We start from the raw sequence: 252,270 nt of genomic DNA, 5'->3' as shown, positions 1-252,270 counted from the left end.
AAAATGTTTCTTGAAAGCTGCATTCATTGTGACTTAGCGCTCCCAGGACCATTTTCTGTAGGACTGAAAATAGAAACAAAAGATAAAATATTTTAGAAACTCTAAATTATAATTTTCTGGCCATGCTAAGCTTAGCAATCTATTCTAATAGTTTGTTGGCTTTGGTAATTTGAATATTGATATATGAAATCATAGTATGGAGTGAAACAAAGCATCATGTCACAAAGGAGCAGGAGTAAATTAACCTTAAAATGAAAATAAGACTTGGTCTGCTAATTCAGGAACTGCACTCTCACTTTGCCCATTTGAAGTTTATCAGTGTAACTTATCTGTTGCTTAAATAAAGTGTTTGAAGCATTTATTTTAAGGATTATTAGACAATAGAAAAATCCTGCTACTTTCTTTTTTTTAGAAAGCAGTTACACAGTTGGGATAACTGCCCAAAGTGTATGGCTGTGCTGTAATAATGGGGAGTCACTAAGTTTAAAATTAAGCAAATCCTATGTGGTGTTCCTTTGCCTTGCACAGGAGCTGCCCCGCCCCTGCCCCTTGTCTCTGTCTTTGCAGAGCTCATCCCTTACCCCCTCCTTATACCTGCTGTTGGAAGCAGCTCTGTCCCTTCCCATGATGGAAAGGCAGCTACTGCCTCCAGGCTGCTGCTGCCCACTGATTATAAACCAGCCACTTCTTGTCCCCCCAGCTGCAGTACAGGCAGGAAGAGGTTAAGGGGGCATTGTGCACTAGCCCAGGGAACCTGCAGCCGTGGTTGGGATCTGGCAGAGAGGAGGAGAAGACATCAAACCCTAGCCCACGCAGAGTAAGAGTTGAGGGATCCTGGCTCCTTCTCTTCCCTGCAAGTGGCACCACCTGCCCTTTTTCACAGGCAGCAGCAGCAGCCAGGTACGGCGGCCTCCTGCATATGCCCTTGGCTGAGGGGCACAGACAGGGCATAGGGGCTTAGCCTACTCCAGACAGCATAAGCTACCTGCTGAACGTGGGGCATAGATGGAGGGCTACTGCCCAGGGACCAAAGGTTGTTCAAAGCTACCCCCAGGCTGGCAGAAATCTGAAGGTCTCAGTGCAGCATGGATAGAGTCTGAGGCTGGCTCACAGGGCATGTCTAGAGCAGCAATCAGCTTGCTGTGCTCCAGCAATGTCTCAAAGGGCTTTACAAGCCACACTGCGCTGCTGGGAGTGAGGTGGGGATACCTCATTATACAGAGGGAAAGGACTTGCATTTAACCTCATGCAGCTGTGCAGGCATGTGTGTGTGCAGGGACCAGGGCCGGCTCTAGGCATTTTGTTGCCCCAAGCACAGCGGCACACCGCGGGGGGCACTCTGCTGCTCGCCGGTCCCGCGGCTCCGGTGGACCTCCCGCAGGCGTCCCTGTGGAGGGTCCGCCGGTCCCACGGCTCCGGTGGACCTCCCGCAGGTGTGCCTGCGGATGATCCACCCGGAGCTGCGGGACCGGCAGACCCTCCGCAGGGACGCCTGCGGGAGGTCTACCAGAGAGGCCTGCCGCCCTCCCGGCAACCGTGCTCCCTGCGGCATGCTGCCTCAAGCACGTGCTTGGCGCGCTGGGGCCTGGAGCCGGCCCTGGCAGGGACTGCACCTGCAGCCCTGAGAACTGGGCCCAGCTGCCTTGTTCCAGCTCCTTGTCCATCACCAAGGCAGGAATAGAGTCCAGGGAGCTGGGATCGTGTGGCAAAAGGCCTGGCTGAACTGGAAGTGTATGGCCAAAGGTGAGGCTGGCCAGAGGGCAGGGCGCTGGTTGTGAGATGGGAGGTGCTGTGAAGCTGCTTTGCATTGCACTGAAGAAGGCTCAGCGACTGACTGTGAGGCCATGCTGCAGTCACCAGGCCATATGGCATGCCTCCCACCTGCACATGTCATCTCTGCTGCCAGCGTTCACTACCGAACCATTAAATTGTGCCTCAGCAATATCAACAGTTATGAGTTGCCTCTGCAGCAGCCCTTATATTTCTGATGTTCTGGTGTGAACCCTGGTAGAAATCTGGGGGGCACATGACTCTGTGTGCTCCACCCCCACCCACCTCTGGCTGTTAGCAACAACTTCTATATTTGTTTCAGCATACCTAGGTTAATTGTTGGATATTTGATTGGAACTTCAAGGCAATTTACACGTGGTACTTTAATCTACCTCTAATATTGTGTTTCCTTGTTGTAAATTGCCTACTAAAGTAAATTAGATGGATATTAATCCACAGATTGTAATTTCATACAATTGTTTTGTATTTTGAAGTTATATAAATATTTTCTATGAGAATAATTATTAAATGGCTTGTGTTTAGAGGAAGGATCAAATTAACTGTTTTTGTTCTCTTTACATTAATCTAATGGTTAACTTAGCTACACTATCATCCCCTTTGAAAATCCTTTTAAAAGTAAAAAAGGTATGGTAGGGAATCAAGCTGTTTCCATGGAATAGGATTGGATAATAGTGAGTTTAAAATATCATAAATTGTAAAATCTCTCACTCATTTAGCTGTGGTACCTTGGCATTTATAAAGTCACTTTTAACTTTCTGTTTAAGGCAAATATTTCATGCTTCCAATTTTGCTTTAATTGAAAGTACAGTTTTAAAGTTCACATGGGCAAAAAGGCATTTACTATTTTAAATGCTGTCTAGGAGCATAAAGCCTGCACATTTTTAAAAACTGTTCTGCTCTGATCCCTATCCAGAAAACATTGGACTAACAGCAGTTTTCAGTAAAGGTTTACTTGCAGGTAGACTGGACTTTCTAAAAGGAATGAGATTTTTGTTTTTTTTAATAAAAATAAATTACACTAATCTCAAGTAAAGCCCACTGAAAGCTTAGATGCTGCCATTATGGGAAATAAAAATAAATAAACTCTTGCTGCCTTTAGAAGGCAACTAATGGTCTCCTGTGGCTTTTTTCCCCCCTGTACAATCTACTCTAATCCTTTATACATAAATTAAAAAGCCTTTTTCATTTTTAAATTTGTTGAAATAAGGCACATTTAGGGTAAATGTTGATCATACAAGTCCCTTTAAACCTATATTATTGCCCAATCACTCTTGACCATTTAATTCAGTATGCACACTGTGTGGTACTGATTTTATTGAGATAATCCTTACTGGAATTGTCAGCTTGCTCCATCCCAAACCTAAATCATAATCAGTCCCGGTGGTGGAAAGCAGTTATGCCAAAGCGACAGCAAAGTTTGTAATAGGATAAAGCTGCAAAAAGGTATGCAGATTTGAGCTTCATCCCCAGAGGTACTGTGTTCCAAGCAGGGATATACTAAATCCCTCTTCATGTGACTGGTATGCCCACAGGGGGATCCGGGTGGTGAATTGAAGGTGCCACCCTGGGCCAAGATAAAGTATAGCTGAAGTATAGCTCCTCTGTCCTGGGCAGGATTAAATCAAATCAGCACTTCTCAGCTCTAGTTTATAACATGGGTCCTAAACAGCTGGACCCTGGTAAATTACAGGTGCTTAGTGGGGTTGGGTAGCTTCGGGCCCCCGCTCCTGCCGGGTAGCTACAAAACAGGAGGGCGTTCCGAAGCCAGCAGCTAAACCTGAGAAAGGCGCAGGACGAGGTGACAGAGAAATGAGCAGCCGGGCGAGAGGTTCACGCGGCAATAGCCAAAACACGTGGTAGTGTCTAGTCTCGCCCCTGCATTGGCGTGGAGTTGTCGGCCATGACGGCGCCAGGCCCAGCACTGCGCACCAGCGACCTGGCTGCATGCGCACTCCCCCTAGCGGGCACTGCGAGCCGCGGAAGGGGAGGGAAGGATAGAAGTCCCGTAAGCCGCATGCGCGCCTAGCCACGCCCCGCCGGCTGGGAGAGAAGCGCTTGCGCCAGCGGGAGTCACAGAGGTAGCGCGGTTCCAGTGCTAGAGCCGTTCGCGCTCAGCCCCCGATGGCCAAGCGACACGCGGAGCCGCTAGTGTGTCACGTGCCCTGGAAGCGTTTCCTACCCGAGCCGCCTGCGCTGCTCCGCGCGCCCGGGAAGCGGCCGCGGGACGGCCCCGAGCCGTGGAGTCCCGCCCGCGCGGTACCTGGGGGCCCTGGCAAGAAGCGGAAACTGGAGGAGGCCGAGGCGCCTCCGGGGAAGCGGCCTGGACTCAAGGGCAACGAGCCCGAGGAGGAGTCCGGAGACCCCGCCAGCCTGGGAGGGACAATGCGGCAACAGCGCGGGGGGGACGTAGGGCCGCGGGCGGAACAGGCGATGCGGGCAGGCGGCATCGGCTTTGGGGCGCGAAGCCCGGATCCTCGGGGGGAAGAGCGGGGAAGCGATGAGGTAAAGGGGGGCGGGGGCGTCGTGCTGATTGGGGGGGCGGCTGTTACGGCTTCGGGAGAGTCCCAGCCTGCAGCCCGGGCTTGGTTCCGGCGGCTCAGAGCCCCTGTGCCAGGCGCTGCCCGCACTGAGGGGAAAGCCGGGATGGGAGAGACTCGGACACACCCCGCTCCTCTTTGGGGTGTCTCCCGCATGAGTACAAGCCCGGTAAAGTCAGGGCAGAAAACACGGCGTGTCCTTCACACCAAACTCTCTTCTGTGGCCACACAAAGCACGTGCCATTAATGGGTGTGGCCAACAGGTGTTGGGTTTATTTGAAACAGCTGGTGGTTCACTGTCCAGATACAACGGGCCTCCCAGCTGCCTCTGTGTAAATAGTGTTCGAAGGTTGAGCCTTACCATCTCTGCTTTTTAACATAGCATCTTTTGTAGCTGGACCAAGTTAGTGTTTTCCTACACAAGCGATTCTTCAGCTGAGCAATACATAAAGGTTATTTGAATCCGTCTCTAACCACAAAGCCATAGGTGCTGGAACTAGGGTATGCTCCAGCACCCCCTGACTTGCAGTAGTTTCCATGCATGTGTATACAGTGTTTTACAGTTTGGTTCAAGGGCTCTCAGCACCCCTCACTATACAGATTGTTCCACCACCCCTGCACAAAATGTACTGGTTTAACACAGTGCACAGACTTCACTCTAATTTTAACTAGATGAGGTACCTTACTTTGTATTTCTAAGATTTCTGTATAGCTTGTGCCTCCTGTAAATGGAGTCTTCCATGGATTACGCATGCCTCCTTCAGGGGGTGTTTCATCCCACTGGGACACTGCAAGGATCTGTAACACCACTCTCCCTCTCTGTACTCATTCTCCAGGCAGAAGGTAAAACCCAACTTTTCCTGAATGCATGACAGTTTAGTTTGACTCTTCTCTTCAACATTGGAATACGCAGAGGAGCCCTAAAGATATACAATGTTAATGGCTGACAACATTCTGGATTCCTAAATCCAAAGAGTTGAGGTTTCTCAGAGACTAATTTTTCACTGAAATTTTTCCCTGGCACAGCTGTTCTGTGCAGTGCTGCCAGACTGACCCACTTGAAGCAACAGGTCCAGTGGGAAGATGTCACAAATAAGTATCAGTTCAATTATTATTATGATAAAAGTGCAATTTGCAGATCTGTGATACTGTCCATTATATGCAATATTATAATGTAGGGGGAAAGTACATACTTCTAACTTGTTGCGTATCTTTAAACCTATGGTAAGGCAGAAAAATAAATGTAGATTTAAAAAATAAAACTAAATGGCAACAGTAGGCAAGAGTTCTAAAACAGTTAACTTTTGCTGAAAGAAATTCCTAAATAAAACAACCGTAAAACCTCCTCCCCAATTATAAATCAGAAGCTGAGGGTGGAAAGGATCTGTTAGTTCATCTCCTTGCCAATTTAGATGTTTTAACTGAAAATAGAAGCCTTGACCAAATTAACGGGGAGTTCTTGGAGACTTAATATTTTTGAAAATCGGGCTAATTATAGACTTAAGACCCGTTTTAAGTACCCATTTTTAAAAATCTGGGTCCTTGAAGACATAACTATGTTCAACTGAGAGCTGTGTTGGGCTTTCTGATTTCCACATACAGTGTCATGTTATCTTCTCCTGCTCTTTCTTTCCCTCGTGGTCAGAAATGTACATATGAAATGTGTAGAATTATCCCACAAATGAAGTGAGGAAAGATTTTTCAATTCAATGGAAAACCCATACTAGGCCAGGCTTCATACAAGAACATATCTCTGGAAGGAGAAAAGACAGACTCCTTCCTCCACTGAGTATTTTGGTAGCACAAGTTGGTTTAAGGATTTGTATTGGAAATCTTGAGTTCATTATTTATCTTTGTTTTTACCTTAAGTCAGAGTAATTGTAATTTCTGATTGTAATTATGTAAACCTTTTTTCTTGTATAGAAGACTGTAAACATACCTTGTTCAGTCTTACTAAAGAGACAGATATGACTTACTGAAAATTCTGCAGAAAGATTTTATAAAGATTTGTAAATTTCTGTTTTTAAACCATCTTTTGGGCTATATGTTGACAAATAAGTCTTGACAAATTTACTAGTTTCTATAAACTCTGTTAGGGTGCTTCTTTTTTATGTCATCTGGCTTCAAATTGATCAGACGTACACACTCCTGAAGAGGTGGAGTTTTCTGATAACAGAGCTACTTGGTTACTTTACCCCTCTAATGTGTTTATTTGGGGTCCGGCACACAGATAACTCCAGCATTGAGGTTTCTACTGCTCGTAGCTCTCCCAAACAGCAGCATAATGAAATTTGACATTATTCATAATTGTATTGCTTCCTATAGATGTCATTAATAGTAGCAAAACAAAGCTGTGAATAACTGCATTTGTCCTAGACCTGACTTTTTGCACACTCAAGAAGACAGCATAGTTTGTCACATATGGGAGTTTATCTTTGTACCAGTAGAGTTAGAAAAATCAGTCTTCTAAAACCAAAGATTAAATTCTACAGAAATTGATGGTTTATGGCCTTTAGGCTTTCCACTTACCCTCGACAAGTAGATTTTCGAAGCCCTGTTTTGAAAATATTCCACAGTTATACAAAAGATCTGACCTTTTTCTACACATTCATTTTGCTAGTATTTGGCACATGCAGCGATCTTTTGTGGTCTGAAGTTATCCTTTCTTTGGCAGTGTAGGTTGTGCATGATACAAAGAGTCTTTCTCTTTGTTATGTTTATTTTTTCCTTTAGATAAATAAGCTGAGGTCCTGATCCTACAACAACTTACACACATGCTTAAAGTTAAGCACATGAGTGCTCCCATATCAAATTAAGCATGTGACTTCTTTTCATTGGGGCCCTATAATGTAACCACTTGGGAGCAGGGATTGTCTGCTATATGGTTGTACAATTCCTAGCACAATCATACCCTAACTTGTTTGAAGCCTGTGTAAGCTTTGACAATGTAAATCGTTACTTTTTATTTGCATCATTGATACTATGCAATATAAAAATTTAAATTTGAAGGATTTTTATGCCTGCAGTCCTCTATATTATAAATTAAATTTTTTGTTTTTATTTCAATTAAAATGTAAATAGCTCTTCTGTCTGTATGGCACTACGTTCTCCTACTGCTTGTGGCGCGGACATCTAGCTTATGGGCATACTATGCTGTTTTAGTCTGTTTCCAAAGAACTTGTATAAATGAAAAACACAGTTTGTGATAGTAAGCAGTAAAGTGCCTAGCATAATGGTGTTCTGGTCCTTGACTAGAGTTCCTGGGCACTATGATAATACAAATAATAAATGATGATGATGATGATGATAAAGTGCTCTTGTATGAGAACGTAGGCTTTGCAGAATGGCTAGAGATCGTCATAAAAACTGCATGTTGAGTTCAAACACTTAATATTATGACACCAAATGACTGCCTGATAATTCCATGTTATTATTTGATCACATTTTGTTCTCTTCTACTGCGGAGCCAGCAGAGGGTGCAAAATATTGTTATTTTAAAAGCCACGTCTACACTGAATGTTGCCATTTCAGTAGTTAGAAATACCATATTTATTTCAGACTCCATTAGAAATGGAAAGAATTGTTTCAAGATTCTGAGTATTAGAAACAATACAGTAAAACAAAATTATACAGAAATACATGTCATTTTAAGTTGTGACAGGAGTAATTGTTTTTGCTTAGTCCCTTAGTTTAGGAAGGAATCATGAGTCTGGAGGAACAACTTTTATACATAACAGATATTTTATATATTCCACAATGGATGACTTGGAGGTTTACTTATGTTCCCTTTTTATGGTCTGTGTTTCTTCAACAGAAACAGTCTTTGCTTGGAGTGTCTCACTCCATTAACTTTAATGCTGCTGATTTGAGTAATAATCTCTGGCTAAAAACAGATAGCAGATTTGCTAGCAGAAAGGGAAGAAACAGTTTTGTAACAAATCTGTCTGTAGAGTAAATCAGTAATGAATTTGTTCCAGTCTTATCAGTGTCATCTGCACTGCTTATCATAGACCCTGGTGAAAATGCTTTATTAACATTGCTTTGTTTGTATTTGCATATATGTAGATATAGAAAGAAAAAATGAACAGAAATCTTTTCTAATATATTGCTTTCACTGTAGCCACCATTCTTTAAATATATCTACCATAGATGCATTCAGTTCTCTACTGGGGAAATACTTATGATTCTCATAACTGATAACACTTACGGCAGGAGTGAGCAAACTTTTTGGCCCAAGAGCCATATCTGGGTGAGGAAATTGCATGCAGAGCTATGAATGTAGGGAGTACAGGGTGTGAGAGGGGGTGAGATGTGCAGGAAGGGGCTCAGGGAAGAGGGTTGGGGTGCAGGGAGAGGTGTGGTGTCTGGAAGGGGGCTGGGGGTTGGAGGCTCAGGGCAGGGGATTGGGGTGCAGGAGAGGTGTGGGGCCCGGCCCTACTTACCTGGAGCAGCTCCAGGCTGGCAGTAGCCGGCACCACCTCCCTGTGGCCCCTCGGGGAGGGCAGAGGGCTCTGCACGCTGCCCTCACCTGTGGGTTCCACACCCAAAGCTTCCATGGGCCGGGAACAGGGAACCGTGGCCAATGGGAGCTTTGGGTGTGGAACCCACAGATGAGGGCAGTGCGCAGAGCCCCTAATCCCTTCCCCAGGGGCCACAGGGATGTGGTGCCGGCCAGTTCCAGGAGCGGCGCGGGGTGCCAATCCTGAGGGGCTAGATCCAAAGCCCTGAGAGGCCAGATACAGCTCGCAGGCCATAGTTTGCCCACCCCTGACTTATGGAAATGTTCTTGAATGTTCCTTAAGCTAAGAAACTCTCATGAGTCTCAGACTTTGATATTGTCTGTAGCGTTCGTGTATTTCGAACTGAGCTGCAGTAGACGTGATTGTACACAAGGTACTCAAAGACAATACAGTAGTCCTCTGCAAAAATATTTAAATTATGCCAAAAACAGAAGCAAATTATTTGATTAGGATTGTCTGTTATTTTTTAATGTATTACATTTAAAACATTTAAGAAAGTAAAATATATAACCCTAAAACCATCTGGGAAATCTCTCTTGATTCAGTTTCTTTTGCAAAGGGGGTTATTCTCTTCTTTCTACTGCAGTGCCATACATTAACACATTGTGTTTTATTTCTAAAGCATAAGGAAGAATTTTGGCAATACAACTCATTCCAGTACTGGAGAGCACCATTACCTGTTATTGATCTGTCTGTCATTCTGGACTTAGATGGGAAGAACATGACAGATGCAAGAACTACTTCCAGGACTGAAATCATAGAGACTGAAATGGAGACCTGAGTAATTAATTCCTTGTAGCAAATCTATTTTGAGGAGGCTTGTTTCTGTCTGTGTTCAGGTTTTTACTACTTTGGAACAATAAGTATGTTTCTGACATTTTGAAAAAAGAATTTTATACTTTTGTCAATCTGCACAAGTAAGGATGGGTTTGTTTACATTGAAGGGTCATTGTTGGACACTTGCCAATAAACTGGAAAGGTGAATTTATCTATACAATGAAGAGAAGGCTACTGATGCAGGACTGGCAGAAATATTTGAAAACATGGATTTGTAACAATTTGTAGAAAATCAGAATTTATTTCTGGACTTTCAGAGCCAGCAAAATGAATAGCTTGGAGCATTACCTGTTGAAGACAAATGCCAAAACATTCCTCCTGCCGTGAACAGAAAGGATGTAGTTAACATACATAAAAGTGAGACTTTTATACCATGCACTTATTTAAAAAACTACACCAAAACAGCCACCTTTACAATCTTTTCTGATGTTTTTGCTTTAGATATTGAACAAAAACAATCAATCAGATTTCTGTGCAAACCAGAAATGACTATGGTGGGATATTCTTTTCTGCTCAGAGCTGCCCTAAGTTACTTCACCTTCTCTCTAGTGATAACTCGAAGCAGTGGGTGGCTGATGGGTATTTTGTTTTCTTTTTCACATGCTCAAGTTAGTGCTATTCCCGTTATTTGTGTCATTGGGTTTAGAACATTTTGTGGAGTTGAACTGCCTGAGATGTACAAAGCTGACAAGAAGAGCAGTGTGAAATGATTAGGCATGTTTTCAGGGTTGAGTGATTTAGGTCCTGGGCCTGCAAAGACTTGAGCACATACATAACTTTTCACACCTATATAGTTCCATTGAGTTAATGTGCTGCTGCAGGATTGGGACATTAGAGCTCTTGTCGGTAATAATTGGCTGAAATTAGATGTCTTATCAGTGAACTTTGATTTCCATGTGATTTGTCTCCAAGTATGGTGGAAACGAGATATTTTTGTTGGTATCATATCTGCTTTGAGAAAGTTTTTGATAAATTTTTAAAAAACTTATTTTGTTAAAAATAATAAAGTTTTCAATGTAGATTTCAGCATTTTTGTACTATATTTAAACTACCCAACTTTTCTTCTGTCTTCAGAATGTTATTTACATAATTGTAATTTGTTATTGCTTGGATATGTTTGTTTACAGTACTAAGTTGGATTGCCTACTTAGTAAACATTTGGAAAATCCTTTTGAGTGTTTGTACTTTGTCTTCAGTCTTTACACTGTGTGCAGCTTGAATTCATTTTTTGTGGTGCGCACAGAGGTGAAGAAAGGGGCTAGACCTGGGCATAGTATGAAGCTTTTGCTTTAAATCTTCCTTACCATGCTGCTTCAGTGTATCCTCGTTCTCTCCTCAATGTTCCCCTTTGCTGTGTTCCTCTAAATAGACTTATTGAACTCAAGTGGCCAGTATTGCTGGATATTTGTCAGGTTGTATTGGTGTTTTTATTTGACTAGACCTCAGTTGCACTACAGCAAAACAAAATGAATTTCATTTTAATTTGTATGTGATCCTACATTTCCAGAGGTGTAGTTAATGCTCTAATCATTGCTACTATATCACGGTCCATTTTTAAAGCTTTCATTTTTTGTTTTGACTGTTCAATTTTTATTTGTTTTACAGCATCTTGGATTTAAAGGGACACAGTCAACTTTTTTTAAAAATCACTTGTGCATAATTTTTTTAAAAAATTATGTACTTTTCAATAACACCTATGTTTACTATAACTGAAAGAAGTTAGTAGAAAATAAGATTTTTCTTTCTTTTTTCTTTTTGTGATTTGATGACATCTTTGTGTGTGGTGAGTCCCCCTATTTCCATAAGTTCTTGTGGGTTATTTATACAACAACAAAGTAGAAAAATCATTTTTTAAAATAGGAAAATAATATAAAATCACAAACTATTAAGGGAGTCAGGTGCAAGCATAGTACCTAAAATTATTTTTAATTTGATATTTTAAGCTGACCATATTTCTGGCAGTGTTTTTGTAAAACATAAATAACATGCACATTAACAAAGGTTACAGTCATACTCCACTACCCAGTTATTTAGCAACCTATTGAACCAAACACTGACTAGACCCAATTACTGTTTCAAAAGGTGCCTCAGTTACCTTCAAAATTCCAGGTAAGAAAATGTGAGGCAGAAGAATAGAGAATTTAAAAAAAAGTGTGTGTGAAATTAAACATCTTACACTGCATATGCTGAAAAGGCAAATTTGGTTACTAGTACATCATTGTTTTCTATATATCATCTGTGCAGGATTCTCACTCCTAGGTCATGTATTCTTTAGTACAAGACTCAGAACTGTTCTCATTCTCAAGATTAGAACACAAATCACACCCCTTAATGGCTTTTGGGCACAACACTAATTTAAGTGTCTAGTTGGTGAAGGAGGTTTTTTACACAAAGGGCATGCGCAACAGTATCAAAAGCCTTACTAAAGTAAAGATACACCACTTCCACCCTACCCCCAAGGCTTGTTACCCTATCAAAGAAAGCTATTAGATTGGTTTGGCACAATTTGTTCTTGATAAACCCATGCTGACTTGTTACTTATCTTCTAGGTGTTTATAAATTGATTGCGTGATTATTTTCTCCATTATCTTTCCAGATTCTGAATTTAAGCTGGCTAGTCTGTAATTCTCTGGGTTGTCCATCTTTCTTTCTTTCTAAATACGTGGGCACTATATTTGCCCTTTTCCAGTTCTCTGGAATCTCTCCCGTGTTCCATGACATTTCAAAGATAATCACTAATGGCTCAGATATTTCTTCAGCCAGCTCAAAAGGCTGTGCACAGAACTTTTAATTTTGGTGCAGAATTCCCCCAGGAGTAAAGCACATAGAAGATTCCTGGGGTGAGTTCGTAGGGGAAGAGGTTGCAGGAAGACGCTTATGGGCTATCATGCCCCTAGCATAATTCTTGCATGTTTTCTTGAAGCATCTGGTATGACATAGTTAGAGACAATATTAGATTGGATGGACTGCTGGTGTGACAAAGCAATTCTTGTGTTCCTTAGATGATGCTGGTGTCCCCCAGGGGTCTCTACTGGGCTCAGTCCTATTTAACATTCATAAATGATCTGGAAAAAAGGGTAAACCGTGAGGGAGCAAAATTTGCAGATGATACAAAACTACTTAAGATAAAAGCAGCAAAGAGACTAATGGACATATTGGAGCATGAGCTTTCGTGGGTGAATACCCACTTTGTCCCACGAAAGTTCATGCTCCAATACGTCTATTAGTTTATAAGGTGCAACAGGACTCTTTGCTGCTTTTACAGATTCAGACTAACACGGCTACCCCTCTGATACTTAAAGATAGTGAACTCCCAGGCAGTCTCGAAGAGCTACAAAAGGCTCTCTCAAAACTGGGTCAGTGGCCAACAAAATGGCAGATAAAATTCAATGTTGATAAATGCAAAGTAATGCACATTGAAAAACATAATCCCAACTATACATATAAAATGATGGGGTCTAAATTAGCTGTTGCCACTCAAGAAAGAGATCTTGGAGTCATTGTGGATAGTTCTCTGCAAACATCACTCAGTGAGTAGTGGCAGTCAAAAAAGCAGACAGAAACTTGAGAATCCTGTAAAGAAAGGGATTGATAATAAGACAATATCATATTGCCTTTATATAAATCCACGGTACGCCCACATCTTGAGTGGCAGATATGATCACCCCATCTCAAAAAAGATATATTGGAATTGGAAAAGATTCAGAAGAGGGCAACAAAAATGATTAGGGTTATGGAATGGCTGTCGCATGAGGAGAGATTAATAAGACGGGGACTTTTCAGCTTGAAAAAGAGGACTAAGTAGGGGATATAATAGAGGTCTAAAAAATCATTACAGATGTGGAGAAAGTAAATAAGGAAGTGTTATTTACTCCTTAACACACAATGTAGGAGGTCATCACATGAAATTAATAGGCAGCAGGATTAAAACAAAAGGAAGTAATTTTTTTTTCACACAACGCATAGTCAACCTATGGAACTCTTTGCCAGAGGATGTTGTGAAGGCCAAGACTATAACAGTTCAAAAAAGAACTAAATATGTTCATGAAGGATAGGTCCATCAATGGCTATTAGCCAGGATGGGCAGGGATGGTGTCTCTAGCCTCTGGAATTGGTGATGGGATGGATCACTTGATGATTACCTGTTCTGTTCATCTCCTCTGGGGCACCTGGCATTGGCCACTGTCTGAAGACAGGATACTGGGCTAGATGTACCTTTGGTCTGACCCAGTATGGCTGTTCTTATGATGTTAAATAACTTTTAGACCAACCTGGACATTTGACTGGGTTAATTATTTCAGAGCATTCAGTTATAACCTTGACACTGTAGGTGGCAGTGTGCATACACAATATTGTAAAACAGAATATTTTGTTTTCATTGGAATGTTATCCTGAACTATTGCTGAAAATTCAAGCAAGTGACATTGTGAATGTTAATCATTTCTTTACTGTAATTCACAACTGAAGGCAGATCAAGGCACAAGTTCCTGATTACAAGGTAACACAAGCTCTTCAATTTTATTACAGTAAAAACATTTCACCAGAGTTTTCAGAGTCCATCACCCTGTTTCTCTCTCTCAAAGCTTTTCAATTTAAGCACATGGAAATTTGTAGTAATTGTTTCTTAGCACTGTTTCCATTAGCTGCAGTTGCAAAGCAAGCTTTATCTGATTGTGTGGTGGATGGAAACTTCAGTCTAAATTCAATGACTGAAGGCTACATGAAGTTTATTCATTAGTCATAGGGATGAAGAAGGTAAGTATGTTAACTCGTAAGAACGAGAGTTATTGTTAGGTGCAATATTTAAGAATTTGTATATAACAGGCATTTGAAATGTATGATGAAATTTCTAATGTATTCTTAAAGTTTTAATTTATGATTCTTTTCAGTAACTAGTGAAAACAAGAATATGTTTGCTTCATTAAAATGTTCTTGAATTTAAACTGCATATTTTATTATGGGATTTGATTTCAATACAGTAAGCAATGCAGTTTTTAATCATCAGTGTTTCTCTTTAAGTGAACTCTTCTGTTTAATATGAAGGTAATTTGAGCACTTTTGTGCCATGAAATGGTATCCAATATCATTGAACAAATGTACTTAAAACCATTCTTCCTATATTAAAACCATGCAAATCGCTCCAGAGTGTTATGGACTGGTTTTGTCTGAAGTAAAAAGAGTTCCTTAATGCTATTTATTGCTAGCATCTGAAAAACTGGAAAGTTGTTTTCTGATAATATCATTTCATAGTTGACTGTATGGGCAATCGGACAGATTGTCTTTGGATTTTCTTGGAATGAACTGATGAAAGTGGGAACGGACTTGTGAAGTACTGCACCTCTTTTTCTTTGTTCTATGATGACAGAATTTTTTAGGGATCTGATTTGAATATCGTGGAAACAAAACTGCATGAGAAATACGAGGCTGTGAAGAAGAAATTAAAAGAAAAAGTTGTAGTGGCCTCAATGAAAACTTGAAGGAAAATGTTAGTTATCTCTGTTTTCTGTATATAGGACCACAGACATGAACTTTTACACAATGTATGACGCCACACACAGCTAAGTTTTATAATGCCCTTGTTTGGAATAATGCATAATATGCTTCTAATTACATTGAAACATATATAATGTAGTCTCTCAGGATCAAACCTTAAGTGTCAAACCTCCTGTTTCTTTATAAAGGGAAAGTGCAGAGTTGATTTCCTTTGTGATCTTTTATATTCCAGATTCTGTAATTTTTTTGTTTGTTTCCTCTCCTTTTTCTTCTTCGGATCTCAAACAGATAATTTTTGCTTCTAATTTTATAAATGCTGTACACATTAATTTGATAAATAAGAGATATAGACTAAATGCTGCACAGTTTTACAATTGTCGGTTGTCAATCACAGTATATTTTGACCAGAGAGTATCATAAAATCTTGCTACTATGCTCATATTAGAGAGTTATTAATGTGCTTTTTAAGTATTCATTTTTATGAATGATGGAAAACCTTCTATGGTTAAATGGTGGAGCACTATGCTTCAGATAAAACTTTGTACTTCCTTGTAGTAAACAAGCAATTTAAGAAGGAATACATGGCATGAAGGAGGAAAATATATAGCTTTTTTCTTATAATCAGGTGCATCAAAGTCATTCAGTGTTGACAGCCAAATTGTGCTCTCAGTTGCACTCTATAGTGACACCCTGAAGGCGAGGGGCAGGGGGCAGTGCAAACTCCCCCACCCCCCAAATAAAACCTCTTAAAATGAATAATATCCAAACTGAAGTGACTTTAAAAAATCAGCTTGAACTGGAACCCAAATACTAAAATGCCTTAATCACAAGCAATATGATTGCATGGTGTAACTACAAGGTAAGGTTAAGATTTCTTTGATGCCTTAACTGTGCATTATCATTCTTTAGTATGAGGAGGTGGTGGTTTGGGTGGGTTGGTTGTTTTTTTTTTTTTTTTCCCCTTCAGTTACTGATATCTACTGTCAATCTTATTTTATGTAGTAGGGTTTTTTGGGTTTCCCCTTTTATGTGTGAATATATGCATTCAGATTCCCCACGAATAAAAATAAGAAACATTTTGCCTTTCAAGACCTGATTTTCAAGGTCTTTGTTTCTTCTGTATTGTTCTATTATAAGAGATAGAAAGAGCATTTGTTTTTGCAGGGGAAATACAGTATTCTAATTTAGAGCTAAATCCTGCAGACATTAAAAGAGTAGTACTTTATTGCCATGAGACTTAGACACTAAAATGGTGACGTCAATAGGGCCATCCACAGTATTAAACACTAAGTTTAGTAGTAAGCATTTGCAGGATTAAGCCCTTAGGACTCAGCAGATAAGTAATCAAGGAGACAATCATTTCCAATTATTTAAAAAGTATGTTTATTTGTACTCTCCACATCTATACATATTTTGTATTTATTTGGGGACTTAAGTAATTTATTTATAAAAATAGCTTTTCAGCTCACCTTAGAGAATCAAAACACACATACTACTAGAAGTCAATACCTGTATTCACATACACAATTAATATGCAAGTATGTGACTCCCTTTGACCTGTTCATGGGAGCACCATTTGCACAGCAGAGAGCAGAATTTCGCCTGCAGTGTGTTACAAATTCTATAAAACTGGAAAAAAGAAACGCATCACTCAGCAAAACAGCAATGTTTCAACAGATAATGAATTAAAAAGAGTATACAATGGGTTAAATCCTGGCCTCATATAAATCAGTGTCAAAGCTCCAGTTTATTTTTGTGGGGCTAGGATTTCATTCAATGATTTAATATGTTCCTAAGATCAGAAAAACTTAAATAGCATTCTCAAAAATGAAGTGATTGATCCATCTGTCTGCTAATTTATCTAAGTTTTTATGAGACACCCACGATTGTAGTAACTGAGCACCTTAATAATAAAGAGTAAATACATAAGAATATAATAGCTTGTTCGCTCATTATCTCAGGATCAGGCTCTAAATTGCTTGTAAAATATTGATGAGAATATTGAATTTTGGGGGGTTGTAGTGTTTTTCCTGGTTTTTGATGTATCTTTTTCTGTTCTAGACAGTTTTAACCAAAATTAAATGATTTCCCATTACATTGATTCTTTGTATTTTGTATCTATCCTTGATACACCTTAAAGTTCATTTTTGTGTTACGGATGTGCCACAGTTACTAAAACCAAATATTTCTGTGCCACTCAGAACTAGCAATTAATTGTTACAATATAACCATAGACAACAGGTACAACACAATTAATATGACATCTCATTACTTTAAAAGAGACCATTTTGCTCTCCACTCAGCAGGGACTTGAACTTGCAGACTCTGGAGGGCATGATAAGATTTTCCAATAATAACATATTTATGTCCACACTTCAGCTCTCTTTGTATATAGTTGCACTTCAACTATTCAAGGAATATGGACTTGATCCTACAAGAAACCTAGGTACTAGGAGGAACCCTTGAAGCTGTACACTGTCCCATCTCATGAAGTTTGATCTTGCAAACTCTTCCTCCTGTGAGTAAGGACTATTCTTTCCCATGAGCATAGGTTTGCAGGATCAGAACCATGGAGAGGTACTAGTACTGTTTGTTTATTACAGAAAGGATAGTTGCAGAAAGCAAAGTTCTAAATGTTAAACTTCAGTTTTTACAGTTTTAAAACATGGATGGATTGCTCATAACAAATGGTCTATCCACTGTAGAAATATGTAGTATGTATAGCTACCATCCTCCCATTCTCAACCTGTAATATTCCTACACCAATATCTGTGACCAGAAAAATGTTTCACTTTACTAAGGCCCAGATCCTTCAAATGTGTGTGTACTTAACACATAAATCATCCTATTTAAATCAGTGGGATTACTCAGATGAGAAAATTTACACACAGGTGCTTGAAGGACTGAATTATTTGTTTTTTGGGTCTAACTGAATTAGGCTCAATGCAGAACCCAGCTGGTGGGACCAAGGTGGTTGTGCCTGTGTGTTCAAGAGTTAAAGGTGCCTCCAAGTTTGTCCTCTTACGTTAGGATTTGCCTGGGCAGCTGTGATCATTTTTAGATAACTTTTATTATTTTTGTAAAGAAACAAAGCAGTTATGTTTTTTAAATGTTTAAATGAACTCCAAAAGATTTTGTAAACTCAAAAACTCTTTTTGAGTCTAATAAAACATTAAGTTTTACCTCTAATGACAAATATTGGAAGTGCTGCTGATCAGTATCAGGGTTTGGATGGTCCTTGATCCATGTAGAGATGTCTGGCAGCAACAGCATGTGTTAACCACTGCTGTGTGAAGTGAATTTTCAGCTAATACACTTGGTTATATTTACCCCTTCAACAGCTAGGTGAACATTAGAACTAATTTAAATTAACTTTAAAAAAAGTTCTAGGTATCACAAGGAAAGACAAAGCAAATTCAGATTTGTTTTTTGTTTTTTTTTTAATATATTCCAAATAAGATCTGGGCAAACACTGAAGAAAAATTTACAAATAAAATATTTGCAGAATTCATATACACAAAGATTTTTGAATTATTCACCTGGCTCTATAGCCCTGATTCATCAGAACTCTTAAGCATGTGTTAAATCTCATTGAAAACAAAACTCAGGCATGAGCTTTAATGCTTTACTAAATGAGGGTCTAAACAGTATTGATCAAATAATGTAGGGGAAAAATACATTTTGGTTAACTTTATTTGACCAGTTCTATCCCTGTTCCCAATATAACAACTTTTTGCATTATATTAAGATTGTGTAATGTATTTTAATTATGATAAAATGGTGTGTGTGAGAGAGAGATTGCATAATGAAAAGTTTATGAATACAATTACCATTACATATATAAAGTTAATAGACAACTTTTATAGGAGTAATGGTATAATCCTATTTCCTGGACAAATTTCAATGTGAACATTACACTCTACCTTAGAATTCTGCCTGTGGTCTAACCTGACTCAGGGCCTAGAGCAGGATCTTTACTAGAATTAAAGATTTTCAAATGAGGGTTCATAGAGGCAGAGATGGAGAAAGGAACCATATAGACAATTGTTACCAGTAATTATTTTCAGAGTAGCAGCTGTGCTTGTCTATATCCGCAAAAAGAACAGGAGTACTCGTGGCACCTTAGAGACTAACAAATTTATCTGAGCATAAGCTTTCATGGGCTACAGCCCACTTCATCAGATGCATAAAATGGAACATATAGTGAGGAGATATATATACATACAGAGAACATGAAAAGGGGAGAGTTGCCCAACCTACTCTAAGAAGCTAATTAATTAAGATGAACTGTTGTCAGCAGGAGAAAAAAAACTTTTGTAGTGATAATCAAGATAGCCTATTTAAGACAGTTTGACAAGAAGCTGTGAGGATACTTAACATGGGGGAAATAGATTCAATGTGTGTAATGGCTCAATTATTTTGTTCCTCATTCTTTTCTTCATCTCAACCCTAATTCTCTGCCCAAGTATGTAGGAAAAGGTGAAAGATAAACCCTATTTCCAAAGCTTGTGTTCGGGGAGGAAGAAACATGTTGGGAGTTCCCTATGTAGCAGCTTTGTATGTATGTCAGAGTTGGGTGTTGGCTCTTTCAGCACAAAATTAAATATGGACATGCCTATAGTAGATCTTGCCTGGCTAAAGCCAGGCTGGTAAAGTATCCTGGGTTTCGTATATTTCCTGAACAGTAGGCTTGATCCATCAGACCATAGTGGACATATATTATATATGTTCTGGATATGGCATGGAAACAAGTTGATATTAGTCTCCCTAAAATCATCTTTGTTTTGAAGAGGAGTTCTTACACCCTTAACAAAGCTGGAAAAGAACATCTGCTGTTCTCAAACTTATCTTTTTGGTTCAGTTCTGATTATACGATATCTGGATTGTGGTCAAAAGAAGATACTGCACTTAGGTGGAATATCAGAAGCAGGAAATGTGGCACTCTGAAGACTTGATTCTAATGGGTACAAAAGAGCCCCTGGCTAAGCTCACCTATTCTTGTAGATGTTGTTGCTGTTAGTAATACCTTACAGATAAGAAATGATACACTGAAGACAAAGAATGGGTAAATGAGCTCTCTGATCTAAAGGTGAGTCCCACTGAAATAGGATTGATTGATTTTCTAGGAAAATTGTAATAGGAACATCTCGGTAATTCAGACACAAGGAGATAATGTGGTAAAAAGGTAGAATATGCATAGATTCCTGATGGTTAAAATGATAGTTAAGTGGTCTGTGAGGGTATGTCTACACTGCAACAAACACCTGCAACTGGCCCATGTCAGCTGACTTATGCTCACAGAGCTCAGGCTGCAGGGCTGTAAAATTGTAATATAGATATTCAGGCATGGGCTGACCCAAAGCCTGGGCTCCAGCCCAGGCCCAAACATTTATACTGCATTTTTATAGCCTTGTAGCTCAAGTCCCACAAGTCAGAGTTAGCTGATATGAGGTTAGATATATCCTGAGGTATCAAATATTGGGTCTTTAGAAAATCCTTGTTTCAGATATTGGTGAATATGGTGGTAAAGTTTACAACAGAGTTAAGGTGATTATACTGGTGGAGTATACTATAAAATATTTTTTATTTTTATGCAATTAGTATTAGAGATGACCCACACTGAGCCCTTCCAATGCCAGGGAAAACATAAAATCTGTCATGACTGAAAGAATTCATATAGTTTGTAATGAGGTGTGAGAAACATGGAATTGTGAAAATGCCAAATGCCCTCCGTCCTTCACTGAAATGAACACAGGCAGATGTGTGCTCCTGCTTGGACCCACAATGAAACCTATGGGGTGTACCTGTGCACAACTCATTGCAGAACCAGAACCTACATTGTAGGCAGTGTTAGTAGCAATGTCTGTTACTAAAGTTGTCCAACACTCAGGGCCGGTGCAACCATTTAGGCGACCTAGGGTGCTGGGATTTGGGAGGCAGCATTTTCTTCGGCAGCAACCACGGCAGCCGGTTCTTCGGCTGCCCCGGTCACCGCCGGCATTTAGGTGGAGGAAGCTGGGGTAGAGGGAATGCGGGGAGGGCCTCCTGCAGCAAGTAAGGGGGGGGCGGCACAAAGGGGAACTCCCTGCCCCAGCTCACCCCTGCTCCATCTCCACCCCAGGCACGTCGTGTCTGCTTCACTTCTCCCACCTCCCAGGCTTGCGGCGCCAATCAGCTTAGTCGCCGCAAGCCTGGGAGGTGGGAGAAGTGAAGCAGCGACGGCGTGCTCAAGGTGCTCGGAGCAGGGGTGAGCTGGGGCGGGGGGGTGCCTCAGGGTGGAGAGGGTAGCTGCCATGAGGGGGCACCTCAGGGCGGAGGGGGAGAGCTGCCACGGGGGGGCCACCTCAGGGCAGGGGCTCGAGGTGGAAGTTTTGCCTAGGGCACAAAACATCCTTGCACTGGCCCTGCCCACACTTCCCATTGTAAGACCCAGTTTATAGGTTTACCAAAATGTAACTGTTTGGGCTGAAAATTTCCATGATGTGTGTGTGACTCAGGGTGAATTTATGTATTTCTTGGAAAATGTCACCCAGAGTGACTTGGCTGGTTTTGAGAATGAGGTTAGAGAAAAATACATTGTTTTGCCCATGGTAAAAAGTCATGGTGACCTTTTTCTTTGAGATGCTTTAGCACCCCCCGTGTATAGGAGTAAAAACTTGAAATTTGGCAGGGGGTTGCCTATGGGTACCTGATATAGAGGGCTGCACAATTAAAAAAAAAATCTTATCAGTGCTCTTTTGTACAGTTCTCTGTTACTTAACCACCATCTCTGGTAGAGCTGGGAAAGTGAGAGCAACAAGTAGCAAAAATTTTTTTCCTGTTTATTTTTCAAAAATTTGAAACTTTGCAGGATTTTTTTGGAACCTCCCTGCACCCAAACCTAGTTTTACACCATACCTGGTTCCTCGTGAAGTTTTGATTTTATCCCTAAACTGTAACTGCTCTTTCAAACACTCAAACCCCCCATCCCTCCCCCAAAAAACCCACCTCCCCTGCTTATACTTCATAATAGCAACGCGATGCTTCAGGGTGTGTCATGCTGGGATGGCTGTGGCAGGAGCCGCAGCAAAGATACTTCCGCGTGGATGATGCACACCGTGACCTTGTTGTGACTCGTTGCTAAACTGCTGTGCAAATGAGCCACGGCTTGTTCCGTGAGCGCCCTGCAGAGCCTTCTGATTGAAGAAGAGCCATAAAGAGAGATTAAGTCACCGATAAGGGGAGAGGAACATTAACCACCCCCTCTCCAGCAGTGGTCCAAGGATCAAGTCTTTATGGAGCCCGGCAGGAGGAGATGGAGATGCCCACTTGGAGGGATCTCCTCTTCTCGCAGCTAGGCTCGGTGTGCAGGAGCAGCAGGCGGGGAGGGGGATGGCGACACCCTGGTCACGAAGGGCTGTCTGGGGGGGATGAGCACAGAGACCTGCAAACCAGTCCCGATTCCCAGCCCCAAGCTAGCAGGAAGAAGCAGGACGAGATGACAGTCCCGCTGAAGGTAAGGCGAGTTCCGCTGTCTGCGGGGGGCAGCGGGAGGGGGCGTGTTAGGCTGCGATCCTTAATTGTCCTCCTCTGCAGCTTCTCCTTGGTCCTAGGGCTCGCCTGCTTCCTCCCGGTTCTGCTGCTGCCACCTCTGCCCTTAACCCTTTACAAGCTGACCTCCGTTCCAAGCACCCAGCCCAGCTGCTTTAAGCAGCACCAGGGAGAGAACGTGGGTGCGGCAAGTCTGGTTCTGCGGCTTAATTTACTTTGATGTGATTTAGTGTATCTTGAAAGCTTCTCTCTCTCTCCACCCCCCAAGTTCATTTTAATATCGTGTTGTGGAGGAAGGTTCTGTTACTGCTCTATGTTTTGCTACAACGAGCCATGCACTGTGGATGTAAAGTGTATGTTTGTCGTTATCAAAATGCACTTACACAGACTGAACCCTGGGGGTCGCAGAGAAACGATCCCCCAACCATTTCGTGGCCGGGATGGAGATGAGGACAGAGCTGAAGGGATTCTGAAGAAACACAGTCTTTAATCAGGCAAAACTCCCGTTGACTATGGGACTATCCTCTGAGTAAGGAATGCATATCCGGCTCCCTAGAGCAGTAATGCCTTTAGATAAGACAATTATATATTTTTTTTGCACTGGCTGGGGATATTACCTGCTGTTTAACGAGTAGCTGTGTTTAATGAGTAACGTTTACATTCATTTGTAACCAACAACACATTTAGCTTGAAAGGGAAAAATGACATGGAGGAGAGAATGGGTTCCTTGGGTCTCCATGCTGATTTTCAGGTGGTTTTTAAAAAAAATAGTTTTGTTGTTTAGCGCTAATGATTGTAGATATTTGTGTAGATATGGACTTGTACCATCAGATTCCCCATTTTTTAATTTAATTTTATTTAATATTTGTATTGTGGTAGTAGTCAAAGGCCTCAAACAAAATTGATGTTTCATTACACCAGCACTGTACAACAGTGTTCCCAACCCCAGGTATTCAAATGTCCTGAGTCAGGCACCAACAAATCTTGTGGTTTTACACTATATAAAAATTGCCTTCTGGTTTTTGAGCCATTAGGATTTCAATTTTCTGTGCAACTGTGATCTCTAGAAATGACTTTACAAAATAAGAGATGAGAGTCACATGCTTCCAGGATCTGTAGCTTTAAGAAAAACACCTAGCATTCAGGTTTCAGAGTGGTAGCCATGTTAGTCTGTATCAGGACCTTGTGGTGCCTTAGAGACTAACAAATTTATTTGAGTATAAGGTTTTGTGGGCTAAACCCCACTTCATTAGATGCATGGAGTGGAAGATACAGGAGACAACACATGAAAAGATGGGAGTTGCCTTACCAAGTGGTAGGTCAGTGAAAAATCACTTTTGTAGTGGGAATGAGGCCAATGTAATCAAGGTGGACCATTTCAAACAGTTGATAAGAAGGTATGAGTATCAGCAGGGGAAAATTAGTTTTTGTAGCGACCATCCACTCCCAGTCTTTATTCAGTCATTATCATGCACTTTGAGTTGGTGACATGCTATACAGACCCATCTGTTTCGCATCCTTCAGCAATAGATCACAAGCATAATCCCTTCAGAGTCAGCTAATAAAATTCAGTATTGTTTGTAGCCACTAAGATGAGAGATATATCTGCAGTCAAATATGATGCCTTTGTGCAAACAAATCGTGCGTGAATATCATTTTAAAAGTATAAAATGAATCTTCCTGAACACCAGTAAAAATGAGACCAACACTTTACATCTTGTGTCTCTATTCCACTAAATTCCTATCTGGGCACCTAAATAAGAGCTGATTTTCAGAGGTGCTGTGCAGTACAGCTTTCATGGAAATCAGTGGGAGTTGTAGTTCTCAGCACCTCTACAATCAGCTTACTTTTATTTAGGAGCTTAAATATGGCTTTAGGAGTCTAACTTTTAAGTATCTAAGATTGGAATTATTGGCTATGGTTTAATTATTTTTAATGGAAAGACATTTTGTGTTTTCAAACCAGTTTACTGGATTCCTTTTGAATTGCTTGTGGCATATTATAACAATCTGACAACCTACTGTGTTTATCTGAAGTGATAAGGGTCCACATAGTGGCAATTTAGATCATTTGCTGCTTATCACATTGTTAAACTTCTTCATAGATTTCCACCACAACTTCAACCCATCCATTAAACTACCTCTAGAACACTCCCAGGTTAGCTCAACTTCCCGGACCACACCACAATCAGCTTCAACAATGGAACCCTACAGGCAACTATATACCAGAAACCCACAGATCAGCACATCTACTTTCATAGATCCAGTAACCAGCCCAAACACACATAGCAATTTGTTATCGACAGCCAGGCACTTGGATACCACAGAAAATTTTCCAAAGAGGAAAATTACACACCTTAATGCGCTTAAAATTGCCTTTACCAAACAAGGACACTCCACCACAGAAGTAGATCACATGGGCCACCTAATACACAGAGAAAACCTGCCTCAATAAGAAAAGTAACTCTCTCCAACTGCCCATCTGTGGTTATCATCTACCACCCCACCTATATGGGATATCATTAAACAATTACAACCTATATTTGATGGGGACCTGTCATAAACAGATAGTTAAGGGTTAATGTCTCTTATACCCGTAAAAGGTTAAGAAGCTCAGTAAACCTGGCTGACACCTGACCAGAGGACCAATGGGGGGACAAGATACTTTCAAATCTTGGTGGAGGGAAGTCTTTGTTTGTGCTGTTTGTTTTGTTCATTGTTCCCTCTTGGGGTTAAGAGGGGCCAGACGTGCAACCAGGTCTTTCTCCAATCTTCTGAAACAGTCTCTCATGTTCAAAATAGTAAGTACTAGCTAGAAAAGGCAGATTAGTCTTATGTTTGTTTTCTTAACTTGTGAATGTGTATTTTGCTGGAAGGATTTTACCTCTGTTTGCTGTAACTTGAATTTCAGGCTAGGAGGGAGGCAGTCCCTCTAGGCTATATGAATTTGAATACCCTGTAAACATTTTCCATCCTCATTTTACAGAGATTATTTTTACTTTTTCTTTCTTTAATTAAAAGCTTTCTTTTTTAAGAACCCGATTGATTTTTTTCCCTCTTGTTTAAGACCTAAGGGGATTGGGTCTGAACTCACCAGGGATTGGTGGGGGGAAAGGAGTTGGGGGGGAAGGTTAATTCCTCTCTGTTTTAAGACCCAAGGAGTTTGGATCAGTGTAGCCTCTCAGGGTACCCAGGGAGGGGAAAGTCTGGGAGGGGGAAAGGAAGGGGGATGGTTTATTTCTCCTCGTTTTAAGACCCAAGGGGTTTGGGTCTTGGTTCCCCAGGAAAGATTTTGGGGGAATAGGAAGTGTGCCAAAACACTATATTTTTGGCTGGTGGCGGCACAATCAGATCTAAGCTAGGAATTAAGCTTAGAAGGGTGCATGCAGGTCCCCACTTTTAGGATGCTAAAGTTCAAAGTGGGAAAAATACCTTAACAGGACCACATCCTGAAAGAAATCTTTCCTGAGGTTCCCTTTCTGGCCTTCAAACAACTAAAGAAACATTTCTAACACAGGGATTATCAAACTGAGGGGCCTGACCCCTTAGGGGGTTGCAAGATGTCAGTCTCCACCCTCAAGCTCTGCTTCACCTCCAGCATTTATAATAGTGTTAAATATAAAAAAGTGTTTTTAATTTATTGGGGAGGGGTGTCACACTCAAAGGCTTGCTGTGTGAAAGGGGTCACCAATACAAAAGTTTGAGAACCACTGCTCTAACATCATCATAGAAGCAAGCTTCCCACAAACCAGGACATGCCAACTTAAAGTGGCACCAGATCATACCAGAACAACAGATTAAAAAAACCCGCAGACACATCTCCTTTACTACAAAGATCAACACTCTCCACAACACACCTTACGAGATCCATGGGTCCTACACATGCCTATCCCAACATGTGGTGTACTTCATCCAGTGCACTAAATGCTAACGGACCACTTCACCTTGAATGGTTGGTCCCTTGAAATATGTACTATTCAAATCTGTTCCACCTCCTATTTAGCTGTAACATTCTGAGTATAATTCCCAGACCTGAAGAAGAGCTCTGTGTAAACTTGAAAACTTGTCTCTCTTATCTGCAGGTTTGGTCCAGTAAAAGGTATTACCTCACCAACTTGTCTCTGTTATATCCTGGGACCAACACAGATACAACAGCACTGCAAGCAGCTATTACACTAGCTGAGGTTTGCCTAATACGCTTGCTCATTGATATGGGACTATTGTTGAAGTCCTTGTAACTGTTATATTCAGGAAAATAGGAACTGCCCATGTTAGTCTAGTGAGTATGTGGAGACACAAGGTGGGTGAGGTAACGTCTTTTATTGGACAAACTTCTGTTGGTGGAAGAGACAAGCTTTTCAGCTTACATAAAGTAGTCCGTGCCAGATGTTAGAGGAAGTGTAGGATATCTTGTAGTGAGCAGCTCTAGGAAAAGGAATTTTTTCCCCCTTAATACTCTCTCTCCTCAGTCAATTTTATAAAATCATAGAAATGTAGGGCTGGAAGGGGCCTTAAGAAGTCATGAAGTCCAGCCCCCTGTGCTGAAACAGGACCAATTATACCTAGGCTAGCCTTGACAGGTGCTTGCCCGATGTGTTCTTAAAAATCTGGGATTCCACAATCTCCTTTAGAAGCCAATTCCAGAATTTAACTATGCTTAGAGTTAGAAAGTTTTTTCTCCCTAGTATCGGTGCTGACTCCATGGGTGCTCTGGGGCTGGAGCATGCACAGGAAAGAAATAGTTGGTGCTCAGCTCCTCTCCCTCCCCCCGAGCACCTCCCACCAGCCAGGATTAGCTGTTCAGTGACATGCAGGAGGCGCTGAGGGGGAGGAGGCAGAACGAGGCAGGAGTGGGAAGAGGCGGGGCAAAGATGGGGTGGAGGGGAGGCCTGGGACAGAGCACGGGTCAAGCACCCCCCAGGTAAATTAGAAAGTTTGCACCTATGTGTAGGATTTCTTTTTGATTTTGAGGTCATTAAAGAGCTCCTGATGGTCTCTTATATTCTTCCTATCTTTCCTTTGCATCAAGATAGTTTACAGTTGTGCCTCAATATTTTATCCTTGAGAAACTGTCAGCTCTTTGAACTCCTTTTTTCCTTAGATTTTCTTCCCTTGGGACCTTACCTAACAGTTCTCAGAGTCTGTTTAAAGCCTCCTTTTTTGAAGTCCATTGTCTTTACCAGAGGCACTGACTTCCCCTCTTTCCTGTGGGTGCTTGACCCACCTCTGCCTCTGGCCCCGTCCCCACTCCAGCCCTTCCATGAGGCCCTGCCCCTTCTCTGCCTCTTCCCACCACTTCCCCAAAGTCCACCCCCAAATCCGCCACCTCCCTGCCAATATTCCAACTCCTTCCCCAAATCTCCACCCTGGCCCCGTCTCTTTTCTGCCTCCTCCCCTGAGCATACCACATTCCTGATCCTCCCCCTCCCTCCCAGAGCTTGCTAATGCTGCCAAACAGCAGTTTGGCAGCGGCCAGGTGGGAAACATTGGGAGGTAGGCAGATGAGCAGGAATGCAACACGCTCGGGGGGAAGGACAGCATGGGGTGGGAGGGGGAGCTTGCTGCTGGTGGATGCAGAGCACCCACTAATTTTTCCCCATGGGTGCTGCAGCTCCGGAGCACCCACAGAGTCGGCGCCAATGGTCCTTACATTACTGGTCTCATTCTTTTCTTTCCTTAGAATCTCAAAATCTGTCACTTCATGATCATTTTCACCCAAATTAACTTCCACTTTCAGATTTGCTACCAATTTCTCCCTGTTGGTCAGAATCGAGTCTAAAATGGCTGCCCCCGGTTTCTTCTTCCGCTTTCTGAAACAAAAAGTTATCCCCAATACATTCTAAGAACTTACCAGAAATTTTGTGTGTTGCCGTATTACTTTTCCAACTAATGTCTTGTAGATAAAGTTCCCCATTGCTACCAGTTTATGTGGCTTGGATATTTCTGTTATTTGTTCTAGAAATGCCTCATCCGCCTCCTTCCTGATTTGATAGTCTATGATAGACCCCTACCATGATGTCATCCCTATTTTTTATCCATTCTATATTTACTCAGAGTCTTTCAACTGGTCTGCCTTTAACTTCATTGTGGACCGTAAAGCAAGTAAATATATTCTCGATGTATAGTGTAACACCTCCTCCCTTTTTATCCTGCCTGTCCTTCCTGAAAAAGCTACACCCCTCTATACCAATATTTCAGTCATGTGACTTATCCCATTAAGCCTCTGTGATGCCAATTAAGTCATAATTTAGACTGTGTGCTAATACTTCCAGTTTTTCCTGTTTATTCTCCATACTCCTTGAATTTGTGTATAGACATCTGAGCTGTTGAGCAGATTCCCCCACTGATTTCCCTCTTGTTGCTCCTATGATCCTATTGTAATTTTTCATGTCTCTCCTCTCCCCAACATTTAGTCCTCTGTTAATGTCACCTAGGGTGACCAGACAGCAAGTGTGAAAAATCGGGACTGGGGTGGGGGGTAATAGGAACCTATATAAGAAAAAGACCCAGAAATCAGGACATCTGGTCACCCTAATGTCACCTGTTTTATACTTATGCTTATGTCACCTGTCCCCTTTGAACCTAGTGTAAAGCTGTCCTCACTAGTTTGGCAAGTCATTGTGCGAAGATGCTCTTCCTCTTCTTGGTGAGGTAGACCCCATCTCTTTAAATGTACCTATGTATCTGTCAGGGTTAGGGAGAACAGAGGAAGACAATAGCAGTTTAAAATACTTTCTGATTTCTCTTCTATGTCTGTGACAATCCAGGTGGAAGTATAGAGGTCTAATAATAGTTTTAGAGACTAGCAGATAACCAAAGTATATGGGTCAATATTCTTTCTGTCCATAAAACAAAATCTGATCTCACTAAATCTGTGTCTGGGTGCATGTGCATGCTATTACAAAATACTTACAGGATTCCACATTTAGCCTTGGGTAAAACTTCTAAAAGCCCCATTTTCAAAAGCCTCTAGGAGCCTCAGTCCCATTGAAAATCAATGAAACCTAAGGTCCTAAGTCTCCTTTGAAATTGAGACTAGTCACCTAAGTCACTTAAGCATTTTTGAAATTTTTACCTGTTGTTTCTGTTCAGATGCACCATTTTAATTAACAATGTGTTTTGAAATGACTTGGCTAAACCAGTGCAAAACACGGTGTGGACACTCTTAATTCAATTTAAATTTTATATTGATGTATACCGATTTAGCTTAATTTAATCACTTGTATATGCTTTATTATTTATATAATATATATCAATCAAATTCAGAGTGCCACATTGTACTTTGCATGGGTATAATTAAATCATTGAAAAAACTGTTTTAAAGTTAGACTGCCCTTTCTGGCAATGATTCTCTGTTGCCCTGTATCCTGTTTAGTTATTTTACAGCAGTGCAACATGAGTTCAAGGTAGTGTAAAGCACGACCCCATAATGTTAGTAACTGCATAAGATGCAAGGCAAAAGAGGGTCTAATGTATTTGTAAAGAACTTTGGGATATCTTAAGTACTAAATGGACTAGGCAACAACAAATTCTATTCTGCTCTCATTCTGTTTTTCTCAGTTGCTTCTGTGTACCACAGTGGCTGGTGTCTTAACAAAACATAATAGATTTTAATAGTCCTAGGGCCAGATTCATCCCTGGATAGTGTTGGCTCTTATTCTGTTAGTGCTCCAACAGGGGAAAGTCTGCCTATGGAAAGTTGCAATGATGACTTCAGTAAGGAAATTGAATCCACTTTTCAAATACAGAAGAACCTGAAATATACGAACACCAAAGTTATGGACTGACTGGTCAACCAGACAGCGTGTGAAACTGGAAGTAACCAATAAGGCAGCAGCAGAGACACACACACACAAAAAGCAAGTACCCTGCCTGTATTGCGTCTTAAAGGCAGGCACATCTGGGCTGTCTGTCCTCACTTCCACACCAGGTAGCCACTTACAGAAATACACTGTCCAGAGCCAGCAGACCAGGAGCAGTGCTGGGGCCTGTGCTGCTTTCATCCCTCGCCCCAAAGGGGGATGCAATGGACTGTTTTTACCCCCTCTTTCCTGGCATAGGGACATACTGTTCTCTCTCTCTCTCACACACACACACGACGGACAAGCTTGCAAAGTCATGCTGGCACTGAGTAGGGAGCTCTGCTGCTCCTGAAGCCTGGTGGAGGGAGCATAAGAAAACAGAGTCAGTTATGATTACTGATATCATAATATTGATTTTTAAGTAAACATAACTATACTTTTGTTCCAAAATATTGGAATGTAGTAGTGAGGCTGAAATATAACCAGACCTTCTCCATTTTCTACTATTAGTTGGGGGATAATCAGCTGGTTATAAAATAGTGCAAATCAGCGTGACATTTGTATAACTGTCTTTGGCTTTATGTGTAAGGGTTTGGTGTGAATTACCTTGTAACCCCCGCCTCAGTGAAGGAGGACTTGTTGGAATTAAACTGTATGTCATCTCCATTTCAACTTGTGGAACTCCTTACCTGAGGAGATTGTGAAGGCTAGGACTATAACAGCGTTTAAAAGGGAACTGGATAAATTCATGGTGGTTAAGTCCATAAATGGCTATTAGCCAGGATGGGTAAGGAATGGTGTCCCTAGCCTCTGTTTGTCAGAGGGTGGAGATGGATGGCAGGAGAGATATCACTTGATCATTGCCTGTTAGGTTCATTCCCTCTGGGGCACCTGGCATTGGCCACTGTCAGTAGACAGATACTGGGCTAGATGAACCTTTGGTCTGACCCGGTATGGCTGTTCTTATGTACATGCCAGTCTGATAGCTGCCCTTCCCCCGCATCTCCTCAAAAGCTCTGCCAGCCTCTGTTTTGCCTTGCAGGTTAACCTTAGGTGCACTCTGGCCCCAAACCTCATTAAAAAGCATTCCTCTGAAGTACCCAGCCCCTGTCACTGGACACTCCCAGAAATTACCAAATCTGCTGTCTCCAAAGTGACAGTATACACACCACCCTGTTAGATCATCTGAGGATCAGCAATTTAATATATTGCACTGTGATGAACTTATAGTAAAACCAAGAATAAGTTTACTAAAAAGACCAGAGCTTAAGTGATACTAAGCAAAGGTAATAGAAACCGAAAAGTTTCAAATAAAACAAAAGTATAACACACTTTCTAGAGACTAAAATTTAACAGGCTACAATCCTTGTCTAAGGCAATTTTTCCTATAAAGCCACCTCTCAGCATCACCAACTCATATGACTGGGGATCTACCATTCAGGGATACAGAAGATGCTGACCTCTTTCTTCCCTCAGTGATGGATAACCATGTCTCTCTCCCTCCCTCTGCCTTTATAGTTCAGTAAACCTTTGAAAAGCATTCTTGCTCTTGGTTCCCACAGTGCTGGTGCCAGGGACTCTTTTCTCATCCTCTTGTTATTTTGCTGTTCCTGGTGAGTTTAGATGCAAATGTTAGATCCCATTGGCTTTGGCCTACCCTGCTCCATTTACATTCCAGATTTAGGCAGACAGGCAAACCAAAATTCCTTTGTCTGGACAAACTTGTTTACCAAGCTTGCCTTGTTTCATGGTTTGAGCATATTTTTAGTACATACCCACAACTTTTTAATTGTTACCTGTACCTACACCATGCAATGATTAGGATGACCAGTATACGTTTTCATTTAATTCTTTACACAACATTCTTTATAGATAAATACCATGACAACAATGTGTTAGGTATAGTGAGTTTGTGAGGCCTGATAGGCAGTGCTGCTATATGACAGTGAACTCTTTGCCAGTGGGCATTGAGAGGTTCTTAGGGTCAGAGCTGGAACTTAAGGAATTTTGTTCACTCCACAGAAAAGGTAGAATCCAGTTTGCTTCCTCTCAGCTGTGCTGATTCTGCAGGACCAACAGAAGTAAAGACTACTAAAAATATGTGTCCTTGATTATTTCATTTAATGAAATGTTATCCTGATGGGGGGCTGTAATAATAGGGACTCCATTGTTGTAGGTGGAGTACAAACACACAGGAAGACTTTGCTGCTGCTCTAAAGAGCTCGTAAACTAAGGCCTGGTATACGCACAATTTCTATACCAGCATAATTATTAAAATTAATGGTATGACTGTTTTTTAACCAACAGTTATATCAGGATGACACCTTAATTCCTGTATTACTGCAGGCACACAAGGGATCTTATACTGGTATAGTTTATTCCTCTTTCCTATAGTGATACAACTACATCATCCAAAAGAGGGGATTGTACCACTTTACTGATGGACAAAGCCTATGGGCAGCTTAGATTCCTAAGTTACTTTGGAAAATGGGACTTAGGCACTTAAATTGCTTCAGTGTCACAGGATGATTGGCCCCTTGAAGAAGGAATGGGTCCTGTTCACCTGTGAGTAGCTAGCCACCTCCCAATGGGGCCTGATAGAAAGCACCTGGCATCTCTAAAAACCTAGGAGGCAGTTCAGACAGAGAAGATGATGATGTAGGAAGGAGCAGCAGCTGCTGGGAACTGCTGAGGGTTCCTTGGAGCAAGTTGCTAGTTCTGCACTTGCTTTTTCCTGTTGCCGCCCTGCCATCCTCAAAAAAAAAAAAAAAAGAGTAGGAGTGGGGAGCTGGGGGAGGTGGGCGTGCTAGTGCACAGAAAGAACAGGAGAGAGTTGACTGGTTGGAGCTGGGGAACCTTACCAAGCAGAGGCTTGTGCAGTGGCCCCCAGGTAAAGGGGAAGATCTCACTTGGCCAGGGCAAGGCTGAATTCAAGTGAAGAGGGTGATTCTGGAGGAATTCAGCAGCGATGAGACTTGCAGGCAAAGGAGGTCTAGAGAATGGAATGCTGTGGGGAACCTGCTTGCAGAAGAGTTGTAAGAAGCTTGGAAAATGGCCAGCAGGGTGGAGGCCCTGGAATAGGGGCACAGATATCATGGATTGTGACCTCTCAGGTAGATGACCTGCAGAGGTGAGGTCCTGGGAGAGGGATGACAGAACTGATGAACTGTTCTTTCTTAGCTTGTTTTCTTTTGGGATTTGTGAACAGTTTCACTTTGAGAGACCTGCAAATGGATGCATGTATATTAATAAATGCCTGGAAGAGGGCTTTTATTAAACTCCTAGAGGGACATCATTCCTTTCCTGGGCTGATGAGATGGCCAGTGGTCTGGTTTGTGGAGAAGAGGATGGGCAACTTGTCTGGCTTTGGGGAAATGAAGCAAAGAAAACCATTGCAGGTTGTGCTGTGATCAGCTACTTGAGGGTACCCTGTCTGCCGGCAGCTGTATGACAAGAATTTTCAAAATTCTACTCTAAGCCCCTATCTTGTAATATGTAGTGTGCAAGTGGACTGCTGTGCCCATGTGGAGCACAAGACAACAAATGAATGTAACAAACAACTGGAGGGAAGGGGCGGGGAGAATGAAAGACAGAAATAAGATCATGTGATTACATAGGCTAACAATGTGAACAACATGATGGCTCCAAATAATTTGAACTCTAATTATAATTAATCTACATTGAATCAGTACCTACTGTGCCATTTGACATTGCCCCCAACCAAAGTGACCCTCAGATCAGTAACTATTTATGCCATTTAATTAGGGTGTATTGTGTTTTCTTTTTTGTCCCTGCCCCTGTCCCCAGCCACCTATCACTTATGAACATTATGAACTCTTGTTTTCATTTAAAAACAAAAAAAACCCCAGAACTTAAGCAATTCCCATGACTCCTTATCAAGTCTTCGACTCTCCCTCTCTACAAACCCCACACCCCAAGGTTGCTTTACCCATCTGCAGATAAGAGGGATTTCCTACCCTCTGCTCCTGTCCAAGAGGACAGAGATGAGACAATATAGGTATCAGGTGAAAGAAGGGTCTTCATTGATAAGTTTTTGTCACTAAGAAATTAAGATTCAGTATGACTCTGAATACATGCAATCTTTTGAGGAAAAAGATGATGTCAATTTCTTCAATGTCAATATTTAGAGCATTTTGAACAGCATGGGGGTGTATTATGGACTTGACTGGATACTAAAGCAGTGATTTTTTTAAATTTTTTTTTTCATTTGCTGACCCCTAAAAAATTTCAAATGGAGGTGTGGACACCTTTGAAAATATTAGACATAGTCTGCAGACTCCTAGGTGTCCATGGACCATAGTTTGAAAACCAGTGGACTAAAGAAAGTGAAACAAACAGAATTTGTCATGAAGATTGTTGAGCATGATAATAGAAACCTGTGACTAGTGAGAAAAGAAAAAAAAACACATCATGTCTATTGGTAAACTTTATTTGAAAAGCATAAACATACAAAACATGTCTTATAACACAGATAATAAAGTGATAGCCATATTTAACATAGTCTAATAAAAATAAACCATGTAAGGCTCACCCAGAAACTATATGTAAATTGCTGAATAAAGATAACTTTGAACTATCTGGTGAAGCCCAGTTCTTCTAGGAACAGTAGAGCGATAGCTCATGTTTAGTCAAGACATCTAGGTAAAAATCCAGGTTGTCCAGTCAGCTGTCCAGAAGTAGCTTCAAAAATAGTGTGTGTTGATTGGAACCTTTTTGCTTGGTGAAGTCAATAAGATGAAGAGCATTTGGGGCTTTGTGAATAGCCACCCTGAGCAAGATTTGGAATTTAGAAGAAGCAAGCATATTACTGGCTAGCTGAATAGCTGAACTCTATGCCCAATGCATTAATACCCCAAGCACTGACTGCATTTTGGCTACATAGAAAAGCCACAGAAAACTACACGATCAGTCCAAAGCAGAGTGACCTTTAACAATTGTATTTATATCTATTTATCCAAATTTGCAGAAAACTCAATCTGGAAATACCGATATAAATTATAGACTGAGGGCCAAATCCTGCTTCCTTGTTTTTATAGGAGTAGCCCTATGATTTCAAATGGAATATGCAGGCACGATTTGATGAGGACATGCAAAATCAAAACTGCACTTGCTTTCAAACTACCAGTCTGAAAATTAATAAAGTAAGCACCACTTTTCATCATAGATTGACATATTTGAAAATATAGTGAATTAGTCAGCATTTCTTGACCTAAATGCAGTTCCTTTGCACTTTGCTAGTAGTATGGGAGCCAGCTGTAAGTGTGTTACATAATTAATTACAATAACTCTGAGAAATAATCTGTTTTTAAATTCTAGCTGCCAAATCCTGCAGTCCTTACTCAGTTGTAAAATACATGCAGTATTCTCTAGCTAATTTTTTTTTGCTGATCACTCAGTGCAAGTCTAGATGCCTCAAAGCATTAACTTAAGAAACAGAGCTCGGTAAATGTTATGGGCCAGATCCTTAGCTGATGTAAATTGGAATAGACTGTTAATGCCAGCTGAGCATCTGGCTGTAAATGTAAATGAAAATTAATCAATATTTTCCATCTCCTTTAGCACAGGAACTAGGGAGCTCAACTTCATTGAGAAGGATAGTTGCAAACCTATGTTTTATTTTTCCCAGTTTTGGTTTGGTTATATTTACTTTTTTGGTTGATTGCGATTTTTGTTTATATTACTGTCTAAGGAACTAGGCAGTGTCTCACGAGCATCAGAACATCACAAAATCTGTACTGCATGTAGTTTAATGTATCTTATTCCGATATGAAGGCAATAACCTCACAAGTTCAGATTTATTGCATTTTGTTTTAACCGCACGTCTTAACCTGAATTCTGATGATCCTGCAACCCAAAACTTTTAATTGTTGCCTATTATTGCTGTCTCTAACATGGAAATAATACAACCACTATATATATTTAAATTCTGTAGAAAGGCCTGACCATTTCATCCCATAAATAAATAATTTAGAAATATTTGTAGGGGCAAATTTTCAATTCTTTCCTGCTCCTTTCTGGCGCAGGGGGAAACTTACTTATTCTCTCAGTCCAGCTTTGAAATTGTGTAGAATTTGAAATGTATTATGTAAAGGTACTAGCGAATGGTTTTGGGGGGAAGCTATTAAGAGTTATGAAGTGGAATTACATAAGAGCTGTGAATGCTGCTGTAGGGGTTGGTGGAGACTCTGGGAATCATATACCCTCTGACAGTTTCCCAGCTTTAGAAGGAAATTCATTGATCCTGTACAGGGCCGGCCTTAGGATTTATGGTGCCCTACGCGAGATTATTAAACTTGTGCCCCTGTGCCTGATCTGCTTTTAGCAACACAAACATAAGCTTACAGTATTGGAAAACTTGCCACATTCAAGTTATTAAAACCAGTTTAACTTAATTAAGCACACTGTAATGCTGATGGACTAGCACTAAAGAAGCAGCACTATAGAAAAAATTCTGATATGACAGAATGATGCAAATAATATATTTTTTAATTTATCAAAATTTTATTGGAAATTTATATGAAGAGGTATTGAAACAAAGATTTGTTTTTAATTAAAAGCAATCTTTCTGGCTTTTTTGGCTGCAAAATCAGTAATAATGTCATCGTAAGACAAAGACAAAGTCGTGTCTTGTTCGATTGCAAGAATAGCAAGACCAGTTAAGCGTTCCTGACTCATTGCAGAGCGGAGATAGTTTTTAAATGAGCTTTAGTTTTGAGAAACTCCGTTCTCCTGATGCTACTGTTACAGGAATTGTCAGTAGAATACGAGTGGCAATGTACACATTAGGATATATGTCAACAAGTTTGCGGGTATGAATAAACTGTACAATGTCCATCACCAATTTTGCATGTGGCAACATTGATGACAGTGTACTCAATTCTTCATACAGTTCAAGTCCATTTAAATCAAAACTATCACTGTGCTTCAGGAGGCTCTCTAGGTTCTTGCACTTTGTCATTAGTTGCTCTTGTTTTCCTATTTCGTTGAATTTAGTTATGTCATACAAAAATCCAAACTGTTCATGGTGTACTTGCAAGGTATTAAACCTTTCATCAACAGCCGATACTGCTTTATCCATCACAACATTAAAAAATTCAACCTCAAATTTCTTTTCTGGATCGTCTATGGGCTCATCTGCTCCTTCATATTCCATTTGTCGTTTTTTCCTTGAAACTCGTGTCACATTCGCACATGGAAATTTTGGTTCTACATCGATGGCCTGTGCAAGCTCTCTTGCTGTAACCTGTGCTTCTTTGAATCCATGTTCTCTGTATTTCACTAAAAAGTCTTGTGTGTTGTTTAGTAAGGTAAGTGTTGAATCAAGCTGCATCATTAGACTCTGCATTATTTTGCTTACACTTGAGATTTTAACAAGAATGTCCTACCAGATTACGACAGATGTTAGAAACTTGAAGCTGGATATTTCAGAGGCCAATGACTGTGCTTCACTTTTAGCTTTTGGATCTCTGGCTTCTTCCGAAATAGCAACCAATGCTTCATAAACTTCCTCAGATTGATATCTCAATGTTTTTACACTTTCTACTCTGCTTTCCCAGCATGTCTCAGATAGAGGCTTAACGGTAATACCATTGACATGTGCTTTGAATATTTGCCATCGTTGAGTGGAAGCTGAAAAGAGCACGTAAATGCGTTGCAGCAAACCAAAAAAAGATATAGCTTCTACAGAAGACTTGGCCATATCACACAATATCAAATTAAGGCTGTGGCATGCACATGGAACAAAAAAGGCTCGTGGATTTTCTCTCAGCAATCTAGCTTGCACGCCAGAAATGCATCCTTTCATATTGGTGCCATTATCATAGCCTTGTCCTCGAATGTTCATTATGGACAATCCCATTTGTTTTAGTTCATCAAGGAGAGTTTGAAGAAGTCCAAAACCTGTAGTGTCTTGTACTTCTAAAAATGTGATAAACAATTCCTTAACTGTAATCTGTGCTGAATCACTAATGTCGACAAATCTCACTATTAATGACATCTGTTCTTGATGACTTATGTCCGGAGTGCAATCTAGAATTACGGCAAAATATTTTGCCAAAGTAACCAATGAAACAATTTTGTCTCTCACTTTATTACTCATTAGCATGATCAGTTCATTTTGAATTCTTGGTCCCAAATAGTGGTCATGTATTTCATTTTCAGTCACTCTTCTGAGATGTTCACTCATCACTGTGTCAAATTTTCCTAGCAGTTGTACAAGGCCCAAAAAATTTCCATTTTGGGGCTGGAATAATTTCTCAACGCTTCCTCTAAAAGCAAGATTGTTTGTTGATAGATATTCAACAATAGATAATAGACCTTCAAGAATACGACGCCAATGCTGCTTTTCTGACTCCAGCAATCTTTGCTTTTGGGCATCAAGAGTTGTCTGATTTTTTAACCTTACACTCAGCTCACACCATTTGTGCATACTTTCAATGTGGTATTGTGCCTTTTCATGTTGTAGTAATATGTGACTAAGATTTTTCCAATCATTAATACCCATGATTGCTATCTTAAAATTGCAACTATTGAAAATCTTGCATGGGAAACAAAATACAGCACCCTTGCATTTAGAGTACACAAGCCACCGTCTGTTGACAATTTCACCGTTAGAAAGTCTTTTGTAGTAATTGTTTTTTTGTGAATTTCCTACCTCTAATGTCTTTAGGATATTCAAGACCTTTTATTCTCACAGGGCCTTTCTCAAGTATAATGGCACGGTATTCGTTGTTTAAAGATTGTGGCCATGTGCCAATGTCATCTATATCCCATGCTAGTACAGTTTCAACTGTTTTAATTTCTTGTTTTGTGTCTGCATCTGTTTCAAATGATTGTTCTGTGTGTTCTTGTGTTTCTTGAGCTTCATCTGCATAAAAATTTTCTTGGGAAGTTACATGATGATCTTGATCAACATCGTTGTTTTCATGATGTACAAACTTAAGTATAGAACCCTTCTGTGCTTCTACAGCTAATCCTATGTCATTTTTCCATTTTCTTTTTTGTGACCCAGAAGGTTGTTTTCGATAGGACATAACTTATAAGGGTGTTTTTTAAAGAAATAACTGTTTAAATTATTATCAGAAATATTATTTAAAATAGCTAATATAGGATAGCCGTGAGCCTGTGAACTTGAGCTAGTGTGAAGACTGAGACACAGTAGAGTTGGAAACCCATGTCATTTTTACAAAGCCAATTTTTAGTTTTAAATGTATAATGGGCATCCGTCTTAACATTAGTTACAACTCTATATCAACTTTATACTGTAAATAGATCAATGGCATTATCCAGTTTAATAAGCTGGGTTTCCAAACAGTGGGAAAATATAACCCTAGTTTTACTCCTAGGTAAAGCACAAAGTGACCAAAATGAAGTCAGCACAGAATCATCTCATCTAGATTAAGGTAGCACAGAAATGTTACAGAAGTTCTGTTGTGCCTTATTTTTGTTTGGAAAGACATTAGCAATAGCAGCACATTCACATGATAAAATACATGATAAATCACTGCCTCTAAAGTTCCGTCAAAAACTGACATTTTCACAGCTCTAGCATGATCTGCTGTACAGATTCTTCACAAAGAAGTGTCCCTGGCCTTTTTAACTCATTAACTATGTATTTACTTTATGAAAGTTGGAGAAAACATTGTGAAAAACATTGGCTGCCCAACTTCTGGGCTGGCAAAAGTTATACTGACTCACAGGGAAAAAAAAAAAAAGCAGGAGAATCTTAGTACAACATATGGTCACTTCTATACCAGGGGTCAGCAACCTTTCAGACGTGGTGTGCCAAGTTCACTGTAATTTAAGGTTTCTCGTGCTAGTAATACATTTTAATGTTTGTAGAAGGTTTCTCTCTATGTCTATATTATATAAATAAACTATTATTATCTGATGTCTTGGCCACCGGTCCTGCTCAGGCCACTGCCAGCTGAGTAAATGAAATCCCAAACCGGCAGCAGGCTAAGCGGGGCTGGTGGCTGGAACCCTAGGCAAGGATCCCAGGCCCTGCTCAGCCCACTGCTGGTCTGGGGTTCTGACCACCAACTCCTGCCAGCCAGGATCCCGGTCGCCAACCCCCCCTCAGCCCGCTCACCCAGGCTGGCAGGAGGCAGAGTGGGGCTGGGGGCTGAGCTCCTGACTGGCAAGGGGCCGGCAGCCGGAACCCCGGAATAGCAGTAGGCTGAGTGCTGCTGGCACCCCAGACTGGCAGCAGACTGAGCCACTCAACCCCCCACCGGCCCTGCTCAGCCCGCCATCAGCCCACTCAGCCCGCTGCCGGCTGAGTGAATGGAACCCCAGGCTGACAGAAGGCTGAGTGGTTCAGCTGGCCTGCTCAGCCCACTGCCAGCCTGGGGTTCCTTGGGGGTCCCCAGCCAGCAGCAGGTGGTGAGTGGGGCTGATGGCTGGTATCCCAGCTGGCAATAGGGCAGCAGCCGGAACCCCAGAGCATGATGGGCTGAGCCACTCAGCCTGCTGCTGAATACCATCAAAAATCAGCTCCCCTGCCACCTTTGACACGTGTGCCGTAGGTTGCCGACCCCTGCTTTATACACTAGTAAGGAGATGAGCATATTACAGTTGTTGGAGGGCTCTTATCAGGAGTAACAGGCTATAGGAAAGTCAGTCAACATTTTTTGTTTCTCTGATGAAAACTGGCCCACTCCCTGCCTCAAACCAAACCTGTCACTAATAATTGTCAACAACTTAATTTTCTGTTTTTGGCTAAGATATTGATTTTAAAAAAATATTGAAATTGGATTCAGGATTGTTAGCAAGAATTTTTGGCAAACAAAGTTGTTAAATGACAATCTAAATGGCAACACAGTACTGCTTTCATGCTTGGCTCACCCCCCAGCCTGCTGGTCCAACAGCTGCAGTAGAGGAGGAGATAGGTGGAAAACTGCAGGACCCCAAAATCCACCTCTTGGGGTGCAGAGTGGCAACAGCAGCAGCAAACCCTCAGGTCCAATCACACGCCAATGGGCACCACCACCAGCCTTACGGACCATGGTGAAGTTAGCACAGCACCTGATCTCAGGGACAGGGCACCCATGGAGCCACAGCAGCTCATCCTGCCCTGTGCAGCTCCCCCCAGATGAGATGGATCGCTGGCAGCTGCCAGCCCGGGGGACAGGCACTCCCCAGCTAGGGTGGCCAGATCCAGATGTCCTGATTTTATAGGGCCAGTCCCGATATTTGGGGCTTTGTCTTATATAGGCACCAATTACCCCCACCTAGAGTGACCAGACAGAGTGTGAAAAATCAGGACAGGGATGGGCGTGGGGGGTAAAAGGAGCCTATATAAGAAAAAGACCCCAAAATTGGGACTATCCCTATTTTATAGGGACATCTGATCACTGTACCCCAATCCCCTATCCTGATTTTTCACACATCTGGCTAACCCCAGCCAAGCCCTGTGTGACATTCCAATCCTGGCTGCCTGCCGAGGAAGTGAATTACTTTCACTTTCATTCCTCAGCAGGCAGCCAGCCAGCCCTCCCCCCACCTATCCCCCAGCACCTCACCCAACCCAGCCCTGATGGAGAGGAGGGAGGAGAGAGAGAGGGGTGCTCCTGGGGAGGAGGGAGAAAGGAGGGGGTGCTCCGTGGGGCTGGGGGGAGAAGAATGGATGTTATGGGGGACAACAAAGGATACTGGTTCCAGAGCCACAGAGCCCGCCTCACCTCACCTCAGCCGGGGGGGAAGAGTCACACTCACAGGTGAGCTCCTTCCCCAACCCCTACTCCCTCCCCTTCCCAGAGACCCCAGCAGCCAATCCCATTCCTCAGACTGTGCTGCATTCGGCTCTCTCTAGGACCCAGCAGCCCTGCTTCTACACTGTCTGGGCTGCCTGCAGAGTGGTGCCCCCAGGCAGAGTGAGGCCCTACGGGGCTGTCTATTCTGCCTATGCCTAAGGATGGCCCTGATCCTGTACCATTGAGGGAAATGGGAATTGTGCCATTGACCTTAATTGAAGCAGGACTGTGTCTTTGGGGCCTGATCCAAAGTACATTGAAGTCAATAGGATTTTTCCAATTGATCTCTTCAGGCTTGGCTCCTTGTGATTAGAACTAATGTGGTCAGCTACCCGAGGATTAAGTTTTATGGGATGATTATTGCCATTATGGTTTTAAACACTGAAAAAAGTGGCTGTGTATTAAAGGAATGCAAATATGTTGTGGGAAGTACCCGGAACATCTGGTGTCTATCTTTTAGCTTCTTTTTGTTTAAGAGATGTACAAATCTAATGCTAGTTCAGAATGGGTTGGTGGTGTGAAGTTGCACTCCATATGTTTTATGGAAATGTGCTAATGAATGTGAATATAATGTAACTGGAATATGCTTCATGCAAAAGGTCTCTTGTAAGGTATCGTTACAAAGCTTATATTCTACTGAGTGTATTCATTGTATTTGTATGTATGTATCATTCTTGTATCTAAAACTAGAAATATGAAGTATAACTCTGAAGTCCTATTGTAATTATGCAAAATGTGGGCCACTGATGGTAGTTTAGAATCTTGATGGCTCTCATTGACTAGGACAATTGGTTGTAAATGGCTATGTTTACTTGCGAACTTTCCTGCAAATTCCTGTGAGTCAGGCTGGGAAGAATGAAGGCTTGGGGTTTCACAGGACATGTGACCATGTCACCTGGTACTGGAATCCATCTTAGATCTGGTGCTTTTCCATTTAGAATGAGGGATGGGGACTTAAGAAACAAAAGATTCCCGCTTTGTGCCAAAGCTATGAAAGGGGGTAGAACAGAACAAAAGGGGCTGCCAGTCATGAGAAATCCACGAGTTATAACCAGAGTTGGAACTAACAAGGTCTGTACCAGGGGAAAGGATTGGGCCCAGACTAGGAAGGAGTCTAGTCTGTGAAAGAAGCTGATTGAAACATCTGAGGGTGAGATTTACCTGTATTCAGTTTCTTAAATGTATTAGGCTTAGACTTGCGTGTTTTGTTTTATTTTGCTTGGTAACTTACTTTGTTCTGTCTGTTATTACTTGGAACCACTTAAATCCTACTTTTTATACTTAGTAAAATCACTTTTGTTTATTAATGAACCCAGAGTAAGTGATTAATAGCTGGGGGAGTAACCAGCTGTGCATACCTCTATCAGTGTTATAGAGGGTGGACAATTTATGAATTTACCCTGTATAAGCTTTATACATAGTAAAACGGATATATTTGGGGTTTGGATCCCAATGGGAGCTAGGTGTCTGGGTGCTGGAGACAGGAGTACTTGCTGAACTGTTTTCAGTTTTGGGGGCGTGGTTCAGACCTTGGGTCTGTGTTGCAGCAGGCTAGCATGTCTGGCTCAAAATGACAGGGTTCTGGAGTCCCAAGCTGTAAGGGTCCGGTGCTGGGGCTCGTCCCTCTCAGGCACGGCGGGGAGCCAGGGCACCTCCCTACAGGCAGCAGTCCGTGTAGGCCGAACCCCTCAGCAGAGGCTGAGGGAATAGAGGGTCTGTAAACAAGGCAGAAACCCAGCCCTTCAGCAGGGGTGGGTACACACAACGTTTATAAGCCCAGGCCCTTGGGCAGGGCGGGCAGGAGGCAGTCAGGCTCAGGCCTTTCAGCAGGCTGAGCAAACACAGTGTCTATAAGCCCTCCTGGGGCAGGGTGGGGCAGTAAGCAGTTCAGGCTCAGGCCTGTCAGAAGGCTGAGCAAACACAAAGTCTATAAGCCCGGCCCTGGGGCAGGGCGGGGCAGTAAGCAGTTCAGGCTCAGACTCTTAGGCAGGGGCTGAGCAGCAGTTTAAACTGTAAGTCTATACAGAGGCCTCCTCAGGCCAGGGAGAGGGGGAAGTCTGCCACCCTTGAAAGGGTGGCAGGGGGGACGCAGGCCCTCCCGTTCCACTGCGTCCCAGCCCGGGGCCCTAGCAGCTGCAAGGGTTCGCTGCAGTCAGTGGGGAATCCTGGCCGCAACACACTGACATTGGTTCAGGGTCCCCTGGAGCCAGACCGGGGTCAGCTACCCCCGGGCCACTTCCAGTCTCCCCCTCTCTAGGTACCTGTCCTCCACAGGCATTGTCCTGTGGGTCCCAGACCATGGGTTCCTCTGGATACTGGGCGGCGGGAAGCTCCGGCAGCTCCTCCGGGTAGTGAGCGCGGGGCAGGTCAGGCCAGCGCTCCTCCGGATACCGGGCCCGAGGCAAGTCAGGCCAGCGCTCCTCCGGGTAGTGAGCATGGGGCAGGCTGGGCCCGGCGGGAGCTTGGGCACCAATGTCTGTCCTCTCCAGCAGCCTGCGGTCAACTGAGCGCTGAGGCCGGGCCTTTATACTTCCTGTCCCGCCCCTTGACTTCTGGGGGGCGGGGACAGGCAGCGGTGACTCCGCCCACTGAGGCATGTGGTCTGGCTCGTCCCTCTCAGGCGCGGCGGGGAGCCAGGGTGCCTCCCTACACTCCCCCCCTCAAGGTTGGCTCCTGGGCAACGGGGCCAGGCTCGTCCATACCTCCCAAGCGGGAAAGGAAGTCCGCGTTGGCGTGGTCCTTTCCAGCCCTGTGGCAGACGGTGAAGGCATACGGCTGCATAGCCAAGTACCACTGTTGGAGTCACATGTTGTGGTCCTTCATGCGGCACAACCATTGAAGGGTGGAGTGGTCAGTGACCAAGGTGAACGGGGCCCCAAGGAGGTAGTAACGCAGGGCATCACAGGCCCATTTCGTCGCAAGGGCTTCCTTTTCGACCACTGCATAGTTTTGCTCTCTGGGGAACAGCTTCCGGCTGATGTAGAGGACCGGATGCTCCTCCTGTGAGAGGACAGCCCCGAGCCCTACTTCTGATGCGTCCGTCTGCAGGACAAATGGTCGATGGAAGTCAGGGCTAAACAAGACCGGCTTACTACAGAGTCTTGCCTTAAGCGACTGGAAAACCTCGTCACATTCGGAGGTCCAGCGTACTTGTCGCTGGCTGTCCTTGGTGAGGAGCCCCGTCAAGGAGGTGGTCATTGCTGCAAACTGGGGAATGAACTGTCGATAATATCCCGCCAGTCCCAAGAACTGGGGGACCTGGCGTTTCGTGGTCGGTGGAGGACAGGCTGCAATGGCCTGAACCTTGTTCACAAGAGGTTTCTCTTGCCTATTTCCGACGGTATACCCCAAGTAGGTGGTCTCACGCCAGCCAATGCGGCCCTTCTTAGGGTTGGCCGTTAACCCGGCCGCCCGCAAGGACCTTAGGATGGTGGTGACCTTTTCTAGGTGGGTTTCCCAGTGCCGACTGTAGACGACTACATCATCTAGATAGGCTGTGGCGTAGTCCTGGTGCGGTTGGAGGAGGCGGTCCATCAATCGCTGGAACGTGGCGGGTGCCACATGAAGACTGAAGGGCATCCGCGTGAATTGATACAGGCTGGTCGGAGTGGCGAACGCGGTCTTCTCCCTGGAGGCCGGTTCCAGGGGGATCTGCCAATATCCCTTGCTTAAGTCCAGGGTAGTGATATAGCGGGCCTCTCCTAATTGGGCCAGCAGCTCATCTATTCGGGGGCATGGGGTAGGCATCAAACTTAGAGACAGCATTAACGCACCTAAAGTCGATACAAAATCGCTGGGAGCCATCGGGCTTTGGCACCAGGACGACTGGACTATGCCACTCACTTTGCGAAGGTTTGATTACTCCTAGGTCTAGCATAGCCCGCACCTCGTCGTCAATGATCCGCTTTCGGTGATACGGCAGGGGTCTGGTCGCGGCCCGGATCACCACCCCCGGCTCCGTCTGAATTCGATGGTATACCAGGGAAGTGTATCCCAGCTGGGCCATAAAAGTACGGGGGAACGCTTGAAGGAGGCAGCGGGTTTGCTCGAGCTGTTCCTCCGTCAGCATCTCCCCAAGCTGGGGTCCCTCGGAGTTTTCACTGGGGTGTACCTGTGGCCCTAGCTTGGGTTCCGGTGGATAGGGATTAATCAACAAACCTTCTCGTTCCCGCCAGGGCTTGAGGAGGTTGACGTGGTACCGCTGGAGCTCTTTCCGCCGGTCAGGCTGACGAATCTCATAAGTAACGGGGCCCACCTTTCGAACCACCTCATAAGGGCCCTGCCATCGAGCCAGGATCTTGGACTTACTGGAGGGGAGGAGGAGTAGGACCTGGTCTCCAGGTTGGAAGTCACGGGTGCGTGCGTCCCGGTTGTACGTCTGGGCCTGCATTTCTTGGGCAGCTTTCAAATTTGCTCGCGCCAGGGTCCCAGCCTGTTGGAGACGCTCCTGGAGCTGGATCACATATTTTAGGAGACCCTGGACGGGTGATGGGGTTTGCTCCCAGGTTTCCCTCATTAGGTCCAAGAGGCCCCGGGGTCAGCGGCCATACAATAGTTCTGTAACCCTTCTGCCCCTCTAAGCTGGCAGCAACAAGGGCCGGGTTCAGTATCCAGAGGTTCCGTTTCAATAACCCAATGCCAAACCAGCTCGAGCCCCCACCCAGTGACCTGGGAAAATCTTACACACACCCCTAGGCGCCTCAAAGAGGCAATGCTTCCCCTCTCGCAAGCACAGAGTCTCGGTGTAGCAGAAAAGATTTAATACATGAGATAAACAACAAACACTAAATTGGGAAAAACACCTCTACTAGAGTTCATAGACCAAACCGTGAGCAAAGACCCACCCCAGGAAATTGGGCTGTGTCCTCTTTCCTGGGCTCTTGAGTCCAGCAACCCCCAAATCACCCACAGTCCCAAAAGTCTCTGTCCTGGGTCAGTGCAGCCCAAAGTTCGAGAGTCTATCTGCAGGTCTCCCCCCCCAGCCTGGTAGAAAGGGGCACCTTACGTGATCCGGGGCCAACTGCCCTGCCTCTCCGTGGATTCTGCTCCCGCCTTCTCCACGAACTGCTCCGCTTTACCAGCCGCTCCACTCTGCTGCTCCAGCCGTTCTCAGAAACTGCTCTGCTCCGCCAGCTGCTCTGCTCCACCAGCTGTCCTGTGAGCTGCTCCAGTTGTCCCTGCAAACTGCTCAGCTCTGCGGGCCACTCACAGCTACTCCGCTCTGCCAGTCGCTCCGCTGCCACCAGCTGTCCCGTGATCCGCTCCAGCCGTCCCCACAAACTGCTCCACTCCGCCAGCAGCTCTGTTCCACAGTATAGCTTTGGGCTCCCCACTAGTTAGCACCATACTTAGTGCTCTCAGCTCAGTGATTTTAGCTTTTTAGTGATTTTCAGCTCTTAGTGATTCCAGCTCATAGTAGGGGAGCCCCAGTGCTAGTGCACCATTAGCCCAAAGTGATTTCAGCTCAGTAACCTGTAATTAAATTCTTAAGGGAATAAAAAAACAACTCTGACATTCCACAGTGGAGAGAGGAGGGGGTGCAACTGGTGCTTCTGGCTCCACAAGGAGACTGCACTACCAGGCACAAATACCTGTCCCCAGCCTCTCTCAGTTCTCTGGGTTTTGGAACCCATGTCCCATGTCTAGCCAGTACCACCCAACTGAGGGTGAGCAATTTGTCACCAAGCAGTCCCACAGCTTGGCAGTCTGGGATAGGGTGGGCGTGCCTATGCAAATACACTCTCTCACATTCTTTCCACCAGATGTCAGGGTAGAGCTTATCCTGACTCTGCTTACATCCTCCCCCCAGCCAAGAATTTGTCGTCCCGACAAATCACATTCCCTACTATACCAACTTATTGGTCCCCTCCAAAAGGCATTAGATAGCCCACTTTAGCTTTCACAAACCTGTGTGCTAAATGTATAGGCTCCTCACTAATCACCCCAGGTGCATCGTAAGTTAACCGTTTCACTGGTCTTATTACCCTGTCTCGCCTATTGAGAATCTCTGTTGCTATGGTAGAGGGGACTTCCTCTTGAGTGATGGATGGGGAGGTTTCCTGTGAGTTCCCCTCGGGTACTGGCATAGGCCCCTGCATTTCTAGTTCTAACAGTGGAGGGTCGCAGGTGCTCTGGACATCCTCCATCTGTATGTCACCACTGTCCAATAGTCTGTGTAAGTCATTACACGGGGGTCCCACCAGTGGCTCAGGGATGTCAGGAATGGGCCTAAATACTTCTGCCATAGGGTTTAGGGCGGAAGGGGATGTGCTCTCTTCTGATTCAGCGGATCGAGACTGAAATCTTGTCTTCATCCCAGGATACACCATGGTTGTGTCTTCCTCCTCAGACTCACTCTCAGATGTGCTGAGTAGGGGTAGGTTAGCTGCAGGGAGCCGGCTGTCCACGTTGGAAGGCGGCTTTGGCACAGCACCTTTGTTCTGCCCAGTTGCCCGGTTGTGGCCAATCTCATAAGGGCTGCCTACCAATTCCCCCACAGGGAGCAAAAGGTTTCTGTGCACGGTCTTGGTCTGCCCTGTACCCTCTTCAGGTTTGATCTTATAAACCGGCAGGTCTCCTAGCTTTTCCATCACTAGGTAAGGTATTGCCTTCCACCTGTCAGCTATCTTGTGTTTGCCAGCAATACCCAAATTTCGCAGTAGGACTCTGTCCCCTGGCTGGAGCTCTTGCACACGTACCCTAGCATCATATCGATGTTTGTTGCGGCCTGCATTCTTCTGAGCTGCAGATGTAGCTAAGTGATAAGCGTCCCGCAGCTTTTCTCGTAGTCGGGATAGATATTGCTGGTGAGTGTCATAGCTATCTCCATCCTCGGATACACCAAAGCACAGGTCTATGGGTAATCTTGGTTCTCGCCCAAACATTAAGAGATATGGGGTGACTCCCGTAGCGTCGTTCTTTGTGGCGTTGTAGGCGTGCACTAGAAATGCGACATGTTGACTCCAGGTTGCCTTCTGCTCTGGCCGCAAAGTCCCTAACATATCTAACAGGGTTCGGTTGAACCTCTCTGGCTGCGGATCACCCTGTGGGTGATAAGGCGTTGTCCTTGACTTTTTAATTCCTGCTATCCTCAGCACCTCCTTCAGAAGGTGACTCTCAAAGTCTCGTCCCTGATCCGAGTGTATCCGGGCTGGGAATCCATAAACTGAGAAATATTTTTCCCACAGTACTCGAGCGACAGTAGTGGCCTTCTGATCACGTGTGGGGTATGCCTGCGCATATCGCGTATAATGGTCGGTCACTACTAGAATGTTCCCAATATTCCTCTTGTCTACTTCTAAGGACAAGAAATCAATGCAAACCAGCTCCAGAGGTTTGTTGCTGGTGATGTTCTTCAGATATGCGGCTCTTGTGGGCAGAGTTTTCCTTTGAACACATCGAGCACAGGTATCACATTTTCTGCGAACATCTTCGGCCATCCGAGGCCAATAGAACCTACTACGGATAAGTTCCAGGGTCCTCTCCATCCCTAAATGTCCAAAATCATCATGCAGGGCCCTCATGGCCAGGGCTCTGTACTCTTTTGGCAGCACTAGTTGATTCCGTTGCTTTTGTAGAGGGTCTGTGGTCACGCGGTGTAGCACTCCCTGAATCAGTTTCAGTTTGGTCCATTCTCTCATTAGTAGTTTACCCTCTGGGGTAGGTGGGACAACCTCAGCTGGGCCTCGCCCCTCTCTTTTGGCAAGTAGTGTATCACAAATGTCAATATCTTGCAGCTGGGCTTCCTGCCAGTCAGCCGCATTGAGCATGGGCAAGGGAGATTGGTCCAAAGCAATATAGTTCACTGAAGCAGAAGGCACGCATTCAGGGGGCAGGCCCAAAGCTTCAGCAACACATCCATGAAGGCTCTCAGGGGCCTCTGGCTCTCGGTGACTCACACTGCAGATAGCTCTCACGCCATCCGTGGGTATCACAGCAACGTCAGGTGCCTGCGGACGTCTGGACAAGGCATCTGCATCTACATTGCTCCTCCCTGATCGGTATTGAATGCTGAACTCATAGCTAGCCAAGGCAGCCACCCATCTCTGGCCTGTAGCATCCAATTTAGCACTTGTTAACACATAGGTCAGTGGGTTGTTGTCTGTCCACACCTGGAACTGAGCACCGTACAAGTAGTCTCGAAATTTCTCAGTGATGGCCCATTTCAAGGCCAAGAACTCCAGCTTGTGGATGGGGTAGCGAGTTTCACTGTCAGACAGTCCTCGGCTGGCAAAGGCTACCGGTTTGCGTTTGCCTTCCACTTCCTGATACAGTACTGCTCCCAGACCCTCCAAACTGGCATCAGTATGCAGGATAAACGGTTTGCTTGGGTCAGCAAAGACTAGGATGGGAGCATGAGTTAAGCGAGTAATGATTTCCCGAAAAGCTCTCTCACATCTTTCATCCCACCGCTGCCCAAATGGTTCGAAGGGGCCATAGTGTCTCTGCAAAGGAGTCTTTGGAGGCCTTCGCTTATTCTGGGTCTTAGATTTGTTCTTGTTGGACTGGTATCCCCTGGTAAGATCATTCAGAGGTTTTACAATCGTAGCATAGTTCTTCACAAATCTGCGGTAGTAGCCACTAAATCCAAGAAACGTCTTGAGTTCTCTGTAGTTACTGGGACGTGGCCAGGTAGTGAGTGCTTCTATTTTATCGGGGTCAGTACTCACACCCTCTTGGGACACGATGTGACCTACATACTTCACTGAGGTTTGGCAGAACTGGCATTTATCAATTGAAAGCTTCAAACCGTATGCCTCCAACCTATCGAGCACTTTAAGAAGTCTTTCTTCATGTTCCTCCAGGGTTCTTCCAAACACAATCAGGTCATCCAAGTAAACTAACACCTGCAGTAAATTCATGTCTCCCACGACTTTTTCCATGAGTCGTTGAAATGTGGCAGGGGCCCCCGAAATCCCTTGTGGCATGCGTTCGAACTGGTAGAACCCTAACGGGCAGATGAAGGCTGTCTTCTCCTTATCCTCTTCTCCCAGAGGGATCTGGTAGTATCCACTCCGAAGATCCAACACAGAGAACCACTGACTACCCAGCAAACAGTCCAAGGCATCTTGTACTCGAGGCATGGTGTATTGATCAACTGTAGTGCGCCTGTTTAGGGTGCGGTAGTCAATACACATCCGGATTTTTCCACTCTTCTTACGAACGACCACAATGGGTGAGGCATAGGGGCTTCGTGACTCTGTGATGATACCATTCGCGATCAGCTCTTGAAGATGATGGCGCACGTCTTCCATCTCAGAGAGGGCAATCCTCCTAGACCTCTCCCTGAAGGGTCGGGGATCTTGTAGCCTGATATGGTGTTCCACTCCCTTTGCACATCCCACGTCCCACTCATGTAGTGAGAACACCTTGGATCTCTCGCAAAGCTTCTTCCTCAGGCGATCCTTCCACTCCTCAGACAGCGGTGAGTCCCCGAAGTCAAACTTCGCAGGATCTATCATTGGAACTTCAGCTTCACACTGGGGTCTCACAACGCTTTCAGGCTCAAAGATGTCTGCAATCTTCTGCCCTGGTTTTACAAACACATCACGGCGTGTTTCATTAGCAACCAGTATCGTCACCTCCTCCTGGGCTTCAGCAGGTAGGGTTATGACTCCACTGAGAACCAGCACTCCTTCTGGGAGCCCTCCCTGGGTTGGCTGCTCTACCACAGCTAATGTTCCCTTACTGCCTTTTAGGCAGGTACTCCTGACAATCACCTCCTTTTCTGACATGGCAGGCACCACTAAAGGGACCGGGCCCGCATACCTCAGTGCTCCTACTGGCAAATCAGGCATCACTTTTCTTGTGTCCTCAATTTTTCTGTAAGCCGCGGCACAGTGTGTGTGTATCACCAAGGTGTTCAGATATTGGTCTCCTGCTTGCTGTCTGCAGTAATTGGCCAGTATCCTAAAGAGGCTGGAGTTGGTCCCTATTAGCACAGACACATCAGAGGCTCCTTTGGGGTCAGGGCATATTAAAGCAGCAGTGTCCACCTCCTGTCTTACCCCAGCAATCTCTTCTGGGAATTCCAGGTGTACTATGACATAGCCCTGATAAGGGTATTCATCCATGCTGAGGCCACATAGGCCAAGCCCTGTCAGGGGCTGTATAGGCAGATGCCCAAGCATCTGCTGGTAGAAAGACTGGAATATGATAGTCACCTGGGATCCAGTGTCAAGCACTGCTCTACATTCTGTCCCTTCAACCTTTACAGTGACTTCCGCTCGGGGTCCTATCAATCCTGGGGGGATTCGGGCCGCATGGTTCCTTCCAGGGGAGCCTCCGCATCCTGCAGGCCTAGGCGGCTCCCTTCCCAGGCCCTGGGGCCGTTTCCCGGCTTTCCCCAGGTGGTCCTCAGCTTTTGATATACCAGCATGGGATTCTCTGCATTCTGACACCTTGCAGCAATGTGCCCACTCTGGCCACACCGGTAGCAGAAGAAGGATTGTCCTTTCCCTTGCTGTCGAGGGGGTGCAGATGTTCTAAACGTAGTCCTCTGGACCATGGTAGCAGAGGGTTCCTTGCACCTTGAAGTCTTTGCTGAATCGAGAGTACTCTCTAGTTCAGTCACTTTCTGTGTTAAGGCCTGCACTCGCTGAGTAAGTTCCTCTTGAGGATTCACCATTAGTGCCTTGGGTGTCCGTGTGGATGTTGTGCCAGATGCTTGGTGTTGCTGCACCTCCCAAACCTCGCCAGCTGCCTGCCTCTCTTCTTCTTCTCGGACCTCTTTTATCAGGCGAGAGTAACTTGGTGGATTATCTTGCCGTTCCCTTAATCGAAGGTGGAGAAGGATTGGGTTCTGATATTGAATTCCTCTCACAATCTGAGCCAATCTAGTCCGGTCCATTTGCTCAACGGCTACTGCTCCCCTCATGATGGCTCTCTGTAATAATTTCTCCAATCTTTGGACATAGGCAGAAACCTTCTCTCCCTTTTGTTGCCTGGCATTGAGGAATTTGCAATAAACATCCTCTGAACCCTCAGTTCTCCCAAAAGCATGGTCCAGGGCCTCTAGGCAGTCCCTCACCTTGACCCCAGGGTTACCGAGTTTCAGGGTGCGAATCACATCTAGAGCTGGCCCCCTGAGACACTCTACTAGTCGCCTTCTCTTTTCAGCCTCAGGCACCGCCCACTCCTGCAGCATCTCTGTGGTGTGCTCCAGCCAGGGTTCAAATGCTTCCTCCCCAGGTATTGGGGTGGGACCCCCAGAAAACAACCTCAGTTTACGATAGGGGCTTGACTCGGGGTGGGGTGGCATGACCTTCCCTAATGCTTGCCCCAAAGCCTTCACCCACTCATCAGGTGAAGGAGCAGTCTCCTGTTGTGGGGCTCTCGGCTTAAGGCCCAACAGACCTGGCATATCAGCCAAAGTTTTTCCCTCTTTCCCCAAAAAGTCTGACATTTTCTTTAAAAACTCTACATCAGCAGTAGGGGCTGGTGAGGGCTGGCTCCCAGTGGTTATTACCTTCCACTCACCATCATCCACTGCTATCGTGCCTGGAACCTGTAGAGGGTCCACAGCCGAGGGCAGCTCACACAATACAGCAAAAGCGCCCTCTTCCCTCACAAAAATGCGCCCACGCATTTTGCACTTACACAAGTACTCAGTGGATGACCTTAAGATAGGTTCTATTGAGCCCTCATCGACTGCCTCCAGCACCCCCGTTACCAGAAGACAGTTCCTGGGGTCAATATTCATCCCCTTGCACCAATCCTCTAACAAGTGTAGAGCCATTATACAAACTCTAATCTTTTCCCAATACAACAGATCAAAACAACAAGGTAATTAGGGGTTTTCCCAATTCAATGAATCACTCAAAATGTGCTTGCGAGGGGTACTGACCTAGGATATCCCGGACGAGCCCCCAAAATGTAACCCTTCTGCCCCTCTAAGCTGGCAGCAACAAGGGCCGGGTTCAGTATCCAGAGGTTCCGTTTCAATAACCCAATGCCAAACCAGCTCGAGCCCCCACCCAGTGACCTGGGAAAATCTTACACACACCCCTAGGCGCCTCAAAGAGGCAATGCTTCCCCTCTCGCAAGCACAGAGTCTCGGTGTAGCAGAAAAGATTTAATACATGAGATAAACAACAAACACTAAATTGGGAAAAACACCTCTACTAGAGTTCATAGACCAAACCGTGAGCAAAGACCCACCCCAGGAAATTGGGCTGTGTCCTCTTTCCTGGGCTCTTGAGTCCAGCAACCCCCAAATCACCCACAGTCCCAAAAGTCTCTGTCCTGGGTCAGTGCAGCCCAAAGTTCGAGAGTCTATCTGCAGGTCTCCCCCCCCAGCCTGGTAGAAAGGGGCACCTTACGTGATCCGGGGCCAACTGCCCTGCCTCTCCGTGGATTCTGCTCCCGCCTTCTCCACGAACTGCTCCGCTTTACCAGCCGCTCCACTCTGCTGCTCCAGCCGTTCTCAGAAACTGCTCTGCTCCGCCAGCTGCTCTGCTCCACCAGCTGTCCTGTGAGCTGCTCCAGTTGTCCCTGCAAACTGCTCAGCTCTGCGGGCCACTCACAGCTACTCCGCTCTGCCAGTCGCTCCGCTGCCACCAGCTGTCCCGTGATCCGCTCCAGCCGTCCCCACAAACTGCTCCACTCCGCCAGCAGCTCTGTTCCACAGTATAGCTTTGGGCTCCCCACTAGTTAGCACCATACTTAGTGCTCTCAGCTCAGTGATTTTAGCTTTTTAGTGATTTTCAGCTCTTAGTGATTCCAGCTCATAGTAGGGGAGCCCCAGTGCTAGTGCACCATTAGCCCAAAGTGATTTCAGCTCAGTAACCTGTAATTAAATTCTTAAGGGAATAAAAAAACAACTCTGACATTCCACAGTGGAGAGAGGAGGGGGTGCAACTGGTGCTTCTGGCTCCACAAGGAGACTGCACCACCAGGCACAAATACCTGTCCCCAGCCTCTCTCAGTTCTCTGGGTTTTGGAACCCATGTCCCATGTCTAGCCAGTACCACCCAACTGAGGGTGAGCAATTTGTCACCAAGCAGTCCCACAGCTTGGCAGTCTGGGATAGGGTGGGCGTGCCTATGCAAATACACTCTCTCACATTCTTTCCACCAGATGTCAGGGTAGAGCTTATCCTGACTCTGCTTACAGTTCAAAAGGCGAGAACTTGGTTGATGACTGGGGGTCGTCTCGCCCCGCCAAGAGCAAGGGCGGGAGTAGCTGGTCCCACCAGTGGAGGTCCTCCGGGGGAAATTTCCATAACATATCCTTCAGGGTTCGATTGAACCTCTCTACCAACCCATCGGTTTGGGGATTATACACCGATGTCCGCAGTTGCTTGATCCCCAGGAGCCCGCACACCTGCTGCAACAGCCGCGAGGTGAAGTTGGTCCCCTGATCCGTGAGAATCTCCCGGGGCAAGCCGACGCGGGCAAAGACCTTGACCAGTTTGTCTGCAATGGTGCGGGTGGTGATGTTACGGAGCAGGATCGCTTCGGGGAACCAGGTGGCACAGTCCAGCATCACTAGGATATACTGGAACCCCGCAACACTCTTAGGGAGGGGTCCCACCAGATCCATGGCCACCCGCTCGAAAGGGGTCTCTATTAGTGGCATCGGGACCAGTGGTGCCTTGGGCTTTCTTGCCGGGGCGGTCAACTGGCAATCCGGGCAGGAGGTACAATAGTCCTTCACCTCCCAGTGTATACCCGGCCAATAGAAGCGTCCCAATATTCTGGCTAGGGTCTTCTCAGGACCCAGATGTCCGGCAGCTGGGACATCATGGGCCAGTTTCATGACCGCCCGTCGATGGCATCAGGGCACAAGGAGTTGAGTTTGGGGCTCCCTGGTATGCGGGTCCCTCTCGACCCGATACAAGCGGTCCTGTCGCAATTCGAAGTGCGGCCACCGGGCTGCTCAACTCGGATCGAGGATGGTCCCATCCACTGCGGCCAGCTGCTCATATGCCCCGCTGAGGGTGGGGTCAGCTCTTTGATCCCGGCAGAAGTCCGTGGGAGCCGAGGGATCTCCTACCTCCCCCGGGGGAGCATCCTCCCCATCTTTTGTCTCAGCGGGGGGGGGGGTCGGGCGGGTCCTGCTCGTCCTCCTCTGTTTCTGGGACCTCCCAGTCATCTTCCTTCACTCCTGGGGTCTCCCCTTCCAAGGCCGGTACGGGGCCCGGGCCGCCTCCGGTATGCTGGCTTAGGATGACCGGGAACTCGGGCCAGTCCCGGCCCAGGATCACCGGATACGCCAGCCTGGGTGCGAGACCTACTACCATCTGTCGGGTCACCCCGTCTATTGTCAATTGGGCCCGGGCGCTGGGGTAAGGCCGGATGTCGCCGTGGATGCACTGCAGGCAGATTTCCCCCAGGCGTGCATCCGCCTGGGGACCTAAGTGGTCGCGGATCAATGTCTGCCCGCAGCCTGAGTCGAGGAGGGCCACGGTTGGGTACCCCTCAACCACCACGGGCGCAGTAATCTTGGCTGGCTGTGGGCGATGGGCACGAGTTTCCCCGGAGCAGACTTGGCCAAAGGTGCACTCCATTCGATGGCAGTCCCTCTGGGGATGTCCTGTCTTGCCGCAAGAGAAACAAGGCCCCAGGTCGGTTCGTTCCGATCGGGGCCGGATCCTGGGGAAGTCCCTAGAAGGGCTCCAGCGCATCTTCCAGGGTGCGAGAGTCGGGGCTTGGGCCGTCCGCGCAGGTGGTGCTGCAGCCCAGGTGGGCGTCGCCTTCTTCTCGGGGTTTGGGCGTTCCGGCCCCGGTGGGGTTGCTCGACCAGTTGGGCCCACCGGGGCTTCTGCCGCTAGGAAGTCCTCCATCAGGGTGACAGCGGCGGCCAGGGTTGCCAGTCGATGACGGAGGACCCAGGCCCTTCCTCGCGATGGAAGGATGTGGGTGAACTGTTCCAGGATCACCTGCTCTGCTAGCTCTTCTGATGTTCGATGTTTGGGCTGCAACCACTGCCGGCAGGTCTCCCGGAGTTCCTGGGCCACCATACGAGGCCGGGCCCTGGCGGGGTACGTCAGGCCCCTGAACCGCTGCCAGAAAGTCTCCGGACTCACATCGAAGGCGTCCAGGATAGTGGATTTCACCTGACTATAGTCCTGGGCGGCCTCGGCAGACAGGCCTCGGTAGACCACCTGAGCCGTTCCTGTCAGGTATGGGGCCAGGTTGGCCCAATGGTCCAGGCTCCACCCTGCGACGGCCACCACCCGCTCAAAGGTGACGAGGAAGGCCTCGGGGTTGTCGCCGGGGCCCATCTTTGTTAACCGGATCGGTGGACTGGGGCACGGGGCCCCATCGGTGCCTCCTAACTGGGCCCTGTCCCGTGGGGCACGTTCCGCCGCGATGTGCTGGAGGCATTTCAGCTGGAACTCCTGCTGCTGCTTGATCAGGTCCTGGATCAGCTGGTGCTGTTGAGTCCCGAGCTGCTGCTGCTGCTGCTGCTGGAGCTGGGCGACCTGCTGCTCCTCTTGCTGCCGCGACTGAGCCGCTTGCTGCCGCTCCTGGGTCTCGGTCAGAAGGGCGACGAGTGGTGACATGTCCATCTCAGGGGAGGGAGCTCTCTCTCCCGCAGCCCCCCGTTCACCGGAGTTAAGAATCCGCGCCCACATCCTGGGCGGAACTCCCCACTTCTGGTACCACTTGTAAGGGTCCGGTGCTGGGGCTCGTCCCTCTCAGGCGCAGCGGGGAGTCAGGGCGCCTCCCTACAGGCAGCAGTCCGTGTAGGCCGAACCCCTCAGCAGGGGCTGAGGGAATAGGGGGTCTGTAAACAAGGCAGAATCCCGGCCCTTCAGCAGGGGCACGTATACACAAAGTTTATAAGCCCAGGCCCTTGGGCAGGGCGGGCAGGAGGCAGTCAGGCTCCGGCCTTTCAGCAGGCCGAGCAAACACAAAGTCTATAAGCCTGGCCCTGAGGCAGGGCGGGGCAGTAAGCAGTTCAAGCTCAGGCCTGTCAGCAGGCTGAGCAAACACAAAGTTTATAAGCCCAGCCCTGGGGCAGGGCAGGGCAGTAAGCAGTTCAGGCTCAGGCCTGTCAGCAGGCCGAGCAAACACAAAGTCTATAAGCCCGGCCCTGGGGCAGGGCGGGGCAGTAAGCAATCCAGGCTCAGACTCAGGCAGGGGCTGAGCAGCATTCTAAACCGTAAGTCTATACAGAGGCCCCCTCAGGCCAGGGAGAGGGGGAAGTCTGCCACCCTTGGAAGAGTGGCAGGGGGGACGCAGGCCCTCCCGTTCCACTGCGTCCAAGCCTGGGGCCCTAGCAGCGGCAAGGGTTTGCTGCAGTCAGTGGGGAATCCTGGCTGCAACACACTGACATTGGTTCAGGGTCCCCTGGAGCCAGACTGGGGTCCGCTACCCCCGGACCACTTCGTCTCCCCCTCTCTAGGTACCTGTCCTCCACAGGCGTTGTCCGGCAGGTCCCAGACCATGGGTTCCTCTGGATACTGGGCAGCAGGAAGCTCCAGCAGCTCCTCCAGATACTGGGCATGAGGCAGGTCAGGCCAGCGCTCCTCCGGATACCGGGCCCGAGGCAGGTCAGGCCAGCGCTCCTCCGGGTAGTGAGCGCGGGGCAGGTCAGGCCAGCGCTCCTCCGGGTAGTGGGCGCGGGGCAGGTCAGGCCAGCGCTCCTCCGGGTAGTGAGCGCGGGGCAGGTCAGGCCAGCGCTCCTCCGGGTAGTGAGCGCGGGGCAGGTGAGGCCAGCGCTCCTCCGGGTAGTGGGCGCGGGGCAGGTCAGGCCAGCGCTCCTCCGGGTAGTGAGCGCGGGGCAGGTCAGGCCAGCGCTCCTCCGGGTAGTGGGCGCGGGGCAGGTCAGGCCAGCGCTCCTCCGGGTAGTGAGCGCGGGGCAGGTCAGGCCAGCGCTCCTCCGGGTAGTGAGCGCGGGGCAGGTCAGGCCAGCGCTCCTCCGGGTAGTGGGCGCGGGGCAGGTCAGGCCAGCGCTCCTCCGGGTAGTGGGCGCGGGGCAGGTCAGGCCAGCGCTCCTCCGGGTAGTGAGCGCGGGGCAGGTCAGGCCAGCGCTCCTCCGGGTAGTGAGCGCGGGGCAGGTCAGGCCAGCGCTCCTCCGGGTAGTGGGCGCGGGGCAGGTCCGGCCAGCGCTCCTCCGGGTAGTGGGCGCGGGGCAGGTCCGGCCAGCGCTCCTCCGGGTAGTGGGCGCGGGGCAGGTCCGGCCAGCGCTCCTCCGGGTAGTGGGCGCGGGGCAGGTCCGGCCAGCGCTCCTCCGGGTAGTGGGCGCGGGGCAGGTCCGGCCAGCGCTCCTCCGGGTAGTGAGCGCGGGGCAGGTCAGGCCAGCACTCCTCCGGGTAGTGAGCGCGGGGCAGGTCAGGCCAGCGTTCCTCCGGGTAGTGAGCGCGGGGCAGGTCAGGCCAGCGCTCCTCCGGGTAGTGAGCGCGGGGCAGGTCAGGCCAGCGCTCCTCCGGGTAGTGGGCGCGGGGCAGGTCTGGCCAGCGCTCCTCCGGGTAGTGAGCGCGGGGCAGGTCTGGCCAGCGCTCCTCCGGGTAGTGGGCGCGGGGCAGGTCTGGCCAGCGCTCCTCCGGGTAGTGAGCGCGGGGCAGGTCAGGCCAGCATTCCTCCGGGTAGTGAGCGTGGGGCAGGTCCGGCCAGCATTCCTCCGGATACCGGGCCCGAGGCAAGTCAGGCCAGCGCTCCTCCGGTTAGTGAGCATGGGGCAGGCTGGGCCCGGCGGGAGCTCGGGCACCAGCGTCTGTCCTCTCCAGCAGCCTGTGGTCAACTGAGCACTGAGGCCGGGCCTTTATACTTCCTGTCCCACCCCTTGACTTCTGGGGGGCGGTGACAGGTGGCGGTGACTCCGCCCCCTGAGGCACCTACTCTGACTCTTCCCTCTCAGGCGCGGCGGGGAGCCAGGGCGCCTCTCTACCCAAGCTGACAAAGAAAATGGGCTCAGAGGTAGTTTCAGCACATCAGGTGACAGTCCCAAGGGGGTCTCTGTGACCAAACCTGTCACAGGTGATACTAAAAGCTGATAGTAAGGAATACAGAAAAATAAGGAAAACTACATATAGTTACCTTGTCTAATGCACTTTCTTTCTATGCTTCCGGACAACATGAAGCTGAAAGTTGTCCTTTGGCTTTGAACACTTCACCAAATGGTTATGATGTGGTGTTTGATCTTTTCTACCCTTGAAAACTTAATAGCATATGTTATCACTTGCATTGTGTAAAGCAATGAAGAAGAATTTAAAGTAAGGCAGGCTAAACTTCTCTTCATATCATTCTCTTTTGGGCCCCTTGGGCCTGCCTTACTTTAAATTCTTCTTCATCGGCTTACACAAGGCAAGTGATAACATATGCTATTAAGTTTTAAAGAGTTAGTGTGTGTCTCTAGTGTTACAGACATATTTGCTGACAGGTATTTTTGAAATAAATTACCAAAATAATTGAAGCTGGCGTGATTATGTAGTGTTATTTTCACAAATAAAATTTGCAGAATTTTAAAATATTGTGTAGAGAATTTTTAACTTTTTGGTGCAGAATGCCCCCAGGAGTGAGACGTCTATGGATGATTTGAGTACACTTGATCTCCACTAGAACTACATGCTATAGAGCTGGATCTGAGTATTTGTTCTAAGAGATTGTCTTTGGGAAATCAAAGGAATTGGTCTGGTTATACCTGTAAATAGTGTAGCCTAAGAAAAGTCACCTGACTCCTTGAGTTATTATTCTCTTGATCTTGAAAAGGACAATTATTCTTATGACCTATTAGTGCTGCTCATAGATTGAAGTGAAAGCAGATTTGGATCTCACCTGTCTCTCAGGGCTGAGTATAGAAATATAAGAGTGGAAAGGACCTCAATTAGTTATCTGCTCCATCCCCCTGTGTTGAGGCAGGACCACTCCTCTTTGTTGAGGCAGGTTTAATCTAACCTGTCCTTAAAAACCTCCAGTGATGGGGATTCCACAACCATCCATCATAACCTATTCCAGCATTTAACTATCCTTAAAGTTTTTCCTAATATCTAACCTAAATTTCCCTTGCTGCAGGCTAAGTTGATTATCTTTGTCCTACCTTCAGTAGACATGGAGAACAAGTGATCACCACTGAAAACTTTTATCAGTATCCCTCTGTCATCTTTCTTCAAGACTGAACATATCTAGTATTTTTAATCTTTCCTCGTATGTCAGTTTTTCTAAATCTCTGATCATTTTTGTTGCTCTCCTGTGGACTCTCTCCAGTTTTTCCAGATCTTTTCTAAATTGTGCCTTCCAAAACTGGACACAACACTTCAGCTGAGGCTTCACCAGTGCTGAGTAGAGAGGAACAATTACCATCCTTTTCTTAGACACAACAACCATGATGACACACCGGAATATTAGTCTTTTTTGCAGCTTCATTACGTTGTTGACTCATGCTTAATTTGTGATCCACTATAACCTCCAATCCTTTTCTGCAGTACTACTGCCTAGACAGTTATTCCCAATTTTGTACTTGTGCATTTGATGTTTTTCCTTCCTAAGAGTAGTACTTTGCACTTGTCTTTAGTGAATTTCATTTTGTTGATTTCAGATCAGTTCTCCTTTTGAATTCTAATCCTGACCTCCAAAATGCTTACAACACCTCACAGATTGATGTCAGCTACCAATTTTATAAACATATTCTCCTCTCCATTATCTAAGTCATTATAAAAATTCTTGAACAGTACTGAACCCATCTTTCTCTTGCTCCTAATGAATTTATAAACCCTCTTATTGCTTTTTATCCCTTGCTAGATGTAACTCATTTTGTGCCTGAGCCTTTCTGTAGATACTCGTGCTATTCTTTTGTATCATCCTTAGCAATGTGCAGGGGCAGCTCCAGGCACCAGCATGCCAAGCGCGTGCTCGGGGCGGCAAGCCACTGGGGGCGCTCTGCTGGTCGCTGCGAGGGTGGCAGGCAGGCTGCCTTCGGTGGCTTGCCTGCAGAGGCTCCACTGGTTCCACACCTGTGGGAGGTCTGCCAAACCCGCGGGACCAGCGGACCCTCCACAGGCATGCCGCCGAAGGCAGCCTACCTGCCGTGCTTGGGGAGGCAAAACACCTAGAGCCGCCCCTGGCAATGTATCCACGTTTCCACTTTTTGTAGGATTTCCTTTTTGATTTTCAGGTAATTAAAGAGCTCCTGATGGAGCCATATTCACCTCTTACTATTCTTCCTATCTTTCCTTTGCATAGGATAGCTTGCTGTGGTGCTTTTAATATTATGTCTTTGAGAATGGCCAGCTCTCCTGAATTCCTTTTTCTCTTAGATTTTTTTCCCTTGTTGCCTTTGTCAGTGATTCCAGGTGTTGCCCACCAAGAGAGCAAGAGATTGAATCCAGATCTCTCATGTTGTACTGTACAGCACTAATCAAGGAGCTATGGGGTCACCCTAACATAGTAATTTTAATTAACAAGTTCAGCAAAGAGAATTCTTCCTCAAGGCAGTGAGTAAATTAATGGACATGCTGTTCTCTGCCACTTTTGATAGGCTTAGAATTTTATTTACAGGAAACAGTGGTGGATTTTTGGAATCCACATACGCTATAATGGTGTCAATTCAATTTTTTGCTTGACTGGTCAAGAAATAAGGATGGAGTTGTTTGGGAGGCATGAAGGAGTAATGGTTTCTAATAGGAATGTGTCCAAACGGTTTCTGAGAACTTATATACAAAACCTGCTATCAAATAAAGAAACTACTCCATGCAACTCCTACTCAACATTTTCTGTGAACTGTACTTCCATGCCTTCTTTTTAAACTTTGTAGTCAATGAATTTCTTTCTGAGATTATTAATATTTCTGTGTGTCTCTGAGCTCCTATCAAACTTCCCCATTCATCATCTTTCTAAGATACAAGTAAACTAGCCTCAATTAAATGCAGCAGTTCCCAGACGAATAGCCACACAAATAGATTTCTTATATTGATTTTCTTACAAACTCTAATATTAGTAAGTTCCTGATGTAGTTCCTATTATTCAAAGGAAAGAACCCCATTGCTTTCAAGAGGATTCAAAAGGGGACCTTTTAGATATGTTTACACCTCATTTTACACAGCTCTTGATGTTCTGTACATCAGTCAAATCAACAGCCATAGATTTGTGTTTGGAATGATGATGTTTAAGGATTTGGAGGTGAATTTTAAAAAATAACAAACACTTTCCTGATTAGTGGAAATACAATGCTTAATCAAACAAGCTGAAGAGGATTATTCTGGCTTATAACAGAACTCTGCCTACAAGACTCCAAACTGTATACTCTAGTAAGTGAATTATTGGCATTCTCATTTGTTATTATTTACTATTTTACATAGCTCTTAGAGTGTGATAGGCCTTTAAAAATACTGTAAGTATGAAGACACATCATTGCCCTCAACATTTTATTATCTAGATAGACATTGTGTAGATCGGGAATTAGAAGTACCAAAAGCAAAGTGACAGAAGAGTTAAGTTTAGCATGAGATGATGATGATTTTTTTTTTTTTTTGGTCTTGAAATAAATCATGTGATTGAAAAAAAAATCCTGGGGAGATTTCATTAGAAGTATACATAGAACAGTGCATATCTAATTCACTCAATTTTATAGCCCTTCTCTAGGAGTCTTATCCAATGGAAAGACTCTGGTGACGTCAGTAAAAGTTGGATTAACTCCTTGGAGAGGCCTTTTTCAGCATTTTTCTGTAGTTTCATGTCAGTAAATGTTTAACTGGGACAACTACTATTCTTTACATCCATCTATAAAATGAGAAATTGCAATCTTCTTTTTCAGAAAAGTTTATTATAATGATAATTCAAAGCCTGCACTTTTCCAGGGTTACTACAGACTTAATAAGATAGCCACATACTAGACATTTAACATACATCCTCCAGAAGGAGGAGGATACTGACAGATCAGCATTTATTTCATATCTCATCCCAATTCTAGGTTGTCCTAGATACTTCATCTGCTATAAGTAAGTCTTAAACCTCCCCTGAGTGAGCTTTCACATTTATTAATATGAGATGGACCCAAACTACCAAGTTCAGGTTCAGATAGAACCCCTCTAAGTTTGGGAGTGGGGTGTTGGGGTTGTTCTGATGCAGAGTTCTCATTTGGGCTCCTTGATAATATTAATTGGCATTTGGTTTCCTGACATCACAGTGTAACAGAGAGATAAGGTGGGTGAGGTGGTAACTTCTATTGCAACAACTTCTGTTGGTCCAATAAAAGATATTACCTCATTCGCCTAGTCTCTCTAGTATCCAAGGACTGACATTGCTATAACTGCAGTGCACACACATCGTAGTGTAAAGCATTCTGAGATCTTTTACAGGTCCTGCACTGTAGAAATTCTGTAGTAATTATTTATTTTGCTTTCTGAGGTACAGGACTGTATTTATGTTTGGCATTATTTTCCAGTCTCAGAAATCTTGGATTGAAGGAATCTTCAATAAAAGAGAGTGTGCAAAAGTTATACCCAGCTCAAAAGATCCTCACAGGTATAGTTGTGGTTTTAGTTTTATTTTTGTTATGTTGAAATAGAATTGATAGATGTTATAGGGATACTGTGGATGCTGTTCTACAGTTTTGCAGTGCCACAATTACATGAGTGCAGCATGTCCACTGCTGCCATGCAGTTAGAAGCTCACACCAATGTTTTCTTTCAATATTAAGGAAGGCGCAGATACTGTAGAACAGATGCTGTTATATACAGGAGAGGATTTAGCCACCTTTGATGGCTAGTAAAAGTCATAACCGGGGTAGGGCTGCAGTGTCATTCATGAATTGTTTCATGGACAGTTCAGTCAACATGCTTGTAAAGTGATGACAGCCCCATTGTTGGTTGCATACCAAAACTGGAAGCTGTTGACCATTCTGGTCTTTCAGACATGTAGCCCTAAGTCTGGTAGCTGAAAATGTGGCCTAGCCTCCACGTGAAATAGACTGAGAGGGAAAAGTATGATGCAGTTCACAGAACCAAATTACTGGTACATGGAAATTCTCCTTCCTACTCCAAAAATGTGACCTTGTGTCAAACAGTAAGGTAGAACCTGCTTTAAATAGAAGAAGAGAGCTACTATTAATCCCAGGATACTTATCAGCAGGTCTCTGTCTTGAGGAGTGAGATTAATCATGTTGTTCTTCCATAGAACACTGGAAAGATTCAGAAATTAAAATGCTCCAACTCTCATTTGAGGAAAGGACAAAACAAACTTTTGTTTTCCTTGCAAGCTTTATGACTAATTAAGTGGTATCTTTGACTAATCAAGGCCTGTAGGATCAGATCCCAAGATTGTAAACTTCTTGGGGATAGAAGTTTGATCATATAATTCTGAGTGCATTGATGGTGCTCAATAAACAATGATAATTCATGATTTTATAGAGTTTAAGGCCAGAAGGAGCCATTAGATGATATAGTCTGACCTCCTATGTGTCACAGACCATTAAATTTCACCCAGTTATCCCAATAACTTGGGTTAGATTGAAGCATTTCAATTCTCAAGAGACTAAACTGTTTAATGCCTTGTTAGGATGATGATGACTCCAGCTATGAAATACTAATAGTATAACAGTTTAAAATTCCAAATAAAACACTGAGCTTTGAGAATAGCTCTTCAGATGATGACTACAGTTTTATACACAAGTTTCAATGCCATTGCTTAGAAATTTTTCCACAAGTCTTTTTATTACCCAGTATTTAATACATTTGATGCATCAAATTACAGATATTTTCTTGTATATAATAATACACTGTTTTACTGATGTATATTCCTCCAGATGTCCTGCAGGATGCCAGATATGCCAGAACTTAATCAGGTAAGACCTTATAAATATGATGCTATGCTTTCTAAAATGGGCTAAAGAAACAAATCATGTTCTTAATCCAGCAAGCAATGGCAAAACGCTGCAGCCACTGAAATGATCAGAACATAATTTCTGGGGTCTGTTGGAAGAATATATTATAAATTCTGCTAAAGTAAATTGCATACTGAGACTGAATGTACAAAGTAGGAAATGTGCAAAGAAAGACTTCTGTGGCAAATTATCTTAATCCTGCCCTGATGAGTACAAGGCAGAAATAGTACAAAACTCCTTCCTAGGCAGCTAACAATTCCAGCCATATGCTGAATGGCACAAGATGTGAAAGGGATGTGAGAGGCAATAGGAATCAGATGAGAGGGAAAGTGGTTAGAATGGAATCCTTGGGTGGGGGGAACCATGCAAGGACCACCACATTTCCCCCCCGCCCCTCAAATTTTTGGGACTTGCATCTGCCATGAGGAGATAACGTTGGTAGTTCAAGGCTCCTGCTTTGTAGAAACCAGCTTGGAGGTGTAAAAGATATGAGGCCACTAGGAAAGTTTTTGGTCTGTTTTCTTTTAATTTATTAAGTTGGTGTCACCATGCCTCAGTGGGTCACAATGGAGAATATCAAATTCAGGACAAGTTGCTGAGAAATAAGGCAACCATACCCCCAAACTGGTGGTTATTCTTCCATAAGATATACCAAACCAGCAACAAAAGTCTCCCCACACTGGCTAACAGGAAGTCAGGAATGCAGCCTCCTTAGGAATTCCTGTCTTGGATTTAACACCCAGACACTAGACTTAATGCTGAATGGTTATTTAAAACCAATTTCATCTAACAAAAGGGTTCTTCTGATCCCAAAGGACAAGCCACACATCCAGGACAACATAAAACTCAGATCTTCCCCAATAATGACGCTGTTGCCAATCCTTTAGTATCTAAAGGTTTATTTATAAAAAGAAAGGTGAGAGTTAAAGTTGGTTAGAGGAATAAAAAACATACAATAATTGCAAAGTTGGGGCTTGGAGCAGTGATGGAATAAACCACTGGTTTGTCAAGTCTCTGGGTGCTTCCAAAGTATTTGGAAGGTCCTTGGTCCCTTGGTTAGAATGCTCCCATTAGTATAAGTCCATAGTCCAGATGTTAGAGCAGGAAAGAGGAAAAATGGAGATGCTTCCAGGGCCTTTTATAGCTTCTACCATGTGGAGGGAAACCCATTTTTCCAAACAAAGCCCTTAGCACAGTTTGTGGAAAAATACAAGTAAGAAGATGGAGTTTAGGGTCACATGCCCTTGCATGCTTCGCTGAGTCATCATAGCAGAGGCCATTAACCATATTCTAGCTGGAAAGTCCATCTGGTGGGGATAGGCCTCTTTTATTGTGAGTCTATTGTGAGTTAAGTGCTCTTTGATGGGCCATTCAACTTGCATAGTCCCTTCACAATGTGCTGGCCGAACTAGAAATAAAATCTCTTGTAGGTGGGACCGTAGGAGCAAACACATTTGAAATACAGGCATACAGTCAATAGTCATCATAACTTCAGACAAAAAAATGATTTATGCAAATAGGATAATCATATTCAGCAAACAATAACTTTTTCACATGACATACCTTTGCACAGCCTTTGTTGCAATTGTATAACAGTGGTAGCAACAATGATCTATATGGTCATATATTAATCATATAACATCGCAGATCGGCAAGGGGAACACACTGGACTTCACATAGCTTTGTGTGTTTTAACAGGGCAGTGGTCTTTTTAGGCAGCTGATATTCATACTACTTATGTTCATCATCAGATTTTTGATCCTTCCTTTGAAATTAACTGTCTGTGCACAGCTCGCATTAGCGTGCATTTAAGAGGCTACTGTAAAGACTGTTAGATCAGAATGTTGACCTTCCTTGGCACTTGTTCTACATTGAAAGTCTCCTTCCCAGTCCTCCCCCTATGGTGTTCGCTGAATCTGGAAACTAAAACAAGACAACTGCGTGAGTTACTGCATGTTAAACCAATGGCTAACAAACTGGGAAAATTAAGAACTGCGTCCAATGATTATGACCTGTTGTTGTTTGTTCTTTAGTGTGCACTTTTCAGTGTTTACATTTATAAATATAAAAATTGCATACAGCTACATTTTTTCAAAACAAAAGATTTCGTATTTTTGTTGGTGTTTTTAACTGAAAGATAAGCACAAAGCTTCATTCTGAAAGGATTTTTCTGGCAAAGTTCAATACAGAGATAAATGTTACAACTGGTTAAAACTGTATTTATTGGGATAAAAATTTAACCAATGTAGGCCTACTTTGGTCTAGACATTATTCACAAATCATTCCAGATGGCATCAGTTATATTTGATATTTGTAAGTATTGGCCATATAGTTTGGGCTAATTACTTTTCAAATTGGGTTGTTTATGACATGTGTTCTCAGAAGGAAGACATGTGGTCTCAAGGTTTACAAACATTTTAGTGAGTGCCAGTGGTTATACAAATATTTTCCAATAACGAATGGCATGACCCCATAAATAGCTGTTAATCAAATCTGAGTAGTTTAATTGTGAATATATAGGTGACTCTGTCCATTATTCTACCAATTTTACTAAATACATTGGAAAGGCTGACACATGCTTCTGAGCAGCATCAATTTGCAAACACAGCTCAATAATGGCTCTGTTACAGCCCAGACTGACTTCCCCCTTTGGATGCTCACCAGGCTGCTGTATTGGATCCAAACCTTTAGATCTCATGAGATTTTAAGTTTATTAATCTGAACAAAATTCAGGCACTGGTTCCAGGTCTGGCTCTTAAACACACTCACGAGATACAAACTCCAACTCTTGGTTTCCCTTCTCAGGGTATGGGACAGTAGCTGCTCTAGACCCAAGTTTTCCCAGGAGTTTAAGCACACCTGCGCAGCTCCACCCTTTTGGGTTTTCTGGATTACTGTCTCACCCTTCAGGGAATTTGTGACAGTTGAAGGAAGTAACACAGAGACTTTGCACTTTTAAGCACAGCTACAGCACAATAGATATACAGAGCTATGTATATCTTGTATATCTGCATATATATATATACACTGCATGCAAGACCCTGCCTCAGTTTCCCAACCCCTCCTGAGAGCCTTTTGGTCGTAGGCAGTGTCCTTCCAGGGAATCCTGGACTCTTGTGCACCCTCTTTCCATCTACCCAGTCTTGTCTTCTGTCAGCTGATGGGTAGCTGGAGAGCAAGACCCAACTCAGAGTAGAACTTGTCCTTTTATGAACTTCACGTCCCTTCTATCAGGTGACCCCTCTGAGGGGCTTCAAGTCTCTTTTCAAGTGATTCATTGCTTAATTCCCACCCACCCAAAGTTCAGACTTGGAAAACTGGTTTTCCTGGGCTACAACCTGTTCCTTGTTCTAGGGAGCTTCCATTTATAGAAAACCAAGATTGTTCTCTATTGTTAGAAGTCTGCTAGGAGCAAGAATTTCCCCAACACATTGTGAGTGTTTCGGTTCAAGATGGAGGCCGCAGTGCCGAAGTGAAGACACAGCACAATTTTGCAATTAAAATGGTGTTTATAAAACACAGTGGGTTTGACTGATATAGCCACATACAGACATATGCTAATCAGTCACAGGGTGTCTCTGTCTGTCTAACCTAGGCACTTGCAGCACTCTCATTATCTGTGGAACATACTTTTTATGTTTATAGTGCATGTGTTATGCAGCCATTTCCTTTTCTGGAAATTGGCTCCCACCCAAGCAACATTTATGAAGCAATGACCATAATGACGACAACTCTCAGTGTAATTGTCAAAGGGTTGTGGACTGTGTAAACTGCACTTTATATGACAGTGTTTCCTATGCATATCATTAAAAAAGGGCACTAAGAATGAGGAAAGCTCCTTGGTAAGGTCGGTTTGATCTGGCTGTGTCTGGTGCCTCACTTATTTATTCTCTTTCTCCAGGGAAGATCTCCAAGTTCAGTGCTGTTGCTGAGGCTTTCATATTTTGCAGGAGGAGTGACTACTTCCCAGCTCTGCAGTGACCTTGTAGAAACAGTCTCTGTTACAATGATACTTGAATGTTCGCTGCAGTCAGTTTCTGAAACAGTGGGGAATGTGATACTAGCTCTCAGCATTCCATCATGGCCCCTACTTTGCGAACTCCTTGGCTCTGCTATGGAGCTTTCAACTTTCCCCAGCTATCACAGCTGGGCTTTACTGCCACATCATTTAAACTTCCTCCTTGACTCCTTTGTTCCTGCAAGGGAGAATTCCCCAAACTGGATCCATCTATCCTTCTGCTCCTTCTGTGTGCTAGCTTGAGCTATCAGCCTAAATAAGACAAAGCAGCTCCTTTGGAATACATTATTGTTATAACACTTTCTTTTAAATGCACATTTGCAAATAGTTTGCATAGGGTAAATAATTGCATAATGGATGTTTGAATATATGGTTAGTCAATTGTTCTAGAGTCCAGAAGGTTGCTTATAACGATTTATAGTGTCCATGGAAGTGCGTATAACAGTCTGTACTCTATACAAACTTATAACATCTAACCATTTTAAAACTGTTTATAAATATCCCTCTTAATATAAGCTCTGATTGTTGTAAAGCTGCTAAGTTTTCACTGGACCTATGAGCTATGATACCAATAGTGTCAGATGTTGAATCACCCTCTCCATAGGGTAGGCTGAGTTTTCCAGCGTCCGCAGCTATAGGAATAGCTGCTGGTATAGTTCTGTAATGTATAAGATGGTCAGTGTATGCTGATATATTGATAGTGGTTTATTGTGTGTGCTGAAATTGTCTTTGCAAAACACAGTGAAGTTTTGGTGAACTTGATCACTTCTAATTGCTATGATTCCATTTCCTGCATATGCCTGCTTAACCACTGTAAGTGCTTTCAATATCTGGCTAATACAGGCCTTGGCTATTGGATTGCTGTTTGCTCTGTGTTGTTCAGGATGATGCCTGAAGCAGTAATGAAATAAGGGTATGTTAATGTGAGTCCCACTATACATATTCTGGAGCCCATAAGGGCTTTTCAGGACCATTGGAGAACAGAAGTATGTCCAGATTCTCCTTTTCTTTTTCTTTCTTTTAAAGATGAGCAACAAACATTTTGCTACAACTTAAAAATGTGTCTGCAACATTTCCAAAGAAGTAAAGAGTATATGATCCAGACTCAGACAAACTGAACAGTGTGATTAAGAGCTAAGCCCCCAGGACTGTGGGGGGAATTCACTTTACTGCATGTCAATAATACACCCAATAATAATATCACCACTGCCTCTTCCTTGGGGGATTAACTGTAGCGCCTGCTGGTAGTCACTGAAAAGCATGCACTCTGGCCACATGCTCTTTCCAAATAGGCAGCACGGCTCACTTTTTGGACTGTTAGTTTTTAAGGCCTCCAGCTTCACAATAACTGAATTTGTGGCTGGTTTGTGCTGCTACAACTTCATACCCTGGTGGATTATCTGCCCCTGGGAGGGCATAAGGCAACATAAAACCTAGGTTAATCAGCTCCAATGATTGTTTTAAAATTTACCTAAATGTATTATAGAAAATGTACTTCCATGTGAGTCTAACGGATTTTGGTTCCAGTGCGACAGCACAACTTTAAGAAACTGGAGAAAAGAGATGTGTCAGCTGTGACTGCCACCCTTTTGCTCTTTAGGCTTTCCCCATGGTGCAGCTGACGTAAGCCAGGGGTTAGATTTCCATTGTCTATGCCTTTGACTTGAGTGGCCCAGGCGGGTATTTCTGTGTACCCATTCTGACATCTGGATCCAGGGGCTTGTTTTCTTTGTCTCTTTCTCTAGTTTTCAGAACGTACACCACAATAAGTGAACAATTCCAAAATTATCTTTAAAAGCAAGTTCAATAAGAGAAATACAATCAAAGCTATGTAGGATATATCCTAAGTATTCTAAGAATAATGAAAGTCTCCCTTAGGCAGGATAAAATTGTCCCATTACACTACACCTTAGAGTTTGTGTTTGTGTGCATGTGTCCGCCCATCCATTCCTGGTCTCTTTTTGACAGGTCTGTGTTTTCTGTTGATACTTTAGGGTTTGTCCTGACTCAGAAAAAGGCTACATTTAAACAGAGTTCAGCTAGCACATGTTAACTAAGTCCAACTGAAATTGAACCACTTTGCCCAATCAAGACAAACCCCTAGTGTCTGTGTGGCACATCCTTATTTCAAATAAGTTCTCTGTGCCCCACAGACTTCTCTCAACTGTTATATATTGAATCAGACTGTGAAATGCTTGTTTGTCTTGGAGGTGAGCACTTACTAAGCAGTCTCATTATGTTTTGTTCTTCAAGGGTTGAGCCCTCATTACCTTCTGACTTTTCATCAAGCATCATTGTACAAGCAATAGTGAGGCTAGTTACATTTCTACAACTCTTCAACTCTCCACTGTGTGTACCAGTTTACTTCCAGTATCTGTGAGTTTTCTTTCCTCCAAACTCATCCTCCAATCTGCATTTGCAGGACACTGAATAGCTCAAATTTTATTCAGCTTATTTGCTTATATCAAAGAGTTTTGAATGCATTTATAATTAAGCAGTCTCTAAGTGCCAACAAGTACCTTCATGAACAATGACCTTGCTGTGCTGAATACAATGTATTAGGGTTCAGATGTGGTAGCTTTACATTCTCTCTGTGGCAACTCTGTTTTTCCTAACTTAATTATTAGTTTAATCAGAGTATTATATGAGGAAAGACTAATATCCTGTTACTAATTATTTATTTCAAACATGATTTCCCTCAGATGATACTCCAGTCTGTCACAGTATAAAAAGAGAGGTTTAAAATGCAATGGTTATTTCAAACCTTATGCTGTCATCATTCTTTATGGTAGAGAGACCAGGAAGTCTGCATTTCAGATTTCTCAGGATCTCTGGGAGGTGGTGATTGTCCTAAGTTTTGTGTAGAACGACACTGCTATTTTAACGTCGTTGATGTAATTTTTTCCCCCTCTTTCCCTGCTCTTTTTCTTCTTGCTTTTTCCTCCTTCACTTGGTTAGACTTACTTTTTTATCTTCTACCTTTGTTTAATATCTGTGCCTCTCTTTTGTAGCTATTTTTCCTCTCTGTAGCAAACCATTCCCATTTGTAATAACTTTTAAATCTGCTTTTAACTGTGTTGGGCAAACCTTAAAAGATTTTGGTTTTGGCTCAGATAAGTGAGAAAAATTTGAGATACTTGTCTTGACTATCCATTCCAACCTCTGTCAGTTCTCTTCTCCCATCATTCCCTTTTGCAACAGAACTCAGTTCTGTGTCCCCAACTTCAGCTCCTCACAAATAGAGCCCTGATAATCATAGATTATTAGGGTTGGAAGGGACCTCAGGAGATCATCTAGTCCAACCCCCTGCTCAAAGCAGGATCAATCCCCAACTAAATCCCCAAATGGTCCCCTCAAAGATTGAACTCACAACCCTGGGTTTAGCAGGCCAATGCTCAAACCACTGAGCTATCCCTCCCCCCTGCAGATATCCATGTACCATGTTTGTGGATTGGATGTAGATACAAAATTTGTATCTGTGCAGGGCTCCACTCACAAGATTTCCTGTCTCTCTGGAAGACTTCCATCATCAACCTCTTAACTTTGATCCGTTGTGGGGTTTTGCAGGTCTGGTCTTTACTGTGGACCTTGGATCAACTATTGATTTAAATTGTACATGGTCTGTTGTTTCAGAAGTGCTCAAGAATTCATTAAGTGCAAATATTTTGGGGGCTGCTGAGGTACTACAGAGAAGGAAAGGTTGGGAGAAGGCTTTTGGGTGGATGGCAAAAATTAAGGGACATGGTGGGAGCTTGCTGGGTGCAGATTTGTGAAAGCAATCTGAATCTTTAAAATTTTGGATTGATTAGGGGAAAGGATTGGAATTCAGAATAGTTTGTCCTCTTAACCGATTGATTTGCTCATCCATGATTTCTAGGGCACTAAAAATACTCCTATCTTTTAATGCTGGTAGACTGGCCAGATTTTCCTTATAGAAATAGATGGGATCAGAGGGAGAACATTGCTGAGGGCATGGCAGATTTTAGAATATCAAAAGAATATTTTAAAACCTGAAATGTTCCCAGAGAAGATGCCAGGTGTATTAATAAACTAAGCTAGAAGGCAAGACTAGCAACTTGCTGAAGGGTAGTGTCTTCTGCTGTGGGTTTTCTATGCCAAATGCAAGTCTGCTAATGTCTCATTAACATTCTACTTCAGTGGATGTACTTTATTACATTCCGTTAAGTAGTAATCGAGATAAAATAGCATAAAGGTTCTTCTTAATCTCTATCCAGTTAAAGGGCAGTCCTCTCCTTCTGATGTCCTACTTGTCCATGACTGGAGCTCCTAGGTGCAACCACAATACAAATAAATTCATCATCATCGTGATCCATTTTAGAATCCCAGTATTTATCTTAACATAGGCATCCACGAGGCTGCGCATGGTAAGCCTGAAATTCAACTTTCAGTTTAATTTATGAATAGCTTATGGATGTGGCAAGCTATACAAGCATTTGCAAAGTGTAAGAAAGAGACAAGACTCAGAGATAGCTGCTACAATTTTTCAGCATAGGAATCAAGGTGTTTTGGTGATGTTTATCCTATGTCTTTTTGTCTTTATTAATTGTTTTAATTTGATGGCAGATTGCTATGTAGTGTGATGCCATCTTTGCAGTTTTAACAAGTGGTATTTGAGATAAGCTATGTAATGCATGATTTTATTTTTAATTTGAGATGTTGCTGTGGACGGCTGATTGGAGACCATCCTGGGATAGATTATAGTTCTCCTGTCTACCAGCCTACCAGAGAGAGGGAGAATGAAGAATGGTCTGTCCAGAAGCATACACATACAAGTCCTACTGACTCATTTGGAACGATCAATTTCCAAGATGGAGATCACACTTACCATGCCAAGGTTTGCTTGTAAACTACAACTTTATTTGATTTTAACAATGCTGGATTAACATGACTGCTCTTTTTACTATTCTAATGATAAAGAAACTGGATAAGTTTAAAATTAGCACTGAGTGCACCTCAAACTGTTTGATTGAAACAAGAAAACAGACCAAGTTTAAAGTGGCCCAGTAAAAACATGCATATAGTGCCTTCATGTTGCACTATTAGTCTGGGAACAGAACGCAGTAAAATCTCATTCGGTGGACAAGTTAATGATAGAGAGGTAAGGGAGGTGTCATTTGATTTGTAAAAAGCCACAGAATTATCATTTTAATGGTGTCACCATCTGCGGCATGGCATGAGAAACTCGCTGACCTCCAGGCTCTCAGCCCTGGGTCCTCTGGCTGGAGAAAATTTTGATAATACGTCATCCAAGATGGGTCAAGTTGGGTATCATTTGAAAGCCCTTTTTCCCATGAACACAATGATACCAAACACGATAAACCTAGGACAAATATGTATTTGAGAAAAGTTTAAAAATTGAATGTTTTTTTAAATTATATCATAACACAAGGATGCAGTGATTACACAGAGAAAGACATTGATCTTTGATAATCCTAGGGAAGTTAGCCCTGAGAAGTAGGATTGAAAACATTTATTCATCAAAGTCCTATCTTCTCCATCTAGGGCACCACTCCTAGATGCATTGTCACACTGATCCTTGTCTGGGCCACATTCACACATTTCCCTAGAGAGTGGGCTGTTGGCCAAATGTTTTCAGGGAAATGAGCATCTGAGCTTTTCACACAAGCATTTCATTTGCTGAAGAATTGATTTGGGAGAACATGGTATTTCATACAAGACAGGTGGGATCAGTGCATCCTCCAAGACATACCCATGCCCTATAGGAGAGGGTAGTTTTAGATGCATTCAGTCAGCCTGGAGCCATTCCATTTCTTGATAATTTGCCCTTTTGATAGCAGGTATAAATGTTGGCCATTTCTCTGCTTCTTGGAAAACAACCACTAATGTAACTTTGCAAGTGTTGTAATGTTGGTCTTCAAATGGTAAACTTGACATATGAATAATTCCATATGAATGCATTTATGACCTCATCAATGGCTGTCTCAGCCATTCCAAGCACTTTCAGAGTGAGGAGAGTGTCTTTGGAGGTTGAATCAAATGCCTTCTGATAAAATTTATGCAATTTATGAATTTGGCTGAGCCACACAGTTTGCATTGATAAAATCAATATTTGTTTCTGTTGCTTTTACCTTTTGATGCAACATGTTACGTACATTCTTGGTGTAACACTCAAGGTGAAACACAATGTCATTTGCGTGGGTGTCTTTTTTACAAATATTTTCTGGACTATATATCTACATAATTGTTCTCGGTTTGTCATGGTTGATACCATGGTGGTCGTGGGAGAAAGGGCTTTCAAAACACCTGACATGACCCATTTCCAAGGATATTGTGCTATAAATTTTCCACCAGTTGTAGGACCTGGACCTGGGAGGACAGCAAATCCTCTTCCTGCCAATCCACCGAGGGTGACAGCATTGAAATTATGACTCTGTAGATTTTTACTAATCAAATGACGCCTACCTTACCCTTCTATCATTAACTTGCCAATAGAATTACACACACCAGACTGTACACTGTGATCAAAACAAGTTGGTTCTTATTCACAGTGGGGTCCACAGATCCACGACTGTTTCTCTGCTCTACATAGACAGATCAAACCTGTCAATCAGAGGCAGGGGAAGTTAGTTCCACCTCTGAGAAACTGCTTCATCTTCCTCTCCAGTTGCAGGCAGGAAGACCAGCTCTTCTCCTACTGCAGAGCAAATTTAAAGAAAAAAATGGTTTAAATCTCCAGACCATCAGGATCTGCCTTTATCAGCAGAAAGGATCCCCTTTCTTCTCTGAGTCCCTAGGCCTCTCTGTGCCCCCTGATTTTCCAGGTAGCATGCAGCATGGCAGAGAAGGCTCAGAACAGAGGGAGAGCCAGACACTGTCTTGTGCACCTCCCTGCTGATTAAGTGCCTGCACAGAGATCTGTGCCTCTTTTGTGGAGGCCCAGGCCTCTGTCAAGTGCTCAGGTTGTGGCAGGGTTTTGGCAGGGTTTCCTGCAGCCTCTGTCTCAAATCAGGAGTATTCCCAAGAAGCAGTGGCAGCACCTCATCAGCAAAATCCCCTGGGTCTGGCACAGACAACCAGCACAATCAGCAGCTCTCTTCCTCTGACTCCATCCCTCCATCCCTGAGGAGTGAAGATTGAAGTACTGTACCAAAGGGCCAGGGAAGCTTCCTGCTGAGCTGCTGGAGCCCATGCTAGCCACAACTGTTGGCTGTGGAACAGCTGCCCAGCCCCTCCCGCACACCGCCAACACTACCAATAGTGTTCCAGAGCAGACAGAGCAAGGAGAGCCTGGTAAGGGGCCTTCACCCCAACCCCTCCCTCCATTCTACAGCTTGGCCAGCCCTGCAGTAGCCCAGAACTACCCCTGGCCATCAGTGTCAGCCCAGCTCTGTCTCCTAGTGTAGCAAGTGGCCCAAGGACTCACTTTGAACCTCCAGGACTGGAGCCTGGTGTGCTCCTGGGGTGGGGTCAGTTATCTCAAGGCCACATCTAGGAATCTCCCTTGAACAAAGCATGGGACCCAGAGAAGCCCCCTCTGGACCCAGTCCAGGACAAACCTCGCACTGGAAGCCCCTCTATCTCAGGGTAAGAAAGCTGTTCAAAAAGTAACCACACAGTCACTCTTCACAGGACTGTCAATATGAAATATCAGTCTGTATTTGAGAGTCACCCCAACATAAAGCACATAAAAAGAGCCCCTCAATCCTCTTTATCTTCTGAAGATCCTGACTCAGGGGATTTCTGTAGGATGTGCTCTGAGAAGCACAAAGTGACAGTGAAATGTGTTTCCTTAAGTTGCCTAAATCTGCAGAGTACAACAGGTAGACATTTCTCAGCACTTCGTTCCTCTGCTCCCCTTCATGAAGTGCAGCACATGGGATATTCGTCAGCACTTAGTTCCTCTGCTCACCCTCACATGGGACAATCATCAGTGCTGGGTTCCCCGGCTCACCCTCACAAACTGCAGCCTGGCAAATCAGAGATGTGTTGTTTCTTCTAGGTGGACCATATATGCAAACCCACAAAGGGAATTTTCCCTGTTTAGGACAGGAAGACCGTCACTCCAACTCAGAGCTAGAAACTCAAATAGTAAAATATTTTTGTAAAAAACAAGATGAGAAAAAGACCTTGCAAACTAGGGAGATTTATATGGCTATATTTATATCTCAATGACTTGAACACTTTTATGCTATTTTTTAAAGTCCCTTTGTTTGTGAAACATTAGAACTTTCACAACAAGGTCTTGAAGACTTTAGAACTGAGAGCTTTCTAAGGTGCCACCATATCTAATTTTGGTTATTTAAGAAACATGCAATATACACAAATGTATTTCTTCCAGTATATTAGAACCTCTTATGACACCAAACTGGACCAGCTATTACATCTGATGGTGAAAGAATGGCAGATGGAGCTGCCAAAGCTCGTGATCTCTGTTCATGGAGGCATCCAAAACTTCAAGCTTCCATCAAAAGTCAAACAGGTTTTCAGCAAAGGATTGGTCAAAGCTGCTGAGACTACAGGAGCATGGATAATAACAGAAGGCATCAACAGTGGTAATTCTTTTTATCTATCTGCCTCTTCATCTAATACTTGCTCTTTGTTTTTCTCATACATACAGACTTGAGGGATGATACAATGGATTGATGTAATGCAGTAATTTGAGGTACTTACAACACAAAATAAGAAACTATAATTGGGAAACAAAAATAAAGGAAAACAGATATTTTGAGGGCATAGTAGACAGGGGTGTGTCGTCAGGCTGCTCCAGCTTTGACCAGCATTCTTAATACTTTCTGTAAAAAAAGACCTGATCATGTTATGCATGAAATAAGAAGCAAACTGCAGACCAGTTGGAGATGGCTGGAGTGCTTGCCTTAGAATAGATTTTGATCTACTTTAGTAAAATGATTAGAGTCCTAATACTGTATCAACTGCCAGCTATTTTGGTCAAGTGTTTGCTTTAAACAAAATTTCATTTATTAATATTTCATTCAGTTTTATAATATGAGCATTTTAAATTATAGTGCTCTGTTAACTAACCTGTGAATGCACTGAAACTCCCTAAAGAGTCACTCTTTACATTCCTCAAATGCTGAAATAATTTTGTTTCTTTAGTTGTATTCAAGGTAGTCACCTCACAAAGGGAACATGCTGATTTTGATGCATCAAGGAAGATTTGGATCTAAGGGAAGCTCACAAATGACCTATACTACTCTGCTATTGTGCAATATCTTGTAATGGAAATGGCAATAACAATTAGTTTATAAAATCTATGGGAAGGACTTTGCCATATCACTGAACTCTTGGTCTTGAGACCTTAATGGGAGTATGGTAGAGCAACTGTTCATAACCTATACATTATTAGATGGATTTGATCATTTTTCTGTTATCTGTAAATACTCTGCAAACAGATTTTTTTTAACAGATTAGCTTGTTCAAAATTGTTGAAACACTTAGTCTGAAATCTGGGTGCTTACAATGAGTTGTTTGCAAACTATTCACAATGGACCAGATCTTCAGCTACTGTAAATCAGTATAGCTCCCTGAAAATCAGTGTAGCAATGCTGATTTACACCAGTTGAGGGTCATGCCTTTTGCCTAAGGGCTTGTCTGCACAGGGACATTCAGGCAAATTAATCCAGATAAACTAAATATGTAAATTTGAAGTGGATTACTTAAACCACATTAAACCCCTTTTTGGAATAAACCAAAGGTGGGTCAGGAATACTAAAAAAGTGAATTGGTGATGTTTATACTCTCATACCTTTTTTATAGCAATTTTCCAGTTCTAAGTGTGAGTGCTCACCATTGATCAGGATCAGGCCTTGAATCACTGGCTGGCATTCATCAGACTGTGGCCTGAGGAACTCTGTTTTGAAATTACTGTTTCATTGTGTATTAGAAGAGATTGGAAAGGGGATAATGGACAAGAGAAAGAAAGATGCATTAGTTCTCTTAACTATTCAGTAATTCAAAAATCAGAAAAGGTCACAGTTTAGGTATTTTTTTATAATAAAAAAAACCATTTTGAATTGTTGTTAGTTGTAATAACCGCTTGCTAATTTGAAAGTGAAGTTTCCTTACCAATTTTTTTTTGTTGTTTTTTACTCAAGTTATTTTATTAAGTGTAGAGTTTCTCCTGAGTGTGAGGCTGCTGATTTATTGTGTAGGACTTTCATAAAATAACAAGTTTTTTCTGGGTGAAAATATCCAAAAATAATTAGTTAATTTTGAAAAAAGATTCTCAAAAATTGGCGCACATCAACTTGATATCCATTTAAAGTTATTTAAATGGTTAAAAATAAAAATTAGATGAGATACTTTTAAAAGTAAATCCTAAAGAAGATATCCATTTTGAACTTATTTCTAAGAACACTTGTGCTTAACATTATGCATGTGAATAGTCCCATTGGTTACACACACATGTAATGTTAAGCACCAGCAAGTTTGGAAGAATTGGGCACTATATTATTGTCTCAGTTAATTAAACCTCACACTTCATATGGATTATAGGAATAATATCAATCGAGGGTGTAATTATACTTACTTTTAAATAACTACAGAGTAAGATAGATGATGGAAACAACTCTGGAAGTGTTGATCACAGTTGTGTAGCAGGAATCTAAATGTAGAATAATAATAACCATTATCTGTTTAGGAGTGTCCAGGCATGTGGGGGATGCATTGAAAGCTCATGCTTCTCAATATTTGAGAAAGATTTGTTCCATTGGGATCCCTCCTTGGGGCATCATTGAGAATCAGAGGGACTTGATTGGAAAAGATGTGAGTTAATTAACTTTTCGTTCAGTCAATTGTACAAGAGTCTGTCAGCTTTCTTATGCACTTGTTGGTTTCCACTGTAATATATTTTAACTTTGGTGACCAGATGGGAAACTGCCATGCATCATGGAAGATGTAGTCCAGCCCAGGGGGGGGAATGAAGGCATAAAGCACCCACCTTACAAGCTCCAATAAGGCACTACAGCAGCTCAGACTTGTGTAGACCTGAAATGAAATGTTTACTTCAATTTTTTCAAATGAGAAAAATTGAAAAAATTAGGAAAAATTGACTCTCTTTATGTGGAAAATTTCAGTTTTGTAAAAACTACATTTTCTCCTTTTTTTTAAAAAAAACTGACAGCTAATTCCCAACCAGTGCTAATAATATTAAACCCATAAAATCTTTGTTTAATGACAGCTAAAGATGACTTGGAATGACCCACCAACTCAAAACCTAAGAAGTATGGAAATAACAAGTTAAGGGGAAATTCTCCTGCATTTCTTGTTGCTTTCATATTGTCTACAACACTGTTGATAACTCACTCCTACATTCCTTAAGGCTTTCACTTTCATTTCCAACAGGTACAAAAAAAGTATGCCAACTTCATCAGACATACACTTTAGAGCATGATTAGGCCTTCAAAGTGCTTTGGTAATGATAATAGTAATAAAAATAATGCCTTAACATTGCTGAGGTTACCATTACGATTTGGTGCTAGAGAGCAAGGTATCACTGAACGATCACTAAGAGAAGTTTTTGTGTTCATTTCCTAGGTTTTTTTTTAATATAGGGTTGGTGTACCTCAGTGGGCTGTCCCCTAAGGTCAAAGATAGAAGAGAGGGAGATGCCAATGGCTGAAATATAAAAACACCTGTATTTTGATGTGTAACACTATAATTTACAAATTGTAGTACTCCTTAATTATTCATGTGTTACAGGATAATTTCTCACTGTGTGACTTAAATAAACCATTTCTTTTTTAAAACAAAACTCTAAAAACAAAATCTGTTATATGTGGATGTCCATAACAATGTCTCAGATAGGGGACATCAGAATTTGAGCCCTTGTCCCTCAGTTTAAATCTCTATCACTTGATGCACAACATTAATTGCTAGTGTCTATTTAAGGCTCAGTGCTAGAGGTGGATTTGGCACAAACTTTTTCTGTGGGTTACACAGCTGTTTGCTAGATAGCTGGATATCAGGAATGCTGGGCTATAGCTCTGGCTCTGAGCTAAGAGTATGGTTTAGTGATTAGATAGGATAACCAAAGCACATTCATTGTGGAAGGCAGTGTGGCTGACTAGCTAAAACAGGGGTAGGCAACCTATGGCACGGGTGCCAAAGGCGGCACGCAAGCTGATTTTTAGTGGCACTTACACTGCCTGGGTCCTGGCCACTGGTCCGGGGGGCTCTGCATTTTAATTTAATTTTAAATAGAGCTTCTTAAACATTTTGAAACCTTATTTACTTTACATACAACAATAGTTTAGTTATATATCATAGACTTATAGAAAGAGACCTTCTAAAAAGGTTAAAATGTATGACTGGCACGCGACAACTTAAATCAGAGTGAATAAATGAAGACTCGGCACACCACTTCTGAAAGGTTGCCGACCCCTGAGCTAAAATATGCACTGACATGTTAGAGTCCTGGGTTCTGTGCCCATAGTGTCCTTGTATAACTTCTCTATTAACTTTATTTGTAAAATGATGTCGCAGCTCATATTAGGTTGCCTTCTAGGATGGGATTCATAACTGATATATTATTAATCAGCAGATGAAGAGCAATATATGGTGCAAAGCACAGAGTGCTATAGGTTTTTTTGCAAAGGGATCCCAAAACAGTTAGATAATCCTGTAAAATACTTTAAGAAAGGAACTACAGTACTTTGGAACTATTATTTTTTCTGGAGACAGCCAATTTTCACCAAAACACCATGGAAAATTTTAAATAGTGTTCAAAGTTTACATTGCAAGTTTTGTGTTTACCATTTTATTAAGATTTTTACAAAACAAGCTGAAATTTCTGACAACTTTAACTTGGGGGTGACTCCATAATAATATCATCTTGCATTCACTATATATTGCACAGACGTGAAGATTTACTATTTTTTAAAAGATTTCCATTCATCTAGAATTCAGAATGTAAAAATGGTCATAAATGAATGAATAAATAATTGGTGATCATGTATGTATTCTCTAAAACAATACTAAGATGGCATAGTTGCCTTTCACAATATAGGGCCAGATGGTAATACTTTTACTCACATTTGGTAGTTTCTTAATCCTCAGATTGACTTCAACGGGACTTGACACGGAGCAAGGTACTATTCAGTTTGAGAAGGCGTACCACAACCTGGTCCACAGTGAGGCCAAGCAGCAGTACACAGAAAAAATAGTTTTGGACTTTATCTTCCAGATCTTCATTCCAGTGTACTTTCCACTGGAGTTCCATGAGTTGTGAGAGGATAGACCAGTTGTAGTCTCCCACAGAATGATGTGGAGAATTTTCCCCTAGGTGTGGTAGAAACTTTTAGAAGTTTACCATGTAACAATGAAGTATATTAAAGTCAGGTCATGTGCCAGGTGACACTATTTCAGCCTCCTTTTGATTTTCTCAGGTAGTTTGTCTATATCAGACTCTCAGCAATCCTCTTAGCAAGCTGAGCACTCTCAACAGCATGCACTCCCATTTCATACTGGCAGATGATGGGACAGTGGGCAAATATGGCAATGAGATGAAGCTCAGAAGGAATCTTGAGAAATACTTAAACCTTCAGAAAATACACACCAGTGAGTATTGTAATGTCTAATTTATCACAGGTTAAAAGGTTATTAAGATGCTGAGGAAGTGTCTTCAACTTCCATGGATTTCAGTGGGAGTAAGGATGGCTCAACATCTTGAAGGATTGAGCCATAAATACTCAGGAGGAAAAAAAAAAAAAAAGGAAAGGAACAATTTTTTTTCCCCTCAAAAGTCACTAATGACTTTGGGTGCCTTCATTTTTGAATTCCCAGTTTGGAACATCTATGATGAGTCTGACATCACACACTGAAAATCAGACCCATTTAAAGTCTGTCAAATTGGGCACCCAAAAATTGAAAATGTTGATCTGGAGTTCTAGAAATCCAGATTAGAGCATGGCTTCTGTTTCATAACTTTTTATGACAGCACTGGTAACTTTCTCAAATATTTGCCAGACATTTACAAAAAGAGAAAAATATCAAATACAGTGAAATTCAAAGAAATGTGTTCACATTTTGCAATCTCACTGTGCAATTCTTTTGTATTGCACAGCTGTCTTTTTTGCTGTTGGCTAACTGTGCAATAACTGGTTGCAAAAGAGGAATTGTCAAAATGTCCAATATTTTGTGTCTGTGAAATAAGCAAAAGGCAAGTTTCACAACTTTCATTTCCATTGTGGAATTGTTTGCACATGTAATACCTCCATTTATGCCTGAGTTACAGAAGCCATAAAATATGTATTTATAGCCTGTGTAAAGTACTTATTTTCATGTAATAAGACCATCATCAGTGATTTATGGAAAGCTTGATACTGGGCTAAGGATCAAATCACAAGGTATGTTAGAAAGAAACACCATTAGGTCAATTGTAATATTTAAGTCCTTGGTTCCTTTTAGTTACTCATCTCTTATAAGCACAGAAATGTATCCAAGAATCTCTAGAATCCATTCATGTTTTTTGTTTCCCGTTCAGTTATAGATATAAAAAAAGAAAATTTGTAACTATTGTATATTAGGTTTTCATTTACTATGTCCATTTTTGTTTACTATAATATTACCCAACTTACAGCTATTTCTAATTATTAAAATCATCTCTCCCCAGAATACATAGCATATAGACAATTTTTTAAAAAAAGCACCGAGTTGCTCCGGAGTGTGTGCAAATATTTATATGCACAGTCACTTTTTCTATGCATGCACAAATTTTGCAAGCAGAACTCACAGTAACTGCTATTGCAGGCCATGCAAGAGAAGGGAGGGCTTCTTGTCCCCCATTTCCTTCCTCATGAGTAAAGTGACCAGACAGCAAGAGTGAAAAATCGGGATGGGGGTGGGAGGGTAGTAGGAGCCTATATAAGAAAAAGACCCAAACACTGGGACTGTCCCTATAAAATCGGGACATCTGGTCACCCTACTCATGAGTCCATGCACAGGCCTGCTTATAATCTTGTCCAGTTTCTCAATAATCTTTTGTTTTAATGGCAGAGTTCCTCTGAGACAACCTTGAATTGCCTGACACAAGGTGGGAGAAATAAAGGGATTGTTTTTGTTTTTATCAATTAAGACATATCTCTCATGGTTTCTAAGAGAGATTTTTGTACGTACAAGTTGAAAGACCTATGTTTATGATGTGTGCTGTGGGAGTGATAACTTTGTTGTTAGTAACTGGTTGTGTGTGGTTTGAAACAGGAATGGGCCAAGGTGTACCAGTGGTTGGGCTAGTGGTAGAAGGAGGCCCAAACGTGATCCTAATGGTTTGGGAATATGTGAGGGATACTCCTGCTGTCCCTGTGGTGGTCTGTGAGGGCACTGGCCGAGCTGCAGATCTTCTGGCTTTTATTCATAAACACACAGCAGATACAGGGTGAGTAGCTATGTGCTGCACCACTTTTTTTTTTAATAATTGTGTGGTGGTGGTGAAAATGCCTATTTCCAAATCAGACAATTGTGAGAAATGTAGTGACATAGTCTTTGCCAGGAACTCCAGAGTTCTGATACCACTCCTGATGACAACCCCTCCAGCCCCGGGACCTTTCCCTAGACTTACCCTCTCATATGGAATTTCCCTTGTGATAAAAATAACAAGGTTTGCACAAAAATAGTGAGACGATTGTTAAATGGTTAATATATAAAATGTAATATTTTGGTGATCCAATTTTTAAGTTTTGGACTCCCCTTGCACAATGTCATTGTGTGTTTTATTTGAGACATTTAGCGTTGCCTACCATCCTAAATATATTGGGCAAGATGATTTTTGGCTGCTACTTAAGGAGCTCTCATTCACATATCTGCTTGTCCTATGTCCAGCAATTAATTCTGTCCTCACCCAGTTCCTATAAGTTCATTCACCATCCCCTAGCTTCTCAGTTCACCTCATTCCAGTCCAGCTCCCCCAGCCTCACATCTGCTCCTCCTGCGGTTCTTCACATTCCTATGTGTAGCCCTTGCTGGGCCAGGGTTAGAGTTGAAAGTCTCCTTATTCTGGAGTTAGTGTTTGAATGTATAGGTCTCCATGTGCTATGGATGGGGTTTGGGCCCATACTCTTCCCTGGCCCAGGTTTAGGTTGGAGACCTCTGACTTCAATGGTCTAGGGTTAGGGTTGGAGGCCAGAGGTTTTCCAAGGTTAGAGTAGGGGCTTGTAGGCCTCTCTCAGTGAGAGATAAAATTGGAGACCATAGAGGTCTGTGGGTTAGGGTTAGTGTTGGGACTCCTAAGCATCTGTGGGCCAGTATTAATGCTTGGGCCCATAGCTCTGTCCTGTCTATAGTTAGAGTTTGTGATCCTAGATGTCACTCTATTCCCAAAATCATCAACTCATTTCAACACCAACATCCCAGGGATGCCCGCAGGCTTCAGCCCCAATCTTATCCCCATGGATTTGAGGGCTCCATTCCAAGCCATAACCCTATGTACACCTGCAGCCCCAAACCTGACCTTATCCCTGGTGAACCCCACAGGTCCTGCTCTGACCCTAATCTGTAGCCACAGACCAGCCCTGACCTTAACCCTGTTGTGACCTTCAGCCATGGCCACCAACTGACCCCAGCCCCCAACTGTAGGCCAGGGCCATAGACCAGCTTGATCCTTAACAGAAACTTATCCTATAGAATACAGTGTCCAGTACTGACCTTGACACTGAATGTGGGTGCTGGATGCCCAGCCAGTCCTGACCATAACACTTGGCAGTGGCTAGCACTTGACTCCAAGTCCAAACCTAGCCCAGGATAGCCATTGGCCCTATCCCTAAGCCACCCTCAGGGCCAACAATCAGTCCCAATCTTTGCCCAAGGCTAATAACCAGCACCAACCCTAAACCCAGCCCTGCATCACCAGCTGATTTTCCCTAGCCCATACTTACCCTACCAGGGGGACTTAATCCTATCCCAGTCATTTTTCTGCATTGAGGCCCCCATCTGACCTCATCCCTAAACCTAATTTGCAGTTCCCATCCAGATCAAAACTGAACCCTAGGTCTGAGTTTCCAAGCATAATCCTGTCCCATCTTCACACTTTTCAGTTCTAACAACCTGGGGTCCACATCTTCCTGGGGCTGCCATCTGGCCATATTAAATCCCTGGCCCTCATCTGCAATCTGTCCCCAATTCTGAATCTAGTTTGGGGTCCCCTTTTGGCCCCAGTACTAAACCTAGTATGTTGCCCCAACTTGCCAGGAGCCTCCAATTAAAGCCCACATCTATACCCAACCCCAGCCTTAGCTCAGGGTCACCAATGCACCTCAAATCTAAATAAATATGGATATTTAAAAAAAATCATGGACAAATGGGCTTTTTTATAAATCAAAAATGTTAGTGAAAAATTGTCCATTTTTGAAAATTTTTACTGACTTATTCACAATGTTGTCATTATTTAAACATTTGTAATATGTATTTTGTTCTATACCTTTCTTTGATGTTGGTTGTTAGCTTTTTAGAGTACAATTTTTGGTAACATACTTTTATAACTTTTTTTGCTTGTTCTTTTTATTTTATTTTATTTTCCAGTAAGTTTTTTTAATTAAAGGAGAAATGAGAAAAAAGATGGAAAAAGATAACAAGAAAAAAACCAGTAAATAATAAATGGAAAGTACAATACCAGGCAACTTTAATTAAATTTTGTGAACATAATTTAAAAGGTAGAAAAAAATTGCGAAAGCAAGTTTGAAATCTGTTTTTCATTAAATTGTTTTAATTTTTTACCGTTAGTATTCATAATACTTTTCAAACTAACTGGCTTTGCCATTGATTGCATTTACATTGGTTCATAACATTTAAATACAGTATTAAACAAATACTGTATATTGGTCTATGCCCTGCCTTTTTTATGCATGAGTGATGCTCTGGAAGGTGAAGGTAATATCATACTGAAGACAAAGTATGTGTTACTGTATCCACTAGCCTACTCTGTTATCACAAGTTTCTTCTGTCAGAGTAACATCTGAGAAAGAGATCAGTGAGATGAGGCATCCTACGGTACAATTCATTCTTGTCTGTGTACATATCTGTTCCTCAGAGATTTGCTCCCTCAGCTGAAGGAAGAGATATCAGTAATGATTCAGAACACCTTTAATTTTGGGCAGAAACAGTCCATTCATCTATTTCAAATACTGATGGAGTGTATGGTGTACAGAGAATCTGTGAGTATGATGGCTTGTTGATTTGTATTACAATCTTTTTCATTTGCTATAAAACTATGATCTTTTTGTTGATTATGAAATAGATTGGCCTGGGCACAGAGGCTATTGTAATAATATTATCTCTGATATATATATAGCAGGCCAAAGTTTGTTCTCAGTTACCTCTGTACAGTCTGATTGGTGTTAATGGAGGTTTCATAAGTGTTTCATCTCCCAAATTGACTTTTCCCATCCCTTTTATGAGACCCAGGTGTTTCAGCACAATTAGTCCAGTGCCCTTAGGCTGAGAAGCAGCTAATTCTGGTATAGGAAGGCTGATTGAACAGAGCTGGCTAGCAAACCCCAGGTCTCCTGTCTCTTAAATAGGACAGCCACCCTGCTACACATCTCCTTCCCTCCTTAAAGCTTTGCTTGGCTGCAGGGCAGGTTCTACCATTTACAGCCATACATCAAGCTTGGACAGACTATGTTTTTTTTTTGGCTGCCATCCCTCCCACACTTCTCTTAGCTGGCTAACTTCCAAGATCAATTGGTCTTTTTCCCAGCACGCTTTCTCCATGTTGGAAATCTGGAGACACAATCTTTCATGTCACGTTCCAGCATCATTACTTGTAATTCCAAGCACTATTTTCCCTCAGCTAGCTCCTTTTTCTCTTTCAGAGCTTGCTGTGTGGCTTTCTCCAAGGCAGCCAATTCCACACAGTGGTTCTCCTTCCCCAGGTCAGCTGCTTTATGGCTTGTGCCACAACACTTGCATAGGAAGAGTATATCTCTGATCATCCTAGCCCCGCCCCATCCCTGAGGCCCCACCCCACTCACTACATTCTCCCTCCCTCAGTGGCTCTCTCTTCCCTACTCTCACTTACTTTCACTGGGCTTGGGCAAGGGGTTGGGGTTTGAGAGAGGATTGTGGGCTCCAACTGGGGTGCAGGAGGGGGCTCTGGGCTGGGGGCAAGGCTGGAGTAGGGGGTTGGGTTGGGGTTGGGGCCTGGACTTACCTTGAGTGGCTCCCGGTCAGTGGCATAGTGAGGCTAAGACAGGCTTCTTGCCTATCCTGACTCTGGCACTGCGCCCCAGAAGTGGTCAGCAGGTCCATGGCTTCCTCCATCTAGGAGATGGACCTGCTGGCTGCTTCTAGGGCACAGTGCTGTGCCAGGACAGGTGGGGACTAGCCTGCCTTAGCTGTGCAGCATTGCCATCTGGACTTTTAACTGCCTGGTCAGCAGTGCTGACTGGAGCCACCAGAGTCCCTTTTTGACTGGGTGTTCAGGTCGAAAACCGGACACTTGGTCACCATAGCCTGAACATCTGCACCATAATTAAACAGCTCCGCAAGCTTGAGTCAGCTGGTACAGGCCAACCACAGATTTTTAATTACAATGTAGACCGGGGTCAGCTACCTTTCAGAAGTGGTGTGCTGAGTTTTCATTTATTCGCTCTGATTTAAGGTTTTGTGTGCCAGTTATACATTTTAACATTTGTAGAAGGTCTCTTTCTATATGTCTATAATATAATACGAAACTATTGTTGTATGTAAAGTAAATAAGGTTTTAAAAATGTTTAAGAAGCTTCATTTAAAATTAAATTAAAATACAGAGCCTCTCAGACTGGTGGCCAGGAACCGGACAGTGTGAGTGCTGAAAATCAGCTCATGTGCCGCCTTTGGCACGGTGCCACAGGTTGCCTACCCTGATGTAGACATATCCTAAATGGTACATTTTCATTGTGGTGCACAAGGAGATACATTCATTTATAGGTATCTTTGTTAATGTGTAACTTATTTCACTGCACACTAGGTCAAGAAAGAAAACTCATATGTTTCTTTGGAAGGACTTTTCCACCTTCCCCAAAATAACATGCTTTTGCAACACTGACAGATAACCATATTTGATGCAGAGTCAGAGGAGCAGCAGGACATTGATTTGGCAATCCTGACAGCACTTCTGAAAGGTACTTTTCTAACAATACTTCTGTTTTTCTATGACTTACAGATTCATTGACATGCCCTTTCAAAGAAAGGAAGGAAAAGAAGCTGATGTATGAAAGTTAATAGAGCCTTTTCTTGTTTTCTAGGTACAAATATATCTGCATCAGATCAGCTAAATTTGGCGTTGGCATGGAATAGACTGGACATTGCCAAGAAACATATATTGGTTTGTGGACAAGACTGGAAGGTACTTTTCAATTTTATTTTCCAGCATGTGTTTGTTTTTTTACAGCAAACCTTTTTAATTCTCCTTGTGTGTTCACCACTGCTTTGCATCTAACAGACTCTGTCTGAGTACCTTGGGAGTTTGAGTTCATATACCTGTCTGGTGGTGTCAGCATCTTTAGTATTTGGAAATGCAAAGTTTTCTTAGGGGGCATTCAACATGGAAAGTTCAAGCTAAGTTTTGTTCCTCACTTCTGTTTAGGTTCCTAACTTCCCCCCTCTCCATCCCCCTGGGTCTTCCTTGGACACCCACTTATGGTTTTAGGCTTCCCAGCAATCATTTCTGTAGGAGCAGAGACCAGCATCTCTCTCTCTCTCACTCGCTCCCTTTAGACTGAGGGTTTAGGCTGGCAGTCCCTCTGCACAGTATTGTGATTTTCCATCACGTGTGACCAGAGTCTGGCCCTTGTGTTTAACTCTTTCTCTAGGGGCCATAAGAACATACACCAATTGCCAACCAGCCTTCTCAAAGCAGACTGCATTTATTCTTAGGACAAAAGCATCATAGAGATAACATATTAAAAAAAATAAAAGAACCTGCACACATGCTAAAAGCTTACCAGAGGTCATCCCCATCTCCAACACAGAGCTCTGGTAGATGTCAGTCTTTCAAACAAGTCTGATGGTACTAATAAAATATGCTGGTTTCTTACACAAGTGAATCATTTTTTGCAGTTAACATTTTTCTGGTTGCAGATGCAAATCTTTTAACATAAACCATTCTAGTAGGAATATAGGTTTATATTTGGTCTTCCTATTCCTTTTGCCCTCTTTTTTCTTCTGTCTACATTTATTTTCTAGCTATTTTCTGTCTTTCTATCAGATCTGTGGATTCTCCTTAAGTGAAAATGATGCCATTTACAGGGACATTGTCAAGGTTGGTACATTCAGACCAAAATGACAGTACATTGTTTTGTTTCCAAAACAGATGCTTAGATATTCTTAAAAAATATGACTAGCCCAACATAAATTAGTGACATTCAATAATACACCACTGTAAGCTAACAGAAGATAAGCAGTTAATTTAAAATAGATTTCAAAGTGTTATGGTATTATTTGTTAAGAATAGAACCCCCCCTCCCCCCGGCAACATAAAAATAAGAAAAGCAATATACACTTTTATTTGCATCTTGTTGAAGCAATAATTGTATGTTTCAATATCAGGATTACTTATAGAGGTATTTTTAGATCTGCTGGCATCCTTTAGTTTCATTGAAACACATTTTTGGCTGCAACACATGGTGAAATCTTGGCCCCACTGAAGCCAATGGCAAAACTTCCATTGACTTCAGAATGACAGGTGCCTGAATTCACTCATTGCTTTTAGAGGTTAGGAAAGTCATTGTTCCAGACTCCAAAGAGCTAAATGTTTTTGTTTAATTGTTCTTATTCCATTTGTCACTTTCCTTCTTCAAACTGCATTTGATTATGGCACTTGATTTATGACTTTTTTTTGTTAAAAATAATTAGCAACTTAATAAAATGTGTCAGGAGAATAGAGAGAACAGATGCAATAAATTATATTGTTTACTATTTAGTTTGAAAAACATGTGACCAGCTAGTATATCATTATCTGATCAAGCTCTTTATCATGCTTTCAAATCAAGTGAGGCAAAATCCTTTAATCACAGTCAGTTTCTGACTCATTTTATAGGCCTTAGTTATGTTAAAAACACTCTTGCACACACAAAAACACCTATAGTGGTGATTAGTGGACTGTCATCTGCAGTAACTACAACTGGTTCTTTTACATTGATATCTGGTTAAACATAACTGCCTATAAAACATAGGATTATACATTATGCAGATTGCTGCTTTTGGCTACTTCAGACTTGGGTGGGGCCAGACACTGGAACTGAGAGCAGGGAGGATGACTCTCCTGTGCTCTCAATGATGACCTTGCTGGTGCCCAGGGAGCGTGGAGGAGGAAACCTCCTGACCTGAAGAGGGGATAAAAGATGGACTAGGGGAGGGAAAGGAGTAGAATGGGACAAGGAGTTTGATGAGATTGGGAGCCTGGTGAATGAAATGGGGGAGGGAACTGAGAGCCAGTTGGGGAAGACCAGGTCTGACAGGATAAGGAGATTGGGAACCAATATATATGTGTATGTATGTGTGGGGGGAAGGAGTTAGGGACACAAATCTGGCACAGAGCCAGGATGCAAGGGACCACTGAGACTGACTAACTGGGCTAAGAGACTGGGACAAGGAGTCATGGGGAGTCAAGACTGGGACTGGGGGGAGCTCAGAAGGTGATACTGGAACTGGGATGGACAAAGACTGGAATGAGAAGCTTGAGGAGTAGAGACTGGGACTGGATAGGCAAGAAGAATGGGGCTGGGATGAGGAAGTGGGTGTGGGGAAGAAACAGGTCTGGTATAGGGACAGATTGGAGGGGATGAGTATAGGTGGAAGGATAGCTCAGTGGTTTGAGCATTGGCCTGCTAAACCCAGGGTTGTGAGCTCAGCCCTTGAGGGGCCCACTTAGGGATCTGGGGCAAAAATCTGTCTGGGGATTGGTCCTGCTTTGAGCTAGGGGTTGGACTAGATGACCTCCTGAGGTCCCTTCCAATCCTGATATTCTATGATTAGAGGTCAAGTTTGGGGTGCATAATGGAATGTTAAACTGTATTATACCGTTCAGCCTTTAGGTGACACAGTGAGTAAAATATCTTTATTTAAATGAATCTCAGCCATATCTGGCAGAGCATTAAAGGATCTTGTGATGAACGCATCTGGTGTGTATAAGAAAGCTCTGTAGCTGTGTCTGGTATAAGAACATGACGGGGAAATAGGCGGAAGGGATAGTGAGCACTGGAGAACATTCCTTTCCAGAGACTGTAATGGAACCCAAGATTCCTGAGTCTAGCACTTCCTCTGCTTTCAGCAAATTTATGTGGAACCCACTGGCAAAGTGTGTGCTGGTCCCCACAGAGAAGGACAACCTGTTATTGCTATCTGTTGTTCTGTACAGAAGTGGCAGAGGTCTGCTGATGACCCATGTGGGTCACAGTATGATTCTACAGGGTGAAATTTTGGGGTTTTTTCAATTTGCTTCTTTAAAAACCTGGAAATTATGCACAAATAAACTTGTTTTAAAAGAACATTAAGGTTACAAAATCAGGCACTTAAAAGTTTGGAAATGTCAGAATTAAAGTTGCCTGTTCAACTTTGCGCTTATGTGTTATGATATGGTCTTTAATTACATGATCACATACTATATTTTCCACAAGTCCTCTGTCTCATTCAGTGCACAGGTTAGACTTGCTCTGGGGATGAATCAGGGTTAGTTAGTGAAGGACACTATAGTCTATAGGACCTGTGTTTCATTAGTTGCAGAAGTTGTAAGGAGTGTTATGAGTGAAGCAGAGGATTGCAGGAAGAGAAAAGTTGATCTCATGATTAAGGCACTTGAATGCTGCCTTGAACAATTAGATTCTACCCTTTCCTCTGCCAAAGGGTTCCCATGTGATGCTAGTTAAGTCACTTAAACCAAACTTTTCACAGGGTGGTCACTCGTAGTCTGAGAGCATGTGTAATTCTGTGGGTACATTAATAACAGAAAGATAAGGGAGGTGTCATCTGAAAATCATAATTTCAGTTGTCATCTTCTGTGGCGTGGCAGGGGAGACTTTCTGCCCTCTGAGCTCCAGGTCTTCTGGTTCATGGAAATTTTGATAATACAGTATTGGAAATGGATCAAATTGGGTATCATTCGAAAGCCCTTTCTCCTGAGAAGACAATGGTTCCACACATGACACATCTAAAACAATTATGTAGCTATATAATCCAGCAAATGTTTAAAAGTCAACATTTTTTAAAAATTATACTTTAACACAGGTATGCTAAATAGGAGCGCCACCAGCTTTTTTGCTGTTCCTGGTGGCGGAAGGTCCTGCCCCCGAAATGCCACTCCTGACAGAGGCGGTGGAAAGTCCGACTCTTCCGTTTGCTGCCCCCCAATTGTTAGTGTCATAGGCGACTGCCTAGGTCACCTAATGGGTTGTGCCGACCCTGATGCCAAACACGTAGCTTTCACAGTGTTAAACTGTGGCCCTCGACTGACAGTACTGTGTTATCACTTAATGCTCAGAACATGATCTCTGATTCATGTTAAAATTGCTGATTGCTACAAATGGAATGCTTCAAATTGTTTGTCATCATCGGGGAAAAAGAGGGTGTTCAGTGGTATTGATGATCAGCTTTGCTTATTATGCCAAAAGAGTTGTAATGAGGCACTGTTCCAGCCAAAAATTACTAGAATCCATCTGCAAATGGTATGCACATAGTTACATAACATACTTAATTACATTCCCAAAGTAATTTATTACAAAACCCTTGTTTTTCTTTTGGTCATCATCATTTTTGGCATCAGTGGGGAGACAAATATTACTGACTAGTAGTATCCAAAGATTCAGCTACTACTGTGGAGGACCTGATTAAACACAACATGCAGTGGGCACCTTATAAGCTGTAAGAAGCGCACTCATAAATTGCATTTGGCAAGGTTAGAGAGGAAGTACATCGAGCGACAGGAAAAAGTTGAAGATGGGAGGAGTTTCAAAAAGGAAATGGGGTTGTTAAAAGATTGCTAGTTCCTTTCTGCGCACTTGGTTCAGATGAAGCCCAGGAACATGAAAACAGATGAATTAAAATAATTGGGGGTAGATGGGCATAACACAACATCCAAATGCTCTTCCTGACAAGTTCAGAACTCCACCTAGCTTTGAATGCAATATTAAGTGTAGCTTGGATGACTTCCTCAGAAGTGATTAAGCACCATATAGAGTCAATAGGTGCTGAAATGCCAAGAAGGAGCAATTTTAAAGCTACTGGACAAACTTACTCACACTGGCAACCTATTTGCATATGATAGACCAGAGCTCATTAATATGAAAAAAGCAGTCTTCAGTGATAAGATAGCTAAAATGTCAGTGCAATGGATACTTTGGGTCATGACTTGCATGAAGCCATCAAAAATCCAAAGAATTATCCAAGGTTCCATCAATCTGTGGGTTCCAGTCAAGAACAAACTAAAGCAGTGCTTGAATGCAAAGTTAAAAAAGTCAGCGTGAAGGTGGCAAGGACTAATACAGAGGTAACTGCACATAGGTCATTGTTTGGTCTTCTAATGTCCAGATTTCAGCATGATGTTGATCTTCATGAGGCTTTGGGAAAGCATGAGTTCTCTGTGGTACCACAATTGATGTTTGAATGTGACACCACAATGTGTAGGTGCCAGGTGAAAAACAAACTTGTGCACATCTTGCCACGTCTTCCTAAGCCAGAACCTACTGACAACATGACCAGTATCTTATGCCAGCAGAGGCTTTTCAGCATAGCAGTCATAAAAGGTATGGATGAAGTACAAGCTCTTGACAAACCAGAAACTGTTAACACCTGCTGAGATTTGTCTGAACGCTTCATTATGAGGTCACAGAGAAAATATTAGACCTGTGATGACGTCCACCTCGTGTTTGACATGTATGCAGAGGAATCAATTAAAATATCTCCAGAAAGAAGAGACTTCATGGTATTGCACCTGTCTAATACAAAATCATTGACCCTGTGAATATATCCAATGTCACAATGAAGAAGCTACTACCTCATACTTACTTGAAGAACAATCCTCCTCCCTGAAAGGTAGTAGCTAGGTCGATGGAAGAATTGTTCTGTTGACCTAGTGCTGTCTGTACTGGGGGTTAAGTCAACTTTACACTGCACAGAGGTGTGGATTTTTCAATAATTAATTTTTCTCATGTAACATATGGCCTTCCTGGGCCTGGTCTAGATCCCTGATATTTCAAAGTTAAAAAACAAGCAGAAAAAAACGTTCAACAGCAACATTTTCATTATACATCATAAAGAAGCAAAAGACTGGCACAAGCCCATTCAAAAAAAAAAAACACCTCTGCTGGTGAACGTTAAGACAGATTTTTAAGTAGTGGGGCCCAAAGTCAATATACAACTGGGAGGGTCTACATTTTTGTGCAGTTATCCTGACTACTGTGTATTCAAATTGCCAGTTATGAAGGCAGCAATTTCCAAGTGATTTGTGTATACTTTCTTAGTATTTGTATGTACAAGTGAAAGTGCACACTTATGCATGGATTGTGGACCATTTCCTTTTAAAAATGTTGTCCTAAAAGCTCAACAGGTAATGATTATAATCAGCTGTAACTACATTTCTGCATAAATGTAAGTTCAGTATCAAATAGATTATACAACAAAGACTGAAAAATTTCTGTAACCACAGTAATTTAATAATTTATACAAACTTTGCACAGCCATAATGTGACAATCTTTTTTAATGCATACTAGACATCTGTTAATATATTACATCCACAAAATATAAACCTGCACATTGAAAGAAGTATTTGTGTGTGCAAAATAGGTATTGGCTATTTCCCAGTTTGCACACCAAAACATGCATTTTGCATACATAGTTTCCTATTTGTATGGATGTATGCATGCATGCATATTTTGTAGAAGCAAAGTAGATATTTGAAATCAAAGCACTCCATAGGCCCAATTCCTTAGCAGCTGTGCATATGGAAATTCTGTTAAGGTAAATGAAAGTCCTATGCTTGGAGCACTTTCTGAATTGGGTCCTCCATTTTAATGTAGATACTGTTCTGTGTTACACTGTTTGTTTTTTTTATCATCTTCAAATATAATTTTCAGAAAGTTTATCTTACCATAGATTCTTTCTCTTTTTAAATATAGCCTTCCTTTTAAACACCTTGGTCTCATAGAGTTCCTTTGTTTTTTGTTATGTGGCAAATCAGAAAGTCTTTTCATTATGACAGATTAAATGCTGATGCTGAAGTGACTTAAAGAGAAGGCCAATAGGAAATGCACTGTCTGTGCAGTGCTTGTAAAGGCAAATTTGAAGATGTCTTTATTAAGGTTTGGTTTATGCAGAATCATTTTCCTCACTGGATTTTTACATAGGTGCATCTTCTAACATATTTTTATTTTCTACAGTACACATGAAATGTAAAGACAAAGCATTGAGATAAATAGATCCTTAACTCTTGTTCAGGATTTATTTTATTTAATCCAGAATGATTTATTTTTCTCATTTTCTTCTTTTCCTCCCCTTCTCCCTCACCCTTTGAAGGTTGGCTCCCTGGAACAGGCAATGCTGGATGCTTTAGTGATGGACCGGGTGGATTTTGTAAAGTTGTTAATAGAACATGGAGTGAATCTTCACCGTTTTCTTACTATATCCCGACTGGAAGAACTCTACAATACAGTGAGTACCTAAAACCCCATTGCAAAGCAACTTCTGGCTAGATAGCTAGGTATTGGATGGACAGACAGACGGACTAGATAAAAATGGCAGAATTGGAAGGCCTGATTCCCTATTGATTTGCACCTTATGTAGTCACACCAGTGTAAAGTGGGTGTAAATGCTACCATTTATATTGCAATCTGTGGAGCATAGTGTTTTATACCCTCGTTGCACTGGTGTAAATGTCTGAACAAGGACAATCAAACAGGCTCACAGTTCCTGAGCTGTTCAAAAGAAGTGGCTGTTTTTAACTGAGGCTGTGTCTACACTACACAGCTTTTAGTGAAATGGCTGTTTTGCTACAGCCGTGCTACTAAAAGTTGCACAGCGTAGCTGCTGTTTGTCGGCTCTCCTGCCAACAAGAAACTTCCACCCCGAACAAGTGGCATTTATGTTGTCGGCAGGAGAGTGCTCCTGCTGAAAATGCGATGTTCACATTGGCACTTGTTGCAGAAAAGCTTTTGTCTTTCAGGGGAGAGGGGGTTTAACACCTCTGAAAGACAAAAGTTTTGTTGTTCAATTGCTAGTGTACACATAGATACTGAATTCAGAAGCACAACCTGACATAACCTTAGTCCCAGATTTGGACCTTAGCGTCCAAAATATGGGGGTTAGCATGAGAACCTCCAAGCTTAGTTACCAGCTTGGACCTGGTACTTGCTGCCACCACCCAAAAAATTAGAGTGTTTTGGGGCACTCTGGTCCCTCTGAAAAACCTTCCCTGGGGACCCCAAGACCCAAATCCCTTGAGTCTCACAACAAAGGGAAATAATCCTTTTTCCCTTCCCCCCCTCCAGGTGCTCCTGGAGAGATACACAGACACAAGCTCTGTGAAACTACACAGAGAGACTCCCCCTCTCTGTTCCCAATCCTGGAAACAAAAAGTACTTTCCTATTCCCCCAGAGGGAATGCAAAATCAGGCTAGCAATCCAACACACAGATCTCCCCGATTTCTTCCTCCCACCAATTCCCTGGTGAGTACAGACTCAATTTCCCTGAAGTAAAGAAAAACTCCAACAGGTCTTAAAAGAAAGCTTTATATAAAAAGAAAGAAAAATACAAATGGGCTCTCTGTATTAAGATGACACAACACAGGGTCAATTGCTTAAAAGAATATTGAATAAACAGCCTTATTCAAAAAGAATACAAATCAAAGCACTCCAGCACTTATATTCATGCAAATACCAAAGAAAAGAAACCATAGAACTTACTATCTGATCTCTTTGTCCTTACACTTAGAAACAGAAGACTAGAAAGTAGAACTACTTCTCCAAAGCTCAGAGAAAGCAGGCAGACAGACACAAAGACTTAGACACAAACTTCCCTCCACCCAAAGTTGAAAAAATCCGGTTTCCTGATTGGTCCTCTGGTCAGGTGCTTCAGGTGAAAGAGACATTAACCCTTAGCTATCTGTTTATGACACGCCCCCCAAATTGCAGACAGTGGGGAAGCTCACTGGCGGCGATTTCCTTCTAGAACTTGAAAATAAACAGATTAATACAACACATACACCTTTACATATACCACTAAGTATATAACTAACAGACTTCTACATTTTAAGAACACTTTTTAACTACTGAATTCTGGGAAACTCTCACGGGAGAGTGCATCAGCTACTTTGTTAGAAGCTCCTGTGATGTGTTGAATTTCAAAATCAAAATCTTGGAGAGCTAAACTCCAACGAAGAAGTTTCTTGTTGTTCCCCTTGGCAGTATGAAGCCACTTTAGTGCAGCATGGTCAGTTTGTAGTTGGAACCGCCGTCCCCAAACATATGGGCGTAGCTTTTCCAGGGCGTACACAATGGCATAGCATTCCTTTTCACTGACTGACCAGTGACTTTCCCTCTCAGACAGTTTCTTGCTGAGAAACACGACAGGATGGAAGTTGTGATCTGTTGCTTCCTGCATGAGCACTGCTCCTATACCACGCTCAGATGCATCTGTGGTTACTAGGAATGGCTTGTCAAAGTCCGGGGCCCTGAGCACAGGGTCAGACATGAGCATCGCCTTAAGCTGGGTAAAGGCCTTTGACACTCATCAGTCCACTTAACGGCATTTGGCTGGGTCTTTTTGGTCAGGTCGGTCAATGGGGCAGCGATTTGGCTGTAGTGTGGTACAAATCGCCTGTAGTATCCGGCCAAGCCTAAGAAGGATTGGACCTGCTTCTTTGACTTTGGGACAGGCCACTTTTGGATAGCATCCACCTTGGCCTGTAGGGGGTTTATGGTTCCTCGACCCACCTGGTGCCCCAGGTAAGTCACTCTGTTTTGGCCTATTTGACACTTTTTGGCCTTAACAGTTAGTCCGGCCTGCCTGATGCGCTCAAAGACCTTTTCCAGGTGTAGTAGGTGTTCGGGCCAGGAGTCTGAAAAAATGGCCACATCATCGAGGTAGGCAACTGCAAATTCTCCCAGTCCAGCTAGTAGACCATCTACCAGCCTCTGGAAGGTGGCGGGTGCATTGCGAAGGCCGAAAGGAAGGACATTGAATTCATACACCCCCGCATGGGTGACGAATGCTGACCTCTCCTTGGCAGGTTCATCTAGCGGTACTTGCCAGTACCCCTTGGTTAAGTCTATTGTAGAGATGAACTGGGCACGTCCCAACTTCTCCAATAGCTCATCGGTACGTGGCATTGGATAGTTGTCCGGACGAGTTACAGCATTTAGCTTACGGTAGTCCACGCAAAAGCGTATTTCCCCATCTGGTTTGGGTACCAGAACCACTGGAGATGCCCATGCACTGGTAGATGAGCGGATTATACCCATCTGTAGCATGTTCTGGATCTCCCGTTCTATAGCAGCTTGGGCATGAGGAGACACTCGGTAGGGTGGGGTTCTGATTGGGTGAGCATTACCTGTATCAATGGAGTGGTATGCCCGTTCAGTTCGTCCTGGGGTGGCTGAGAACAATGGGGCGAAGCTAGTGCACAGCTCCTTGATTTGTTGCCGCTGCAGACGTTCCAGGGTGGTTGAGAGGTTCACCTCTTCCACGCCACCGTCTTTTTTTCCGTCGTAGTAGACACCGTCAGGCCACTGAGCATCATCTCCCTGGACTGTAAACTGACAAACCTGTAAGTCTCTGGAATAGAAAGGCTTGAGAGAATTAACATGGTACACTTTAGGCTTTAGTGAGGAATTGGGAAATGCTATGAGGTAGTTTACAGCTCCCAGGCGCTCTTGGACCGTGAATGGCCCTTCCCATGATGCTTCCATCTTATGGGCCTGTTGCGCCTTCAAGACCATAACCTGGTCTCCTACCTTGAAGGACCGATCTCTGGCATGTCTGTCATACCAGGCCTTTTGCTCTTCTTGAGCATCCTTTAGGTTCTCTCTAGCAAGGGCTAAAGAGTGTCGGAGGGTGCTTTGTAGGTTGCTTACAAAGTCCAGAATGTTAGTTCCTGGAGAAGGCGTAAACCCCTCCCATTGCTGCTTCACCAACTGTAATGGCCCCTTAACCTCGTGACCATACACAAGTTCAAACGGTGAAAACCCTAAACTGGGATGTGGTACAGCCCTGTAGGCAAACAGCAACTGCTGCAGCACTAGGTCCCAATTATTGGAGAATTCGTTGATGAATTTTCGTATCATGGCCCCCAAAGTTCCATTGAACCTTTCCACCAGGCCATTGGTTTGATGGTGGTACGGGGTGGCAACCAAGTGATTCACCCCATGAGTTTCCCACAGTTTTTCCATGGTCCCTGCCAGGAAATTAGACCCTGAATCTGTAAGGATGTCAGAGGGCCAATCTACCCTGGCAAAGATGTCTGTTAGGGCCAGGCACACAGTGTTAGCCCTGGTGTTGCCTAGAGCGACTGCTTCTGGCCATTGGGTAGCAAAGTCCACTAAAGTCAGTACGTACTGCTTTCCTCTGGGCGTCTTTTTTGGGAAAGGGCCCAGAATATCCACAGCTACTCGCTGAAATGGGACCTCAATTATGGGGAGTGGCTGGAGAGGGGCCTTGACCTGGTCTTGAGGCTTTCCCACTCTTTGGCATACCTCACAAGACCGGACATACTTGGCAACGTCCTTGCCCATCCCCTCCCAGTGGAAGGACTTCCCCAACCGGTCTTTGGTTCTGTTCACCCCAGCATGCCCACTGGGATGATCATGGGCTAAGCTTAAGAGCTTCCCCCGGTACTTAGTTGGAACCACCAACTGTTTTTGCGGCTGCCATTCTTCCCGGTGTCCACCAGAAAGAATTTCCTTGTATAAAAGTCCTTGGTCTATAACAAACCGGGATCGATTAGAAGAGCTGAGAGGCGGTGGGGTGCTCCGTGCCGCCGCCCAAGCTTTCTGAAGGCTGTCATCCGCTTCCTGCTCAGTCTGGAACTGTTCCCTTGAGGCTGGGGTCACCAGTTCTTCCTCAGACTGTGGACTTGGGCTTGGTCCCTCTGGAAGCGATGTAGGTGATGGGGTTGTTTCCGTTGCTGGTGAACCGCTCTCCGCTGGTGCACCTGAGGGTATTTCAGGCTCTGGCTGAGCCTTTTGGGTATGGCTGTCTGTTGCTTCTGCCAGTTGTGGCTCGCTGGCGCCCTCTGGCGTTGAGTTTGAAGATGGGGTTGCAATGGCTGGTGCTGGTTGCTGTTCCAGTTCCGGGCCTGGGACTGGAGGTGCTGTGGCTGTTTCAGTGGTTGGCATGGAATCCGGGTCCACTACCTCTGTCTGGGTCTCTGGTAACACAGACGGGGCCTCTGTGGACGGCTCAGGAACAGGAATGGGTCTGGAAGCTTGCCTGGTTTGGCTACGTGTAACCATTCCCACTCTCTTGGCCCGCCTCACCTGGTTGGCCAAGTCTTCCCCCAGTAGCATGGGGATAGGATAATTGTCATAGACTGCAAAAGTCCACATTCCTGACCAGCCTTTGTACTGGACAGGCAGTTGAGCTGTAGGCAAGTCTACAGCTTGTGACATGAAGGGGTAAATTGTCACTTTGGCCTTTGGGTTGATGAATTTGGGGTCAACGAAGGATTGGTGGATAGCTGACACTTGTGCCCCCGTGTCTCTCCACGCAGTAACCTTCTTTCCGCCCACTCTCAAATTTTCCCTTCGCTCCAAGGGTATTTGAGAGGCATCCGGGCCTGGGGATCTTTGGTGTGATGGTGGTGTAATGAATTGCACTCGCATGGTGTTCTTGGGACACTTGGCCTTGATATGTCCCAGTTCATTACACTTAAAGCATCTTCCATCTGATGGGTCACTGGGCCGAGGTGAGTTACTGGAGACTGGTGAGGTTGAAGGGTAGGGTATCTGTGGCTTTACTTGGGTGGTATGTGGGGTCTTTGGCTGTCCTCGGTTGTAGGGTTTATGGTCTGTGTGCCCCCTGGGGTAATCGTTCCCCTTGACAGTAGCTTTCTTGCTTTCTGCCAGTTCCATCCATTTGGCTCCAATCTCCCCCGCCTCAGCGATATCTTTGGGATTTCCATCTTGTATGTACCGTGTGATGTCTTCAGGAACACCATCCAAGAACTGCTCCATTTGTATGAGGAGGTTCAGTTCTTCCAAGGTTTGAATGTTGTTTCCTGTTATCCAGGCCTCATAGTTTTTTGCAATGTAGTAGGCGTGTTTGGGAAATGACACCTCGGGTTTCCACTTTTGGGTTCTGAAGCGCCGATGGGCATGATCTGGGGTTATCCCCATTCTGTATCTGGCCTTGGTTTGAAAAAGTTTATAGTCATTCATTTGCAGCTTAGGCATTTCAGCTGCCACCTCTGCTAAAGGTCCACTGAGCTGTGACCTCAATTCTACCATGTACTGGTCTTCGGGGATGTTGTACCCAAGACAGGCTCTTTCAAAATTTTCCAAGAAGGCCTCGGTGTCATCACCTGCCTTGTAGGTGGGAAATTTCCTGTGCTGTGGAGCAATAATTGGCGCCGGGTTGTTAGGGTTGGCTGGCACATGCAGCCCAGCTTTTGCCAAGTCCAGTTCATGTTTTCTCTGTTTTTCCTTCTCTTCATTCTCTTTTTGTTGTTTTTCCATTTCTTTTTGTTGTTTTTCCATTTCTTTTTGTTGTTTTTCCATTTCTTTTTGGTGTTTTTCCATTTCTCGGTGGTGGGCCGCCTCCTCTTCTTCTTGCTTCCTTCTGTGGGCCAACTCTTCTTCTGCTTGTTTCCTTCGGTAGGCTATCTCTTCTTCTTCTAGTTTTCTTTTGTGTGCTGCCTCTTGGGCTGCCTGTTCTCTTTGGAAGGCTGCCTGTTCTCTTTGGTAGGCTGCCTCTTTGATCTGTTCTTCTCTTTCTTTCATCTCCATCTCTTTTTGTTTTATTTCCAGTTGTCGCCTGTGTTCAGCTTCTTTGATTTGTTCTTCGGCCTCAATTTTTGCCTTAGAAGTCATGGTTCCTGTTTTCTTGTGTTGGGGTGCCCTCCGGTGTTTATCTTCTGAACTGCAGGTTCTGTTGCCTCCTGAAGTCTGCCTAGCAACAGTGCCTTTTTTCCCTTTCTCTCTCTAGCTAATGTTCAATGAAGGGAAACCAGAAAAACCACTTTATTTGCATGCATATAAGTGCTGGTACTTGCCTCCTAATGGGAGGGCTATTGCATGACAAAAGACCCTCAACAGTTTGGTAATGGCTTCTCGCTTAACATGCAAGCCACAAACTGCCAGAGAGAGCAGAAAAAAAAAATTCTCTCTGGTTCCCTTTTAAAACCAACTGTTTCTCTCTGCTAAAAAGCCCTTAGCAGAGAAAAGAAAAATATAATATTCCTACTGGCTTCTGGATTCTGTCTAGATCCTCCCACCACTGCCACTCATGACATAACCTTAGTCCCAGATTTGGACCTTAGCGTCCAAAATATGGGGGTTAGCATGAGAACCTCCAAGCTTAGTTACCAGCTTGGACCTGGTACTTGCTGCCACCACCCAAAAAATTAGAGTGTTTTGGGGCACTCTGGTCCCTCTGAAAAACCTTCCCTGGGGACCCCAAGACCCAAATCCCTTGAGTCTCACAACAAAGGGAAATAATCCTTTTTCCCTTCCCCCCCTCCAGGTGCTCCTGGAGAGATACACAGACACAAGCTCTGTGAAACTACACAGAGAGACTCCCCCTCTCTGTTCCCAATCCTGGAAACAAAAAGTACTTTCCTATTCCCCCAGAGGGAATGCAAAATCAGGCTAGCAATCCAACACACAGATCTCCCCGATTTCTTCCTCCCACCAATTCCCTGGTGAGTACAGACTCAATTTCCCTGAAGTAAAGAAAAACTCCAACAGGTCTTAAAAGAAAGCTTTATATAAAAAGAAAGAAAAATACAAATGGGCTCTCTGTATTAAGATGACACAACACAGGGTCAATTGCTTAAAAGAATATTGAATAAACAGCCTTATTCAAAAAGAATACAAATCAAAGCACTCCAGCACTTATATTCATGCAAATACCAAAGAAAAGAAACCATAGAACTTACTATCTGATCTCTTTGTCCTTACACTTAGAAACAGAAGACTAGAAAGTAGAACTACTTCTCCAAAGCTCAGAGAAAGCAGGCAGACAGACACAAAGACTTAGACACAAACTTCCCTCCACCCAAAGTTGAAAAAATCCGGTTTCCTGATTGGTCCTCTGGTCAGGTGCTTCAGGTGAAAGAGACATTAACCCTTAGCTATCTGTTTATGACACAACCCTTTTGGGTTGTGGGTATATAAAGCTTATAGGACCTGGCTCTCCCCTGCCCTGTACTTTGCGTAGCCAGTTACATCCAGGCAAAGTGGGTATATAAAGCTGCCAAGTCAGACTGTAAGTTGTAAGTGGCTGCCGAAGGTGCAAGAATGTAAATGTCACTGATGCATGTCTCCTTTCCTGCACTATTGTCATCTTGCAATATGAGGCCAATAAAAATGTTTAAAGTAGTGTCTCACCTAAATAATAACAACTGATTTAGCGCTTTCTAGGCCAAGACTATTTTTTGCATACCATAGGGAGAGTATTTTTTTTTTCCAAATGGAAGGCCTCCAGCAAGAAGCTGAGCCACTTGAATTAAATTTTCATTTGAATTTGAAATCCTAAAAATATAGCCCTCAGTTTTCCATTTTGAAAACATTAATTTACTGCACTAGTTTCTGCAGGGCAGTCTGTTATATTTCTGTCAACTCTAATAAAATTGGTTACAAATCTGGGAAGCTGTGGCTTTTACTGAAGTATATTGCAATCTATGGGCCATATTGTGACATCCTTATTTACACTGAATAGTATGTTACTCCTGGAGTACTCCCATTGAAACCAATGAGAGTACTCTTGGAGTAAGTGAATTACAATATAGCCCAAAGGATTGTTCTTTAGGTGCCCCCTAAGAGAAGCATTACCCTTGAAGGGTAATTTCAAAGCCCTTTTTGCAATGACCAAACTCTACTCTCTGCCTAAGTGCAAAGCCCATTTCTCCATCTTGGACTCACAGGAATGAAAGAGGGGAAGTGAAAGACCTCCAGCAACACAATGCATGCCTTGAGTGAGAACATTGCTTTGAGAACCCTGCTTCTGCTTCAGTTCTCTATAGGTTAATGCAGCTCTATGCCTGTAAAGTCTGCACCCTCCGTTCAGGGCAAAAACAAAAATAGAATGAGCAGAGGTTCTACTCAGGAATGGGAAGGGATAGGTACTCCAAAGCCCTTTCCACACTGTGCCTGAGTGGTAAAATTTGTAATTTGCTTTCATTCATGTGTGAATAAAAGGTACCCAACACATTTAACAAAGGAAAACGAAAACAAAATATAACACATTTTCAATGTTACAACGGTACTATTGCTTGAGCTGATCAAAAATGGTGAAAGTATCTGGGAAAAAAATGTGTTCCAATTTTTCCATAGATAAAAGGGAGTGGGGGAGAAAGATTCCTCCCCCTCACTAAAATCTGAATTGAAAAAAATTGAATGTAAAAATAATAACAAAATCAAGAAATGGAGAACAAATTACATTTTTCATTGTTGAAGAAAGGCCTTTGTTCCTCAGAAAGTTGTAATTTAAAATATTTTGATCAGCTGTAATTATGATAAGATTTTGAGGCAGGGGTTACTTGGTTCTATGCTGGGCTGGCTCCAGGCACCAGCATTCCAAGCTGGTGCTTGGGGTGGCAATCTGTTGTTTTGCCCCCAAGCAGCATGCTGAATTGCTGCTGTGGACGGCAGGGACTGTCCGTGTGCCCTCAGGGCGGCAGGCGCATTTCCATGGTGGTGGCAATTCGGCAGCAATTTCTATGTTTAGCTGTCCACGGCGGCAATTCGGCGCGCTGCTTGGGGCCGCGAAAACTGTAGAGCCGGCCCTGGTTCTGTGTAGCAGTCTTTCAATCCTTGACAGCTTGTTTCAAACTGAATGTCATGAAAAATGAATTTAGATTTTAACCTGGGCTGGTGTATATGCCACATATTAAAAATTGTCATACAGTTTCACAAAGGAAACAATTAGTCTCATTTTAGGAGAGGCCCAGGACTGTGATAATAGTGTGCTGGTTGCAGATTTGGATTGAAGGCCATTTGTAGAACTGCAGGAAGCTTGAATAACTACTGATTATCCTATGGCTCTCTAAACAGCTCTCTTTCACAGATTTTGAAATTAATGCATAAACATGCACATTTGTTTAATTTATTTTTCTTTTGATTAACATCACAGAAACAAGGACCAACAAATCTACTTTTGCATCATCTCGTTCGAGATGTAAAACAGGTAATCTAAATCTAAAAGTCTGGGAATCAAAGAGTGTAACTTAATATACCAGGATCTAGTCACACAAATTGCCATCAGATAGTATTGTAGAAGGTTTAGCATTAAAAATGATGGCTTCATTTCTATTTTTATATGTACTGAATGAATTGTCTTTAGCCCATTAATTCCCCAAAGCTATGGAATGCTCTTCAGAGTTCTGTACCTTAATGTAATGGCTTGCCCTCCCAACTGTTCAAATTCTCATTATTAAACACATCAAGGATTTGGGGAACCATTGCAGTAACCCTGCCACAGTTCATTGTTTTAGCCATTTTTTTTCAGTCAAAAGAATTGCCTTGCTCAACAATGGCAGCAAAATATTCTGATGGGTGCAGCACTCTTTCTGTAAACTGTACACTCTAGGAGAACAGAAGGTGGCAGTGAATAATTATTGCTTGGAGAGGAATTAGCAACAGCTAGTCTGTTTCAAACTTTTGTTATCTCTTGTATCTTGTGACATTGCTAATATAGGAAGCAGTGAGGCTGTTCTTTTTGCTTCTGATGTCAAGTGCAAGGGATGGCCAGATCTAAGACTGGATTAATTTCATTGTGTCTGCCAAGTATACACATCGTAGGATAAAACAAATTCTTCTGCTGACCTACCCACATCTACACTGGGGATTAGGTTGTTTTAAGTATGGTGCTGAAATTAGACCTTAGCCTAATCAAATTTTAAGTGTAGACCATGCTTAAAAGATGACCTCTCTGAAGCAGTTAATTTTGATTGGCCCAGTGAGTGGCTCACTTCAAATCTGTTTTCACTTCTGGGTCCAACTTATCTGAGAGCCTATCTATTTGACTGTGTTGGGGATTATGTTTTAACATGTTCCTCTCCTGATTGTTACAGTGCAGTTTGGTCTTGCCTATGTTTGAACTATGTTACAAAATGCTGTTATTGTAATATACCTACTTATAAACTTTAGAGTGCAATGGATGGTAGACATTGTTTTACCAATTTTGGCACGTAACGTGTTGACAGGTATTTAATTGTCTTACTTTTATAGCAGCATCATATGCCTGAAGAATCTATGCGCTCTCTGTCAGATTTAGGAGTTTTATGCTCAGATTTCACAACTCAATTCATGTTAGCCGGGTGTCAGGATCTGTAGAAGATTGGTACCAGTGACCAAGACTTGGGCAGCGTGGCCTGTGGAGGTCAGCAAGTTGTTCAGGAAGTCAAGGCCACTGGACAGGTCTGGAGTCAACTGCCAGGTGTCAGAACCGAAAGTTGGGCCTAGGGTCAGACAGAAAACAGGAGTTGAAGCCAAGGGCCAGCACTGAGTTGGAAGCCAAATATCCATAGCCTAGGGGTGGAGCTGGAGCAGTCAGAAACCAGGGCAATAGGGTTCAGGGACTGGAATGAGGCTGAGGACAGGAGTTGGGAACAGGACATGGTTGAAGTCAGGAATTAGGACAAGGCCAGGAGTCAGGTGGTGGATGGCAGGCTCTGTAGCAACTACAAGCCAGAATTCACCTTGTACAACTTCGTATGTCTCTTTCTGGATTAAATAGTATATCTGGCCCAATCAGGGACTACAGAGCTCCTCCAATCAGTGCACTATGGGTGGTATCTTTAATTAAGAGTAAGCCTTAGGGGTCCCAATTCTTCAGTCACAAGTAGAGCCATCAGGTAGTGTTGTGAATGCAGCAGTGGCCCGGAAGCTGGGGTTCAGGACCCATGGACCTCACACTGGGTGCGTGGGTTGCTGTATAAAATGGCATTATAAAATGTTGTAAATGTTTGTCTTACAGAGTGCTCTTCCTTTGGACTATAAGATATCATTGATTGATATTGGGCTGGTGATAGAGTATCTGATAGGTGGAGCTTATCGGAGCAGCTACACAAGGAAACATTTCAGAGTTCTGTACAACAGCCTTTACAGAAAACGCAAGGTAACATCAATGAAATGGCTATTTGTGTCATTGGGAGCAGCCAAACTATAATAGTCAGAAATGTCTAGGTAATAATAATCATAATACTTTTCACTTCAAGTGTGAAAAGTAACCATTAAAATAACATTAATGGTAAAATGGCACTTAATGTCTTTCAATAATTTCCCTATCAATCTTGATAAGTTTACAAGTAAAAAGGTGTTTCTTTAAGTGAACTGCTTGTTCAGGAAACTGAGCCTGGCCTCTGAAAGCCAAGTTGGGTTTTTATTTTCTCATTTATCGTCACCTGTAAGAGAGGATTTTCAGGCTGGTGGCTCCTCATTTACACCTGTGAGATGACATTATCTTCCCAGGATGTTTTAAGGGAGCTGATCCAGAGTGCAGTTAAGTCAGTGGGATTCTTTCCATTGATTTCAGTGGGTTTGGATTAGGTCATTAGTGTTGGCTATACAAACCAAAAACTTTCATTGATGATGCACCAGAAAAATATAGAGTCCATCTCACTCTCATTTTCCTGTGTTGGCCCTTCAAGACTAACAATTGAAAAGCAGTCCAAACTTTTCAGTAAATTAATCAAGTATAACTCTGACTACACAAAAAATTAATCTATTGAGTAAGAAGGTGTCTTTTTTCCATACTGAGTTTTCAGAGTAGAACTTTAAGTACAGTAATTCCATAAGCCAAACTCACAATGTATTGCTGTCAGAATTAATGGCAATGCTCAAACTGGTATGAGGAAATCAGAGGAAAATTATACAATACAATTATAGAATTAATGGAAAAAATGAAGAGATAGCAACCCAATTAATTTTCTGAATTGGAATATACTGTACTTAATCAAAAATTTTGGAGGTGCCAGTTGACTTTCTGAATACGAAACCTCAATTTTCTGCAGCCATAGCACTCATCAAATTTCACAAGTTTCACATGGTTGAGTGGGATCAGGTCTTCAAAAAACTAGTAGCTGCAGGAAGTGGTATTAACAATTCAGTAGGTAGTCAACTTCCCTTGGAATTAATATTGAATAAAGTCCCCAGAGATAATAGAGATGCTTTCTGGTAGAAGGAATATAAATAGGAGGTTCTGACTACTTGAGATTCTTACATATCTTATGGCAGTTATTTACAAGAGTAGGGTTATTATCAACAGGAATTCTCACCAAATGCAAAATACGTCATTTTTCTTTGATGTCATAAGTTCCAGAAATTGCACAATAATTATTAGCCTGGCAGATAGATCACCAAGCTAAATGAAGGCAAATTTCATCCCTAATTTATATTTTTCTCTTTGTGTTTTGTGGGATATCTTTGGAACTAGAGTGTGGTCTCCAGCTTTGCTCAGAGCCTTTCTCATCACTCCCTTTGTTGTCATAATCAGATGGGTAGCAGAGTTGAATCTGCTGAAAACATCTTGCATTCTCAGTTCATCAGAACAGCACAGCCTTACAAATACAAGGTACTGTCATTGCTTGCTTATGCTGGGAATACTTTAGGGGTACAATAAGCTGAAAAATTAGATCAGTTTGTCAAGAGAGTTATTTTAGACATGCGAGATGCAGTCTGGATACTTATCATGCTTAACTCTCTCTAAACACCAAAGACATTAAGGTTGTATCACATACAGCTCAAGAAGTACAATTGCTGCTATTTTACAATATTACAGTAAAGCTCCAGTTGTTTCAATGAAACTCATTAATCTTCATCCCCTTGTTGATAAGGGCTTTCATCCCTTGAAATGTAACTGCCAAAATCTCCTAATGTAAAGCACAGATGAAAAACCCACTTATTTGGATGCAGGCAAAGGAATTCACTGCCCCAAACCTCTCAGAAACTTTTATGTAAGTGGCAATAATAATCCCCTTGAGAAAAGCACTGATGTTGTAAATTGCAAGCGGATGGCAAAATATTTTCTCTTGAAATTGTGTCAGGTACAGATAACAAAAAGAATTACATTCTTCTCTCAGATAACAGCATAAAACTAGAGTTTTCCCCCAGGTCAGATTGGCCGAGAGACTGGGAGGTTTTTCACCTTCCTCTGCCGAATGGGGTATGGGTCACTTGCTGGTACGAATTAGAGTAGATGGTGGAGTCTCTATAACTGGAAGTCTTTAAATCATGATTTGAGAATTTCAGTAAATTAGCCAGAGATTATGGGTCTATTACAGGGGTGGATGAGGTTCTGTGGCCTGCAATGTGCAGGAGGTCATACTAGATGATCAAGGTCCCTTCTGGCCTTAAACTCTTTGAGTCCATGGGACTTCATTAGAATTCCTGAGGGCCAGTTTGTGAACCTCAGTGGTGAGAAGCTACTCATCAGAGCAGTCTTATTGAAGCCAACAGGATTTCCCTCCCTGATTTTAATGTGAGATAGTTCAGGCCCAAACACAACATACCATAAATACACAACTTACTGTAAATGTGACACATATATTAAAAATCAAGATAGCTGTCACAGCTCTCTCACTGATATTTGATTTTACTAGTCCATTTTCTTCCATTAGTGTGACATAAGTAGACTAGTGCATTAGTAAAATTAGTTTAATGAAATCAATGGGAGTGGAGGGCACTCCTTGTTTGGTTGGATCAGGATCTAAAAGCTGGGACACAGGTTCAGAATGTGGAAATCACATTTAATTTCCTTAGTGCATTTTTTGCTTTTGTTGATCCAAACAACTGCTTATATTCATATTTTGAATGTTATCTTAGCCATTCTTCTAACGTCCCATCTATATAATGACCGAGGAACAACCATATTAATAATGCATTACATGTATTCAGGATGCAGCAACTTGCTCAGATTTTGTCTGTTTTATAGGAAAAGTCAACTGCTTTTCATAAGTCTAAGAAGAAGTCAAAAGATGAACTCAGCTTCTTAGAGGACCATGAGTCAGCTGGCTTTATTTACCCCTATAATGACCTCTTGGTTTGGGCAGTGTTAATGAAGAGACAGAAGATGGCAATGTTCTTCTGGCAGCATGGAGAGGAAGCCATGGTCAAGGCAGTCGTAGCTTGCAAACTCTATAGAGCAATGGCACGTGAAGCCAAACAGAGCAACATGGTGGATGACACCTCAGAAGAATTGAAGAAGTACTCAGAGTAGGAGTTCTTCCTTCACTACAGTTAATAAATATCTGCAGTGTTTAGAATAGTTAGATATTCTTCTTTCCATCAGCTAACCTGTAAGATCAGTGGCTGCATATGCTATGAGATGTACAAGAAGCACTTTTTGCTATCTGCTTAGTTTAATATATGAAGGAGACACACTAAGACCTTGTCTACATGAGGATTTAAAGGAGTGATGTTAGTATATATTAGCTAACTAACACATTTGAAAAGTCTAAAGTAGACAAGGACAGTTGCCTTTAATACCAAGCTAAACTGGTGAAGTTAAAGCCTAAACTTCTCTTTAGGCTTTAACTTGAATAGTTTAGCATGTGTTAAGGCCAGGTGACTTGTCTACATAAGGTTTTTCAAATGTATTCGTATATATGTGTAACTTAACATGTACTAATATCCACCTATCCTTGTCTATGTAAGGCCTAAAGGAGAAATGTGCTGATATCATAGCTGAGTGACTCAAAGAAGCTACTTTGTTGAACAGCCCAAGCAGTTTTATTATGTCCTCCAATTTTTAAATTTTAGTTTCATTCTTTGAATACCTGTTAAACATTCAGTATTTAGGTTTTTGTATCATGAAATCAGGAAATGTATAACTGCTCCCTCATCAGGTAGTGCACCTTGACATTTACTGATGTAATGTCCTGTACTTTCATAGCCATAATGGAGCAGATTCTGAGCTCAGGGACAAATTATTATCTTTGTTTACAGGCAATTATAGGGCTCTGTTCAAAGCAAAGTTTATTCACTAAGGTGCTGAGCATCTTCAACTCCCATTGAGAGGTGCTTAGGATCTGACTCAGTCTGAGGCTGCTTACGCAGTAAGAGCACAGTGCCTGTGTACCATGTTGGCAAGCGCATTACTGAATGAAATAATAGGCTGAACTATATGGCATGTGTGTGAAACCACACAATGAGGCTAATTAAAGATCAAGGATCAGGAAGGTAGAGTAAAACCTGAGATTAGGAGGAGAGATTTAGATTTATTGCCTGAATTATTTTTCCTCTGGGTACAATGCTGAGACAGTGTGAAGAGATGGGGATGTTATAATTAATACAATTTCATATCTTACCACATGTGAAAGAAGCTTTTGAACCAGAGATGTGACCTCATGATCATTTTCAGTTGTGGTTGTTCCTCCATACTGTAAAATGGTTATTTCTTTTTTCTCTATCTGTCCTAGTGAATTTGGGCAGCTTGCCCTAGATGTGCTGGATAATGCGTTCAAACAGAATGAGCAGATGGCCATGAAGCTACTGACCTCTGAGCTGAAAAATTGGAGCAACTCAACTTGCCTGAAACTGGCCGTGTCAGTGGGGCTGCGGCCCTTTGTGTCTCACACTTGCACACAGATGTTACTAACTGATATGTGGATGGGACGCCTGAAGATGCGGAAGAACTCTTGGTTTAAGGTAAACTCACTGACTTGTGCCTCATCTAAACCCACAGAGAAAAATTATGCTGAAGCATACTTTCTCCTTACATGTAGCTAGTTTTTGTCCTAATCTAATGCAGACCCACATTAAAGACAGCATGCATGCTGAATGCAGCTGCTCAGACTTGTTTCTCTTTTAGGTCATTCTAAGTATTCTTCTGCCTCCCACTATCTTGATGCTGGAGTTTAAAAGCAAGGCAGAAATGTCCCATGTGCCACAGCTCCAGGACTTTCATCAGTTCACGTGGCATCACAGTGATCAGAGCCCATCCACCATTAAAGATGAGTTGTCTCTGGTTAGTCTGGCATCACCTTTAAGCATTTATTTTCACAAAACAGGGATAACATCTGGGTTGGTAGTTTTCCATTGAAAGCTTTTTGTCTTAAAATATTACAGTGATTATAAGACTTAGATCAGAAAGCTTATTACCATCTCCCTTATTCAATGTGAGTAAGACTTCACTCTTCAACCAGTTCCATTCATTGTAAGTAAGTTTGGCATGCACACACACACAGAAGACTATGGGGTAGAGGATGTAAGGAATGGATGAGAGTTGGGAGGTGATTTCAGTTTTGGAATTTCTTTCCCAAAGTATCTTCCCAGTCTGGGATTGAGTTTGGACATTTTCAGACTTTACCCACATTGTACAGCAACCTTGAGCCTGTGTGGGGGAGGATGCTGGCAGAGAATTGGTGGTTCAACACACTGGAAATGGGACAATAAATGAAAGGTGTTGCCTGGGTAGTTGGTGCAGGGGGGGATGGGATCCTCCAGCTATTTAAAAAGGTAGCAATTTGAAATCAGTCTACCCAGGCAGCAGGCCAGAGATCTGTCCACAAGAACAATCAACACGGCACATATTTTCCCCCATCCAGATTCTCTCTCCCCACACAAGGACAGGCAAGTCTGGCAAGATCTGTTCTATCACTTTATAAACAATATATATTCCTGAAAAATTAGGAAGGATAGAGGACCAAACTGGAACTCAGGAGATATGGATTCTATTCTCAGCTTAGGCACAGAGTTACTGTGTGGCTTTGGACAAATCACTTAATATATCTTATGCGTCACTTCCTCATCTGTAATACTACCTTACCTCACAGCAGTATTGTGAGGATAAAATCCTTTCATTGTTGTGAGGAGCATGGTTATGGTGTTTATATGGTGATAGTAGCCATATAAGTATCTAGATAGATAGATAGATAGATAAATAAATGTATGTATTATTTATATATCGTGTGTGTGTGTGTGTATATATAATTATACACATTTCACACAGACAAAAATGTTAGAGGAATTTTATTAAAGTCAAGTACTCAAAAGTTAGAAATGCCAGTGTTAAGGTTGTTCGTGCAACCTTAATTTGGTCCTTTTGTGCCTATGCATTATGATACAGGCTGGAATTACATGACCTCATCCAGCCTCAGTCTCCTCCCACCTACCTACTGGTTCCCATTCCGCCATTACCTTCCCTGCTCACAGTCCAAATATCTTTGCCCGGTCAGTCCCAATCTCTCCCAACCCCTTTGTACTAAGCTGCTCCCCATGTCTCTCTCTGCAGGCCTGGTTGAATCAGGGAACATCTTCCTGCATACTGTCTCAGCCTGGATGATTGACAGCACAGTAGAGATAATTTCTTTGTTATTAGTTTAGGTGCCCTGTCCCAGCACATTTCACAGCAGCCCAAAGCTGCAACTGCAAGGAAATCCCCTGGCTGTAACATGCCTAGTGTGAACAGAATCTTCTGGGAATTTTTTGCTGAAATCTAGGAAGTTTCTCCTGAGCATGTACTTATAATTTGGCCAAATTTAGGCAGCTTTTCATAGGGACAGTAAAAGGCACATCCCTGACACAAAGGCCACCCCCAGTCAAATTTCAAATTCCTACTTCAACGCAAGGGAGTACTAGAACTCTTCACAGAAAAGATTACCAGAATTTTTCATCATTGGCAATTTTTTCCCCTAGTCTCATTTTTGGAAATGGCTGAACCATTTTGTCTGAAATTTTCCATAATATTCCAGCCTGAACCAGATACCCGAACTGTTTAAGTTTGGCAAAGTTAAAAGCATCTGAGAAAGAGGGTTTTATAATAGGAAATTATTAAGGCAAGGGTGCTCCCAGCCTCACCTATGATCAATAAAAATAGAGAAATGTTTGGGATGTTTCTTTCACAATTAACTCTCAATTTGCCTAAAATAAAAGAAATTTCTCCAGAACTTCCTCAGAAACACAACAGACATGGCAATGCCAATTCTGAAGTGTTTCTTTCTAAGAGGCAGGAGAATGTGGGTGCACTTGTGCCCTGCAGGGTCTGAATAATAAAGTCAATTCAAAAAGGCCTTTTACTGGTTAGATAACAGCTATGATTCAGAGGTAAGGCCAATTATAATTATGAGCAGCCGGGAGCCTTTGCAGGCAGGTAAAGGGAACAAAGTAGAGTGAGTGTTATCTGACTTGAATGAGACAGGAAGTTTTCCTTTCTAAAGAAGCACTGTTGTTAGCTTCATCATTTATCGAGTGTTGAGTGTTCATTCTTTTTCCATAAACTGGAAAGATTAGCTATGAATTTTCTGGATCTGAGCTGAGATGAAAAACAATATAAAAAAGCCACAGGAGAGTTCCAGGATAAACAGATTCAGTACAAGTGCACTTTTCACACGTCGTTGTAAATTATATTTCAGTCTGCTAAACTAGAAGTTGTATCCTCTCATGGGACAATTTTCTCCTCTTCAACTGGCAGAAGCCATTATTAGGACTTTAAGAAAATTGTATGGGTTGGTGGTGGGTAGTAATATATCGAAGGCCAATGCCGCCAGCAAATTATGACTTCCCTCCTGTGCCTGCTCATCTGCACTGGTCAGTGGGTGGAGGACTCTGCCTATCTATTCCTTGGAGGTAGCAAAGTAGACACCAACAAGCCTATGTGCCCAGATCTGTGCAAGAACAGTGCTGTCTCACTCATGCTCCCTTAATCAGGCACATTGTCCAAATCATAATAAATTCCCCAGGTTAATAATTTTGCAATCCTTTAGTTTTTATCTCTCTCTCTCTATATTCCAAATTTTTTTAGAACTGTTCTGTGGTGCTCATCACTATAATATCTGAATGTCTTGTAAACATCAATGGGTTCATAGTCACCACATCTCTATCAGATTGGAAATTATTACTATCCCCATTTCACACATTGGGTAAGTGAGGTACAAAGTGATTTAGGGATTTGCCCAAGGTCACAGAGGAAGTCTGTGTCAAAGCTGGGAATAGATTCAGATCTCCTGATTCCCAGTCCAGTGCTGTAATCATAAACCCACCCTTTTGAAACTCAACATAACCTTGTGTATTCACAGTTAAGTGTAATGCTAAGAATATTATCTGGTGTTGCTTCTTGCAAAAGACAGTTGCAACTGTCTCAGTGACTGAGATATGCTAATTGTTTCTGCATATACCACACAGCATTTACTGCAGAGTTGCCTTTCCAAGTTTCCCTATGTTTCTGTTAATGTGGCTGAATTGTTGTATTTGTTGTACAGCATGTTGTCTGACTTTAAAACTCTGTTTCCTTTTGAAAAAGGATTATGATGCAGAAAAGGGACCCAAGAAACCAGACAAAAGCCAGACCTTTTCCATCAACAGTGCGCACGGAAGCCTTCTAAGGACTAGAAAAGTCTATGAATTCTACAATGCCCCAATTGTCAAGTTCTGGTTTCATACGGTTGGTCATTGCAATAAGAATAACTAGATATTAATATTGCCTCAAGCATCTGTTAAACCTTTAATGGAATATATATGTATATAAAATAATCACTTCACCTACCACTGAAATGCATCCACTCTTGGTGCCTCCTGTCTGCATTTTTCACCCTCACAATTAATTATAGGTACAAATCTTAGGTCTGGAGAACCAGCAGAATGAGCTCATAACATTGGTTTGACTTTAGTGGGGTTCTGCACAGCTGCAGCATTTTGCCTGCATATTGTAAATTGCAGGATTGGAGCCTTTGTGGTTTTCGAATGTGTGCTGCATATAGCTTGGAAAAGTAGTTTTTACCATGTCTTCTGTTGAATATTTTGGCAGTAAAGCAGAGACCATTTTTTTTTTTAAAGATGCAGCCAAAGCAGGGACTCTTGTACTAAGGGAGGGGAAGGAGTAAAACCAAGCCCAGTGGGGGGACACTCCTCCCTCAACTCCCTCCTGGACATAGATCTGTGCAGGGGAGACAAACCATCCACAGATCTTGGGGGCAGTTGGACCCTCCCCCGCACCTGTGGCCTTGGGGGACAACTGCAGAGAGCAGCCATCCAGAAATACCATCCTGTAGGACATGCCAGTCAAAACAGTAGAATGTTTCCTGACTTTCTTTGCTCTGTGCTGATTAGCTGTTTGCGCTGACCCTTCTCCTCCCTCACAGGCTATGTCTGCACCTGGAGCTAGTGGAGTGATTCCCAGCCTGTATAGACATGAGTTAGTGTGCTAAAAAAATATTTGTGGTAGCCCCGGTAGCACAGGTAGGGTGAATGGCAGCATGGGCTAGCCACCCTGAGTAAGAAACCCATACATTTGTATGGCAGCTACACTATTCTCTTTAGTGTGCTAGCTCCAATGAGAGCTTGTGTGAGTGTCTTCTTGTTCTCGAGCTGGAATCACATCCCCAGCTCCAAGAGTAGACATAGCCACAGTCTCCTCACCTCAACTTCACTCCTCAACTTCCCCATCTCCTCTGCCCTGTCCCCCTCATGCTTTTCTCTTCACTTTTCCTTCCATTTACCTGATCCCATCCTAACTGACTCCTCTCCCGTAACCTGCCCCCCCCCAAAAAAAACACCTGGTCTCTCAGAGCTAACATGACATTTGCTGCCATCACATTGTTCACTCTGCTTATGTGTTACACCCCTTCCCTCACTCCGTGTCTGTCTGGTCTATTTAGACAATATCAGCTAATTATTTCCTTGTTACTTCCCCATCATTCTGTCTGCACCCATCTTTTGTCTTTTACTAGGATTCTAAGCTTTTTGGGGTAGGGACTGTCTTTTTGTTCTGCTTGTACAACACCTACTATAATGGGGTCCTGGTTCATAAGTGGAGTTCCCAAGTGGGGACGGTAATACAGATCATAAAATGATGATGATAAAGCTCTGGAGGACATTCCCCAGAAGGGCATAGCAATCTGAAGGGCCGATGGAAATTTTTAGAATCAAGCACTTGATAGTGTCCCATTAATTTGACAAAATTTTGTTTCTTTATATAGCACACTTGGTTTTCCTCTTAGCTATGTTTCTAGAGAGTTTCTAATTTCTTTGTCACAGCTACCTATGCATATGGAACGTGTATTTTGTGTTCTGCAGATGGCGTACTTGGCATTTCTCATGCTGTTCACTTACACTGTGCTGGTGAAGATGGAATCCAGGCCTAGCGTGCAAGAGTGGCTTGTAATTATCTACATTTTCACCACTGCCATTGAGAAAGTCAGGGAGGTGAGCTCTTCCTTTTCCACTCTCTCTACTCTACATCTCTAGAGGACAAATGATAAATAATGAATGCAGATTCTTTGATTCCTTTTCAAAGGGTTTAGCAGAAGAAATATGTATGAGCTTTACTTTTCAGTGGTCCTAGCTAATTACAAACTAGGGACTATGTTTCCAAGAAAAGGTGCCTAATCTTTGCCTCCTAAATCCCTGTTTAGGCACCTAAGCTAGTGGGAACAATAGTTTGACAGGAAATAGTTCTCTTGCTCCTCAAATATTTTTGAGAATTCAACCATTTTTACATTCCCAAATTGGGACAAAAAGTCAAAATCTTGAAAATTTTCACAAACCAAAAACTAATTTTTTTTTAAATTTTATTTATTTATTTTTTTTTGGTTTGGGTCAGTTGTTTCATTCTGATTGTTTTGAAATGTTTCATTTCAATGTTGACCTTTTAAAAAAAAAACCAAAAAAAAAACCCCACATCACTTTTCAGTTTACAGGGAGGGAGCGAGGGAGGGATAGCTCAGTGGTTTGAGCATTGGCCTGCTAAATACAGGATTGTGAGTTCAGTCCTTGAGAGGGCAACTTAGGGATCTGGGGCAAAATCAGTACTTGGTCCTGCTAGTGAAAGCAGGGAGCTGGACTCAATGACCTTTCAGGGTTCCTTCCAGTTCTATGAGATAGGTATCTCTCTCTCTCTCTCTCTATATATACATATACACAGTTTAATTAGCTTAAATTTCAATACAAAAAGTCATTTCAAACTGGAAAATTGGATTTTTTTTGTTTTAAAATCTTGCAATGAAACATTGAAATTATTCTGAAACTTAAAAAAAAAAAAACACCTGTCCAGTCATGAGATTTATCAAAACCAATGTTATGTCAACAGTTTAGGTTTTGACAAATTTGACATTTTTCAATTAAAACAGTTGCCAAAAAATTCCTTACCAGCTCTAATGGGAACTAGTAGGTACCCAGCATGTTTGAAAATTAATGCACCTATTTAGATGACTAAATATGGAGGTAACCGCCTTAATCAAGGCAGCTATTTTTGAAAATCTTGGGTTAGGCCACTGGTTGATTGATAATGGAATATGGATTGTACCTCTATGTCACTGCTTTGATTGTGGCATTGACTGGAAGTTATTACCAATTAACAGCTGTTTTGTGATCTATTGCATGTAAAATACATTGGAGGTCTCCTTTCAGTCTCTGTGAAGAAGAGTCCACATAACAAAAATGAAAGTTGATTGAAATTTTTCAAAATTTGAAACAAAGATTTTTTTTTTACAGATTTTGATTTTTGAAAAAATGAAGCAATAATTCAAAATGTATTGCAATTGATTGCTTAAATCAACTGACATCCCTGGTGGATGTCTCAGCCTAGAAGCCAAGTTCTGAATGAGTATGTAGTACATTTTCTGCTAATGAGGTATTCACTGTAGACCAGGAAACTTGCACTTCAGCTCTTTATATTGCATTATGTTCTGTGGAAACATAGAGGACTTTAGCTCCCCAAATTGACAATATGGCACTTCACACACAGAAACATCTACAAATATACCGTTAGGTGAAAAAAACACATTACTGAAATTGGATCCTTACAATCTGCACTCCAAAGCCACAGATGATTTTAGTGACAAAAACAGTGGCATGTTTTCCGTGTTATTTTATGGGATGAGACAGATAATCTAAAATTCTCTTCATCTGACTGTAGTATTACCTAAACAGACAAAAAACAAACATATAAATAAAATAAAAATAAGTACTATAAATATTTTTAATATTATGTTGGAATGCTTTACTTACTGTTGGAAGCATAGTAGATACCTTTAGATATTTTACCAATTTGAGACAATTCCTTGTAGTGAAAGTAGAGAATTCTGCTAGAACACTATTATCTCTCACAGCAAAAGAAACTTTTGAAGTGTGACCCCTGCAAAAAAAGGAAGAGGACATTAAGGCTTTCAAAGGGAAGTCCAAATCTAGAGTAGAAAATGGAATCTGGGGCTAGGTCTACACTAGCAGGGTAGGTCGATGTAAGATATGCAACTTCAGCTACGTAAATAGCGTAGCTGAAGTTGGCATATCTTAGGTCAATTTACTTGGCCATGAGGACGGCGGTGAGTTGACTGCTGCCACTCCCCCATCAACTCCGCTTCTGCCTCTCGCCGCAGTGGAGTTCTGGAGTCGACGACAGAGCGACCGGGGATCGATTTTATCGTGTATAGACATGATAAAATCGATCCCCGATAAATCGATCACTATCCGCTTATCTGGCGGGTAGTGTAGACGTATCCTGGAACAGATGCGGAAGCTACATGACTGGATATGAGGTTAAAAATGACAAAAGGACACAAAATGGTTATCTGATTTAAAAAAAAATCACAGTATGAAACACCAAGTGTCTCAGACATCATAGTTGTGCTATGGCACATCTTGTTTGTGGGTTCAGAAACATGTCAGTCAAGACTATTAAACGGGACATACAGGAGAATTTCTTAGTCCATGTACCAGTTCTGGTCTACTGGAAAAGTAACACTATGTCTTACACATGCAACTGATTGATTCCTCAGGGCCTTGTTATGTTTGACTGTGCAGAAGTGTTTCTCTAGATTGTATCAAGGAACTATTCCAGCCTTAGGGCCTGATCTTTGCAAAAACTCATGTAAGTAGCTGTACACATGCGAGTAGTCCCACTGACTTCAATGGGATTTGTCATTTACATGAAGTTACTCATATGAGTAAATTCTTTCAGGATCAGGGCCTAACATTTCAAAATCTCTTTTATTTGCTCCTTATCAGTTTGATCTTCCATAGCAGTGCATAATTGGCCTCAGTCGTGCAATGTGTAAAGGTCTTATTTATGGTCTTTCAAAGATTCCACTTCACACATTTGCTTAGTGAAGCTGAAAATCCCTTTGGGGCACCCTTACAGTTCGAGAAGCAAACAGTTCAATCTCTACCTTCCCAGTTTCCAACATTCCCTTTTCAGGATCTGCATACAGAGATCTTATTTTGTATTTCAGATCTAAACTAAAACACATTAATTACTTTCATGTCAGCAGGGTTGGGCTGGTATTTTCCATGACTGTGGGGCTTTTGAAAGGGTTTCTGTAGGTCATGACCATTTCTCCTCCAAACAAACCCCATACTTGTTTACAAAAAAATACACATGCTTAACAATTGTATACTGCTTACTCTTTTCTGCTATGGAATATATTCCTCAGTGAATGACTTAAGAAGTAGAATTCATTTCTCAATAGAGAGAACGAACCTATTTGGTGTGGCAAGAGGGGTTCTTGAGCACTATGATAATTGCTGTTTCATTTCAAATTCCAGCAATCATGGAATTGCAGAGCACTGACCTTGTGAACTTTCATTGTAAAAACTTGCCATAAATCAAATATTTCCATGTACCAATTGATGGTTCAGATAGTGTGGGGACTGAAGGGTGAGGGTTTTATTGGCCTCCGTTATTTTTTTTTCCCACTTTCTTTTTAGATCTTTATTTCAGAGCCAGGAAAGTTCAGCCAAAAGGTGAAGGTGTGGATTTATGAGTACTGGAACTTCACTGATTCCATAGCTATCATCCTGTTTGTAATTGGTTTTGGCTTACGCTGGGCTGACCCTCCTGTTCGAACAGTAGGAAGGCTAATTTACTGCTTGGATATAATATTTTGGTATGCTCGGCTTCTTGACTTCTTTGCTGTAAATCAACATGCAGGCCCATATCTGATGATGATTGGGAAAATGGTGAGTATTTGACTGCAGGGTAGCATTTTTGCTCTTATGACACCTAATATGATGAACGAGTAAAGTTCAGAAATGGACACAAAAGGGAGCGGTGGCCAGACTAGAGCGGGACTAATAATTCATAAGTATTTTACCAACAAATTGTGCCTCTCTTTCTGATGGTAAGTTGTCCATGATCAGAGCACAGTTTTTGCTAATTTGTTCATTAACTGAATTTATCCACAGAAGTCATTTTCTCTTGGTTCCTTAGAGAAAGGCTGCATTTTAGCTGAGCTTTCTGATAAACAGTGAGGAAAAAACAAACAAACAAACAAATCCTCTCTAGCTGTGTCAGACAGTGAGTTAGTACCTTGGAAAAAGAACAGGAGTACTTGTGGCACCTTAGAGACTAACAAATTTATTTGAGCATAAGCTTTCGTGGGCTACAGCCCACTTCTTCGGATGCATAGAATGGAACATATACTGAGGAGATATATATACACATACAGAGAGCATGAAAAGGTTGGTACGCTGCTTTGGCGTACCTGCCGCTGAATTGCCACTGAATCCACAGGACTGTGGGACTCCCACAGGCATGCCACCAAAGGCAGTCTGACTGCCCTCCTCACAGGAATGGCCAGGCCACCCCCCCCAACCCCGGTGTCTTGCCGCCCCAGGCACGTGCTTGGAGCATTGGTGCCTGGAGCCGCCACTGCCACTTACACATTCTAAGAAGGACTTGAGTGATCGGTAGGCCTCATACTGGCTCTCTGAAGTGGCATGAATTTCACCTCTAGGGGATAATAAGGCCAAGCCAATTTATGGAAATAAAACCTGGACTTCCCTCTCCTGAAGAAATGATATTACATAAAAACATAAGAACGCACATATTGGGTCAGACTAAAGGTCCATCTAGCCCAGTATCCTGTCTTCTGACAGTGGCCGATGCTAGGTGCTCCAGAGGGAATGAGCAGAACAGGTAATCATCAAGTGATTCATCCCCTGTTGCCCATTCCCAGCTTCTGGCAACAGAGGCTAGGGACACCATCCCTGCCCATCCTGGCTAATAGCCATTGATGGACCTACCCTCCATGAATTTATCTAGTTCTTTTTTTAACCCCATTGTAGGCTTGGTCTTCACAACGTCTTCTAGCAAGGAGTTCCACAGGTTGATTGTGTGCTGTGTGAAGAAATATTTCCTTTTGTTTTAAACCTGCTGCCTATTAATTTTTTATTTAGTGACCCCTAGTTCTTACGTTACGAGAAGGAGTAAATAGCACTTCCTTATTTACTTTCTGCAGTCTAGGGCTGTCAATTTTGATTGGCTGTATTCTTGAAGATTTCATCACATGACATAATCTTTAATAAAAGATTAATTTTTAATTCCTGGAGACTTCAGGCCAATCCTGGAGGGTTGGCAACTGTATTCTCCATACCAGTCATAATTTTAGAGACCTCTATCATATTCTGTCTTAGGCATCTCTTTTCCAAACTGAAAAGTCCCTGTCTTATTAATCTCTTCTCAGATGGAAGCAGTTCCAGACCCCTAATAATTTTTTTTGCCCCTTTCTGTACACTTTCCAATTCCAATATCTCTTTTTTGAGATGGTCCGACCACATCTGCATGCAATATTCAAGATGTGGTCATGCCATAGATTTATATAGAGACAATATGATATTTTCTGTGTTATTATCTATCCTTTTCTTAATGATTCCCAACATTTTGTTACCCTTTTTGGCGGCTGTTGCATATTGAGTGGATATTTTCAGGGGACTATCCACAATGACTTTGAGATCTTTTTCTTGAGTGGTAACAGCTAATTTAGACCCCATCATTTTATATGTACAGTTGGGATTATGTTTTCCAATGTGCATTACTTTGCATTTATCAACACTGAATTTCATCTGCCATTTTGTTGCCCCATCACACAGTTTTGTGAGATCCCTTTATAACTCTTCACAGTCTACTTTGGACTTAACTATCTTGAGTAGTTTTGTATCATCTTCAAATTTTGCCACTTCCCTGTTTACCTCTTTTTCCATATTGTTCCTGAGTATGTTGAATATGAATAGTCCCAGTACAGACTCCTGGGGAACACCACTATTTACTTCTCTCCATTCTGAAAACTGACCATTTATTCCTATCCTTTGCTTACTATCTTTTAACCAGACACTGGTCCAGGAGAGGACCTTCCCTCTTATCCCATGACAGCTTACTTTGCTTAAGAGCCTCTCGTGAGAGACCTTGTCAAAGGCTTTTTGAAAATCTAAGTACACTATATCCACTGGATCACACTTGTCCATACTTGTTGACCCCCTCAAAAATTCTAGTAAATTAGTGAGGCACGATTTCCCTTTACAAAACCATGTTGACTCTTCCCCAACAAATAATGTACACCTATGTGTCTAACAATTCCGTTCTTTACTATAGTTTCAACCAGTTTGCCTGGTACCAAAGTCAGGCTTACAGGCCTATAATTACCAAGATCACCTCTGGAGCCTTTTTAAAAAATTGATGTCACATTAGCTATCCTCCAGTCATCTGTACAGAAGCTGATTAAAATGATAGCTTATATACCACAGTTAGTAGCTCTGCAATTTCACATTTGAATTCCTTCAGAACTCTTGGGTGAATACCATCTGGTCCTGGTGACTTATTATTGTTTAGTTTATCAATTTATTCCATAACCTCCTCTAATAACACCTCAATCTGGGACAGTTCCTCAGATTTATCACCTAAAAAGAATGGCTCAGGTTTGGGAATCTCCCTCTCATCCTCAGCCATAAAGACCAATGCAAAGAATTCATTTAGTTTTCATTTATTATTATTTAAATACATATATGTGAAAGCTGTGATTTGTACTTCCACTCAGAGTGAATATCACTATTTTAATACAGCTATCTGTATTTCATTTTTCCACGCAGACAGCAAATATGTTCTATATTGTGATTATGATGGCAATAGTGTTGCTGAGTTTTGGGGTATCACGAAAGGCGATCCTTTCTCCAGAAGAGCCTCCCTCCTGGACTCTTGCTCGAGATATTGTATTCCAACCCTATTGGATGATGTTTGGTGAGGTCTATGCTGGAGAAATAGATGGTAAGTGATCTTGATGGGACTACTAATGTGCTTAAAGTTAAGTATGTGCTTAAGTGCTATGCTGGATTTGGGCCATACAGCTTGGGCAAACTATAAAGTCCATACTTCCTCAAAGCATGTTGGTTTCAGTGGTGCATCTTATGTTATCTGGCTATACCATGTGTGATCAGAAAGGAGAATATTCCCTTTAGGATCTTTGTTAAATCAGCTTTAGAGCCTCTCATTTAACCTTGAAATGAAGTCACAAAGCCCATGACAGAGCATGTGGGAGCTAGTGACAAAGCATTTTTCATTCAGGAGAACCTGCTTTGGAATGAATTTCTGGAGGAGATTGAGTCAATCCAAAGTCTGAGTATCTTGAATAAATACTGCAGAGCCTTTTCACCACAGCAAGAATTACACTCAAAACATCAACCCCCTCATCTACCCAAACAGCCCCCCACAAAAACCTGTAACAAACAAACGTTTGTTGATTTGTGATTTGAAGAGATCTAAGATTTTTCTTAAAAACAAAGGGAAAACTGCTCAGTTGGTATAAATTAGCACAGATCCTCTAAAGTCACTAGGGTTTCCTTGATTTACACCAGATGAGATCTGACCTTCTAGAATGAAACACGTATTAACTATTAACCTACCGTGGCTGTGCTGATTTATGTGATAACTGTGGTTTTCATTTCCTTTCTGTGAAGCTTGTGAATTAAATGAAGACTGCCCTCCTGGGTCCTTCCTGACGCCATTCCTCCAAGCTGTATACCTCTTTGTACAGTACATCATCATGGTCAACTTGCTGATTGCTTTCTTTAAGTAGGTACCAATGATATGTTGTTGAAAAACCAAACCAGTGGCTATGTTACAGATATTTCTACAGGAGGCGCCAACAAATGTCCCCCCCTTTAGACTATGATAAACCCCTAACTTCCAGGGTGTACTTGTGCTTGTAGACAGGTGGAGGTTTCTGTCATCTTGGTGCAGTCTAATCCACCCTAAATAAAAAATGCGGATTTTAATAATTATTTTTAAGAATCATAGGGTAAATCATATCTGGCATCCTTTGCATCCAGAGATGGGAAGTGCCATCAAAGACAGAGTAATCACCTCAATTTCTCTTCCAGTTTGGTGGTGGAATTTTAATAAGAGGCTTCCTGGAGAGCCCTCCATTGCACTGAGGTCAGTTTCTCCTGATAGTTAATGCAAAAGAGAAATACAGTGAAGAACAATCCAAACCTTCTAAACAGTTTAGTTTTTTTTTTATTCTATAGTTTCAATTTTTCAGTGGAGAAATTCTTTCAAATCTATTCTGAGCCATAGATTAAAAAAAAATCAACTTGAAGAAATGCAATAATTAGAGTTCAAGGCAATTGAATGATCAACATCCATCTTTGTTTCCATTCCCAAACAGAAATTCCTGTGCTGAAATTGTGTCAAGGCATGGATTTCTTTTTCATATATAGCTGTGACACTGCAGTGTGAATTATTTCTATATTTAAATCTTCAATAGCAACGATGTGCTAAACCCAACATTTCTTCAGTTTGGTTTCTTTCTCATTGGACAAAAATTGGTTATCCTCAGTACAGACTTAGCAGTACATCTAATTATTCTCTCAAAAACAGAACTGGTGTTGTTGTTATGATTCACTTTTGGGTCTTCAAGAGCCAAGTGCAAAAAGGAAGTTATAAATAGATTGAAATGAAAGCTGTGCCTCAAGACTGAAGGTCGCTTTCCAGAGCATTGGTCTGTTGTTGTACAATAAACTGTTTGATGTTTTTTCAGTGCCCACTTTAGCAGTGATACTGACTCCAAAGAACCCTTTGCAGGAAAGCCTTTTGAACTGCTGCTGTCTGCTGTAGGGTGTTGGTGGAAGGAGACATGGAAAGGGAAGTGGAGGAACCGGTACTGAAGAACAATTTCCATTCTGCAGCATTGTTTTGTTACAACCATTACCTTAGCTGCTAGTCCTGATTATGACATTTAATCCAGTTCAGATATTGAGGCAATGTTAAATTCTTGAGATTATTTGACAAGGAGGAAGGAACTTGAAACACTCTGGTTGAGATTTTCAAAGCCACCTCAGTGGGTATGATGCACAATTCCCATTAATTTTAATGGGAATTGGATGTCCAAATCTGTGAGGCAGCTTTGAAAATGTCAGCCTTTGTGTGTTGTCTGCCTCTACCTGCTGCTGCTTTGTTAAATTAAAGTTGCTAAACTGATTTACCTCATTTTATAATTGGGCCCTTTGTTTCAATAGTGCAATGTATCTGGAAACAGGCATCTTGTGTTATCATGCGTTCCTCACATGAAGCTCTCTCTTTCTCCCCCTCTCTGTTTTACAGTAATGTTTATTATGATATGAAATCCATATCAAACAAGCTCTGGAAATACAACCGTTACCGCTACATCATGACGTATTATGAGAAGCCATGGCTGCCACCACCTTTCATCATTCTGAGCCACATTGGCCTCCTCATAAACCACATCTGCCACCATCGTCCCCCAAATGAGCTGGATCAAGAGGAAGGCGATGTTGGACTAAGTAAGCAAAGGGCAAGTTTTCCAGGCCTTCTGCTTGGGGGCCTACAGGAATCCCTAAGCGATCAGGGATGTTTTGCTAGCCTTGATAGAGGGCTTGATAGTGAAAGGGACACTTGTTGAGGTTTGTACTGTAAGACCTAATTTGGCTATCAGCCCAGACCAGAAAGAGGTTGTGTCTCCACCTGCCCTGCAACTCTGAGTGCCTTAAATGCTATGCTGCTGTGCCTCACAGCCCTGATGCTAACAGCCCACATACAAGTATGCAGGTCACACCCTGGCTTCCACCATCCAGTTACTTTTTTCAGAGTAAGCCCAACACCACCCCAGTTCTGAATTTCCCCCATATCATCTGCTGGTGTGACAATCTGCTGAGGTTCCCAGAATTGTGTCTTACAGTGTTACCCCTTTTGCCTGAGCAAGTGAGATTTTTTGGTACTGATAACTTTTGTGGCAATTCCCTGATTCTACCAGTCCAAACCTTTCCTTGCTGGCAATGGTCAGTGAACTCCAACTCCCGAATCTCCCAGTGCTGACCAGTCCTCTCCTGGAACATTGACAGACATTATTAAGTTCCTTGCTCCTTTAAGGAGACAATACACAACAGCTCACTAATTTAACTGGGGTTTGACAACACTCTTATTTCAATCACAACATTGAAATGGTTTATAGTAAAATAAAACTAAGTTTATTTAATAAAAGGACATGGGAGTAGGTGATACCAAATATAAGGAATAAAGGTAGACTGGGTTACAAGCAAACAAAAGTAAAAATACACTTATAAGATTAAAAATTAATTTCAGGAAGTTACAATCTTTGCCTCACCTATATATGGTTCCCAAAGACTTCAACCCTCTTGGTTGAAGGATCAAATGTTCTGTGTTTTCAAGAGCTCTGGACCCTTGAATCCCTCAAGTGAAAGACAACTCAAATGTCTTTTTGCTCCATCATATCACCCCAAAGTTCATTGTCTCTGTTTCAAGGGCCAGGAAGGCTTCCTGCTATTCTTTCCTTCCTCTGGACATCCCACCCCCCTGCTGATTCATGTGTGTTAGGGTAGCCTCTGACACCTTATTCACTCAGGGGTATGTTAGGATGGCTTCTGAGACCATATCCAATTGGTAGCTCCTGAGACCTTATCCACTCGTTTCCCAAGACCTCAGCTCAACTCCAAACCCCTCAGAGGTTCATTTATTAGCATACAGTCAAACTATATGGAGCTGATAAGTTTCGTGTGGGGATGGGTACAGTGTATACCACGCATAGAGAGTATAAAATTATTAATCAGCTTATATGCACATTCTGAAACAAACTGCCACATGTGCCTTCTATTCTATATTGTATCACACGCTCTGTAACTGGTTCATTAGTTTCTGGGAAACAATCTCGACACAGATCACAAGCTGTTCGTACACCTCACGTATGCTATCTCTTGCTTATTGCCCTACTATCTCTTTTCTACTAGCTACATATTTTACATATTTACAAAGCTACCGTGAATGCATACTTTGTTCATTGTTGCACGCCCTTGCTCAGAATAAATCTACAGTCCACACTTTTTTTCTTTTGTAGATACAACTTTTTCAGTTTAATCATATTTTTCTCTTTTTGTTTGTTTTTAAGATGTGTTACTCAGCAGCATATTCCTAGGACCATAATGGTGGCTATTAATTGTATACACATTAGCAACAAACTTACTGTCTGAACCATGGCTTGGAGGCTAACCTCCTCTAGGATAGCTCTCCATAGCTTAACTGTTTTTGCAATGCTGGTATAACCATCTCACTGCTTTGTTTGGATATGAGTTGGGTGATGGGTACCAGCTGTTCCAAAGTGCATTCTGCTAAACCCTGATTTTATTTCTGCTATTTCCTGAACCAAATGAATTGCAAGTTTATTACTCTACATACCACATGCAATGGCCTTGAACATATTATCATCATGATCAGCAGTTCTGTCCATTACATTTTTAAGATCCAGGTTTAAGAGAGGATTCCCAAACTTGGTTACTACTTTTAAAACATCCTTTTGCCTATATTTCAGTTACATTATTAAAAAAAAAAAGATAGGAGATATAAGATTTGTATCATCACAGGAAATTAAGGTGTGAAACAGAACATAGGCCAATTAAAATAACAGTGCTTGGGCCCATGCTGGAAGTGGTCCCCTTCAGCCACTACACACTACTTGCCATTCCCAGTATACATAGTATTTGTTTCACCAACTTCCCAGCATCCCAGCTATACTGTGCAATTTGCAGACTGTTTCACCACAGTGAACCCATGCGCCGGCAACTCTGTCTGTAAGACATTACACATCCACACGTAAATGTGCCCCAGATGAAAACAGCAATACAAGTCTGGGGCTTTGCAAATGTAGTCACTGCCAACAACTTAGGATGGAAGAGTAATCTAGTGAATAAGGCACGGGGCTGAGACTGAGAACTCCTGGGTTCAATACCAAGTTGAGCCACAGACTTCCTGCATGATCTTGAACAAGTTCCTGCCTAGGTAGTTTCCTGCCCACATCCAAAATATCCTCTTTAAATTAGACACCAATGTTGATGTTGCTTAGCTCCAGGATGCTCTACTCCACAGTAATGGACAACTTTATGCTTTTTGGAATACAGTGCATTGCAGTATGCATTCTTTATGCTTATAATGGGGTGTTTCACAAACACATCCCAGGTTATTGCTAATCTGTGCTTGCTGTGCTGAAGATGTATACCTAAAGATATCAGTCATGATCAGAACTGATAACTGACTCCATATTCAGGATTAACTAGTCAGAGTTTGACCACTTCACTGCTAGTCCTTGTTTCAGCTCCTGTGCTGTGGAAGGATGCAGCATCGTTCCTTTGAAGTAGTAATGTTCCTCTGGAATATTTGCATGCCAGAAGTGAGTAAACTGGCACATGGGCAGGACCGGCACTAGGGTTTCTCGCGCCCTAGGCGCACGGCCATTTCGCCGTCCCCCGCGCTGATCCTGCGGCTGGAGGTCCTTTGGTCCGTGGTTCCGATGGAGCTGCCACAGGCTCAACCAGAGCCGCCGGCCGCCCCCCTGGCCACCCCCCGAATAATCCTGGCACCCTAGGCGATTGCCTAGGCTGCCTAAATGATAGTGCCGGCCCTGCACATGGGATAGCTTGTTTGTAGGGCACAGAAAACCTAAAAGAGCTGTTTAGCTCACTTAAAGGTTCTTTGAATAGAGAGGCTATTGACTTGGCTTCACACATTTTTTTCAGATAGTTATTTCAGGTATTTGAATTGGCTTACAAACCAAAACTATATCCAAAACAGCTTGGCAAGTTTTTTCTGCATCAAGTTAAAGTTCTGTGGATCATTGTCTACCCAGGACATAGGGAAACAGTGCCACCCAGTGGAAAATGAATGCATATACAAAGGCATGGTAAGTGGAATCATCCAGACAAGTGCAGAAAGATCATGGGAAGGACCTATTAGATTACTGAGTACAGCCCATTGCAAAGAAGAATATAATATTCCAATAGAGGATGTACCATGTATTACAAAGACACAATAAAATCTTTTAATGTCAACCGTTGCTAACCATTGCCTCACAGTTTCTGCACAATTACCACAAAGTAGTGGGAAACTATGGTATCTCAGAAACCACTATGTGGTAACTGCTGACAAATGCTATCCATTGCACTATAGTTGCTAAAGACAATGGCAAAAGAGAATTTGAAGACCAAATGAAAGGAATTTAGGTCTATTTTTTAAAGAAAATGTTTGCCAAATACATTGTGAGAACGGAGATATTACAGTTCCCAAATCTGAGAATCCCAATACATGAAGAAACATATCTCTGGAGCCTTGAAATCCACTTTGAAGTTTCTGGAAAAAAATGAATTTGGAAGATGTGGAGAAGAAAACAGTGAAATATCCTCAAGAGAAGTTCTCCGGAGACTGACTAATTGCTTGATATAGTTTACATGTTTTAGCAGTAGCTTAGACTTGAGCAATTTTGTGAAAAAATCTTTTATTGGTCTACTGTAAGAATAGTCTCAAAGCATGCCAAGCTTGTTACATGTATCTGGAGTTGTACATATTGCAATATCCCTTGGTTAATATTTGTATACATATGAATGTTTGAAAGCAATTGAGTGAAAAATAACTCCATGACCACTTATCACACTGAATGTTTGAAAGAGCCCTGGTTGCTATAGCTGGTGTAAGTTCTCTTTAGAATGTTTTGAGACAAGGTAGAGCAGTCATATGAAAGAAGAGCCTCATAAGTAAGTCATATAGTGGAAAGTATTGGGTATTAGGTATAACTATATAAACATAGTGCATGAAAATACTGGAGAGAAAAAGTATCTTTGAGATGAGTTATTTGGCTGTGCATTTTCAAATCTATTTATAAAATGAGTCAACATACAAGAGGGTTTATATCAGCTGCCCTTTCTTGCTTTGGATTGAGAAAGATGCTATAAAGCACATATATGCATGTTTGGAATGTACACACATCACTAGTTTCCATATATAAGCACAGTTTCAAGAAATTAAAGGAAATATATTTTAACAGTTACTTTCTTTTTTAGTAAAGTAGGACAAATGAATTTCTCTGTCAATATGTTTGGTACCAGCTATCATCTTACTTGTTTAGAACTCTACCTGAGCGATGAGGACTTAAAGAAACTTCATGAGTTTGAGGAGCAGTGTGTGGAGAGGTACTTTCATGAAAAGAATGAAAGCTTGAATTCCAGTGACAGCGAAAGGATCCGTGTAACATCAGAAAGGTATGAGGGGTTTGCTGCTGCTGAAACCTACCTAGAATGGGTATAAAAGATTGTTGGCTAACTAATGTTTTGAGTACAAAGTGTGGTTGCTCCAATATGTGTGTGCAGGGAAAGAGGAAAGGGCTTATATAACCCTTTCTCCCACCCTGCATCCATAATGTATCTGTTTAAACTAAGTGCAAAGCGTGACTGGTTAATGGTTCTGGCAGAAATGCACTCCCACATGTATGCAGTACATGAGCAATTGAGGGTGTAGCTTGGGAATCACACCATTTTATCTTTGCAAACTATGTACCACTAAGAGGATGGTAGCAGGGTTGAGCGTGCGTAACCCATTTTTATTTGCAGGTTTATTAATTACCAGTGATAAGCATTCTTCTCACAGTGACCCTAGATGATGTATACCTATCATTCATGATATGGAGGCCTAATAGCTACAGCCCATATGGAATTACCTTTGTTATACTTTTGGCTACACTTCCTCCCTCTAGTCATAACATGTCAAAGGTGTGCTAGTTGAGACTTACAAAAGCACAAGTGCTGACCTAACTCAGCTTCCTCATTCCCCAAAATGCCTATTGACTTCAATGGGAGCAGAGTTAGACCAATGATGAGTGCTTTTGAAAATCTCGTACAAAGTGTCACCATTGAGTTATTAGCATAAATTTATTTTGCCTAGTGAAATGTAGCCCACTTAACACATTACCTATTCATGGACTTCATTTTCCACATACCAAACCAAAATGCATAAAAGAAACTGAATGAGTCTTGTTTAAAAAAAAAAAAAAGCCAATAAAAAGATAGATTTGTCCATATAGCAAATTTCTATTTATACCAGGAAGATCTGAGTTAATTGAAAACTGAACTGATAAACAATAGATCAGTTAAATTAAAATGTATTTAGCAGAATAGAAAGAATCCCTCTTAAAAGAATACTGCTTAGATGAATAAAAATTTTGGATGATCACGGTTTCTTTGAAGCATGATTTCTGTTCAGCACAGCTGCTGATTTAGATTCTTGGAGGTTTCCAGAAACACTGCATCCTTTAGATACCTTGCTGCTAATAGAATGCAGTTCCTCTTGTGTACTGCCTACCTCTAGTTTAATGCCTTTGTACATTGGTGGGATGACATATGGAGAGATTATATGATCTAATCTATCTATAGCTAAAACTAAGAAAATCATTTAGTTAAAATTAATTTATTTGATAATTTCAGGTTGGGAACTTCTCACAATGTACGTTAGGGGTTTGAAGGTCTTAAAATACTTTGCTTGACTGGCAGATTAAGTCTACAGAGAAAGTAAAAGGTAGCATTCAGATGTATAAAATATGAACCAAGGTGGCAAATAGATCCTTTGAAAAAAGTTCTTTTCCCACCAGGCTTTTATATGTGAGATATGAAAAAAACTAATCTGTAGTCCTGTGAGCTCTTTTAGAGGTGTGTTGTTGTTTTTTTTCACAAGAAAGAAAGAGACCTCCAAAGACTCACAAGCAATTTACCCATTTTTCCAGTTCTCTCTTGTTCTCCATGATCATTAGCTTTGTGCCAGGGAGTGGTGGTTAATTTGATAAAGTAGATTTACCCCCCAGGGAAAAACCAGTGTAAAATTCATTTTAGGCTTTCTAGCTTTTAGCCCAGTAATTCTGAATGTAGATCATGAATCAGGTGAGTTTTATTATCAGATGGAGGTGTTTATGAAGATGGAAACCATGGTAGAAAAATAGGAGTGGATTGTTTTAATTAGAGAATGGTAAAGATTTTCTGTGTGTTAATGTTTTCATTCATCATTTTGAATAAAGAAATAAAATAATACAAAGATTTCTGCTTTATTTTTTTAATATGGGTGTGTTTCCCCCTAGAGTGGAGGAGATGTTTTTGCTGCTGAAGGAAGTGCATGAGAAGGTGTTCTACATCAAAGACTCTTTGCTTTCCCTGGACAGCCAGCTAGGACACCTGCAGGACCTCTCTGCCTTGACTGTTGATACCCTAAAAGTCATTTCTGCTGTAGACACGTTGCAGGTAGAAGAGGCCCTGCTGGCTGAGACAAAGCACCGAGCCTGTAGGAAACTGCCACATAGCTGGAATAATGCCATGTATTCAAAGACTTTGAGCAGTTTGGAATGTTTGAATGATAAGAATTACAGCTACTACAGCATGCCTCCTTCCCTTCTAAGGAACTTGGCAAGAAGTCAATGGTCATCAGAGCTTCATAGCCATACTGTTGAAACTCAGGACTACAAGGACATGAAGATAGCAGGCATCCAGAAAAATCAAGAAATAGAAAGTGACACACCCACTTCTGGGGTATCCTCTGAGAGTAAATCAACCCCTGGATATGGACAGTTCCTCTTGGTCCCACATCAGGGAGCTGCTTCCACTGAAGAGGTCCACTTGAATTTGTCCCTTCCAAGCACTCCTGTCAAGAACAGGCGAGATGAGTTGGCAGCTAAGCAACAAAATAACCACAGTAGCACTGTATTGCTCCAAAGTTTGCAGAGTACTAATCTCACTGAAAAAAAGGCAAAAAATTGCCAAGAGACACAATGGGACTCCATTATTCAGTTACCATCTGAGAAGGATAATGAGATTGTGGTGGAGCACTCCGTGAGTCCTCAGCCATCTGCCACTGACAGGGAGACCTTAGTGCCCTCACACAACCCCAGTGAGGAAACCAGAGGTGGTTATGTGAACTGGGGGTTCTCTGAAGGGGATGAAAAAGGAATTTTATGCAGTGAGAAAAGACAGCAATCGTGCATGCATTCCACCTGTAACAGTGACTGCAACTGCACCCATGGAACTCCACAGCATGTCCAGATCAAAGCATCAAAATCCTTCTCCTACAACTCAGACAAATCAGGATATGACAGTGACACCTCAGAGCCTGAGCCCATGTGCCAGCGTAGCACCATCTTCTGGATCAACCCACTCAAGAGAGACTGGACTTTCCACAAGAGCAGCAGCTTTCAATCCTGCAAGGGAGAGAAAGTGGGGAAGACCTGCAAAACCAAAGGTAGAATATCAAAATATTATATTATGATAACATCTTTCACTGAGGTTTGGGGAACTGCATGGGGGAAAGGATGGAGACTATTCTTCAGTTTAATATTATTTATCGAACCTTCACTTTCTAATCAAATCTCTGTTGTATAATAATTTAATTTTGTTTTTCTTTACCCTCAGAGCTATCAAAATTTGCTGAGTTGATCCCGTCTGTGTGGACAGAAGCAAAACAACAGAACAGAGACAGACAATCCCAGAAGGACAAGAAAAAACAAAAAACGCTTCAGGTGCCGGTAGGTGCAGGTGTAAGCTGAATGCCATGTTCTTAATATGCCTTGGTAGCTCTTTAGTGACAATATTGTAGTAGGGGATAGTAAAATTAGCATTAACACCCACTGGGGTTTTAGCCCTGGAAAAGTACTGCAGTCATGACCAAATTGGAAAGCCCCTAAATAATTAATCCCAAATCTATTGTCTTGCTTTGTTTTTGTTTCAATTCTCTTTATTTATAATGTTTAGTGGCTCAATCCTGCACCCACTGAAGTCAGTGAGAGGTTTCCATTGACTTCAAAGGGTGCAAGATCAGGCCCTAGATCAGTTTTGTGTAGTAAAGACTCTGTCCTCACTTCCTGATTAAGGCCAGGGTTTGGAAGGGTGCACTTGAATAACGGCTGGGACAGAAGAAAGGAGCAGCTTCAATCATGCCACCAGCTGCTGACAGTCAAGATCCAAGCTTTTCTGATGGGAGCCTGCACAGAAAAAAAGAAAAGCCCCTTCTTTGCCTCTGACCCCCAGCAACCCAATGCCCCCATTCCCTGAGTCCTAGCTGCTTTTTAAGGGAATGTGGAGTGCATCAGTATTTTTTTACAAACAGATTCCTGGCATCTTTGTGAGCTGGAGATTGGTTATCCCCATTTTAGTGATGAAAAAACTGAGGCAGAGGAAGGTTTAACTCATTTACTTAATAATGGCTAATTGTGCAGCCTTACCAGAGTTATGAATAGAACTCTGAAGTGATGATTCCCATCACTAGACAGCATGATAAACAATTATATTTTAAAGATTGTGTATTAAGAAGTCACAGGACTTTCATTTTAAATATCAGATGACCAGCTTTGTAACGTTTTCTATACATGTGCAACGTGTTTTCTGTAACATGTAGCAAATACAGAATATATTTTTTCTCAATTATTGTATTTCATAGTGGCTAGAGCTGGAATCTAGGAGAGAGAAAACCCTAGGTTTCATCCTCTGCCCTGTCACTTGCCAGCTAATATTGATCAATTCTCTGTGTTTCAGTTTACCAACCTATAGTAAGGGAAGAATAATACAGTGTAACCTGAGTTATCTGAAAGACCCACAGGACACCAAAACCTTCAAGTTCCTTCCTGCTGTTCCACAAAATATTATGTATGGAATTGCTTTACCATATAAGCACTTCAGCCAGCTTTGCTTCCCTCACAGCCTCTGCTCTTCCTTGTCCCTGCACTGCCCCTGTTCAATTGTTTAGCCTTGGGCAAAGCTGATAAACCACTTCTATTACTTGAGCATCATTTTTTCTGAAGGTCGGAAATCTGAAACAGGGCACCAGGGGCATTCCAGGGATGTTTGGATAGGGGAGGTTAGGATAACTAAGGGTATGCTGTACTTGTCTTTCTCATGGAGGTATTTTGAGACACATTTCACATTGTTTGTAAAGCATTTTGAGACCTTATGCAAGTAAAAATAATTATTGTTGGTATTCCTCTTGCAATGATTCTAAGAATCACGCCACATAGGAGCTGCAGAGCTGCTTGTCTTATATTGAGTACAATTTTTTCTGTCCCATGCCAGGTGATTACAGTGGATGGTTGTCCCCAGAGCACCCATATGAGCTCAGAACCAGCAGAAAGCTGTTTCTTGGGTGAAGACAAATACAACAAGAACTGGCTAACTGTATCTAATTTCAATCAGCTAAGTATGTAACATTCTTCAGCTGATGAAGCTCAGAACTCCTGAATAAACCAGTAACAGTTCATGAGCCTAAAGTGTCATCGATCACTACCACCTCAGGAGGCAAATTATAGGGTCAGAATGTGAGCAGACACTACACACAGTCATTCACTCAAAGGAATGGGTAGACAGAAGCGTGGAGTGAGTGGAGCCTGGGATCCATCTTCCTCCAGTTTGCTGGCCACCACAGTTGATCTCTTCTAGGAGTTGGGGTAGTAACTCGCTATTGTTGTAGTACTGTAGCAGATTACTATTGCTTAGGACAAAACAGGGATTAGGGAATGGAACTGTGTCTCTGTGAGGCATGATTCCTGGCTTGGGGTATTTCTGGAGTATCACAGCATCTCACTATACAAGCACAGTCTAGCTGCTATTGGTAATTTTTGAAGAGGTTTATGGTCATAGGTATTATTATGATACTGCATACATTGGTAGGTTAGCTGGTTTTTGGTAATTTTAATCCATTTGATGTACCAACCGTCCATTTTCCATTTGCAGCATAAAGGATAATTGGCCATAAATTCTTAGATTACTCAATGTCATTGCTCAGAATACATTCTTCACTGAGAAGTAAATTTATGTCACCTGTATCTGAGTGATAAATTCTAAGTAGTGTGTCCAGTGTAGCTGTAGCCATGTTGGTCTCAGGATATTAGAGACAGAAGGTGAGTGAGGTAACATCTTTAACTTGACCAACTTCTCTTGAGAGAGACAAGCTTCTGAGCTACACAGAGCTCTTCCTCAGGTCTAGGTCAAGTTCTAAGGAATGACATTTCAGATTCTTGGAAGAGCTAGAGAATCACTGTTATACCTTATACAGACCTCATTTTAAGAGTGAGATCCTCCCACAGATCACTTTATCTCCTGACTCTGTCTCTACACAGCTCTTAGATTACGTTTTGCAGACCACCAGGAAAAGCACCATGGAGCACTGGTGCTGTACAGATCACAGTATGAGAAGGCCTGGGCTATTGGAACCTGTAGGCTAACAGTGGGAACAATCTACTTCAGTTTTGTGAAATTCCATTGTTGCTTTTATATTGTTGGCTTCTAGAGTAATACATCATACAGATATTTTATGGTGTTTATTTTACAGTAATAATGCTTTTCATTTCAGTTTTAGAAATATATTTTCTCTGATTTACTTTCTTGGTTAGGTTTGGAACGTCTCAGTTATATGCATCAGAAAATGAAAAATCAAGAAACTGGTAGGCACTCTTTGCAAATCTGTGACTCTCTGAGGCAGTCTCAAGAGGTAAGACCTGAGGATATCTCATGGGCCAAATCTTCATATTAATTATTGTGGCTTCCATAGATCTACACTGATTTTCATCAGCTGAGCTTCTGTCTAACGAGACGCCATTTGATGTGTGCAAAATTTCATTTCATGCTGGCAGGGAACATCTGTGGTAGTAAATGAATACTTAACAGCTATTAACACTTAGCAACAATTAATAAAGTAGGATATTAAACTAGTGAATCATGAAATGGGAGTGTGTGTGAAGATGATAATCAGAAAGGTGAGCATTTATTAATAATTCTCTAGGCCATTAAGCAAATACACAGTCTGATGTTGAATGTGTGAGCAGAGTTGATTAGAGAACTAAGGCAACCTTTGGCAAGTTCACCTTTAACTATTAGGTGACAATATTTATTGTATGCAAAGTGAGAGTTAAATATTTGTTCTAGTGCAAAGGTGTTTCCTACTGTATTTAGTGTGGTTTTCTTAATCTCCGTCTTCAAAAAATTATGATTTATCAGAACTGATTTGCAACCTTATGTGACGGACTGGCTAAGCGGCAGTTCTTCAGAAAAGGACCTGGGGATTACAGTGGATGAGAAGCTGGATATGAGTCAGCAGTGTGCCCTTGTTGCCAAAAAGGCTAATGGCATATTGGGTTGTATTAGTAGGAGCACTGCCAGCAGATTGAGGGAAGTGATTATTCCCCTCTGTTCAGCACTGGTGAGGCCGCATCTGGAGTATTGCATCCGGTTTTGGGCCCCCTACTATAGAAAGGATGTGGACAAATTGGAGAGAGCCCCCCCGGAAGGCAATGAAAATGATCAGGGGGCTGGGGAACATGATTTATGAGGAGAAGCTCAGGGAACTGGGCTTGTTTAGTCTGCAGAACAGAAGAGGGAGGGGGGATTTGATAACAGCCTTCAACTACCTGAAGAGGGGTTCCAAAGGAGATGGAGCTAGGCTGTTCTCAGTGGTGGCAATGAAAGTAGACTAGATAGTCAAACCTTTGTTTCTAGTCAGTTTCATGGTTTGACTTTCCTGTAGTATCAGAGTATTGTAGTTTTGAGTTCCAAACACAACAGAGCAAGTTTAAATTTAAACAAAAGATTTTTATATTGAAGAAAAAGAAATTATAGAAACATTTATACTGATCCTAGATTCTGTAAAAAATTAATTTTGGAATTAAGTCAATTGGACAATAAATCTTTAAAACAGGGCATAATCTATTTTTAAGAAATGAGCTTTCCCTGGGTCAGTGCTTCTCAGACCAATCTGTGGATCAACATTGGTCCCCAGGTCTTTCCTTATGCCTAACAAGATTAAACATTTTGAGAACAAACCAATGGATTTTGGGTGGGGAGGTGACCTGTTACCAGAGGAACTTTCATGCAAAAGGTAATCTCCTGGATTAAAACATGGGAGAACATCTGAGCTAGTTAATTTTAAAACTAGATTTAAGGTAATATTTAAAGATTAGTTTTATCTAGTTTGTCTTAAAAGCTTGTCTCTGATCTTTTTATTTGAATCCTGGTGCACTCTTTTTTTAGGGAAAGGAATTTGTCTTGGTCAGATGTTTTCAGAGGAATATTGACATATCTGACTAATACATGAGGATATCCCAAAGTTAGATTGTCCTATAGGAGCATTTTCCCTGATGTAGCTGGAAGGTTTTGCACTATTAAAGGGACTAAGAACCTTTCACTGACCAAAATGAAACATATAAAATCTAAATATCATATTGACAAACTCCAAAGTTCTTAAAAATACACCATGCTTGGTGCTTCAAACTGTTAGATGTGTGATGTGTTTTCTTTGTGTCATGGCCTTACAGGACCCATGCTCTCTCAGCTCTCTATGGTCCCTCGGAGGAAGCCTCTTCAGTTTGACAGCCTGTCTCAGGAGTCACCCTCTGGTGCAATAAGCCTTGGGCTCTACCACCTCTTGGAAAAGCAACTTTGAGCCTTTAGCATGCTTATATCTCTCTGTGAGACCCCTCAGGGAGTCCATTCACTCTGGAACCCCGGGGCCTCCACACCCTGACACAGCAATAAAACCCCGATCTCTAGATTACAGTCACTCTCAGCCAGTGTGAAAAAGAAGGGTTTATCTGAACACAGCACAGAAAGTTCTTAGGGCATCTAACATAGAAAATTTCAGCATCGTCCATCTGGGCCTGTCCAGCATCCAGGTGGGCTCAGGCTGCTCTTTGTACCAATCCAGAAGCAACTTCTTTCCAGCCAACGTCCTTATATCACCTTCCCCGAAAGCCCTTCCTTCGTCTTCTGTATTCTTTCCTGGACAACCAGATCACTTGGACCTTCTCTCTTCTGCCCTTTGTTCTCTCACTGGAAAAACCCATCTGGCTTCCAAGATGGGGTGAGCCTCCTGATCACCAGTTGCTAAGTTCCACTGTGTCCAAGCCATTGTCTGGGGTCCAGACAGCTAGGCGAGGTCTCACTTGGTCCTCTGCAACAACCAACACCCTCTCCCACCAGTTCGTTAAACATGCAGCACATGGGGAAAACTGAGACACAGTAAAAAGAACAGGAGTACTTGCGTCACCTTAGAGACTAACAAATGTATTTGAACATAAGCTTTTGTTAAGCAAATCCCCCAATTGTCGCCCCTTGCTAGTATAACACTGGGACATATTTTAAAGAACTTATCCATGAAATATTTATATTTCATTTTTCTGCTATAAAGGGAAATTCCCTAATAGTTTTTAAACTGCAAAATCCTTCCACATACACTTAGAATTTTTCCACAGTGCAGTCTGATATAGCTGGATCACTTAAATTATTCTACTATCTACCTAAATGCATGGAGATTCTATGGAAAACTGTAACCAAGACAATTTCATGTTCGAAATCAGTGTAGGTTTAATAGTGCTATGAAACCCTTAGATTTCTGTGGGACCACTCATGGTAGTCAAATTAAGTACATGTATATGTGTTTGCAGGATTGGAAGCTTTATGAGTTGCTCTGATTATGTACGTAGGACAGTGATATATAGAATGTACCCATAACATCATTTTTCTTCTTCTCAGGATTTGAGTAATAGCATGATTGGGACCACCAGGAAGAATAATCTGAGCAGGAATTCCTCGTATGTATTCCTAACTATTTTAAGATACTTGCCACATACCTACAAAAGTAGACTCTATTGTAAGCTAGTTCTGTAGATATTGCAGATTTCCATTTTAGTTCTATAGCACAGTTAGCATGAGGAATTTGTGCATACGTAAAATGAAGGATTCAGGCAATAGACTTTTTTCAATAAAATAAAGGTTTATTGTTTAATTATAAAAGGTTAATAATTCCAATATAACTTCTAATTTTAGAAAGAACATCGATACTTCTATCTTTTTTTTTATCCCAGTACTATCTAATTTTTTCATTCAGTCACCACAGCATCTTAACTACTTATTCTAATCTTCTAGAATATGAAAGGCAACATTTGCTTTTGCTGTATAAATTGTATGTTTCTTTTTAAAATAACAAAAATCCTGAAAGGCTGTCATTCTCTTATTAAAATCCTTTCTATCAACTCTGCATTGGCAATAAGTCTGTCTGCATTTGCAAAATATTTGGCTTGCTTTCTATAAAGAGATTTTGGTGGTGGTTAAGCTTTGATCAAAGTGAAATAAAATCATACTAGCTTGAAAAGTGTCTTCAGTTTTCTTGTTTATTTCTTCAAACCTCTTGGATGTTTTTGCAGTTTGCTTGATAATTATCTTAATATTTGGGATACTTTTGTGTGTGCTTCTCTTTCTCCCTCTCTCGAGTTCATCACTGCAGCATACATCACCACTACTTAATAACATCCCTGATAAAATAAATAAAAGGCACAAAACAATTGCCACATTCCATGCGATTTCAACATGGGAGAAAAAAATACCATTCTTTTTAACAGTCCATTGTGGCATACTTGCAGGCAGTAGACACCCTGCATACATGCTAAACTGAGAAATGAACTCACAGGTCCTGATTCTGCTGTCACTTACACTGGTCTGACTTCAGTAGAATTACTCTTAATTTATTCCTGTGTGAGAGGAGAATCATGCCCATAATCTTTTGTCTTCTTTCCTCCTCCCTCAAGCAAAAAGCTTACATCAGCTTGAGGTAGGGTGACCAGATGTGCCAATTTTACAGAGACAGTCCCGATATTTGAGGCTTTGTCTTCTATAGGTACCTATTACTCCCCCACCCCCTGTCCCAATTTTTCACACTTGCTCTCTGATTACCCTAACTTGAAGCAACAGAGACTGTTAAATATCAGTAGCAGTAGGCTTTACAGTATAGCCTCCCTAAAGATCAGCTAATAAAGTGCAAGGCAACTGCAAAAAATTGAGCATGTCTGATTTCTTCCGGTAGTGGGCAGTGGGACACATACTAGCCAGCACATCAAAACGTAGGTTAAAATTAAAAAGCAAACAAACAATCCACCCACCCACCACTCATATCTGATTGAAGTGCTCTTTAAACAATATTGTTGTTATCTAAAGAAGACAGTGACCCAGAATTGCAAGCACAACAAAGTGATCAGCTGTATGTCAAAGCAAAAACAACTTTATGCTAGTGATTCTTGTGTTTTATAAAGTGAGTTTGAGTTTGAATTCACATTGTTCAAATTCTTTAATGTTATTACTTGTTTAATCACAGAAAAGTTTGAAGCATAATTTCCTATGCTTGATTCTAAAACAGGTTGAGAAGTTCAAAAGGCATCGACAGTAAGTTTTTTATTGATTATTACTTGTCTTTAATTCTTATTTGTAAATCCTACTTTCACAATTCTGAAATACATAACCCGAGGAGAAGTGATTCCATTGTAAGCATGGAAGGTAAACAGGAAGAGGGTTAACAATAATTGATACCCACCAGAAAGAATTGTATCTTTACAGTTAACTACAAATAATGTGATATGTTTCCCCCATGCTAAAAGAAATGTCCATCGATTTTGCTCAGCCCAGCAATATAAAATATCACACACTTTTCAGCAGGAATTAACTGTGCTGTACTTAAAATGAGACACGTGAATTTTATCCTTTGGACTGCTGGTTACCCTAACTTGAAGGAGCAAGAGAGTTCCATTGGGTTAAATAGGAAGCTTGACATATATCTGATGGTTCAGTCTAGCATAACATTTCTGATTACAATGAGTGTTTCTAAGCACAGTCATGGTTGCAGCCATCTCTCGGGTAAGTGGTATTGGGGTCAGTTCTGCACTTCCTCTGCATGTGGAACTCTCATTGAAGGATCAGGTCCACTGTGGCATTGTCAGTGCAGGAGTTCAATGTCAGAGATGGTAAATACATTTTCAAACTTCGCTGATATTCACTCAAGAATCTGAAGGATGACTTTGTCCAATAAACGTAGAACTTTTGTATGTAGCCTTTTTTAGTCAAGTTTATGTTCACAGTGGGTAGTACAATGGGTATTTGGGCTGCAGATGCTACAGTCACATATTAAAGAGACACTGTCAAGTTGAATTTTGTTGCAACTGCTTATTTTAAAAAATGCAAGTTTCTCGAAGAGCAGACTGGCTTTTAATTCCTTAAAATGATTTTCAAGATATTTTGAGTCCTCCTATCATTACAAGAGAATTTTTGGTTGGAATCAAGAATGGGGTGCCAGAACAGGGGGTGGGGGGCAGGGGGCCATGGCCCTCCCACTTTTTGAAAATGGAGGCGCCTGGCCCATCCACTTTTCTCCCCTCCAAGACCCTGCCCTCCAGCCAGGCTGGTAACTGGAGCCTGGCTGGGGAGCCCGGGCAGCTGTGGGCTGCCATGGACCCTCCACCTGCCCAGGGTTGGGGGTGAGAGCAGCCCCTGGCCCATGTCCTCACCTAGCAGGCCCCCCACCCAGGGCAAATGGAGGGTCCGTGGCTCCCCATTGCGTCCCTGGTGGCTCTTACCATGGCCGGGCTGCAGCAGCGGCTCCGAGGTCCCGCCTTCCCAGCTAAAGCTGGGTTGGGGTAAGAGCTGCTCAGGAAGCTGTGCAGAGCACAGACCCTCCACCCGCCCTGGGCAGCGGACTCTAGGGGTGGGGACATGGGCCGGGGACTGGTCTCGGCCCCCTCACCTTGGGCAGGTTGAGAGTCCACAGCTCCTCGGCCCAATCTGACTTCCGGCCCGCGGGGGGCAGGGGTGGGGACACAGAGGGAGTGTGGGCTGCGGCCCCTGGCCCCCCCATTTTTGGGAAGTCTCCACTACCACTGGTCAAGAACAATACCAAATATTTTGAATGCTCCCTCTCCTTCCTGTCTTGTCTGCTGTGACTTCAGTTTCAGTTTCAACTCTGCTGCTGTTGGCAGAACTTGCTGAATGATCTTCAGCATCACAACAACTGTGGAAATGTGCTGTCAAATAGTAAAGTAAAAAAATTAACCATTTTTGGCACACTTCTTTCAATTATAATTGTACAAAAATTGTTTGTACAAAACAGTAGTAGAAAAATTGTAGGCAAATATGAATTTCAAGTTGACAGTGTTCCATCAGTGCAGCCAAGTAATTGTTTTTCTTGAAGTGTTGGTCCCTATGGGTATTCACTCTGGGTCTGCACAGGGTCTGTGCACCCGGAACAGAATTTTTTCAGTAGCAGTGTATGTGGGTCTGCTGCTATGTCAACTTGTACTGCAAAGCAAGGGCATAAGTGGCACCACACAGCAACCGCCTCTTCAGTTTCTCTTCTACTGCTCATGGTCTGGGACTGAACTCTCCTTTGCCTATATGCCGTAGCTTGTTCAAAACTCTACTCTTGTAAATAATCTAGCTAGTTATAAGTCTTAGTGTAGTTAGTTATTGGGGTTTGGGATGTTTCCTCCTGTTATTCCCCCAAAGCCTGGGCATTTATCCCCAAGGTCTCAGGCTTCAAGCCTTGCCTTCCCAGCCCCCAGGTCTTTCTGATGAGTGACCTGCAGAACTGCCTGTATTGCCCAAGGGAATCACATGTCACATTGAAGTGTGAGATCTGCCACTGTTTTGTCCCATGGATTAGGCAGTCTAAGGGTACGTCTTCACTACCCGCCGTATCAGCGGGTAGCAATCGATTGCTCGGGGATCGATATATCGCGTCTCATCTAGACGCGATATATCGATCCCCGAATGCGCTTATATCGATTCCGTAACTCCACCAACCCGAACGGAGTTGTGGAATTGACAGGGGGAGCCGCGGACATCGATCCTGCGCCGTGAGGACGGTGAGTAATTTGATCTTAGATACTTCGACTTCAGCTACGTTATTCAAGTAGCTGAAGTTGCGTATCTAAGATCGATTTTCCCTCGTAGTGTAGACCAGCCCTTAGGAGTTCAGACTCCATTGGCATGAGATGGTACTTGCCATGAGACAGCAGTCAGATCATTCCTTGCCTCATTGGCCAGAGCTGCTGAACTGTGCCCTGTCAGTGGTGGTGGACTCCTCTACCAGGCCCAAAGGCTCTGTGATGTGGAAGCATGATGAGGCTAAGCAGAGGCACCCTCCTAAGAGGTGGGTCAAATTTGCATTCCACACCTCAGAGTTGGAGTGCTTGGAGCTCCAGAGTAATGCGCACAGGCATCGATGGTACCAGGCACTTCCTGTGTTCCAGAACCAACTACTAAAGTGCACCAGGACTATAAAGAGTGCTCACCATTTGCACTGGCAGTACCACCCCACATGGCCAAGCCTGCATTGACAGATTCCATAACAGAGACTCCAGCAAGTTTTCCTCTAACCCTGCTCAAGGACCTGGCAATCTTTGCATATCCTGGACAACCACACAGCTTAGGGTTCCTGGGTGCCACAAGAGTCCATGTGCCACATCAGCCACCTCCAGCTATGAGCAGTACACAGAGCATGTCAGCAATTCCTGCCTTTCATCTGATTCACTCATAAAAGTCAGGTCAAACAATATGACCATGGTTTACTACAGGAGTAGGCAACTTATGGCATGTGTGCCAAAGACGGCATGCAAGCTGATTTTCGGTGGCACTCACACTGCCCAGGTCCTGGCCACCAGTCTGGGGGACTCTGCATTTTAATTTAATTTTAAATGAAGCTTGTTAAACATTTTTAAAACCTTATTTACTTTACATACAACAATAGTTTAATTATATATTATAGACTTATAGAAGGAGACCTTCTAAAAACGTTAAAATGTATTACTGGCATGGGAAACCTTACATTAGAGTGAATAAATGAAGACGCGGCACACCGCTTCTGAAAGGTTGCCAACCCCTGGTTTACTATATAAAGAGAGGGGGAGCCAGGTCCACACCACACTGCAGGGAGGTGGCACAGATATGAAATTGGTACTTCCACAGTCCTATCACCCTCTTGGTAGCGCACCTACCATGGATAATGAACTTCTTAACATACAGCCTCATCAGGCATTTTCATGAGAGCCATGAATGGAAATACCACTCATCCATGGCACAACGGATTTGTCTTCAGTGGCAATTCCCACCTTGGGACCTCTTTGCCAACTCAGGCAAACAAGAATTTACTGTTCTTGCAACGCACAGGGATGCAGCTTCAGAGAGCATGCCTTCCTAATACAGTGGTCAGATCCACTGATGTATGCCTTTCCTCCCATCTCCCTCCTACCATGCATCCTCAGGAAAATCAAAGTGACAGTAATCTTAATAACTCCTTAGTGGCTGAAGCAGTTTTGAGTTACGATGGCTCTCCAGGTGACCTCCCATCCATGCATTCACTTACAGACATTACCAAGTCTACTGTCACAGAATGGGGACAGACCCAATAATCCCAACCCCGCACCTCTCCATCTGCAAGCGTGGCTTTTGGATGGGCAATGGGGTTAGAGAGATCCTGCTTGAAGAAGGTTGAGCCATCTTCCTCAATAGCAGGAAGCCCGCCACAAGGATGTGTTACATAGTCCAGGATAAATGAAATTCCAACATCTTTTGGGAACAATTGATGTTCATGGTACCAAAGGGAAAAGAGCTTCCATTTGGCTATCTTCTCTCCTTAAAATCTTTGGGTTTCTCACTGAGTTCACGGTGAGTATGTCTCACAGCCTTTAATGCTTTCCATCCCACAGTGGAAAAAATGTTCAATTTTTACCCATCCTACAACAATTTTTTAAAAAAATGCATAATGGGAACATTCCCGGTGGTGTCAAGGTCAGTGCTGGCTAGGAGTCTGAACCTGGTTCTCTGTACCTAAAGGAACTCACTGTTTGAACTTTGGCCTCCTGCTTCCTATTATGTTTATCAATGAAGATAGCTCTCCTCATGGTTATCACCTCAATCAGAAAGATAGGCAAACTTGAGGCCCCTATTACAGATCCATCTTATACCATCTTTTCCAAATATAAAGTATTGCTGATCCTGAGCACATAGAGAGCATGTGCACTCATGGTGAATACACGGAACTCCAGTTACTATAAGGTAAGTAAACTTCCTTTTTCACTGGAACAAACTGAACTAAACTATATAATGGAAACATTTCTATTAGTCTTAGGTAATGTAAAAGCTTGTTTTATAAAGCATAGATTTGGGACCAAATTTGACCTGACAGTGTCTCTTTAAATTAATTTTGCCAATAAATTGCTTGTTTATATTTTTACAGCATTTTAGATGTCATGGGTTAATGGACCTGTATTATTATAATTTCAATGTAATAGTACAGTTAATAGAATGCTTAATGACTGGGTATAGAGTTGCAAAAATCATGCCTTTGGGATTCTGTGAAGCATGATGGACAGCAAAGTGCTTTTAACATCCCAGAGGTGTAATTGGCTTAGAGAAACGACATGTCCTTGAGGTTAATATTGCTAGTCTCCCTTCATTTCCTTGTATAAATAAGTCAGATGGCTATATTAAATTGATAACTGAAAACTGCCAACATACCATGCATTATAACATACTTAACGTCAATTAGTGATTCCTTTCTTTAGAATGCTGAGCCAGTAATTCTGATTAATCTGTTTCATGACAAACGTGAAGGGAATAAATTCAAAATCATGCATTTATCTCTGCTACAATAATTAACATAATGATCCTTTAAAAATAATTTCAGAAATCTCAGTCTCCTTGAAAACAACTCAGGACCTGCAACATCATTATTCTGGTAAGCAGGAGGTACTTGAATGACAGCTGAGCAACTGCAGCCATTGTTAAAATGCAGAAATTCTGGTAATATTTTTTATTCTTATGCATGCCTCAGTTTCCCTTCGTGCTTTGTACTAATATGAATTGAATATAGATGAAAGGGACAAGGTTTTGGACTCATGTAGCTATCTGATTGAACCCAGGGTTCAGCAATTCCTAACCTGAGGTTACAAATGCATGTAGACACTAATGTCCTAGGTTAACAAATCCAGAGTCTGCTAACTCAAGTTCTACTAACTCTGGGTTTACACTGCAGTGTAGACATTCCCTTAGGCACTAGTAGCCAAGAGCAGAGCAAAGGCACTGGAGAATAGGGGAAAGGTGTCAAGTAGCTGTGTTAACAGATGAGCTCATAGGGTATGGCTAGTCAGCAACTAGACACCTGTGGCTGGCCCATGACAGCTGACCTGGGCTCAGGCTGCAGAGTTGTTTCACTGCTGTGTAACTTTATTCCGAGTTCAGGCTAGAGCCCAAGCTCTGGGTAACTCTCACCTCTCAGGCTCCTACAGCCTGGGCACCAGCCTGAGCCAGAAGTCTACACAGCAATGAGACAGCCCTGCAGCCCAAACACTGTGAGCCTGAGTTGTCTAGCTGCTCTGTAGACATATGCCTAGAGATATAGGCTTCTCACCTGGGTTGAAGACAAAGGAACAGAGACACGGAAAGGAAGCAGAAATGGTTCCTACAGCAGCATGGCTCAAAGGTTCACTGGATTTAGACTGTTTAGACTGTGTCTTAACCTTTTCTTTCCTATAGACCCAAGGGCTTTCAAAGTCTGTATGTCAGGTGACTAATAAATTGTTACCTTGCTTTGAAAAGGCTGCCTGGTGTCACAGCAAATACTTAGAACATTGTGTCCTGAAAGGGTAAAGAACAAGTCTCCCACAGTTGGCTGGACTCATTGCAGGGAGCCACAGAGAGAGAGACAAGAATTGCTAGCATGCAAAGGCCCAGTTTTGGAGTCATGGAGGCCAAGGGCCTGCCCATATGGAACTGTGTGCATCCTTGGGGTCTGGCACACCAGACCCTGTGAATCCGTAACACAAGCACATTATTTCTTTTTCTGTCATCTTCTGTGGCTCCCACTTTGTAGAGTCACACTGGAGAACCCCTCCCCTCCCCCTAGTGAAAGCTGTGTATTAATTTCATACCTAACACTGTAGTGAGGCCATTTCAGGTATTTGTTGGCAAATGATGATGGAAAAAAAATAGGCCCTGGCAATAAAAATCTTAGTTTCACAACTGATGAAAACTTAAAGAACTGAGCTGTAATGCCCAGAAAAGACAGGGGCAATGGTTTGTTCATAGCTGTCACCTCCCATCTTGATGAAGTACAGTATTCACTGCAATTTCCCTCTTTCTTCTTGCTTGCTGGAGTGTATTTCTCCAGTTAATTTGTATTGTACTACTTAATCTGTGTTTATATACTTATGAACTCACTGGAAGTCTGGCAGGGAATAAATCATTTGGACACTGATTGCCCACTATGCTGTTTTATTCCTAAATAGAAAATGCGCAGAGATTGCTACTAAGCTGCAGGTTTCTGTGCTTTCGGGTGAGGAGGAGAATTGTCCAGAACCTACCAGCAGATGTCCCTGTAGACCACACTTCCTTAGACCCTTTCATGAGAAACTTTGGATAAAACATAAGCCAGTATACAGCTATCTGAAGTTCAGAGACTGTGCCATAGTTACAATTAATAGTATCCAATTTTTTCACACCACTGACTTTGATAATATTATGCCAGTGACAAATTTGACTCAGCATATATTGGGGCATGTTATTTAGTTAGGTGATATTTTTCAACACAATCCAGATGCTGACAAAAATAAGATGTTTTCGGATGCTTCAGGGTTAATTTTTTTCATTTGTAATGCAAGGATGGACTTGTGTCTGTGGCAATGGATGGGACTCAGGGAATCTGGGTTCAGTTCTGGATTTTACCACAGACTTCTTGTGTGACTTTGGGCGAATCACTTAATTTCTGTGCCTCAGTTCATAGCTCTGTAAACTTGGGCTAACAGTACTTCTCTGCTTCTTAGATACTGTGAGGATAAATCCATAATTACTTGCTTGATGCTCAGATGTCATAGTGCTAGAGGTGATATACATAGCTAGAGGAAAGGCTGGCCACAACAAAATGTACTTATTTTTGTAATATTACAATAAAACTGTCAAATATTTCTGAAAATCAGTCAAGCCAATGCTAGCCCAGCATAGCGAAACCATCTATTTTGTTTGCAGCTGTTGAAAGGAACAACTTAATGAGGCTTGCTCAGACTATACCATTTACACCAGTCCAGTTCTTTGGTGAGTGCCAGTTTCTCTGTTCTGCTTTGAATGTATTATAATCACAGCATGGATTATTTTTTAAAGAATACAGTTAAGAAACCGCATAGGTTGGATTAATTTAGGTATATATAATTTACATTTATTTTCTGAAAGGAACAACTTCTGTAACCACCACCCTGGATCAAAGGGAATGAATCTATAGCCTGTTGGTTAAGGCACCACCTGGGAGACCCAGGATCTAGTTCTCCTAGTCCAATGACTCCTTAATTATTTATTTTCAACTTCAACGTGAGAGATTGAGGGAGCCATATACATCAGAATATCCCATAGCTCAGTGGCTAAAGCACTCTCCTGAGAGTGGGGAGATCTCTGTTCATATCTTTCCTCCCCATGAGGCAGAGGGAGAAATTAAACCTGGGTTTCCCTAGGAAGTGCTGTAACCACTGGGATAGACAGATAGATACCTCCCTACAGCCGTACTTATGTGCCAAACTCCCTAAGAGGAGCGGGTCTTAGGATGCACCCCTGTTGTTGGCATCTCCCATTTGTTAGCTTAGGTGGCTCCCCACCTAGCTTGCTGTTTTTTGTGGATTTCATTCTTAGGCCACTGTCTCTCCCCATTCATTGTGTAGGGAGCCCAGGTGCCTAACTCAGGCTTTGTGGTTCATAGTGTTGTTCCAGTGATTTTTCTAGGTGCCTAAAAGTTGGGCATTGCAATGCTGAGTATTGCAAAGCCTAAGTTCCTTTGTGGATTCAGGTCCTTCTTCCAGGCCACTTGGTGAGACCAGACTCTCCTGTGCAGGGTGCTCCGAGACTGAAATCTACTGTGCTAGCTCATGTCTCTCCTACAAGTCTCCCCTTTCCTCTTGGCGTCTCTTCACCCATGATTTGTGTGGCTTTTTTTATATGGTTTTTCACTTCACTTGCGGAGTTCCTTTGTGTGGAGAGAATTCCAAACAATAAAACCGATAGATACATAATTTGAAGGATTTTTATTCTTTTATCCATTTTATTAGCAGTTCTTGTTTTATTAAGGAAATAGTGCAGTTTTCTACAGTAATCACCCTCCAAACACTGCCACATCTTGATGATAAAACTTAAGGCCTAATCCTCCAGGATCAATTGGTTCAACTTTAACAGAGCTGATGTAAGATCTGTGTAATGGCGTGGAGAATCAGACCCCTCGTGTCTGGGACCATTACTGCAGAATATGTCCATTGGATGTTGTATAAAATGCTTAAGACATAGAAATGGTACTTGTAAATGTTTAATTATCCTATCAATAATTCTGGTCTGTATTCTATTCAACTGAACATTTGTACACAGTGGGCCTGATTTTTAGCCTGGCTCATACCTGGCCTCCTTTGTGGCACCTGTAATTATTTACATATCCAGGCAATGTTAGATATTAAGTACCTGATCAGGTGCTTGTATGTCTATATTACATCAACCGATTTTGCAAATAATCTCAGTCAGAAAAAGGGAGGGCAGGTTTTAAAACTCTAGCCTGTTATATTAGTTTATTGAAGATAATAATGAATAGTTTTTGCCTGTCAAAGGCAGAATACTGTTACACTCTGTCTCACTATGTAGTTAAAGATTGAGCTGCATCTCACCAGATGCCTTCTGCATGCAAAATGATAAAATTACTGAAATTTTGTGCAATAGAGATGACATAGGAATTTCTAGGAACAAGGTCAAATTCTTCATTTAAAATAGAAAACTTAAATCTCCATGCTTATTTGTCTTAATTTCTTCTCATTATCCTTAGTTTATATTAAAACAGAACCCTAAATATTATAGGAAAGTTGATGTTGATGGAGGACACGCTAGTTCCCAGCTGTGTGTGCTAGTTTGGGCCAGGCTCTGCTTCTCTTGCTCATGTTGATTAGTGTCTGATTTCTCAAATAACCCAGTTGAAATCAATGGGACTGTCATGGATCAAAGTGCTACTCAGTGTGAGTAAGGGTGGCAAAATTGAGCCATTAGCTTTTACAATTGTCATGAAGATAAAGGTGTTACTTCTTATAAGCAAGCAAGATCAAAAGGGAAAAACGGTATAAGTAGTATCGATTTTAATTGTTTTCTGTAAGATAAATAATCTTTTTATTCAAATACGGACTAAAAGGGAGAGAGTGAGTCTCAGCATATTTTGATTTAATTTCAGTTCAACCAATTATTGATTGGTGTTTAAAAGCAAATATTTAGACCCAATCATCCCTAAAATCCAGTAAATCTGATGACACTGAGAAAAGCCACTGAAAAGAAGTAAATGACCACAATTGTATTCAGTAAGATCCACTGGTTTAAACCAAGGCAATTTTCTTGTATTGAAGCACGCCTGAAGGCTAAAATTCATCCCTATGAAGAAGGCCAGTACAAAATAGAGATACAATGTAATTTAAGGGGTCCATAGTTGTTGTGCTGTCCCTCTGAACAGGGTTGAACATCACCTTAATGAACAATAGAAGTCTTGGATGATATTTCAGAAATACGGTAGCATAGTGGAAGCCCATATCGTTAAGTACTGTAAAGTGAGAAAGTTATATGCTATTTTAGGGGAAGAAAGGTAAGTCTCAAACGGTGTTGCTGTGATTTGTGATATTTATAAATAAAACTTCTTTCAACCTCAGCTGGAGAGGAGGTGACAATCTATAGGCTAGAAGAGAGTTCGCCTTTGAACTTAGATAAAAGCATGTCGTCCTGGTCACAGCATGGGATGGCTGCAATGATCCAGGTCTTGTCCCAAGAGGAGATGGATGGAGGTCTCCGTAGAGCCATGAAGGTCATTTGTACCTGGTCTGAGAATGATGTATTGAAGTCGGGACAAGTCTTCATTGTGAAGTCGTTTCTTCCTGAAGTGGTTCAGACATGGCAGACGATCTTTCGGGAGGGTACAGTGCTAAATCTGTGCCTGAGGGTAAGTATAAACCTGCAGGGAGACTGTCCAGCTCAGTTTGGCAGGTATGAAATGGTTTGGTACATGTAAACACTTCCAGCCTGGAGTTACTTGCTGTTTAATTATGGTTACAAACTTATTGGGGAGAGGAGCATGGAAAAAATCCATCTCCTATTTATGATTAGTAAGGAACACTCCTTTTCTTTATAGGCTTGTGTAAAAGTAATACCTATACATGTGTTTTTGTTTAGGAAATACAACAACAAAGGGCTGCTCAGAAGCTGATATATACCTTCAACCAACTGAAGCCACATAGCATTCCATATACCCCAAGGTAAGGAAACGGCCTTTCAAGAGTGAGGTGGAAAAGACTAAATACAACCTTGTGCAATATTTGGGTGCAGGGGGCAGGAGGTTTTCAGTGAGATCTCTCAAGTAGGGAACTTATTCCCCTTCTCTGTGGTTTGACGAAGCCCAGCTTTGTTGACTGTCTTTCAGGGCCTATTTTTTCTGTGTAGTTTTTCTGGAGGGGGTAGGTTGATATCATCTGACTGGGTGGGTGAGGGAATTTGGGGGAAATATAAAGGATTTGGTGGAATCCTGGGGCAGATTACGTAATTAGGGCATATATTTTGTTATGTGCACCAATACTTTTCCTTCTGTTTGGGGCCCTGTTTTTTCTATACCACCTGTAGAAATGCCACTATTAAAACATGCTTCTGTGGGAATGGTGACCTCATACATGTTACAATCTATGAATATATATGTAAGGCCTGATCTACAGCCCACTGAAGTCAGTGGGAGTCTTTCTATTCAGTGGACAAGGATATGATCTCTTTGTATTACATCATGAGTACATCAGGGGTGAATATGCACCATCAGATTGGAAACCATGAGCATTTGATCCTGTCCCAAAAACATTCCCATTACCCAGTACCAAGAGATACTCTTGGGAAATATTCTTGCTTGTTCAGTAACAGCCACACTTCTACACAAGCCAGTTCCATCTCACTATATGCTGTTTTTTAGTCACTTACCTTTATGAGCATATTTTTCCTCTTCAGAAATGTAGAACTATGGTTCAGTATTTGGGGTAGTAAAGGAATTTCCCCCAGATCAAATTTGCAGAGATCCTGGAGGATTTTTTGCCTTCCTTTGAAGAGTGGGACATAGGTCACTTGCTCATTTGAACTATGGTAAATGGTGGATTCTCTGTAACTTGACGTCTGTAAGTCTAGATTTGAGGACATCAGTAACTCAATCAGAGGTTATGGGCCGACTACAGGAGTGGGTCCTGTGATATGCAGGAGGTCAGACTGGATTAGTGGCTCTTAACCTTTCCGCACTACTATACCCCTTTCAGGAGTCTGATTTGTCTTGTGTACCCCCAAGTTTCACCTCACTTAAAAAATACTTGCTTACAAAATCAGACATAAAAATACAAAAAGTGTCACAGCACACTATTACTGAAAAATGGCTTACTTTCTCATTTTTACCATATAATTATAAAATAAAGCAATTGGAATATAAATATTATACTTACACTTCAGTATATAGAGCAGTATAAACAAGTCATTGTCTGTATGAAATTTTGCTAGTGCTTTTTATGTACCCTATTGTAAAACTAGGCAATATCTAGATGAGTTGATGTACCCCCTGGAAGACTTGTGCATACCTCCAGGGATATGTGTACCCCAAATTCAGAACCACTGGACTAGATGTTCAGGATGGTCCCTTCTGGCCTTAAAGTCTATGAATATGCTCCCTGTTCACCCCATTACTTAGATGCTGTGGCATCTGTGAGCATTACTGGACATTGGATATCTTTAGACTGGCTTATTTTGAGGAAAGTTTTTGAGTTTGAGAGGAACCCAGCCCCTCAAAAAGACAACCTCCCCACAACAAGCAAAAACAGAACAGTTTTTCCCCCTCACAACAGTAAACTACATACATACATTTACTCCTTCCTGTCTGCAGAAGAAAAGAAGATTTAAGCCATCTTAACAAAGAAAACCTAGACATTAAATGTCCTCTCACATTAGTTTTACACAGGGGTAAACCCCAATTCCACTGAGTTTAGTGGAATTTCTCCTGATTTACACTAAGTAGATTATCAGGTGTAACATAGCGCATCCTATGAGCCCAAGTGTGCCTTATGAAAATGAGGATTTTTGTTGTTGTTGTTGTTATTTGGAGAATATCATCAGGCTTTCGCAGGAGAAGGAGTGCAACTTTGCACCTCTTTTGAAAAATAGTGCGTGATGGTAAATTAACTTTTCCAAAGGGGTCCTGACTTAGCATTTTATAGCATTTTTTGTTCCAGGGTGTTTCTTTAATTAATCGTAAAGATTTCAGTCCATCTATTTATGCTATGCTTGCACTATGAGATAGGGGAGTGATTCCCCTGCTTGAGAACATATACTTGTGTTAGCTCTCCTCGAACAAGAGCAAGTGTAAAATAGGAGTGTTACTGTGATAGCATGAGTAGCAGCAATGGAGGCATGGCTTAACTGTGCCAAGTACAAACCTGCCTGAAATTTGGCCTGTGCCCTCTCTGCTGCTACCCCTGCTAATGCAGATACACTACTATTTATACTTGTGCTAGATCAATGAGAGCTAGTGCAAGTATGTGTATATGAACAGGGGAATAACACCCTTAGCTTGTAGCCTAGTCGGTGCTGTAGATTTGCTAGTGTAACAATGGCATTTCCTGGTTTACTCAGCATACGCTTCTTGTTCACTGACACTCCTGTCCACAGAAGGGCTTTATTTTGAGATCATTCTCTGAAGTGTTTTCTCCAGTAGATTACATCTCTCAGGAATGACTCACTGCTATCTACCATTTGTTATCTTCTGCTGCTGAGAGTTTTCTAAGAGGTTTGAAGTTTTTAAGTGGTGGAGTAGTGTCCCACTTTTCAGTATATTTGCTTTGTTCAGTAATAATTGTGACCTGACTGTGAGGACACTCATCATCCTGCCAGCTCCTGACTGACAGCATTTTTACTCACAGGTTTCTGGAGGTTTTTTTAATATATTGCCATTCAGCCAATCAGTGGCTCACCATAGAGAAGTACATGACGGGTGAGTTCTGCAAGTACAACAACAACAACGGGGATGAGATTTCTCCCAGCAATTTGCTGGAAGAGATGATGTTGGCCTTCTCTCACTGGACCTATGAGTACACCCGAGGGGAGCTTCTTGTCCTGGATTTGCAAGGTGACTGCCAAAATGCAACAGTTTATTATATAACTTAGAGATGCCAATAAGAAAACAACGCTGAATTCAACTTAGAGAAAAAGAGCCAAATTCTGCTCCCATTTACGCCCATGAAAATCCTGAGCAATTCCAAAGACATCCATGGAGTTACTCCAACTTTATATAAGTGTAAATGAGAACACTATCTGGCCCCATATATCTAGTTTACGTGTACAAGAACCGTGTACTAAAACAATGTGCAGTAACATTTCAATTAGCTGTATAAAAACCACTTCACATGTTAATGTTGATGAAGATTGTTAAATGTTTGCAACAAAAATACATTTTTCTCATCGGAAGGCTGAAAACTGGCATCAGTTGTTTTTTATATTTTTCATTAATAAAACTGTAAACAGTTTTTAAATTGCAGTTCTGAGAACTATTCACAGAGCTTGGTGGCTCCTCAAAAGAGCACAGAGTGTGGTATGACCACTTTACAGTACTTGTGTAAAGGGAACATGGTATATTTAAAAAAATAAACATTTGACTGTGTACAGAAAATGAACACCATCCGTCAGGCAGTTTAAACATCATTGGCTCTCAATCCTGTCAAGGGCAATTTGCACTGCTAGACATAGGTTTATCCTATTTACTTTTTACAGCATTCTCAAACTGTGAATTACAGTAAGACTTCCTGGTCAAGCAAAATCAGCCGTTAAATCCATGCTTGCCTTCATTTGATTTTATCTTCACATTAAGAAATATAAAAAGACTTTGTGTATCTTTGTTACAACATATTGGAACTGAGCCACACTTCCTCTCTTATTTTTAAAATTTGGTTTAGTATAGTGCTCCTGAAATTTGCAGGAGTACCACTGGCTTGAGCCTGGAACAGGGAAGTATGTGCATAAATCTTTGCAGAACTGAGGCCCTCATTTCCATCCCAAACCAGGAAAGAGAAGTGTGAAAAAAAGGAATAAAATTTATTTACAAAATTCTTTTCAACCTCAGAAAAGGTCTGACTTAAGTATGGGTCAGCGTTTGGGTTGTCCATACTACATTGGCTGTCCTTAAACTGGAGCTCTCGAATCAGAGCACAAAATCTGTTCCAATTGGAATTCCAGGCAGACTAGTCTGTCTATTGGAAACCTGCAACTAAAGGGCACGTGTGTGTAAAAAATCTGACTCTCACACACATAATATCTATATATATTATACTTTTATTTAAATATATTCTGTATTAACAAAGGCCCTTTGTCATTGGAAAGTGTAACAAATTTTCCGGTGTTTTAACATATGGTGAGCACAATAGTTATAGCTATTCTTCACCTATCTACCTGTATCCATTGCAGCACATGAGTTCATCACTAATGGAATGAAAATAATTGGATGCTAATGTTCATGGAAGTTTTCTTGTACATCAGCAGCCCCAATCATTTACTCAGATATAAGGCAATGACTTTTTAAAGTAGAATCCCATAAGCCCTAATGGGGCATTGGTTTGAGGAGAGGAGTTTATCACAAAGGAAACTGTTCTTCCATTCATTTACCACAAAACGCCTATTAGCACTGATTGGAGTTACCTATCTAACTCTACTATAACCACCACCAAAGGGGAGACTAGACCCCAGCATCCTCACATCACAACATCTAAATAAAGGGACGTATTCTGATACCCTTGCTCACTTTGAATAGCACCTTTCCCCATGAGTGGTCCTAATGAAATCAACAGGATTTTAATAATGAAATAAGGTGCTATTCAACATGAGTACAGGCCTCGTTTTACTGTAGTTACAGCAGTTTTGGCAACTCTTTCCATGGTTTCATAGTGTAGAGCCATTTGGGTAAGTTTCTAGCCTATCCATTCATAAATCCACGAGCATGTAATATCAGGAATGGGGTGAGAACAATTAGCATTTGTTTGTCTATTTTTAACAAATAGCTACAGCATTTTATTTTAACCTTAAGTGTAAATTTAGAGTCTACAGAGGAAATTGATATTTACATTGGTTATGATTTTATAACATGATATTTAAAAAAACAATCTTTGCTTGTAACACTTTTCTAATTTACGGTAGGTGTTGGGGAAGACCTGACAGATCCATCTGTTATTAAACCTGAAGGCAAGCAGTAAGTTTATTGTCATTTTATTAGCTGTCATTTCAGAACATGGTGTGTTTTGATGTAATTCATTTCAGACAATTGATAGCTAATGAGCTTTTTGTTTGTTTGTTTGTTTTTTAAAGTCAGGAATTAAATATTGATTTGAATGTAGTAGTTCTGTTTTTTTTCCAGATGGTGTAGTTCCAACTGAATAATTATATGTGATCTAGGAGAATGGAGAGGGGACTGGGCACACAAAATTCCTGATTTCACAACAGGATTGTTAATAGTGCTTTTTATGTACACAACACTTTATATACAATGGCTCGGATCCATAGACTCACAGACTTTAAGGTCAGAAGGGACCATCTGGTCTGACCTCCAGCACACCTCAGGCCACAGAATCTCACCCACCCACTCCTGTAACAAACCCCTAACCTATGTCTGAGTTACTGATGTCCTCAAATCATGGTTTAAAGACCTCAAGGTGCAGAGAATCCTCCAGCAAGTGACCTGTGCCCCATGCTGCAGAGGAAGGTGAAAAACCTCCAGGGCCTCTGCCAATCTGCCCTGGAGGAAAATTCCTTCCCAACCCCAAATATGGCAATCAGTTAAACCCTGAGCATTTGGGCAAGACTGACCAGCCATCACCCAGGAAAGAATTCTGTAATAACTCAGATCCCACCCCATCTAACATTCCATCACAGACCATTGGGCATATTTACCTGCTAATAATCAAAGATGAATTAATTGCCAAAATTAGGCTATCTCATCATACCATCCCCTCCATAAACTTATCAAGCTTAGTCTTGAAGCCAGATATGTCTTTTGCCCCCCACTACTCCCCTTGGAAGGCTGTTCCCGAACTTCACTCCTCTGTGTGGGGAGACAAAATGGTTTTGTTTCTGGCCTGGGGTGTACAGGAGGTCATACTAGATGATCTAATGGCCCCTTCTGACCTTAAATTATGACACTTGGGGCTTGTCTACATGAAGGGTGAGTTCACAGAAAGCTGGGGTGTGAATATACTGCATACTAACTGTTCATGTGGACCCTGATACTGTGCACCAAAAGTTTGTTAGTGCACTTTAATATACTCATGTTTCAAAGCAGAGAAGATCAGGGCATACTATTATACTGGTAGGTCCCACAGAATCAGTTAGTGCACGGCAGACCAAGTCAGGGGTATATTCACACCCCAGCTTCATGTGAACTAAATGTTTGTGTGGACAAGCCCTTAATCCTGCACGAAGGCCCCAGGTCAGTGGAGTTTCACAGACAGACAACTTGCTGTATGGATCAGAGTGTCGGATCAACTCTTGACTCCAGTTAGATGTCACAGCACCCTAAGTACTATGTACACATCATTAACCCAATTTCACAAAAGGAGAAACAAGTTCAGAAATATTAAATGACTTGCCCAGGGCACAGAACAAGTCAATTCCAGAAATGGGAGTAAAAACTTGATCTCCTGTCTCCAAAACCACTATTATTACTAATATTATCTGTATTATGAATACCATTAGTAATTAATAAACATTTGCACAATATTAATAATTAATTACTATCATGTGTTGATTATAGATACTATATATGTATTATTGCAAATATGTGCTAGGTGTTTCACAACAAATATAAGACAATCTACTTTTGACCCCTCATACTGGCCTTACCTGAGGCCACAGGACCCATACGCACAGTACCCAGAGTCCGTATGAGTCAATAGGGAGTCTTGCCATCCCTCCGCTCCCAGAGGTCAAAGGGAAACTCCTGAGCCTATGGAAGGAAGAGGAGGATGAAGTGGCTGCTCCAGTCTCTCCCTGATGACCACAGACAATTCCAAGAGCTGGTTCAGAGAGTGGCAGAAGAGCTGTAAATGCCCTTAGAGGAAGCCCAGGACTCACAACACAACTCCCGTTCGGTCTAGCAACTGCACCCAGTGTCTTTACAAAATTATTTTCTGTAGTAGCCACACAATTTAGACCGGGTGGTTGTACCATCTTCCAGTGTCTAGATGATTGGCTTTTTACAGACTGGACTTATTCAGCAGTCATAACATCAGCCTCATCGCTGCTCCATCTCCTGGAATCCCTGAGAATCTCTGTGAACATGCAAAAGTCTATCCTGGCTCTGGCTCTGACTATAGATTTCATAGGAGTTACCTTAGATTCAAAACAAGGGCTCAGCTCCATTGTTGAGTTGGACAGATTCCAACTCATGGGCATCCCAGTAAATCAGATTATGCACAATCTTCTGACATTGGTCTGGATTTGCCTTACTCTCCTAGGTCACATGCCATCATCTACTTACGTACCGCTGTTCATCTACCTCCATGCCTGTACGCTTGGTTTCAAACAGTATATATACTGAGCAAACACAGCATGAACACTGTAGTGATAATCCCCAATAAGAAAAGGGCCTCTCTAATTTGGTGAAAATATTCTGCACAAGTATACATGGACATTCCTTTCCTATCCCCCACACCCAACAGGACAATATTCACAGTTGCCTGCTTGTTAGGTTGGGGGATGCACATAGACAGTCACATAGCACAGGGCACTTGGATGGCCTGGGAACCAGAATGCACATAAATCTCGTGGAATGCAGAGCAGTCAGAGAAGCATGCAGGGCATTCTTGACATTAGTCCAATCTTACACTCTCTCATAATGTCTGACAATATGATAACCATATTCTACATAAACAAAAAGGAGGAGTAAGTTCCATTCCCTTGTGTATAGAAGTGGTCAATGTATGGAACTGGAAGAATCACAATCACCCTATCAGCAGCATACCACCTTGGAGCCCAAAATTCACTGGCGGACAGCATCAGCAGGTACTTTGCCTCTGATCATGAATGGGGTGTCTCACAGCTCAGTGGTTAACAGCATCTTTGCTCAGAGGGAGCCTACCTGGAACCTGTTCCCAGACAAACGGGAAATACAGCCCATATTGTTCCAAGGGAGCTCAGGGTCAGTTCTTCAGAGGTGATGCTGTCCTACTTCTTTGGGTAGATCATTTGAACTATGCCTTTCCTCCTCTACCGCTACTTCCTCAAGATTTGTGGAAGATTTGACAGTACAGAGCATGAGCCATTTTCATTGTGTCCAAATGGCCTGAACTGTTCTGCTTCCTGTGTCTCCTGTATATGCCAGCCCAGCCATCTATCAACATTCATCCCTTCCAGGTCCTCTTGACTCATGATCAGAAATCCCAACTCAGAAGCTCTTCACCTCACGGATTGGTATTTGAATGGGTGTTGGATCTAGAACATTCCTATTCAGAAACTGTACAAGCCATTCTCACTAAAGCAGAAAGGACTCCACCAGAAAATGTTCTCTAGCCAACTGGAAGCATTTTTCAGTTCGGGCCCAACACCACAGTATGTCTCCTGATCAAAGATATCAGAACTATCTATTTTATTACTTTCTTACACTCAAGAAGATGAGTCTTTCCGTTGGCTCGATGTGGGTTTTCCCATAGGCAATCAGCTCAGGTCACCCTCCAAAAGACGACTCTCTGTATCTCTCCAATCACCTCCAGGTTCTAAAAGTGTTTAATTAGAACTTTCCCACCAACAAGAAAACTAATCCCTCAATGGGACCTTAATTTAGTACTTTCAATGCTTATCAAGCCACCTTTCAACCCCCTGGCTACCTGTTCAATGCTTCATCTGTCTATGAAGGTTGCTTTCCTCATTGCCATCATCTTGGCCAGGCAGGTAGGTGAACTGTGGTTCCTAATGGCAGATCCTCATTACACACTATTGGATAAAGACAAAGTCTTGCTATGACTACATCCAAAATTCACCCCTACAGTAGTTTAGAATTTCACATAAACCAGACTATCCACTTACTTCTGCTCTTCCCAAAACCCCATGCTGCCAGCAAAGGAAAAGACTTCATTCCCTTGATGTGAGATGATCATTGGCATTTTACCTATCGAGAAGAAAACAGATCAGAAAGTCACCTCAACTGTTTGTTGCCATAGTGGAATGAAAGCAGTGGTTCTACAAACAACCAGACCTCCTCCATCATCGCGCCCTCCTTCTCACTGAGTACTGCTTGTCATTCACCCACAGTGGAATACATATAGGGACGAGCACTCAAAGAAGAAAAGGAAGTTACGTACCCTTTGTAACCAGAGTTCTTCAAGATGTGTGGTCCCTATCTGTATTCCACTATGTGCCCTCCTTCTTCTCTGCTAAGGATCATCTCTGATTTGTGGTAAGAGGAGAGGAACTGGAGAGGCGTTGATCCACTTTTCCCCTTACGCAATCAGCACAGAGCATCAGCAAGGGCATGGACCAATGGGTATTACAGTCTCAGGCACATGGAATGCATGTGTACCCCAGTGGAATACAGATGGGAACCACACATCTTGTACTCCAGTTAATAATGGTTAAGTACCTTCCATCATTTATGGGCACTTAAAGCATTACACCCAGATTAATAAAAGCGAGTTATATAGTTTGCATTTAAAGGTTAAACAAAATCCTTTTTGTTTGCTCTGTTATCTCCAAAAATAGTCAGGTATTCAATTTGCTACCTAAAGATGAGTTATAGCAGACACTGATTAATGAAGCAAAAAACCCAGCTTGTGTTTCACGTGTTAGGGAAAATCTTAAGAACTACAAGAGCAAAACAGTATTGTTTTGACTTGGTGATCTGAGAGAATATAACAATGAAGCAGCTAGCAATATACTTGTGTAAAGTGATCATTCCAGAGAGATACTTCCTAAAAAAATTATATATATATTTATTTAAAATGCACTCTTCACTTTCTCCTTCACTCACTCACCAGGGAAAAATTCCAGCAGTATCAGGGTCTGTTTTATGTTTTCATTTATCGATGACTTATTTCTCCAAAAATTGCACACCGCTTGAAAATTTGCTAGCAAGACTCAAAGGCATATCTTTGAGCTCACATTCTCTTAGATACCAGAAGAGAGTGGGTGACATTTGACTGATGGGGCTGATGCATATTTTATTACTACTAATAATCATTTTAATTATTATTAATGTGTTGTTTCTTTAGTTCCATTGATTCTGGGGTTCATTTTTAAAGTAATTTGTGTGGGAGATTTATACCATTATCTCATAATGGGTCTTTTCTTTCATGCATTCTACCATTGCCTTTAAAATGGAGTTTTTAATGCCCAAACCTACCCCCCTATGATGGTCTGATGCTATTTCTCACAACAGTTCTGTAGTTTTCTATACACTAGTTCAGTGATTAAAATTACAGAAGTATTTAGAAAGGGTGGCCAATACTAAACCCAGGGCCAGATCTTTAGCTGCTGTAAAGCAGCAGAGCTTCATTGACTTCAACAGAGCTAAACTGATCAAAGTCAGCCAAGGGTGTGACCCATGTGTGCGGCACATGAGGCGTGCACAGGGCCAGTGCTTCCATTAGGTGACCCTAGGCGGTTGCCTAGGGCGCCTGGATTCGGGAGGTGGCATTTTGTGTGTTTCCCACAGGGCACACGGGAGCTTCTGGTTCTGCTTCTGTCATGCCGCCGAAGAAGGACCTTCTGCTGATGTGCCATGGAAAACAGTGGCAGGCAATTAAGCAGCTCAATGACTGCTGCTGTCGCCTGCAGCATTTCGGCAGAGGGTCCTTCTTTGGCAGCACGATGGGAGTGGAACCGGAAGCTCTCGTGCACCCCGTGGGGAGCGCACAAAATGCCGCCTCCCGAATTCTGCCTAGGGCGTCAGCAACTCTGGCGCCGCTCCTGGGTATGCAGTGTGAAAATTGATGCAGTTTGGATTCCAGCCCCAAATATAAATAGCTGAAACTTTATTGTCAGGAAAATACAGGGCCAGTGTCCAGACACAGTTTCAGTCCCTGCAGTCTCATGTGTTTTCCTGTACACCAGAGATCTGGGAGGCATTCTCTGCTGAATAGTGCCTCCTGGTGCTCCTGACAGGATGTAACAATTTTCACTGCCAACTAGGCACTGGGTGTGGGGGTGGAGGGGGGAACAGGACTAGATAGATTCACACTGTGCATGAGCACAGGCATGCTGCTTTACTTACAAGAGTGCCTATGACTGAAACTTGTTAGCACTTTACCAGATTGGACTAAAAGCCAGAAATGACTACCACGTACCATGTTATTCAAAGTGCTTTGATGGCACTTTAATCTATGCAGCTTCTCTCTATTTCTGTGGCACTAAGGAGCCATTGAGGACACTAGAAAGAGTCCTACTTGTGTTATTTCCTTGAATGAGTTAGAGAACAGTCACTGCTTGTCAGCCAGACATTAAGTTATCAGGCCTTTCATTCTAGGTTTGGCATATCTTCATTGTAGCCACTGTACTTCTCTCCAGGGGAAATGGAGATTCATTTTATATATATATATATATATATATATATATATATTTTGAAAGCTGCTCTCCTTGGAGGTGATTGATGTGTTTTTTGCATGGAGAGTAGAAATTTGAGAGAGTCAGATTGTTTTTTTCAGGCCTGCTTTTCTGAGCTATAATTGATTTCAGATTTTAAAATGTGTTGTTTCCACTCTGCATGTCATTAAAATAAAATATTAGCTCTCATAAAGTTTCTTTGGAAGTGTTCCTTGTGTGCTCTGTTCCGTGATGTCTAGAATGTCAATTAAATCCTCGACAATAATGGTGGAGAAATATTAAAATTAATGAACACTGATCTTTCAGACTACATTAAGAATCTGTTATAATTATGCAGTTCTTCTAATACATGTCTGGTTTATCTTACTTCTATTTGTTATTTTGTCAGCTTCATCCAGAATATGCTGTATGCTTCCACAAATGAATTTCGTTACATTGCTGAATTGCCCAGAAAGTGTAGGAATACAGAAAAGAGTACAGTTGGAAGCAGATAATTGAAGAGCCTTGTTTACTAGCAATGTACTGTATTCTTAACAGTCCTATACTTCTGGCAGGTGTTGGTGTAAATAGAGCTCTGCTTGTTTTAGGAAACCTCTTTCTGTTTGCAAATGCTGGAACTGTATTTGTTTAAATGATCTGTTCCTAAATCAGGTCAAAGTTACATTGAATTTCACCTCTTTGGTAGCTCCGGTTTATACCCTAATGTCTCCTGCAATCCTGTTCATCTGTAGGCCTGGAGAATACTTGGTGCAGCACAACCATGCTGGTCCTGTTGTCGGGTACATGGGGGAAGGTCCACACCAGGAGCCCATGCCCTCTGAGCACCACAGAGCACAATTCTGTCAAAAGGGTTTTAGTGGGGACTGAGTAGATCCACCAGGGATTCCCCCAGTGGAGACAGAGCACAGTGGCCAATGGTACTGCTGGACCTCTGAGGTTACAGAAATAGCCAGGGAGTAACCTGGTACTCCTCCATAGGTTGAGTTGAAGGAGGATAACTTCATTAATCTCCTGAGTTGTGCACTGGAGACAAGGTTTGACCCCATTTATTTAAAAAGGTTTGATTGTGCTTTGATTTGTTACATAGAAAAATTGGTCTCACTGAATAACTTATCCCTGAAACAGCTCCACTACATTCTAAAGAGTAGATTTCCAGGGGATAATGCATAAAGAGCATCCTTTCTTTAACGTTCAGCTCACTGATATTCTGTTATTTCTTCCAGGTCTGGAAGGATGGTGTTTGGACCAGCAAACCTAGGGGAACATGCAATTAAAAACTTCGTTGCAAAGCACCGTTGTAACTCCTGCTGCAGGAAGCTGAAACTTCCTGGTATGAACTGCAAAATTTTATATGCTGCTCAGCAAATCCATCTTAAGAACAGTGTTCTGTAGAAGCTGGTATGGGTGGCATCTTGGGCAATGGGCATACTGTTGTGACTTATTTCCATTCCATGTCTAACGTTCTAACTGCAAAATAACGAGGGTCCTGAAATGACTAAGGACGGGTATTTTCTCAGAGCTCTGGTCGGTTGTGATTAAGTAATACTGACACATTATCCTTTTCCTGAGTAAAGCTGATGATCTGGAGCTCCCTTTCCATGCACAGGTGAAGCTGCGCTGCACTGATTGGCACTCCATTTCCCTTTTTCTTTTGCCTGGCTGTCACTTGTAAATTAGAAGCCATCAGTTAGAGGTCTGGAGTTCATGATGTAAACCCCTCCCATTAAACGCACATTCAATTATTTTCTTCTCCATGTAAAATAATAGATCACTTTCCAGTGGGATCAATACATTTCCCACAACAATAATTTCTAGTGTTTAAATAAGGATCTGAGGAACTTTGTAAAAATCAGCAATGCACCAGCCCCCAGAGAGATCTCCATGAGTCTTTCTCTGCTTGCGGATGTTGCCTTCAAACCTGGCTCCATACATCACAGCTTTTGCTTTCCATATATTTGGAGCCACCTATCACATACGTTATATTTGTTAGCAATGTACTTTTCACTGTGATGCAGATAAGATCTGTTTTACGGGGCTCAGAGTGTCAAAAATAATTGCAGTTCTGAGTGAAAAGTGTTGTAATATGGTGTCAGATGAAAGAGAGAGAATTGCCATCTATGTATTTTTTTTTTCCTAATGAAAAGTACTTTGATTTCAATAGCTGCCTCATTCTGAATCAGGAGTTGTAATATTATCTTTCAGATTGCTTGCCTTTGTGGCCAATGGATATTGGGATGGGGGAAGAAGGAGCAGGACTTGCATATGATTAACTAGTAGTGTAGGACATTGGAGAATACATCTGAGTAAGTTCCCCACCCTCTTCTGCCTCTCCATGTGTCCTCTCCTAGTGCATCTCCTCCCACTCTGGTCTGACGTCTCTTAGGAAGAGTCAGGTCAGTGCAGCATCTCCCTCTCACCCAATACACAATATAGGGTTCACGTGCCCCTTACTCTCACCTCAGGGTCTGGCTCATGCTTAGTCTGTGTATATTCTCCAAACAGTTACTGTCCATGTCACTGAATTTGTTCCCCCCTACAGATATGAGAAGAAATGATTACACCCCTGCAAGGCTCAATCCAGCTGTCAAAGTGGAGACAGAGGCAGGAGCAGAGAGTGCTGTTGCTACCGATGACAAGCCTCTGGAAAATTACACCCGTTTGTGATCAAGCAGGATGACTTCTGGCCTTTTGAACACATGATCACACTCCTCACTTAGTTTTGCCACCTGTCAGTCTGAAAGGACAAAATCGAGGATATGTCTATACTGTAACCACAGGGTAGGTCTGTAGGTCCAGTGGCATTCCTGAACTAGCTTTAATGTAGGTCAGACCCAGGAGCAGTGAAGTTGTGGCAGCCAGAGTTTCAGTGTGGCTTGTGTGAGCCTGCCTAGAACCCTGGGTAATTATTAATGGGGGAAGCTCACGCTACTGAGGGTTTATTGTTCTGGAACCCAAGCTAGCTAAATTAGAGGGAGTATGTCTACTCAAGCTATAATCACATCCTTTGATTACAGTATAGACAGACCCCTAAATGCACAAGAGTGATATTGCTCCATCCTCCATAGCTGAATATCCTATAGGCAAGTGAGGCACACGTTTTCCAAAGGACATTCTTTAGTTACACACCTTAGTGCACTGAATCGTTTTGTACTTCATTGTAATACTGCTTAGTAAAGAGATTGGAACGGGGGGGCTGCCTTACCTGCTAATAAAGTTTATTTGTACTTCAGTGCCTTAGCTGGAAAGATGGTATGAAGCTCAGTGGTGTTTATGCTGGAAAATAAATGGGGCTGCTTTTTTAAAGCTGTATTTCCCCAAGTAGGAATTATATGGTGCTTATTTCTCTATTACCTTACCTGATCCCTGCTTTCAGTAAAACAATGTATGTATGCTTAGGCATAAATAGTTCTATAGCCGTATAGATGGCCCTCATGTGTTCAGTGTGGAGAAACCTGGGAAAATGCTTTTTAGTGATTCTGTAGTGCAGTTTGGATGCAGTGATGCCATCTGAGAATAACAATAAAAATCCTCCAATGTATCTAGGTGCCTAAATCCCATGGGATTTAAGTGCTGAAATACCTCTGCGTATCTGAGCTCAAGAGTTTAAAAGTCATGTAAACAAAAGTCCTCATTCCGTGAGTTTGGGATAGGACTGCCCTGTGCAATAAGGGCCCATTCCTGCATTCTTTTCACACCCCAAAATCCCATTAAAGCAAAAACGGGAGGTGTAATGAAACGGCATGTCTTTCCAAATGTGAACAAGTGGGAAGGTGAATTCATCCGCTGCAAAAACACTATACTATTTACAACCAAAATGTTTCAATTTTTAAATAGGATTTTGTCTTTCTTGAAAATGTCTACAATTTGAAAAAAAAAACCCTCTCAATTCTTTAAGTTTTAAGATGCAATAGAAATTGAAAAGACCTAATGAATAATATAAAATTACACTTGGTGTTTAGTTGAATATTATAGATACTTGGGTTTTCTCCCTACATGTGATTGATAGGTGTATAGATACGTTTTCTTTTTGCTCTTTCCTACTGAGATCCAGTGTTATATCAAAGACTTACGCTTGTGCTTAAATTGTGTAGTGTGATTTCAATGGAACTACTCACAGCAGGTACAAGTAAGCATAGCTTGACAGGATTGAGGCCGTAGTGACCTCAGTGTTGCACCATCTGAAATCTTTAACACCTCCAATCAAATTCCAAATCTTGCATTAGCCGATTTCTTCTTTTTGTTGTAAAAAGCTGATACTAGAAATGCCAAATTTTGGAATTTAAAGTGATAGGAAACTTCAAAAAAATGAATTTTACCTTTCTATTTTTCTCTACACTTTATTTTGTATCCGCTGAACCATTCATTGCAGAAGTCATCATGAGACTTTGAGTGTCTAAGAGCTGCGAACAAAGACACTCTAGTTTACTCCGTGGAATATTATTGTAATGTCACATGATTGCACCAGTAATTTTGTTTCCTTTCAGGCAGCATATCTTTCTGAATCATGCACCGAAGCAGACCATTACAGGCAGGGCCTATTTTGCACCCTAGGTGAAACTTCCACCTTGCGCTCCCCTACCCCCCGGAGCATCACTTATTAAAACTTTCAAAAATTAATACTGCATAATGTGGCATTGTTCATTAGAATTAATGCAAGGGGGTTGGAGGAGATGATCACAACAGTCTCTTCTGGCCCAGGGGAACCTATGAGCAAGAAGGAGGCTGAGAATGCCCCCTGATCGCAGGGTCTCTAAACTTTCCCAGGCTCTGAGTACTTCGCCCTGCGGGGGGGGGGAGGGACCCAGAGGCAAGGAGAGTAGAGCTGGGCTTTCCCAGGGAGCAGGTGAGGATCTCCCTGGGGATCAGGGCCGGCTCCTTACATTGGTACAGTGCCACTGGGGGGGATGTCGGTGTTTGGAAGTGGCACCTGTGCCAGGCCTTTCCGCTCTGTTGAGCTGTAGGGTTTAATTTCACTTTCCCTCCCCCCTGAGGTGGCTGCACCCGGCCCCAGGTGCATCGTGTTGGAGGGTGAAGCTCACCTGAGCTCAGGACTGCGCCCTGCCTCCCCCAACAGCTCCATCCCTCAGCCGCAGCCTCCCACTGACCGTCCTGCATAGTGCCCCTCGCTGCGGGGTGGGTTTATTATGGAGGCCTTGCTCCCTACCCACCCTGCCCTGCCCAGCCAACTCCCATGATGCCAGACACTGCTTTTTTGGCGCTCTCAAATTTTGGTGCCCTAGGTGGCTGCCTAGTTTGCCTAGTGGTTACACTGTACCTGATTACAGGTCAGTGCATAGCAAAGCTACTTAGTGTAATATCCTAGCTCCATTGAAATCAAAAGGAATTTTGCCATTGACTTCAGTAGGTTCAGGATTTCAGCCTGGAATCCAGTGTTTTTCATTTATTGGGGCTCGATCTTGCTGCCATTGCAGTCAGTGGACAAAAATCCTGTTAATTTCACTGAGAGCAGCATTGGACCCCACTATGACTTGACATGAATTCTGTACATTTAGAGAATGTATATGTAGATATAAGCAGGGTCTGAATGAGTTTCTCCCCTGACAGCTAGCTGGGAGGGGGAGAGACTTAAGGATTTACATGAGCACATCTACTCTGCCTAGATATCCAGTAGATAGAGTGGTGTTGCTCAAAGTGATCAACTTTGTTGGTGGTTGGGTTACAAATCACTTTAATACTAAATACAGGGGGGGGAAATGTCGGCTGTTGGATCAAGTAGGGCACCCATTCTTGTTAGTTGAAAACTGCACTGATTTGCAGCAAGAAGTGACATAGATAGAGTACAATTAACTCAGTTCTGAATGCAGCTTATTTTCATTTAAGGCTTTTGGAATTACAAAGTGTCCTGATTTTTTTTTAATTGTAAGCATATTAAAAGATACGGGTGTTCCTCTGAGATTCTTTAAATTCTAACAACTGCTACAAAAGGGTCAGCCCAGATGGGGTTCATCTAGTCACACCCACAAATAGACACATGTGTACAGAGAAGAAAAAGAAAGACCAGTGTGACTTTGTACTGCACACACACAGATGCTGCATATGGAGGTGACCATACTTCTCTGATGAGGCCACATCTGGAATACAGCAAAGTATTATTATGCACACACACTTACATACATTCCCCTAGGACTTCTATGGGGAGGATATATCCCTTTTCAGTCTTTGGAATGATGTCCAGACCCATAAAGTCTGGGAACTAAGTCCCACAGTCTCCTTCAAGCTCCCTTTGTCTCTGCAACAGCAAGCTGCAATTTGCACCATCTGCAGCACTTCTAGTCCTCTTCTTATTTTCCAGTGTGGTGAGGGGGCCTGCAGGCTAAATAAAATAATCTGGCAATGTCACTAGACTATAATCCTTACAATAGACCCTTCTTGTCTTTGCACTGCTCCACAACTGTTGTCCCCTCTCCTCCAGTCTGGTTCACTGTTTCTGCTTATAAACACCTCCTCCTCTCCTGGAGGTCTGTTGGTTCCTCTTTCAGAGAGGCCTACCTAATACTGCTAGCAGTGTGTACTCAGCTCAAGTGATAAAGAATGAAGATCATATGGCAAGTCCAGGCTGACAATGATCCCACACAGCCTCTGTAAGAATGGGCTAAGACAGGCTGTGCAAAGTGACAGCCAATCAGGGACGGCCTATTAGAGAGCCCGTCAGGGCAAGGCTCAGACCTATACAAAGGCTGCCCAGGAGAGGAGCTGTGAGTCTCCTTCAGACCTTCAAAGGGGGAAGGTCTGTCTCCTGAGAGAGGAGACCAGCACCTGGGACAGTGTAGTGCTGGGGAGCAGAAGGGAACTCCAGCCCAGTACCTGCCAGGCTGCAGGCCCTGATAGAAGGGCCCACAGGGTGTGAAGGGGCTGAACAGGAAGTGGTCTAGGGAAGAGAGATGGACTAGGGGAGCGAAGGAGGGCAGCAAGGCTGCTGCCAGAGGGTCTCTGGGCTGGGACCCAGAGTAGAGGGTAGGCCTGGGTCCCTCCCTTGCCCCTTGTATTACACCTGGCTGTTGGAAGTGGCCATAGTGGACTGCACCAGATCCCTGATGGAAGGGGTTAGACTTGGGGTGTGGTTGGCCACTGTGGCTGGGGCAAAGTGAAAGGCTGCTGTTAGCCCCCTCCCTCCCCCTCCTGGAAGGGGATGAGAATGGACTAGGGGACACTGCCAGGGGGCAGTGTCCTGAAGTGGATGCTGTGAGCAGAAGGGAGCAATGTGGGTCCAAACACCAACAGAGGGTGAGAGATGGTTGGCACACCACCAGGAGAGGGCACTCCTCATGGACTGAGCTAATTCCCAGAGTGACTAGTGGGAGATGCCGCAGTGGTGAGTCTTGATCCCATCAGACCCCCACCCCATTATAGTTATTCTTCTTTATACATCTGTGGTGACTGCTCCATCTAAACAAGCGGAAACTTTTTCCATTAGAATTCCACTGTCTTTTTAGTTACAATCAGAGCTAGTGAATACAACTCAGTTAATAAAATAAGCCTCTGATTTTACACTTTATCTGTGTACATTTTTAACATGTAAAAAACTTGGTAATCATTCTCTAAATGAAGAAACTGTTATAAACTAAACATGAATTAATTTGAAATGACTGCATGATTCCTAAACCATAATTCTGGAGCTGTAGTATGAGTGGAACATAAAGAATTTGGTATAAACAAACACTTTTGGGCCAGACTCTCAGTTGATATAAATCACTGAAATGCCATTGAAGTCAATTGGTTACGCTAATTTACATCATGAGAGAATCTGGCTTTAACTCTGTTTGTTGTTCTTAGAAGGGAGATGCAAAGAGGTATTTCAATTTGTGCCTTGACATAATCATCCAGAATCTAAGGACTCTCTAGGACTCAGTGAGAGGGGAGGGTCCATGGAATGTCTACACTGCAAATGGACATATCCTTAGCCTGAGCCCCGTGGCAGTGGCATGGGATAGCTGCAAATGTCTACTTGCAATGTAGACATATTGTTATGGGGAAGGAAAACTTGGTGTGCCTAGCTGGTATTAGTTTATTTCTCTCTACAAACAGGTTAAGAATAAATGATTTTCCTCCAGATTGTGTCATGTAGCCATGTAACAACCCCCCTCTAAAGTTACAAAAAAAAAAGCGTACTCAACAAACAAAACCAGCTACTCATTTCCATTAAAGAAAGCTTTTGACATGCTTTTTGTGTTAGGGATTTAGTTAGGAAACTGAAACCTTCCATTTCTCAGTGTGTCACAGAATAGGGTCAATGCAGGGTCTTGACAGTGCCCTGCCAATCTGATGCAACCGCAACTGGTAGGTTAGTGGGGAGGGGAGAGCGGGTGGAACAAGGATCAGAAAGAGAACTTTGACTTCCATAGCCATTCTACTCTTAGCTTTCAGGACTAAAACTGTAATCCTGCTGAGCTATTGCCAACTGTGTGTGTTGCCCTTGTGATCTGGGTTATGCCCTGTCATAACATTTCTTCCCAGATCTGGACCTTAGCGTCCAAAATATGGGAGTTAGCATGAAAACCTCCAAGCTTAGTTACCAGCTTGGACCTAGTATTGCTGCCACCAGCTGGGAATTATACAGTGCCTAGCTCACTGTGGTCTCCTCAAAACCTTCCCTGGGGGACCCCCAGACTCAGATGCCTTGAGTCTTACAACAAAGGGAAATAACCCCCTCCCCTTGTTTCCTTGTTACTTCCTCCCAGGCTCCCCTCCCTGGACAACCCTAGGAGATTCCCTGCTTCCAGTCCTGGAAACACAAGTACCGAGAGATTTAATCTCTCTTCCCCCTCATCCAGAGGGTATGCAAAGGCAGGCTTAGTAAATCTAACACAAAGAGATTTTCCCCCTGACTTCTTCCTCCCACCAATTCCCTGGTGAGCTGCAGACTCAATTCCCTGGAGTCCCCACTAAAGAAAAACTCCAACAGGTCTTAAAAAGAAAGCTTTATATAAGAAGAATGAAAAAGACATTAAAAATAGTCTCTGTAAGGTGACAATATACAGGGTCAATTGCTTAAAGGAAAAAAAGTGAATAAACAGCCTTATTCCAAAAGAATACAATTTAACACATTCCAGCAACTACACACATGTAAATACAAAAAAAAAACAATATAAACCTATTGTCTTACTATCCTTGTACTTACAACTTGGAAACAGAAGATTAGAAAACCTGGAGATAGAAAAATCACTCTCAGAGCCGAGAGGGCACAGACCCAAGAACAAAGGACTCACACCCAAACTTCCCTCCACCCAGATTTGAAAAAGTCTTGTTTCCTGACTGGTCCTCTGGTCAGGTGTTTCAGGTTACTGTTGTTAACCCTTTACAGGTAAAAGAACATTAACCCTTAGCTATCTGTTTATGACATGCCCAACAAAGGGATTAAGGGAGTGTTAAATTAGAGAGTACTGGCTTCTATATAATGCCGACACAGAACGTTTGTGTCATGATAACATTCTTTCGGGATTGGAACAAGCAGATAAAGCAACGGTGACCTCCCCCTAATACTGGCAATTTACTATGGTAAATACATAGTATCAAAGAACCAGGAGACAAGATATTAAATTCAGGTGAAAGAAAGGGACATACTGAAATATAATAGTGTGGAGAGAGCAGGGAACTGCGAGAGCAGGAAACTGGTTGTCTGGAAACCCTCGGTTTCTATCCGCAGCTGTAGTGTAACTATGACACCACCTCCAAATGTAGGATTAGCAAGGTACCTTAGCATTGTTCTACTTGTGATCTCTTGGACAATGCTATAGTTGATTAGGTTAGTATGCACAAAGGTACTTAGGTGCCTACGTCCCAGTTTTAGGCTCTACTGTCATCCACAAAATTCCCGCTGAACCTGTAGACACCTAAAGTGACTCAGCACCTAAATATTCAGTTTAAAAATTCCCTTAGCACCTAGGTTTCTGCCTCTGAGCATGCACACTGCTGCCTTCCTTTTGGCATCTGGACACCTACCTCCCACCAAAGCCACAGAGCAACTTTTTGTGAACTCAGACTAGACTGATAAATAGTAAGTTCTCAAGTTGGATTAGAATATGGGTGAGTGGTGATACACTCTGCAATCCAATGTATGGCTGGCCCTGTTTGGGATGTCTGTAAAGAATGAATCTGGGACTGCTACATCTGAAAGTATGAGCTTCTATTAGCTGAACTGAACAACCAGTCCAAGCAGTATGGTGATGGTAGACTCAAACCTCTGTATAAGATCTAGCTACTACAGATGGCCAAAGAGCCACACCATGTTAGCCTGGGTTACACAGGAGGTAGTTTGCCATATTTCACCTGACAGCAATAGGACAAAGATTTAGGTTCTATACCTGGTTCTCCTTGTCCAACCTCTTAGTTATCCAAGCTATAAAATGGAGGAATTATATATCCCCAAAGGTAGTGATTACAGAAGTTGTCAATAAGGGGTGTGAAATGCACTGAAATGTGAAAAGCAGTCAGTAGAAGAATTTGGGATTAGTACCCATAGGCTCTTAGTTGGTAGTTCAGTGCTCTGTGTATTAAGTGGCGAGAGGTGGGGGTGTGGAGGGGAGAAAGTGTCTCTCTCTTCTGTCAAAGTCATATGGGAATATATGCATAACACAAGTTGGCAGGCCTCTGACTGCATGCTTTTGGTCCCCAATGGTTCTTTAACTGTAGCAGCTTTTACTGATTCCAGAGCTGAACTCACATTTTGGGACAATTTGAGAAAATCCAATATAGAAGAATTTCTCTGGGGACTGACTCCAACCCTGATATAACATTAAGCATCCTGGAACAGGTTAGGCACCTACAGTGAAAATACACAGGGCAGTAGTAAATATGAACAAGGCTTTGCTCAGAGAACTATCCCCTTTACACAGAGGAAGTGTCGCACATGTGACGTGGGCTTAGAGAGCTAGAGTGCTTCAAGAGCTACCAGATTGAACCTCAGGATGCTACTGAAACCAACTGGGGAGGTTAAGTGCAGTAATTAGCGTTTCTGAACTGACACCCGCCCCCCCCCCATTGTGTATGTAGGTTGTATATGTTCACATAGTGACTGTTTCTGTCATGAAGAGCTGCAGTCTAAGGAGATATTAAGCAAAGACTACACCTTCATATTTCACAATGTCATCAGACATATGCGCAGTTGAGATTTATGAACCAAAACTACAATTAAGAGGAACTTTGAAAATAATGGCATAGTGCAGTGAGAACACATTAACAGGTGTGTTGTAAACAAGACACGAGAAGTCATTCTTCCGCTTTACTCTGCTCTGGTTAGGCCTCAACTGGAGTATTGTGTCCAGTTCTGGGCACCGCATTTCAAGAAAGATGTGGAGAAATTGGAGAGGGTCCAGAGAAGAGCAACAAGAATGATTAAAGGTCTTGAGAACATGACCTATGAAGGAAGGCTGAAGGAATTGGGTTTGTTTAGTTTGGAAAAGAGAAGACTGAGAGGGGACATGATAGCAGTTTTCAGGTATCTAAAAGGGTGTCATCAGGAGGAGGGAGAAAACTTGTTCACCTTAGCCTCCAATGATAGAACAAGAAGCAATGGGCTTAAACTGCAGCAAGGGAGATTTAGGTTGGACATTAGGAAAAAGTTCCTAACTGTCAGGGTAGTTAAACACTGGAATAGATTGCCTAGGGAAGTTGTGGAATCTCCATCTCTGGAGATATTTAAGAGTAGGTTAGATAAATGTCTATCAGGGATGGTCTAGACAGTATTTGTTCCTGCCATGAGGGCAAAGGACTGGACTCGATGACCTCTCGAGGTCCCTTCCAGTCCTAGAGTCTATGAACCACAACCAGTGGCTCACGTTTGCAAAACATCTAAGGGTATGCCTACACTGCAAAGAAAAACCTATAGTGCTGAATCTCAGCATCCTGGTCAGTTGACTTGGCCTTGTGGGGCTAAAAATAGCAGTGTAGACATTCTCAGCCTGCGCTCCAAGACCCTCCACCTTGCTGGGTTTGGGATCCCAACTCCAGCCCAAGGGAAAGCATCTACACTGCTATTTTTAGCCTAAAGTCTTGTCTACACTTAAAACACTACAGCATCACAGCTGTGCCACTGAAACACTTCAGCGTAGCCACTCCCTACACTGGTGGGAGGGAGTCTCCCTTTGGCGTAGTTAATTCAGCTCCTGATGAGGCAATAGCGAGGGTAACAAAAGACTATTGCAGTCTACACAGGGATTTAGGCTGGCGTAACTATGCCACTCAGTGGTATGGCTTTTTCACACCCCTGAGCAACAAAGTTATGATTTTTCAATTTTCTAGTGTAGACCAGGCCTGAGTCAATTGCCATGGCCTCTGAGACTTGATGTGGAGGGTTTTTCTTTTGCAGTGTAGACATACCCTTAGTGACTTAGGAGCCTAAGCCCCACTGAAACTACAAAGTCATTTAGGCACTTTTTAAAATGTTGTCCACTATCTTTAGGCAGCATTGTGATATTTTTAGAGCGACTGAGGCCCATAGATAGATAGGCTATTGTGAATCTGTATTAGATTACTTCAGGTAATAACTATTATGTAAATAAACTACTGCTGTTGGATAAGCTACATTATGTCAAATTAAACATTTTTGCCTCTTTTCTAAATTAGATACAACCCAGCTAGCAGGCAAATAAGCAGTGATGTACAAGTGACTATTTATGTAAGAAGCCTATTAATATACAGCACAAATGAGAATCCTGTGGAGAGTCTAATTCATTTCCTACACTGAATGACCATAATCACTGTACTGTTTAGCCGTGTCAACAGCTAAAGTTAGGTGGTGGGGAGCATTATATTTTGTATGCTGTAGTGAATTATGTAAAACCCTGATTTTATGTAAGGTAGTTAATTGTGGCATGTCCTTTGGAACATACTTAACATCTTTAATAAAAGCCTAGTTCAAAGCATTTAGCACTCCTGTTAGCACTCCATTCCTTTTTGGATTTGGTTTTGACTTCATGTGTGAAACATTTACTTTTACTCACCATGCAATAGCTGAATGAAGAGGCAATGTTTGTTGTTCTATGGAACTATTGTCAGGCCCCTGTCAGAGAGCAGAGTACAAGGTATTTAACAGTTCTGCTGCATCAGTTAAAACAGAGAGAGAGAGAGAGCATTTTTGTACACATTTTGGATCAAGATTTCACCTCTTATGACAGGACTTGCCTTTGCTCTCGTTGAGCTCAAAGAGGTAACAGCCATTGAAGTCAGCAGATACTGACCCCTTTCCTGGCTTCAGTTCAGCCTAACTTTAAGCATGTGAGCAATATGACTGACGAGAAAGTCGCTACTGAAGGTTGACCAGTGAACATTTTTTAAAATGCAACTTGTTCTAAGTCCTGTTTAAAATCTTGTTAAAACCTTGCTAATTAGCTAACCCATTAAAAAACACCTGTTTTCTGAGTCTAGGCATGCTCCCTTTCTTAGCTTCCTGTAACCCCCAGCAGCTGCAAACAGAGGCCTCCAATCCTCTCCGTTTCCTGGGCAGTGGCTAGCAAAGGCCTCTGGTTCTCTCGGAGGCCAAAAATTTAAAGTCTATGAAAATGGGTTCAGACATCTACTGGGTGGAGAGTCATCCAGAGCAGGCTGCAGAACTAGCCTTCTGCTAGCTGCCGCCAAAGCCACCAGAACAGTCTCTCAAAGCCATATAGGATTTCACTACTTTCCACTCACTCTCACAATATTCTTCTTGTCCAGAGAAATATTGAAGCCAAGGTCCACTCAGAGCCATGGATTTATACACCGCAGGCTTCACAGATCTATACCTGTACTCTAACACCTATGCTTTTCAATCATGCTGGTAAGCATGTAAGCTGGTTATTTCTGCTCATCAGTTAAATAGTTATTAACATGAACATTGCCATCATTAGGCCTGAGTTAACCTACAATTCAGGTGGATGGGGCTGTTTCAGGCTGTTGTCCCCAGCCTCAGGAAGACAAGTTCATATTTGAAAGGTTTACTTGACTTTATAAAGGCAACAACACAGCCCAGGGATTTTACAAAGGAGTCTTAAAATCTGCTGTACAGCTTCTCTCTGTTTCCCACATCTGCTTACTTAAAAAGTCTCCTCACATACAATTTATCTGCATTAATTTAATGCACTAACCTAATCATCGTCGAGTTCCTCATTCCTCAGGGTTGTAAGGCCGCACAGTGCCATATTGGCACACTGCTGCCATCTCATGTGAGCTAAAATTGTGCTTTATTTTCTTGTTTTGTGAGGACCTGGGAGATGTTCTCCAGCTTCAGAAGACTTAAAAATTATCTCGAGTCATCAAGGGGACAGATGCAACTGAATAATGTAGCTGTCCTTACCAGGAAACTAGATGTAAATCAGATTGCTGACAGTGTCATCCAGAATGCTACAATGAGACATAATGTCTTTAAACTGGAATGTTAGTGAAGACAGCTTGTAGGTAATTGCAATGATTTTAATATACTGTAATTCATAATAATGTAATTATGTAGTTCATAACAATTTAATCATCTTTAAAATAGTAGACACCAATGATAGATATATTCAATAACTAGAATATGAAAGAAAATAACCCCCCCCAAAAGAAAATGGCAGAGTCCCCCTCCCACATCCAAACAGACACCTTTTCCAAAACACCCATGGCAAAAACGAAAGTCAGTGCCTATGGAGCCCAAGACTACAGCTTGAATCTAAACTGAGATTCTAGGTGGACTGAGTTTTTGGCAGGCTTCTTGATTCCACTGATATTGCCATGTTCCTTTGATTGTCATAGATTTATAGTCTGCCTCCCTATAATTCCAGGGAGTCTGAATAATTACCTCACTGTTCATTGCCTGAAACAACAGAAGCTGGAATCACTTTGCAAAATGGCATGTGGATCTACAAAATTTCTGTTTTCAGTATTGCCAGTCCCTTAATCTTCACATTTGCTATGCATGATTCACTATAATTCAAACATTTAATGAGAACTGTAAATTCTCCTCTCTTACTGCAAAGATTCCTGGTTTACTACAGACCACATTCTCTTTAGTTCTTCTCTCTTTACATACTGAATGTATCTTGCCCTTGTCTCCTCACCTAGTGATAAACCAGTAGGGAAAGGCCTACCTAATACTGCTAGCAGTGTGTACTCAGCTCAAGTGATAAAGAATGAAGATCACATGGCAAGTCCAGGCAGACGATGATCCCACAAAGTTAAAAGACAGTCACCCCCACCTCAGACCTGATTTTCAGTCCCCAGCTATGTTTTGAACTCATGGTACCTAAGAGCAGGATGGATTAGGGCACTAAGCTCCCATGCTGACTTCATCAAAGCCTTCCTCTCAACATATCCATTATGTGAACAGCTCTGTTAACCAAACCTATTATCTTTCCCTCTTGGTTTTCAAGTTGAGAAAGGGAAAGCAACTTCTTTAATGGCCCACAGATTGATGATTAACATTTTACATGTCCCTGCTGGTAAGTAAAAGAACTGTTTTGTGGACAGTGAAAATGCATGAGAGAAGGAAGCGGGAGTCAACTTGCTTTATTAAGTTGTACTGCTTCATTAATCACAATCTTTTTTTATTGCAGTGCTTAAAGCCAAATCTATTGTACTTCTCTGGAATGGATTAGATGAAACCCAAGTGCTCTTAATGCACCTTTGACATCTGGCCTAGCAGCTGGCTATCTGCTGTATTGCTCTTAAGACGTGTCGGGAGCTACATTTACTGTGACCATTCTAGCCCTTCTGATTTAAGCTACTGCAGAGGGCAATGAATTACCTTAAAAGAGCTCCTCTGTAAAACCCTAAGTTTTATACTGGACCCCTGCCAGCTTCACTGATTCATGAGTATGAACAATCAGACAATTGAACTGATTTGACTTTACCACTCCTGGAGTTTCATTGCCTTTAACCTGGGGATGTAATGATGGTAATGCCATACTAAGTGCCTCTCCTAGGAGGGGAAATGTGGGCTGCTGGATCAAGTAGGGCACCCATTCTTGTTAGTTGAAAACTGCACTGATTTGCAGCAAACGGTGACATAGATAGAACACAATTAACTCAGTTCTGAATGCAGCTTATTTTCATTTAAGGCTTTTGGAATTACAAAGTGTCCTGATTTTTTTCTTTTAATTGTAAGCATATTAAAAGATACGGGTGTTCCTCTGAGATTCTTTAAATTCTAATAACTGCTACAAAAGGGTCAGCCCAGATGGGGTTCATCCAGTCACACCCACAAATAGACACATGTATACAGCAGAGAAGAAAAAGAAAGACCAGTGTGACTTTATACTGCACACACACAGATGCTGCATATGGAGGTGACCATACTTCTCTGATGAGGCCACATCTGGAATACAGCAAAGTATTATTATGCACACACACTTACATACATTCCCCTAGGACTTCTATGGGGAGGATATATCCCTTTTCAGTCTTTAGAATGATGTCCAGACCCATAAAGTCTGGGAACTAAGTCCCAGAGTCTCCTTCAAGCTCCCTTTGTCCCTGCAACGGCAAGCTGCAATTTGCACCATCTGCAGCACTTCTAGTCCTTTTCTTATTTTCCAACGTGGTGAGGGGTCCTTCAGGCTAAATAAAATAATCTGGCAATGTCACTAGACCATAATCCTTACAACAGACCCTTCTTGTCTTTGCATTGTTCCACAACTGTTGTCCCCTCTCCTCCAGTCTGGCTCTCACTGCTTCTACTTATAAACACCTCCTCCTCTCCTGGAGGTCCCATTGGTTCCTCTCTCAGAGAGTGACTCTGGGTGTATCCACAATGGAAAGCACCTAACCAGCTATAAACAGCCAATCAGAATGCTTAGTGCCTGGCACACCTAATTTCTGGATGATTCTGGTCCAGCGTTACCCTGCCTGGCTCTGCCAAGTCTGTAGTCAGACACATTGTTCCACAACAAACACGAGCACCAAGTATCCTCCCCCAGTGTTTCTTCCCTTATTTACACCACTAAATGCTGTGATGTAAGCATGTAGGTTATACCAGCAGAAGTTTATTCAACTTCCTCCTTCCTACGATCCCATCCCAATGATTGTTTAATGTCACTATGCTAAATTCTCCCTTCTTAATCTGACAGGTCTCTGGGCAGGCACCATGTTACTTCATATATTTGATGGTCAAAAGTGACCATTATGATCGTCTATTCTGACCTCCTGCATAACATTGTCTGTAGAAACTCACCCATAGTTTCCTACATTTCATGTAGGAATTTGTATGGAACCATTTTCAGGTAGGGTCTAGGTTTTGTATGAGGCCTCTAGGTGCTACTGTAATATAAATATTATATTAATAAAGACTAGTAAAAGCTCCTTGCCCCACGTCATTCTTAAATATTGTTAGAAGGATTCATGTTGCAAATGCACAGCTTTATGAGTAGAATGGATTATAAGAACATAGAACACCATTCATCTTTGAAGCCCTCCCCGGGTTAATTTCTCAGAGCCAAGCTGTGGGTCCTTGAGGAGGGAGGGGAGTACAATGGAGGAGCTCTTAGTGACCTGCACATCAAAATGATGAAGAATCTTTAACAATGTTTTTTGGTCTTAAGGCCCTTCCACTGGCTTCTAGACAGTAGTTTATCAACAAACAGTTCATCAAGCTGTGCTAATATCACGCAGACAGTGCTATTGAACAACCAAAAAAATAAACAAAAAAGCCCTTTTCATGTCTGATCCTTATGAAATATAAGCAGGGAGAAGAACATGTCAACAAGTAAAAAAAGTAACAAAGGCCCTGATTCTCCAAACACTGAAGCCAAGGGGAGTATGGATCCAACCCAAGCTTGGTAAATAATGATATCTTGGGTGGGATTGGCCAAGCTCTGTTCTTGCTGAAGTTAAGGGTAAAAATAACACTCTCGTCAGTGGAAGCAGAGTTAGACTAATGCTGAAGCCTTTTGAAAATGAACAGCCTCATCAACCTTTTCATGAAGATACACCCAGAACAGAAATGGGGAAGAGAACAAGAAATTAGTTCACAAGCTCATCACACCAGTCCAGCAGGTGCTTTGGAGGCTTTTCTTTCCTAGATTGGAATCTGGAAATAGTCTATTTTGCTATTAGATGCTCCAAATTGAAGTGCCACGTGAAGCACATGACCTTGCTGGTACATTAGACTATCCCAAGAAGGAGAAACAGGGCCTCTTTTTTCGAACAGTTTGACAGCTTTGCCAATCAGAACTCAGTTGTCCTCTTTTGACTGAACACAACAGGATGGTTTCTGTACTGTTGCCCTCTTTTCCTTTCCCACTTGCACTCTTTCTCATCTCGTCCGTATTCCTCCAGCCACCATTCTCTCTATAGCTGAGCTGCTCACTACAAAAACCCATGACATTCACAATTGTATTTTCATTTTGAGTTCAGCATGTCTAGGCAGAGCAACTCTGATCCCCCAAACTACACTTCCACTGTGCTGCTTTCTGCTTCCATGCAATTAGAAATGCTCCTGAGCTGCATGCAGTATTCTGAGGGAACACAGGCTCCAGTCCTCTTTACCCAAGCCAAACTACTTACTGCCTGGAAAAGCACATGAAAAACTCAGAAGTGAGCAAGTATAATAGATTGTGTATTATAACTTTACAAATGCATGCTGTTCAGTCTCCGAGGGGCAGCCAAAGAAGAGTTAGGAACCAACTGAGTTGTACAAAGTGCTCAGCTTGTTTACTTCTGTTAATAAAGAGCTAGTGTTTGATCATACCCAGGATGTGTCCTTAATGATCCTTCCAAAGGTCCTGAGCACCAGTGGCTTTAATACACGCATAGAGAGTAGTCCATGGCTATTCAATCGTACTGAATGGAAAGCATATTGCTTCACTTAATGCTGTGTTCTATATTTGTAAATGTATATTTGCAATAATTTCCAGACCCTTTTCTGTCTTTATGAGCTACCAATGTTGTAGTTAGCACTCAACGGCTATAAAATAACTTGACTATGACATTTAAATTGCATAAGAAGTAATGGTTAAGCCTGTTTTGGTATGGATGACTTCAAACTTCTCAATTTAAACTGATATTTAAAGAGCAATATTACTTGTCATGTTCCTGTGTACAGAATAAGGGCCTTGCAATGAGTCCATTCTGTTTGTTAGGAAGTTTCATGGTACGTGACCCCTTACATGAGATCGTGATACAAAATAATAGAGAAGAATAATAGAAAATGGACAAACTAATGTTTAAACGCATATGAGGTGTTTGGGGAGGTGAACTATAATTATTGTTTAATACTAGATGACCTATGAGGTGGCTTTTGATAAAGCCTAAATGTTTCAGGTTGTTTATCATAATGCTAATCTAGTTGTCAGCAGTAGTTTCTTTATCCTTAAACCCTATATGGTATATAGTATATCAAACCTATGCTGACTTTGCAGGCTCTACATCATTCTCTTGTATGTTACCATCTAATGAAATCCACTCAATCTTATTCTGAGGTGACTTAGCTTTTCAGTGTCTCACAATGACTTGTTTTGTGGCTGTTAGACTGAACCATAACCACATTTGCTTCCCTAATTGACAATCCTGTAAGATGATTTGAAAGTACACAGGGCAGTTGTGGTGGTTGAGTAACTTAGCATTAAAGAGGATCTCTGTTATCACTCAGCGTTTTATTCTAGAGTTTATGTAACTCCCTGAATAGTCTCATATCATATGCACTAGCTCTCTTACCTGATGTTACAATAACATTACAATATTTGTAAATTATACACATACATATGTTTTGTTTTTGACCTTACAATGGAAATATCAACATGAATATCTATTATAAGCTGAGCTGGTTCAAAAATGCCAAAACATTTGTGTGAAACCTTTCATTCAGACTTGTCATTATTTTGGTGCAAATTCTGAAAATTTGCAACAAGCTCTAGCTATAAATTAGCCATAGATTTTCATAAATTCCCACTGACTTAAATGGGCCCAATTTACATCTCTAGGCAACTATGTAATTCATATATATGTATGCACATATGTATGTACTGTCTATATAAATATATGAAATGTCTGGTTTTTTGTATAGTTCTGTATTTTTTTAAATCAGAACCAAGCAGAGGTCAGTGTGAAATGAAGTGTAAAAATATAATTAAAAAGACCAAAAAAGAATTTGAAGACCAGGTAGCCAAAGACTCCACAAGTAGCAATTTTTTTTTAAATACTGTACATCAGAAGCAGAAAGTCTGCTAAGCAGCCAGTGGGGCAACTGGACGATCCAGATGCTAAAGGAGCACTCAAACACGATAAGTCCATTGCGGAGAAACTAAATGACTTCTTTGCATTGGTCTTCACTGTTGAGGATATGAGGGAGATTCCCAAACCTGAGCCATTCTTTTAGGGTGACAGATCTGAGGAACTGTCCCAAATTGAGGTGTCCCAAAAAGAGGAGGTTTTGGAACAAACTGATAAACTAAACAGTAATAAGTCTCCAGGACCTGATGGTATTCCCCAAGTTCTGAAGGAACTCAAATGTGAAATTGCAGGACTACTAACTGTCATCTGTAACCTACCATTTAAATCAGCTTCTGTACCAAATGACTGGAGGATAACTAATGTGACATCAATTTTTAAAAAGGGACTCCAGAGGTGACCCTGGCAACTACAGGCAGGTAAGCCTCACTTCAGTACCAGGCAAATTGGTTGAAACTATCATAAAGAACAAAATTGTCAGACACACAGATGAACATAATTTATTGGGAAATAGTCAATATGGTTTTTGTAAAAAGAAATCATGCCACACCAATTTCCTAGAATTCTTTGAGGGGGTCCACAAGCAGACAAATAAGATCCAATGGATATAGTGTATTTAGATTTTCAGAAAGCCTTTGACCAAGTCCCTTATCAAAGGCTCTTAAGCAAAATAAGCAGTCAGAGGATAAGAGGGAAGGGTCTCTCATGGATTGGTAACTGGCTAAAAGATAGGAAACAAAGCATAGGAATAAATGGTCAGTTTTCAGACTGGAGAGAGGAAAATAGCGGTGTCCCCCAGGGATCTGTACTAGGCTCAGTCCTATTTAACATATTCATAAATGATCTGGAAAAAAAGGTAAACAGTGAGGTGGCAAAATTTGCAGATGATACAAAACTACTCAAGATAGTTAAGTCCCAGGCAGACTGCAAAGAGCTACAAAAGAATCTCATAAAACTGGGTGACTAGGCAACAAAATGGCAGATGAAATTTAATGTTGATAAATGCAAAGTACTTCGCATTGGAAAACATGAACCTAACTATATATATATATATATATATATATATATACAATGATGGGGTCTAAATTAGCTGTCATCATTCAAGAAAGAGATCTTGGAGTCATTGTGAATAGTTCCCTAAAAACGTCCACCAATGTGCAACGGCAGTCAAAAAAGCGAACAGAATGCTGGTAATCCTCAAAAAAGGGATAGATAATAAGACAGAAAATATATTGCTTCTATATAAATCCACGGTACACCCCCACCTTAAATACTGTGTGCAGATGTGGTCTCCCCATCTCAACATATATATATATATATATAGGAATTGGTAAAGGTTCAGAAAAGGGCAACAAAATTACTAAGGGTATAGAATGGCTTCCGTATGAGAAGAGATTAATAAAACTTGGACTTTTCAATGGAAAATAGGTGACTAAGGGGGGGATATGATAGAGGTCTATAAACTCGTGAGTGGTCTAGAGAAAGTAAATAAGGAAGTGTTATTTACTCCTTCTAATTATACAAGAACAAGGGGCCACCAAATGAAATTAATAGGTAGCAGGTTTAAAACAAACACAAGAAAGTATTTTTTCATGCAATGCACTGTCAACTTTTGAACTTATTGCCCGAGGGTGTTGTGAAGGCCAATACATTAATGAGGTTCAAAAGGGAGCTAGATAGATTCATGGAAGATAGGTCCTTCAATGGCTATTAGCCAGGATGGGCAGGAATGGTGTCCCTAGCCTCTGTTTGCCAGAAGCTGGGATGGGGTTACAGGGCATGGGTCACTTGATGATAATTTGTCTGTTCATTCCTTTTGGGGAACCTGCCATTGGTCACTGTCAGAGGACAGGATACTGGGCTTGATGGACCTTTGGTCTGACCCAGTATGGCCATTCTTATGAGTAATATAAAGAAGCATTTTACAAAATCAAAAGCTTGGCTTGTTATCCCATTTCCGTAAAAATCACCCCAACAAGAAGTATGTGGGTAATACCAGACAATCACTATGCTCTTGAATGAACTCACACAGAAATATGATTAAAAGACAAAAATACCCTATCCCTGGACACTAAAATCCATGGACTTAGCAGATCTACTGGGTTTGTGACCAATTACAACAACGTGTAGCACTCTGTTGCCTGCTAACGCTCTATTGTCCTATGCCTGCAGAGGTGTTTATTGGCCGCATTCTTTTAAGTGGTCTCTTACAACACGTGTGAATCCCTTACGCTTCACAAGCTGCTGTCCGACATGGTATTTAGCTTGAATGAATGCTCTAGTTACCTTTCCCAAGCCTAAAGAAGAGCTGGGACTCTCGAAAGCTGTCCTGCCCACCATCAAAAGTTGGCTCAATAAAAGATATTAATTCATCCACCTTGTCTCTCTCCGATCCCGGGACTACCAGGGCTACAACCACACTGCAAACAAATAGGCTAAGATAGGCCAAATAACATACCAGCAGCTTTTGAATAAATTAATTATGACTCATGTCCTTTAAATGATTTTTTTATAGCAGTTTAGAAATAATTGTTCTACTTACTCAGGTTATTACACTGTGCTGATCACCATGGTGTCTATCAATGGCATTATACCAGTGAAAGAGGTTGATTATATTGTTCAGCAAAGCAATAATTTTACTGATAGTTCTCCCCAGGAAGACTAGTGAGATGAGACAAGCTGAGAGACAGGAAGGGCAGCTAAGTCAAAGGGACACATGAACTAGACGGGTATCTTTCACAGTCATTGTAAAGTACAGCACTGTCTTTGATAGTCGAGTGCTCAGACAATATAGTTTAGTATAAAAGTATAGTTCAGTATAAGTATTTACCCCACTGCATTTTTTTACCTTCTCCAATGTATTTGCAGCATTCCCTAGTCTTAACTTTACTGCAGTATTTCCAACTCTAAAGTCTATGGATTGTAAAATGTCCACTTTTTAACGCTGCCCATTGTGTAAGCTTTAGTGTGTGAACCCACTGTTAAACTAAACAATGCTACTACACAAACAGCTTGTCTTGTACTAGCATTATGAAAAACCTGTTGCTGCTTTATTATGCTCAGCTACGGTTTCTGCATCTTAAATAATAGGTCAGATTCTATCACCCCTTACTCACTCAGGCCCTTGTGAGTGGGCACACCCTCTCCCTAATACAGAAGCCACTAATAAGCTGTCTGGGGCTCAGCCAGAACTAACTAAACACACCTCAAGGCAGAGGCAGACTAAGAGTTATTGGAGCCCTGGGCACCAAGAATATTGGGCCCCCCCCGACAACACTCCTTGCAATGAGGCCTTGCCTCCTGCATCTACTCTGCCCCCTGTGGTATTGCTTCCAATCAGGCTGGAAGCCAGCACTAGAAGCCAGACCCGGGTCATGGTATGAGCTGCCCAGGGAACTGAGGCTGCTGTGGAGAGCCCCACATACTCCACCTGACCTGTGCAGTGTAGGCTGGGGGCGGGGGCCACAAGCCAGAGGCTGCTCTTGGACACCTTGTCCCTCTGCCGAGGACAGGTGGACGGTTTGGGACTCCCTAGAGTGGCCTGAGATCCCTGGGCAGCTCTTACCATGGCCCAGCTCCGTATTCTGGCCTGGCCTCAGGGGAAGAGAAGGAGCAGGGGGTGGGGCCACCAGCACTGGAACTAACTACACTGGAATTGTACTCACTTCTACACATATTCCTGCACTCCTGGAGCCCAACGAAGACATTCACCTGTGACAGGAGAGGAGCACTGACTAGAGATGCTGCTGCGGCTACAGCTAGTTACATGAATTGCTTCTTTGAATCAGACACAAGGGTGCAGCCATTGAACCATACTGTGCATGGAAACTTTCTGGCAGGGATGTGGTCTTAATAAGACACCTTGCTGCAAATTATCTTCCTCTGTCCCTGCCTTCCTTTGGCAGCTGGATGGTATTGGCAAAGGCGATTTGCTCTGTCGTCTCATTGACATGGTGGCTTTTCTGCATGATGCCTCCACTGCAGTTAGAGACCTGGGGGTTGGCCTGTGCCAGCTGACTTGGGAGAAGTGGGCTTAGGCAAAAGGGCTAGTTAATTCCTGTGTAAACATTCGGGCTCTAGGACCCTGTGTGAGAGGCTCCCCAAGCGCAAGCTGCAGCCCAGGCCCAAAACATTTATGCTACAATTAAACTGCCCCTTAGCCTGAGAGCCTGAGCCCTCGTCCAGACTAACCCGCGGCATCGGCGGGTTAAAATCGATTGCTCGGGGATCGATATATCTCGTCTAGTCTGGACGCGGTGTATCGATCCCCGAGCGCGCTTACATCGATTCCGGAACTCCATCAATCCGAACGGAGTTCCGGAATCGACGCGGAGAGCCGCGGACATCGATGCCGCCCCGTCCAGACTGGTGAGTACCTCGATTTTAGAAATTCGACTTCAGCTACGTTATTCTCGTAGCTGAAGTTGCGTATCTAAAATCGATTTTAATTCCTAGTCTGGACGTGGCCTGAGTCAACTGACACGGGGCAGCCACAGCTGTCTAATTGTACTGTAAATATACTTAAAGACAACTGGTTACAGGGTTAGCTCAGCAAAGAGGCAGCCAGTCACCAACGCCGCTGCCTTGAGACTGCCTGGACCAGCTATAGAATGGATGTTACCAAAAGCTGAGGGGTGGGGGATGGACTCTAACCATGGACACTAAAAAGTCTACAGCCCAGCTAGGCCCCAAAGGAGTGACTGAGAAGCTGCCCAAGAAGCTGAGCACCTTTTAATTTCCTTTTTCTTTTCTTTACTATGATCCAACCTGTCCTCAGGAAGGTGGGGGAAGAGGGAGAAGGAGTGAGGGGAGAGAATGTTTATTGTTTGGAGAGACTCTTCTATGCCCTGAGCAGGAGATGGATGCCGAGTGCCAGAGAAGAGAAGCAACCCAAACCATGGTGCAGTGGTGGCTCAAGGGGCCCTCATCCACCACAGCCCTGATTCAATGATATTTAGCTTTAACCAAGTGAGTAGTCCCACTGACATCAGCAGGACTACATGTGTGATTTGTGTAAAGATTTGCAGTGTCAGGCCTTATGTAAAGATATTTAGGCACCTAAAGATACAGATAAGTACCTAGTGGGATTTGCTGCCTCTTTAAATAGCTTTAAAAATGTAGTCTTATGACCTCAGATGCTGAAGGTAGTGACTTTCTGTAGCAGTGTTAGTCACTTTTATTACACATAGGTCAATTTTAAAAAGATATGATTGACATGATCATAGTTTCAGTTAGGTGTACTGATTAGAAAATCTTATATTACTCTGAACTTTCCATTCATGGAAGTGGCTGAACTAAAATCTGTCACTCTTCTACTAGCTGAAGCTTTTACTTAAAAACAAACAAAAAAACCCACAAAACAAACCCAAATAAATCTCTAACAGTAACATATTAAAAAGTTGCAGTCTAATTTAAATGGTAAATTAGCAGTTGTTTTGGTGCATTGAGGAATACACATATGATACGTCATGCTATAGGTAAAAGAAAAAAAAATCCTGAAAATGTTCTTTCCTGATTTTTTTTTAACTTCTATCTCTGAGTAAAATGATGAACCTCCATCTCCCACTTCAGAATAAAACAAAGACAGAAGGCAAGTTTTATTTTCTTATACAGTTTTTTTTAATTCAACATTAAAGAAAAGAACTTCATCAACATTGATTGTCATTTACAGAAAACATTCAAAAATCATGTGTGCATTATTATGGAATGCTAAAAGTATTGAACTAATAAATTAAAGGACATAAAATAAGACAAAAATCTATTACATTCTAAAGCAATATAAAACCTTTTTATTCGGCAGGGATGCTGGTTCTAGGATATTCATGATTTAAAAAAAAACCCTCAATGGTCACTCTCTAAATGAATCAGGCTGTAGTTGTACTCACATACACATAAATAAGGGCTCATATATTAAACAGGGGAGAAAGAGAGCAGAGAGAGCTCAGAAGAAAACTGCAGATGTAAAAACAGTGGATGATATCCTGGCTCTGTTAAAGTCAATATGCTTTTTGCCATTGACTTCAATGGGGCCAGAGTTTCAACCAATATGTCTCTTTGTCATTTGTGGTTTTGCTTTTTGCATCTACAGGCTAGTAAAAATACATCATTCATTATTAATTTATTATTATTATTATACAATTAAGCTTCAGAAACAAAAATCAATGTTGGCTCTAGGAGGCAGTTAGCTTTAGAAAGTACTTTTCATTCTGCTTTGAGTGTGAGTCATTTTTTATTCTATTTATTTAAATTTTTTTTACACTCATTGTCAGGCAATGCAGCTCTGGTGTGTTGCCAAAGTGGTGAGCATGCTCACTGAGTAGCAAGTTACCCCGCCTCCCCGCCCCAAAATCAAATTAAATCAATTTACAACAATGTAGCTATAGCTAAGCACCAAATAGCTCAGGGTTTTGAAATCTGGGATTTAACATCTCACTTCACGCTAACAAAAGTAATTGGAAATAGGATAAAAACATTAAACCTTTGAAACTTGGAAGTCTATGAATAATCATATCTGCTCACAATCCTAAAAGCAAGGAAGCATTTTCAGGGATATTAAAAATATTTAAAAGTTTCATTTAAATCTAAATAGCTATTTTAATTTTATTTATAAATTGGTAATCATAAAATACTAGCCATTAAAATCATATTTGGGATGCAGGAAAGGCATCCAAATGGTTTGCATGTTATTTATGCTCCTGCTTCTGTTGTTATAGCTGTTGATACACTGGACACAGTTTCTTTTTTCTATTGTGATCTTTAAAATGTTTATTTGGTGAAGGTCAGTTATGGCTTCAGATTACAGCTAATGAGTGGCCTGACCTCAAATCTGAATAAGAAATTAAAAGCATACAAAAATATTTAGTTCGTGGGAAAGAAGAATTTGTTTTTATTAATATAAATCATGCTTGAAAGATTCATAAAAGCCATATGTTATAAGGAAACATTATTTGCATGAGTAATCTTTTGCAAATTGTATTGTTCAACTGCGGTCTTCGGGTATTATTAGCACATTATTCACTTTACAGAGACATTGGGAACAAGTGTCATTGACAGACCTGTCTTATTTTTTCCCCATTACAAAGAGAAGTATGCTCTAAACACCAATGGCTGATCAAAAGGCTTTATCTGTTACAATCAGTTTCCATTAAAAACTGAAGAAAACATTACACTCATAGGAAGCAAGTACATAGTTTGCTCTTTGATGTTTTTTCCTGTTTAAAAAAAATTGTTACAAAGTCTTATGCTTAAACATAGACATAGAAAAAATCAGTGTATTCACTGTCCCAAGTTATTTACAGCAAAAATTACAGAGACAGCATAGATAGTAGTAGACCTTCCACAAGCATATATTAAAAGTAATTGCTTTTGAAAAAATATTTTATTTGTCCTCTACATTTCTACAATACATACTCAGTTTCTGTTTGTTTTGTTTTTAGTACTTTCTTTAGTGTTAATCAGATGAGGCAGACAATGCAGTAGTAAAATAAGGGATTTCTGTAGTCATGCAGATTCCTAATTTATTTATAGATGATATCCATCAATTACAGCCAAGCAATTAGTTTGACATGGGACTCATCCCACAGAGATTAGCATAAAACTCAGAACACCCCCACATTTTCTTGAACTGCGTGTGAACGGTAGCTCAGTTAGCATTTCGGTTGTGCTTTAGTCATGGCTACAAATACAGTCACTGAACTGCTCCCTGTAGCCCACTGGAGGTCACACTGCAGTAATGCAAGAGGCAGAGATTACCGCAGCTAGTTCACTTGTTATGCTATTCAGTGATTTTTTTTTTAATAGTAAGTGCATGAACAAATCCCCAATCTACTGCACACAAATGCAAGGTCCACACTTCAGAACCTCAAAGGGTTACATTATTATTAGAATTTCATATTAACAACAACAAAAATTGCCCGATTCAGACACTGAAGTGACACATTTAAAGAAAACAATTATAGTGCATTTGAATCCCAGAAGAAGCTGACATACTAATCTATTTACTTTGATTTCTTAAGCTGAGTGTCTAATCAAGACAAATATAAGTGCTTTTTTTATAAGCTGTTTTTAAGTAGAACAGTCTTCAAGGTAAAGCCTGTTCCCTGTGGCTGCCCATCTGGCCCTATTTGTTCTTCAGTGCATTTGGGCTTTTGCTGCTTGAATAATAAGGGACCAATGTGGTTACAAAATTGAAAACAAGGAGATAATTTTCTAATTCTGTCCAGATATAATTTCACTGTTACCAATGTATAGCAATTAATAAGGAGCCTTGCCTTGCCTTGAAGCATATACATGTTTCCCAACAGCAATATCGTCAATCAAAGATTACCAAGTCCAACAAATATGGAAAAACATTGTCATATCTACAGTAGATGAAGTTTTTTCTTTATGTTACTGTACAGAATACAGCGTGCAAAGCAAACATTTTCTGCATGTATAGTTACAAAGAAACACTTTATTTATTGCTGCTATATTCAATGATGTTTTCTTTCACTCTCCCTATGTGATGCGGTTGAATTGTTAGGATGATAAAAATATGTACGTACCTTACATCAAGTTACTGAACTCACTGTCAACAGTATTATTCTCATTGTCTGCAATCAATGTTCGGGCAATATTAAGCACCAAACGAGAATCTAGTCATTCTCTGATGCATTTGTGTGTTTCCTTATCTTTTAGTGTAAACTAAATGGAAGGATTGTTTAAAAAGGACACTAGCAGATTGGCATAATCCATCCATGTCATTGTATATTTAGACTGCCTTTTAGGGAGAGTTACCTATCTAGCAGATACCACTGGAGAATTTTTTCTCTTTTCACACGGGATATTTTTTTTCTATAGTGCAGGCTGTGCATGCAAGTGACTTTTATAGTTAAATGATCTGCTTCTAGACCACTTCAGAGACTGGGGCATTACCACTAGTGATTTACAAAATTAACTGTGAGAACCATAAAAGTCCAAGCCACTGGCCTATGCTGGCAGAGAGAAACAAAGGAGGCAGTTTCCTGTCTTCCCAGTGGAGACGGTCTCACAAGGCTTCAGGATAAGAACAGATGAGGGCTTCTGTGGGGTGAATTAGCTTTAAGCAGATTCCATAGTGGGCCAGTCACTTCACAGATCTTGAGTGTTCATGTTTGAGGTAGGGACCTCTCTCATCAGTCAGGAGGCTCTGCCTTCTGATGTGCTGATGCAGTACTGTGGATCTCCATAACCTTCATGACAGGCTCGAAGTAGCCCAGAAAATTGAATAGTCTAAACTCAAGCAGTGGCTACCAGTATAAGAACTTGGCTAGATAGATTGATAGCTTTAAACCACTGGAAGCACAGGCCTTAGTCTCTCTTCCAACTCTTGATGTGAGGTTTCCCACTTACCCTCCCTGTATGGGGGACACAGAGGTAGAAAGGATCCTAGCTGCCCCCACCCCAACAAACTTGGGAGAAGTGATGTGATCTTATCATGGTCAGAGGGTAGGAACAGCTTAGCTAGGTCAGGGGCCTGGAGGGAATTGACTGTGCATGTGTGTGCATGTGTGCGTGTGTGTTTTCAAGTTCCCTGCACTTGAAGGGCAAGGCAGTTCTTGTAAACAGATGAAGTAGGGGCCTGGTTAAGGCATCGAGGAGTAGTACTAGAGAGGAGAGCATAGTCTCTCAATTCTAGTGTAGTTGAAATATAGGAATATCATGCCTCTGATGGACTAGTAAAAAAATGCAGTGTCTCAGCCAGAGATGAGCATAAGCTCAGAAGGACATGGGTATATGCTAGGAGAAGAGTTGGTTTAGTGACCCGGATGGGAACTGGATTTGAGGATCTGATACATCCACAAGAAGAAAGGAGAGTAGTTAGTCTCTTTCTTTTCTATTGCTTGCTCTCAGTGATTATTTCTCCATATGGCCAGTCAGCAAAATGGTGGCTGTTACTACCAATGTGTTATCATTTATTCTGTGTCCTAGTCCTTCATCCTACATGCCTCCAGCCATTCTGAATATAGCCCACATTAATGGTACCTTACCTCAGTACCTTTAAATCAAACTTTCTTTTGTCAATAGTCTAAATTCAGTAAATCATACAGAGCTAATTTACATTCTGTGGGGACATTTGAAAACATGAATTAATTGCTCAGAAATACTGTACTGAATGTGAAACAATAAGTGAAGAAGGTACTGCAGTGAGCTGAGGCAACAATGACAGTGAATTCAGTTTCTAACCAATGTCGTTTCTAATCATTGGCTTGAAAGCCTTGTCTGGATCTCACTTTTGGGCATCTAAATGTGTGCCCTTCAAAGCCTCTGACATTCTTTTCCTTATTATAACCATTATATTTATTTTTAATAATGAAACATCCCTGAGTGGCATACAGTGCAACATCTGCATCAAGCAGTGATTGTCATTTACAAAGTGTGAAACTTTAAAGGAAAGAAGACGACTGATACTCTGATCCACTGTTTCTACAGGATGTCAGAGGCAATAGCTAGTCCTTACAGTGGAGGCAGAAAGTGCTGGGTAATGTTAAGAATAGATAGTATATTTTGTTAGTGTCAGGGAAAAGGAAGCTGTTTTTATCTTGGGTTTCAATTTCAACACAGATATTTTTACAGGATGTGCTTAGACCAAAATGATGATGTCATGTTTCATTCTTATCTCATTAATCAGTGATATTTCAGGAATGCCTAATATTGTATAACAATATGGCCAAATCCTCCAGCCCAAGCAAGGGGTTCGTGTGATTCTGAATGCAGCACAACCAATGGAGATAGGCTGCATGGGGAAGGGTAGTGTTGGGGGAAGATGTAGGGAGACTGAACACCCTTTGTGACAAGTAGTACAGGTCCATACTAGCACAGGAGAGATTTTGGGGGCAGGGGCCAGGACCTGTGCATCTGTGATTATGCAAATCTACCAGCCAGAACACCTTTTAAGACTCAGGGGCTGCAGCACATCTGAGGCTACAGTAGCCTCCAGAAATCAGCTCTACTATCATTCCACAACTTGGAGTGGAGGTGGAAGATGGCAAGGGGAATGTTCCTTTCCCCAGCCTTTGCAGAACACTTCTCTACACAGTTTATTTACACAACTGTTCAGAAGGAACAGTATTTGCCCCCTTTTCTGTGTAAATGTCAGAATGGGAGGGGGAACAAACCAAAGTAACTCAAAGAAAAACTCACACTATTGCTGGCTGCCTACCATGAACATAAACAAACAAACACAAAAAACAATCAATTTGTAAAACTTGCCTTGAGTACTAAACTTTTCATCCTCCCCACCTCCCTAAAGACATAAATTGGCCCAATCTAAACAGCCAAGGTGAAGTGGAGGAAATAAATTATCCCATGTGCAATGGAGCTGAAATTAACAATGGGAACCACAAAGTAAAAACATTAAAACAAGTATGAAGGCAACATTTGACGTGCATTCCACAAAGCTCAAATGGGAGCTCCAAACTCTGAGGCCTTTGATTTTATCAGGTGCCAAATGCCTCCTGAAAGATGCTGAGGGAGCTCCAATTTCATTATCTATAACTGGAGCTAAGGGAGCTCGATAAATTGCAGAATCAGACCCTAAATGCTGCCAATCACAAGCCAATCAAAACATACATTGTATTTGGAAACTGCTTGGTTTAATTGAGTGACTTCTATTGCCCTGTTTCCTAGCAATCAGTAAAGTAATTTTCCCATTAAAAGTAAATATTACTCTTGGAATTAATTCTTTACTCAAAGAGCTAACAGGAGTGACATTTACACCAAAATTAAGTCTCTGTAGTAGTGTAACAAGCCATCTACATCTGTCTGTTCAGACGGTGCTGATAATTTGGTTCAATGTGGCTGAATTATCTGAGTACAATACTAGAAATGGAGGAGCAGGTATAATTTTTTAAAGTTTTCTTTTTTTGTTAAAGCATTGGGATTAATCAGTCATTGAAAATCAGTCTAATTTAAAGTGCTTCCATTAAAAAAGTCTGTATGTATCAGCAATTGACTGGCTGAAATATGACATAGTCGAATTGTAGGAAATTAACCTTTGCTGTCTTTGATACAACTGTGGAGTAACTAGAGATACTAACAATATATAAAATGATGCACAAATATTTTCTGAAACAAAATAAATAAAAACTATGTTCCATTTGCTATTAAGTGTGGAGCTCACATTGTTCTTAAGACAGTTGTCATCTAGTCATGAAAAAGTTATCAAACTTCAATTTTTTCAAATTTTAGCACAAATGGATCATCATCCAAAAATTTGCACTAGAGTCATTGTTCTCTGGGTTTTATAAATTTTAGTCATCCAGTTAAGGAGCAGGAACAATACCATTTTACTTAAATTACCAGTCTCACGCCACAGCTACTGAACAGCAATTAGCAACTAGTCAAAGTTTGCAAACAAGTTGTATCTAAATTTGTTTGTATTAAGTATTCAGTGAATACTAACAAATACATTGGAAAAAAATCAGATTATATGTGCAAATTATACAAAAGCAATAAAAAAGTGGGATGCTAAATTCACAACAAATATAATTTGCAATGAATAAATTGAATAAATTATAGTGATAACTGTTGATAACCGTTGCCTTTTTAATGGTAATCAAGGTTCTGTGAATCAGCAATTTTTAAACACCACCGTTATACCCATCTTAATGCAAAGGGGCAGCAGTACACATTAAAAGTGGTCTAAGAAAAAAATCTCTGTTTTCTAATTGCAGTTTGGACACTGCTTCTTCTGTAGCCTTTGGCAAAGTTCTTAATTTATTTGCATAAATTTCACCATTTTAAAATAGGTATAATAATCCTTATGCATGAGGAGTGTTGAAAGGTTTAACTGGCTGAGAGTTAAGTACTTTGATGATGAAAAGCACTATCTAAATGCTAAGTAATATCTTTTGTGTCTACATCCAGTTAACTTGACTAGAGTGGAAGAGGTAAAATTCCCAAAGATAGTTGTTTTATTTTATGAAAGGAAAGCAATGGAAAACTTTTCAGGAAGCAACACAGCATAATGAAGTACTGTTCTTATTTACCCATATAACAAAGCCTCATTATTAACTCCCCAAAAAGGACAATTATATTTAATCATTTTCTCTATGGGTCTGGAGGGCGGGCTAAATTTATTATGTCTGGCCACCACAACACTGAAACAAACACTTTGAGGGTTTTCAACTATATGTTTTTGTTCTTGTGCTTAAAAAAAATAAGCAAGGGAGTAACCATATATAACTATAAATATACTCTTCTGAGTTGCTACAACCTGACCTGGTGAGTAGTTTTATTTTTTGCTGTATTCACATTTATTTGTTCTTACGGTAGCGTATTTGCATACTTTGATTGTCTGACTGTCATGGGGGGGCACTGAGTAACTTTGGATAATCAAGGCTTTAGATAATAATAATATGAGGCAGGAGAATGGAATTGGGGTTCTATTAATCATTCTACCACAGATGTCCTGCATGGCCTTGAGCAAGTCACACATTGGCTCTAAATTCTGCTCCAGAAGAAGTCAAGTAAAACTCTCACTTACTTTGGAGGTACAGGACCAGGCCCTTAGTCTTCTTGTGCTTCATTTTCCTCCTTTGTAAAATAGGGATATAAATACATTCCTCACCACACAAGGGTGTTGTAGGGTTAAATCAGTATTTGTAAGTTGTACTGAGATGGAAGTTGCTATAGAAGTGCAAATTTTATTTGTTTATTTTAATTGAGGACATTTTTGGTGCAATTAGTAGGTATCAGGGAACACGGCCTTGGTTTGGAAAACAAGTTGTTTCAGGAATGGATGTACACTACAAAGTAATTTTGCAAAAACAATCAGGTTTACAACAAATCCTTTCCCAGCAGAACTACTTCAGCTGTGCATTTTTTGAGATTAGAAACTGGTTTGTAGAAAAAATGATCTAGTATAAAACTATAGGCTATATGTGTAATAAAGGCTTAAAAATTATTGCTGTTGTTCTTGTCTGTGATTACTAAAGAAAACGAGCATGAGAGGCAAACAATTATTAACTTTTCCCAGATAGGCCCCTCCCAAGCCAAAGAAACAGAAGAGTGGCCAGTGGGGGAAAGGAAAACTCCACAAAATTCCCTTATCAGAGTTTCCTATGGATTCTTTGATAAGATGTGGGATTTGATCCCTGAGGAAGGAGGAGGAGGAGATTCAGATCAGAACCTTGCAGATCCCTGGAAATGGGCCGGAGGCTCAGGGCTACCCATGTGGAAACCATGCACTTCCACATCAGCTCTGGAGTCTCGGGGTGTCTCTTCCAGCTCCCTATCAACACAGTTCCACTGTGGAGCCATATGGGCAGGCAGGAGAGCCGCCAGCTTTTTTGGCGCCGTAGGCAGCAGAAGGTCCCACCCCTGAAATGGCGCCCCCGACAGAGGCAGCAGACGGTCCCGCCACTGAAATACCGTCGACAACCGGCGCAGCTGCCGCCCCCCAAATGTTAGTGCCGTAGGCGACCGCCTAGGTTGCCTAAGGGGTTGCACCAGCCCTGCGGACAGGGCTTTCCATGCAGGCTGCAGAAATCCCTTTATAGGGTAGTTCCACTGTGCTGAATGACTCAGGCTGTATTAATTTCTATGTGGTTTGGGGGTGAGAGAATGGGGAGGGAAATTCATCTCACTGTGGCCCCCACCCTCAGAATTCTCCCTCTTTGCCAGCTATCCACACTCAGGTCCCTGAACTTATGGTGAAGCCTCCACAGGAAAAGGGGATAGTAGGGATTGTGCTATGGGGAAAGCTGAATCCCTCATCTTTCCACAGGTGGAAGCAGAGCTGCCCAGAGGATTCAGGGGGCCCGGGGCAAAGCAATTTCAGGGGCTCCTTCCATAAAAAAAAAGTTGCAATATTATAGAATACTATATTCTTGTGGGGGTCCCTGTGGGGCCCGGGATTTGGGGCAAAATGCCCCTTTTCCCCACCCCCCCCGCCCCCGGGCGGACCTGAGTGGAAGGTCTATTGTGTGTGCATCTGGGAGAGACAAACACATTCTTCATTATTGTATCCTCCCACTCCCCTCTGCCCAGTATCTGCAGCACAAAGAGACAGACATGAAAACAAACCATGGATCTGAACACTCTCAGGTTTGAGAGAATGATCTGGGACTGATTCACATGTGCATTTGAATGCTGCTACTCAGGCCTATCTCTGTTTTTAATTCAAAATTGTAAAAAAAAAATCACATCCCCTCACTTGCCTATTCTGAACCTCTAATAGTAGCACCTGAGCAACATATTTTTATGAAATGGAAACCCTCCATTGTCATTCAACAGCTTACAGTGACTTAGCTGGCAACAGAGTTTCACTGTCATCAACACCCACACCACCATCACTACATCACATTTTTACTCTTCAAAGCTATATTTTAGGCCTGCTCCTGGTTCAGCTGAAGTCAATGGGAGCAAGATGGGACCTGTATCTATTTCTCTAAGAAGCGCTAATAAAATATAATGTTTGGCTGATTCACAAAAATGTTCTGTTTGGGATAATTTACATTTTGACTCTGTGGTTTAGATACTTTACTGGCATGCTATGTTCATTTTTATATATGCTTTATTCCCATAACAGGGAGAAAATTCCAAATAACTTTTCCTCTGTCCATTTGAATCATCCAGACAAGGCTTTTGCATCATTGACACAATCTTAATGTTTGATTTACAGACTGCATACTGCATATGCACACTATATGACAAGTTTCTTAGAAGCGATACCATTCTTTCGTTATACATTGGTGAATGAGGATTTAACTCTGCCTCACAGAGCAAAATCCTGATTGCCCAACATAAATCTAATACATGACTTGGAGAGTAAAAACTGCAGGAGAGACTGACTGAGCATCCTTTGAAAGTAGGCATGGGATTTTTAAGCTACAGCATGTGCATATACTACATATATATATATGTCTATAGTACATATACATATGTATATTTCATATATGCACAACAATTTCCAAGACAGCTATAAATTTCCACATGCATTAAACTATCTAAAAACATAGAAATAGGCAAGTGTAATAAGTGGAATTTTCTTAAATTATATTTGAACAATAAACAGCAAGAGTAATACTGCAAAGTACCGCTCTATTCTCATTTATATCTACAATAAAATTCTATGAACAGTTGTTTCCCAAAACATACCCCAATAAAATAAAATAAAAAAGGTAACACCCAGTGTCCTATATTTGTATATTTATGGTCAGTTAAAAAAAAAGAAGTAAAAGAAAGACAAGAATAAAAGAGCCCCACTCAGAGGTGCATATTTACATTCTTCAAACTGTAGCGGTGAAAAATAATTCTATTAAGTGCAGGACATTCCTAGTGTTGCAGTAGTGACATTTTTAACAAGTCTTCATGAAAACATTTCTTTTGTCTTTACAGTGATGCATTCCAGGACTATGTGACAATTCTATCTTCCCCTTCACTTGCAGCCCGTGGTAGAGTCTGGATTGAAAAGCTCCTTGTATAACGGAGGAAACAGTGTATTCACTATATCTGGATGAGATTGCTTAAATACCTGCAGTTTCTCTCCATGCAAGTTGCAAAGTGCAGTAATTGTTGGTATCTTGGCTACTAACTGCAAGGGGGAAAAAAGAGTAAGAAAGTGTTTAGGAGAAAGCAGGGTTTCCAGAATGAACAGAGGTAGCATCCTGTTGGGTGGAAGAGTAACTGAGAATAGTGAAACCTGTTTAAAATGACCACCTCAACTGGCAATATTAAATTGCCTAGAAGAAACTGGTTTTTAATTAAAGGCCAAACACAATTGTCCTAGAAACCTTAGTGTTACTTTAAAGTGGCCATTTAAGAAATAGGGCTGCATATTGGAGGTGGTCCTTAACGAAGTCACATTCCCATAATAGCACCAAATAAAACCGCTAATGGTTAGAGTGAAAAAGAAGGAAATAAGAATAGAAATAACTCCCTTTCTTTTCCCTAGAAAAACTAAGCATATAGCATGCTGCTGTAAACTGAATCAAAATACCACTACATAAACCTATAGAATTTTCTGTGGAAAGTAACATATTTTTGGTCTAACAGCAGATTTTTGTGCAGTTACATGAGGAGCCTACCTAATTAAAATGTCTCCATTTCCTCTGAATTTACAGTTTATGAAATGCATGCCACACATTTCATAGTCCTTCCTTTGGCAAAACTCTGACTGAAATTAATGGGAGGTTTTTTAATTTATTTATTTTGTTTTATTTATTTATTTACTGGGACTTCAGTATTAGGCCTTGCTTTTCTGATGAGTTTCAATATCTTTTTTACAGTAGTACATATATTTGACAAATATGAAATCTCTAAAAATTACAAAATAAGTATCCTGTGAGCCTTACAGAGGACATGAAAAAAGCAGAGGGCCAGATGTGCCAGGCACTCTCCATTTGATTTTCTAGAACAATGTGCCTGCACTTTCCCCCAGTGTTAGCAGATATGTGTATAGGAGCATTTCAGTAAGAAGCCTTACCAACCCAATTGATAAAGCTATTGTCTTGGTTCTACTGAAATCTGGAAGGGACCATCTCACTTCAAGTCTTACGATTTTATTTCTCTTTTAAACAATTACAATTACAGCAACTCAGAAGCAAAATAGTTTGGCCAATAGAATAAAGAATAAATACCAGATTTACTCAGGATGATCTATGGCTGTGAACTGTCAGGAATAACTCAATGCTATGTTCCCCTTATGTGATTACAAATTCCAGAATTTTTTACCCCCTCAGTCGAACAACTGAAACACAATATTATAAAATGGTAACACTTTCTTTCTTACCCTTATTCAGTGGGGAAATATATTAAGACTGAGCTTGCTTTCTGAATTCTTATATTAATATCTTCCAGAGTCTTCTGACTCTCATTCTCAGTGAATTCTTTAAAAAAAAAGATTACATTTTGAATACTGCATTAGATAATTTGGTAATGACTAAATTGCCACTTCACCTTTGGCAGCATATTGCTGTTCCTCCACTTTGAAATCATCCTTTATCAAAGCCTTACTTTGGTTATCAAATATATAAGAAGCGTTATAATAGAATTGCTATGTACATGTTGGCAACACTCCTGAATCTTAGGAACACTTGTTCCGTTAATATAGTCATGAACTAGCATGTTCAAAAGATCTACCTTTGCCAAGGTCTCATCATCAAGATGGTTCTTCTGAATCACATGTTGAAGTGCAAAATAAATCTTTTCCTGAAGTTTCTGGACCTTTCTTGGTTCTATTAGCCAGGCTCGATCTGACAAAGAAGAAAGACAAGGACTAAAGCCAACAAGAACAAGGAAGGAAGGCTCATCCACACATAGGCACCACATACCACGCTGACAAGGGTTAATAATGCACCTCAATGCTGATATAACGTTGTCCTTGGGAGCCAAAAAAATCTTACCGCATTATAGGTAAAACCGCGTTATTTCGAACTCGCTTTGATCCAGCATAGTGCGCAGACCCCCACCCCCCTGGAGTGCTGCTTTACCGTGTTATAGACTCATAGATTTTAAGGTCAGAAGGGATCATTATAATCATCTAGTCTGACCTCCTGCACAATGCAGGCCACAGAATCTCACCCATCCACTCCTGTAACAAACCCCTAACCTATGTCTGAGTTATTGAAATCCTCAAATTGTGGTTTGAAGACCTCAAGCTGCAGAGAATCCTCCAGCAAGTGACCCGTGCCCCATGCTGCAGAGGAAGGCGAAAAACCTTAGAATTCGTGTTATATCGGGTTGTGTTATATTGGGGTAGAGGTATAATTGCATTATGCTGAGGGACTGCTATGCTATTAACATATGATTTCAGAGTCAGAATATTATGAACTATTTTAAGATCATCTGAGAGTTCAAGTCATGGACATGAAGTACGTACTTGCTACCAATGCACTGCCTTTACATGTTTGAACTTGACTATATGGACTTTAAAAAAAGGACAAAAGAGAGAAAGATGTGACAAAATGGACAAACTCCTGCAAAAAAATTAAACAAGGTCCAAGTAATTCGTTTATTCTCTGTTGTTTTCTAGTTCATATTTCTCTATTTCATATCTCACAGGTGAAATACAAGTAATGCTATCTGAGCATCTATTGAGTACAGAAAGAATAAACAAACTGATCAAAGTGGTCACACCACTTTGAGAGTAATAAAATATAACAATTTTAAAATTAAAAATTAAATAAACTAAAGTCTCAACTGGGCTAACATTTTGAGACCAACATTTAAGTCTAAATGAACAGAAATAGTTTCCTCGAAAAGAATTTCTTAATACTTTCGATGAATTTTTTTGTTGCAACATCTTGAAGTGCAATTATTTAAAATATGGCAGCAGATAAAATAAACTCTAAATTATCTGGGAGAATATGTCTACAGAAATAGCTGCTTGGAACCTATCTTGCTTGTACTGAGGTCAAAGGCAAAACTCTTCCTGATTTCAGTGAAAGAAGAGGATCTATATTCTCCCAATTCATGGTTTCCTGAAACAACCATATGGCAAGTGGGGTAGCAGATCTTGATTCAATTCTGAGTCCATTAATACAATGCATTCACTCTCCCAGTAAACTTCTTTTGTTATTATGCTGCAAATCTCTCTCTCTCTCTCTGTCTATTCAGACTGGATCTTAGTAATAGTTTTTGGGTTTCCATCAGGAAATGAAACTCTATCTTAGTGCAGAAGATGAATTTTACAGAAAGAGCCAGGAGGTGCAGAAGAGCCCTTCCCCCATTCAGATGCTTTTTTTTTTTTAATTAGAGACAGAAGTGAAGTAATGGCACCGACTGGATTATTGTAAACTAACCATTAATATAATTTATCATACAGGCCAGATAATAGTGATGTTTCAACATATAATTAACAGGATACTATGATTTCGTCAGGCCCTGTGTGAGGAGAAGTGCATGAAAAGGGCGTAGCATGACAATATTGCTGTTTGGAACACACTAGTCTGAGCCTTTGCTGAAAAGAGACAGAGCTGAGATCTCCAGACACTGAACAGATGCTCAGAGAAAGGAACCTTGTTAGAAAGATAAAGAATCTTGTTCACATAAGGTAAACAACTGGATTCAGTAACAGCAGTGACAAGATTAGCTAAGAGCTTACATAACACCTGCCTAAGTGAACATAAATAATATTCAGCCTTCATATACTAAGTGCTAAATTTTATGCTGTCATAAAAACATGCACTCTAGTGGATTTAAACCAAGGCCCAGTGTGGCAGACTGGAGGAAAACAGATTTATCACTGAGGGATATTCCCCAAGGATTTCTCTCTTAATAATAAGCATGGGTTTAAAAATGAATCAGCGTTGTTGGTATAGTCTTTGTAAATTACATTTCGGTGTCTAATACTACAAATTAGGGCTGTTACGCATAAAGCATAACAGTTGTTAAGTTCATGACGAAGAAAATGTTTGTCATAGTTGTACATGGTGTTTCAACCCATCTGTCTGTTATATCATCCCTCCCCATACGTAAACACACACACTGCAGAAAGAAGTGGCACATACTATTCACTTTGAAATTTGTTTCCTTGTGATGTGGGAGAGAAAAATCGATTGCAAGTGTCTTTATGTCTGTGTGTAGGAAAGACCCATTCAGGAGATGAAAGGTAGACTGATGGGATATTACAGTAACTAATCTTGTGTCTCTGAAGAGCAGCTGAAATTCCTAGTTGGAGCACAGTGAATATGAGTTTGGTAGTTGCTCCTGTTTATCTAAAGGACACAACTCCCAAACAGCTTGCTATACCCAGTCATTTCTGGTCCAGAGAGGCACAGCACTTGAGTCTGTAGTAGGGCTGTTGTATAGCAAGACTGAATGCATTAGCAAAGTTAATGGGGAAGCTTTCAGAACACTTGCCTGGAGTTTAATTATCTCAAAGTCAGGGCTGAGTCACTCACTTTTCTGAGCACTAAATGCATCCACAAATGGTTTAGAAAAAGTAGAAATGAGCAAGAGATTCTCAGTTGACAGCAAATACTAGTACCAAGTAGAAACATTTAGTACTTTCCAAATTATGGGGTATTTAGAGGACCACAGGGATGAATCAGTATTTTGATATTTATGTACCTGTAGTTTAGCACATCTCATAAAAGGCTGCATCAAAAGCAACTAAAGTTAATGGGAATCTTTCCATTTCTTTACCTGGGTTTGGATCAGGCCTAAAGCAGGTGCCCTAGTCTTAGAATTATCAGTAGTGTTTTGCTACCATATCTTGCTGGCTGGCTGAAGCAGTAATTTGCTCTTCCTTCCTGTATTGTCTGAGACATAACACTGGGTAGAAATTTGATTTCACTGAAGTTTCTCTAACTCCCAAACACATTCAACTACTGCATTTGTTACGTCTTTTCTATGGATGTGCTGTACTAGCCTAATCCAAAGCCGATTGAAGTGAATGGAAAGTTTCCCATTGATTTAAATATTCCTTGGATCAGATCCTATGTTTCCAAGTCATTGTTGTAAGACATCAAATTGGAACACAACTCAATGAAGATTTAAATACAAAGACACAAGGATTCCACCTCTGCACATTGTGAAGGTTTTGTAATATAAAACAAAGCTCGGCTGGAGAAGTATGATTCTGCTCACAGCTCTGCTGCTGTCCTTTCTCCTGTGGCTGAGGAACCTTCCCGCCAAGAAAACATCCTGGAAAAACAGCTTTACATCCTGTGACTCCATCAAAGAAGCTAAAGGTACTAACCTGCAGCAAGTACTCACTGGATCATCCCTTCCAACACTGAGCAAACTGTTACAGAACACAAAATCTCCTGTAGAAATAACAAGGACCAGGATCCTTGCAGCACATGTTTTTATGAAGATATCAAGCGTGTTGACACCATCCGTGCTAGTCTAATTTTATCTAAATTAATCTCCTCCACAGATGTGACAAAGGGCAGAGCAAACTAGAGGAGGCCAGGAGCAGAACTGTGTGAATTTTGTGTGTGTGTGTGTGTGGGGGGGGGGAATTTGTGTGAAGGAGTTAGGTGCACAATACCTATTAACTTTCAGTGGACAAGTGCTTTTCCCTAAGGTGCTTTTTAAAAATCCCACACCGAATTGTGAACTTGTCCACTAGATTCAGCTTGTGATCTGATCCAATCACCTATGGTCCAAACCCTTTTTCTTCTGCTTTTCCATTAACATTCATGCAGCCAGTATGTTTTCAAACACATATGTGTAACTATGGGTATTTTGTGCAAATGAGCATATTCCCATGACAATAAACACATTTCTGACTGGCCCTTGTACAGGTGCGCACTATGGGGAAGGCCCTTGCCCTGCTTGCTCCCATCCCACATAAGAAGCCAGTCACAGTCCCTGCCATCCCTATACTCTACCAAAGGCAGAGCGAGCAACCATGAGAGTGCCTGCTACCTCAGAGTGGGAAGGAAAGAGCTGAGGCCCTGTGCTTCCTGGAATTCAAGAAGGAATATGCTTCCCTGAGGCACAATCTCTCTCAGAGGTCCACGTGGGGAAATGCTGTTCTGCCTCACTTGCAATTGGTACCTATGCCTATCACACACAGTCTGCCTCCCCATCTCTTTCTAGTGTTCCTATTTTTCTTCCTTCACCTTATGATGGTGCTGTTGAATGTTGAAGAGACAATACTTGGCTCAGATCCAGCGTTATTTTTCTATCATTCAGTTCAGGTTCTGAACAGCTGGCCAGAATGTTCTGGATAACAGGCAGGTCATAAATCTGCCTACCTGTGGCTCTTTAGGCTGGTGTAGCCATATTTTGTTGTGAGCCTATTTCCAGTAGGTTAACTGCTGTCGATATAATGTATTAAAGAAAACTTTAGAGAATTATCCAGACAACTCTTCAATTACTTAATGTGCCAGTTTGAGTAGGAACAACAGCTGGCAAAAAAAAAAAAAATATGAACAAGGATGCAGTGAAAAAGAGGATTCATCAAAATACATGGAGATAACTACCTGGTGATATCAGAACAGCAGATGAAAACAATGCAATCTCTTCCTCAGTCAGCTGTAAGGAACATAAATTCTTTGCAAAGTCAAACGCTTCATTCACCAGATCATCAGAACCTACAGATCACAGAGAACAAAGTCAATGCTAGAAATTTATCAGCTCTTTAGAATCCCTTGAAAAGCTGCTTGTTTTGATGTCAAGTGTGTGTGTGTGAGTGTGCATGCACCTGAGCGAGAGAAAGAAAGAGTGCAAGTGAGTGAGCAAGTGTTCTGCTTAGGCGAACACTTTAATTGACCTCTGAATTTGCACTCACATGGAAAGTGAGGCTATTTTAAAAAGTAACATTTGAAGTTGCATATCACTAAAACTTTCAGTGAATCCCAGTAAAAAGTGTGAAACACTCTGCCTCTGAAAACTCCAAAGAAAAATCAAGAAAAAAAAATGTCTTTTGCAATGTCATTCAGAGATGTTAGCCAAGAATTTTCTTTCTCGCTTTAAAGGAAATCTTGTTTTTGAAACTAAAATGACATCTGCAAAAGGAATCTGACTAATACAGAACAGTCATCTCCTACAACATCCCATCAGATAGCAAGATAAGATAGCCTTCTTAGAAGTTTGGAGAAAAACATGCTGTAGGACAAAGAAAATCAGCTAAACATACATGGAATGTTTATATATGATGTATATATAAGCAGTGAGCTAAATATATACTAAATACTACCAATATCGAAACCTTCATTGGCTTTGGTCCTGACTGCTGAATGGTTAACAGGTTAATTATTCTCACAACCAGAACACTGACATCATTTATAAGGTAACACTATGGGCAAGGTAGCAGTCATCAAGCATGTACATATAGTGATGAGGAATGAAACAGTTGCTCTACCAAACAAATCAGAATGAACCTGAGCTGTGCCTGAATTTTTCTCAAGGTTTAGAGTATTCTGGATAACCCCTTGGTGCCCCCTCATGACCTTTGTGGGATCCATGCATCCATCCATCTACCTAAGCCACCAGGCCAAAAATAGACTTCATCCACTTACCCCTTCTGCAACATTCACCTTCCTTTCACACAGGTTTCAATTTTGAAGCCATTCTTTTAGCTGATATTATGCATCAGTGCAAATGTCAAGCACAAATGAGGTCGGGATCATTATAGGCCAAATTCTGAAATCTTCATTCATATTTTACTCAGTCCTTATGTGGCACACTGCCAGAGTGTATCTTGCAAACCTCCCATTGCTCCTTTTCTACTAAAGGAAATTAGCCTGCTACTGCTAGCAGCTAATGGAGTTACTTTGTTAGCTTAAATGGCAGTTCCCTGTTCTTCAGTGCTAAAGGTAAAGGATTCAAAAGCTGCTAATGACTTTTTGTTGGGAGGGTGATTACATTTAGAAAGGTAAATCTCCCACTCACTCCAGAATTTGTAATGGGTGAAAATAAAAAAGGCAAACCTACCCAAAGCTTTGAACATTTGCATTCCTCCATACTTTCCTTCAAACAGAACAGTGTTGTTGAGTGGGTTGAAGGCACGGCACATTCTCACCAAAACCACTTCCAAGCAGCCTTTTGGACAAGGAAAGAGTATGAAAACTACACACGCTTCATTCCTGGGATGTTTCAAGGCACTTTTGAAAGCAGAATGTATTAAATTTCAAAACAGTTTCTTAGCAAAATACCAATGAACAGAAACAATCTTGGGCACAAATGGTGGGATTTACAGGGTGGGAGGAGGGGCCTTAAGCACCTAAGTCCAATATTATGTGTCACTGGCATTCACAACACCCTGCTCAGCAGCCCCCTAACCCTGTAGGTGCCTAAAATCACTAAGGCCCAGATCCACAGAGGTATTCCCATTTCTAACTTCCACTGGTTTCAACAGAAGTTAGGAGCCTAAATATCTTTGTAGATCTGGGCCTAAGTGCCTAAGTTTCCACTACTGAAGTCCCCCGGGTGCCTAAATGTCAGCAGCGGGGTAAGTGCACACCTGCCTAAACCCTGACACTGCACAGCAGTTTGGTGTCTAACTCATGCCTAAACCCCAGATGGGATTAAAAACCTAGGTATTCCCCCACCTATCTGGGGTATCGATCTGGTAGACGTGCTCAGAGCATGTTGAAACTCACACAAAACAGCAGGAGGAGGATGTTGTGCCCCCTCCTTATGACCTTTAGCCCTCCCCCGGGGCATTGGAGACCCTGGTTCAATTTCCACCTCTACCTAGTGTGGCACAGGGATCTGAACTTGAGTTTTCCATCTCCCAGAAAAAATGCCCTCATCCCAGGGCTATGGGATATTATGGAACAGGCCTCTTTCAGTCTCTTTTGTTGAAGCTGTTCTACTTTGATTCCCAGGCCCCATTTCTGTAATGCCAGTTCATATTTAATTATTTGTAAACAGCTGATCAACTTCAACAAGAGAGATTTAGAGAGCCCTATCCCAAAATATACCATAGCCCAGTGGCTGGAGCACACCCCTGTTAAAATCCCTTCTTTATATCAGGCAGAAGTGGAGTTGAACACAGGGTTTCCCATCCCAGATGAGTACTCTAAGCCCTAGGCTAAAAGTTGCAATGGTGGTTTCTTCCACCACCACTACCTTTACAAGTGCCAGTAAAAAAATTCATTTTCAGATTTTGTTTCGTTTGACCTGAAATAGAGTTTTTTGATGCACTGATATTTTTCACAATTTTTTTAATTTTTTGATTTTCAGAAATGTCAGCGAACTGAAAAATCCATTATTTGCCCGGCTGTACCTAAATGTTAAGTGCTGCAATATGGAGTGTTGCAGCATCTCTCCCCATTATGAATCACACCCAAACACCACACAACCTACACATTTGATGATCCGTGAGGCCAGCTGAATTGGTTACTCACAAAACAGCGAGATCTCCTCTGTGGCTGTGGGATCTGAGTAGGAGACAATTTACCCTCCAATCTCTGCCTCTGGGACTGACCAGAGAGGGAAGCAATTCACGATCCAGTCCCATTTCCCTGAAGTTTAGGGCTTCACTTTTGCTAAGGACTGTGCAAATTGCCTTGCTATCCCTAATTTCAGTAGTAGAGCTGGTCAAACATTTTCTGATTAAAAGTTGTTTTTTTAAAGGGTTTCATTAAATTTTTTTTTTACAGTGAAAGGTTTTGAAAAAGCATCCTCAAATTTTTCTATGAAAAGAAAAAAATTAGGAAAACACTTCAATTTTTTTCTGCAATTTTTTAAGTTTTTCCATTTAGAAAAACTATTATGGGGGTTTTCACACTTTCTGATAGTTTTCCAATGTTTTCTGGTTTGAAAACTGTAACAAAGTGTTTTCTGAGAGTAAATTAACTTGAAAGTGGAAGTTCTACTTTTAAATGTAAAAAGTTCCCCCTCCCCTCACTTATCCACACTGTTTCCATGATGTGTTCAGTTGGAAAACTGTAAGAAAGTGTGAAACGTAGGTTTCCCCCTATTTCTCATAATGGAAAAAGAGAGGAAACAGTCAGAGGGTGTGGAATGTGAGGGGAAAAATAACACTGTCACATTTTTAAACTCTACCACAGGGAAACCAGAATTTCCTAACAGGAAAAATTCAAAGGGGGATTTTTATCGGAAACTGTGGGAAAAATCCCAGAATTCTGGCTAGCTCTGCTCAATATTAGCAGCATGAGGGGCAGTAAAACCTTAGCAGTTTATACACTCTGCAGCTAATTGGGGTTCTCTTACAATACATTTTATGTCCAAATGTCATTGAACATTTTTTTGAAGCACTATTGTTTCTTTTGCTTTACCAGCCAAATGAATAAGGTTGTTTAATTCAGAAGCTGGAATGTTAATAATGATATTATTAATTATTCTCATGCTAAGATCCTTCTCTTCCAGGGAATCTTTTGTATTCCTCTTGGAACCCTACAGGTCCTCTTATTTTTCTGCAGTTTGCATCTTGGTCCCATATTACAGCCACATCCTTCTGAGCAAAGACTGGATCACACTATCTCTTTCAGAATTGCCTGAGAGTTCTCTATTGAAGGACACAAGGCACTTCTCTAGCTCAAAGAAGCTGCCTCATGCTATATCCCAGCCTCTGCCAGATCCAGGGACCAGGATAGTACAGAGTAATGCAGTTAATAATCAGTAGCAGCTTGTTTGATAATACCATTTTGTCCTACTGAGTGACATGAAGTTATTGCAAGGTCACAATTCCTAATAACTAAATGTCATCAGAGTGCGTCTTAAAATGATTATTCTGAAAGAAGGGCAGGAATTGCTGTGTGACATGACAGAAAAACTACCCCTCCCCCCCCACACAATGCACACACACAACAGTGTCAATGCATGCTGCCACAATCCAACCACGCTCACTCCGGTATTAATTATTGCCAGCAGGGATTTCTCTTACTAAGTACTGACATAAGATTATCGGTATTGCTGTAGCATCATTAAAATGGTGAGAGTTAACCAGAGAGGCAGGGCCCAGCTAGATGGATTTGATTCGCTAAAATCAAGTGGCAGTTTTAGGGGCAGCAGTTTGGTGATTCAGCCAGCTCAACTCAATAATACTTTACACTATATGTCAAACTGGGGATTGTGGCTTCTGCAATTAACAGAAAGTTTTTCTGTAAATGAAAAGCATAATTGACTTTAGAGGGAATGGGTTCTGAAGAAATGAATGTTATTAACGCAGAAGATCATGTAGGGTTCACGTGTGTGGGAGGGAAGGTTGTGATGGGGAGAAGTAAGGTTATTTGAAGAGAGAATGACTGACTAAACCACTCACCTGATTTAAGGAGTAGAATTTGATCATTTTGACAGAGCTCCATGAAGCCTGTTATCCGCTTTGCAAACTCCACTACGTACTGAATAGCATGAGTGATCTGGATGGCACACTGTTGCCATAACGCTTCTCTTGTCTTCCAAAGGAAACATGCAATAAAAAATAAAGCAGTAAGCAAACATAATGTTCAGAGGCAAAACAACACAATGCTGTGTCACACAAAGTGTGTAATTTAGATTTTATAATAGACAGAGCTGGTAGTGCCACTTCCAATCAAGGTTGCCCGACTCTTCTCATTATAAGACCCTATTTTCAGTTGCTTATAACTTTGCTAAACTTTAACTTTTGGAGCTGAAATTTTCCAAGCTGAGTGTCTGCTTCTGACAAATATTTTTTTTGGAAAAATACAGCCAAATCATGTCACCCTTGTACAAGAACAAGGCTAGTGACAAATACATTGTTTTGCTCATGTAAAATTTTTTTTGAAAAGCTCTAATGCCTCAATGCTTTGGAGGAAGGACTTGATAGCTGAGCCTTTGACAATCTTTCTGTGCCTCAGTTCCCCATCTGTACAATGGGGATAACACCCCCTCACCTGACAGGGATGTTGTGAAAATAAATTCATTCATATATGTGAAGCCCTCTGAGACTATAATGATGAGAACCATAGAAAAGCTCATGAAGAAATTAATAGTTCTCTTTTTAGAACAAGGTTTGGCTAGAGTGCAGTAAACAAGATGTGGGGCTGCACATTGAACAAGGAGGAGAAAAGAAAATATTGAATAGATGCTCATTTAGAAAGCACTGTCATTCTGTGCACTGGATTTGTCAAGCTCCTGTAGAAAAAAAATCGTATTTGAGCATGTAGGTAAAGACTGTATCGTAATTCAGACATACAAGGGAGGGAGGTGAATTAAGATTGCACAGACTTAAAGCTGGCATTTCCTAACTTTTGAGCGCTTGACTTGACAACCTTTGTAATGTTTAAACATAGTTTTTTGTGTAATATATATATGGGCTAGATTAAAAAAAGTAACAGAGGAGTGGTGATGTTGAACGTTGCCACACCTATCTTTCAGGTGCCTAGAAAATCCCTGGGGTTCACGAAGCCCAAGTTCAGCAGTTAGACTCCTTATATAATCAACAGGGTGAATTAGGTGCCTCAGAGTGGAATTCTTGACTAAGCTAGCCAATGGGAGGTGCCTAGCCAAAGGATGTGTGCTAAGCCCTGCCCCTCTCTTGGAGAGAGGAGCTTCCCTCTGTTTGAGATTCTCAGTCTCCCCTTTCAAAGCTATTGGACTGTGGATGCATAATGAAGGAATCATGAGGGCAGAGAGGAGAGATAGGGTAAAAGCACTAGAATGACTCTGTAGCCTGCTGCTTAGAGTAATCACGTGTGAGACCCAGGATCCAGTCCCCTTGCTCTAATGACTTTTTAAATTGTTTATCCACAGTGGAACAGCTTCAGCATGAGAGACTGAAGAAGCCCTACATCAGAATATCCTATAGCCTACTGTTTAGAGCACACACCAGAGAGATGACAAGCCCCTGTTCAAATGCCTTCTATTCCTCAGGTGGAGGCGGGAGTTGAATTTGAGGGGGGCTCCCACATCCAGGGGAAGAAGTACCCTACCAAACATAATGAGAGAGGTCTTCTACCACCCAACTGTTTTGTGTAAGCTCATCTAAAGGGTCCTGCTCTGATAGGAGAATTCTGAGATTGTCTACCAGATCAGGAACCACAGGTGGATGTAAACCAAGGCCAAGTGTGGCAGACTGCAGCAAAACAGATTTATCGCAGAAGGATAATCTCTAAAGATTTCTCTCTCAATAACAATTACAGGCTTAAAAATGTCCTTTTGTGAATCTAGCCTATATCTATATCTATCTCTTTCTACAGATAGATATAAATTAATGACAACTAGGCAATGTAAATATGCAAATATATTGCTAGAAAAGGAAATAGACTAATGCTATTTAGTCACCTTGTTGAACATTTCTGCTGGGTTCAAAAACCTTTTCAAAACCACTGAAGTGTAATTACAGTCAGAACAATGACCGCACAAAATTGGGACCTTCTTGTTCAATTTATCACCTTTGTGTGTGTGCATATGCGTGCACAAGTGTATCTTTGGACTACATCTGCCACAAGTGAGTTTCAACTTCTGTTATCACTGGAGAGCCAACAGAGCAAACTGAACTCTATTCTGCTTTGTCTAAATTCTGATTGCTGAATCATTATTATTGGTGAAAATGAAAAAAGCAGAAGAACTCAGCTTGATTTCCACTTCTTAGGCTGAATTTGAAGAGCTGTAAGAGGGAGAAATATTCTGAACGAATTTGATATAGGAATCATAGGGGGGGAATAAATATACAACCAAATGAAGTCATTTTTACAGCCATTTTTCAACAGTATTACCACACTTTACAGAGTGTGTTAAATTCTGCATTATCTACTGTACTGTCGACAGGTGATGATTTACTTTCCGTGCAATAAAAAACATTCATTTTTCCACATGAAAATGGGGACAGTTTTAACAGTTGTTATAAATATGTTAAACAAATCTATCTTCTGTTTTGAAAAAATCTCTTCCAACATATGGAGTCCAATCCTGCTCCCATTAAAATCAACTGGAGCTTTGGGAAAAGATCAGACCCATGGAAACAAATTATTAATATGGGAGGCTGATTTTATCATCATTTCCTTTGCCCTGACATTATGCTACTAGCAAACACATCAATAAGCTGTTATTTCTATTTTAAAATGCCATTCTCACATCTTCAGTTGCCAAGTTCTTTTAATATCAAACTGCTATTTCCAACCCAAAGGTTTAAAACTTTAACTTGGTATTGATCAACAAGTCCTTGCCAAATATACTGCACTGAACCACCGGGGAAGGCGAAGCAAGAGAAGGAGTGATAGGGTATTGTACCTTGCTCTGGTATACTTTAATTTCTTCATATGTGTGGGTCTGCCATGCTAGCTGGTGTAGTTCATCCATTGTGTATTGACACGTCTCCAAATGGGACTTAATAATATTCTGTGCAATTCGATCTAAGAAATGAGGGGAAAGCAGAAAGTCACAATGAATAGTAATCTGTAATAGCAAAATTTTGAAGATATCAACATTGGGGGGGATAATCAGTAGATAATATATTTTATGGCATAGGAGACTGGACATTATCACATTTATCAATGTGAAATGTTTTCGTATTTATCTAGGTATTGTTTGCACTGTGGAAATGTTCCTTATTAAATCCAAAACCACAGGAAATTTGCTTGGTTGTGGACTACAAAATTAAAAATAGCAAGCCTTCGGGTGATAATACACCCAGTTAAAATTGGAAATGCACGTTTTATCTGTATCTGGATAGGCACACATTTTTAGAAACCCAGGATGGTATTTTCAAATGGATTTTGAAATGGAGCAGCAGCAGCAAAACCTCATACACAAATGACAATGTATTCCTCAGAAAGAGGCAGTACATTCAAGGTGCTGTAGCCAGACCTGGGCGTGGGAGGATAGCTTCTTCATCATTGCCTACATCATGCTCAATCTCTCATGTTGCAGCTGTTCCACTTTGTCTTAATAATTAATTATTCACTGGAGCAGGGACTGGAATCCAGGTGTTGTCCCTTTCAGATGAGTTCCCTAACCACCAGGCAACAGAGTCATTTTCTCATTCTCTCTCTGGCCCAATTAATATATAATTATTTATACAAAGTGGAACAACTGAAACTGGAGAGATTAAGAGAGACCCCACACCTCAGTGGTTTGATGGCTAGCACACTCATATGGAAGGGAGAAGATTTGGGTTCAAGTCCCTGCTCTGAAGCAAAGATTTGAACCTAGGGCTCTCATTTAACAGGTGAGCATCCTAACCATTGGGTTGTTAGGGGATAGGGAGTAGTGATGCTACAACCACTTTCTGAATGGTGCTTAACTCCCCCTGTGACTCTAATCCCAAAATCAAAGTAATTTCATTTTGAGGTTTCCTTTTTTCAAATGGAAGCAATTCCCAAAATCAGCATGAACTCACGAATATGATTTGGTCAACGTGAATTTGTATGTTGCTGTGAAAAAGAGTTGCAGCCACAATCTTTTACCCAGCTCTAGTAAGAACAACAAAAGGGCACATTAGTGACTGCGTAGGGTCTATACCATGTTATTGTCCAGGATGGAGAGGTGGAACCTTTATCCCAGGGTACCAGGCTGCTCTATTTTGTCACACAAATAACCTATCTGGTCATGCTGGGAAAAGGGATGAAAAAGAAAAGTCGGGAAGGGAGTAGAGAAGATATAGGAAAGTAAGAGAACTACAGCAGATAAGTCAGGGACTTGGGCTAAAATCTTCATAGAGACTAACGGCAGGTCTCAAGGCACTCATCTCTTGTACATACTGTGAGTGGAAGGGAAACTACTTTCCTCCACTTAAATCTGTCATGGCAAAAGCAGTAGTTTTACTAGCATGAAATGATCTGGGTGCCTAGCAGCTATGGAGTGGGTTAAAGCAGACCGTCAGTCCTGGCTTGTTCAGGTAGTGTTCTGGGGGAGAGGAGGTGGATTCCATTTACAGTTTTAGAAGGAAGCCACGTGAAAATTGACTTGTTATCATGGTTTTACCCAGAACTTAGATAAAGCCTAGCAGGCTCACTTTAAATATTTCAGTTTAATTCAATCTCCAAACTCAAATTATAACTGAGTAGAAAATTTTTTTTCCTCTTATTTACATGTGTAATTCAGAGTTACTTCACTGACTTCAGCTGAATTACTGTGGGTTTACACTGGTTCAAAGCAGAATTCAGCACAAGAACATTTATCATTTCCCAAGAAATTGCATAGTCCATTTGCTGTTGCTGTACAACCAAGATGTTAGAAAAAATTTCACATACTCATTGGTCAGGATCAATAATGAATTAATCTAATATAAATTATACTTAAAAATAAACCAGACTAGAATTACTTACTCATGTCTATAATATGTTTATAACATTTACTAATCATTTAACTCTTTCTAAACCACTTTTAAATGGAGAGTTAATAAATAGTTTGACCATTATGTAAAATATATAAATGTGTGCATATACAGTATGTATAATACTTATGCATAATATATGTGTTTATATTTTACACACACACACACACTTAATAAACAAGATGCTAAAAGATTCCTACATGCCACGTGGAAAAAATAGCTCCATGAACAAGGAGGCCCAGTTCTGTCCAACCACTGGGCAGTATGCAGCGTAAAACAGGGAAAAATTTGCCCCAAACTTCTGGTTTCATGTTAAAATTATGTTAACTTAGCTGAAGCAAGACTATGAAAATAGGGATTTATAAAATATGCCTCCCAAAACCTCCAGGGCATTTTTCAGGACTGAAAATTGTTTGCTAAAGGTGTGGCAAGCGCTAAAGATTTTATTGTCTCTTCCCCTATCTTAAGGGAAACAGAGAAGGTTGATTTTTTTTTAAAAAAGTGATTAAAAGAAAACAATTTTATAAACACCAAACCTCAGTTTTTATCCCCAGAAAATGATCTATTTTTTCTTAAAAATAAAACCAAAATTAGAATAATTATAAAACACAAATCTGAAAGATTGCTCTGCTCATAAATAATCTCAAAGCACAACCATGTAAAAATGCTTTAGCTTATGGTTAAAAAGAATCCCAAATGGAGTTATCACTAAAAACTAGCAGGCTTCCATTTAATCATTATTTAACTCACTCAGATATATCTCTATGTTGCAGCAGATCATGCAGTCCAGGCTAAAAGATCAGTCACTGAATTTAAACTCCAGCAATGTCTGGCTGTAACGGGGGTGAGTTAAGGAGGGAGTTTCAGCCTGAGCTCTGAACTTTTCTAACTCCTATGGATATATGTTCAGCCTTTGATGTCATTAAGATATAACATTGAATACATTAATATTAAGGTAATGAGAATGTAGTATATGATGTTTGCTGGAGACATACTGAACCATAGCAAACCTGACTGCAGAAATTAAGCTCAAGCTGAAGGGTATGTTTACACTGAGGAGGATTTAATCAGATGGAACTGAAGTGCAGTCATAGGAATTTTTACGTTTTTTTAAATCAAAATATCTGACAATGGAAAATCATTTTAACTTGCATTGCATTTTTCCAGACTATGTTGCAAACCATGTTTTAGCCCCATGCTCTTGGGGTTCATATATTCATTTCCTTTCTACTGACTCCAGATCCTTGCTTGCAGTTTTCATTGATTCTTCCTACCCTACTCTCCACCTTTCTTTACATGAAGCAAGAATTATTCATATTCTTGATATAAAAAAAATAAAAGACCATATTACTGCATAGCCAGTAGAGGAGGTAGCTTATTGTTTTTCAGTCAGAATGAGGCACATTGAAGGTGAACAATGTGAAAATAACTTACATATGCTTTAGCATTACTTCCCTTGAAATACACTTGATTGTTACAGCTAGTACCACTATGGTACCACTCACATCACTGCTCTCTTATTCTTGTACTTTTTATTTATGTATTTACTCAGGATGAGCTGGTCTACTGCAGTTTATACACTCTTCAATATTTTATGGGGCTGGCATCTGAGCGATAGCTCTATACAGCTGTACATAGAACTGTTTCCCATATACTAATTGTTTCTTGAGCTGATGTTAAAACCCATCTAGGTGTATGAGAACCTAGGGCAGGGGTCCTCAATGCAGTGCCCATGGGCACCATGGTGCCTGCTGGGGCGTCTAAGTGCGCCCACGTACTGTCTGGTGGACAAGCATCCGCTGAAATGCCACTGACAAGCTGTGTCATCCAGAGGCATCGCTGCCGAAATGCTGCCGATTTTTGGCGGTATTTCAGCAGCGATGCTTCTGGATGCCTCTGCTTGTCAGTAGCAATTTGGTGGCAATGCCTATTGATGTTGCCGCTTGTCGGCGGAATTTTGGAGGATGCTCATCCGCCGCTATGGTCCCCCGTGGCTTGTTGTCTGGCACCCACCAGACAAAAAAGTTTGGGGACCACTGACCTAGGGGCTAGTACCAGTAGAAGTAGCAGCAGCTCTGCATGCTGCCTTCCCGAATGAACCAGGTGCAAAGACAGACTTGAAATTCTTGTGCTGCAGGCTAGCTAAGTCTGAGTGTATTATAGAAAGGGTATGCTTGGTCTCCAGGGAAAGGAGCCTGACAGCAAATTCTGTTGGCTGATTAGAAAGATGCATAAGCATCAGAGGAGACTGCTTGCCTGCTTTCAGAGATGGCAGTCATGAAAAGGAAAAGGGGATTAGGGTTAAAATGGCAAGTGTGGGGCTGATGGGTCTTGCACAAGCTATTGACGAGACAGATGAAAAGTAAAAGTATGGGCTTTCTGAGGGACAAGCAACATAAGATACTTCAGGTAAAAAGAGCAAAGGGTACAAAATATCTTCATGTCACAACACTCTAAGGGCATTATCTCTTTCTGGGCATTTTTGATGTCTTTGCCTTTTAGCAGGTCAGTCAGGGGAGCCGCAATTGATGCAATGTTGGGGCTGAATTGGAGATAATATCCTGCTAGGTCAGTAAGTGGCATATCTGTCTTATGATCTAGGGTGTAGGGTTTGAGTTTAATGTATGGATTTTATCTAGGGTAGGTTTGTGCAGGCCTCTACTTACCTCATTATCCTTTGTACCAGTGGAATGGCGGAGTGTCCCATCAAAAAGACAAAAACCAGCTGTTTCAGCAGTGCTGAGAAATAGAGATGCTCATACAGCAGACATGATAGCTCAGTATGAAACAAACAGAGCTGGTTGTAAAACGGGGGGAAGGATCTAGTGGAAAATATGGACTTTTTGGCAAAAAAATCAAACAAATATTTTAGCCAAAAATAAACATAGTTACAATAATGCAGCCACAGTGCCTCATGAGAGTTGTAATTTGGGGGCTTCATCTTTCCATTCTACCCTTTAGGCCAGCCTCCCTGGTCAGACTTCATCTCCCATGGTTCACCCTGGGTTTCCCTTGTAGAGATGGTCCCAAATTATTATGAATTGCGGTGATTGATATGAATGAATGTGATGAGCACGAGTTTTGTATGGCTTGGTATGCCTGAACTTGCTAGAGGATTCTGAGAGTAGAATTCTCTAAGCGTTAGATGAATGATGTGGAAAACCACTGGAGGTGCTGAAACTGCACCTGAATGATTAATAACGGCTCAATGGACATCTGTGTTTCAACACCGAACTTTGGAATATATCAGCAGAGAACCAGCTCACGAGGTAAAAAACACATAAAAGGATGCAGTCGGTGGGCTTGGTGCAGGCTGACATGGGACAAAATCATCCTTTTTGGATAACATTATGCTAAGAGTTTAAGTGAATGATTGATGAGAGGGTAACCGTTGATTAATCTTTGGTCTGGGTCTGTTCTGCAGCCCCTCCTTCCAAAATATTATTTAGAGAAAACCGGTGCTAAACGCCCACGAGGCATATTTCTGGGACATGTGATTCCTTTGAGAACAAAAAGGTGTACATGCTAAGCAAAGTGAATTAGTTAAGTTAGTTCCCCAATTAACATCTGAAGAGGTTCGAGACTGTGAGACAGAAGTCCTCAGGATGACCTAGACCGTGCTTCGAGGGGCATTTAACAGACCAAGTACCTGAAAGTGGAAAGAAGAGAAGAAAAGAAGTCTCCATCTAGAATTGGTAGATATATTTATCTTGTTTGCTAATCAGGATACTGTGTAAGGCCAACATAGTTACTGAGGGTTTATACTTGGGGAACTAAGGCTTATAGGAAAAGATGTTCACTGTGTAACCTTAACTACTTGCATGATTCTTTCTCAAATAAATTACTGTGCATTAAGCATGTGGGTTTCCGAATTCTCACTGGGATTGGTAACATCCACCCAGCCGTGGGCCATTAAAGATTCGTTTCAACATTGGTAGCAGAGGGTGGTTTACTGCGCTAGTGGGAAAGTCAGTTGTTTCTGAATTGGTAAGCCAAACTAACAGGAACAATATATCATCTTAAAAGCATTTTATGGTGATGAGGAACAGGGGAAATATATCTTGGAACCAGAATATTTTGGCAAGGCAAATTAAAATATTGTTTTGACACACTGTCTGATGCCAGGGAAACGGGTTAAATACAGCTTGGAACCAATATATTGAGAGATAGAGAAACACACAAGTACGGAGGGTTGCATCAGTGTCATCTTAAAGCCAATGATGTTCTGCAAGTGCAAGCAAGGCGGATTTACCTTAGAAGACAAGAGGGATGCCTCAAAGCCTCCGGGTATGGTGGATAAGTGTTTACTAAGACAGGCAGGTGAAAGTTTGGGGTCAATTCATGTCTGTGTGATGTAGTCCCCATACTGCATGAAAAGGTTTGGACAATTTGTTGCTGAGGTATCAAAAAGGGTTACACTCCCAAGAAAGCCCGAACATCAGCACAAGTCATCTGTGCTATGTATCATGGTGTGAATAAGCTTGTAAAGGAGTGAGATGTTTTGGAATGTCAGCAAGAAAGTTTAGAACAGGAATTGGAAAAACTAAAATTGCAAAATGAAAACCTGAAATGGGACCTGTAAACTGCTGTAGCACAGAATGTAACTGAGGCTCAGCAGATACCAGCTTTAACCAACATATGTCAAAACTTAGAAGAAAGAATTAATATACAGGTGGAAGAGGAAGAGAAGCCCCTTCCAGAATCTCTGGTAACCCAGCCAGTAGTGGTAGTGCAAATGCCTCAGCCTCCACAGCAAATACAAGAAGAAGTAATTTATTTTCTGACTGAAACTGAAAAACAGACACTGGATAAACAATTGGGTTATTTGACCAAGAAAACATGTTTGTCTTGGCTGTTAGGATACATGATTAGAAAGCATCTAGATCTTAAAGATTTAAGAGAATTGATAATAGCATATGCTAGCCCTACAGAAGGAACAACATTGTCAGCAGAAATTGAGGCAGAGTTAATCAAAGATAACACAGACGGTGCTATCCCGAAGGTAGCCTGATATTTTCTGACCCCTTCTGAATTAAGGAGATCAGTTTTGTTGATGCATTAGGAGGAAGGGGAATCTGTTATGGCTTATTGTACTAGATTCTTGTTGGTATGCTCTCTGGCTGGAATTGAGGAGAAACAGGTGACAGATTTAATATCTTGGATGGATTTAGATCAAGCAGAAAGGATAGTATGTGGAACAGGTAGTTGTCCTCAGAGAATGGCTGGGTGAGACTTCCTACAGTAATCAAGCAGACTCCAACCATGCTCCTACCATCCAACCATGCTGACTTGGGACGTGATAGTTGCAATGAAATAGGATAAGGCAGAGAACGGTATGGTAGGAGACATGCAGTGTCTAGTGGGAGATTATTGTGAGCACAGATATGGGCTCAACTTGAGGAAAGGAGTGCAGATATGGCTTGTTTGGATAGGTAGCCTCTGGAGACTTTGAAGTGATTTGATGGCAAGAGATAGCTCACAGTCAATGCTGCAAGCAGAAGCCAAGGCTGGTGAGACCAGGGAAGCCGGCATAGGAACCCTTCATGGTTTGTTATTCCAGGAATTAGCTCAGATGGACGTGATGGTCCCTGTCAGGGAAGTTCTACACTTCAGTAAAGGTGCCTCTCCCTTAGCAACCCCAGTCCCCAAGGTTGGATATTAGTGGCAAATTACAGCCCCACATAACTGGCAGACATATAATGGTTGCTAGCATTAATTGACATCGGAGCAGAGGCAACTTCAATTAAGTCAGTGCAGGAGGATGTGCACAGAGAACAAACCATTCCTTTGTTTGGATTCCACAGCAAAGAAATAAAAGGGACCTTATTAATACACCTGCCATGTATTATAATAGGATAGTAAGTCAGACTAAATTTTAAGCAGATACAGTGGTTTGTAACAGCATGACTGAGAAAGCTATATTGGAAGTAGATGTGGTACGATGGGACTTAATTTGGCAGGAGGCTGTTTGTGGGGAAAAAAGAGAGAGAGTTAATGAGTGGATTATTTCAGAAAGATTAAGAAAGTGGGCCTGCAAGGCTATGACAGCTGTGGCTCTGCCAGACAAGAAGCGAATGAGGGAATGTCCCATGGTTTGGGCTAGAAAAGAAATCTGAATGTGAAGACGTAGGAGCAGCAGTGGAAATGGCTTTACACATTTTCCCACCAACTCTGCAATATTCTCATCTAGCAGAAGCAGTTCCACATATAGAAGAACTGTTATAGCATTTGAAAGCAGAGGGGGTAGTAGGAAAATATCAAAGTCATTACAACTCCCCAACAAGTCTGTATAGAAACTGGATGGCAAATGGCATCCCACAACTGATTAAAGAAAAATGAATAAACCTATAGTACCTATGGTCCTAATTTTAGCCCACCTTCCAATTTTAATGACCGGAGTAGTGGCCTTGGCTAAGTGGTTCTTTATACTGAACATTGCTAATTGTTTCTTTGCTATTCCACTAACCTCTTTAAATTAATAACAGACTAAGTTAAGAAAACTCCTGAGTTCCTGTTAACACCAAAGAAACAAATGCCTGAGTGAATACAAAAGAAGATCTGGGTGGCAAATTTGGTGCAAACAGTTAAAAACATTTGGACAGGGGGAAAAAATCAAAGCAGAAAAAAAAAGACCAGAAGGAACAACTGAAAAATCAATAAAAAATAGAGGACAAGGTGATGCTTAAATAACTGGTTAGTAAAGGTAACATAAAACTTTAAAAAAAGGAACTCTTTCCAGTTAAGTATGTGGCCAGTCCCAGGGCAGTTTTAGTAACCACTTTGGATGGAAATGTGTGAAGATATTCTGATCAAATCAAATTATACTTGCCAACAGACTAGACATAACAATTATCGGAAATGAATGCACAGTATGTGCTAACTTATAAGGCCTGGTCAGAAGCCTTTGCTTTTTGTTTGCTTATATTTTTGCAGGTTAGCCTATGACTTTATTGAAGCAAGATGTATGCTGTGACGTTTGCTTCATTTTGTTGCTTCTGGGCTCATTTTCTATGTGATTGCTGCACTAGTTTATGCCGTATCCAAAGAATAAGCCAGAAGATTGTTAAGTTACTCAAATTTTAATACAATGATCATCCTTATTAGGGCACAAATATAAGAATATAAGAATGGCCATACTGGATCAGACCAAGGGTCCATCTAGCTCAGTATCCTGTTTTCGGACAGTGGCCAATGCCAGGTGCTTCAAAGAGAATGAACAGCAATCATCAAGTGATTCACTATTGTTGCTCATTTCCAGCTTCTGGCAAACAGAGGCTAGGGACACCAACCCATCCCAACCTGGCTAATAGCCATTAGGACCTATCCACCATAAATTTATTTGGTTCTTTCTTTTTAATTTTTTTTTGTTATAGTCTTGGCCTTCACAGCATTCTTCAGCAAGAAGTTCCACAGGTTAACTATGTGAAGAAAATATTTCCTTTTATTTTAAACCCGCTGCTTATTAATTTTTTTTAGTTCCCCTAGTTCCTGTGTTATAAGAAAAAGTAAATAACACTTTCTTATTTACTTCCTTGACGCTAGTCATAACGTTATGGATCTCTATTGTATTCCCTCCTTAGCCATCTCTTTTCCAGGTTGAAGAGTCCAAGTCTTATTAATCTCTTCTCATGTGAAGTTGTTCCAGACCCCTGATCATTTTTGTTTTTTTTCTGTGTCTTTTCCATACAATCTTATTGTATTTTCAATACATCTTATTGAAGATGTGGGCATACCTTGGATTTATATGAAAATAGGAAAGGGATAGATAATAAAACAGAAAATACTTTCCTAATGATTCCCAATATTCTGTTAGCTTTTTTTTGATGGCTGCTGCTCATTGGTGGGTGTTTCCAGAAAACTATTAACAATGATTCTAAGATTTCTTTCTTGGATGGTAGCAACTGATTTGAATCCCCATTATTTTGTATAATTGGGATAATGTTTTCCAATGTGCATTATTTTGCATTTATTAACATTGATTTTCATTTGCCATTTTCTTGCCCAGTCACCCAGTTTTGTAAAATCTGTTTGTAACTTTTTGCAATCTGCAATCCCAGTACAAATCCCTGGACGCTACTATTTACTTCTCTCTGTTCTAAAGAATGACCATTTATTTGTTCCAAAACCTCCTTTAATGACACCTTAATCTGGGACAGTTCTTCAGATTAACTATGATCACTCAGTGGCCTCACTGATTGTTTAGCATAGAGATGGGCAACGTACGGCCTGTGGGCCATATCCTATCTGGCCCCTGAGCTCCTGGCCTGGGATGCTAGCCCTGGGCCACTCCCCCACTGTTCCCCTTTCCCAGAAGCCTCAGCACGCTGCACCACCAGCACAATGCTCTGGGCAGTGGGGCTGTGAGCTCCTGGGGCAGTGCAGCTGCAGAGCCCAGCCTGACCCAGTGCTCTGTGCTGCATGGTGGCATGGCTAGTTCCAGCCGGGTGGCATGGTTGCAGTACCACCAGCTACTGGTGCTCCAGACAGCGCGTTAAGGGGTCAGGAAGCATGGGGGCAGGGTTGGATAGAGGGCAGGGGAGCTCGGGGTGTGGATAGAGGTCGGGGCAGTCAGTTAAATGGGGCACCTTAATTAAAAATAAAAAGAATTGGAATTTGGAATTAAAAAAAATGGTAATGTGACAATAAAACAATCAACCAGACTTGTAATAATTGTAAAAAAAATAAATACACTTGCTCAAAAATATAAAATTCTTTAAAAAGTTGCAGAAAACTTAAGATCTAAAATGTGTGTTCGGTATAATGTTGTATGTCAAGTAATAACATAAAATGAAATTAAATGATAATAGGATTTTAAATTTGTAAAACAACTGTATTATTTCTGCTATGCTTGTGTTTTAAATACCAAATATGTAAGCAAGATAAAAGAAAAGACAAGCTTTGCAGAAAACTTTTAAAATTAAATTGTTAGATTATGTTTTTAAAAATCGTAAGATGAGGCTATAGTTCAAAAAGATCCAGTAATTGGCATATTGGTACAATTGGCATGATTGGTGCAATATCACAATTACCTTGGGTAATTGGATATTGAGTGAGGGACTGTTGAGATGATGTCAAATTATTATGAATTGCGGTGATTGATATGAATGAATGTGATGAGCATGAGTTTTGTATGGCTTGGTATGCTTGAACTTGCTAGAGGATTCTGAGGAGCTAAGGCTTATAGGAAAAGATATGCACTGTGTATCCTTAACTACTTATGTGATTCTTTCTCAAATAAATTACTGTGCATTAAGCATATGGGTTTCCGAATTCTCACTGGGATCAGTAACATCCACCCAGCTGTGGGCCATTAAAGATCTGTTTCAACACTCCTCTTGATGCAGTACATCAAGGGAGCCATGGAGATGAAATCTGGCTGGGGAGCACAGCCCATAAAGGAGAATAGGGACATGATAACGGAACTACAACTCCTATGAGGCAGAAAAGTAGTGTTTCCAAATTGAACTATTTCATTTTTGGTCTGAAGTATGTGGGTTTTGGGCCATACCTGAAAACTTTTGGGTTTTTGGCATACAGAAATCCAGATTTTCCATGGAAAGCAGATACTTTTCACAACAAAAATCTGTCCAATTGTAAATCCAATTTTCTGTCAAAAAAAAGTTTTGGTAGATCATTTTCAACTATAGAAAAAGGTGCTTATTTACTATATGCAAAACTGATGGAGCCAATACAAGGTCATGAAATACTAGAGAGACCCAGGGAACACACGACATATAATTATCAATTAAACTTTATTTTTGTTCTGTATCTATCTGATTAAATTTCTTAGAACACAGACACTAATATAACTCATTCCAGGCTGATTATACAGGGCCTTAAAGTGGTAACGGCTGCTTGAACTTGACATGGAAACTTATTTACTGTTAACTGATTTCTACTCTTAATTCATAGGAATTTCAAAATTGAAAAAAACAAAACAAAACAAAACAAAACAAAAACACAGAGAGACATCAAATACCAAAGATTCTGATTCCTGAGAACTCACCACAGTTTTACTGGGCAGAATTTCAAGTTTCTACCAAGACCGGCTAGTTTAAGTAAGTCACCTCCTTGCTAAAATACACCTAGAATAACAGCATGACCAAGAGACCTTTTTAGGCAATGAAAATATCTTAAAGAAAGCTGACGCTGCCAGTATGAATCTGTTTCTTTGGATTTTAGAAGTGCAGACCAGTAGAAGTATTAGTTTCCCGCAGAACAGATGCTAGTGGGAAGATGAACAAGGACTTGACTTTCTACAAAACCTCAAATACAAATGAAAGAAAGGAAAAGAAATGACAGTTTTCCTATAACAGACCTACAAGCAATTGTCCAACTGGGAAACCAGTTCACTCAAGAATTGACGACAACAGCTGGAACCAAACAAGAGTCATTACTCCACCCTCAGAGCCATGCTCATATACTGATGAAAGAGACTCTCAAAGGTACTGGAGAAACCATCAAGATTTATTTGAAGTACTTGTGATATCCTAGAGAACTGCTGATGCAGTAGAAAAAGAGGAAAACTCAACAAACAGATAAAGAAAGAAGATAATTTGTATTAGTTTCAGCAGAATAGTTACAGGCATTAGCATCGCCAAAATTGGCCAGTGCAAAATCACTACAGATACCAGCGTTGGCAAAGCTGCCTCATCTGGGTAGTACCTGGCTGAAGCCATAATGTAATCAGAGTGAGTTCGATTCAAGTATGTCTATACTGCAGCTGGGAGTGTGCTTCCCAACTCCAGTAGAGAGACATGCTCTAGTTCTGCTAAAGCTACTGCACTAAAAATAGCAGCGTGCCTGGGGTAGCCCAGATGACATCTCAGGCTAACTGCCTGAGTACAAACCTGCCCCCAAGCCCTGGGTACATCGTTGAATGGCTAGCTCAAGCTGCCGCCCATGCTACTCCCAGCTATACTGCTAGTTTGGTGAGCTAGGTCGAGTAGAGCTAGTGTCTGTCTGTCTACTGGAGCTGGGAAGCATGTTCCCAGATGCGGTGTAGACATGCCCTTGGTGACCATTTCTTGAGAAAACAGGCAGATTCAGAAGGACTGACATAAATTCCAACTGACTAAGTGACAAATAAGCATTTCCAAATCTATTGATATTTCAATTATTATGGCTGCCCACTACCCCTAACTCCTAGAGTGTCAGTAATGTGTCAGGGGTACCATGACTAGGAGGAAATTGCTGGAGATGTTTCAACAGCTAGGCTTGTATGTGCTAGCTCTTTTATGTCCCAGTAAGCACTTGGACACACAGCTAAGGGAAAAGGAATTTTACTAGGGCTGGCAGGAAAGAGAAAAGTTTGAAATACCCGAGGTAGAGAGGCTTAAACAGAGTTCAGAGTGAGCAACAGCAGTTCTTGTTTGGGTCCCTGGGCAGCACAATCACAAGTCAGGGCTCTGCAGGACTAGTGCCTGGGATACCCTTTCCAGCCCAGAATTAAGTCCAGCAAATAGGTGCTTGCAGGGTTCCAGGACAGGGTCAGCTAGCGTCTCCTCTTGGGACCTCTCCATGCTGGCTCCCTGCCCAGCCGCTGCTTCTCCACCCTAAGTCCTACACAGTGTAACGTCTGGCAGTCACAGGGCTGTTCCACATGCAGCTTTGTCCACAGTCCCTGGGGGTTCTCTACAGCTCCCTGGTGCCATGCAGCTCCCACTTTCAATCCCCAAACAGAACCTGGCCACTTCCTGGTTCAGGACCTTTCCTCTTACCTGGCCGGGAAAAGGCAAGTGCAGAGGGGTGAGAGCTGATGGGAGTGTAGTCTCTTGCTTTGCAGATCCTTCACCCTATGTTATTTCAATGTTAAAGGAAGAATTAAAATAGCTAAAAGGGCACGATGTAAGTTAGGTAGCAAGTTTCACAAGCATGGGAATGACTTTGCTAATATCCGTCAATACAATGAGCATGCCCTATGTGAAATAGTTGCTTTCAGAAATGTGAGCGATCAGACTCACGTGGGTGCTTGTGCAGTTGATAGAAATGTCGCAGTTAGGGTGACCAGATGTCCCGATTTTATAGGGACAGTCCCAATATTTGGGGTTTTTTCTTATATGGGCTCCTATTATCTCCATCCCCACCCTCACCCCATCCTGATTTTTCACACTTGTTATCTGGTCACCATAGTTGCAGTACTTTTAACAGGAGTTCAGATACTGCAGTGATGGAGGCCCTATGAGAACCAGAATGGATGGATAGATAGAACTGAGTGAATACTGCCCTTCTGTGAGACAAGGGACAATCTTTTGTAACCCTGATCCATATTGTGTGACTGGAACCAGAAAACAACAGACTGTCTCTTCAAAGTGCTTTTGTGCATCACCTTTCTGTTTCTCTCCTTCCAATTCTGACTCCTGAGTGTTTTGCCAAATGTTATAGTAAGAAAGATGAAAAGGAAATAACAAAATGAGACTCACCCCAGACACAGCCAGCTAACATTACACAACTGAGAGGAGGGCATTAATCCAAGCCATATAGATATTCAATGTGCAGGAGAAAACTGGAAATCAGTAATATCCATAGGGACTTAGAAATGAGAGAGGACAACAGGACAGCTGTGACTTTTCAAAGAGATATGGCAGAAGAAAGGCAGATAGATGTTGGGCAATTTTGGGGAAGCTGCATATCTTGCAGCTGAGAGATAAAAGACCACTCTGTAAAAGTTCTCTCTGTCCTCATTGCCAAAACTTAGGTTCATGCTATGGTGCTCTCTCATGCCAAGAAATCTATCTTCCTCCTCTCTGCCATCCTTAGCTCTCACCTCTTCCATCTGTCCATCATGTTGCAGATAAAATAATCTTCTTTCCCCATCACTATGACCAGGAAACTCCACTAGTTCCACTTTCGACCCATGCAACGTTCAAACTTTCCATCATTCCTTTAAGACTCTGCCAATGTATTATCTATCATCCTCTGTCACTTCCCATTCATGCTCTGCTCATTCTTCTAAACCTCTTGCTCCCTCTCTCTCATTTGGTGCCTTTTGTCATGCCCATTCCTTTGCTTGGAAGGACATCCCAATTCTTGTTGGCTTTCATCTTTGAAAGCAACTTCCTTCAACCTTCTTTCCACCATTGATTTCCTATGCTACCTAGTCCTCTGCCTCTGCACTACCCGACCTACTGGAGATATCAGATTTGCTTTCTGTATAATACAAATTGTATTATTCTAATTAGTTTTGTCCCCTCACCCAACTTCCTTCCTTTTTCTGTTATTTTCATGTTGTACATGTGTCTATTTTAGACTATAAACTCTTCATGGTAAGGAGCCTGTCTATTTAGATATATCTCTGGAAAGTGTCATGCAAAGCTATATTACTACATACATGTTTGATATAAATAAAATATAATACTATATAACAATATATCAATAGAAAGAACAACAACAATAATACTAATTATATACTAATACCCATCTGTCGCCCTGACATTTCATCTCGGGAGGTATGCTGCCTGCCGGGGGCCTGTATCCAAAATGTTACAGAGGCATTGTCGAGGATTATCCAGCCTTCTGACTACTACCCCATGCTACTCATCCATGTGGGCACAAATGATACTGCGAGGTGTGACACTGAGCGGATCAAGAGTGACTACAGGGCTCTGGGAGTACAGGTGAAGGAGTTTGGAGCGCAGGTGGTATTCTCCTCGATTCTTCCTGTCAAAGGTAGGGGCCCGGGCAGAGACAGATGCATCATGGAGGAGAATGCCTGGCTGCGAAGATGGTGTCGCCAGGAGGGCTTTGGCTTCCTCGACCACAGGATGCTATTCGAGGAAGGACTGCTAGGCAGAGATGGCGTTCACCTTTCGAGGACGGGAAAGACCCTATTTACACACAGACTGGCTGACCTAGTGAGGAGGGCTTTAAACTAGGTTCGATGGGGACAGGTGAACAAAGCCCACAGGTAAGTGGGGAACATGAAGACCTGGGAGATGGGTCGGAAACAAGAGGGAGTGTGAGCTATAATGGCAGAGAGAAAGGAGGGTCAGGGCAAAACTGGGAGACAAGATCAAACCAGTATCTTAGATGCCTATATACAAATGCGAGAAGTATGGGTAATAAGCAGGAAGAACTGGAAGTGCTAATAAATAAATACAACTATGACATTGTTGGCATCACTGAAACTTGGTGGGATAATACACATGATTGGAACGTTGGTGTGGATGGGTATAGTTTGCTCAGGAAGGATAGTCACGGGAAAAAGAGAGGAGGTGTTGCCTTATGTATTAAAAATGTACACACTTGGACTGAGGTGGAGATGGACATAGGAGATGGAAGTGTTGAGAGTCTTTGGGTTAGGATAAAAGGGGTAAAAAACAAGGGTGATGTCGTGCTAGGAGTCTACTACAGGCCACCTAACCAGGTGGAAGAGGTGGATGAGGCTTTTTTTAAACAATTAACAAAATCATCCAAAGCCCAAGATTTGGTGGTGATGGGGGACTTCAATTATCCAGATATATGTTGGGAAAATAACACCGCGGGGCACAGACTATCCAATAAGTTCCTGGACTGCATTGCAGACAACTTTTTATTTCAGAAGGTTGAAAAAGCTACTGGGGGGAAGCTGTTCTAGACTTGATTTTAACAAATAGGGAGGAATTCGTTGAGAATTTGAAAGTAGAAGGAAGCTTGGGTGAAAGCGATCATGAAATCATAGAGTTTGCAATTCTAAGGAAGGGTAGAAGGGAGTACAGCAAAATAGAGATAATGGATTTCAGGAAGGGGGATTTTGGTAAGCTCAGAGAGCTGATAGGTAAGGTCCCATGGGAATCAAAACTGAGGGGAAAAACAACTGAGGAGAGTTGGCAGTTTTTCAAAGGGACACTATTAAGGGCCCAAAAGAAAGCTATTCCGATGGGTAGGAAAGATAGAAAATGTGGCAAAAGACCACCTTGGCTTAACCACGAGATCTTGCACGACCTACAAAATAAAAAGGAGTCATATAAAAAATGGAAACTAGGTCAGATTACAAAGGATGAATATAGGCAAATAACACAGGAATGCAGGGGCAAGATTAGAAAGGCAAAGGCACAATATGAGCTCAAACTAGCTATGGGAATAAAGGGAAACAAGAAGACTTTTTATCAATACATTAGAAGCAAGAGGAAGACCAAGGACAGGGTAGGCCCACTGCTCAGTGAGGAGGGAGAAACAGTAACAGGAAACTTGGAAATGGCAGAGATGCTTAATGACTTCTTTGTTTCGGTCTTCACTGAGAAGTCTGAAGGAATGTCTAACATAGTGAATGCTTATGGGAAGGGGGTAGGTTTAGAAGATAAAATAAAAAAAGAGCAAGTTAAAAGAATGATGAAAGGTCTTGAGAACATGACCTATGAAGGAAGGCTGAAAGAATTGGGTTTATTTAGTTTGGAAAAGAGAAGACTGAAAGGGGACATGATAGCAGTTTTCAGGTATCTAAAAGGGTGTCATTAGGAGGAGGGAGAAAACTTGTTCACCTTAGCCTCTAATGATAGAACAAGAAGCAATGGGCTTAAACTGCAGCAAGGGAGATTTAGGTTGGACATTAGGAAAAAGTTCCTAACTGTCAGGGTAGTTAAACACTGGAATAAATTGCCTAGGGAGGTTGTGGAATCTCCATCTCTGGAGATATTTAAGAGTAGGTTAGATAAATGTCTATCAGGGATGGTCTAGACAGTATTTGGTCCTGCCATGAGGGCAAAGGACTGGACTCGATGACCTCTCGAGGTCCCTTCCAGTCCTAGAGTCTATGAATCTATAATAATAATCTCTAAATGGCACTGGTAAAAGGCCAGCTGGGATTATTTCTCAGCACCAGAAAAATAGTGACAAACTAGCAGGAGTTCAGAGAATGACAGCTGCATTTCTGATAGAAGAGGACTCTTTAATCTAGAAAGCAAAGGTGTAACAAGATCTAATGTCTGGAAGCTGAACAAATTCAGACTATAAATAAAGCTCATTGTAACAATCTACCAAAGGATGTGATCCATCACTTGAAGTCTCTAAACTGAGATGAGATCTAGTTATGTGCTTGCTGCAGAAATCACTTGGTGAAATTCTGTGGTCTGTGTTATACAGGAGGACAGGTTAGATGATCATCATGGAACCTTCTGGCCTTGAAATTTATTGAACAACAGTTGTGTAGAAGAAGGGATTTACTTGTAATGAAAGTATAAAAGACTGGAATAATCTAATTTGATTATGTGATGACCAGGGAGGGGGGGACATAGTAAATATCTACAAAGTATGACCACAATCCTGCAAACTGCTGATCGTGGGCAGACAGTTCCATTGATTTCAGTGAGTCTCTGGGCGGGTGCGTGCAACAATCCACCCATGCACAAATTACAGTATTAAGGCTTATATTTGAATAACAGGGTTTGTTTAGTATTGTAGAGGGGATCTAATGGGCAATAATAGAATGAAATTAAGAAAAATAAAATTAAGGCTAATTATTAGGAAAAATATTTGGGCAGTGAAGCCAACCAGAATATGGAATTGTCTTCCAGGGGAAATGACGGGGGGTTATAGTTTGGGACACTAGGGTACAATTGTGTCCTGGCAAAGGGTTGGGGTAACTGACTTAATAGGTCTTTACATCAGTCAAGATTTCTTTAAATTGTAGGCAGAAAAAAAGGAAACCAGCATATTTTTGTAAGATTGGCCTAATTTACAATGAAAAAATGCTCTGCAGGGAAAGTGACAATGTATGGTTAACAACTTTGGTGTTCTAAAACTGGGACTATAGCTCACAACTTCCAAAATAGCAAGTGACCTTTTCTATTTTTGATTTCAGTAGCACAGCTGGATTTTTATTTTTTCCCAACCAAGTTTCCTTATTTTAGGTTTCAGTAGACCTCTCAGAGGTTACCACTTCTCAAACATACATTGTGCTGGTGAGTTAAGAAGCTACCTACATCCAAGACATGTACAGAAAACTGGACATTCCAGGCCGAGGCCCCATATGATGTAAATCAGCATAATCTGGAGCTACACAGATTTGGACCTCCATGTTTAATGTCAATATCAAAAGATCCCAAACTGCCGTGCTAATGGTTCATAAGGTAAAAACTTAGACTTAGGGACAAAGGCAGATCTGATGTAATTAGGTGCATTTTCATTTACTTGAATGAAGCTTGCACCAGCAGTGCATTTGGCCTGCTAAATATAAACTACACTTAGAATTATGTAATATATGCTTCCTATAGGCTTTTGAGTTCATTCATTTCTCTTGTCTCATGAGGGAGTCTAGTTTTCTTAGCATCTCCTTCTTTTGCACTGGGAGCTGAAGAACTTTGAAGTGTGCCTCCTAAAATACTGATAATCATCCTCAATTAAAATGAATAATGAATTTTAATTTCCCACTTACCCTCCGGATCCAGTTGAGTAGCTAAGAGCTCAGCTTATACCCTAAGTTGAGCTCTCTTAGGGATCCACTTTGAATTAATGCTGCAATAACACCACAGCTTTGTTTGATAGCGGTTGTAAGCATTTATGTCAGGTTTTTGAAATGTCACACAGCCTCTCAAGCAAAATTCATTGAGGGTGTGCCCAGGATACCGCTAGGCTGTTGTCCCATTGCCACCTGAGTCCTAATTCTAGGTTTTGTGCTTTCAAAATAAAATGTTTTGCATTCTGTTAAAATATGGTCTCTGTTCTCTAGGTTTCATTTTATTAATTAATTTGTGGAATTTTTAGAAGGTGATAGAGTTATGAATGCAGAAAAATGCAAATGAAGTCTCACAAGTGTGGACCAAAGTGAAATGTATGTCTTTAATGTATATAGACTATAGCGCTGGCTAAAAAAATCTCAAATTTCAAAATTTGTTGGGAAAAAGAAAAGGAGGGGTGTGTGTGTGGAGGGAAACTAATTTTTCCTGAAAATGTTTTTATTTTCCTAATCTCATTTTCAACCATTTGCCAAATGATAATGCAAACAACAACAAAAATTAAAGTACCAACAGGCACAAACCTATTGTATTAATTTAATTTATATAAAAGCCTAGCAACAGGATTTGACAATGTGACATTCAAATACTGGAAACTACAGTACATTTGAATAAAGCTCTGATCCTTGCAAAAAGTTGGACCCCATACTTCCATCCAGAATTCAGTGAATTCAAGGGTTTAAGGATACCTTTGCTGGAATTGGGACCATTTAGCAAAAGATGGATTTTCTGCCAATTAGAAACAGGTTAGCGGACAGTAGAAGCACATACCACAGCAACTGTATAGTTAAAAGATTACAGCAAATGGACTCTATAAACAACATTTAATTATTACAGACAGATTTTAAAGTATTTGAGATGAGCTGCTTTGTGACTCTTTCCTGTGGGGAATCATAGCTCACAGAAAGACATCTTTATACAGTCCTAGATTATTAAAATTCAATCTATCCTGCAATAAGGGGGTGTCTATATTTATTAATTATTATTATTGTTGTTGTTGTTGTTAAAACAAGAAATAAATTTTCAACTGAATTTACCTGGAAGGACAGGAAATTCCTGAGGACTGGTGGCATTTTAAGGCTCTTGGAGTGTAATCAGAAAATCTGTGGCCCACAATAATATTTAATAATTCAAAAGAGAAATAAACACACACAACCGAGTACATTAAAAGAAATGGGACTTCTCATATGCTTAAAGTTAGGCATTTGCTTCAGTACCTTGCTAAAACGAGGCCATAGATTTCATAACATCTAAGAATGAACATTTTGTCTTTTGTTTTTAATATTTTTTAAAAAATCATGACAATATTCTAAAAATAATTCACATCTTCCCTGGCAGTGTTGGAAACTAACACAGACCAATATTGAACTAGTGCATAGGAACCAAAAAGTGAAACTGACTAGAAACAAAACTGGCCAGTTTGAGTGATTTCACTGCAAACAGCAAACAAGCAACAAATATAGTGAGACTTGCAGCCCTGCTTTAAGAGTCCCAATCTATATAGGGCTTTTGCAAGACTCTTGTGAAAGACTATTTCATTATTAAGATATTTTTCCTGATATCCTGCCTCAAGTGTCTGGTGTGTTAATTTTATTTCATTATGGCCATTTATATCCCCTTCTTCCACCATAAGTAAATGCATCATGTTTCCCTCACCTCCCATATACTCGTCACTCAGCTACTCTTTTCTCGCATATAAGTCAGTCTCAAGCCACATAATCATTTTTGTTGCTGTTCCTGAACTCTCTCCAGCTTGTGAATATCTTCCTCATGAAATAAAACAGATGTTTAAAATTAGCAGTGCCCAGTCATTTCTTCCAATGCTAGACACTAGTTACTATTGAAGCTGGGAACAGCAGCATAAACAATACTAAAAAGGAAGTACAACATTCTCAACCGTGAAATAGTGGATAGTGACAAGGCTACGACAAACATTGTGGTTTTCCAACACATCTACTGCACAGGACATATAATTTGAAAATGGAGATGTGGTTTTGGGAAAATAACCTATGATGCATATTCTCCGTGCACTATAGATGTATAAAGTAAAGCTGTTCCAAGCAGCTATAAGCTACACCTGTGCTCTAGTTGACTATGGTTAAAGGGAGATCCACAAAGAACATGTCAGAGTTTTGGGGCAATGTTAATTAGTGTGAGAGAGCAATGCATTGTGGACTTCACATGCAGAACAACAGTATACAGAGCAGGAAGGGGATCAGCCAGAGACACCGTAAACAAGCCCTAAGACAAGGGGAGGATAAATGCTGGAATACAAAGGCTGCTCAGATGGTGGAGCAGATGTCTAAAAAGGAAAGAAGGCACAGAAACAGAACAGTACAACTCCAGCACACATTTACTCTCACAGATATCATAGCATTTCTGTGCTTCTGTGTGGCATGGGCATCATTGTTGCAGTTGGCATAGCCTCACAGAGGTGCTCTTCCCTCCGTTGCCTGCCCTGCAGACACCTCTCTGGATTTCTATCATTCATTTCAGTTACTGTTCATTTAGGGGCCCTAACACATACTTTGCAGCTACTCCACCTCCCATTTCCCAGCCCCAATTGTTCTTGCAACTTCTGTGACCCATTCCATCCAGAATGTCCTCATTATGGGCCAGTTATGACAATACCAGTTGCCAGATTAAACTACTTCTGCTACTGACTTTGCTGCTTCATGCCATATGCTTTTGTGTGAATTAAATGGCCATCCCTCTGACATTTAATGGGCATGGTGTATCTCATTATTTATTACTCAGTGCTGGCTGTACGTTGGTCTTTCACAATTCTTTATTATATGCCAACAGCATTCAGGGCGCTGTGCAGAACGAAGACAGCCATGATCCCTGTCCTGAGAAGAACACAATCTTTCATCACAATATTTCATGGGAAACTTGTAGTTACATGATGCTTCGCTTATTCTGCACATCTAGAGAGGTATGTTTAATAGACACTTTTTGGTGCACTCAACGGACTAAACTAGTTTTATCAGTTTACAATATAAGGAGTTATTCCCATTTTTTTATTTAGACAATGTCCCTTTAAGAAAATGAAAAATGCAGCCTATTTCACTGGACTATATTTAACACACCTTGGAGTACAATCCATGCTAAAGTCTGTTCTTGCTTATTAAAAATTGTAAATACATTTACATGTATTATTATTTCTAATTCATTTGGAAAAGTGGGTCAAAACTGTCATAAAAATCACAAAAATGTTGCCCTGATTTTTTCCATCAAAAATGTCACTGAAATTATGACTTTCAAAATGTGCCACCCACCTATATTTATTTGTATTACAATTACAAATTTGTAGTGGAATGCTCAAGGTCATGTATTTAGGGTCTAATAATAAGAATTTCTGTTACAAGCTGAGGGATCATCAGCTGGATGCAACAGAGGAGGCCTGTGACCTGGACAGATGACTCTGAGCCACCAAAGCAATGTGGGTATGAAAAGGCCAATGCAAGCCTACGATGGAATTTCTAGTAAAGAATGAGATGCATTAATGCCATTGTACAAGGCACTGGTAAGACTTCACTTGGAATCCTGTGTACAGTTCTGGCCAACTGTGTTCAAGAAAGGTAAATTTAAACTGGAACAGGTGCAGAGAAGAGCTACTAGGATGATCAGGGGAATGGAGGGCCTGTATTATGAGAGGTCTATCAAAAAAAAAAAAAAGGTTGAGCTGGGATATGATTGCTGTCTATAAATACACTAGGGGAATAAACACCAGGGAGGACAATATTTTCACAAGAACAAATGGATATAAACTGGTAGTAAACCAATTTAGGCTAGAAATTAGAAAAAGATTTTTAAACATCACAAGGCTGAGGTTCTGGAACAGCCTCCTCATAGACTCATAGATTCTAGGGTCAGAAGGGACCAATGTGATCATCTAGTCCGACCCCCTGCACAAAGCAGGCCACAGAACCCTACTCATCCACTTCTATAACAAACCCCTAACCTATGTCTGAGTTATTGAAGTCTTCAAATTGTGGTTTGAAGACCTCAAGCTGCAGAGAATCCACCAGCAAGTGACCCATGCCCCACGCTGCAGAGGAAGGCGAAAAACCTCCAGGGCCTCTGCCAATCTGCCCTGGAGGAAAATTCCTTCCCAACCCCAAATATGGTGATCAGCTAAACCCTGAGCATGTGGGCAAGACTCACCAGCCAGCACTCAGAAAAGAATTCTCTGCAGTAACTCAGATCCCATCCCATCCAACGTCCCATCACCGACCACTGGGCATACTTATCAAAGATCAGTTACCAAAATTAGGCTATCCCATCATACCATCCCTTTCATAAACTTATCAAGCTTAATCTTAAAGCCAGATACGTCTTTTGCCCCCACTACTCCCCTTGGAAGGCTGTTCCAGAACTTCACTCCTCTAATGGTTAGAAACCTTCGTCTAATTTCAAGTCTAAACTTCCTAGTGTCCAGTTTATACCCATTTGTTCTTGTATCTACATTGGTACTAAGCTTAAATAATTCCTCTCCCTCCCTAATATTAATCCCTCTGATATATTTATAAAGAGCAAGCATATCCCCCCTCAGCCTTCTTTTGGGGACAAACAACTTGATTAGTTTGGTGAGAGTGGACAAATTTATGAATGCAATTGTATGACATGGTTGTTTGTGATGGGAGGGGGCAGGGCTCAACAGTCCTGGGCCTCACTGTCCTAGGACAGTTTCTGTCCTATGTTCCTAAAGCTCATGCTTCAGGATTTCAGCCGTCTAATAGCAGGGGTCAGGAAGGGATTTTCCCCCATGCCCTCCAGTGTATTCTGGGAGTGGTTTTTTTAATCTCCTTCCTCTGAAGCATAAGGGATGGACATGGCTGGAGATGGACGAGTGGTTAGGGTGGGCCGGGACTCTGAGGTGGCGCCAAACATTATCTCCCTCAGGTACTTAGCGGGCTGGTTCTTGTTCATAAGCTCAGGGTCTAACTGATCACCATATGTGGGGTCGGAAAGGAATTTCCCCCAAGGTTGTTGGTGACTTTAGATGGTCTTGTCCTCCTTTGAAGTGTGTGGGAGTGGGTCACATGCCAGGATTATCTGGGTATATCTCCCTTAATAATTTCCCTGGCCTCAAGCACTATGGCCCTCCTATTTTCTGGCTGCAGCCCATAATTATGTAGTCTCTTGTGGGTTGCGATGCTTTGGTCTGGTTTTGGTTGTTGGTTTTAGTGCAATGGTGGCAGGGCCGCCTGGGGGGGGGAGGCAAGTAGGGCAATTTGCCCCAGGCCCCAGGCTCCGCAGGGGCCCGCAAGAGAATGGCCGAGTATCCTGCCCCGGCCGCTTATCCCCACCTCCTCCCCTCTCCTGGAGCCTCAGAGCATTCAGGAGCATCCCTCGGCAGCCTGTCTCCGGCGGGGCCTGAGCTCCGCACCGCTCAGATCCGCGTGGTCAGGGGGTGAGGCTGTGAGCTCCGGGCCGAGTGGAGGGAGCTGAGCTCAGCCTGGAGCTTGCAGCCCCGCCCCCTGACCACGCGGCTCTGAGACATGCTGCTGCTGGTCAGCAACGTGCTGAGGGTCCAGGTGAGGGGGCAGCCGGGAGGTAAGGGCTGGGTTTGGCTAAGGGTCAGGGAGTCCCAGGGACAGTCAGGGGAGGGGGCAGAGGTTGGGAGGGGCAGTCAGCGGACAGGGAACAGGGGGCTTGGATTGTGGGCATTCCAGGGGTTTGTCAGGACTCAGCGGGGGGATGGATAGGGGTCAGGGCAGTCAGGGGACAGGGAGAAGGGGTGGGGTCCCAGGGTGATGGTTGGTGGTGGTGGTGTCTCTGGGGGATGGTGAGGGGGCAAGGAGCAGGATGGGTTGGGGATTCTGAGGGGGACAGGTAGTCGGGGACAGGAAGTGGGTGGGGGTCAGATAGGGGGCAGGGCCAGGCTGTTTGGGAGGCACAGCCTGCCCTACCCTAAAGCTCATTCAGCAGTTTGAAGCTTGCAGAAGAGCCAAGCTGTTAGCTTGTCCATTAGGGCTACCATCCCTTTCACTTCTCAAATGCCAAATTATAGTCTATATTTAATTTCAGTGCCATAGGGAGATTCATGTCAGGGGAGTGTAGCTTCTTTTAAAATTAGCCACTGGGGGAGGGATCACATGAGAAGAGCAATATCCTGCCCAACTCTACCAAGGGAGACCCCCCCCCCCCTCCCCTGCATTCCCTGAGGCTTCAGAGGGGTTAATTCAATGGTTCTCAAACTTTTATACTGGTGACCCCTTTCACATAGCAAACCTCTGAGCTCCCCCAACCCCTTTCACATAGCAAACCTCTGACCCGTCCCCAACTCCTTATAAATTGAAAACACTTTTTTATATATTTAACACTATTATAAATGCTGGAGGCAAAGCGGGGTTTGAGGTGGAGGCTGGTGGAGGCTGACAGCTTGCAACCCCCAGTAATAACCTCATGACTCCCCTGAGGGGTCCTGACTCCCAGTTTGAGAACCCCTGGCTTAATTTAATTTTAGCACTCTGTGTCCATTCACATGGAGTATGTACATAAGCTATACTAAAGACAAACCACAGTAACCGTCTTCAGTTTGTGAGGGGCCCTATGGAGCCAGTTTCTAGGAAACAGCTAAATGCATGGAGGTTAAGTCCATTAATGGCTATTAGCCAGGATGGGTAAGGAATGGTGTCCCTAGCCTCTGTTTGTCAGAGGGTGGAGATGAATGGTAAGAGAGAGATCACTTGATCATTGCCTGTTAGGTTCACTCCCTCTGGGACACTTGGCATTGGCCGTTGTCGGTAGACAGGATACTGGGATGGATGGACCTTTGGTTTGACTCAGTATGGCTGTTCTTATGTTCTAAGCTAAAAGAACCCAAGGTCATGGAGATAGATATGAGTCAAGGAAGCCAGCAGAGTATCAGAAACCTGGAACAATCTCTGATCGGATGGGCTCAGGCGTTTGGTCACAAGCTGAGGTGGTTCAAAAGTTTTGGATTTTTTTTAAGCAGATTTTTTTTTATTGTTTCTTTAAACAATCAAACACAGCAAGCAGCGTATATTTGGCCACACACTTCTGAAACCCCAAATAAAGTTCAGGTTTTGGCAGACTTATTCCAGCTTTTCAATTAAAAAAAACCACAACAAATTTTGAAGGAAAGCAGACATTGTCCGTGATTTTTTTTCTGCTTTTTAAAAGCCCTAGATTTCAATCCAAAAAAAGTTTTGATGGAAAATATTTATCCAACCCTTTTAATGAGCTTTGTGCCTTTTAGCACTAGCTGATGCTGAGAACCAATGATACCTTGTAAAGAAGTTTTCTCAAAACTGGGTTTGTGCTTAGATGCGGAAGGTTTATTTTTCCCAGGGCCGCCTGTGGGGGGGAGCAAGTGGGCAAATTTGCCCTGGGCCCCGCAGGGGCCCCCATGAGAATATAGTATTGCAATTTTTTTATGGAAGGGGCCCCCGAAATTGCTTTATCCCAGGCCTCCTGAATCCTCTGGGCAGCCCTGAATGGTGGTGTTGGTGTCCTGTGATATACAGGATCTCAGATTAGGTGATCTAGTGGTCCCCTCTGGCTTAAACTCTGACTCTTGCGGTAATGCCCCAAACTTCCAATTAAAACATTGTCCGGGTGCTGTACAAACTCATTTCCAAAGGAAAACTGCCTTCCCACCCATCCCCCCAACATGATATACAATAAAGAAAAAGGAAATAAGCTTTAAATCACCATAGGCAGAACTCTGCTTAAACCTCTACAACAAATTTAAAGGGCAATATTTAAAAGGCTTTGAGTCTAGCATAAATTGATCAAACCCCAGTTAGGAAAACTGCCGACAGCCGTCATTTGTAACATTATTGTGACTTTATTAGCAGGCCTACAACTGACATGTGAATTGACTTCATCTTAAGAGAAGTTGAGTCTCTTTCAGTAATATACTGAAGCGATTTTGACATGCAGGAAGTTCTGGTCTGAGGCATTCTTTAAGGGTATCTATTACATTTTCAAACAGTTAAACCAAATAATTTCAAATTAATTGCTTGATTACATAAATACATACTAGACTCATACAATTTAAAAAACACATTTCGCCATGCTTATTGAACTGCTGTGGGGTGTGTGTGTGTGTGTGTGTGTGTGTGTGTGTGTGTGTGTGTGTAAGACAGAGAGAGACAGAGAGAGAGATGAGGGTTGTTAGACTATGGTCCAGATCCAAAGCCCATTGGTATCAATGGGAGCTGCTGGGTGGTGAGCAATTTGAAAATCAGGCCAGTTATTTAGGTGCTTAAATATTGGCCTAGGCACTTAACTTAAAACCCTTATTTGTGAAAATCTTGTTTATTTTCAAAGACTGAACTATGGGTTATACTGCAGACTGAATTCCCCCCAAAGTCATTACAGTTCAGTAACCAATTAAATATGCCTTGATTATATTGTAACAACATAGTAAGTTATCTATGTACATTTAGTTCATTTTAAACTGTCACATTGTGTAACAAACTCTAATAAGGCCACTGCATACATCTATAATTAGGTTGTTTTCAGTTAATTTTAACCCTATGACACATCACAACGTGCTTGAATGAGAAACAAGGCATTGTAAAATTAGCAAACTTTTCAATTTAAAAAAATAATCCTCTGCATTTCTGCAAACATACACAATACTTTCTGAGGCCAGATCAAACATTTACTTCTAAATGGGAAGCCAAGAGCAGCTAAAAAACCAGGTTTTACAGTGAAAAGGAAACAAATGGGAAAAAAGGCTCTTCAGTTCCATATCAGCTGAAGCTAGAATGATGAAGGTGTTTCGGTTTTGCCATGTTCTAGTTTAATTCTCTGTTTTTCTGTCCCTTTGTGCCTTTTTCTGATGTTGTTGAAACAGTTTCTGACTGAGGAAAGCTGTTGAATTAGTTTTAAATCTTGCCATACGCCTCTCTCTCTCTTTGTGAGTTTAAGAGGGAAAGGATGAGAGCGGAGGAGAGAGAGAATTAACAAAATAGTTATAGTGATAGTTACAAAATTAAGGGGAATTTTTTTGGTCTAAACTGTGTCAGATGTGCTGAAATGGGCATACAACTGTCATATTAATTTATTTTGACTATCACCTTTAAATAGGCATGGAAAGTAAGGTTATGATGGTATGTATGGACTAGTGTCCAAAGGGTGTCTGTGAAATACACACATTGGAGTAGTTTAATTAGTCACTAGATGGCAACATTGCTCCATTGAAATATAGCTTTAAGACATATACTGTAGCTGTACTCCAGGGGATTTTAAAACAGGAGTTGAGAAATATGACTTCATAGAGGGATGTTAAAATATCGCCTAGGAAAGAGAGATGCAAAGAGACACACAAGGCTCACAGGACTACAGTTATAGATGCATCAGTTTGTTCTGGTTTATCATGCACGTGTGTTGCAATGGCAAGAAAATCCTACAGAATATGTGGGATTTTAACATAGTATGTGGCAGTATAGTATCTTTGACATTTTTGAAATATTAAGAAGACACTTTACAATTTTAAATATAATTTTAGGGAGGGAGATGGGTTACAGTACAAGTCTGTCAGTCTCCTGAATGTCCCTTCAAGTAACGGCTCATCTTAAGTTACATGCCTGCTGAAATCCAGCTCAGCAAAGAGGACAAATTCTGGACTGACTGAAGCAAGAGTTAGAGAAAACAAAATTCATACTCTTGGGGACATAATTTTTTCATCAGTTAGGTTATGTCTACACCTCAGCCTATGTTGGCAAAATGTATGTCGCTCGGGGGGGGGGGTGTGAATATTCCAGACCTCCTGAATGATATATATTACATTGTCATAAACACTCATGTACACAGTGCTATGTCAGCAAGAGCGCTTCTCCCGCTAATATAGCATCTGCTGCTCATGGAAATGGGTTTTTTATGGCGACAGGAGAGGCCTCTCCCTTCAGTATAGAGCATCTTCATCAGATGTGCTGCAGTGGTGCAGCTATGCTACTGCATGTATTGACATACTACATGGTCTTGCAAGAAAGTGTAGTGCTATCATAGGAAACTGATATATGAGGCAAAGCATATAGCTTCAATTCAAAGTGCTGCTGAAATCCCAATGGAATGTCAGCACACTGGGATAGACCCAGCGCCAATTAAAGTCAATGGAAGCTTTTCCATTGATATGAAGGGGAGTTGGATTGGGCCCTTAAAATGCATCAGCGAAGGAGCCAAAGGCTTTTAAAAATTAATATCTTATATAAAAATGAGTAATTGTGTGCTAAATTGCTGGTTGTCAGCATGCTTTAATAATAAATAATAATAACTACACTTTACTGTATATAATCCTGTTTATCCAAGGACCTTCAACATTTTTAATACACTGAACTGAATCATGGTTGAAACCTTCAAGGTATTGAGCATTGTAGTCTCTGTGAGGCTACCTAAACCCTTAACTGGAAGTTATTTTGCCCCCTACCTCTACCAATATTTTGGTTTTCTTTTCTGTTAAACACCAGCCGAGGGTTTTTAACTTTAAATGTAACTTTTTATTTTTGCCATGTTGCAGACCTTGCTTTGCTTTTGATTTCTGGTTGAAGGCAGGGTCAGAGCCAGCCCTACATTTTGCAGAGGCCTGTGTGAAATAAAACATGCACTCCTCCTTCACTGCACACTACAGAGTGGCTACAGGTGTTCAAGCACATTAGTTCATTCACAGTGGTGCAGGCTAAGGGGATAATATCAGGCCAGATGATGTCAACATTGTTCACTATTTCACAGTTGCTTATTGTAGTCAAAATTTCTAGATAGGCAAGGCTGGCAAGTTCAGCTTAAGTAGATTACCATCACTTCCCACCCCCTGTTAAGAGCTGATGTAAAGACCTACCAGAGGAAGCCATTTGTGATGCACAACAACATTTTTATTGGCCCTATAAAACTCAGGAACTTTGCTATGCAGTCGGGAGTGACATCTATATATGTATAGATACAGATACTCCTGTAACACTCTCTACAGTTGAATCCCTGAATAGGTTTCCCTTCCCCACCAACAGATATAATAATAAATTGTTATCCTTCTTCTGTGGATTTTACAGGAACTATGGGGATGGAGCTTGATCCTTTCCCTCAAAATAATATTAAATGACTATCAACTTTCCCATTCATCTTCCATAGCAGGCAGTTGTCTTGTATCGGACCCCAGTCTTGACAAGAGATTCGCCAATGTAGGTGTGGTATTAGGAACTGTACCTTAAAATATTTAGTATCCCAGACAGAAAGTGTGGGAGAGGGGCAGTGCAGAAGCCCATGTTGTTATACAGAGGCAGTTCGAACTGTGTCACTGGATAAAGAGGATTTTGTTCAAACCTCTTGGACCCAGAGTCAATACTGAACACCACAGTGGAATCCCCTGCAATCAAAGGGACTCCATGTTGCCTACACTGGTGGCTCCCTTTTGCAGAATCAGGCCTTATAAAATGAGAGAAGTGATTTAGCTGATCATAACTACAGCAGTGTTAAATTCAGTGGGGTCATCAAATCCTTGTTCTGCTGCAGTCCACAAGGCTTTTATCTCATGAATTTCACTATGAATTTCAGGTTTGAAACCCAAAAATCAAAAGGTAAATTCTGTCAAATCGGCCAAATTTCATCTGCTTTGTTCTAGTGGTTCATGATTCTTGGCGAACAGTTTCCATCACTCTTCAAAAAGATAAAAAAAAAAGAAAAAAAAAAAGGGACCAGATCCTAAGCTGGTGCAAAGCTGAGGAACTGCCCCTATATATTTATTTTGTTTTTAAAACAAATTGTGAGCAGTCTTTTTTTATTTTGCTAAGTAATAGGAATTAGGATATTGGAACATATTTCTTCCAATAAATAGCTTTTCCAGTTATCAAATGCCTTAGTTTTGCATCTATGTTTAATTACCCACAAAGTCTGTTTATTGCTTCATATACTTTATCACGAACATTATTTCTTAGCTAGCAAAAAGACTTCCCTGTTTTGCTTCTATGCCCTGGGTACTGCATTTGATTATATCTATATCCCGTATTTAATAGAGGACAGTCATTTTACTCTCTTACCAAATACTGTGACCAGATCATGTACAGTTATACAGGGAACTATTCAACTCCTTGAATAAATGCATTTTGTTCCTAAATACAATGTGGGAGCCTGGACTTCAACTACTATTTGTTGATTTGTCCTCCTACAGACCTATTTGCTGTTACAATATTTAGGAACACGAATTGCATACAGTACTTGAGTACATAAACTAGCCCATAAAAAAGCCTCATGTTGCCTTGGCATGATCGTATCATGTTTTTTTTTAAATATCTATTGGGTATCAGTATTGAACTTCAAAATGAAGAGATGAATATGACATTAACATTTCTACATTTTCATTACTGATATTAATAGCTGTGAACTTAGATTCAGAACATACTGAAGACTTTTTTTAAAGGTCTAAAAATAACATGTTTTTTAAAGAACAAATCGTGCCAGGCAAACTTGACTTATTTTTTCTAGGAATTACAAAATTAGTACATGAAGAAGGGACCATCAACAATGTGTAAAGCATTTGATAGGGCACCTCATGACATCTTATTTATAAAATTAAATCAAATAGGCTTTTAAGTGAACACCATGACATGGACTGCAAACTGGCTGATGGGCCACGAACAAAATAATGCTCAAAGGCAATTTATTCAGTTGCAGCAAGTTGTTTAGTGGGGTGCAGTAGGGATCACTGTTAGGTCTAGTCCTACAAATATTGAACATCTCTAATCATCTGGAAGAAAGAGTTCACCACATGTTATTGAAATGATCAAATGATTCTAAATTGTAAGGAAGTGCAAATGTAAGTGAGGAGAGAGACAATTTAAAGTGACCAAAAGGAGGTTAAAAGTATGGCTACAGAAAAAGGAGATTCAGCCTTGGAAATATGCAAGCTAGTATATCTTGGGAAGCTAGTCCCAAGAGAAAAATTTGATGTTGGGAGAAAAGAACAAAGCTCTAATATCAAGGGGTTAGAGTAGAGCAGCAAAATCGAGGTTAGTGGGCATATAAAGAGGAAGCAAAAAAAGCCACAGTGATTCTGGATTGTTTCTGCAGAGCCAACATGTTCCAAACCATGGAGCCATTTGTGTATCTCCATTTCTCCATATGATTCTGATGAGAATAAACTTGCAATCAGTTTTGGATATCTCCGTACCAGAGAGATGTAAAGCAATTTACGGGAGTTGAATAAAATACAGCAACATGTATTTTGGCTGCAGAGTTTGAGAGCTTGATTCTTGAGGTAAGATTAATAGAGTGGTTATAGTACCAACTGGCTAAGTGACAACTAAGAAGCAGCAAGATAACCAACTATAAGTATTTTAAGAATATAAACAGCAGAGGAAAATTTAATCTGAAAAACTTCCTAACTATGAGATTGGCTGGAATGTCTCCAAAGATTAGTAGTAGAATTAATGGAACATTAATGTCACTTGGGACAGTTACAGCAAGACTGAGTAAATCACTAGAAAATATACTGTAGGGAGCAATCTTCACTGGCATGGTATCAACTTAATACTTCCTTTCCATCTCTATTTTCTATTATTCTCTATCATTTTCACATAATAGAGGCCATAACTCAAGGAAAGCACTTCTACTCACACACCAGTTAAATACATACTTAAATGTAAGCCCAGGCTTCAGTTTCATTGAAGACAACAGGACATAATCACATGCTAAACATTAAGCATAGGCTTAAGAGGTATCCAGAATGAGGGGAGGGAGGACTTAAGAGTGTGCTTCAGTGTTTTCATATATTGGGGCCATGGACTGCAGAGCAGTTTTCCAAACTTTCCAGCAATACAGCATTAGCACATCTTTTCTATTTTGCTTAAACATACCTCTTTACTAAAGAGTGAGCTAAGTAGTCAGAATTATTTATATATAACTTGGAAGTTAACATAAGGACAGAACAGCTGAAAAATATGTTGATTTCTTATTTATACTAAGCTACATACAGTCATTGTACTGAACAGTTCATTCCCTTGTGAATAATATTACTGGTTCCCACAGTTAAAGACACAGGGAACATCTCCCAAACTAACAGGATCTTTCAGAATGGAAGGAAATTGATGTCAATGGAGATTCAGTAGAACCTCTGGGTTCCAAACACCAGGGTTATGAACTGACCGGTCAACCACACACCTCATTTGGAACCAGAAATACACAGTCAGCAGAGCAGCAGCAGAGACAAAAAAAACCAGCAGCAGAGACCAAAAAAAGAAGCAAATATAGTACAGTACTGTGCTATACGTAAACTGCTAACATAAACAAAAGGATCATTTTAAAAAAAGATTTCACAAGGTAAGGAAATTGTTTTTGTGCTTGTTTCATTTAAATTTAGATAGTTAAAAGCAGCATTTTTCTTCTCACAGTAAAGTTTCAAAGCTGCATTAAGTCAATGTTCAGTTGCAAAGTTACAACTATTTCAGAGTTCCAAACAACCTCCATTCCCGAGGAGTTTGTAACTCTGAGGTTCTACTGTCTGCCAACTGACACTAGTTGAAGATCTGATCTTAAGGGTGTCCACAGTAGTTTTCATTCATTAAAAAAAAAAAATAGAACTTGGGTAAAATTTTCCAAAGGCCCTAGGTCCATTTTTCAAAAGTAACTTAGACACTTAGGCAGGTAAGTCTCACAAAAGGCTAGATCCATAAAGGAAACTTAGGCTCCATATTGCAATACCTAATGTTTAGAATTCTGCCATCTGCTGAAATTGTTAGCTGTAACTTAATCACTGGGTCAGAGAGAAGGTAAGAATGACTCTATAGACAAGTGGTTAGCACACTGTCCTGGGAGACCTCGGTTCTAGACCCTGTTCTACCAACTATTTAAGTAGTTCATAAAAAGTGGAACACCTTCAACAGGAGAGATGTGCTTCAGTGTTTTCCTGTTTTGGGACCACGGACTGCAGGACAGTGTGAGAGAGTCTGAGAGAGACCCACCCCAGAATACCATATAGCCCAGCAGTTAGAGTACTCAGCTTCTTCCTTTCTGTTTGTGTAGAGCCTGATCTGGTAGGCATGCTCTACGATGGCCTCTGAGAATGCCTACAGATTTGCTCCCACAGGCGAGATAGGTTAGGGAATTTCTAGCTTGAGGATCCTGCTGGGGCTTAGGTAGCATCAGGATTTAGGCAGTGTGCATGTCCACTGGCAGAAACGTAGGCACACTGTGGACTTTAGCAGTGAGAACGTAGCAACCTAGGGAATTTAGGTGCCTACAGGGTTAGGTGGCAGCTGAGCAGAGGTTTTGAGGATCTAAATTTTGGACTTAAGTGCCTAAATTCCTTTGTGGCTGTAGCCAAAAACCTTTGCTTGGTCCTACTTTCCCTACCCAAATTTGGAGCTAGTATAAGGCTGCTGAACCACCAAACGATTTTCAGTTTCACTAAGGGGAGAGCGTGAGAATTCTTCCTGTGCTGAGTTCCACTCTCCTCTGATAAACCTTCACACTCC

General features: G+C 41.8%; 3 protein-coding genes across 4 annotated transcripts in view; 2 read left to right on the top strand and 1 right to left on the bottom strand.

Annotated features, from left to right (window-relative positions):
* Positions 1-3,849: 3,849 nt before the first annotated feature.
* C3H9orf40 (chromosome 3 C9orf40 homolog) lies at positions 3,850-10,853 on the top strand. The gene is made up of 2 exons (XM_050944245.1): positions 3,850-4,293; positions 9,471-10,853. Exons 1-2 carry the CDS (start codon positions 3,913-3,915, stop codon positions 9,627-9,629), a joined length of 540 nt encoding a protein of 179 aa, XP_050800202.1. The 5' UTR covers positions 3,850-3,912; the 3' UTR covers positions 9,630-10,853.
* Positions 10,854-22,208: 11,355 nt separating this feature from the next.
* On the top strand, positions 22,209-169,930 carry TRPM6 (transient receptor potential cation channel subfamily M member 6). Of its 2 annotated transcripts, XM_050944118.1 has the most exons (39): positions 22,209-22,673; positions 64,614-64,693; positions 65,973-66,011; positions 74,743-74,923; positions 78,389-78,602; positions 80,708-80,832; positions 83,454-83,625; positions 85,267-85,441; positions 88,088-88,211; positions 90,089-90,161; positions 90,285-90,385; positions 97,547-97,681; positions 107,316-107,369; positions 109,161-109,301; positions 110,619-110,756; positions 112,116-112,396; positions 113,602-113,830; positions 113,994-114,149; positions 117,423-117,563; positions 119,195-119,323; positions 122,822-123,073; positions 125,978-126,152; positions 126,842-126,956; positions 128,487-128,686; positions 133,309-133,441; positions 135,304-136,454; positions 136,625-136,737; positions 138,278-138,401; positions 139,594-139,691; positions 142,727-142,785; positions 144,384-144,409; positions 149,700-149,750; positions 152,036-152,101; positions 154,717-155,003; positions 155,234-155,316; positions 157,993-158,198; positions 160,256-160,307; positions 167,869-167,975; positions 169,185-169,930. In XM_050944118.1, the coding sequence occupies exons 1-39, from the start codon at positions 22,473-22,475 to the stop codon at positions 169,307-169,309; spliced, it is 6,312 nt and encodes a 2,103-aa protein (XP_050800075.1). In that variant the 5' UTR covers positions 22,209-22,472; the 3' UTR covers positions 169,310-169,930. The 2 variants fall into 2 exon arrangements, with proteins under 2 accessions (XP_050800075.1, XP_050800074.1); XM_050944117.1 differs by lacking the exons at positions 22,209-22,673; positions 64,614-64,693; positions 65,973-66,011; ... (4 more) ...; positions 85,267-85,441; positions 117,423-117,563 and having other exon boundaries at positions 88,129-88,211.
* A 32,798-nt stretch (positions 169,931-202,728) lies between these two features.
* RORB (RAR related orphan receptor B) overlaps positions 202,729-252,270 on the bottom strand; it is a 174,382-nt gene continuing 124,840 nt past the window's right edge. Inside the window, exons 5-10 of the mRNA XM_050944198.1 lie at positions 217,358-217,479; positions 214,428-214,560; positions 211,130-211,237; positions 209,677-209,787; positions 204,881-204,993; positions 202,729-203,333 (exon numbers count right to left, since the gene is read on the bottom strand). Coding sequence (XP_050800155.1) covers positions 203,178-203,333; positions 204,881-204,993; positions 209,677-209,787; positions 211,130-211,237; positions 214,428-214,560; positions 217,358-217,479 — 743 coding nt within the window. The 3' untranslated portion in view covers positions 202,729-203,177. The remainder of the gene's footprint in view (positions 203,334-204,880; positions 204,994-209,676; positions 209,788-211,129; positions 211,238-214,427; positions 214,561-217,357; positions 217,480-252,270) is intronic.

The sequence above is a fragment of the Gopherus flavomarginatus genome, chromosome 3 (assembly GCF_025201925.1).
Source record: "Gopherus flavomarginatus isolate rGopFla2 chromosome 3, rGopFla2.mat.asm, whole genome shotgun sequence".
NCBI lineage: Eukaryota > Metazoa > Chordata > Testudines > Testudinidae > Gopherus > Gopherus flavomarginatus.
Note: the sequence above shows the minus strand (reverse complement) of the source record. Positions and strands in the feature narration are given on the sequence as shown.

What these genes read in the sequence shown, in the direction of transcription:
- C3H9orf40 (XM_050944245.1), top strand. Translation starts at nt 3,913, where the DNA reads ATGGCCAAGCGACACGCGGAGCCGCTAGTGTGTCACGTGCCCTGGAAG. An exon ending in AAGAGCGGGGAAGCGATGAG is followed by an intron (nt 4,294 to 9,470) that starts GTAAAGGGGGGC and finishes TTATTTCTAAAG; the next exon opens with CATAAGGAAGAATTTTGGCA.
- TRPM6 (XM_050944118.1), top strand. Translation starts at nt 22,473, where the DNA reads ATGGAGATGCCCACTTGGAGGGATCTCCTCTTCTCGCAGCTAGGCTCG. An exon ending in AGCTCAAAAGATCCTCACAG is followed by an intron (nt 64,694 to 65,972) that starts GTATAGTTGTGG and finishes ATATTCCTCCAG; the next exon opens with ATGTCCTGCAGGATGCCAGA. An exon ending in TTAAAGATGAGTTGTCTCTG is followed by an intron (nt 114,150 to 117,422) that starts GTTAGTCTGGCA and finishes CTTTTGAAAAAG; the next exon opens with GATTATGATGCAGAAAAGGG.